General features: G+C 48.7%; 4 protein-coding genes and 1 non-coding gene across 15 annotated transcripts; 4 read left to right on the top strand and 1 right to left on the bottom strand.

Annotated features, from left to right (window-relative positions):
* The first annotated feature begins 11,221 nt into the window (after nt 1-11,221).
* On the top strand, nt 11,222-11,328 carry LOC123813286. Its single transcript, XR_006784715.1, has one exon. It is a non-coding gene; the product is annotated as a U6 spliceosomal RNA (small nuclear RNA).
* Nucleotides 11,329-13,727: 2,399 nt separating this feature from the next.
* Nucleotides 13,728-31,810, top strand: CLTB (clathrin light chain B). The gene is made up of 5 exons (XM_045827045.1): nt 13,728-14,093; nt 18,993-19,039; nt 26,130-26,247; nt 26,449-26,560; nt 31,364-31,810. Exons 1-5 carry the CDS (start codon nt 13,922-13,924, stop codon nt 31,533-31,535), a joined length of 621 nt encoding a protein of 206 aa, XP_045683001.1. The 5' UTR covers nt 13,728-13,921; the 3' UTR covers nt 31,536-31,810.
* A 2,111-nt stretch (nt 31,811-33,921) lies between these two features.
* Nucleotides 33,922-34,914, bottom strand: HIGD2A (HIG1 hypoxia inducible domain family member 2A). Its single transcript, XM_045829370.1, has 2 exons — nt 34,701-34,914; nt 33,922-34,339 (listed from the first exon to the last, which is right to left on the bottom strand). The coding sequence occupies exons 1-2, from the start codon at nt 34,852-34,854 to the stop codon at nt 34,173-34,175; spliced, it is 321 nt and encodes a 106-aa protein (XP_045685326.1). The 5' UTR covers nt 34,855-34,914; the 3' UTR covers nt 33,922-34,172.
* Nucleotides 34,915-51,065: 16,151 nt separating this feature from the next.
* On the top strand, nt 51,066-171,305 carry LOC123811525 (transformation/transcription domain associated protein). 11 transcript variants are annotated; one of them, XM_045827807.1, is made up of 73 exons: nt 51,361-51,802; nt 53,736-53,896; nt 54,299-54,348; nt 62,599-62,709; nt 63,981-64,085; nt 65,032-65,115; nt 66,643-66,699; nt 70,360-70,485; nt 71,221-71,298; nt 71,479-71,567; nt 72,602-72,698; nt 73,445-73,583; nt 76,683-76,761; nt 78,319-78,553; nt 79,892-80,258; nt 80,347-80,444; nt 81,083-81,277; nt 81,912-82,103; nt 84,475-84,640; nt 86,194-86,450; nt 88,241-88,441; nt 93,800-93,951; nt 96,190-96,389; nt 97,573-97,790; nt 97,881-98,078; nt 98,670-98,930; nt 99,409-99,570; nt 101,676-101,772; nt 103,029-103,150; nt 103,497-103,667; nt 108,145-108,213; nt 110,553-110,606; nt 110,733-110,753; nt 112,249-112,368; nt 112,569-112,688; nt 113,297-113,461; nt 113,556-113,737; nt 113,937-114,135; nt 114,642-114,770; nt 117,445-117,711; nt 119,009-119,215; nt 119,979-120,137; nt 120,234-120,368; nt 121,584-121,694; nt 122,895-123,041; nt 124,932-125,145; nt 125,658-125,783; nt 127,099-127,245; nt 127,953-128,152; nt 129,011-129,132; nt 129,447-129,660; nt 130,521-130,700; nt 134,525-134,671; nt 135,796-135,915; nt 136,351-136,638; nt 136,793-136,930; nt 137,585-137,697; nt 138,129-138,264; nt 141,559-141,750; nt 146,756-146,951; nt 147,515-147,780; nt 148,366-148,466; nt 152,532-152,733; nt 154,050-154,214; nt 155,653-155,743; nt 157,008-157,207; nt 157,990-158,251; nt 159,656-159,881; nt 160,721-160,938; nt 162,201-162,385; nt 166,377-166,580; nt 166,672-166,866; nt 170,251-171,305. In XM_045827807.1, exons 2-73 carry the CDS (start codon nt 53,797-53,799, stop codon nt 170,533-170,535), a joined length of 11,625 nt encoding a protein of 3,874 aa, XP_045683763.1. In that variant the 5' UTR covers nt 51,361-51,802; nt 53,736-53,796; the 3' UTR covers nt 170,536-171,305. The 11 variants fall into 11 exon arrangements, with proteins under 11 accessions (XP_045683693.1, XP_045683763.1, XP_045683756.1 ...); XM_045827800.1 differs by lacking the exons at nt 110,553-110,606; nt 110,733-110,753 and adding an exon at nt 169,963-170,120 and having other exon boundaries at nt 170,251-170,418; XM_045827737.1 differs by lacking the exons at nt 51,361-51,802; nt 110,553-110,606; nt 110,733-110,753 and adding an exon at nt 51,066-51,347 and having other exon boundaries at nt 169,963-171,305.
* A 1,606-nt stretch (nt 171,306-172,911) lies between these two features.
* On the top strand, nt 172,912-231,690 carry LOC123813048 (importin subunit alpha-8-like). The gene is made up of 11 exons (XM_045830081.1): nt 172,912-172,966; nt 208,832-208,919; nt 210,795-210,923; nt 218,755-218,837; nt 219,267-219,535; nt 220,883-220,965; nt 223,158-223,421; nt 224,759-224,992; nt 226,418-226,600; nt 229,728-229,886; nt 231,664-231,690. Exons 1-11 carry the CDS (start codon nt 172,956-172,958, stop codon nt 231,688-231,690), a joined length of 1,530 nt encoding a protein of 509 aa, XP_045686037.1. The 5' UTR covers nt 172,912-172,955.
* The last annotated feature ends 23,350 nt before the right edge of the window (nt 231,691-255,040 follow it).

The raw sequence follows: 255,040 nt of genomic DNA on the forward strand, positions 1-255,040 counted from the left end.
CGTAACACCTGGAGCGCATAATACTAGGGCGTAGCAGAGCTGTTTTCACTGAATAGAGTCTCCCCTTCACTGTGCCCGATTAACAACTCAAATTGGTGTTGAACTCGCACTGACAATGACCTTCAGTTGCTAGCTAGTTCTAAGTCTTCAAAATCTGCTGTGTATTTTACACTTACGGCACATCTCTATTTGGACTAGCCACACACAAGCACTCAGTTGACACGTATGGATAGTGTACATAGTGGATGTGCATTTCCAGGACATTCTGAAGATTCTGTTTTTACTACTCACACAAGTGTCACAGGTGGGCACAGCAACCAGGTTCTTGGTGATTGCGAACAAAGAATTGAACTGAACATATGGAGAATTTATAGCAGAGAGAGAGCAAACTTATTAAGTGATAGTACACTCCACAGAACATGGGAATGGGCCGACTCCGAGCAGAGACTGACCTCAGGGGCTGGAGGGATTCTGTTCTTATAAGAATAAGGCAGATCTTTCCTGGCTAGTTTTGCCGGGCTTTTCTGGCATATGTACAAGTGGTTGTTATTACTTTAAAGCTACTGCACATGTGGTCTCTTATGAATTTCCTTAACTGACCACCAGGGAAGGGGATTTCACAATGTTAACTTATTATGATGCTATTATAACGAAACAGGGGTCAAGTAGCATCTTCTGCACAGATGCATTCATGATTCAGCATGATTCAGCGCTTTTCCAAAAAGCAAGACCAGTCTTGGAACGGGGTCTGTGTTCTGTATGGATGTCCTTATCTTAGCCCTGGGGCACCTCCTGAGTTTCCTCCTTCCTATCTCCTGCCTCTCACAAAGGTGTGTTTACTTATTTTTTTAGAGAGAGAGAAAGATAGAAACATGACAAGAGCAACATCCATCAGTTGCCTCCAGTAGGCGCCCCACCCCAACCAGGGACCCAGCCACAACCTAGGCATGTGCCCCTACTGGGGATAGAACCTGGAACCTTGTGGTGCACAGGACGACACTCTAACCACTGAATAACCCGGCCAGAGCCTGAAGATTGTTTAATAAATGTATTAATTATTATTTATCTACAGATTTTAGAAATTCATTAAACAAGTATCTTTTGACTGGCTCTGGACCAGACGCTACAAGGATAAGGGGACATGCCAAGGCCCCTAAGAACCGTTTACCCCATATTTTGCTGTGTGCAATGCACTCCTACATTTTGGGTCCAAACTATCAGGAAAAAAAAAATCTTTCACTTTAATTTTTAATTCAATTTTTATTTATTTATATTTAGATATTCTTTTTGTCTTATAAAGGAATTTTAGCATTTATTTTTTAACATACTATGGTGCAAGAAATTTTATGTAACAAATAAGTACAGAACACAAGAACAGATACAGGCTGTGTTAGGGAGGTCGGTGGCATGGGCTGTGAAAGAAATCACCCAGAGAAGAGATTGTAGAGAATCACGTGTTTATTCGCTCTCCAGGAAAGGAGGAGGCGTGGTGTGGAGAGATGCACCAGCGTGGAGGGGTGCGGGCTTCTCTCTTCTGTTGGATTGTCAGTGGATTGAAAGGGTGGGGGCGCTGCGGTGCCGCCCCTGGGCTGTGGGGGTGTTGGGTTCGAGACTGAGGCTGCCGTTTGTTTCGATGTTATCTTCTGCCTGTGGCTGTAGGGTGTGGTCAGTTCTGTTCTAGTTTTCCAGTTGTTTCCAGTCCTGGGGACCTGCTCAGAAGAGTGAGATGGCAGTCCTGACAACAAGGTCACAGACCTATTAGGCGGACAGTGCTGCAGCAGCAAATGGAGCTCGCTTTGTCCTTTCAAGGTACAACAAGTTTTAAAAGGAATTTAAAACATTCATATAGATATGAAATTGGTACTACCCATGTATAATGTGGGTCCTTCTTTTTCCCTTAAAATTTTGGGCAAAAGGGTGTGCATTACACGCAACGAAGCATGGTAGGAGGAAATTAGGTATTTCGAGGCTCCTCCGGCCGCTCCGTCCCCCTCCTCCCCAGCCCTAGGTGGGCCACCTAACTCAGGAGCCTCACTTTCTGTCCCCCAAAGCCTCTCCTTCCCTGCTCCACTGTCCTCTCCCAGAACAGAATTTGCCCCACATCTTTCCCTACCCCTAAAAAATAAGAAGAAGAAATTAAATTACTGTTATCACTCTCTGGAAGAGTGTGTGTGTGCAAAGAGGTTTTGGGTCCCAGTTCCATTCCTGTAACACGCTGGGATGTGTGACTGAGAGATACTTCAGAGGGTCCAGTGAGTATCCGTTTCTCTAACCCCAGCACTAAGGCTTCGAGGGACACTTCACCGTTCTCTTTCTCATAAAGGACAGATCCTGTCCTGCTGAGTCACGGAGACCCTAGAGCAAGCCCTCGATTTCCAAGTGCCTTGAACACCAGCTACTTCTGATCAGTTGGGGCCACGGCATGATTTTTTTCTTTTTCAAAGAAAGAATTACGTTGTCACCATCCCCACACCATTGTCCACGTCCATGAGCCCTTGACGCGGCATCTGTATTGCTGGGTAGAGCAGAGTGTTGACATGTCAGCAACAGTTTCTGTTTGTTTGGTATCCTGCCCCACTGAATTATCCGCTATAGATTCACCCAAAAAGTAAGAGGAGCAAGAAAGCGACTATTTGCACTCAACAGTGTATTACAGACTCTCTAGGGCTTGGAGGTGGTGTTTTGCCTTCAGTGAATCACACAGCACACCTCGCTCTCTTCAGGAAGACCTGAGCACAGACTCTGAGGCTGTCCTGAGCTGCCTGTGTACCTCGGCTGAAAGGACAAAGCCAGCACCATTGCTGTCGTGGTGCCATTTGCCCAAAAGGCCTGTGACCTTGGGAATCATGACTGCCATTTTTCCCTTCTGGGTTTAGGTCACCAGGACTGAAAATTACTGGCAAACAAGAGCAGAACAAGACTAACTGCCTCCTGACCCCCGCCCCCCACACACAGCCGCAGGCAAAAGATGACTTCGGAGCAAACTGCAGCTGAAGCAAAACCACCCTAAACCTCCTGTGTTACAGCGCCCCCCACAGCCCCGGGGGCCACACCACTGCACCCCCACCTTTTTTAATCCCATTACAATCCCATAAAAGCTCAAAGCCCCCACCCCTCAGGTCAGGTGCGTATCTCACACAGCCCTTTCCCTCTCTTGGGAAAGTAAAATAAAAACTTTGCTTTCAGCCATTTCTTTGTGAGTGCTTTCACATCCTGCGTAAGGGTTTATCTGAGCTAAACTGACTTGGAATACCTGGGAACAAAATCTCAGAGGCTTCAGGGAAGGACAATGGGCAGGGTTTTTGCATTTGAAATCAAGGAAGGGACATAGGAAGATTACCTGGAGATGAAAGAAAGCAAGGTAAGGGATAGGATTACGGGATAGTTAACAAGGCTATGTGCCCTCTGGAGGGTTAATACCCCCTCTGAGGGATGTTTCTTCTGTGTTTCCAAGCTGTGTTAACCTAGATGCACTAGAACAAGGGACAGGGCCGGCTTCAGGCAGAGAGAAACCTACTACTACAAAGTCGTGGGCCTAGGACGAGACTACCCTCCACGACTGGCCCGATCAGGGGTTTATGATCAGATCACCTTGGAGGTTATTTTCCAGAGAACCAGGGTTTTTTTTTGGTCCATACTGTATCATAGCAAGGATTAAATCTTTTTAAAAAGATTTTATTTATTTATTTTTGGAGAGAGGGGAAGGGAGGGAGGGAGGAAGGGAGAGAAACATCAGTGTGCGGTTGCCTGTCACACACCCTCTCCTGCGGACCTGGCCCACAACCCAGAGCTGTGCCCTGACCGGGAATCTAAGAGGTGATCTTTCAGTTCACAGGCTGGCACTCAATCTGCTGAGCCACGCCAGCCAGGGCTAAATTATTTTTTAACAGATTTTATTTATTTATATTTAGAGAGAGGGGAAGGGAGGGAAACATCAATGTGTGAGAGAAATATTGGTCGGTTGCCTCTCCCATGTGCCCCCACAGGAAACAGGCCCGCAACCCAGGCCTGTGCCTTGACTGGGAATCAAACTGGCTACCTTTTGCTTTGTGGGATGATGCTCAACTAACTGAGCCATGCCGTTCAGAGCGAAGATTAAATAATTTTTTAAAAAGTAAATCAGCCCTGGTGGGTGTGGCTCAGTGGATTGAGCACGAGCCTGTGAAGCAAAGCATCACTGGTTCGATTCCCAACCAGGGCACAAGCCTGGGTTGCAGGCCAGGTCCCCTCTGGGGGGCACGTAAGAGGCAACCACACATTGATGTTTCTCTCTCTCTCTTTCTCTTTCCCTTACTGTATCTCGAAAAAAATAAATTAATAAAATAAATTTTAAAAAAAGTAAATCAGATCCCACCACTTGCCGGGTCAAAACCCTCTGTTGGCTTCAGAATAGAAACCCAGCCCCTCACCGTGGCCTACCAGGCCCCATGTGATGTGGCCCCTGCTGCTTCTCTGCCCTTGTGACTGGGAACGCTTCACTCTCAAGCTTCCTCATCATTCTCACATGCACCTGGGGCCTCTGCCTTTGCAGCACTTCTGCCTGCTGCACTCTCCTTGAGTCCCCAGCGGCTAGCTCCCTCTGATATCCAGATCTCAGCATGCCTGTGCTGCATCCTCAGAGGCGACCTAACTATGCCGTGTTTTCTCCAAAGCACTCACCACTAGATGATGTTATCTTGTTTGTTTAGCGTTGATCTCCCAGCTCGGCATTCCAAGAGGCCAAGTGGGCTGGAGCAAGCACTGAGTCCCCAGTGCCGTGCCCTGGGCACAGACAGAACTGGGTCTACAAATGTCGGCCCAGCTAGATCCTTAGAGCAAAGGTCTCACGAATGTGGATGGGCTTTTGGGAATGAAGCCAGGGGAACCAAATTGGGAAATATAGCTAATGTCTGTGGGATAGAGAGGGAAGGTGTTTCACTAGAGCATCTCAAATCAGAACATCAAAGGACCACCTGGGTTTTGGATGATGGGGGAAAAACGTTGCTAACAGTTGTCCTTTAAAGCAGAGATATTTTATGGCTGTTTTAAAGCCCCAGGTTAATTAAAAGAAAAAAATTACACAAAGTTCAAACAACACCTTAGTTGGCAGGAAAGGAGACCTATTTACAGATGGTTTAAATAACCCAGATGCATTTAAATTTTCCCCACAATCTCAGACTGGTTTGGGGGAGGAAATTTTAAGCGTTGAACAGTATAATGACCAGCTCTTCTGCACTGAATTGCCTTTGTGGTTTGTTGGAAATCAGTTGTTTATATGGGTGTGTCTTTTTCTGTTCATTGATCATGATGCCAATCCCGCAGTCTTGGTTACTGTAACTGTGTAGCACATCTGGAAATCAGATAATGTTAGTCTTCCAGCTTTGCTCTCTTTCTCTCCCTCTGTCTTTTCTTTATTTCACTGGCTAGAACTGCCAATACAATGTTGGACAGAAGTTGTGAAAGCAGACATACTTGTCTTCTTTCTGTATTAAAAGAAAAACATTCAGTCTTTCATCATTAAGTTTAATGTTAGCTGAAGGGTTTTCAGAGCTGTCCTTTATCAGGTTGAGGATGTTCCTTTCAGTTTGTAGTTTGCTGAGTTTTTTTTTTTTTTTTTTTTAAATCAGGAATAGATGTTGAATTTAGTCAAAGGCTTTTTCTGCATTGAGATGATCATATGGTTCTTTCCTTTTGGTTTGTTAATATAGTGAATTACACTGACTCTAAAAATTGTGGTGCCCTGACTGGTGTGGTTCAGTGGACTGAGCACCAGACTGAGAACCAAAGGGTCACCAGTTCAATTCCCAGTCAGGGCACATGTGCCTGGGTTTCGGGCCAGGTCCCCACTGGGGGCCACAGGAGAAGCAACCACACATTGATGTTTCTCTTCCTGTCTTTCTCCCTCCCTTCCCCTCTTTCTAAAAATAAATAAATAAAATCTTTTTTTAAAACCCAAGAGTTTGTTATGATAACTAAAAGAAAACAACCCACAAACAAATATCTCATTATTCACTTTTGGAAATTGCCAACACACCATTTTTTCTGAAAGCTGGTAAATTAAGAGACACACTTAAGCATTAATGTTATCCATCTTCTGTGAACTCTACCTCTAGGTAACCAAACTGAAAACCAGTGAAAGTTCTTTAAGAATTTCCAGCTAATGAAGAAATATTGAGAGAAAGAGAATCAGCACAACTTTTCAACTCCAAATAAGGTGGTTACTTTAGATAAAGATAAAAAGGCTGCTGAGAGCACAGGCAAGAAGCTGACCTGCAACTTCATTACCAGGGGACGAGATACCACCTGAAGCTGCTGATCAGTCTTCATGTCACTAAGAGGCAACTAGACATGATGTGATATCTGACATAATGCAATGGAAATTTCTCGATACCGTGTAAGAAACATTCTTGCAAAAATATTCATCCAGAATCTGATCAAGCCTCTAGATCAGGGTTTCTCAACTTGGGCATTACTGACATTTTGAGCTGGATAATTTTCTTTTTATGAGGGCCTGTCCTATGCACTGTAAGATGTTAAGCAGCATCCCTGGCCACTACCCACTGTTAGTAGCCCTCCTGCCAATTGTGACAACACAAAAAGTTCTCTAAATATTACCAAACGAGCCAGGGCCTCACCTCCAGTTTAAAACCATTACTCTAACCAGTGTAACCCCAATAAATTCAATAAAAGGAAAAAACCCACTACTCTAGAACAGACTCCCAATTTATAGGAAATAATAAAGATTCTAGCCCTGGCCAGGCAGCACAGTTGGTTAGAGCATCGTCCTGGTAGGCCAAGGTTTCAGGTTCAATTTCCAGTCAGGTCACACACAAGAAGCAACCAATCAATACATGAATAAGTGGAACAACATGCCCTGGCTGGTGTGGCTCAGTGGATTGAGTGCAGTCCTGTGAACCAAAGGGTCATCAGTTCAATTCCCAGTCAGGGCACATGCCTGGGTTGTGGGCTGGGTCCCTGGTGGGGGGAGTGCAAAAGGCAACCACACAGTGATGTTTCTTTCCCTCTCTTTCTCCTTCCCTTCCCCTCTCTCTAAAAATAAATAAATAAAATCTTTAAAAAATAAGTGAACAACAAATCAATACTTCTCTCTCCCCTCTCTCTCACATCAATAAATTTTAAAAAATAATAAAAATCCCAATAGGCAGCCTTGACTAATGTGGCTCAGTGGATTGAATACAGGCTGTGAACCAAAGGGTCACTCGTTTGATTCCCAGTCAGGGCACATGCCTGAGTTGTGGGCCAGGTCCCCAGTAAGGGGCAAGTGAGAAGCAACCACACATTAATTTTTCTCTCCCTCTCTTTCTCCTTCCCTTCCCCTCTCTCTAAAAATAAAAAAATAAAATCTTTACTAAAAAACAAAGAAACAAACCAGCAGAACTGTGATCCCTGAAAGAAGAGAAACAAATAAACCTTATTATTCCCCAGGCTTTCTACCCAAAGATATGTATAAAGTGCTGAGTAAGAAAGGGCAACCGACTTCCAGCAAGATGGAGGCATAGGTGGACGCTCCGTACCTCCACGCACAACCAAGATTGGAACAACAACAATTTAGAGGCAGAATAACACCCAGAACTGAAAGAAAATTTATGTGAATGGAAGTCAAACAGCCAAGAAGTTGAAATAGACCCATGTATCCAGACCGGTAGGAGGGGCGGAGACAAGCAGCCGGGCGCAGGATGCGGCGCGGAGAATAGGGAGAACTGGGTGCGTAAGGCCACCGGGAGCGCGTAAGGCATCTGGGGCGCACAAGATCGCAGCTGGTGGACCCTGAGTACATAGGCAGCAGCTGGCGGACCCAGTGAGGCAGTGATTGTGGAGCAGGGCAGAGAGCGCATCCAAGGATCCCAGGGAAAAGACTGAGGTCCCACGGAGAACCAAGCTACTGCCAATGTTCCCTCTTGACCCCGCCCTCACAGACAATGTCACAATCTAGCGACTGAGGTGCCCAGCCCTGGTGAACACCTAAGGTTCCGCCCCTCACCGTAAGAGGAGCAACCAGACCAAAAAAAAAAAAAAGAGAGAGAGAGAGAGAGAGACAGATGGCTCAAACAGAAGAACAAATCAGTGCCCCAAAACTCATCCTTTTGAGCCACCAAGAGATAGCTAACCTGTCAGATGCACAGTTCAAAACACTGGTGATTAGGAAGCTCACAGAATTAGTTGACTGTGGTTGCAAATTAGATGAACAAATGCAGGTTACCATAAAAGAAATGAAGGAAAATGCACAGGGGACTAATAGTGATGGGAAGGAAACTGGGACCCAAAACAGTAGAGGGGACCAGAAGGAAGAAAGAAACAACCAAACAGAAAAGAATGGAGAAATAAGAATTCAAAAAAATGAAGAGAAGCTTAGGAACCTCCAGGACATCTTTAAACATTCCAATATCCAAATTCTAGGGGTACCAGAAGGGGAAGAGGTAAAGCAACAGATTGAAAACATATTTGAACAAATAATAAAGGAGAACTTCCCCATTCTGGCAAAGGAAATGGACTTCCAGGAAGTCCAGGAAGCTCAGAGAGTCCCAGAGAAGTTGGACCCAAGAAGAATCACACCAAGGCACATCATAATTACATGAGCCAAGGTAAAAATGAAGGAGAGAATCCTAGAAGCAGCAAGAGATAAGGGGACAGTTACCTACAAAGGAGTTCCCATCAGACTGTCAACTGATTTCTCAAAAGAGACCTTACAGGCAAGAAGGGGCTAGAAAGAAGTATTCAAAGTCATGAAAGACAAGGACCTATATCCCAGACTACTTTATCCAGCAAAGCTTTCATTTAGAATGGAAGGTCAGATAAAGTGCTTCTCAGATAAGGTCAAGTTAAAGGAGTTCATCGTCACCAAGCCCTTATTTTATGAAATCTTAAAGGGACTTATCTAAGAAAAGAAGATTAAAAAAAAACATGTATAGTAAAAGGACAGCAAACACAATTATTAACAACCACACCTAAAGCAAAACCAAAAGAAACTAAGCAAACAACTAGAACAGAAACAGTACCACAGAAATGGAGATCACATGGAGGGTTAGCAACAGGGGAGTGGGAGGAGGAGAGGGGGAAAAGGTGCAGAGAGTAAGTAACATAGATGGTAGGTAGGAAATAGACAGGGGGAGGGTAATAATAGTATGAGAAATGTAGAAGCTGAAGAACTTATAAGTATGACACATGGACATGAACTAAAGGGGGGGAGTGGGTGGGGGAGGGTGTGCAGGGTGGAGGGGAGTGAAGGGGGGAAATGGGACAACTGTAATAGCATAATCAATAAAATATATTTTAAAAAAAGAAAGAGAAAGGGCAACCCTAACAGAGCCCAATGATCTCAAGAGTCAATGAAAAGGAGTTTTGGAGGTTTAAATGTCTAGAAGTTAAAGGACAGAGTACTGGAGAGGAGGGAGCTAAGCAGAGCAAAAATTTCCAGAAATATTCATAGAAGTTGCCCATGAATCTTTGGCCAAATAGCAACTACATGTGATGATATGATCTGATATGTGTAAAAACCTAAAGATTTCACACACACACACACACACACACACACACACCTGTTAGAACTAATAAATGAATTCAATAAAGTAGCAGAATACAAAGTCAAGACGCAAATTTCACTTGCATTTCTCTACACTGCAATGAACAATTTAGAAAGGAAATTAAGAGAAAGCTTCTAAGTACAATAGCATCCAAAAGAATGAAATTCTTAGGAATGAACTAAGAAGATGAAAGACTTGTACATTGAAAACTACAAAACATTGCTGAAAGAAATTAAAGAAGACCTACATAAATGAAAAGCCATTTAGTGTTAATAAACTGAAAGAGTTCATATTGTTAAAATGTCAGTACTGTGCAAAACAATCTACAGCTTTAATGCAATCCCTATCAAATTCTCAGTGATGTATTTGGCAGAAAGTTGAAAAACACATCCTAAAACTCATATGAATCTTAAGGCACTCCAAATAGACAAACCGATCTTTAAAAAGAAGAACAAAACTGGAGGACTCATACCTTCTGATTTAAAAATCCACAGAAATGGCACAGTACAAGCATAAAGACAGTCATGTAGAATAAAGAGTTGCGAAAGAAACCCTTGCTTTTCTGGTTCCGTGATTTTTTGACAAGGGGTCTGAGACAGTGCAATGGGGAAAGGAAAGTCTTCAACAAATGACACGGGGAAAGCTGGATATCCACATGGAAAAGAATGAAGGTGGACCCATAGAAAAGTACACGATGTAGAAAATGAAGGTTTGCCATGTAGAAAAACTAACTCAAAATGGATCCTTGATCTAAATGTTAGACTTAAAACAGTAAAACTCTTAGAGGAAAACATAGGACAGTAAAGTAGAAGAAAAAAATTAATATTCAGAAATTGGTTGCATTTAAAAAAACATTTCATGCGAGAATATATGAGAGAGAGAGAGAGGCATCGATCTGGGATCACACCTGCAACCTAGGTATGTGCCCTGATCAGGGATCAAACCCATAGACTTTTGGTGTAAGGGATGATGCTCTAAACCAACCGAGTCACCTGTCCAGGGCAGAAATTAGATGCATTTTTGTAAGATTTTATTTACTTTTGGAGAAAGGGGAAGGGAGGGAGAAAAAGAGGCAGAGGAATGTCGAGTGTGGGAGAGACATCATTTGGTTGCCTCTCTCTTACATTCACCCCAACCAAGGACCTGGACTGCAACCCAGGCATGTGCCCTGATTGGGGATTAAACCAGCGACCTTTCTCTTTGAGGCACAGTGCCCAACCAACTGAGACACACCCAGTCAGGGCTTCATTGCTTTATTTATTTATTTATTTATTTATTCATTCATTTATTTTTAGAGGGAGAGGAAGGGAAGGAGAAAGAGAGGGGGTGAAACATCAGTGTGTGGTTGCCCCTCATACACCTCTACCAGGGACTGGCCTGCAACCCAGGCATGTGCCCTGACTGGGAATTGAACCAGCAGTGCTTTGGTTCACAGGCCTGTGCTCAATCCACTAAGCTACACTTGGCTCTTTGTTGCAGTTTTATATACTATTAATGAACTATCAGAAAGAAAAGTTTAAAAAAGAATCCTATTTATGATTGCATCAAAAATAATAAAATACCTAGGAATAAATTTAACCAAGGAAGTAAGAGATCTGTATTCAGAAAACTACAAGACATTGAAGAAGATACAAACAAATGGAAAGCTATATTGTGCTCATGGATAGGAAGAATTAACATAATTAAATTGGCCTATTACCGTGCTTGCTTTGGCAGCACATATACTAAAGTTGGAACGATACAGAGAAGATTAGCATGGCCCCTGTGCAAGGATGACATGCAAATTCATGAAGCATTCCATGTTTTTGGGAGGTAAATGCAGACAACTGTAATTGAACAATAATAAAATAACTTTTAAACATTTTTTAAAAATGGACTATTACCCAAAGCAATCTATAGATTCAATGCAATCCTTCCTTATCAAAATACCAATGGCATTTTTCACTAACTAGAACATATACACCTAAAATTTGTATGGAACCACAAAAGACCCTGAATAGACAAAGCAATTTTGAGAAAGAACAAAATTGGAGGTCTCACGCTACCTGATATCAAACTACATTACAAGGCTATAGTAATCAAAACAGCATGGCACTGGCATAAAAATAGACAATGCCACAATATAGAGAGCCCAGAAATAAACCCACAGATATATGGTCAATTAATCTATGATAGAAGAGGCAAGAATATACAATGTGGCAAAGGCAGTCTCTTCAATAATTGGTGTTGGGAAAACTGAACAGATATGTGCAAAAGAATAAAACTGGATCATTTTCTTATATCCTATACAAGAATAAATCCAAAATGGTTTAAAGACTTAGATAGAAGACCCCAAACCACAAAACTCCTAGAAGAAAACATAGGCAGTAAACTCTCTGACATCATCCTCAGTAACATTGTTTTTGAAACATATAACTTTAATAATATTTTTAATATTAATGCTTAAGAGTAAGAGCCATCTACAAAATCAAGCGCGGTTGCAGAATAAACTGGACCAGTAACTTGTATGAATTAAGCATAGAGTTAAATTCTTCCGATGGCTAAATTAGGAAAGAGCGGGAAGGAAGGAGACAATTTTAGGAGGAGTGTCTACCGTGGATTTGTACGGGTATATGCCAGGTCCTGTTGCCTAGTTACTGGCTGACATCCTTGGGAATCAAATTAGAACACCCCGTGGAGGTCACAGTGGGCACATGGCATGTTCACTGGTCCTCTCTCTCCCAAAACCTGGAGTTGGTATTCATGGCTGGTTTGTTACACTAGCAAACATTCTAGGTCTCTTCAGCACCCAGCTTGTGGTTGGAGCACTAGGAACAGGTGTGAGATGATGGTGGCATGGCATGCTTGGACCAGACTGGCAGGGCCTTACATTTCTTTCTTTCTTGTTTATACTACTAATGATATTCTCATCATAAGAGTGAAACCTGACCTGGCTGGTGTGGCTCAGTAGATTGAGTGCTGGCCTAGGAACCAAGGGTCACTGGTTCAATTTCCAGTCAGGGCACATACCTGGATTGCAGTCCAGGTCCCCGGGGGCATGTGAGAAGCAACCACACATGGATGTTTCTCTCCCTCTCTTTCTCCCTCTGTTCCCCTCAATCTAAATAAATACATAAATACATAAATAAATAAATAACTGGCTTCATCAAAATAAGAAACTTAAAAAAAAAGTGAAACCTACATCAAAGTATCACTGAGCACAACCGAAATGCCCATATACCCACTACCCACCCACTATGGGAACCGCCACCCACGGTTTGGGCATTTCTCTTTCTTCCTTATTCCAGTTCCTGGCTGACATTCAAGTCTTAAATCAGGAAGAGAAATCCCAAAGCACAAATCCCGTGGCGGTTCTTCATGTCTCCCAGTACCCATGTTTTATTGCCAGAGCACCTTGAATGTGGGCTGTGACCGCCCATTGGCCGTCTGTTGGTTTGTAGATTGTAAGCGACCGCTGGCCAAGGCTGGGTTTCACTGCGTTGTGTTGTGCTGGTGCGCTCCTCTGGAGCGCTGCGCCAACACAACGCAGCGCTCCAGAGGAGGAGGCAGTTGGACACTGTTACTGAGGGCCCTCGATGGAGGAGGGCAGGCTGCCTGGATAAACTGTCTGCCTTTCTTAGGCCGGTTCGTGCTTAAGGGACATTTAAGGGCCCGGCCTCTGAGCTGTGATCCAGTCAGGTCCTACACACTCCAGCCGCCTGAACTGAAGCCCCCTCGAATGAAGAGAAATGCATAAGTAATGCACTGAAGCAAAGGGGCCTGGCCTTTCAGGGAGGATGCGATGGGGCCACGGGACCGTCACCTCTCCGAGCCTCATTTTCCTGCTGTTACAACGGAGGAAAAGCTCCTAATAATGGAATTCATAAAATCTGCTCAGTTTAGGTGGAGAAACTGCAGAATAGATCAGGGGCAAGGTTGCAAAGGAACCACCCGCTGCATGCTCCCGAGGCCCGGGCTGCCCACCCGCAGTAGCCCTGTTGCTATGACCATTTGTCCAGTCTGTTTCGCCTCTAGACCCGGCCGGAGCTGTGCGGTGTCCTGCTGTCCTGGAAACGAGCGCGGGTGGCAGGGAGCAGAGGTGGCCTTGTCTCTGGGCCCCTGCGGCTGCGCAGCCCTCCTGCGGCCGCCGGGAGGCGGCCTCCGGCCATCCTGCGGGCCCCCTCCCTCGGCGGGTGACATCACCGCATTCCTGTCCCGGCTCCTCCCGCCCGCACCCCGGTGACAGGCGAGCCGGGCCGGTAGTAGGGAGGAAGTGAGGGCCCGCTGCACCGAGCCCGTTCCTGCCGAGGTCGGCTCCCTGGGCTCTCGGGTGACAGTGCCGCGGCCGCCGGGCGCAGCGCCGGGCACGCGCCGCGCAGAGCCGAGCGCCAGACGGACGCCCCAGCAGAGACGCGGGGAAAATGGCTGATGACTTTGGCTTCTTCTCGTCGTCGGAGAGCGGGGCCCCCGAGACAGCCGAGGAGGACCCGGCGGCTGCTTTCCTGGCCCAGCAGGAGAGTGAGATCGCGGGCATAGAGAATGACGAGGGCTTCGGGGCACCTGCCCTCGGGCAGCCAGGACCGGCGAGCGGGGGTGAGTCAGCAGGGTGGCCTGGGCACTGGGGGGCCCGGGGCTCGCACGGGGTACAGAGCCGGCGCACACTGGGCCTCCAAGCCTGTGGCAAAGTGCAAAGGGCCTGCTCTCTACCAGCCAGGAGCAGGCCTCGGGCTCGTGTGTGTGTGTGTGTGTGTGTGTGTGTGTGTTCGTTCGTGTTCACGTTCCTGAGGAGGACCCGGGCAATGGGGAGGAACCTTGGAGATCCCCACTGGAGTACCCACCTGAGCCTGTGGATCTGGTACTCCTAGGACAAGAATTCGTGGTGACATTTCATCCCCAGGCCAGCTCCACCACTGTCTGGCTCTGGAATCTAGCTCAGCCCAGCCCTGGAGGGGTCACCTGAGCTTCCCCCCAGCCTGTCTGCCTTGGGCTCCCAGCTGAGCCGGGAAGGTGTGGGCACTACAGCAGATCTCTCTGCCCCTAAGACGTAGCCTCCTCCTACAGCGGGGAGAGCAGGGGGGCACTGGGTGCTCCAAGAACTCACCAACTTTCCCTTGGGACCACCTGCCGCCCTGCAGTCACGGGGCTAGGCACTTTACATACATTTAATCATTTTATACACAGTGCTAAACCCGTTTCAGAGATGGCAAAATCGAAGCTCAAAAAGTACAGTGCTAAAACAGCTAGCAAGTGGCAGAGCAACACTCGAACCCTGTTTCTGTCAGGCTCTGAGACCTCTCCAGCTGACCACGCCATCTTCCACACACCCAGCTCTGACTCGGACACACCAGGGCACCGCGGGCTTTGGGTCGCGTGGGGCCCGGCCCTCTGGCCTCTCCTAGAGGTGGTCCGGGCTGCTGTGGTGGGCTTCAGACGCAGGGCTCAGGGGCCTGAGCCTTGTGACAATGTTCCTGTTGTGGTTCTGGCTTGAAAGGAACAAAAGAACAATTTCTTAAAATGTTTAGTAAACAAGTAGGTGTCACCTTCATGGGTGCATCCAAAACAGCTGTTGCTTCCTATTAGTGCTGTCGTTTTGGTGGGGGGTTATGGACCTGTTGGAATAAGTGGTAGCTTCCATTTTTTAAAAAAAAATTTACAAGTAAGGCATCATATAGTCATGTTTGTATTCATTCAACATTTACTGAGCGTCTGCCAGGTGCCAGGCCCGCTGGGGACACGGACGTGACTAAGACAGTTCCTGTGGCTTGAGGAGCTTGCAGCTTCTGTGTAGCCCCTCGCTGTGAGAGATGAAACAGGCCTTTTGTACCATGTGAGAAGCTGGAGGCCCAGAGGGCTTGACTGTCTTGCCCAAAGTCACACAGCGGTGAGCGACAGATCTGGGACTTGATCCAGCCCCAGGCCTCGCAAGTCTGGGCTCCATGCTCTTTCTAACGCTTCGGCAGTCACCCTGGGAGGCGATGGGTTGTCAGGTGAGGAGGGGAGTGGGGCTTCTGTTCCCACCAGCTTTGGACGTCTTCCGAAGCAGCAGCTCCTCCCGAACCCTCACACCTCTCAGGGAATTCCTGGGAAGTGCTTGTCAGCATTCACACACCAGTATTCATCTGTCCACACCTCCTGCTTGAGACCATCAGCCTCCCCAGTCTGGCTTGGCTTCAGGGATCCCCTGCTGAAAAGAGCCCAAGTGAGAACCCTCTGAGGGAGTAGAATTAGGTGCAGGGTAGTCAGAGGCCCCTGGGAGCTGAGCAGGTCCTGGCCTCTCCCAGGATGGCCTGGGTAGGCGGCGCCCTCTCTGGCAGGGGTGGGGCATGGATTGACCTTGTGCCTGAAGTGTCAGGGAGAGAAGCAGGGACAGGGCCCTCTGAGGGTCTCCCGGACTCACGCCCACCAAAATGGCAAAAGCTCAGCTGCCTCCTGAATGAGGGATCCGGGAGGTATCGTGGGTTGGCGGCTCAGTGGGCGGCCAGGCAGGATGGACTTCATCTGCCCTCCACAGCCCAGGTGGTGCTGAGCAGGTAATATCTCCTGACGAGCGCCGAGTGCCAGGAGCCAAGACAGATGGGGAACTGTGCTTTGGCCTGCTGGGGGCTGTGCAGATGCTGGCTCCTGCCACCGCTGCCAGTCAGCACCTCTGAGATGACGCCCCTGTGCTGAGTGGAGGGAGAGGTGTCATGTGCAGGCCTGCGCCTGAGCCACACTGTGTCTCCTCTGGGGCTGGGGCTGGGGCCAGCCTGGGCAATGGACACTTTGTTTCCACTCATCCTCCTGGGTGGGGCCCAGAAGGTTTACTTTTTCACACCCAGATTGCTGAGCGTGACCACGCCCAGCTCTGCCCCTGGCTTGCCTAGTCAGTTCCTGGCAAGCCTGTTTCCCCTAGTGGGCCTCACTAAGCTCCCAGGAATGTTCTGGACCCTGTTTGCCCTCATCCCAAAGGGGGTCAGGGACCTGAGTGGAACAGCACCCACAGGCACCTGTGTCTGCTGTGTTCCTGTCCTGTGGGCCTCTGACCAGTGCGAGTGATTATAAATGTGCCACAGACGAATCAGAAAGCACTGTGGGAAGAGATGCTCATCCTTCTGTGTGTGGGTGTGTGTGAGTTCCCAGGAACTCTGTGTCCAGAGGAGCGCTGGAGACTGGTAATGGCACTGGGAGACCAATGCTGAGGTCCTCTCTGAAGGCCGGGGTGGGCCCCAGGCCCGTGGACCAGGGGCCTGAGCCTGGGACTGGCCAGAGTGGAGGAGGGCGGTGCAACTTCCGCTCCAGAGAGGCCAAATGCACAGACCAGTGTCCTGGATGGACCCTGGTAGAGGAGAGGCCCTGGGGGAAGATGCTGCCGCTCGGGCAGGAGGAGCCCTGTCTGAGTGCGTAGGGGTGACGGCCGACACGGTTGGTCAGACTCAGTCGCTGTGGGACTCTGAAAACAGAGTCAATTGTCATTTACAGCAACTGGGATTGTTCCAGGGGCTGAGCGCCCCTCCCTGCAGTCCCCACGCTGAACACGCCATGCCGTTGTTGCTGCCCGCAGCTCCATCTGGCTGGTAAAGGGATACATGTCCATCTGCAGGCATCTCGTGTGGCCTCCTGTGGCTTTTTGCTGGGAGGCCCTGCAGGTTCTGAGAGGCCCAGACAGCCTTGTAGATAACAGCGGGCCCCCAAAGAGCAACTCTCTATTTCCATTTAGCCAGCACTTACTGTTCGCGCATTCTGCACAGGAGCCTTTGGGAGCTGAGTGGGACACCAAACCTGATAAAGGAGTGCATGACCCTTGGGAGGCCAGGAGTAATTGCAAAGAGGGTGGGGGATGCTGTAAAGTATTCTAGGAAACCCCAGGGGTGAGACCTTCCATCAGAATCAAGGGAAGCAGGAACAGGAGTGGTGGGCTTGTCAGAGGAGATGGCTACAAGCGTTCTTTAGAGAGAGAAGGGGGGAGAAAGGCATGGGGTACAGGGTGGTGTGTTTGGGGAAGGAGGAAACAAGAATAGGGTTTGTGGGAGGAACTGGTGGGCAGTGAGGCAGCGGAAATGGACAGGGCCCCACTGGAAAGATCCTCAGGTGCTCTGGTCTGAGGGTTGAGCTACTCATCTGACAGACATTTACTGAGTTCCTGTTATGTGCCAGCCCCAGCAGTGGATGAAACAAAGTCCCTGCCCTCATGGAGGGTCCATCAAGGGGGGAAGACAGACAGTAAGCACACACGCATATCTAGCTGTGGTAAGTGCTATAGAGCAAATACCACCAGGGTGGTGGGGTGCCTGAGGGATGGACATGTGTGTGCACGGGGGTGGGGAAGGCCAGTAACGAGGCCCCCCAGGGCTGAAGGGAGTCAGGGCTGAAGCTACCTAGGGAGGTGGGTAGGGAGGCCTTGCAGGCAGAGGGAGCAGCTTCTGCCGCATCCCAGAGGCAGGGCGGCCAGTGCACCACCGTGGCCCATGGGAAGTGGGTTTCCTCTGGGTTTGTTTTTATTATATTTTATTTTACATCAGAGGAGTGACATAGGTAAGCGTATACTTTACGGGCACACTTTATGGGTGAGAGCCAGGGCTGCAGCAGGGCAGGGGACAAGTGGGAGCCCTGGCATCGTTCTGAAGGGGGGTTGGCACAGGGCAAAGCTGGAGTCAGGGGGGCCTGCAAGTGAGCAAAAGCCAGTCATTCACTCTTTCTTTCTTCAGTGCATTTATTCATTTGTTTATTCAGCAAATGGCTTCTGACTCTTACTACATCCCAGGTACCCTGCAGGGCTCTGGGAAGGATGGCAGTGAGGAGAAGGGATGCAGATGGGCCCCCTCCAGGTGTTTGCCACCAGCAGGGCGAGAGTGAGGCTGGGGCCCCGCAGGGCGCAAGGAGCGGCCTGAAGGAGGGTAACTTTGAGGGTCACTGTTGCCGCAGAAGCCACAGGAATTTGTGACTAATCAGATGTCAGGGAAAGGGGCCAGGAGGAGCCACAGTCAGGGCCAAATGAAGTCCTGAGAGAGGCAGGAGGAGGAAAAACAGCGCAGGTGCTTCTTGGTGGGGGCTGCAGTTCCTGCTCTTGCAGGTGCAGCTGTCGCTCCAGGTGCAGCAGGGATAGGTGGGGACTCGCAGGGCCCTCCTCCTCGGCCCTTGCAGACCCTGCCCTGAGCCTGCAGCGCCTCTGCCTGCACCCCACTCCCCGGGAGGGCACAGGCTCCCCAACAGTTGACTGACTTCAGGGAGGAGAGGAGTGCTCATGAACTGGATGGCCATGGGCAACCACATCGCCTCTCGGGGTCTCAGTCTGGCAATCTCTACAATGAGTTGGTAACAACTGCATCACAGTCACAAGGCCGTGGTGAAAATCACATGTGCTAGAGGCTGGGAGAAGGCGTGATGAACAAAGTGTTGAGCCCGAGTGCCTGTCATGTCTGGGTGAGGACATGCACAGGGGTTGGCTCAGGCGCTGCTGTGGGGCCTGCTGTGGGCTGAGCAGTGAGTGATGCTGTCTCCTTGTTCTCTCTCCAGCTGCTTCTGAGGACATGGGGACTACAATCAATGGAGATGTGTTTCAGGTAAGCAAGACTCTGCCCTCTCGGCAGCAGGGACCAACAGCCTGGGTCTCAGGACCCTCTGACCCTGCTGTCAGAGGGACTGCAGCTTCCGGCCTCCTGTTCACTCCAGTCTGATGCACTGGGCAGAACACAGAGGTTTGACCTGTTTTCTTGTCCTGCAAGACAAGGGGATGAGGGAAAAAGACCAGGAGAGGCAGGGATTGGTGGGTGTGGCCTCAGTCTGCCCTTGGTGATGTCCTGCTTCCAGAGAGAGGGATGGAGTGGCCCGCAGTGGCATGGATGGAAGCATGGGGTCCTGCCCCCGAGGGCCTCCCAGGCCGACCTGAGTGGCCATCTCTAACTGGGCAGGCCTTTGACCCAGAGGCTGCACATCTCAGAACTGGCCCTCAGGAAAGAACTGGACAAGGGCACCCGGACTGTTTGCAGGATGATGTGTATACAGTAGCTGGCAAGTGGAAACAGCACAAGTGTCCAGCACGGGGGCCTGGGCAGGCAAGCTGGAAACGCACACCGCTGCTAAAAGAGCAGTCGGAGCTTTCTGAGCTGGCACAAGAAGATGCCTGCCATACAGTAAGTGAAGACGCAGCTTGCAGAATAATATGCACCGTATGGTCCCGCCTTTTTTTTTTAGAAATATGTTTGTGCAAAATATCGGAAAGGATGTGTACCAACTGTTAACAGTGGTTAGCCCTGAGGTGAGGAATGCGGAGGGATACAGGAGGGCTTTCACTGTCATTGTGTAAAAATCCCTGTAGTGGTCCTGTATTGCACACACACCCCAAAACACTGAATGCGGGCTTTTCTGGTTGAGGACTGCCTCTGTCTCTGCCCGCCCAACCCTCCTCCCCTCATACATATGGAAATTTTAAAAGTACTTAGACTGATGAATAATTATGCCGTACACTTGGAACTCACGTAGTATTGTAGGTGAACTATACTTTCATTAAAAAACATATTTAGCCCTGGCTGGTGTGGCTCAGTGGATTGAGTGCTGGCCCGCAAACCAAAAGGTTGCAGGCTTGATCCCCAGTCAGGGCACATGCCTGGGTCCCCAGTTGTGGGTGTGTGAGAGGCAACCAATTGATGTTTCTCTCCTCTCCCTCCCTTCCCTTCTCTCTAAAAATAAATAAATAATCTTTTTTAAAAAGTATTTAGGCTTAGAGAACTTGGTCCACAAATGGTGTCCCCAGGACCCCGCAGATGCCACAGTCCTCACCCCTCACCCCCACCTTTGCCTGGGTGGGGTGGAGCCTTCAGTGGCTGAGCTGTAGTTCCTGCCAGACTGGGTATAAGACACCTGCCCGCTTGGCTGCAGCTCGGGGCTCTGCCGGGCCCCGCCCTGTCCCCCGGCCGCCAGCCCTGTTGCCCTGTTGCCCTGTGGAGGAGCTGGCCTCCTGAATCCTCGGGCAGAATAAACAATACATTCTTATGTAAGCGGGATGGGCTGGTACCTTACACAAGGAAACTGGCCAAGTCCTGTTTCTGGAAAATTACTCAACTATGTGCGAGCTAGAAGAGTCCGTCTCTGGGGCCTTAGGACTTCGAGTGTGTGTGGGCCCGAGAGCCCCAAATACTCAGTGTGCCTCCTGTTCAGTTTGGTAGACCATTGAGGCCCAGGCCGCCCCCACCCCGGGCACACTCAGAAGAAATCTGCTTGGCCCAGAGGTCTGGGTCCTAAAGTGGGCCTGGAGCTGGAGATGCCCTTAGAAACGCTGAAGAGACTGGCATTTTCCCTTTCTGTATTAGGATCTGAGCCTGCTCCCTCCATGCCCTCCAGCCTTGCTTGGTGTGCGGTGGGTCTGAGGAAGCTGGGCTTCCTCCCCAGTCTCAGAGGGAGTGCTCATTCTCATTCTCACTGGTCCCAGTGATAACCCCAGGTATGTGTCTTTGTAAATTGTTTCACATCTGTGACACCCTTGAAGCCTTACAGGCAAGAAGGGTCACAGATGAGGCCTGTCACCCAGAAATCCAGGTCCACCAGGCCTCCTGGCCCTGCCCTGGTGCCCTTTGCACTGCATCACGTCCTTATAGGTGGACCGTGCAGGCGGGTGGCCCGTGGAAGGCCGGGGATTGAACATAGAGCAGGGTCTGGCTTGTGCTGCAGGGGAGGGAGGTGGAGCCTTGCATACCCAACACTTTCGAGGGACCCAGGCAGAGCTTTCTTGCTACTTTTGTTGTTGGTGGTGGTGGCAGCCTGTGGGCCACTAGGGGGTCCAACTAGGAACCTGAGGACAGCAAGGCCTGAGGACAAGCCTGCTCACTCCTATTCTAGTTCCATCTGGCACTGCGGGCACTGGAATAGGAGTTCCCTCCTCCTGCGCAAACTTTCCTTGCCCCCACTCACTCTGCCCCTCACCCGACTTTGAGCTACTTAGAGGAATCAGCAGCTCAGCTCTGCTTGGCTTTAGCTGCTCAGTCCCAAAGACGGATATACCCCACCCTCCCGTCTCTGTGGCTCTGGAGTCACAGCATGGTGTGGCCCATGGAGATGCTCACGTGGGGCCCAGCAGTGGGGGGCCAAAGGAGAGGGGTGTCTCTGGGCCTGCCATTCCCGGCCCCTCCCCTCTCTAGCTCAGAGCGTTTCTGCAACTGCCGGTGGGCCCTCCCAGGCTTCCAGCCCTCTGGGCAGCTGACCTGCTTTCCTCACTGGGTCGTTCTGGGGTTCAAGAGCAGCCCTGCTGTCCTCCCCTGGCTCCGCCCACACTACTCACTAGCAAAGGCGGGTCCAGAGAGCTGCCAGAGAAGAGGGATGGGCAAACCACTCCTGGGGACTTCGTCTGTGAGCAGCCCTCCTGGTCACAGTGTGGCCTGGCTCGGTGCTCCTGGGCTGCCTGCTGGCCTTCTCACGTGCATACCGTGTACATGGGTGGCATTTGTTACACATGGTCCCCACTTCGCATCCTGAGTGGGATGTTGCTCCTCCCATTTGACAGGTGATGAAGCACAAGAAGGCCAGGAAAAGGTCTCTGAAAGGCCCCACATCCAGTGAGTGGCAGAAGGGACATGAAGCCCAGTCCCTCTGATTCTGTGTCCAGGCTGTTCCCACACCTTCCACTTCGCTCTGCCGGTGACCACTCGCTCCTTCCTTGAGTGAACTCACGGTCCCTGAGTGCCAAGTGCCGCGAGCTGTGCTAAGGCGGTGGGCGTAGACAGAGGCAACCCCAGGCTCCGTTTGTCCTCAGAGAGCTTGCTGTTGGGGAGAAGAGTGGGTGGAGCAGGACAGCGAGGCCTGCGGAGTCTGCGGAGCCCACTCGGGTTCTTACTGTGTGTCAGGCACTGCCCAGGAGCTTTAAGTGACCTAACTCATTTCGTCCTCCCAAACCCCTGTGATGTAGGTCTGTCATCATCCCCACTTTACAGGTGAGGAGGGGGACTCATCTGGAATTCAAGATCGCTCTGGTGACACAGCGGGGACTTGAACCAGGCTCAGGCCCCAGGTGCTGCCCTGAAGTCAGGAGGGCCCCCAGGAGGGGGTGCTGAAAGTGGGGTGGAGGCTGCCCGAGGGGGTGTGGGTGGCCCTGGCTGAGGGGACAGCATGTGACAAGGCATGGAGGGTATGACTCTGTCCAGGGCTTCCTGGAGTTGGGGCCGCTGCAGAGAGAGGGGGAGCGCTGGGGAGCCTGCGGAGGCTGGAGGCGGTAGGTCTGTGCTGCAGACCCAGCTGCCAGCCAGAGCACGCGGTGGGCTGCACCTCTGTGGGGGTTAGCGGAGGGGGGGGGGCAGGCCCAGCCTGGCCAGGGCCTGGGGCCTGGGGCACAGCCACCTCGGGGCGGTGTGTTGGCACTGTGCCCCTGCATGTGCAGCTGCTGCATGGGCTGAGAGAAGTACCAGGGGGCCCCAATGCTCCTCAATGCTGCTCCCCAACCCAGGCTGGGGCAGGCTGCAGGGAAAGAATCTGAATGGAGTCAGACAGCCTGGGCTTCATTTCTGGCTTTTCTCAGCCAGATGACCTTGGACTAGTCATTGCTCAAGCCACATCTCAGGTCTGTGGAGAAAATCCGCAGCCCAGGAAGCTTCCTATCAATCCTGACCTAGCCACTGAGCAAGCCCAGGGGGTGCGTGTGTGAGAGAGAGATGGGGAGGGAGAGGGACCGAGGGGTGCAGGCTCTGAGCCTGGGAAGATACATTTATCTGGGAGACGGAATGTAGGTGCACAAACTGTGTGACACAGAAGTGACTTTGGTCCCTTTGGGCTACTCTGTGGCTACTATGTCCACACCCAGGAATCAGTGTGAGTCCTGGCTCTGCTGGGTGACCTTGGGACTTTGGCGCTAGTTAGACTTTCCCTACCTATAAAACAAAGGCCATAAAGCCGCCCTGCACAGTGGCGCGGATCAAAGAGAACCATTCGATTGCAAGTGTCCTGCCAGTTCTAAAGCTCTGTAACCTGGGAGTGTTTATTTTAGTATAAGCTTTGAGAGATGATGGGCCCTAAGGGACAAGGAGGATGAGCCTCCTGCCCAGGGGACCCTGGCAGCCCCTCTCCCACCCCATGTCCTCCATACCTGGTGGCATCTCCGTGCTCAGAGCTTCCCAAAGGCACCCACCCCACATGGTCCTTACATTGCCCTTGGCCTGAAATGCCCTCCCCCCATCTCTTCCTGTCTTGCTCTGCCCTCAGGCTGGAATGGTCCTGCCAGTCCTGCTCCTTGGGGTCCCTGACCTGGGTCACAGCATGTACCCCCCCACCCCCTGCAATGGCCATTTTCGAGGGACAGCTCCCAGCTGACGGGCTGTGTCGTTCACCCTGTCTCCAAGCCTGAGCATGTTAATTCACACAGTAAATGTTCTTGAACTCCACTTGCAGCCAGGCCCTCCCATCCTGGATGCTGCTCACAGACAGACAGTCTGTCCCTAAGGAGGGAGGAGCCAGACAGTGAGCACTGAACAAACCTGTCCTTTCAGATTGCGACAGGTGCCAAGAAGCAGGTAGAACGCAATACCTGGGTGAACATGTTCACAAGAGAAACTGTAGTCTGCAGGTGGGACGTGTCCGGGATTGGGCAGGGGTCCCGGCAGCCTGGCCTCGGGCAGGGTTGCTCTCTGAAGTGGATGGGGTGCCACTTGTGTTCTCTAGATTCGGGGCCTGGAAGGTCCCTGGGGACATCAGGACACTCTAAACTCAAGATCAGTGCTGTGCAGGAAAGAGGAATAAGGGCTCCACCCAAAGTGCCCCACCCAAGGGTGGGCCTGACTCAAGGTGCCAGGCTACAGGCACCCCACCCTGGGCCTTCCCTTCCCTGCCCCCAGATAGCCGGAGGCTGGCATGTGCCCCCCCACCCCCCCGCGCCCTGGCTGCCTGCACCCCTCCGGCAAGCGCACATGCACGCAGCACCTGATCTGACCCGGCTGCCACGCCGCACTGGCTGTTGGTCTGAGACCACAGCACACACTGGACACAGGGCCTGCCGGATGCTGTTGTGCACAATGCCGATGTTGGCGGCAATATGGATGAGTGCTTGAAGGGGGTGCACGGGGCTGTGGAAGGGCGGAACTGGGGCTTAGAGGCTGTAAACCAGGTCCCACCCTGCCCACCCTCAGCCTCCAGTGGGAGACTTACACAGTAGAGGGTGAAGGCTGGACAGAGCACAGAGGGAAGGGGTGTGACATCTGCTTGGGGTTGGGAACTATCCCAGAGCTTGTGATTTCTGAGCTGGAAACTCCGTGGGATGGAGTAAGATTTCATCAGCTGGAGAAGGGAGGAGAGACCATCTCAGGCCGAAAGAGGCGGTGCAGGAGTGGGTGGGATATGTGCAGACAGGAATGTGCAGGGTATGCCAAGTGCCAGGGTGGGCATCGCGGGAGGTGGGACTGGCTCCTAAAAGGCTTGGCTAGACTAGAGGGGAGCCACATCCTTTCTGGGCTAAGCTCTGAACCCCAACACTTGGAGTCCCTGCCTCTGGCAGGCGTTGTAGAGAAGAGGGCAGAGCCCTGGCCTAGGGGTCAGAGGCTCTGCCAATATACCATGCCATCTCTCGTGGCCTCTGTTTCCTGCCCTATAAAATGGGAATGATAGCCCTGGTTGGTGTGGCTCAGTGGATTGAGTGCCGGCCTGTGAACCCAAGGGTTGCCGGTTCAATTCCCAGTCAGGACACATGCCTGGGTTATGTGAGAGGCAACCGATATATATATATATATATATATATATATATATATATATATATATATCTCACACAATGATGATTCTCTCCCTCTTTCTATCTCCTTCCTTTCCCCTGTCTCTAAAGATAAATAAATAAAATCTTAAAGAAATAATATAAAATGGGAATGAATAATAATAATGCTAGCTACCCATTCAGTCTTCTAAATGTGTTGCAAATAGTGTTGCACCAAATCCTCACAATAGCTCTTAGAGGTAGTTTTGTTATTATCCTCATTTCAGATGAGAGAACAGGACCAAGGTTAAGTGCCTTGCCCCTGCTTACATGCACCTCTAGTAAGCAGCAGAGGTGGACTTTGCAGCCCGACACTCTGACTGCCGAGTCCACGTCCTTCACCATGTTCCTAGCCGTGGCCATCCCACCTATCTCAGGGCTGCCTGTTCGCTGAGCACATACTTGCGGAGCACCTGCAATGTGCCACACACTGTGTTGGGCATTGAGGACACAGCAGGGAACAAGACAGACAGGTCCTTGTCACTGTGAAAGTGGCATTCTGATGGAAGAGACATACAATGGACAAGCAGACGCAAAGTGAGGTCATTTCAGACCATGTGCATGTTATTGGGTAAATAAAACTGTCGCAGAGATGGACTTTAGTGACAGGAACACAAGGAACTCACTGTATGCCAAGCAGTGTTAGAAGTTCTTGACATTTCTAAAACTCATTTCACTCTGATATCAACCCTCAGGAGTGGGTACTCTTATTTAGCCCATTTTATGATGAGGATAGTGAAGCACAGAGAGGCTGAGTGACTTGTCTGGGGTCACACAGGGAGAAGGGTTGCTGGCAGAGGGCATAGCAGGAACAAAGGAGACAGTGGGTGTGAGGTTGTTCGAGATGTGCAGGGGTTCCCCGATCCTGGGGCGACAGAGACGGGGGCGGGGGCGGGTGGATGCCCCAGGTGCACGGCTCTGTGTTTGTGTGCTAGGAGGCGAATGGCCCTGCTGACGGCTACGCTGCCATCGCCCAGGCCGACAGGCTGACGCAGGAGCCCGAGAGCATCCGCAAGTGGAGAGAGGAGCAGAGGAAACGGTTGCAAGAGCTGGGTGAGGGCAGGGCTGAGGCCGGGTTGGCTGTCTGGGGAGTGGGGAGGGGTGGGGATACCAGGGCACCTGTCTCCCTGTGAGTGTGGGAACTGTGTCAGGGTGGGCTCTGGGAGCTGGGTGTGTGTGTGAAGGAGCACCAGGGTGGCTATGCCCTTCGTGTCTACTGGAAAGATGCCACTCATTCTCCTGTCGGGGTTGCAGATGCTGCCTCCAAGGTGACAGAACAAGAGTGGCGGGAGAAGGCCAAAAAGGACCTGGAGGAGTGGAACCAGCGCCAGAGTGAACAAGTCGAAAAGAACAAGATCAACAACCGGTGAGAGATGCTACGGGGACAGGAGAGGGGCTACGGGGACAGGAGGGTGCCACTGGACAGGGAAAGCAGCTGTGGTATTGGGGGACTCTCTTGAGATGGGTGGTTTGGTGGCAAGACCACGGAGGAAGGAGACGCTGAAATGCCCAGGAGTGCTGCCCCGGGGGCCTGTGGGGTGGAGCACTGAGCTCTGCAGAGCAGGTCATGGTTGCACTCTCACCTCATCACCGCAACAGAGAGAAGTGAGCTCTGCAGTCAGCAGAAGGGGTCCTAGGTCCCTGGGATGTGAGCCAGACTGTGCTAGGGACTGCCCACTGGGCCTGGGCCCACAGGCCTCTGTCCGTGTCACAGAGAGCGTAGGCGTGTCTGGGAGCAAGGACGCACTCTGGGGACGGGTTTGGTTGCTTGCAGCGCTTCCGCCCAGAGTGGCAGGGGAGGGCGCAGTGGGCCCAGGGCCTGGTACAAAGTCAGCTGGCACCCATTTCTGCTGTCTCTCAGCCCCCCTTTCCTCTGTGGGGCCTGCACTGTTGCACCCATGCCCCTGGGATGAGGGCAGAGGGGCCCCAGCAGCTCCAGGCTTTGGCTCTATTCACTTGGCAATCTCAGTGAAAATAAAAGAGCTTCTTGCCCCAATAGCTCCAGCATAAGTCCTTGACCTGACCCTCACTGGTGGGCATGGGTCAGGCCCAGTGACTGTCCCAGGGGCAGGGACCCCTGATGAACCCAGCTTGGGCAGTAGCACACCTTGGGGTGTGCACTGGGTCAGTCCTACCCAAACCACAGGGACTGAAGTGAGGGCAACCTGACAATCAGGGTGCCCTTCCTGGAAGAAGGGGGATGCATGCTGAGCAGGCAAAAACAGCAGATGCCACCTTTGTGGAAATGATCTCAGAGCATTTCTGAGATGCTGCTCAGCAGCCCAGCCTTTGAGGCTGTGCCCTCCAAGGTACCAGGCCTGCCAGGAAGGGGAGGCCAGCTCCGGGAAGCCACTGCACTTGTGTTCAGAAGCTGCTGCATGCCACGCTCTGGGCTGGGGACTGGGAAGACAGATGAGAAGGACCCAGCCTGTATCTTAGGAGCTCAAAGGAGAGAAACCCAGGTGGTGCTGAGCTCCACAGCGCTGGGCTCCACAGCAGGGCCTCCATGGACGGGCTGTGGAAGCAGGGATGCTGGTGGAGAGGCGCCTCAGTGTCCGGGGAACTGGGCTTTGGAGGACGGTTAGGAGTCCATCAGGAAAAAGAGGGCAGGAGTAGGGGCTGGAAACCTAGACCAGGGACAGAATGACATGAAAGAGAGGACCTTGCGTCTTGGGCAGCAGAGAGTCAGGGGGTGGTGGGGGAGACACCCGTGCTGCGCAGGCATGGGCGGCAGGGGCCGCGGAAGGTTTGTGAACAGGAGTGATGTGATCCTGGCTCTGTCTTAGCAAAGGCACGGGGCAGGGCAGTGTGGGGCTGGCGGGGGGGTGGGGGGGGGGTGTCCCTGCTCTCCTCTGGCTGTGGAGAGTTGCTGAGCCTTCCAGAACTGTGCTTCCTAACGCCTCTCGAACTGGAGATACTAACGCTGTCTTTCTTTCTCTTTAACCTTCTGCCTGTCTGTCTGTGATGCCATCCCGTCTCCCCCGACCCGCCCACCTAACCCCTTTCCCTTAAGGATCGCTGACAAAGCATTCTACCAGCAGCCAGATGCTGACGTCATCGGCTACGTGTACGTGTGTCTCCATGGCTCCCCTGGCTGGGGGAACTGGAGTGGGCGAGGTCCCTGTCTGGCTGCAGTTTCTTTCTTTTCTTTTTTAGATTTTATTTATTTATGTTTAGAGAAAGGGGAAGGGAGGGAGAGGGAGAGAAACATTGATATGCTAGGGAAACATCGATAGGTTGCCTCTCATATGCCCCCAACTGGGGACCTGGCCCACAACCCAGGATGTGCCCTTACCGGGAATTGAACCGGTGACATTTCGGGTTAGCCAGATGATGCCGAAGCCACCTAGCTGCAGCATTCAGGGCAAGACAGTTTCTTGAGTTTCCTGCTTATGGGGTGTAAGAGTGACTGGGAGGGGGACACAGGGGGCAGGGGCGGGGACGGAATGACCAGAGCAGGAGGTGAATACCCAGGTAAGTGCAGCCCCTCCACCCCTCCGGCAAATGCTTATTGAGGTCTCCTCTTCTTGGAGGCACCGTTGCTAAATCCAGGCAGAGAGAAGAAAAGAATGCACCAGCCATGCCTGGGTGGGAGGAGTGAATGGCAAAGCACCTCAACTCCTTCCGAAAGAGATGTCTCTTGAGGGTGGCAGGTGGGGTGAAGAGGGCTTCTGTTGAGCAAAGCAGACAGAGTGCTGGTTGCTGGAGATTCAGAGAGAGCTGGGAGCACCCCAACCTCTTCTGTGCCCCCAGGTGCACTGCTCCCCCTTGGAGCCCCATCCAGAGTTCGGCCACCACCCCTGCCCCACCACCACAGGGCCCTCACTGTGTTCCTGCCTTGGGCTCTCACTGGTACTGACTAGTCTAGACAGATGGCAGAGGTTCCTTCTCATGTTACCACCATTGGTTGACAGCGGCACCTAGCGGTGTGTTGGGGATTGTGAAGCTGAAGGGAAAACGCGGGGATGCGTGTGTGTGTGTGTGTGTGTGTGTGTGTGTGGTCAGCCAAGGACTGGCAGTTTCTTGCACTGGGCCCACTGTGGGCAGGGCTGTGACGTTGTCGGGCTAACCCTCCTCTTTCAGGGCCAAGGACATCCCCGAGTGAGAGCCCTTTGCGCCTACCTTTCATCCACTCTCTCGCTGCCCAGTCCTTGTGGGCACTTACTTACTTAGCCAGTGCCAGTCTGGTCGGACAGAAAGAGGGGCTGGCATGGTCCATTCCCCTGAGCTGCTTATGGCCAGGAGTGAGTGGTAATAAGAACTGTGGGGAAGGACACACGAGGCTCTGGAAGCCACCTTCTGTGTGGAAGCCAGGGCAGGCCTCAGAGATGTGGGACATTCAGCTGGACTTTAAAGTGGATGGAGAACAACTGGTAGGCAAGGGGACTAGAGGGGACGGGCCCCTAGGTGGAAGCAGCAGGGGGGACAAAGGTGATGTGATAGGTGACACCTAGTGGCCTGTGGCTGCAGGCTGTGGGGACAGGCTGGCTGCAAAACCGCCTGTCAAGACAGGCCAAGTAGCTGACCCTGAAGGCAGCAGGGAGCCACAAGGTTTCAAGCAAGAAAGTGGGGATGGCAGAGGAGCATTGGGGCTACAGGGGGTGGTCAGTGCTCCTGTTGTGCCCCAGGAAATGGCCCAAGAAGCACGCAAGAGAGTCTTGAAGAGGGAGAGCACAGACCAGCATGTCCCAGACTTTCCTGTGCTTGGGAATCACCAGAGGAGCTTTTCAAAATGAGGGTTCTGATGCAGTAGGACTGAGCTGAGGCCAGGATTCTGGGTTGCCAGCAAGATCCCTGGTGGTGCAGATGTGGCAGGGCCACCCACCGCACATTGAGCTGCAAGGTTAGCAGGAGCCTCTTGACCCAGGACAGCTAGGAAAGCCTCCTTCAGCCCCTGCACGTCCCACTCTGCACAGCAGCCCCCCTCTTCCCGAGCTTGCACACACCCACCACCCCCTTAGGTTCTCAGACCACTCCAAGGTGGACACTCTGATCCTCACTCGACAGGTGGTAATGAGCAAGATCACTGTGGAGGGGCCAGGTCACCGGTAACGGGCCAGAGGTCACATGGGCCACCCACCACTGCCTGGTCATGCCTGAGATGCAGAGTGGGCTGCCACGGATGGACGGGATTTCCAGGGACCCTTGATGGGCAAACAAGACACAGCCCCAGCACTCCCCACCTAAGAATCCTTTATTGTCTTTCTCTTAGTAACAGCCACTTTTATGTTTTGCCTATGAAATTGTATTTACAATACTATCTTTCTACTGTTCCTTCATTTGTGGCTTCTATACCTGTCAGCTGGAACTTCTAATGAAGAAGTTATCAGCTGTCAGTAATTTAATTCCAACCAAAAGCAAAGGCTTAAATGAATGGAGCAGTCCCCATGCCTCGGCTCCATAGATGGGCTGTTCTGGGGTAAAAAGTGCTCCGCCAGCAGCCATGCTTGGGATGGATGGACTCTCTCTCTGCATCACCACTCCACCCATGCACACTAGCGTGGGGAAGGCTCTGAAAGTCAGGCTTTGGGGATCCTGTTTAACTGAGCTTTCTATGAGTGTTTGACCACAACCCTCTCCTGGAGAATACTTAGAGGGTGAGAGGACAATGAGCAATGCCGAACTAGGTACTTCAGTTTGTTTGCGGTCAATCAGTGTCCTGTCCCTGCCACGTTAATGGAAACATTGAAAACGGCCAAGACACCACTTCAGTTCCTGCATGGACGATTAGATGCCAGGAGCTCCGGGTCAGGAAGTTCATGATGGGGAGGCAATAACCTGAGAGTGCTTAGGCTGTGGCAGGGGTGGGGGACAAGAGGGCACTTTAACTGGGGTGGTAAGGGAAGACCTCTCTAAGGAGGAGAGGCCTGCACTCGGCCCTGAATGAGAAGCAAGCAGCCATGAGAAGTCGGTCTGGGGGAACAGCATTCCCACAAAAGGTGACAAGTGCAGAGGCCCTGAGGCAGGACCAACCTAGGATTCACCTGATGTCAAGGCTGCTCCTGGGGCCGGAGGTCAGAGGGCACAGGACTGGGGAGACCTCCACACAAAGTAGCCCAGAGTAGGTGGGGCAAAGCAGCCTCGCTCAGCAGGGGCAGAGCATCACTGATGCAGGGCAATGGCAGTCGGCTCTGAGGCTCTGAGACCTGTGTCCCATCTCCTCCCACAGGGCATCTGAGGAGGCTTTCGTGAAGGAATCCAAGGAGGACAGCCCAGGCACAGAGTGGGAGAAGGTGGCCCAGCTGTGTGACTTCAACCCCAAGAGCAGCAAGCAGTGCAAAGATGTGTCCCGCCTGCGTTCCGTGCTCATGTCCCTGAAGCAGACGCCGCTGTCCCGCTAGGGGCCTGCCACCAGCACGGCCACAGAGCTTGGGCAGGCCCAGGGCAGAGGAGGAGCAGCTGCTTCTGGCAGAGGGGGGAGAAGCCTCCAGCAGCTGCTGCACAGCCCACTCCCTCTCTCCCCATGGCCCCGGGCTGGGCAGGGAACACACTCGTCCTCTCACCCTCATTCCCTCCTGGCCCTGTGGCCCAGCCCCTCACACCACCTCTCAGTCCACAGAGTTGTGACTGTCCCTCCCGATGTATTATTTTCTTGGCTTAAAGGGTGTGTTGTTAACTCTTTTTACACTTATTTATTACCATTCTCATTTCTCTGGAAGCCACAAATGGTGTCAGGGCTCAGTTTGTGCTTAGAGCTTCCTGAGCCTCATGGCCTTGAGAGAAGATGAGGCTCTTCCCTTGGAAACCCAGGAGCTCCCAGCTGGAAGTGGGGTCCCCAGTTGCCTGGGTCTGCTGCCTCCACCCCTAGGAGGAAAGAACCCACCCCTCTCATGGAATGCTGTTGCCACCTTGACCTCTCCTGATCTTTGAAGCAGCTTGTGAGATGGGGATCCTGGTGTTCCCATCACGCAGGTGAAAGCACAAGGCTCCCAGAAGGTCAGGGGCTTGAAGTGTGGGGGGCAGAGGCCAGAGTGGCCCCGTGGAGGCTCGTCTCAGCCTGGCAGAGAGGCCAGTGAAGGGCCCAGGGCTCTCCTCCTTCAGCTGCACCCTCCTGAGGGTTTGGGAGAAAGATCCAAAGGTGCCCACACCTTCTTGCCCTGCAGCAGAGATTGCAGATGTGGCTTCTTTCAAAATACTGTGACCTGCACAGTGACTAAAAAGACTAGAGTCACTGCCAGCGGATTTAGTTCCCAGAACTGCTGTGACAATGTCTGGCACGTGTGGCATGTGGCTTAGAGCAAGAGTGCCCTTTTCTCCTGGAGGTGGGAAGTCCAGGTGTCAGCAGGGCCATGTCCCTTGGAAGGCCCCAGGGGAGGGTCGTTTCGGCTTCCTCTGTCTCCCGACTCTGAGGTCCTTGGCTGTAGGTGCATCACTACAATCCTGAGTTCGCCTTCGCATGGCCTGTCCTCTATGTGCATCTGTGTCTTTGTCCAGATTCCCCCTCTTTTATCAGGAAAACTAGTCATGTTGGGTTGGGGCCACCTTAACCTCATTTTCACTGGATTACCTCTGTAAAAACCCTATTTCCAAATAAGGTCAGATCTTAGGTACTGGGGTTAGGATTTAAGTGTATCTTTTCTGAGGGATGACACAATGTCTACAGTTTAAAAAAAGTGACCATACCCCTTAGAAGTGCCCTAGTCTTCACCAATCCATATCAATTTCTTGAATCGTTTTAAAAATTTTATAAAATATTTTATTTATTTATTTCCAGAGAGGGGAAGGGAGAAAAAGAGGGAAAGAAACATCAATGTGTGGTTGCCTCACACCCCCCCTACTGGGGACCTGGCCTGCAACCCAGGTACATGCCCTGACTGGGAATTGAACCGGTGACCCTTTGGTTTGCAGTCTGGTGCTCAATCCACTGAGCCACACCAGCCAGGGCCCATTTCTTGAATCTTGAGGCCAAAAGACTCCACAGTGCACTGCTCTGCACACATTACTTTTGCCTTAAGCTGAGAGATCACAGGGGGGGCAGGCAATGTAGCTGACCCCAGTCATGCACTCTTCAAATCTAGACTGTGTTAGGGTGATCCAGAAGTGGGTGTGTCTTCTTTACCCCCTTTTTCCCATTCTGGCCACATGCAGCCCGTGTTGGAATTAATGGAGCCGCACATGAAAGGAACTAGGTCCAAATCGGCACTTCCGAGCTGACAGCAACCCCAGACCAGGAACACCTGTTTGACAGTGCACATGAATGCAAAAGTGACAGGTGGCCTGTCTTGCAGAGTTTGCTCAGGTCCCCAGCCTCCTTTCTTCTTTTACCTCCAGGCACCAGGCACACAAACCACTGACAGGCTCCGGAACGGTGCCCTGTCCACTCCACCAGACTGATGTCTGAGCCCATTCCCCGTTCTGTTAAATGCAGCAACAAGCACAGCAGGATGGTCTAGATTCGTGGGGTCTTAGGTGCTCTCAGGAGGTGGGAGGGGTGTGAGGAGCCGAAGCACAGGGGAGGACCCAACCCTTGCCTCTGTCAGGACCAGGGCAGGCCTAGTCTTAAGGAAGGCTTGTCTACTGCAAGTTTGGAAATTATTGGAAAGATCCTCTTCCCTCTCCCAAACAGTATCATCCTAGGGAATCTCTGCTCTTTATGAGTGCCCTTGCTGCAGGAAAGTTTGGGCATCAGTAGGTCATATCATTTCTAGGGGTCTGTGCAGTGTTTAGTGCGTTTACACCTAAAACCAAAGACCAGACACCTTGTGAGTGAGACTGAGCATGAACTGATAAAATTGCAAGTGGATCCGAGTTTATTAAGTAGGGAGTGGAGAAGGTGCGGCAGAAATAGTAGTGTGCAACACCCAAACGGAAGAGAACCTGATTCCTGGCGGGGTGGTGGGGGAATCATATATTCAATTGGCCACTTCCTCCCCCATTGACACAAGGGCTTGTCAGGAAACAAGTCCGGTGGAAGGACTGGTGGTTGGTCCTGGGCCTGGGAATGAACTCCAAGGAGCTTTCAAGGCCAGGCCGCGGGTTCAGGGTCGAGATTTAAGAGCGGATGCAGCCAAACCCACCAAGATGGCTGCGATCGTGAAGCCCTGGGCGGCGATCCGGGTGCGCATCATGAGCTGGGAGCGATGGCTCTGACCCCGGTGGAAGCAGTAGAGGCCATAGGCGAGTGCGGTCACCGTGCCCAGGCAGCCTGAGGAGGGATACAAAGCAAGCGCGGAGTGGCAGGTCCATCCCCAGAGCCCCCTCCCCACTTTGGGCTTTCTTTCTCATGGGTCGAGATCTCAGTACAGGAGCAGGTGTCGTTAGGTTGCATGTGCGTGGAGCTGGAGGAAAAGGTAGGAGGAGTTGATCCCCCAGGGCTCTGGGAGTTACAGAGTCCGCCCCATCCCACTCCTGCTCCAATCAGGTTCACCTCTCACCGCCCGGCCCCTTCGCCACAAGTCTGGTCCGATCTCATTCCGGACCCACCCGGCTCCCCAGTCCTTTCCTATTTTGCTTCCCCCCCGAAAGCACTGTCCTCTCCATCTAAAGTTCCTTCAGAACCTGCTTACCTATGGGTACCATGGGATTCTCGCGAGTCTTGCGAAAGAACTTTTCCTTGAAGCTTTCCTGATTGCTGTAGACACTGGGGCTAAAGCCCTCAATGACCGGGGGCTGCGATGGTTCAAAAGGTACTTTTGGAGTCACAGGGCCAGGAGTCGCCATGTCTGGGTCAACAGGGAGCCGGAGAAAATGGGTATCGTAAACTCCGCCTCCTGCTGAAGTCATGAAAGGGGGCAGGAAAATATGCTGAGCTTTGTACGCAGGCGCAGACGCCCACGGCATTCTGGGAGTCATAGTGCTCAGCATTGTGTCGGTAGGGGATGGACTACAGTTCCCAAAATGCCCGACAACCATACGCGTCCCGAGGGTGGAGTCCGCCCCACCAGGTGCTGAAAGTGAAGATTGGAAGTACTGATTTGCTGGTGCGGTGGTCGGCGCGAAGCCCAAGGCCGGGGGGGAGGCCCAGAGGCAGAAATTCGCTTACGGTGTTAACCGGAAGCGTCTTAACCGGAAAGCGTGACTGAAGGCAGCGCCACGGATCGAGTGGTGAGGCAGCCGGGTTTCAGGAGGCAGGTGGTCTGGCCTGAACGGCCAGTGAATTGACAGTTCCACGGTCTCCCTCTTTTTGTCCGTAGATGTCACATCCGACATGCGTGGGACCACGGCAGACCTGTGTGGCAGAACCTGGCGGAGATGAAGTTGGCTGTGGATTCCAACAAGGCGTACCCCACTGTGAGAAAAAAGTACTGACTGGCCAGGGTCTCGGCTCTTGCCCTGCCCTTTGCCCCACCTCCCCCCGCGGTACTTAGTCCGGTTTCAGTACTTGATCCCGGTTCCAAGTTTCTCACACCATTCTTAGGTACGCGATTTCACACAGCCAACTCTGTCAGCCTCCACTGACTGGTTGAGGGTCCTTTTTATTTATCTATTTATTTACTTATAAATATTTTATTTATTTACTTTTAGAGAGAGTGGAAGGGAGGGAGAAAGAAAGGGAGAGAAACATCAATGTGCGGTTGCCCTGGTTGAGGGTCTTTTTTAGACTTCCCTCATACTTCCTCCTCAGCACAAATTGCACATTGGTTAAAGTCCACCTATCCACCATTTTTTTCCCCCTGAAATTAACCTGTTTGGGCCCCTTGTCATTTTAATGGTATTTTCCAGAATTTATCTTTATCTGTCCTTACCGTTCCTAATAAAAGACTCCCAAGCCCTGGCTGGCGTAGCTCAGTGGATTGAGCGCGGGCTGGGAACCAAAGTGTCCCAGGTTCAATTCCCAGCCAGGGTACATTCTTGGGTTGCAGGCCAGAACCCCCAGCAACCACACATTGATGTTTCTCTCTATCTCTCTATCTCTATCTCTATAGCTCCCTCCCTTCCCTCTCTAAAAATAAATAAATAAAATCTTTAAAAAAAAAAAGACTCCCCACAGTTTGGAATCTTAACTTATACCTCTCTCCAATCATCTAATCGTCCCTGGTCTTAACTTTTCTGGGGCTAGTTTCTCCAGAATGAGCCTTTTTCTGACAACACTTTCAAAAATAGCCTTTTCCTCCCAGTTAATTCTTCCCGGTTTTATTTGAATTTGTAAATTCAAATGCACTTGTAAATACTTGATGAATCTGTAAATTCAAAAGCACTTGTAAATACTTGATAGTATACTATATATTTATTTACCTGCTTATTGTCTGTGTCTCTTTTCCTGAACATAATCTCCTTGGGGATAAGGACTTCAGTTTTGTTCACTACTAAATCCCCAGTGGTGCTTAGGATGTAAGTAGTGCTTAATAAATAATCTTGTCCAGAAAACTCAGTTGTTTAGAGTGACAACACCATATGCTGTGGTTGCGGGTTCGATCCGTGGTCAGGGCACATACAAGAATCAACCAATGAATGCATCAACGAGTGGAACAACAAATCAGTGTTTCTCTCTCTCTCCCTCTCTCTAAAATCAATTAAGTAAATAAATGGTTAACCTACTAAGTGGGTTTGGTGATTGAACTTGTCCCATTGCCTTTAGGTGAGTTTCTTTTTATATTTCACGCTAGAGGGAAATGACAATACTGTTTCTAGAACAAATGTGAAGCTGTAGCCAAGCTCCATCAGGTTGTTCCTCCTTACAGAGAAAGTATCTGAAGTCTCTCCCTCATTGTAAATTATAAAGCACTTTCAAGGTGCATTGTTTCATTTGCAGTGAGGCAAGCAAGGGGTATTATGCCAGTTTCATAAATAGGCATGAAAGAAGTGCTTGCTTGGATCTCTTGAGAACCGTGAAGCCTCCAGGGCACTGGTTCTCTTTGTCACCTATTCCTGCTTGACCTTGTATGTGGATCCTTAGGGATCCTGTGGTTGTGTAGGGCAAGTCAGCAGCCTCTAGAATTTTCCTGCATGCAGGATCTTTTCTTTGTCTGCCAGTCTCTGTCCTCTGCAGGTGAAGGCCGTGGAGGTGGATGCAGAGGATGGGCCTCAGGAGCTCATGCGGAAACACTATGCGCTAAATGGCAGGTGCTGGCCACACTTCTGTAGGTCTCCATTCTGTACAGTCAGAGCTGGAATGGGTCCTCATATGTCTTCCCTTTATAGGTAGAGACCCAAAGTTCAGAGGGAAGAGGTGAGCTAGTTCGGGGCTCACAGTCCAGGGACTGTGTCCCCAGGTGGGGCATTTTAACTGTACTGACTAAACTCAAGAGTGTGAAGGGAGGTCAGAAATGTCCAGGTCCCCTAAATGGTAATGAAAAAAAAAATACAATAAGTATTAAGTAAATTAAAAAAAACACACAAATAAACTTTCTGGTGTCCAGCCCCCACCCCCGCAAAATGTCCAGGACCCTAAGAGGATAGAAAAATAAACCATTAAATCTTAGGCATGCATTTCAGCTTCTGAAGAATTTGAGAATAAACAGGTTTTTGGAGATTCCACCGTTTCATTTAATCTTCCCAGTGACAAATCAATTTCATGCCTATTAAGGCTATAGAGACTGAACATTGAAATGGAAGGGAGTAAATTTGACATGAAAGCAGTAGTACTGTGGAACTCTTCGTACATCCTTCCTCTCATCTGTCTGAGATTTTTAGTTGCCCTCCTGAACATAAAAGGGTTTGGATGGCCACACATCCAATGTAGAATCCCTCGACTTTCTGTCTTTAGTGTATCTCAGGGATTCTCATAAGAATCACATATACAGCCCTGGCTGGTATAGCTCAGTGGATTGAGCATGGGCTGCAAACCAAAGGGTTGCCAGTTTGATTCCTAGTCAGGGCACATGCCTGGGTTGTAGGCCAGGTCCCCAGTAGGGGGCATGCGAGAGGCAACCGCACATTGATATTTCTCTCCCTCTCTTTCTCCTTCCCTTCCCCTCTCTCTAAAATAAATAAAATCTTTAAAATATGTATATATATAAATTTTTTATTTTAAAGAGAGGAATGGGGAAGGAGAGAAACATCAATTTGTTGTTCCTCTTGATAGAATTTTTTAAAGAGAGGGGGGAGGGAAGGAGAAAGAGGGAGAGGGACATTGATCATTTACCTCTCACACACCTCCAACTGGGGACCTGGCCTGCACCCCAGATCTGTACTTTAACTGGGAATCAAACCTGCAGCCTTTCGGTTCCCAGGTTGGTGTGCAATTCACTGAGCCATACCAGTTAGGGTGGGGCTTGTGAGGTTCTCATTGGCACCTCTTTGCAGAGGAACTGGAGGCTGTGATTAACCGACTTCATTCCCTCTCATTCTTGTAGTTGGATCCACATCATCAGCACAGGCTGGTTTAGTTTTGTTACTGAACGGAAAGTGTGGCCCTGCTGCCAGATGCCACCCTCTACCAGGGGTGTCCAACCAGCGCTCACGGTGTGCAGCCCAGGATGGCCATGAATGCCGCCCAAAACAAAATTGTAAATTTACTTAAAACTTTCTTTTGCTCATCAGTTTTTGTGTTTGTGTATTTAATGTGTGGCCTGAGACAACTCTTCTTCCAAAGTGGCCCAGAGATGCCAAAAGGTTGGACACCCCTGCTAGGCAAAATTTCAGAGGCAAAGGTTTGGTGATAAAGAAAAGAAGTATTTATTCAGAACCTTCATGGTTTTACCTTTGGTGTTAATAACACCTTTCCACATGCATTAGTCACTGAAGCCTATCAATTTGTTATAGAACAACAAGGGGGGCCTGGGACAATATACTATTACCCAAAAGGAATCCCCCAGGTTCGTTATGTCTGCCGCCAGAGGAGGCACCTCTCTATGCTAGAGATTTGTGAAAAAGAAAGGAAATGTTTATTTAATGCTATACAAACTTAAAGTAGTGACCTAATGTCTTCATCAAAATCCCAAAGTCCCTTAAAACACCCACAAACACACAGTCCTTCCTTCCCCCTTTGCCCAGTCTGGGGTACTGTATCTCAGGAAAAGAAATAGAAGTCCGTGGCTCAGGTAGCCCCCAGTTCTCAGTAATCCGTCTCGGCTGGTAGGCCTCCCTCGGTTCCTGGCACCATCAGCTGTGTTGCTGGGACCTCTGCTAAAACCCGGTGGTGGTTCCCCCTTCTAAAGCTGTGGGGGTCCCCACTCTGGCCAAGCCGTGTGGCTCTCCCAGGGCCGAGGGAGTCCCCACTCAGCCAAAACAGCGTGGTTCTCCCTCCAAGGGCTGCTGTGTCTGGGTTTAAATCTCCGCACCAATTTTCCTCTGCAGCCCCATTTCCGACTCCTCTCACCATCGGCTATACTTGCTAACCCTCTCATATCCTTCCAACTTTACTGGGCTGCCATTGTGAGTCTGGGCAGGTGTGGCCCCATGTCATGGAGCCAATCTCCAATCTCCAAGCTCCCACGCAGGCACTGTAACTTGGGGGACCTGCCCTCCAGTTATGTCTTGGTGGGGAAGTTACTTCCATTCCCCTGACTCAGAGCATGGCCACAGCTATTTAACATATCTATGCGACCAGTTAAAGGTTATAGATATGTTAAATGACAGTGCCAGAGGTTAGCTGCAAGGCTGTTTCTATGAGAAACAGCTCTCAATGGCCCTGCTCCATTTGTCCCACCTCCCAATCCACACCTGTGGGGGCGGGGTGGTGGTGGTGGTGAGGAGATCCTAGTATTTCCTGAACACTTTGAGTTCTGGACCCCGTTCCAAATCCCTATTTGGGGTCCCCCTCTTGGCTGCACCCTGTTACAAATTGAGACTGCTTGAACACCTGACTTCTAGCAGTCCCCTGTTGATTTTAAGATTTTTTTTAAACAAATAATTTAAAAGATTAGAACACTTTTCTTTATTCTTTTTGCTCTGGGATAATTTATTTATTTATTTTTAAAGATTTTATTTATTTTATTTTTACAGAGAGGGAAAGGGAGGGGAAAGACAGGGAGAGAGCCATCAAATGGTGTTGCATCTCACACGCCCGGAACTGGGGAGCAACCCAAACATGTGCCCACACTGGGAATCAAACCAGTGACCTTTTGGTTTGCAAGTAGGCACTCAATCCACTGAGCCACGCCAGCCAGGACTAGTTTTAAGATTTTATTTATTTTTATTTTTAGATAGGAAGGGAGGGAGAGAAACATCAATGTGTGAGAGATACATTGATTGGTTGCCTTTCACACGCCCCCAACTGGGGACCTGGTCCACAACCCGGTTATGTGCACTGACCGGGAATCAAACCAGCAACTTTGGGCTTCACAGGCTGGCACTCAATCCACTGAGACTCTCCAGCCAGGGCCCCCCATTAGATTTAAATATCTCATTTCTATAGGGTTAGTTTACAAACTAAAACAACATGAGATACAAAAGCTATGCAGTTTTGGAGAATGGTAGAATCTGCCTCAGGGCCTGGCCTCTCTAGAACACCCAAAGAAGAGTAACCCCGCCACCCTCTGCCAGGCCACCCTGATCCTAGATTATGCCCCGAGTTTCTTTCTATTCAAAATACCATCCGCTGGGAAGCACAGGCAACTGCAGCACGATCATCCAGCCATCCTTGGGAAAGAAGACAGAGCCAGCAAGCCCGCCAGCCATGGAGCCCTAGAGCCTTTCTTTTATTTCAAACCTTTTTGCTCATAATTGCTTGTACTGTAGAGGCATTCAACTCAGCCAGTCCGGTCCTAGACTGTTTACTATTGCCTGGGCAAACTCCGCCTACAGCCCCTCCCTCTTCCTCCCCAGTGTTCTGATCAGATCTCTCTGTATCAGTTTGATTCCAACGGAAAGCAAAGATGGAACAGTCCCAAGGCTGTGACCTCACAGAGATGACAGTCATCCTGGGCTGACAACACTTCTGCCATCAGACATGCTGGGGATATGGCTGATTCTATCTCCATTACTGTTCCACTGGTGAGTATTAGCATATGGAAGACTTTGAAAGTTTGGCCTTGAAGATCTTTATTATTTTTATTTTTCCAAGTTAATCATTTTTATTTTCCGATCACATTTGACATATATCACAACTTACTAAGTGATTATCCCAATAAATGTGGCACCTGTCTGACAGCATCTATTGTCATCAGATCCGATTCACTTTTCCCCTGTGCTGCACTTTACATCCCCAGGACAGTTCTGTAACAACCACTTGGCACTTCTTAACCCCTTCACCCTTTTCTCTCACCCACCAAATCCCCTCCCATCTGGCAACCGTCAGAATATTCTCTATGAGTCTGTTTCTGTTCTGACTGGTTTTTGCTATTTTAAGATTCATTTGTTGATATATATTAATTGCCATTTTATTGTCCTTATTTTTGATTCTTCTTAAAGAAGACCCCTTAACATTTATATAATACTGGTTTGGTGGTGATGAACTTTAGCTTTTTCTTGTCTGGGAAGCTCTTTATCTGTCCTTTTGTTGACGAGAGAGACCTGGTTCTTCTTGCTGACGCATGTAAAGAATTACGTATCAGCAAATCTAGTGGTATGTAACCAGTTTATTAGTGGCCTGTTCCTATGGAAGAGAACAGGACTGGGTAGAGTAGGGGGTGAAAGGCAACATTCAGGGCAAAGCAGGGTGAGAAATTCAAGAGTGGCTGAAGACCAGGATGGCACGCCCCAGGGCAGCTTGAGGCCAGGTGGCCAGAGGCCCTGTGGCCCGAGAGCCAAGAGCCCCCTGAGCCCCCGAGAGAGGGTGAGTCTTTTGTTCTCAGGACTTATATAGTTGGTGGGATAGGAGGGAAAAAAGTTACATATTGATTAACGGGTAAATGTGGTGCCAGCTTTCCAGGGGGAAATGTGACTACCCAAACTTAGGTATGTGTGTGGGACTGTTAGCCCAAATCCTTGTCTTGCTCCAGACCTTATTTGTTCATCTTGTAAAATAAATACATGACAGGAGGCAGTTAATTAAAATTGGGGCACTTTCCACAGTTATTTATGGGCTATTTCTGTAAGCATCAGGGACTACCTAGTAAAACAGTGACCAGAGGTAGGCAATTCACCAAAGCTGGTTTATGGGCTCTTTCTTTGGGCACCAAGGGCCCTCTCCCACATTCAGGCCTTGGGATGAAAGCACAGTTTCAAGGCTTTCTTTCCCAGATAGTGGAAATGTTACATAGAATTTCAAAGACTTTCCTTCTTTCTTGCTAATACAGTGTTTCTTGTGATGTTGGAACACCCAGCAATATTATCGGACCAGGTTCAGGACTGCTGAGTTAGCTTGTGAGACTTGTCTCCTTCCTCCTTCCTGCCTCGGTTTACTCTTCATTCTACCTAATTGGTAAAAGGCATTTCCTGGCAACCAGGGCACTAAATGCTGGCCAGTGACAGTATTGCAGTCTCAATTCTTCCAATGCTGTCTCCTGCCTCACTTTGATTCTAAGTAATAGCTTTTCTGGGTACAGTAATCTTGATTGTAGGGCCCTGCTTTTCATCATTTTGAATATGTCTTGCCAATTTCCTCAAGCCTGCAGTTTTTGTTGAGAATCCGGCCGACATTCTTATGGGAACTCCCTTGTAGGTAACTAACTGCCTTTCTTTTATTGCTTTTAAGATTGTTTGTCTTTAACTATTTGCATTTTAGTTATGTGTCTTGGAGTGGGCCTCTTTGGGTTCATCTTATTTGTAACTGTCTGTGCTTCCTGGACTTGTGTGTCTCTTTCCTTCACCAGGTTAGGGACGTCTTCTGCCATTATTCTTTCATATAGGTTTCCAGTGTCTTGCTCTCCCTCTTGTCCCTGAGGCATGGCCATGATGTGAATGTTGGAGTGCTCAAAGTTGTCCCAGAGGGTTCCTGCACTGTCTCCATTTTTTTTTTTTCATTTTTGCTGTTCTGATTGGGTATTTTTTGTTTCCTTATATTCCAAATTGCTGTTTTGACTGTCAGCTTCATCTACTTTATTGCTGATTCCCTATAAATTATTTTTTATTTCAGTTAGTGCATTCTTCATTTCTCACTTGGCCTTTTTTATGCTGCTGAGGCACTCACAGAATTCGCTGAGCAGCACCCTTATGAACAGTTTTGAACTCTGCCTCTAGTAGATCGCTCATCTCCTTTGTGTTTAGTTCTTTCTCTGGAGTTTTGTTCTGTTGTTTTTTTGTTTTTGTTTTTTTTCTTTTTCATTTGGGAGCCATTTCTCTGTTTCCTCAGTTGGGCGGGCTCTGTGTGTTTTTCCTGTGTGTTAGGTAGAGCTGCTGTGGAGTGGGTATTCTGTGGGGTCCAGTGGACAGCTGCCTTGATCACCAAGGCAGGGTGCTTGGGTGTGCCAAACCCCTCCAAACCAACGTGGGCTGTGTATATCCAGTTCTTGTAGTTGAGCCTTGATTGCTGTTGGCATGTCAGTGGGAGCAATTTACCCCAAGGTTGATCAGCTGCAAGGACTGGCTGCCACCACCAACCTCTGACCACGTTGGAGGATCAGCTGTGTGGGGGCCACCCCACAGAGCAGGAGATGCTCAATCTGGAATGATGATGATGAGAAACAACAGGCCGTGAGCAGTCCGTCTGGTGGAATAGCATTCCCACAAGAGGCAACAAGTGCAGAGGCCCTGAGGCAGGACCAATCTAGGCTTTGCCTGATGCCAAGGCTGCTCCTGGAATCTGAGATCAGAGGGTACAGGGCTGGGGAGGAGACCTCCAGACAAGGTGTTACAAAGCACAACAGGGGGTCCAAGGTGAGCCAAGGACGATATACTATTACCCAAAAGGAACCTCCCAGGTTCGTTATGTCCTGCCGCCAGAGGCAAGATGTCTATGCCAGAGATTCGTGAAAAGGATATGTTTATTTAATGCTATACAGGCTTAAAGTAGTGACCTAATGTCTTCATCAAAGTCCCAAAGTCCCTTGAAACACCCACAAACACACGCAGTCCTTCCTTCCCCCTTTGCCCAGTCTGGGGTACCATATCTCAGGAAAAGAATAGAAGTCTGAGGCTCAGGCAGACCCTGGTTCTTCCCAGTAATCCTTGGCAGCTAGGAGGCCTCCCTTGGTTCCTAGCACCATCAGCTGTGTTGCTGGGACCTCTGCTAAAGCTGGGTGGCGTTTCCCCCTACTAAAGCTGAGGGAGTCCCCACTCTGGCAAAGCCATGTGGTTCTCCCTTACGTGTCTGTGGTCCTATCTCTGCAATGGCTGCAAGGAGGGGGGTCACCACTCTGCCAAAGCCGAGTGGCGGTTCTCTGCTAAAGCCGCATGGTGATTCTCACAGGGCTGCGGGAGTCCCCACTCTGCTAAAGACCGAGTGGTCCTCTCTCTCCAATGGCTGTCGAGTCTGGGTTTAAATCTCCGCACCAATCTTCCTCTGCAGCCCGACTTCCGACTCCTCCTACAATCAGTTACACCTGCCAGCACTCATATCCTTCCAGCTTTACTGGGCTGCCATTGTGAGTCTGGGCAGGTGAGGCCCCATGTCATGAAGCCAATCTTCTCCAAGCACCCACGCAGGCACTGTAACTTGGGGGACGTGCCCTCCAGTTATGTCTTGGTGGGGAAGTTACTTCCATTCCCCTAGCTCAGAGCATGGCCACAGCTATTTAACATATCTATGACCAGTTAAAGGTTATAGATATGTTAAATGACCATGCCAGAGGTTAGCTGCAAGGCTGTTGCTACAGGAAACAGCTCTCAATGGCCCCGCTCCATTTGTCCCTTCCCCAACCTACACCTGGGGGCGGGTGAGGAGATCCTAATATTTCCTGGACACCTTGAGTTCTGGACCCCATTCCAAATCCCTATTTGGGGCCCAACCTCTTGGCTGCCTCCTGTTAACAAAAGTAGCCCAGAGTAGGTGGGGCAAAGCAGCCTCGCTCAGCAGGGGCAGAGCATCACTGATGCAGGGCAATGGCAGTCGGCTCTGAGGCTTTGAGACCTGTGTCCCATCTCCTCCCACAGGGCATCTGAGGAGGCTTTCGTGAAGGAATCCAAGGACAGCCCAGGCACAGAGTGGGAGAAGGTGGCCCAGCTGTGTGACTTCAACCCCAAGAGCAGCAAGCAGTGCAAAGATGTGTCCCGCCTGCGTTCCGTGCTCATGTCCCTGAAGCAGACGCCGCTGTCCCGATAGGGGGCCTGCCACCAGCACGGCCACAGAGCTTGGGCAGGCCCAGGGCAGAGGAGGAGCAGCTGCTTCTGGCAGAGGGGGGAGAAGCCTCCAGCAGCTGCTGCACAGCCCACTCCCTCTCTCCCCATGGCCCCGGGCTGGGCAGGGAACACACTCGTCCTCTCACCCTCATTCCCTCCTGGCCCTGTGGCCCAGCCCCTCACACCACCTCTCAGTCCACAGAGTTGTGACTGTCCCTCCCGATGTATTATTTTCTTGGCTTAAAGGGTGTGTTGTTAACTCTTTTTACACTTATTTATTACCATTCTCATTTCTCTGGAAGCCACAAATGGTGTCAGGGCTCAGTTTGTGCTTAGAGCTTCCTGAGCCTCATGGCCTTGAGAGAAGATGAGGCTCTTCCCTTGGAAACCCAGGAGCTCCCAGCTGGAAGTGGGGTCCCCAGTTGCCTGGGTCTGCTGCCTCCACCCCTAGGAGGAAAGAACCCACCCCTCTCATGGAATGCTGTTGCCACCTTGACCTCTCCTGATCTTTGAAGCAGCTTGTGAGATGGGGATCCTGGTGTTCCCATTGTTACAGGTGGGCACAGGTGACCAGGTTTTTAGTGATTGGGACAAAGAATTGAACCGAACACCCAGAATTTATAGCAGAGAACATGGGAGCAGGCCAACTTCAAGCAGAGGTTGACTTATGGGCTGGAGGGACTTTATTCTTATAGGGCGGATCCTTCCTGGCTAGTTTTGGTGGGCTTTACTGCTCATGTAGTCTCCCATGATCCTCCCTGGTTGACCACCAGGGAAGAGGGTCCCACAATGCTACCGAATTGATCCCCATTTCTTCTGGGGTCCCTCTGTACTAGGTTTGCCTTTCTCTAGGCCAGAGAATTATAGTTCTCCATGTTAGGGATTGGTGAAAAGGAAAGGAGTTATTTATTCAAGTTACACAGCCTTAAGAGTAATAGTTTAATGTCTTTGTTAAAATCCCAAAGTCCCTTAAAACACCCACAAACACACAGTCTTTTTTCCCCCTTTGCCCAGTTTGGGGTACCGTATCTCAGGGAAAGAAATAGAAGTCCATGGCTTAGGCAGGTCCAAGTTCTTGCCAGTATTCTGTGCTTGGCTGGTAGGCCTCCCTCGGTTCCCAGGACCATCAGCTGTGTTGTTGGGATCCCCAGCTAATGCTGCGTGATGATTCTTTGCTAAAGCCGCTTGGTGATTTTTCTCATGGCCTGGTCGGGGGGTGTCCCCCTGTGCCAAAAGTGTGTGGTCCTCCCCACATGGCTGCAGTAGCGTGCTTCTCTTTAATGGGTGCTGAGTTTGGGTTTAAATATCCTTCCAGCTTTACTGGGCTTCATTATGAGTCTGCGCAGGGGTGGCCCCGTGTCATGGAGCCAACCATGAGAGATCCAAGCTTTCACGCAGGTGCTGTAACTAGGGGGGTGGCCTCCTAGGCGCTGTAACTAGGGGAAGTTCCTTCCATCCCCTTGGCTCAGAGCGTGGCCACAGCTATTTAACGTATCTATGCAACCAGTTAAAGGTTATAGATATGTTAAATGACCATGCCAGAGGTTAGCTGCAAAAGTTAGTTGCTATGCAAAACAGCTCTGAATGGCCCTGCTCCAAGTGTCCCTTTCCCCAAATCACACCTGTAGTGGAGGGTGAGGACATTCTATGTATCTTTATAATATTTCCTGGACACCTTGAGTTCTGAACCCCATTACAAATCCTTCTTTTGGGGGCCCTCTGGGTGCACCCTCCTGCACCATCACTCAGGTGAAAGCACAAGGCTCCCAGAGGTCAGGGGCTTGAAGTGGGGGGGGGGCAGAGGCTAGAGTGGGGGTGCCCCATGGAGGCTCGTCTCAGCCTTGCAGAGAGGCCAGTGAAGAAGGCCTCTGCCAGCTCCCTTCTGTGGGATTGGCCGGGGCGCTGTGCCTGTGGAGGGCCCAGGGATCTCCTCCTTCAGCTGCACCCTCCTGTGGGTTTGGGAGAAAGATCCAAAGGTGACCACACCTCCTTGCCCTGCAGCAGAGATTGCAGATGTGGCTTCTTTCAAAATACTGTGACCTGCACAGTGACTAAAAAGACTAGAGTCACTGCCAGCGGATTTAGTTCCCAGAACTGCTGTGACAATGTCCAGCACGTGTGGCATGTGGCTTAGAGCAACAGAGTGCCCTTCTCTCCTGGAGGTGGGAAGTCCAGGTGTCAGCAGGGCCACGTCCCTTGAAAGGCCTCAGGGGAAGGTCGTTTCGGCTTCCTCTGTCTCCCGGCCACCTCTGAGGTCCTTGGCCTGTAGATGCATCACTACAATCCTGAGTTCGCCTTCGCATGGCCTGTCCTCTATATGCGTCTGTCTGTCTTTGTCCCGATTTCCCCTTTTTTATCAGGAAAACTAGTCATGTTGGACTGGGGCCCGCCTTAACCTCATTTTCATTGGATTACCTCTGTCAAGACCCTATTTCCAAATAAGGTCAAATCTGAGTGTTATGATTGAATTCAACATAGCTTTTTTAGGGGACGCAGTAATGGTAACAGTTAAAAAATAGTGACTACCCAGGAATATAAAGTACAGCATAGGGAATATAGTCAATGATATTGTATTAAGTGTGATGGTGTCAGATGGGTACTAACTGGGGTATTACTTTGTAAGGTATATAAATGTCTAATTGATAGGGGTTTAAGACTTGGGAAAATTTAGCTTAAGGTAAATAGTCATAAATCTAGCAAGTAATGTGTATGTTAAGTTTTTGTTTCAGTAACTACAGATAAGGCCCATCCTGGCGCCTGGGATTCAGCAGTTGACCTCCTGGGTCACTGGCTGGAGATTACCTCAGTCTGAAGATGTCTGTACCAGGAAGAAGCAAGGGACTAACTACCCTTCCCCCCTGGAGGCAACTGTTGAATTTCAAAGGCTTTAGCTGACACCTTGTTTGCCCTCCCCCAATCCCCTTATAAAAGATCTGACTGGGAAAGAAAGAGGGAGATGGTTTGTTAGGGTATGAACCCGCCATCTTCTTGGATCGCCGGCCATCTGAATAAAGTGCCTATAAAAGATTCAATCACTGTCATTGCTTATTGGATTTGGTAGTGACAGGCAGCCCGAACGCCAGTCTTTTCCGGTTACATAATCACTATGTTATACACCTGAAACATGAAATTGTATGTCAACTAACTAAAAAATAATTGTTTAAAAATAACTTTAATTATTTTTAGGATTTTATTTATTTTTAGAGACAGGGGACAGAAGGGAGGAAGAGGGAGAGAAACATCAATGTGCAAGAGAAACAGATTTGTTGCTTCTTGCAGGCCCCCAACCAGGGACCTACCTGGTCCTCAACCCAGGTAAGTCCCAGACTGGTAATCTAATCAGTGACCTTGTGGTTTGGAGCCTGGCACTTTTGCCTTGCTGGGTAGTTCAGTTGGTTAGAGCTTTGTCCTGATACGTTAAGGTTGTTGCTTCAAAATCTGGTCAATGTACATACAGGAAGTAACCAGTGAGTGCATAAGTGAATAGAATAACAACATGATGTTCTTCTTGCTCCCTTCCTCTCTGAATCCATTGAAAACATTTAAAAAATTGAAACCCTGGCTGGTGTAGCTCAGTGGATTGAGCAAGGGCTGTAAACCAAAGGGTCGCTGGTTCAATTCCCAGTCAGGACATATGCCTGGGTTGTTGACCAGGTCTCCAGTAGGAGCCATGTGAGGTAACCACACATTGATGTTTCTCTCCCTCTCTTTCTCACTCCCTTCCCCTGTCTTTAAAAGTAAAATTAAAACTAAGTAAAACCTTAAAAAACATTTTAAAAATTGTAACCATCCTCTTTAGTTGTGCCATAGTCCTTATCAATCTATATCCTTGAGTCTTGAGGCAAGGGATACCACAGTGTACTGCTCTGTACACATTACCTTTGCCTTAAGCTGAGAGACCACAGAGGGGGCAAGCAATGTAGCTGACCCCAGTCATGCACTCTTCAAATCTAGACTGTGTTAGGGTGATCCAGAAGTGGGTGTGTCTTCTTTACCCCCTTTTCCCCATTCTAGCCGCTTGCAGCGTGTTGGAATTAACGGAGCCGCACATGAAAGGAACTAGGTCCAAATCGGCACTTCCGAGCTGACAGCAACCCCAGACCAGGAACACCTGTTTGACAGTGCACATGAATGCAAAAGTGACAGGTGGCCTGTCTTGCAGAGTTTGCTCAGGTCCCCAGCCTCCTTTCTTCCTTTAACTCCAAGACACCAGGCACACAAACCACTGACAGGCTCCGGAACGGTGCCCTGTCCACTCCACCAGACTGATGTCTGAGCCCATTCCCCGTTCTGTTAAATGCAGCAACAAGCACAGCAGGATGGTCTAGATTCGTGGGGTCTTAGGTGCTCTCAGGAGGTGGGAGGGGTGTGAGGAGCCGAAGCACAGGGGAGGACCCAACCCTTGCCTCTGTCAGGACCAGGGCAGGCCTAGTCTTAAGGAAGGCTTGTCTACTGCAAGTTTGAAAATTATTGGGAAAATCCTCTTCCCTCTCCCAAACAGTATCATCCTAGGAAATCTCTGCTCTTTATTAGTGCCCTTGCTGCAGGAAAGTTTGGGCATCAGTAGGTCATATCATTTCTAGGGGTCTGTGCAGTGTTTAGTGCGTTTACACCTAAAACCAAAGACCAGACACCTTGTGAGACTGAGCATGAACTGATAAAATTGCAAGTGGATCCGAGTTTATTAAGTAGGGAGTGGAGAAGGTGCGGCAGAAATAGTAGTGTGCAACACCCAAACGGAAGAGAACCTAAGATTCCTGGAAAAAAAATCAGGTACTCAATTGGCCACTTCCTCCCCCATTGACACAGGGACTTGTCAGGGCTGGTGGTTGGTCCTGGGCTTTCAAGGCTAGGCCTGGGACGCAGCCAAACCCACCAAAATGGCTGCGACTGTGAAGCCCTGGGAGGTGATCTGGGAGCGCATCGTCAGCTGGGGTCGCCGCCTCTGTCCCTGGTGGAAGCAACACAAGTCGTAGGTGAGGGCAGCCGCCGGTCCCAGTCAGCCTGTGGAAGGGACGAGGCAGGTGGCGCGAACGACCGCTGAGATCCTTTGGAGCTTTGGACCTTCCTTCCTCGGGTTCCGTATCTCAGAACAGTCGGGAGCATTCTAGGGGGTCTGCCTAGGTGGGAGGGGCTAGTCAATGCCGGATGTCTGGTATTAGGAATCTCTACAGCATCTCAGGTCAATTTTCCTGCTCCAATCAGGTTCAGCCCTCACGCCAGTCTCCGCCTCTGACATTTTCTGGTCCATTTCTTTTTCCGGCCCCCCTTGGCGTCACAGGTCCTCTCCTATTTCATTCCTCTCGCCATCAACGTTTTTGTGGCTTAAAGTTCCTACAACACTCGCTTGCCTATTGATAGTATTGGGTTTTCGCGTGTCTTGTGTTGGATCATTTCCTGAAAAGTTCCCGTTCTAGAGCACTCTTTCAGGGTCTTTGGTGGAGCCCAAGCCTTCACATCTAGGCACCAGGGCGTTCTGCCACACTGGCCCCCGTCTCATTGCCTGGGCCTAGGCCGAGGCATCTGTCGGAGGAGACAGCCTTGGGGTGATTCAGCTGCAAAACAAATGACCCAGTCGTCCGTCTCCAGGCAGAACACCAGGGTTTTCCTTTGCTTACAGGCTATCTGCCTGTCTCCTGCCTTCCACTCCCCAAAGACCTTCCTTTCCTCCAACCCCTCTCGGGATAAGAGGGAGCCTGAGCAAGCAAGTGTGTGTGTGGGGGTGGGGAGGAGAAAACCCCGCCTTGCCTGCAATATTCAGGGCAGGGGTGGCCTTTTCCCGAACTAGACCCCTGCTATCGAGTGCCCACTCGGGGAGCAGACGCCGATCGTCACTCCCGCACCTTCGCGGAGTCTGGCTCCGGCAAGTAGACTTAGGGCAGAAGCCCAAGGAAACAGATGTGGTAGGTAACTCCCTGCGTCTCCATCCCTGCGGGGTACTCCGCCCACGCGGACGAGGCTTAAAGGGCCGGGAGGGCTAGCAGGTGCCGCACAGCCCCTCCCGCTTCCAGCGCAGGCCGCACCCATTTGGGGGCGGTGCGCCCGGGCCTATTCCTCCCGCGGCGGCCCTGCTTTAAGTGGGGGCGGGATTGCATGCGGCGGTTCTGCGGAGGTCCTGTGCTTTGTCGGTGGTTGCGGGTCGGGGCTGCAGGGGGCCGGCCGCCGAATTCCCGGTAAATGCGGGAGAGGAGCGAACGGCCCCGGGAAGCGCGTGCGGCGGCTCCCACGAGTGTGATGCGGCCCAGGCTTGGGGAGATCTCTGGGTCGCGACGGCTCCGTGGGGTGGCAGAGGGAAGCCAACCTGTGCCGCGTACCCTCAGTCTCTCGCGGGGCCCAGCCCTAGCCGCAACCTACGCTGTTGTCCTTTCCACCAAGGGAGGCCGGGGTGGGGGCGGAGGGAAATGAGCGGCGCGGATATTGGACCTCGGCGCTTTCCGTAGCACGGCCTGGGAGGCGGGCGCTCGGGGTCTGGGGACGGTGACAAAAGGAGGGAAGCGGAGGGCCGTTACAGCCCGGGAAGGTAGAGCGTGGGGTTTGGGCGCCGTTGCTGGGAGGGCCTCTGCTCAGCCGGCCCCTCCTGGCCTCCGCGCAGATACCTGGCCCGCCTGGCTCAGCGTGCGGAGCGAAGGTAGGAGCGAGGACAGCGCCCCCTCTGGCCCGGTGGCTCCGTCTCACGGTCCGGTGGCGGCGGGCGGTGGGGCCATTTGCCCGAGTGCGCTGCGGCGCGAGCTTGGGCCTCTCCACCTGGGTCCGGACGTAGGACTTCCATGGAAGCCAGGCCTGGACCCTGGGCCTCCCGGTTCTTCGACTTACTCCCCAACAGATAGGCGGGATGAGACGATTTAGCACCTTAGGCACCCCCACCCTTTCCGGGACGGAAACCGGAGCCAGGCCCCTGGGGTCCCCGGGAAAGGGAAGAGTTGATGAGTCGGTTGGTAACGTTGGTCCAAGCGGTTAAGAAGTTTGGGGTCGACCAGAAATTTCTTAGGGAGAGGCCATGCATGACCCAGAGTCTTGGGTGTCCCGAATGGGGATGGGGGTATGGGACCTTCTGCGTTTGGAGGAGGGAGTGTGACCTGAAACAGGAAGCTGTAGTCTGGTCATCATCCTGCAGAATGAACAGAATCCCTTCCTTTGGCCTCTTTCGGGCGTTTTCCTTCCTTGAGCCAGAGGAGTGGGACTTGTGGTGGGCTGTGTGTGCTAGGGTGGTACAGCTCTGGGTGTCCATTTTGCATCGGAGCGGCGCTTTTGGGGTTCTGGGAGAGTGGCCAGAAGGGGCTTTGTGGTGTTAAGGGTGTTCCCATCGCTGGGGGCAGAAGTGTGAGCTGCAAGGCAGTGTATCCGGTAGGGCAAAGCTTCTGAAAAGGTCTGCAGAAGAGTTATTGGTGTGTCTGTTGAAGAAAGAAAATCAAGTCAGGAAACTGCCTGTTAAGGCAGCCTAGAGTAAGGTAGATACAAGGAGGGTGGGTAAGCAATTGCCCCAGCTTCTGCAGACCCTTGTGAGGTCTTTTAAAATAGAACCTAAGTTTTCCTCTATTTTCCAGTCTGAAGTGGTGTTTCTCAGAGTGTGGTCAACAGCCTGTTTGTGACTCACGGAGATGCTATTTTAGATAATTTATTCATTTAGTCAATGTGCATTTTTTGAATGCCTACTGTATTCCATCTGCAAACTATTTGCAGCTTCCTGGGCTGCTCACTGAACCACTGTCTCTGGATTATGCTTGGGAATCCATCTCCGGCACCTGGTGATTTAATGCATATTGAAGTTGGAGAACAAGTGGCCTAGGGCAGAATTGGCCAGACCCCAGCCAGCCGACCCAATGCAGCTTGATACCTGTTTTTCAGCCTGTGAACTAAGAATGGTTTCTACGTGTTTTAAATGGTTGGGAAAAAGTCAAAAGTAATGTTTCGTGACACATGAGAATTATATGAAGTTGAAATTTCAGTGTCTAGAAGTAAAGTTGTATTGGATCATAACTACTGTTCATTTATGTGGTGTCTGGCTGAATAGTTGTAACAGACTTCATGGTCACAAAGCCTAAAATATTTACTATCCATCTTTGTTTTTATAGAGAGAATATAAAGAACATTGTTGGCCCCTGGCCTAGTGAAAGAAGGAAATGTGGAAGGAAAGAAAAATATCTGTCTAGAAAAATCATGTTTAGAAATTAATAGGTAAAGTGGATTTAGGTAAATTTTAATTAAAAAAACAGGGAATAGTGTATTCTGGATTAATGGAAAAATATTTAGATAAATGCAGACATTTACGTAGGGTTTTTGTAGAGATTGTGAGCTTGTGTCCTTACTAAATTGGCTAATTTAGCCCTGGCTGGTGAGGCTCAGTGGACTGAGTGCTGGCCTGAGAACCAAAGGGTTGTTGGTTCGATTCCCAGTCAGGGCACATGCCTGGGTTGTGGGCTAGGTCCCCAGTAGGGGGCATGTGAGAGGAAACTGCACATTGATGTTCATCTCCCTTTCTTTCTCCCTTCCCCTCTCTAAAAATAAATAAAGAAAATCTAAAAAAAAAATAAATTGGCTAATTTATATATTTCTTTTCATAGGCTGGGTGAACTCATGGACCTGATACTTTTCTCTTGAGAAGTAAACTAGATCAAAAGGAAAATGGCATTTGTTGCAACACAAGGGGCCACCGTGGTTGACCAAACCACTCTGATGAAAAAATACCTTCAGTTTGTAGCAGCTCTCACTGATGTAAATACCCGTGAGTTGATCCTTTTTTGTTATTAAGAAATGCATTAATGTGACTCATGCATCTCAGTTCAAAGACTGTACACATGGAGACAAATAGGAATATTAACTTTATCCTGATTTCTTCTTTCCCTGCCTTGTGGAGAAGCAAAGTGATGAGCATTACTGGCTGGAGCCCCAGAGGCACGTGTGTGCATGTGTATGCATGTGTGTTTCTCTGGGTCTGTGCATGCACACGTATGTCTGGGAGTGTGAATGTGTGTGGCTGGCTGTAGGGACCTAGTTATGTGCCTTCTGTGGGGCCATGACAGTCAAACTGATAAGATCTGATTGCTTCTCATATTCAGTCCAGTAATTTTAGGAACATCCTTAATGTAATTGCAATTATCTGATGATTTGTTTTGTCATTTTACAGCTGATGAAACCAAGTTAAAAATGATGCAAGAAGTTAGTGAAAATTTTGAGGTATGATCTTTATTATATTTTATGCTTTTCATTTTGAAGTAAATACTCTCATAAGCTTTCCTGTTGCTTCTCTGTCAATCTTTTCACTAGTTACTCCAAAAGTATTATTTCTGTTAATGGAATTTATTGTATTTTAAAATTGAAACTTGATAGTTTTTACACATTGTTGTCCATCTTTTTCATACTGTTGATAGTTGCTTTGGTTTGGGTTGTTTAACATTTTTTAAATTAAAAAAACAATTTACTTTTAAAGAAAGGGGAAGGGTGGGAGAAAGACATGGAGAGAAACATCGATGTGAGAGATACATCGATTGGTTGCTGATTGGTTGTGATCCACAACCCAAGCATGTGCCCTGACTGGGAATCTAACTGGAGACCTTTTGGTTCTCAGGCTGGCACTCAACTCACTGAGCCACACCAACCAGGGCCACTTTTTAATTTTTAAATGTAACTTTTTAGGTATATACTGTGTTTTGCCATGTATAATGTGCACCCATATTTTTGGCCCAACTTTTCAGGAAAAAAATCTTTCATTTTAATTTTTTAATTCAGTTATTTATTTCTTTATATTTAGAAACAAAATCATTATCATATTCCAGAGTAGTATTTTGCACATGGGTATTTCTTTTTAAGATTTTATTTTCTTTTTAGACCGGGAAAGGGAGGTGGAAAGAGAGGGAGAGAACCCTGGCTGGTGTGGCTCAGTGGATTGAGTGCTGGCCTGTGAACCAAGGGCTTGCTGGTTCGATTCCCAGTCAGGGATATGCCTGGGTTTTGCATTTTAAAATTTCTGTTGTAGTTTCAGTTACAGAATTTCCATTTGGTTCTTGATAGATTTCACTTCTCTGCAAATTTCTTGTATATATTTATTAAGACCATATTTTCCTTTTTTATTCTTTGAACGTATTTGTAATGACTGCTGGAAAGCTCGTTACGCACAGCATTTGGATTGTGAAGTTGGTTTCTGTTGACCAAGGGTCACTTTGTCGTGCTTGTTTGCATGTCTAGTGGTTTTGATTGTGTAGTGGACATTGTGTGTGAACTGTAGGGACTGCATTCTGTTACTTCCCTTTGAAGAGTGTTGACTTTTTTTTTTTTTCAGATTTTATTTATTTTCTAGAGAGGGAAGGGAGGGAGAAAGAGGGAGAGAGAGAAACATCAATGTGCGGTTGCTGGGGGTCATGGCCTGCAACCCAGGCATGTACCCCGACTGGGAATGGAACCTGCGACACTTTGGTTCGCAGCCCGCGCTCAATCCATTGAGTTATGCCAGCCAGGGCTGAGTGTTGACATTTTTATTGTAGTTGGCGTTCCAGTTGCCGGCTAATCTTGGTTTTATGCCATGGTAGGGAGGATCTGTGGGAAGCCCAAGGTGTTAGGTGAGAGGGTAAATTCAGATAGGATGTGTCGGAAGGAGTCTAGAATGGTTCTTACTCTAGGAAATTGTCCTTCTTCAGCCGTGGGGTGTTAAGGTCTTTGCACTGTGGCTAGGTTGGACCCAGCACCCTCAATTTTGTCAGAACTCTGGTGTCTCCAGCCATCTCTTAGCCTCAGAGCTGTCACTCTCTGTTAAGCCTCAGGTAGTCTCACGCTACCTTACCTGTACATGTAGCTCAGCCCTCAGTCAAGGTCTCAAGGACAGACACATGGCAGACCATACTCACCCTCATCCTGCAGCTCCTTTTTCTCTGGGGCTCTGCCTGCACCTTTGCTCTCTGGTGTGTGCTCTGCAGGAGAGAATGTGGTGTGTGCAGCACAATCTCTTTGGGCCCCAGCCTGCTGAGCCCAGGTTCGGAAATCGGACCTAGGCAGAGAGGCATGGTGATCGTGGGCTCTGATTGTGAGTTCCCCTTCTCTCGGAGGTCGTGGTCTTCCACGGCTTCTTGTCCAGCACCCGAAAACTGTTCTCTCATGTTTTGTCAACTTTATAGTTAATATGGTGCCATTTAGTTTCCTAGGCAGATTAGTCAGTCACATGTCTTATTTTTGATGTGGGAATTACTAAACCTTTCACAATATGATTAAGAACACTAGATAAAATATTTCCTAGCCTCTGGCATGGTCATTTGAATTAGTAAACATTAAATAAATGCTAGTGGGATTCAACCAGATATCTTAGTATCTGTAGTAATGGACAGTATTTTCGTTTAAAAAAAAGATTTTATTTATTTGGTTTCAGAGAGAGGAGAAGGGAGGGAGAAAGAGAGGGTAAGAAACAACAGTGTGCAAGAAATACACCGATTGGTTACTTCTCACATGCCCCCAACTGGGGACATGTGAAAAGTAACCCAGGCAACCCAGGCAAGTGCCTGCCTGGGAATCGAACCTGTGACCTTCTGATTCACAGGTGGGCGCTCAATCAACTGAACCACACCAGCCATTTAAAAAAAAAAAGTTGTTTTCAAAGACTTACTGACTTAAATTGAGCTGGAAAAAAAATCCTGAGATATTTAGAGATTAAGCTAAAGAGCTTCTCTTTTGCCGGAGCCGTTAATGCAAATTGTTAAACACACAAAAAAACAAAAAAGAGGTGGGGTATAGAAAAAGATAGTCCTGCATTCTGAGTTTTTTAAAATAAATTATTCTTTTGAGAGAGAGAGAAACTTCGATTTTTGAGTCTCGCTTATTCATGCATTATTGGTTGATTCTTGTATGTGCCCTGACTGAGGGTAGAACCTGCAAACTCGGCCTGTCAGGACAACGTGTTAACTAACAGATTTCTGGCCGGGCTGCATTCCGTGTTTTATCTACAGGAAGAACCTGTAGGGGAGAGCTGGCGCCCTGATGGGGCTAAGGGCTGTGTGAGGGGCTGAAGCCCCGGAGCAGCCTGAACCTGCTGGAGCAAGCACACTTGGGCCGGCCTCTGAGTGCGGGCCTGGGGCTCTCTGGGTCGAGTGTCTGATCTCTTTTTCTCCTGTTTAGTGTTCTGCAGTTAGCAGGTCAGTTCCTGGCTTTGGTCTCAGATGTATTGATTACTTTAGCAGAATTAAAAGTTACTGAAGCAGGATACTTGGGCTTTTCCAAAAAGTGACTTTTGAAACCGGTACGGCATAGATATTCACCTTAAATTCAGATGATGAAGTCCTTGAAAGAATTAAATGCTGGAATGACAATCACTAAGTGATTTTAAATTGCCATTGCTGCCATCCCAGAAAAAAATACTTAAATGAAGTGAGTGAAATTGAAAAACAGTACTGATGATTTCAAGAGTCTTAGAAATTCACTTCACTGACCACTCAGTGATGAGATTTTAGGGTAAGTAAATATCATATGGGCCATCTTCTAGGACAGAAAATAAGGAAACTGTTGAGTTAGAAGTCACTGAAAAATTCACGTGGATCAAAAAGCTCAGGGCTCAGTTAAAATACTGGCAGGATAATTGGACAGTTTGTTTATTGCATCTTTTTATGGGAGAAACTTGGCACTCAGATGTTTTGAAGTCTGTGGAATTATTGGTTGGTAGGGGCTGCTGTGCAGGTGAGCTTGGTTCCTGGATAATCCTGATAATATTTCACTGTGAGGCTCGTTCCTCTCCTGTAAATCCTTGAATATGAGTGTTTTGTAAAGTTTTAACCTTTGGGGATAAAAGGTGATGAGCAGTTTTTTAAAATAACTTTATTTTTCTGTTACAGTTGACATACAGTGTTATATTAGTTTCAGGCGTACAACATAGTGTTTAGGCATTTATATACTTACCAAGTGATCATCCCAGTAAGTCTAGTACCTGTTGTCTGTCACAGTTATCACAGTATTATTGACTGTATCCCTTATGCTGTACTCTATGCCCCTGTGACTGCTTTTATAACTGGCAGTTTGCACATCTTAATCCTGTCTCCTTTTTCACCTGTCCTCCCAACCCACTCCCATCTGGCAACCATTGACATGTTCTCTGTATCTATGAGTTTGTTTTGTTTGTGGGTTTAATTTATTTTCTAGATTCCATGTATAAGTGAAGTCATACAGTATTTGTCTTTCTGTTTCTGCCTATTTCATGTAGCACAATGCCCTCTAGGTCCATCCATGTTGTTGCTGATGGTAAGACTTCTTTATTTCTTCTTTTTTATGGCCAAGTAATATTCCATTGCAGATGTGTACCACAACTTCTTTATTTGTTTATCAGATTGCTTCCATATTTTGGCTGTTGTAAATAATGCTACAATGAACTTTTTGATCTAGTGTTTTGGGTTTTATTGGGTAAATACCCAGAAGTAGAGTTGCTGAGTCCTTATTTGTCTCTTGTTATAGTCCTTGTTTCAAAGTCTATTTTGTCTGATAGTAAGTATTGCTACCCTGCGTTCACTTGTTTACATTTCCATGAAATATATTTTTCTCTTTTAAAATTATTTTTTATTGTTTATGCTACTACAGTTGTCCCAGTGTTTCCCCATTTGCTCCCTTCACGGAGTCCCCACACCGTTGTCATGTCCGTGGGTCATGCTTGTAAATTCTGTGGCTACTCCATTTCCTGTGCTGTACTTTACGTCCCTATGGCTACTCTGTAATTGCCTGTTTGTACTTCTTTCATCCCCTCACCCCACTTGCATCTGGCAGCCATGAAAACGGTCTCCATACCTATGATTCTGGCTGTTCTTCTTGTTTGCTTAGTTTGTTTTTCAGATTCATTTGTTGATAGGTATGTAGGTACTGCTAGTTTATTGTTCATAGTTTTGATCTTTTTTTTTTTTTAAATAAGTCCCTTAACATTGCATATAATAATGATTTGGTGATGATGAACTCCTTGAGTTTTTTCTTGTCTGGGAAGCTCTTTATCTGCCCTTCGATTCTAAATGATAGCTTTGCTGGGTAGAGCGATCTTGGCTGTAGGTCCTTGCCTTTTCATGACTTTGAATGTTTCTTGCCTGTCCCTTCTAGCCTGCAAAGTTTTTTTTGAGAAATCAGGTGATGGTCTTATGGGGATGCCCCTGTAGATAATTAACTGCTTTTCTCTTGCTGCTTTTAAGATTCTCCTTTTACCTTTTAACCTTTGGGATTTTAATTATGATGTCTATTAGAGTGGGCCTCTTTGCATCCATCTTGTTTGGGACCCTCCGTGCTTCCTGGACTTGCATGTCTGTGTCCTTTACAAAATTAGGGAAGTTTTCTTTCATTATTTTTTCAAACAGATTTCCAGTTTCTTGCTCTTTTCCTTCTCCTTCTGGCTCCCTTGTGATGCCAGTGTTGGAATGCCTGAAGTTGTCCTGGAGCTCCTGACGCTGTCCCTGTTTTTTCTGGACTTTTTAAAAGAAAGATTTTATTTATTTTTAGAGAGAGGGGAAGAGAGGGAGGGAAACATCAATGTGTGGTTGCCTCTCATGTGCCCCCTACTGGGGACCTGGCCCACAACTCAGGCATGTGCCCTGACTGGGAATCAAACCCACGACCCTCTGGTTTGTAGGCTGGCACTCAATCCACTGTGCCACACCGACCAGGGCATGGATCCTATTTTTCTTGTTGTTGTTCTGATTGGTTGTTTTTTGCTTCTTTATGTTACAAATCATTGATTTGATTCTCATTCTTTAACCTCTCTACTGTTGTTGCCCTGTAAGTTGTTCTTTATTTCAATAAGTGTATCCTTCATTTCTGACTGGGTCTTTTTTATGCTGCTGAAGTCCTCACTGAGTTCCTTGAGCATCTTTATAACCAGTGTTTTGAACTCTGCATCTGAATAGATTGCTTGTCTCCATTTCGTTTAGTTCTTTTTGATCTGTTCTTTTATTTGGGCTATGTTTCTTGGTCTCCTCATTTTGGCAGCCTCCCTGTGTGTGTTTCTGTGTATTAGGTAGAGTTGCTTTGACTCCATGTCTTGGTAGCATGGCCTGATGTAGTAGGTGTCCTCTAGGGAGAGTGGCACAACCTCCCGTATCGCCCAAGCTCAGTACTGGAGATGTGCCCTCCATGTGGGCTGAGCACTGCCTCCTCTTGCAGTTGAGCTTTAGTTGCTATTGGCAGGTCAATGGGAGGGATTTACCCAGGCCAGTCAGCTGCAAGGACTGGCTGTGACCACTGACCACCAACCTCTGCCCTCCACGGAGGGGGTTAGGGTGGTGGTGCTTCGATGTGGTCTGTGGTTGTCCACTGGGTGCACAGGATCTGGGGTTTCCCGGGTGGTGCAGGCCAAGGTCAGCCCCCACCTGGGTTCTGCCCGGATTCACCTGGCATGAGCTGTAAAGGAGTGTGAGATGGCTGGTGCTTGTGCTGGTCGTGGAGATTCCCAGGTAAAGCCAAGCTGTGAATCTAGGCTGGCTGCTGCTAGTGTGGGGCCTGTTTCATAGGTTTTAGGAAGTTGTGAAGCTTGAGCCAAGACTAGCTATTCATATGGAAAAGTAATGTTAACAGTTTGGGTGGGCCCCTAAGTTGGGTGGGATGGAATCTCTGGGGATCTTCAGGGTGGGGTAAAGTGTTAGCCAGGCGGATGGAGTCTCAGAGATGGTTCTTGTGTGCTGGCTATTGGCTCTGTGGGTGGAGGGCTCAGAAATGGACAGTGGCCTCTGCCAACCTTGATTCCTGACACTTCAGTTCCTCCCTGTATGCCACTGGTGTCTTTCAAGCCATTACCCTGGTGCTGGATCTCAGAGAGAGTAAATCTGAGTAAGTCCATGTGTGAGTTCTTTGAGAGGAACTGCTTCTGTGGTGTCTCCTCCTGGTCTGTTTGTTCTTTTATGGACTGCTCTTCTCAGACTGCCTTAGTGTCATTGACAGCTTTGAGTCCAGACCAGCGTCTGTGCTCCAGACGCCAGATTTCACTGCCCAGATGCTGCGCCTCTCTGGCTTCTCTGACTCAGTTTTGTTAGTGCCTTTTACATTCACGCTTTCTCGTAATTTCATGCCTTTGCATCTGCTTTCCTTAGGACCTTCTTTTTACAGTTTTTCACATGGTTAAGTCCTACTGGCCTTCCATGTTTTCATATAACCATCACCTCTTCAGGAAGATGGTCTCTGCCATTGGTTCTGTCCACAAATTACGTTCCATTGTTAGATGTTCCTTTGTCATATTGTTAGTTTTTCTTTTGATACCTGTCTTCTCCAGCACACTGCTGCCTCCTGCATCCTTGAGGGCATGAACTGCATACTGTCTTCATTTTATTTCTACTGAGTACCTGATAGGAGCTTAGCATCTGTTTGTTAAATAAGCAGGTGAGACTTTAAAAGGAGGAAAGGACTTGGGTGTCACACTGAATTTGAATCCACTTCTAGAACTTATCGATTCTGACATTCAGCAAGTTTTCAACCCTTTCTTTATCTGTGAAATGGGCAGAATATTCACCTGAGGGCTGTGGGGAGGCCCGATGGGACAGAGCAGAAAGCATGCAGCGCAGTATCCGTTGAGCACACAGGTGTGCTGTGGACACTAACAGAATGCTTGTTGAGCGTTCACTGCACACGCTATTGTAAGCTTTATTTATATCAATTTGTGTAACGTTTACACGATCACGTGAGGCAGGAGATATACTTTTCATTTTTAATCCTCACCTGAGGGTATGTTCATTGATTTTAAAGGGAGAGGAAGGAGGTGGGGGAGAGAGAGAGTGAGGGAGAGAAACGTCGATGGGTGGCTTCCTGCCTGTGCCACGACCAGCGATGGGACCTGCTACCTTTTGGTGTTCGGGACGATGTTCATCCAACAGGGCCTCCAACCAGGGCAGATGGGATGGACCCTTTCCTTAACAGGTGGGGTTGCTGTGGTGCAGAGGTTTATAATCCTAAGTGGGGTCCAGAAGCTGCAGAAGTAGCCATTTTACTCAAAAGTATAGTGTCATTTCATATTTTCCTTTTACAATTAGTGCTAGGATAGAGAATGGATTAGATTAGATTATAATCTAATTCATCTAGACCTAATTAATAAATTACATTTTTAGATTGGAAAAAGGTGTCAGTTTGTTTCAGGTCTTTGTTTCCCTCGTAAAGAAACTCAGCTCTGGAAGCTAAATGACATCTCAGAGGTCTTACATTTGGGGTGGTGGAGCCAGTCTGGAACTGGCCCCAAGTTCACCGTTTTTCACGGCGCTCGAATTCCTGGTTTCAGCAGTGAATTTTAGCATTCAGTTCTCTTGGATTGGATTTCAGAGGCAACGGTCATCTTGATTTATTTAAAACTATGTTATCACCATAGCATCTAAAAGTATTAGAAGTTACTCTTGACTCTGGTAAAATGTTTTATATTCTTTTTAGGTTATTGTAATACTGTGTAAATTTGAAATGAAAATATGTACACAGACTTAATGGGGATTTCTTTTATTTTTGCATAATTAGAATGTAACGTCATCGCCTCAATATTCTACATTCCTGGAACATATCATCCCTCGATTTCTTACATTTCTGCAAGATGGAGAAGTTCAGTTTCTTCAGGAGAAACCAGCCCAGGTAATGTGTTTAAGAATATCAATGAGAAAAAATTAGCGTGTGGTAGGATTAAAACAACTAAAAAAATCCCGTGGTTCCACTTAAAAATGGAAGAGGTTTTGTCACATACGAGTGACTGTGCCCAAGGCCTTTGCCTGCTCACTTGAATGTCTCGGTTTTATTTTGTCACGTCCGTCTCTTTCACAGTTTTAGTTTTTCACGTTTGCTGACTCGGTGGTGTGTGGTGCACTTTTTATTACAAGTGACCAGGAAAGTGTACAAAGGGAGGAGCAGTGGTCTCGTGATTCTCCCCATACCTGTTGTCCCAGCTCTGCTCTTACTCATTTTAATTCTTGTATTTCATGGCCAGTTTGTTTTACTTCTAGCCCCACCCGCTCTTTTTACCCTCTCCTCTTTGTGATTTTTTAAAGCAGTCCCATCACATCATTTTTTTCTTTTTAAAGATTTTATTTGTTTTTAGAGAGAGAGTAAGGGAGAGAGAAAGAGGGGGAAAGAAACGTCAGTGTGTGGTTACCTCTTGTGTGCCCCCTGTAGGGGACCTGGTCTGCAACCCAGGCATGTGTCCTGACTGGGAATTGAACCAGGGACCCTTTGATTCACAGACTGGTGCCTCAATCCACTGAGCCACAGCAGCCAGGGCCATTGGTTGATTCTTTCATGTGCCCCAACTGGGATCAAACTCGCAACCTTGGTGTATCCGGTTGATGCTTTAACCAACTGAGCTCCTTGGCTAGGGCTAAATAAAGCGTTTTTATGTTGTACCATTTCAAGGTGTGTGTGTGTGTGTATTTGATCTATGTTTTACTTGTGAGCTCCATAGACAGAATCATGAAAGCTCAGTGTAGCTCATGATGAAATTAGTCCTTGGGTCTAGGGTAATTAGAGAAAACATTGGAGGTGCTAAACTGAGATTGCAGACAGAGATCTCAGTGAGGTTCGCTTGCTGTTTTGCTCTTTCCTCGTAAATCCACTCCACACTCATACCCTAATTAATGCCCTGTCCGCCTGAGGTAAGGTGTGAAAGAGGAAAAATTCGATGTGCTTGATTGGTTTGATACACTGTTGGGGAAGTATTGGACACGGTGATTTGCAGTACATGCTCTGGGTTACAGTGAGAGTGTACAGGAGCCTTCCTAAGCGGGACCCCCACGTGGTTGGGGTCGCCAGTGCCGGGCCCAGACAGCGGCGTGACACTTGAAGAGAGCAGGAGGGTTACTTTGGAACTTCTGCAAGGGTTTCATATTTACGTTTCTAATTTTTTTTCCCACCAGCAACTGCGGAAACTAGTTCTTGAAATAATTCATAGAATACCAACCAATGAACATCTTCGTCCTCATACGAAAAATGTTTTGTCTGTGATGTTTCGCTTTTTAGAGGTAACCTTTGGAGAGTTCTTGTTATTTTGACCTATTCAAAACTTTCAATGATTTTCTTAATGTAAAATCCAGTGTTATATAGCTCTTTCCTTTTCATTGAAGTTCTGATTCACAATGTCTGTTTTCCCTGTTTTGCCCACCAAATTACTCAAAGGTTATTACTTTTAATTTGCACGTTCTTTTTTTTTCGAGTCACTGAAGAATTGACTCTGCGTGGTGGAAATCTCCGAAAGACTTGCATGGTGGCAGACGCACTCCGTGCAGGGTTCTTTGGCTTTGTGCATTCTGATTTTGTGTGTGTCAGGCAACAGTAGAGGCTCACAAGAATCTTAGATTCTTGGGGCTAATCCGCCTGACACCTGTAAAGTTAACTTCTAAAATTACTTTCTTGCTGTTCTTAGTATTGATGTGTTTAGCATTCTCTTGTGTCTCTGGGCCCCTTGGGAAGGTGAACCTGGGACGGGGGGAGAGTTGGATGTAGATCCTGGCTCTCACGTGTCAGCTGTGTCCTCTTAGCCACGGTGCTGGTCTTTGAGCCTCAGCCTCCTGGTAGGTGCAGTGTGGGTGGAACCCCCCACTTAGAGAGTGTGGGTGTTTAGCTCAGTTCAGCACATGGGGGTGCTCAGTAATTGCTCATTCTTTTGGCAATACCTCTAGACCTTAGTTCGTGCTGTGACTTGCCACAAATGCCAGTTACCTTGTCTGTCCGAGTGTTACTGCCGAGAACTCACAGTGGGCTGCCCTTCAGGTGGTTCACCAGGAAGACCGCAGGAGCTTCCTGTTTGGGCAGTTGTGTTCTGTGGTTCAAGGAATCTTCAACAAATCAAATCTGAGTTGGCTGATGGAGTGTGTGTATACAGAAAAATACTTAGAAAATAGTCTTTAGTCCTGAGGTTAAAATAAGTCTTCAGAATTGTAACTCTTTAAATGCTTTTTCTTTTTTAAGACGGAAAATGAAGAAAACGTTCTTATTTGTCTGAGAATAATTATTGAGCTGCATAAACAGTTCAGGCCAGCTATCACACAAGAAGTAAGTTTTTCTTGCGAGCGTTTATAAAGTGTGCCGGCGACAGTTTTTATTCTCTTGGAGTGTTGACAGAGCGCGTGCTGCTTGCAAGTGCAGAAAACACAGCCTCTTTGGGGGAGGTCCCGTGTGGGGTTAGCAGTTACCTGTTATGTTTTGAGTGTGTACACGAGTATCTAACTGGATTGTCGGCGGCTGATATGTGTTACCCACCGCATTGGCTGGGCTGTCTGCATGCTCCCGGCTCTCAGAAACGTCTGAGGGGCCGGGAGGCACCAGTCACTTCATGTTTACAAGGGCCAAGGTGTGGGTTCTGAAGGCAGAGCTGGGTGTGAACATCAGCTCTGCAGCTCAGTAGCTGTGTGACACTGGGTAAACTTTCAGGAGCCTTTTGGAGCTCCTTTTGGAGCCTTTTCTGCAAAGTGAGGACACTCACAGTATTTTCTCAAAGATTGCTTGAAGAATTTAAATATAAAAGTTACAATTCTTAGCACAGTGCTTAGCATCTATGGAGTAAATATTAAATACTCTGTGCTAGCAATAATTAATAGTGTCTTCTGTGATGAAGACATGCTTAGTACATGCCCATTATAGATTATTTGGAAATTGGAAGCATAGCAATGAAATACAACTCTTTCCATCTTAAAGACAATATGGATTTCCTTTTCTTTTCCCCACCCTATGTGTATCTAGTGTTTTCTACACAGTGACTGTCACACTGCGTGACCTCTGATGTCCTGACTGTTTCCCTTCACATATATAAGCATTTTTCAATAAAAATTCTTTATAAAGTTAATTTTTAATGGATGTATAGTATTCTTAGATACCAGTGCTCTTGGTTTTAGATATTTAAAGTTATTTCAGAAAACTATTTTTTGACTATTATTGAATATCTGTTTCTAGTTCAAATTACTTCATAGACTGGGTTTGTCAACTTAGGATTACTAGGTTGAAAGTGTTAACGTTTAAACAAAATTTTTTAAAAGATTTTATTTATTTATTTTTAGGGAGGGAAGAGAGGGAGAAAGAGAGAGAGAGAGACATCAATGTGCGGTTGCTGGGGGCCGTGGCCTGCAACCCAGGCATGTGCTCTGACTGGGAATCGAACCTGTGATGCTTTGGTTTGCAGCCTGCACTCAATCCACTGAGCTACGCCAGCCAGGGCACAAAATTTTTTTTTAAGATTTATTTATTTATAGACAGAAGGGAAGGGACGGAGAAAGAAAGGGAAACACCAATGTGTGGCTGCATCTCATGCGCCCCCCGCTGGGAATCTGGCCCACAACCCAGGCATGTGCCCTGACTGGGAATCGAAGCAGCCACCTTTCAGTTCACGGGCCGGTGCTCAGTCCACTGAGCCACACCAGCTGGGGCATCTTTTTTTGTTCACATTCATTGCCAGTTTGTATTTTGGGTCTGACATGTTTCTGTTTAAGAGTTCTTGTATGCTAAGATGACTAACATTTTTCTTATTTATTGTAAGCATTTTCTGTTTATAAATAACTTCCTTATACTGTCTTTCTTTTCCTTTAGATTCATCATTTTTTGGATTTTGTGAAGCAGATTTACAAGGAGCTTCCAAAAGTAGTGGTATGGTTTTAATATCAGTTGAATTCATTACCTACATTTAATTTGGACCACCTGGGTTGAAGTAGTAATGGGGTGCCAAATGTAGAACAACAGGTCATGTTTATTGATGATCAGAATCTAGGTTCATAAATCAGTCATTTAAAAAAATTCTTTTGGTTTTACTGGTTAGAATAAATACTTTATTTAATGTATTCTTATTGTAGAAATTTTGCCAGAAAACCCAGAAGGTACATCCAGAACGTTATCACTTGCAAGTAACCATTGACAGTTTTGGATTGTCTTGTGTTTTACTCAGTGCTTTCTTTTTTTTTTAAAATATATTTTATTGATTATGCTATTACAGTTGTCCCATTTCCCCCCTTCTCTCCCCTCCACCCTGTACCCCCTCTTCCACCCACGTTCCCCCCCTTTAGTTCATGTCCATGTGTCATACTTGTGAGTTCTTTAGCTTCTACATTTCCCGTACTATTCTTGCCCTCCCCCTATCTATTTTCAACCTACATTCTATGCTACTTATTCTCTATACCTTTTCCCCCCCTCTCTTCCTCCCACCCCCCCTGCTGCTAGCCCTCCATGTGCCCTCCATTTCTGTGGTTCTGTTCCTGTTCTAGTTGTTTACTTAGTTTCTTTTGGTTTTGCTTTAGGTGTGGTTGTTAATATTTGTGAGTTTGCTGTCCTTTTACTATACATGTCTTTTCTTTATCTTCTTTTCTTAGATAAGTCCCTTGAGCATTTCATAAATAAGGGCTTGGGGATGATGAAGTCCTTTAACTTGACCTTATCTGAAAAGCACTTTATCTTCCCTTCCATTCTAAATGAGAGCTTTGCTGGATAGAGCAGTCTGGGATGTAGGTCCTTGTCTTTCATGACTTGGAATATTTCTTTCCAGCCCCTTCTTGCCTGTGAGGTCTCTTTGGAGAAATCAGTTGACAGTCTGATGGGAACTCCTTTGTAGGTGACTGTCCTATCTCTTGTTGCTTCTAGGATTCTCTCCTTCGTTTTTACCTTGGCTAATGTAATTATGATGTGCCTTGGTGTGTTTCTTCTTGGGTCCAACTTCTTTGGGGCTCTCTGAGCTTCTTGGATTTCTTGGAAGACTGTTCCCTTTGCCAGATTGGAGAAGTTCTCTTTTATTTGTTCAAATTCGTGCTCAATTTGTTGCTTTTCCCCTTCCGATTCTGGTACCCCTATAATTCGGATATTGGAACGTTTAAAGGTGTCCTGGATGTTCTTAAGCTTTTCCTCGATTTTTTGAATTCTTATTTCATCATGCTTTCCTGCTTGGTTGATTCTATCTTCCTTCTGGTCCACTGTATTGTTTTGAGACTCAGATTCCTTCCTTTCACTATTGGCTCTCCTCCGCGTATCTTCCTGCATCTCTTTTATGGTAACCTCCATCCTTTCATCTAAATTGCGCCCAAAATCAACCAATTCTGTGAGCTTTCTGATCACCAGTGTTTTGAACTGTGCATCTGATAGATTGGCTATTTCTTGGTCGCTCAAAAGGATGAGTCCTGGGGGACTGATCTGTTCTGCTGGAAACATGTCTATGTCTTTCCCTGTCTCCCTTTTTTTTTTTTCGGTCTGGTTGCTCTTGTTACGGTGGGGGGCGGAGCCTTAGGTGTTCACCAGAGCTGGGCACCCCAGTTGCTAGATTGTGGCGTTATATGTGGGGGCGGGGGCTGGGGCAGGAGCGGGGACGGGCGGGAACAATGGCGGTAGTCCCGTTCTCCTGGGCTCAGACACCTCTTCGGGATCCTGGGCCGCGAGCTCCGCCCTGGTCCACAATTGCTGCCTCACTGGGTCCCCCAGCCGCAGCTTGCGCACTCAGGGATCACGGCTGCGTTCTTGCGCCCCGAATGGCTGTCGCGCCGATTTTGCGCCAAATTTTCCCTGACCTCCGCGTGCCCCCGACCCGCGCCAGCCCCGTGCCCGCCCGGCTCGTCGTCCCCTACCAGTCTGGATGTACGGGTCTACTTCAACTTCTTGGCTGTCCGACTTCCATTCAGATAAATCCTCTGCCAGTTCTGAGTGATATTATGTCTGTAAATTATTGTTGTTCTAATCTTGGTTGTGCGAGGAGGTACGGTGCGTCCACCTATTCCTCCATCTTGCTGGAAGTCTGAGCGAAGTAAATCTTTTAAAGTAAAAGGCCATCTGTCCCCTATTAGGAAACAAAGTCTTTGAATGCTGCTGGTTGGCTGGTAACAGCTGGGCTTGTGGGTTTGGGGGACCTAGGTGAAGCTGAATGCATTGAGTCCTCACTTTAGGACTATGGTATCCAGGCAAGTGTACACGAGTGTCAGCAGGCTAGGTTGCCAGATCTGGGCTTATCATCTTCTTTAATCCGGATTCAGCTCTGTCACGGTGGACAGAAGACCACACTGCCCAGGGCTATGGGGAAGATGCAGCTCCATTCTCACCAGAGCACTGAAACACTACCCCTTACGGAGGCGGAGAGCATTCCCAGGCTGCTCCCCACCCATATTCCTGGGATAAGGATGGCCGCGGGCGATGGGCTCCTGCCAGGCTTGGCCCGCCCTGCCCAGCGGCCTCACCTCTCCTCCAGTCGGACCCACAGGTCACGGAACTGCCGGAGCTGCTGCCTCTGCTGGGGCCACCTCCGTTTCTACTACTCAGTGCTTTCTAAAGATGGTTGTGCTTACGGCCATGAAGCCTTTCGGGGAGGTGGTGTATACTCCTGTATTTTTCTGTATCATTACAGCTCTTTCCTGTCTTGACCAAGAGGTATTTATTTCCAAGCAATGCTGAGAGTGTGCAAGTGTGTGGGATTGAAGAGGGGAGTCTTCTCCCTCTTACCCTTTCTAATAGGAGGAGTCGCTGTTAACAGTTTGGAACATCTGAGACTCTCTGTCTGGCAGCCATACCTTTTAGTGGCCCCATAATTCTCTGTTGTGTACGTGCACCTCAACTGTGCGTCTCCCTGTGCTGGGTGTCCCGCTTTTAAGTTCTTTATGACAGACAGTGTTTCGGTAAAAATCATCTCGCCTCAGTCTGTTGTGTGTTAAAGATTTTTTTAATATTAAAAAATTATTTTAAGTGAACATATGCTAAAGTTGACTTTTTTGGTATTTTGAGGATTATAATCTGCTAATTACATATAAAATTTAAAATTAATTACATTCTGAGTTATGTCACCTGCAGTTTCATTCAAAGGTTTTCATAAGAAGCTGTTTTGTTTGCCGTGAAGTCCAAATTCCCTTGAGAACTAAGGGTGTTAAAAATACCTTCTGTTCTTTGCTTCTGGTCCCGTCTGTGATCCCTACTTGGGAGACACTTTGGAGAGGTGATTTGGTAGGGACACAGTCCGAGTTTCTATTGCCGGAGGGACGGGATCTGTTCTTCTTGCCGCGCTGAGGTAGTAATGTAGGCTGGTGTGCGTTGCCTCTTTTCTCAGCCAGGAAGGAGCAGAAGGTACTCAGGACAAGTATTTGTTTTCTGTTGGGAGGTGGAGAAATGTTGTCTCTGCAATGTTGTCTTTATGGTGTTGGAGAAAGAGGAGCCTAAATACTGTGTGATTGAGCCAGAGAAATACACAGGGTATTGGGTTCCTTCCACCACATATCATTGACATCTGTCTCATTAAGGAATGTTGTGTTGGACCCGAGGAAAAAAGGCCTTCTCCTGTTTTTTCTGTAGAACCGCTATTTTGAGAACCCTCAGGTGATCCCTGAGAACACAGTCCCACCCCCGGAAATGGTTGGGATGATCACAACGATTGCTGTGAAAGTCAGTCCTGAGCGGGAGGACAGCGAGACAAGGACAGTGAGTTTCTTCAGTCGTTTTGCTTTGCTTTTATCCACATCTTTGTACTTGGCAGAGGAAAATATGAGATAGTGACTTTTTAAAAACATTTTTAAAAAGATTATTTATTTATTTATTTATTTATTTATTTTAGGGAGGGGAAGGGAGGGAGAAAGAGAGGGAGAGAAACATCAATGTGTGGTTGCTTCTCTTGTGCCTCCTGCTGGGGACCTGGCTTGCAGCCCATGCATGTGCCCTGACTGGGAATCGAACCAGCGACCCTCTGGTTGGCAGGCTGATACTCAATCCACTGAGTCACACCAGCCAGGCTTGTTTTATGAGTTCTTATATATTAACACTATTAAATTTTTTCTTATGTTTATTGTAACCATTTTCTGTTTCTAAGAATCTTTGACTAAAACTTGGTAAATGTGCCCTTTTTGATATTGTTCTTTTAAGTAAAATAATAGACACTAATTTAAAACTTTTCTCACATGATGTGAATTTCTAAGTTTTGAAAAATTGCCCCAGAGTTATTTACTATGGGGGACTACACTGGAAAATATAAAAACCTCTGTATTAAATCTGTGTACCTGGCTTTAAGGACAGTGTGGCCCTTTCCCCATGGGTAGGCACGAAGGTGTGCCGGCAGTTCCCCCTCCTTTTGTTGCAGTGGTCGAGGCTCAGCGGTGGGCTCTGGAAGGGCCTGAGCAGCACATCGGGCTGACCGCACCCCTGCCTATTGCTCTCTTACAGCACTCCATTATTCCAAGAGGATCCCTCTCTCTGAAAGTGTTGGCGGAACTGCCCATTATCGTTGTGCTAATGTACCAGGTACGTTTCCTGGGCTTTGGCGGCTGCTTTTACAGCAGAGCTCACATATGACGGTGCATCGGTGTGCCGGGTCCACACGGGCCCGCTGATGTGACGGCCCCTGTAGTGTCTATGCTGCCCCACGTAATTTTGCTGTGGCAGAACCTGTAAAAGCATGGAAATCTGGTTGTTTGCTTGTAGCTGTACAAACTGAACATCCACAATGTCGTCGCTGAGTTTGTGCCCTTGATCATGAACACCATCGCGATCCAGGTGTCTGCGCAAGCCAGGTAAGGCCCCTTTGGACAGCGACGCAGCCGCCTGTCATGGTGCTGCATTCCAGGTCAGAACACACACACTTGTCATTTGTAAGCCAGAAAAATTTTAAGTGGTAAGATTTTGGTAAAACTGTATGTATTTTTTACTTTTCGAGCGTTTCAATGATGACAGTGATAGTTTCCTAATTTGAAAAGATGAGCTAATGCCTTGGTTTGTGGCATCTTGTACATTTGGGACTACCGTTAGGCATTACTGTACTCACTTCCCTCTGTGGGATCTCCAGGCCTTTCTCACCTTCAAGCCATTCTTTGTTCTTGCTGTTCCTTTCCATGTGAGTGCTAGAGTGTTCTGTTTTTTTTTTTTTTAAGGAATTTATTTATTTATTTTTAGAGAAAAGGGGAAGGGAAGGGGGGGAGAGGGGGAAACATCAGTGTGTGGTTGCCTTTTGTGAGCTCCCTACTGGCCCGTAACTCAGGCATGTGCCCTGACTGGGAATCGAACCAGTGACCCTTTGGTTAGCAGGCCAGCACTCAATCCAGTGAGCCACTCCAGCCAGGCCAGAATGTTCTTTACCCTCTTTATTTCCTTCAGTTTCCCCCACCATTGCTGTCAGTCATGGACTAGGTGAACCATAGTCATTCTCCCGGTGAAGCTTTTTCTTAGAGTTGACAGCATTCCTCCCAAGACCTTTGTTACTTGCTTTCTTGACTTGTAGCCTATGTGTCTCTGAGTCATTTGAGGGTAGGATCTGAGGGCGAATCAGCATGAACAGTCCCAGTGGCCCTAGCATGGGCTCCTTCATTGGGCAAATACGTGCCCTGATGCTGTCTGCTGGGCAAGGGGCTCTGTGGGCCGCGTCCTTGGGCCGCTGTGGGGTGGCTGCAGAGCTGTTCACTGTGTGCCTCTGAGCCTTTGTGTTGCTGGGAACTGCGTAAGAGCGTGGGGTGCTCGTCGTTGCTGCTGTGCCATTCTAGTCTGTGCAGAAATTGAACCTCTGGGCTCAGTAGTCCTAGGCTAATGTAAATTTTATTCATTTCTCATTCAGGCAACATAAGCTCTACAACAAGGAGTTGTATGCTGACTTTATTGCTGCTCAGATTAAAACATTGTCATTTTTAGCTTATATCATCAGAATTTACCAGGTGAGTTCTTCAACCTTGTTTTAAGTCAGGTGTACTGAGATAAAATTTTCATGCAGTAAAGTTCCCCTTTTGTAGGCGAATCATAGGTCAGTTGACAAATGCATAGAGTTGGTAACCAGCAACATATCAAAATATAGAATGTTTCTTCACCCTGCACAATTTTCCTTTGTGCATTTGTAGTCCACTTCCTCCTCCCGTCCCCAGACCCTGTCAGGCCCTGAAGTTGGTTCTAGAAGTTTGAGTTGGGTCCCACCGACTCAGATTTCCAGTGAGCTCAAGACTCCGTGGTCAGTCACCTTTCCACAACACCTCACAGGAGGTTGTGATTGGAGCTCACTGAGCTGACCGAACGTGTCTTCGGAGTCATTGGGACCTCGCCTTGATGGGGGGGCTGAGTGAGGAGTATCTGTTTCATCTTAGCTTTCGGTATTCCTCCTCCCCTGATGCTCAAGTCGTCAGCACTCGTCGTCGTTGAGAGCTGAGAAAACTCGGAGAAGTACGGGGGAGACACCTGTTCTCCCGCCGCCATGCTGAAGGGCCTGCATCTGTGCAGCTCACATCCTTGTGTGGCCGTGTGCACGCTCACAGTTAACACTCCCTGTGTGCGATGTTCATTTACCAGGCCTCTTGCTTCCAGGGGGTCCTTTGAGCCAAACTTAGTTTTATTGAATTTTCAAAAGAGTTTATCGATTTTGGATTTTCTTAATACACACCAATCAGCGTAACTCGTTTTCCTATTTTCGAAGGAGCTGGTGACGAAGTACTCTCAGCAAATGGTAAAAGGGATGTTACAGTTACTTTCAAACTGTCCGGCAGAGACTGCACACCTCAGGAAGGAGCTTCTGATTGCTGCAAAGCACATCCTCACGACCGAGCTGAGAAACCGTATGTCTCTTGTCTGGGGTCCTGGTGTGCACGCTGCCCGCGTCCCTGGGGCCGGGACTGGTAGACAGCCATTGTTCCCACACTGAGGGTTCCCTGCGGGAGCTTAGCACAAGTTGTGTCTGGGTGGCAGAAGGCAGCCTGGGCGTCCTTTCTCTGCCTGATGTTACCTTGTCTTGGGGAGTCTTGCTTTGGTGGTCAGATATTTCAGGCTTGCCTTGTCCTTTCTTTATGGCTGGCATGAGTATGTCCTTCCACCTCCTTTCTCCACCTGTCTGCCTCCGCCTCTCTCCGCCTCCGAGCCTGCCACCAGGGTCCTCCCTTTGTCCTCTCAATGGTCTCATGATTACCGTGATGGTTTCCTCCGAGTAGCTTACTTATGTTCTGACTTGCCCTTGGTACTTTTCTGCCTTCTGATCGCGTAACGTTTGAAATTCTAAATAGCCATTTGCTCTCTGACTTTAAATGTAAGAAGGAAACGGTGCTTGTGTTCTCTGTGCCGTGTAGTGATAGGTTGGTTCTGTTTTGATGCACAAGATTGATACTTGCTTTTTAGGCTGATCTGATAATTACACTTTTTCTATCAATTTTTGAATTTAAATTTAAATACTTTTTATATTTGATATGTCCAAATCATTAGGTTGAAGTTCCATTCTAATCATTGTGATATGATTCATTTCCTCCAGTAATTTTTCAATATTGTTTTATTTGCTTGTAAATCAGAGCATACGTAAAACTGAGATTGAGCTTCCTTACACAGTTTTTAAACATGAAAAGACATGTACAGTTTGAGAGTTTACACTTGAGTTAGTACCACAGCTCAGATAGTTTTGTGCTATTAAAATACAACAATTATGGTGTGACTCTTGTATGTGGATATTGCTGAAGGAAGATAGATTTAAAACATTTTTTGAGCCCTGGCTGGCATAGCTCAGTGGATTGAGCGTGGGCTGCGAACCAAAGTGTTGCAGGTTCGATTCCCATTCAGGGCACATGCCTGGGTTGCAGGCCACGGCCCCCAGCAACCGCACATTGATGTTTCTCTGTCTCTCTCTCTCTCTCTTTCTCCGTCCCTTCCCTCTCTAAATAAATAAATAAAATCTTTTAAAAAAAACACTAAATTAGTAATTAAAGATCTAAATAGATATTAAAAAAACATTTTTTGAAACGTAGCACATACAGGAAAGTGCACAGAAGTGTATGATTTCACCAAAAGTCACGCAACACACACGTGTACAAGCCTCACCCAGGCCAAGCACTGGAGCGCTCGCTGCCTGAGCTGCAGCCCTGCTCACCCTCGGCACTGGCGGCCGTCACCCCCTTTGGGGGGCTTCCTTGCTGTCTGCCTTTGCTGTGTGTTTGCCTCCGAGCGGTGTCCAAGTAGCATCGTTTTGAGTGGAACGTTTCAGATCTCCCGAAGGTACTGGGCTGCGCCCGGGGTATTGTCCTCACACCGGCATTTGTGTTCCTGCCTTGCTCGCAGGACGGGTCTGGGGTGCGCCTGGGGAGCTTTGCAGCAGGAGGGCTCTGCCTTTTGGAGAACTGATGGATCGCAGACTCCTCCTGCTCCCCGGCGCGCACAGCCAGGCCCTCTTTCAGGCTGTGCGATGCTGCTCTCCAGGGGCCGATCGCTCAGACTGTTTATTGTTTTGTACTTTTAGACTTGTTGAATTCAGCTTTTAGGATGGTTTATTTTGAAGCCCATAGGAACTCCTGGAGTTAAATCCAGCATCACCTCTCAAGTTTTTATTGTAAGAAATATTGAAAGATCATGTTAAATATTAACCATGTTACAGAACACGAAAATGTGTGCACGCATTTCACACTTACACATCCACTGACATTTTTCATGTAGCCTTACCTTCTTGGCATCTCGGATGGTTTCAAATGGTAGCCCAGTTGCCCAAGTTCTGAAGAGCAGTAGTTTGCGAAACCCTGATGGTTTACCGGAGTACTCACCCATCTCCTCCTACACTCTGGTGTTCCCTCATGGAGGGGAGCTGGAAACAGTGCTGCACAGCTGTGTTTCTTATCCTTCTCCCTGAATGCATCCCCTGGCCAGCCCGCCAGCACTCCGTGTTTACGCGCTCTGCCGCCGTCCTCCTGTGCCTCCTTCCTTCTGGCCACCGCACAGAGGGCAGTGCGGGGATGCGGCCTCTGACCTTCTTGCCGTGGGCGTGTCCCCCTGTGCTGCCACGCTGTGTCTGTCACCCAGAGGTGGTGCTGCATCTCCAGTGCACACAGTTCTTTTCTGTCTTCGACCCTCCCAAGCTGTTTGCTGGGAAGAGGGTACTTCATTTGGCTCGTTGAAGCTGGCTGTGATGGCAGGCTTGTTCCAGAATCTAGAAGGCCTTTGATGTGTGCGGCCCGAGTTTCCCCAGAGGCACATGGAATAGAGGCCTAGAAAGTGCAGGCTGCCACCTGTCTGCACATCCTCAGAAATACAGAAGTGTCCCTGAGTGGAGACCAGATCTTTCTGGTCCTGTTAGGTCCTCAGGCCCGCGGGGAGGGTGGGGGGCGATGGTTCCATCTACAGGGCCAGGGAACAGAGGAGCCCCCCAGCTTCTGGTCAGTTTCCTCCAGGGACTTGGGACCCCTCCCCTGAGGCCTGTGCCTTTTCGAAGACCAAAATTTCCAGACCTGTGTAATTTACATGCGGAAACATTCTTAGTTCTCCCTAAGGACTGACTGTCAAATATGTAAGGAGGACGGCTTCAGGGTGGTAGCTAAGGGGGGTTTAGGAGATGCTGCCCCCGTGTCCAGACAGGTTTGGGTGGATGGCAGCAGCTTTCTCAGGGCAATGGAATGCACCCCCAGTGAGGGACTGGGTGGGGGTGCGTTCTCTGCGGTGGGACCCGAAGCTTGCCTTTCCTCAGCTTATTCTCTGATGCTGACTGTGGCTCTGCCTCCTTCAACAGCAGAGGGCTTCCGTGGCCGGTGAAGCCGATGTCTTTGACTAAGACACAGTGTGCCTGCTTCTCTCCTCCTCTCCCCTTTCACATCTGGATTGCCATTTGATGGGGTCGGCTGCTCTGAAAGTGCTGTTGTGCGATGTGTAACTTGTTCAGTTGGTGACATGTGCAATGGATATTTGTGTTCTAGAGTTCATTCCTTGCATGGACAAGCTGTTTGATGAATCTATACTGATCGGTTCAGGATATACTGCTCGGGAGACTCTCAGGTACGCAATTAAACTCATGACATCTGGCTAATTAAGTGTGAGGGGCAGCGACTCCTGGCACTTGGTATCGGGAGCCTTTCAAACACTGGCTGTTGGGCCCTCATTCCCATTGGATTTAGAACTGCAGGACTTTCTTGAAATGCCTGAGTTTGCTTTTTGTGCCTTAGCTTAAAGGGAAAAATCAGAGTGGTCCTTTTGTTTTTAACTGTAGGTAAAACTATCTGTCATTAGCTTTGTTTTTTGCTTTCTGTGTAAGTGAATCTCTTCATTATAAAAGAATATTTGATAACCTACCAAGAAGAGAGAAGGAGAAAAACTTCTGGTCCTACACAAGGAGCTCAAATAACACGGTTAATTCTTTGGTGTATTCTAGTTTTTATTTCTTAGGTATTTATAGGAGAAATGTATTTGTGGTCATGTTTTTGTTTCTCAAGGAAAAAATTTACATTTGATCATCTTTACAACATAAAATGAATCAACATCAGTAATTCTTTTAACTTAAATAAGGGAGGCATGGTGGATCTTCTGAATAATAGGCAGAACCCTTTGAATGTGGTGCAGACGGTTTACTGTTTTCTGTATAAAAGATGTAAAATAGTAAGTAAGACCCTACTTACAACCTGTGGTTGCACCTGCCTGGATTTGGACATTGGATCACCTCACTCCTACTGGAAACCCTCCAGTGGCTTCGTGTCCCCCCCCCACCTGCGGCCCTGCCCTGGCCTGCAGATCCTCCAGCCAGCTCCCCCTCAGGGCACTCCTGCCTCCTCCACCTGGGAATTTCCCTGGCTTTTTGCCCCACAGCTGCTTTTTGTCCTGAGGTCTCCGTGTGGATGCCGCCCGAAAGGGACTTGCCAGGCTCCCTGTTTCAGAGCGGTCTCCCACCTGTCTGTCCCAGCGCCCTTTTCACAGCTCCCAAGCACTGACCAGTGTGCACACTTTGTTCTCTGCTAGTGCGTTTCCCTTTCCATTATTAAGCTTCCTGAGGGCGGGGCCTCTGTTTACTTGGGTCACTATGGCCTCCCTGCTGTCTGGCCCAATGTCTGGCCAGTGGCCGATTGTTCAGGGGGTGAAAGCTCTTAATAACCCAGATGTTACGCTGCAAAGTGGCTCCAATATGGGTGGGCAAAAGTAGTTTCACAGTTGTTCTTAGGGAAAATAATGCAGTAATTAATAAATAATAATACAAGAATAAGCTGTTTTGCCTACTCACAGGAGTAAACCTACCTTTTCCTCACTCTGTATACAAGGTATTAACTAACATACTGTTTGTCTTTAAGCAACAAGACCCATTCAGGGCATGATTGGGCTCCTAATTATCTCTGCTCATGTTAATGAGCCCATGTGCCTGTGTTACTGTGACATGCACGAACTTGGAAAGTAAAGAATTTAAACTCTGATGTTAGAGCTTCAGTTGGTAGCTGGGGAAACCAGAGCCCTGCGAAGTGTGCCTCAGACTTGCTGTCACAGTGCCGGTGCCCTGGGCAGGTGGTGGTGGAAGGGGTGGCCTGTGGGTGTGGGCCTGCGACACACACCAGCCTAGCTCTCTGCCCGCAGGCCCCTTGCCTACAGCACGCTGGCCGACCTGGTACACCATGTGCGGCAGCACCTGCCGCTCAGCGACCTCTCCCTCGCTGTCCAACTCTTTGCTAAGAACATCGATGATGAGTCCCTGCCCAGCAGTATCCAGACCATGTCCTGCAAGCTCCTGCTGAACCTGGTGGACTGCATCCGCTCCAAGAGTGAACAGGAGAGCGGCAACGGGAGAGATGTCCTGATGCGGATGCTGGAGGTACCATCTTGGGAGAGGCCCTGTACCCTTCTACCCCACACGCTGAAAAACTTGCACTGTTCCTTTACTGGAGAGTTTGTGGGGCCGCCAGGTGGCCAAGCATGGTCCCAGGCGTCAGCCCATTTTGGTTCAGCTCCCTGAGCCTCCCATGAACTAGCTGTTTGTGGGCGGGGTCTGAACGTCCCTAACCAGGGATGCACACGGTGTCTGCCTCATGGGCTGCTGTGGGAGAGCAGACACCACAGAAGGCCTCTGAGTGTGGGGCCTGGCGTGGTCCTGGCACACCCGCAGCCAGGTGTGGAATTAGCTGTGCACTCCGCTGAGCGGTGACCGGCTGGCGATGTGGGAGGGTATAACGTGTGGCTCCTGTAGCCAGGGGGCTGTCGTGTGGGCCATCGGGCAGTCCTAGGTCACAGCCAGGCTCTGCCTGGCCGTCCCCCAGCTCTCCCAAGCACATTCTTCATGGGGGCAGTGGAAGTGGTGAAGCATCTGTAGCCACAACAGGGGAAAGACAGCATACTATTTTTTTTTAAATAAAATAATTTTTCTTTTTTTTAAGACTTTATTTATTTATTTTTAGAGAGAGGGGAAGGAGAAAGAGAGGGAGAGAAATATCAGTGTGTGGTTGCTGGTTGCCTCTAGTGTGCCCCATACTGGGGATCTGGTCTGCAACCCAGGCATGTGCCTTGACTAGGGATCGAACCGGTGACCCTTTGGTTCACAAGCCTATGCTCAATCCACGGAGCCATACCAGCCAGGGCTTTTTTTTTCTTCTAATTTTAAAAGAATCGACTAATCTATATTTTACTTTTTATTTTATTGATTTTTTTTTTAGAGGAGGGGGAAAGAGAAACATCAATTTGTTCTGCTTATGTATTCATTGGTTGACTCATTTAAAAAATTTATTTTTATTTATTTTTAGAGAGGAGAAGGGAGGGAGAAAGAGAGGTAGAGAAGCATTGATGTGCGGGAGACACATCTGTTGGCTGTCTTTTGCACGCCTCCAGCCGGGGACCTGGCCCGCAGCCTAGGCATGTGCCCTGCCCAGGAAATGGAACCAACAACCTTTTGGTTTGCAGGATGATGCCCAACTCGCTGAACCACACCAGGCCAGGCCAGGCCAATGGTTGATTCTTGTATGTGTCCTGATCAGGTGTTGAACCTGCAACCTTGGAGTGTTGGGTCAATGCTCTAACCTACCAGGCCAGGACACTCTCTCTTTTTTAATACGCAGCAGGTGGTTTCAGAGAGCTATTCTCACCCTGCCTTCTGAGAGGGTGGTTGACATGTTGAAGAGGAATGATTTCCGTCTTCCCCTCCACTTTCTCATCCTGGCAGGTTTTTGTTCTCAAGTTCCACACCATTGCTCGGTACCAGCTCTCCGCCATTTTTAAGAAGTGCAAGCCTCAGTCAGAACTCGGAGCCGTGGAAGCAGCTCTGCCTGGGGTGCCCGCTGCCCCTGCAGCTCCGGGCCCTGCCCCCTCCCCGGCACCAGTTCCTACCCCGGCCCCACCCCCACCCCCTCCCCCTACCCCTGCCACCCCTGTGACCCCAGCCCCTGTGCCTCCCTTTGAGAAGCAAGGAGAAAAGGACAAGGAGGACAAGCAGACGTTTCAAGTCACAGATTGCCGAAGTTTGGTGAAAACCTTGGTCTGTGGAGTCAAGACCATCACGTGGGGCATCACTTCCTGTAAAGCGCCTGGTGGTAATTCCCCTCTTGAATTTTTTAGACAAACATTGTTTTTCAGAGTGGGTTTTATTTGCATTGACTTACTATGCTGTCTCTTTTCCAGAAGCTCAGTTCATTCCCAACAAGCAGTTACAGCCCAAAGAAACTCAGATTTACATAAAACTTGTCAAATATGCCATGCAGGCTTTGGATATTTATCAGGTAGGGAAGCACCCTCACACCAGTCTGTCGAATGTGGAAATTACTCCTTAGCATTAGAGACGCTGCGGACTGAACCGAGTGGGTTGTGAGGCCCTGTTACTTGTGAATGGTCACTGCAGGGGTGCCCAGCCTTTCAGCGTCTCTGCGCCACACTGCAAGGACGGTTGTCTTGGGCCCCCCATCAAACACGCTGTGACACGTAACCACAAAAAACATCTTGCGGTGTTTTCGGTAAATTTATGACTTTGTGTTGGGCCGCAGGGCGGACACCCCAGCAGTGTCCGTGTCCGCAGGTTTGCTTCAGCCTGTGGCACAGCAGTGTGTGTAGGGTGAGACACTTATTTAGAGTGTCCACATGTGTATTTTGGGGTGGCGGTGTAAATGGAGTGGAATAAAAACAAGATTTAAGTTTACCAAATTTGTAGTTTGTTCCTTTTGGACCACTTAACCAAAAATATTTTGAAACATTTTCTAAAATTAAGCTAAGAATAGAGAAATTGAAAGATTTTAGGGGGTGGCATTTATTACTTAATTCAAGTGCTTACTTTGAAAAATGTAGCTGTCTGATTAGGTGATGGAATGTGTTCAGAGACATGCGGTTTTAACAACCACGCTGGGTGTGTTTTTTCCTGCGGCAGGTCCAGATAGCAGGAAATGGACAGACATACATCCGAGTAGCAAACTGCCAGACTGTTAGGATGAAGGAAGAGAAGGAGGTGTTGGAACACTTCGCTGGCGTGTTCACAATGATGAATCCCTTAACTTTTAAAGAAATCTTTCAAACTACAGTCCCCTATATGGTGGAAAGAATCTCAAAGAATTATGCTCTTCAGGTATAAAACTCCTTTTTTATATTCACGTGTTTCGTTTATATGTTGAATTCTTGGTATTGTTTATTTTGAGGATTTCCTATAAATACTAAGCAAATTTAGAGAAATATTAAAATATTTCCTCAAACTCTCAAGATACTTTGCACAAAAGTTCCTTTCTTTTTCTTTTTCCTCGTCCTCCTTTTTCTTCAAGATCTTCTTTATTTTTAGAGAGGGAGGGGAATAGGGAGAAAGGGAGAGAAACATCAATGGGTTGCCTCTTGAACACCCCCAAATGGGGACCTGCAATCCAGGCAGGTGCTGTGATGGGGAATCACACTGGTGACATTTCAGTTTATAGGAGGGCACCCAACCCAGTGAGCCACAGTCAGGGCTGGACAGGCTCCTTGGTTCGTAGAAATCCAGTGTGTGGTAGGTCTAGGTTCTTGGTATTTCATGGTCAGAATAGAATGCCAGATTAGTACTTGGACTGTTCAAGTCAAGGCTCAGTAAATCTCTTTCATTATTTTTTCCCTTAGTGAATAATTTCTTGGACTGTGTGACAGGTTTGGTTTTGCATTTTTGGAAAATTTATTTCTCTTAAAGATGCTTTGAGGAAGGAATTCTTTTTTGTCACATTCGTTTCTTGTTTTGACAGATCGTTGCCAATTCCTTCTTGGCAAACCCTACTACCTCTGCTCTGTTTGCTACAATTCTGGTGGAGTATCTGCTTGACCGCCTGCCAGAAATGGGCTCCAACGTGGAGCTCTCCAACCTGTACCTCAAGCTGTTTAAGTTGGTCTTTGGCTCGGTCTCCCTCTTTGCAGCTGAAAATGAACAAATGCTGAAGGTAAAGCTCATGTAGATCCAAGTAGGGCTTCGTTTTAGGGTTTATTGTTGCTTAATTCTTGTTTACACTTTTGAACAAGAACTAGAATGGCTCTTTTTATATTTGTAAAGTGCTCTTTGAGTTCATAAAATATTTGTAACAAGTAAGGAAGGGCCAAGTGTGAAAAACATTTCGTATGTTTCTGAACAAAGCTTGATTTATCTGGTGATTTAAGATGAAAACTTCAGAACACTTAGGACAGGTAGGTGGGTGGTTATTAATATTGCTGCCAGTAATTTTCCTTTTCAAATTTTAATTTTTATTGATTTTTAGAGAAAGGGGAGGGGGAGAGAGAAACACTGATTTGTTGTTCCATTTATTTATGCACTCACCGGTCGCTTCTTGTATGTTGCCCTGACTGGGGATTGAACCTGTAACCATGGTGTATCAGGATGACACTCTAGCAGGCTGAGCTACACAGCCAGGGCCTACTTTTCTTTCTTAAATTCAATGTCTTTTTCTGGATTATGAAAGTGAAATTAGAAGCACATCATCCTTGCTTTAAAAATTAAGTGATGCAAAAAAAAATAGAAGGAAAAAATGTCTTCCCTTTCCTCTTATCTGATGAGATACATTAGCCATTTCCCTTTAATTTTGTTTCCTCTGTGTGTTCATATTCTCTGTGGCAATACATCAACATTCCATTCGAGGACTGTTCATTTTTTCCCCTTTAAGTCAAGAATTTGTATCATTTTTGTTCCTTAATTACAATCATCTTGGAGAAGTGTGATTCCAACATTTTTACAAATGACTAATCCTGTGTGATTTGATTCCATCAGTTGTTTGATTCTAGAAAATGGGTAGAAGCCCACTCATGGTTCTGTCACACCCTCAAAAGTGTCCGATGGCAGAACACAAGCCTTGTAAACATTCCCTTGTGAACTCATGGCGAAACTTGAGCTCCCGTAGGAAGTTGGATGTTGCCACCAGTTGAATCTGAAGAGAGACATTTTGCAGAGAAAGTCTGAAGCTGTAAATAAGACCCGTGTTTGTTAGCAACCTTAACATTACTTTTGTGTTAATATGAAAGAAAAATACTTTTTTTTTTAAATAAGAAGTATGTAATTGTCATATATCCCCATGACTTGATATATTCACATAATTCAGTTTGCGCCCACACTAGACACAGCTGTACAGAACCACAGCAGCAAAAACAAACCTAACAGGGTTGGTAGCTCAGCTGGTTGGAGCACTGTCCCGATACACCAAGGTTACAGGTTCGATCCCCGGTCAGGAACTGTATAAAAAGCAACCAATGGATGCATAAATGAGTGGAACAACAAACTGATGTTTCCCTCTCTTTCTCCGCTCCCCACCTTCCCCCTCTCTCTCAAAGCGGTAAATAAAAATTGAGCATCTTCCCAGTAGGTTATTTTTTTAAGAATATACTGAAGAACAAATTCATAGAACTTTCGGTCTAGAGGACATGTATGCAGTTGGTTTATTTTGTAAAGGAAATGCATCATGCCGTATATAGGAACAAGTTCAGAATTGTACCAGTGACCATGCCAACAGTTCACAGTTCTTGGTTCACTTTGAGTGAACCTGCAAGAAAGTGTCATGTTAAATTTAACTTATCGCATGTCAAAACCAGGATTTGAAGTACAAGAGTAAAAGCTCAGTGTGGGTTACAATGTTGATTAATATTATTATAAGCTAATATAATGCTTTTTAAAAGAAATACCTATTTTTCAACCAACTCTTCCAAAAATCTTACCTTAAATGTCTTTTGAGGCTGTTCCAAACTTTACATATTTTTTAAAAAGATTTTATTTATTTATTTTTAGAGAGAGAGGGGTGAGGGGAGAAAGCGAGAGAAACATGGATGATCTACAAGAGGTCTTGTGTATCCATTGGTTGCCTCTAGCATGCAGCCCAGGCATGTTCCCTGACTGGGAGTCAAACCAGTGACCTTTCGATCCGTAGGCCAGCACTCAATTCAGTGAGCCATAGCAGCAAGGGCCAAACTTGACATTTTTGATTGTTAGGGAAGTTTAGTTTCTTTAGGTGGTTTGTGGCATTTAGACTTGCATAGGACACGGGGTTCTTGCCTCTTGTTTGGTTATTTAGTGACCATATTCACAAGAGGTGCAGAGCCTACAGATGGGAACCTATTAAATGCTTCTTCCATAGCCAGACTGGTAGGAAGCAACATACATGTTGCGAGAACTGAATTTGAGTCGAATGTAGGTCGGACAGTGCTTGTCTGGTTTTCCTTTTGGAGTACATTTATCAGATCGCCTTCCGTCTCCGAGTGATTTCGGTGAACGTTCGATGTCGCTCCCAGGGGTGCGGGCCCTCCTCGTTAACCTGTCCCCCTCACCCGCCGCAGCCCCACCTGCACAAGATCGTGAACAGCTCCATGGAGCTCGCGCAGACTGCCAAAGAGCCCTACAACTACTTCCTGCTGCTGCGGGCCCTCTTCCGCTCCATTGGTGGGGGCAGCCACGACCTCCTGTACCAGGAGTTCCTGCCCCTCCTCCCGAACCTCCTGCAAGGTGAGAGCAGCCCCTCGGGTTCATGCTGGGTCTGACTACTTTGGTTGCTGGGGTTCCTCTTCTGCACCCATCGGAGGTCATGGTGTGGGTGTCTGTGTGCATGTTCTCCCCCGGGGGAGGGGGGGCGGGGAGAGCATGCTCACGCCCAGTCCCAGTGTTCCACTCTTTCAAGTCAGTAGGACTTAGAAAGGACCCCCCTGTTCACGCCCAGGCTGCTCCTCTCTCTTCAGAGTTGCATGAGAGCTGGAAGGTTGTCGTGTCTCCAGTTAGGACTTGGTTGTGTTTTTCAGCATTTGGTGAGCAAATCTAGGAAGAAACTTGTTTCTAGTGGTTTTGTGAGACCAGGAATCCCTAGATTTGAAAAAGAATCAGAACAAGAAGGGAAAAGACAAGTTACAAAGCTGATTTATAAATTTATATCTTTATTTAGTTGCCACTTGACATAACCATAGTCCTATAATTCCTGTATAATTAGGAGTGCTTTCAAGGTACAGAGCTAAAGGGCATCTTGAGTCCATTCGGTGTTCATGGGTGTGAACTGATTGGAAACGCTGTCCCAGGGATTTGTGTTGTTAAGTGTGTGAGCCCCTGGCCCCATGGCCAGGGGAAGTTATTTACAGCGTAGTATGCCCAGGAAACAGCTCGGAAGTGTTTGTGTATGTTGCCTGTGACATGCTCATAGGCCCACCAGACAAGGCGCTGAACCACAGTCAGGCGCCACTGTTGATCTTTGGCCCCATCTCTAGGCAGCCCTCAGCCTGAGCCCTCTGCACGCCCTCGGCTGCCCCAGGCTCACCTCTCCCACCCACGTGAGTTCAGGCGGAGCCCTTTCTGGGCACTTAGCTCCTCTTCCCGTCCTGCTCCTACCACGTGATGCCTTCTGTCCGCTGCTCTGCTCTGAGCTTGAGTTAACCTGCAGTACCTGTGAGGCGCCTCGTGTCGGGTCTGCTGTCATACACGCTCCTCTTCCTGCTCGTCTCTGAGGGCGCTGAGAGCCTTTCTTCACCTGCCTTGTGCCGGTTAGGAAGGAGCTTGGCACGTCCTTGGCTACCCTCATGCAGAGTGGGGAGGTCGGCTTTATAAGGAGGAGGTGTTCCTCTCTATAAAAATCAGAAGGGGAGCCTTAGAAAAATAGTTACATTTTAGAGCGTAGATATCAGTCGATCTACTGGAGGCTTGAAAAAGGATGTAAGATTGTAAATCGCAAACTTGAGATGAACATCTCATATCAGAAGCTTGTGTCTTTAGATTGGGCTTATTAATAGTATAACATTTTTGAAAGGTCGACGTGTGATGTTTGTTTTATTGCAAGAGCACAATAGTATAGTTACAACTTAGTTTGTAATTAGGTGCAACCTGCTGTTGCTATGACTAGCGTAGACAAAGGGATCATGAGGCAGTTATGGAACAGGTTGAGCTAATGAATATAGCGGCTTCCATGGAGGGCGTGAAGTGTGTCCCCAGTGTGCAGGGCAGAGCAGTCGTGCTGTGCAGTGACTCTGGCTGGTGCCTGCACAGTGACCCCCTCTGTGCATGCCCCTCCCACCCCGCAGGGCTGAACATGCTGCAGAGCGGCCTGCACAAGCAGCACATGAAGGACCTCTTCGTGGAGCTTTGCCTCACTGTGCCCGTGCGGCTGAGCTCCCTCCTGCCCTACCTGCCCATGCTCATGGACCCCCTGGTGTCTGCTCTCAATGGCTCGCAGACGTTGGTCAGCCAAGGCCTGAGGACGCTGGAGTTGTGTGTGGACAACCTGCAGCCCGATTTCCTGTACGACCACATTCAGCCGGTACGCGCAGAGCTCATGCAGGTAAGTCTTGTTCTCCTCGGCGCCAGCAGAGGGCGCCAGGTGCTCACATGTGTGGTCTTCGCTGAAGACGTAGGCAGGCAGGCAGTGTCTGGCCATGACGACCCTGTTGAGCTCTCCACGCTCATTGGTGGACTGTCTGCGGGATGATGTGGCGAAGCTGTGAGGGACTTTGTGCGTCTTCTGGCTTGTGAGAAGGCGTAAAGAAAACTGTAAGTACCGAGTGGATGCCGGCTGTGCAGTGCTGCCCCTCCTGGAGGCTGTCACAGCTGCCGCCTTCTCACCGAGTTGATGGCGTGCAAAGGCAGGTGTTGTGGCCATTGGGGAGATAGGTCCCTTCTTTGTTCACAGAAGGTCTTGAGTTACCCAGTAAAGAGATGCAGATTCCCAAGGGAAGGCGTAGCTGTCTGCACACATTTTACGTTTTTTGTTCATGAGAGCTCAAACGTCATGTACCAGATTTTCCCTTCCTGTTTTGTTGCTGTTACTGATTTATAATGTGGTTGATAGTTGTTAGAGGTTTGTCTGTTACTTACCCATGTGCCATGTTAGCACATAGTGTGTGGCCCTAGGCTGGGGCCAGAATTCTGCTGGCTGTATGTAGTGGAGGCTCAGCAGTCCCTAGAGGATAGGGGTCTTGGAGCAGAGTGGATTGGAGGTGGCACCTTGGAAGCCCTGAGCCAAGAAGGGGTGAGCACCCTGTGGGAGGAAGAGGCAGGGAGGGCTTCCCTGGCTTCTTGCCAGCCTGTCAGGCAGGCAGCCCTAGGGAGAGACGGGGCTCAGGCTGCTTTGGGGGGGCACACGACCAGCCCGTCCACTAGACAGTGGCATGAGTTGTCTCACTGCAGCTGGTCAACCAGTTCAGTCCACTTGGGCACCGGGACGCCAGCCCCCTGGGGAGTTCAGCAGATATGTGAGGAGTGGGTGGGCCAGGGGGAGGGGTGGAGGTGAGGGGACTGGGGCAACACCTCTCAACAGTCCTTGAGGAGAAGTCTCTTCGGACCTATAGGAATGGAAGAGAAATTTTTGCTTTAGAGGAAAGTACCAAGGTTTTATGTTGATTATTGCTAGATATTAATATTAGGCATTGTACCAGAAGGTGATTTAAGAAAATATGCTTTAATAGTGAGCTTGGTAATTTTTAAGATACGCTTAGTTAGCTGGGAAAGTGGGAAAATTGACAGTTTTTTTGAACAGCTGAGTGTGTGTATCCCCTTTACTAATCATCAGTACCAGGTGCACGGTATTTGCCCCCCACAGTGCTGGTCTGGTCGCGGCGTGATCCTCGTTTTCCCCCTGTGCCGTCCTTGCTGATGTGAGGTTTGAAATGCATGATTTCTGTGTCGTGTTTTGAAGTTACAGAACCTAATAATAGAAGTAAAAACCTGAGAACTCACCATCTACTCCCAGGATGAGAATTTACCAGTAAATTACATTTTCCTCTATGCTCTTCCCAGTCGCATTTTGTAAAGATGCCTAAACTCTCTGTTGCTTAGTTTTCTTGCTTTTAAGCTCTGCAACATTTACTGTATGCCACCATTTGTATTTCAGGAGCATGGAGGAATGTCTGTATTTATATTTACATTTCTGTAAACACAAAAAACTTTTCTGGGAGTATACACAAGACCAGTCACATGGTTTTCCCCAAGAAGAGGCACTTGGGTGTTGGGGGGGCCAGGCGTGGAAGGAAGAGCACCTGCTGCACAGTCTGTTATAACTTCTGAATTTTGACTTGTGGACCGTGGGAGTGCATGACCTTGAAAGGGTTTTAATGGGGGCGTGTTGGTTTCCAGGCCCTGTGGCGCACTTTGCGCAACCCTGCTGACAGCATCTCTCACGTGGCCTACCGGGTGCTCGGCAAATTTGGTGGCAGCAACAGGAAGATGCTGAAGGAATCCCAGAAGCTGCACTACATTGTGACTGAAGTTCAAGGCCCCAGTATTACTGTGGAGTTTTCCGATTGTAAAGCATCTCTTCAACTCCCAATGGAGAAGGTAAATGTGGAAGTCTCTGGGAACTTCTAAAAGATACTATAAGTTTCATTTTAACAAAGTTAATTTCTATTTGAAAATACGTGAACAAAGCATGTACTTCTTTGGGGATGGAATTTCTAATTCAAAGAAGAACAAGATTTATTTGGGGAGCAGCTTGGTTGGCAAGGGGCTTTCATACCACAGGAGGCCGGTGGGGGGTGTTGTCCCTGAGGCTTTGGACCCTTGAGCAGCTCCATCTTCCCGAGGGACCAGAAGGTGAGGCCCTGCCCGCCCAGTGCTGGACTGTGTTTTGACACACAGTGGACTTTACCTTGAATGGCACTTAGAACCCAAGTTCTTGCCATTCTTGCTTCTCACCCCCGTGTCTCCAGCGGACCTTGCACTCTCCTGACCTCTGAGCAACCCCTGCTGCCTTTCCTGGCTGCCCAGTCCACTGTGAGCGGCTGTCTGCACGCCCTTTGGAACACTTTCCATCACATAAGAAATGAGCAAACTGTGCCCCCAGTATCTTGCAGTGTCCCATCCAACTACTTTTGCTTTATCCTCATTGAAAAAACTGTTCTGCCCTGGCTGGGTGGTGCAGTGGTTTGGAGCGTTGTTTAGCACACCAAAAGGTGGGTTTGATCCCTGGTCAGGGCACATGCCTAGGTTGTGGCCAGGGCATATATAGGAGGCATTTTTTTTTTAGGAGGCAACTTATTGATGTTTCTCTCTCATGTTGATGTGTCTGTATGTCTGTATCCCTTGCTCTCTAATATCAGTAAACATATCCTTGAGTGAGAATTAAAAAAAGAAAACTGTTCCCCCTTCATCTGTTGACCCCTCTCGGGGTTTACATGTGTATTGTTGTATTGTTCTGCGTACTTGTAGTCTGCATTGTTGCATTTGAATTTTCCTCATTGTATAACCAGCTTCTTTCTCACTGTGCCTTTTATATAGCCTTGGTTGTCACGTGTTTTCATAACATCCTTCTGTTCCTTGTATCCTGGGTATTTTAAAGAGAATTAGTGTAGGCTTTTACGTGTATCCGAGAGCCGAGTCTGTTCATTGAGCCCCTGTCGGCGGAGACTCCTGTGCCACATGCAGATCTGGCCTCACACCAGTGTTCCGTGACCTGGAGCGACTCAGCTTCTCCTTTGCTCAGGCCAGCTCTGTTCTGTCCTGTTCCATCTTGTAGGGCTTGGCCTGTTAACCTGTCTGGGTAAGAATTCACCCACATAGTGAGTTCTGTGGGGGTTTTTTAGTGTATTGGGATAGCATTGGCTAATCATGTTATAGAAGTTGCAGATGTACAACTTTACAATACACCATGTGTACACTCTGTTGTGTGCTCGCCACGCCAAGTCTGGTCTCCTTCCGTTGCCGTGTGTTTGACTCCTTAACCTTTTTCGTTCTTTCTCCACCTCCTTCCCCTCTGCTGGACCCCCCTTCTGTTTCTGTATCTGTGAGGTTTCTTATTTGTTTTCTTTTATATCCCACATGAGTGAAATTATACAGTTCTAAGCCTTTTATCTTGACTTATTTCACTTAACATAACACTCTCAAGATCCTTTCATGTTGTAAATGGCAGTGTTGCAGCTTATTTATGGCTGAGTAATATTCCATCGCATACGTGTACCACATCTTCATCCATCCATCCATCAAAGGGCACTTAGGTTGTTTCCAGGTCTTAGGCGTTGTAAATAATGTTGCAACACAGGGGTGCATATATCTTTACAAATAAATATTTTCATTTTTTTTTGTGTAGACACCCAGAAGAGGAATTGATGGGTCACATGGTAGCTCTATTCTTAATTTTTTGAGGAATCTCCATACTGTTTTCAACAGTGTGTGTACCAGTTTACACTCCTGCCAGCTGTGTGTGAGGATTCCTTTTTTCCCACATCCTCTCCAACACTTGTTTCTTGCCTTACTGATAAAAGCCATTCTAGCAGGTGTGAAGTGGCATCTCATTGTGGTTTTGCTTTGTATTTTCCTTATAGATTAGTGATATTAAGCACCTTTTCATGTACCTGTTGGCCATCTGTATGTCTTCCATGGAAAAGTGTCTTGAGGTCCTCTGCCCATTTCCTTCCTTTTTCCCTCCCTCCCTCCCTCCCTTCCTTTCTCCCTCCTCACTTGAGGATACATTTATTGAATTCAGAGGGGGGGAGAGGGGAGAGAGAGAGAGAGAGAGAGAGAGAGAGAGAGAGGGAAAGAGAAAGAGAAACATTGATCGGTTGCCTCCCGTATGCTCCCTGACTGGGGATTGAGCCCACAACCCGGGTACGTGCCCTGACTCAGGATCATACCTTGAGCCTTGTGGTGTATGGGACAGTGTGCCAACCCACCAAGCCACCTGGCCAGGGCTGCTTACTTTTTAATCACGTTGGGGTTTCTGTCACTGAGTTGTGTGAGTTCTGTGCGTGTTGTGGAATTACTGCCTGTGGGGGTGCTGTCTGCAGAGTGCTTCTCCGTTCAGCTGGCTGCCTGTTCGTCCTGGTGGTGGTTTCTTCGGCTGTGCAGTCCCATTCATTTTCCCTTCCGTCTCACTTTCCTTTGGGATCAGGTTCACAAAAGTCCTCTCAGACCACGGCCATACGTTTAGTGTCTGTGTTCTCTTTGTATTTTATTGTTTCAAGCCTTACAGTCAAGTCTTAGTCCATTTTGAGGTAATTTTTGTGTGGGGTGTCAGGTGGTGGTGTGCTCTCACTCTTTTGCATGTGGCTTTCTGGTTTTCCGCAGCATTTGTGCATAAGACTTTCTTTCTCCATTGCATGTTTCTGGCTCCCTTGCTGCAAGTTAGTTGCTCATACTGTGGTTAATCCCTAGGCTGTCGGTTCTGCTCCTTTGGTCTGTGATTTTTTCTGCCAGCTCTAGACTGTTTTGATGACTTTTTGAGTAGCTTTGTGGTATGACTTGAAGTCAGGGAGTGTTTTATCTACTGCTTTGTTCTTTCTTTCTAAGGATCACTTAGGGGCTATTTGGGGTCTTTTGTGGTTGCATATGATTTTGATTTTTTTGTTTTAAATATTTCTGTGAAAAATGCCATTGGGATTTTGATAGGGATTGCATTAAATCTGTATGTTCTTTTAGGTATTAAGGCCATTTTAACAGTGTTAATATCTCTAATCCATCAACACAGAACATCGTTTCTCTACATGGAACATTATTTCTTTATGTCATCTTTAATTTCTGTCAACAGCGTCTGTACTTTTCGGTGTACGGGTCCTTCTATTAAGTTTATTCTTAGGTATTTCATTCTTTTGTTTTGCTAGGATTGTTTTCATTTTTCTTTCTGCTATTTAATTAGTGCATAGGAGTGCAGCAGATTCTTGTATATTGATTTTATACCATTCAACTTTACTGTATTTGTTTACCTTTTCTAATACTTTTTTCTGTGGTGTCATTAGGGTTTCTGCATATAGAATTGTGCCATCGGCAAGGAGTGACAGTTTAACTTCTTCATCCCCGGTTTGGATGCCTTTGTTTCTTTTCCTTGCCTCGCCACCCTGGCCAGGACTCGCAGCACTCTGCTGCCGTGTAGTGTTGGTGCTGGGCATCCTGTCTTGTTGCCGAGCCCTCAGTTCTTCCCCTTTGGGCAGGAGGATAGCTGAAGGTTGGTCCCATATATGCTTTATGAGGTGCTTCTGTGCCCATCTTTACTGAGTGTTTCTGTCATAAGTGGGTGTTGTCTCCTGTCAGATGCTTTTCCTGTGTTTATTGATGAGGTCATGTGACATTTCTATCTTTTATTTTGTCAGCGTGGTGTATCATACTTATTCAAAGATGTTGGATCATATGATCCCTGCATCCCTGGGATGAACACCACTTGATTTCGTGATTTTTTAAACCAGACCTGGCTAAGTGTTTGGGAGGGAGGATGCCCATCATGGGGAATTGTCAGGAGCTGTTTTCTGCCACCTCTCAGTCCAGTTGCCTCCACTTCCTTGCTGAGCACGCACCATTGTCCCCTCCCCCTCCCAGCTCCACCCCATGGAGCAGCATTGCCTTCTCCAGACCTGGGGGTGAGGTGTGAACTCAGCTTCCCATCCAAACCTTTATCATCATACTTGCCGAGGAGATGCCGCTTCCCTTCTGAGCAGACTGATGGCTAGAATGCTCTCTGTGTTCAGGGCGGCAGTCGCTGCTATGAGCTCCCTGTGTCGGCAGCATGTTCTCACGGTTGCGGTGATGGCTTTAAGTTAGGGCCTCTGTTTGCTTTAGCTCTGTCAGTGGCAAGGTTGATGACAAGTAGCGAAAACTAAGGCAGCTGACTCTGATTTGATGTCTGCATAGATAAGCAGAGCAAGAAAATCTCTTTAGAAGTAGTTTTTCCCCAAAGCTGCTACAGCGTGGGGGCCCGAGTTTGACAGAGAGGCGTCCACAGTCCTGCACACGCACGGAGGCGCATGGTGCCTGCTCCCCGGTGGTGCTGTGTCTGGCCTGCAGGCCTTCACTCCTTTCGGTGGGTCCTCGGCTCCCAGTTTGCACTGGTTCTTCAAATTAAAATTGGGGAAATTACCCTCACATGATTTATTATTACCTGTCAATGACCGGATCAGAGGATGCAGGAGAAGCGATGGTTCTGCTGTGCACAGAAGAACATGGGCTCGCAGCTGGGCCATGCGGTGAGCAGCTGTGTCACCTCCATGTGGCTGAGCGTGCTTTGTTGCCTGGCGGGGCCTCGGGTGCAGAGCTGTCTGTTGGCTCCCTCCGGCTGCTCACATGGAGCCCGGACAGACCTTTGACACAGATGAGGTCTCTGCTGTGCATGTGCACAGGCACCATCATGGTGATGCCCTAGTGGTCACAGGCTTCAGACTGTTTGTGTGTGAGACTGTGCGTCCCCTGCCTCCCTGGTCAGAGAGATGGAAAGGGTGAAAGTGCGAGTGAGTGTTGCTGTGCAGGTTTTCTGGGGAAAACAAATGACTGAAAACATTTTTCTCTTCTAAAGAGCAATTTAGTGAAAGCTTAGGAAAATTGTCTTTTAGTTCCGAAGTCAGACACAGGGAAGTCTGCAGAAAGTTCATCATTCTCCTGAGCACTGTGACCCGCGTGGAGACGACCCAGAGTCCAGTGTAATCCAGCAAGTCTGCCCCCAGGGTGTGAGCTCCCTGCATTTCCGGGACCTCCCATTGGCTATTTAAGCGCAGAATTAGCGATCTCCGTTTGACGTGTTAGTGTGAACCGTGCAGTTCCTTGCTTGCTGATGCGTCCACACGGGGAGCGCCTGCTAGCCTGTGCAGGCCCACCGTGATCGCTTCAGCAGGGCGTGCACACGAAGACTCTTCTGGGCACTGCCCGGGTGGTGGGTGCCAGCCTCTCAAAGCTGTTCGGTTCCGCACACACTAATCTCCATGTTCCTTGTCACCGCAGGCCATTGAGACTGCACTGGATTGCCTGAAGAGTGCCAACACGGAGCCCTACTACCGCAGGCAGGCATGGGAGGTGATCAAGTGCTTCCTGGTGGCCATGATGAGCCTCGAGGACAACAAACATGCGCTCTACCAGCTCCTCGCACACCCCAAGTATGTCGGCGGTCTGCTCCTCTGCATTGGCACGCCGTGTTTCGGGAGTGAGGGGTGGGGGTGGGGGTACGGCCCAGGTTCCTTAGCGCCACAGGCGCGCTCCTCCAGACTGGGAGAAGGACGTTCCGCCGGCCGATGCTTGTGTCGGCTGCTGGAGAAAGATGGGAAGGAGCTTGGGTGCTTGTGTGCTGGTGTTCACCTCCACGGTGGTTGCCTTTGTGACTGCCTCCTTGTTAGGTTGAGAGTTTCAGGAACCTAGGGCCATGCACTTCTCCCCCGTCCGCTTGCCCCTGTGGCCGCAGCGCCTGTCACGTGGTGCGCACTCAGTGGTCCTTTGCTTTTCCAGTCCTTGGGGACACTTTGTTCCCCAGTGATTTGTCGCATGACATTTGTGTTTTGCTCCCACTGTTCAGGTTGTGGTTAGTGGTTGCCCTGGGGGTGGGGTGGAGCTGACTTTTTGGGGTCGCACGTTTCAGGGTTGGATTGTGGTGATGGTTGTGCAGCTACGGAAATGTAAATCTTGTTGAGCCGTCTAATTAAGATAAATGAGTTCTATGTCATGTCAATTATTCTTCAAAAATCTATTAAAGATCGTTATGGAAAAGAACAAATGTCAAATTGAGCTAAACACTTGCTTTAAAAATGAGGAAAAAATAAAGTAAACAGAAGAAAAGGAGAAGAAATGAACAAAAGGAAAACATACAACAGAATGTAATTAAATTAAAATTGGGGAAATAAAGCCAAAAGTTGATTCTTTAAAGTCGTAATAAAGTGGAAAAACTTCTGGCAAAGGGGAAGGAAGAGAGTTGGGTGCCAGTCCCTCCTTCCTCAGTGCGAGGCGGAGGAGGCACAGGGAACCAGTGCCGGAGGCAAGAAGGTGGTGGCAGCCCAGTGTCTTTGACGTTGATGAAGTCATGAGGAACCACTTTGTTCAGTAAGGTTTCAAATTTCAGTTAAATAGGTGAATTCATAGAACAATAGGGTAATTATTTGGCCTTATAAACTTTTTTATGACATTGACATTTCTGGAAGATGTAGGCCAGTCACTTTGCAGCATGTCCCTAGTGCGGGTTTGCCCGTGTTTCCATGATTAGGTTCCGGCTGCTTGGCTGCCAGGACTGGGAACTGCCCTCATGGACCCCGAGGTGTTCTCCGCACAGACCCGCGAGGGGCTGCGATGCTGGCCACTCCGCTGGTGGGAGTGTTGCTGCCCTGTCCCCACTGCCAGGTTGAGATTTTACTGTTTGTAGTTGGTAAATAATTGGCGGGGAGATGGCCTGAGATGACGTGAGTGTCCTGCTTGTCATCAGGGTGCTATTTGCCAATTACAGCGTTTATTGATGATGCTTTCCTGATTCAAGTATTGGCATGATGATTACAAAAAGGTTTTCTTTCTAACAACTTTATTGAGGTGTGTTTTATATATCTAAGATTCATCTACTTCATGTGTTACAATTTAATGATTTTTAGTAGAGTGTTGCAAATATAAATCAGAATGAAAACATTTTCATCCCTCCGGGAAGATTCCTCAGTGCCCATTTACAGTGAACCCCCTCCCCAGCCCCAAGCAACCAGAGATCTACTCCCCGTCTCTGTAAGTCCACCCCTTCTGGACACTCTCTGTTTGAGCTGCTGTGTGTGCTGAGGAAGGGCCTTGTGGCCTCAGGCAGAACCAGAGTTAGTGGGAGAAACGTGAGGCGGATTTCTTGTCCTAGGAAGAAAGTTCTGTTAGTTGGAGCTGTTCAAATTTCAAAGAAACTAATGATTTTTAAAATACTGTTGACCGTTTCTTATCCCTGTGTTTGATGTCTGCTCGCCTGCCGCTGCCTGCTCGGGTTCTAGCTCGTCTCCTAGCTCGTCTCCTGTCATTGGCTGGGCAGTGAGCGCTTCTCGTCAGAGGGCGCCGCAGCTGGACTCAGTGCCCGAGGTGTGATTGTTACTGTGTGACAGATGTGTAGCTGCCTTTAGGTAATGGCTTTCTTTGTCCCTATGGGATCATGTTACTTCTTCGAATATCTCACACGAGGCGGGACACGCGTGGTGTCTTTTGAACCGCTGGCTTTGAGTGTTCGTGATGAGATTACCGTGTTCAGGTCCCAGTGCTGCTGGAGTCACAGCAGAGGGACTGTTCACTCAGGCCTTCCTGAGCAAGAGGAAGGGGGGCAGGTCAAAGATAAGTGCTCACGGTGGAAGCTCAGGACTTCGGTGTGTGACGATGGACTTAACTTTGTCTTCCAGCTTCACGGAGAAGACCATACCTAACGTCATCATATCACATCGCTACAAAGCACAAGACACTCCGGCTCGCAAGACGTTTGAGCAGGCTCTGACCGGGGCCTTCATGTCTGCGGTCATTAAAGACCTCCGGCCCAGTGCCCTGCCCTTCGTGGCCAGCTTGATCCGCCACTACACCATGGTGGCCGTCGCCCAGCAGTGTGGTGAGTGGGGCCGAGGCAGTGGTTGTGTGGCTTCTTCAGGGCGCCTCAAAAACTGGGTCAGGACTTGGTGGTGTTTCAGAGAAGCTGAGTTTGGCTGATTGAATTCTGGCCTCTGCTTTCTGATTTTCTGCTTCATTACGCTGAAAAAGATGGTTGGTGTTTTGGTGATGGGTGCTGTGTTGTGAAGACTGGGGTGCATAACAGTTTGCAGTCACACTCATTGTGGGCTGCCCCACCCCTGGGCCGTTTTCCACAGTGCCTCTGCTCCCCACCAGCTCCTCCGAGGCTCCCTTGCCATCCGTCTCTGCTCCTGGGTGGCCTCCGGGCCCTGCCCCATCAGGAGTGGCCGCTGGCTCTGCTGCAGGCGTCCTCGGGCTCTGGTGGGGAAGGGCTGCTTTTGTCTCTTTGGTTGTGTTTCTGACCCATTGCAGATGGTGCTTCTGTGAGAAACAGCAGGACTGTCAGGGCTCTGCCCAGTGCTTTGTAGGTTTTTGAGCACACTCAGTGTTTGTAGCTCCTTCCGACCAGTGCTGGTCAGAGGACACGCTTGGGCAGCACCACTCTGGCCTGTGTCCTCAGAGCCCTCGCCCTTGGGAATGCTGTGTGGCTCTCTTGGGGCACTGTAGGACATGGGGCGCTCTGCCTTCCCACTGGCCTTGGCCTCAGCAGTCAGCACTGTGTGGCTTTGCACTGTGGTGGTTTCTCAGTTTCCTCTATTAACGTGAACGTCCCAGCACACCAGTAAGCCTCCCGGTAACCCCCTTTTGGGTGGTACTGGGCCACACCAGCCAGGGCTTTTTATTGTTATTTTATGGCAGGAATGTCCAGAGGGTAGCTCATAGTCATTCCTGTGCTCTGCCCCTTGGCCTATTTAATGATTTTTTAAAAAAAGAAGGTACTCGATGGTGGGTCTCATTTTAAATTAATACATTTTGATTTATGATTGAGAGAACCTGAAAATAATACATTCAGATTATGGAATATAATGGAAAACATTCAGAAAAATTGCCTTAGTGCAAATCAGACTGCTTAGTTTACAAATAAAACTGCAGTGCAACAGAAGTTGGTCTGTTGAGTTCCTGACCCCAAAGGAAGGAAAGATGAGGTACTTTGGCAGCTTGAGGGACAAGAATATTGTCTGCATGTGCACGCTTGCTTCTCACGTGCCTGTGCACTCTCTCAGGTCCGTTCCTGCTGCCTTGCTACCAGGCGGGTGGCCAGCCCAGCACAGCCATGTTCCACAGTGAGGAGAACGGGTCCAGGGGCATGGACCCCCTGGTCCTCATCGACGCCATAGCGATCTGCATGGCATATGAAGAGAAGGAGCTGTGCAAGATCGGGGAGGTGGCCCTTGCTGTGATTTTCGATGTTGCGAGTATCATCCTGGGCTCCAAGGAGAGGGTAAGGATGGACTGAGGTGGGTTTTCTGGTGCTCGGCCTGACGGGGACCTGCAGTAACACGGGGGCTCGTGTGCTTGTGCTTCTCCGCAGGCGTGCCAGCTGCCTCTGTTTTCTTACATCGTGGAGCGCCTTTGTGCGTGCTGCTATGAGCAGGCCTGGTATGCAAAGCTGGGGGGTGTGGTGTCCATTAAGTTTCTCATGGAGCGACTGCCTCTCACCTGGGTCCTGCAGAACCAGCAGACATTCCTCAAAGCGCTTCTTTTTGTCATGATGGACTTAACTGGAGAGGTAGGTGACAGCCGGCACCCTGACCCACCGGGCTGTCCACGAAGCTGATTAGCCTGGAGAGGAATAGTTAGCATGAGCCAGTTCCACACATTTGCTCTCCTAAAAGCTTAAGTTCTGTAACAGTATCTTTAATAAAAGGGCGCGTTGGGACCCCTCTAGCTTCTCTGGTTGTCACGAGGAGCAGTCAGAAGCCAGACCACTTCTGTGGGGGGAGCAGCGCTCTCAGTCTTGCCCCAGAACTCAGGTGTGTACATGCTCCAAACATGTCTGCAGAAGCTGCTCTCTTTGGGTGGGAACCTGGCTCAGCTGTAGTGAAACAGAGTATGGTGGGCGTTGCTGCTGGTCTGTTCCGTGAAGATGAAGATCTTGCCTGCGTCCATATTCTCTTCCAAATGACAGACAGGAATTATGTATAAGAAGGTGATTTAGCTGCTGAAGTACCTGGTGCAGGTTATGACATCGTCTTAATGAGTTAGCTGACATGAGGGGTGCCCCCCACCCCCCGCCCCTTGGGAGTGTTCGTGGCGGGCGGATGTGCAGGAGCCATGGGGGCCCTGGGCCTGTTCTGTCTAAGGAGCCCCTGGCCTGCAGGTCTCCAATGGGGCGGTTGCCATGGCCAAGACCACCCTGGAGCAGCTTCTGATGAGGTGTGCAACACCGTTGAAAGACGAGGAGAGAGCGGAGGAGATCGTGGCCGCTCAGGAGAAGTCTTTTCACCATGTGACGCACGACTTGGTTCGAGAAGTCACCTCTCCCAACTCTACTGTGAGAAAACAAGCTATGCATTCCCTGCAAGTGTTGGCCCAGGTCACTGGGAAGAGTGTGACAGTGATCATGGAACCCCACAAAGAGGTGAGATTTATGTCACTGGAGCAGGGCAACTCGAACAAAACTTGTGAGACTTTCTTCCCTTCAGACCTGAGGTGTAGAAGATGCATAATTTATAACTCTGTGTCCACAGAGCGCTGTGTACACGTGGTGGTTTTGACCTCAGATATGCAGAAGTCAGTGTTTATGTGAGTGGTGGCTGTGTCGGTGACTGTTGGAGTCAGGAGAACAGAAGGCTGGTTCCCGGGGCCAGTGTAGTGGAGTTGGGTGGTGGTGGTTTTAGGAGAGGTGACTCTGGAGCCTTAGGAATGAAATGTGTCAGACACTCACGGCCCAGGTTTAGCACGTGAAGCATCCTTTGTCACCTAACTAAAAGACATTTGTCATAGCCTGTCATCTCTTGGGGTTCTCAGATTGGTCATTGTTTTAGAGTACTGGGATAAGAGGCATTTGCTTTTCAAGGGGCAGGCGGTCAGTGGTGCTTCCGCCTTGCCTGTCCTAGGTCCTCCAGGATATGGTCCCACCCAAGAAGCATTTGCTCAGACACCAGCCCGCCAACGCGCAGATTGGCCTGATGGAGGGGAACACGTTCTGCACCACGCTGCAGCCCAGGCTCTTCACGATGGACCTTAACGTGGTGGAGCATAAGGTGTTCTACACAGAGGTAGGGGGGTGGTGGTGCGCATGGCGTGGGTGGCGATGGCGTGTGTCTGGTCGCCTGTCTGTGTGTGCGGAGACTGGTCGGGCAGCATTTGGAGAGGGCTGGGGAGGTGCCACAATGAACAGCTGTAGCCCAGCCTGATGCACCACACTCGCACGTCACGTCTGGGATCGGGGAGAAGTGGGCACAGTGATTGCAGATAGGTGTCCTGCATCCTTTGAACTTTGCATGCCCTCTTCCAGGCACCTTGCTCTTTGGGGCCTGCAGGTCGTAATCTGGAGCTACAGCCACCGTCCATGTTAGTCTCTGTCCCATCAGCTGCTGCCCAGAGTAAGACGGCCCAGAGCAAGTGCCAGCTCACTGCATGTAGAGATCGTGTGGATGTGCCGTGCATGGTGAGCACTCCCACTTCACACGGATGCCCTCTGCAGCTCTGATGTCGAGAAGGTGCAGACACCGAGCCTGGGAGTTTGTTATTCCCTGAGGCCATGGCAGGGGCGCCTTGGGCCGTGGGTGGGCGCCACGATGGCGGCTTTAGAGCCTGCGTCCTGATCGCTGCCCGTCTCTGCCGGCCTCTCACGTTCAGTGGACTGGACTTGCCCTTTACTCAAGATGATGGGCCGAGGCAGATGGCATCTTACAAGTGTTTGTCACTGTTAACTTTCCGGTGTGTGGTGATACCAGACAGTGACAAGTAGAGATTAAACTTCATATACTGTCAAATTACAAGCATTCTGAGACTACATACGGGACTGCTCAGGTGGTCAGTCCCAACCTGCGCTGTGAGACAATCACGCTCCTGGAGGCATTGCGCTGCGGAAGCAAAGGCATCCTGAGTCACACTTGGTCTGAATTTCCAGTTATGACAGTTTACCTCCTGGTTTTTCGGGTCCTGTGTGTCTGTTTGGGCATAGGGTCATTTGATCGTGTGGTCTGGTTCTGACTTTTTGTGCCTTGTGTCTCTTGCGTAAGAGTCATCACTTCTGGGACTTGACTGAGGGTCCAGCAGAACCATCGGCAGTGGGAGGACAGCTTCTCTGGTGGTTCTGGAGGCAGATGCATCGTCACCTGCATGGAAATTTCCTCACTAAGCTCCAGACCAGAACCTGGTGGTGTTGAATGACAAATCTTGGAGAGGGAAACTAGTTTTCTAAGTGCATCAGTGTGCTAGCTGCAGCAAAACATGAGAGGATCTTTTGAAAAATAGATACTCTTGAGTCGTCTCTCTGGTGATTCGGGTTCAGTAGATAAATGGGGTCAGGCTGGGAATTGAACTTTTGAAAGCTTCCCAGGGGACTCTGGTGTATGGCTGTCCTGGGAACCCTGGCTTTATAGTGTGGCCACCCAGATACAGGTGTGGGTGTTCACATCTGTGCATGCATGCACACACTGGCCCATCTGAGGGGAGGACAGGGGAGGGTGGTTCCTGGCACAGGGGGACAGGGTGGCCCTTTTCAATACTTAAAAAAAAAAGCGTGGCCACTCAGATTTGAATTATAGCACATACACATGCTGAGCACTGGCCCAGTTCTGAACAAGGAGGAGAAGGTACTTGCCATCCTGGAATTTGCAGTGAGATAAAGTGACTCTCTGTGTGAAGAAAAAACATCGTGGTCTCAGTGGGTGAGAAAGTGTAGGGATTCATTTCACTGAGGCTAAGTTTGCTTAGAATTAGGAAGCTTAGTCACATTTTCATATGGAAATTTTTTAGGGTTTGAGCTCTGACTGGTGTAACTCAGTGGATTGAGCACAGGCTGCAAACCAAAGGGTCACCAGTTCTATTCCTAGTCAGGGCCAGGACCTGGGATGTGGGCCAGGTCCCTAGTATGAGGCACCCGAAAGGCAACTACACATTGATGTTCTTCTCTCATTCTCCTTCTCTTCCTCTCTCTCTAAAAATGAATAAATAAAATCTTTTAAAAAGCCCCAGAAAACTGACTTCATAGTAAATAAGTAAGTAAATAAATAAATTATTTAGGGTCTGAGTTCCGTCTGTCAGTTGTTGCATGTGTTGTGGGGTGTGTGGAAGATCACCATGTTCTCTTATTTGCGAGGTTCTTTTGTCTTTGCAGCAGAGTGGGCTAAACCGGGGTCTTCATCTTTTGCAGCTCTTGAACCTGTGCGAGGCCGAAGACTCAGCTCTGACGAAGCTGCCCTGCTACAAGAGCCTCCCGTCCCTTGTGCCGCTGCGCATCGCAGCCCTGAGTACGTGCGTGTAAACCCGAGAAGGGCTGCTGGGGGCAACAGCGAAAGGGGACAGGGGCTGCTTTTTGTCGTCTAGGGTTTTTTTGGTTTTTCACGTTGTTTCTAAGGTTGGGTCAGAAATTATGTTTGTATGTTTATCAAACTAGATAATGAGATGCCAGGGTTTTTCATAGATTGTTAGGGTTTAAATTATTTGCTTTGTGATAAACTGGATTTTACTCTGTAATAACTCCTTACCGTTCTCTCACACATCTCATGTTCTGGCCGTGCCGTTCACATTGCCATTTCCGCCTGACTCGGAGCGTAGGCATGAGGTGCCGCAGTCTGCAGACACGGTGACTCAATGCCGTCTGGGAACCCTTCTGTCTCGAGGCTTTCGTGCGTGTCAGTCTCCAGCGTTTGGCACTGGAATTGTGCTAAGTTTAGGAAAATACACTAAATCAGTTCTCCCCCTTATACTTACAGTCATTTCCCTCTTTCTTTTGGTAAATTCCAGTACAGATTTTCTCAGTTGACTGTCTCTTGCTTTCTGGATATTCTTCCTCTCAGTGAACTACCTGTAGACCCCTTGAATTAGTTAGTGGCAGAGGAGCTGAGAGACAGAGGTATAACACCCGATCCTGAGGATGGGACTCGGGTGCTGAAGACACAGCGAGCAAGAATGGGGGTGCAAGGCAGGCGTGTTTGCCAGCTTCTCACTCTGATGAGTTTTCTTACCTTTGGGATGCCCTCATACATTCCCATGAGCAAATGTTGGCATCCCTCTTGGTGGAATGTTATCTCTTAATGAACATAGGTTTGAGGGATGTCCCTTTTCCTAAGAGTATTTGTATTCTCAAAGTCTTGATCTCTCAAGTTGGGAGGAGGCTGCCTGACTAGACATGAATGCTGCGGGGAAGCCAGGCTGTGCCCCTCGCACGGGTCCATCCTGAGGCTGCCTTTGCATCAGCCACGCTCGCCCTGTGTGCAGGTGTCTTGGGCCCAGCCGTGTCGGTGGGAACCCCCTCTGCTCCTTCGTCAGCCTTTCTCCCTCTTGCCCAAGCAGTGGGAGCTTTACCATGGCCTTTCAGGCGGGCTGTTGACTTCACCTTCAGATAATGTGAGCAGATCGTGCGTTCTTTCATCTTTCTCGAGGTCAGACACTAGGAGAGAGGTTTAGTGATGCATATTTTTTTGTCGGTAAGAGTCTTTAGACAGGGAACTTGTTCCTGAGTTTTTCATGTTAATAATGAAATTGTATATTTCTCTCCCTAAAGATGCGCTTGCTGCCTGCAATTACCTTCCTCAGTCCAGGGAGAAGATTATTGCCGCACTCTTCAAAGCACTCAACTCCACGAATAGTGAGCTCCAGGAGGCTGGGGAAGCCTGTATGAGAAAGGTGAGGGGTGTGCGTGTGCGTGTGCGTGTGTGTGTGTGCACGCGCGTGTGTGTGCGTGTGAACTCTGCCTCAGGAGCTCTGTGTGCCTGGCAATGTCTGGGGTTATTAATGCACAGTGATTGTAATAATGTCTCTACCCGATCCACAGTCATACTGCACCTTTTAAAATATTAAGCAGTGATGACTGGTCTTCCTCATGACATAGAAACTTCTGGAATGTGTATGTTTAACACTCCACTTTCCCAGGAAAGACAAAAACTTGCTGCTAGAGGTGCATACAAGTTCTGTTCTATTATAAAGTATATTCTGTTATTTGTTTTCATTTGTAACCTTTCTTTTAAAATAGTTTTTAGAAGGGGCTACCATAGAAGTCGATCAAATCCACACACACATGCGACCGTTGCTGATGATGCTGGGGGACTATCGAAGCTTGACGCTGAACGTTGTGAACCGTCTGACTTCAGTCACCAGACTCTTCCCGAACTCCTTCAATGATAAGTTTTGTGATCAGATGATGGTAAGCCAAACACATGTGAACACACTCCGATAAATGAAAAAGTTTGTATCTTTAAAAATACGTAACATATGAGGTCTGTCCAGTAGGCATCCAACCATATAATATGAAAAAGAGAGACATTTATTGAAGAAGATAAAAGAACCATTGTACACAGGACGGTGACACCTCAGTCCCCTTCAAAGTAGGCACCTTTGGACCTCATGCAGTTCTCCAATCGCCATCAGTTGCCCTATTGCCGTATTTTCCTGAATCTCATCGGTGGTCTGAAATCTCTTCTTTCTCAAAGGTGATTTTAGTTTTGGGAAAAGCCAGAAGTTGAAGGGCACCAAATCTGGGCTGTAGGGGGGCTGAGTCACCTGAGTGATTTGATGTTTTGTCAAAAAACTCTGCACAAGACGTGATGCATGATGAGACTCCCAGTCACTAGTTGCCCATAGCTGTGGCCTTCTGAATCATCTGAAGAGTTTCCAAGGAGGAATGTTCAAGTTTATTGCCAAATTTGATGCAGATTCTTTGCTCTACGCGCTCAGTCATTATGAATGTGATGGCCACACAGTATACCTGCTCACTCAACAGCGTCTGCCGGGAGCCCCCACTGACTGGTACAGTGAAGTCGTCATTGTTCACACATGTGCATTCCAGTCCACTCTCCGTGGCTGCCAGGTTACATCGCTGTTGAGCAGACCATTCTCGCAGTGTTAACGATAGTGGGATTTTCCTGGACAGATCTTATATTTATGTGGTTTAAACTTCAAAGGGTGAAGAAGGGTGTGCTGTGAAAAGTCTCTCCCAACCCCTTTCCAGATTCGTCCAGTGTTAACAGCATCCTGCATGTTTTTCTGGAGGTGTTTTACATTTGCAGCGGGATGTGTATCCTTTTGCTGCCCACAAAAGGAAGCATAACATACACACAGTTCTTACCTTTCCTCTTTACCACCCACCATTTCGTATCGGAACACAAAGTGCTTCTTCACTCTCTTCTGATGACGTGATATTTGGTTGTGTGGACATGCCCTTGTTTATTTCTCCATTCTCCTACTGACGGTCACCTGGGTTCCCAGCCTTTTGCCACTGTAGACAGTGGGACAGCGAAAAACTTGTAAGAACTTTTAGAAGTCCTTTGAGTTTTAAGAATTACCAAGGAAATAATGATGCAAATAAAATCTGGGAAAAAGAAGAGAAAAAAATTTGGGGGGGCAATTTTTTAAAAAAGATTTTATTTAGAGAAGGGGGAAGGGAGGGAGAGAGAGAGAAACATCAGTGTGTGGTTGCTCTTAGCGTGCCCCCTACTGGGGACCTGGCCCACAACCCAGGTGTGTGTCCTGACTGGGAATCGGACCAATGACCCTTTGGTTCACAGTCCTGTGCTCAATCCACTGGGCCACTCAAGCCAGGGCCTGTTTGGCAATTTTTTGTAAAGATTTTGTTTATTTTATTTTTTAAAGAGAGATGGAGAGAAAGATTGATGTGAGAGAGACACATCAGTTGGTTGCCTCTCTTACACACCCTGATTGGGGAATGAACCTGCAACCCAGGCATGTGCCCGGACCGGGACTTGAACCTGGTGATCTTTTGCTTTGTGGGATGATGTCTAGCCAGCTGACCCACACTGGTCTGGGCTGTTTGGCAGTGTTTAAATTAGATGTGTAAATGGATGAAGGAGATTCACCTATTAACTCTCTTACGTATTTGACTTTGCTTCTGCTAAACACTTATAAATGATTTAACTTACGACTTCATGGAATGTTACCGCAAATATGCATGTATTTTTCATAAGTAGCCTTTAGCCACTTAAATATTTTAAGACACTAGAGCTCGGGCTGCGAACCAAAGTGTCGCAGGTTCGATTCCCAGTCAGGGTACATGCATGGGTTGCAGGCCATGACCCCCAGCAACTGCACATTGATGTTTCTCTCTCTCTCTCTATCTCCCTCCCTTCTCTCTCTATAAATAAAAAAAATCTTTAAATATTTTAAGACACTAGAGGTGGATGGGTTTTTTTTGTTTTTTTGTTTTGTTTTTTTTGTTGCTTTGATATACCTTTCCCTCAGTTGCAAACAGGAGTGAGCAGATAGATTGCTACATCTAGATATAGATACACTAGTTTCTTTATATCAGTAGACACCTAAACACTGAACAGTGACCCAAGCACCTGAGAGTTGACAGTATTATGATTGGCCCTAAAAGTTGTGATGCCCTAATCGAAGAGTAGAATTCAGAAGCAATGTTTTATGCAAGTGAGTTTTCCAAATTGGAAGACTCCTTCCCTTGGAGATTCCATACACATGTAATACAGGTGCATACCTGCCATTTACACCCACACACTGACAAGTGTGGTTCAGGTAAGTGACCATGAGCACTTCTTCCTGGGGCACAAGCACCATTGCTGTCCTGCATAACCTTATACCTCAGTGGTGCTTTCACACGGCAGGTGTGTGCGTGTCTTCTCCGTGTCCTACCGCTTCTGTATTTGTCTCCTGTTCAAAACTCGTCTCTTCCTTCTGGCAGCTGCCATTTCTCACAGTCTTTGCATGCTGGCCTGAGGCAACTTTGTTGGGTTTTTTTTTGCACTTTTTGTGTTTTTTACTCCAGTCCAATCCCTTCAGATCTGCTGTGAGCCAGTTCCTTCAGTGAGCTTTGTTGGCCGGTCTCTTTAGAGCAGTGTGCTGAGGGCTCCCTTATAGCCTGTGGCTTCTGAGACCAGGAGACTTTTCCCTAAAATAAAGTTACATGAGTTTGGGGGACTTCTTCCCTTCTCTGGCAGGATAGGTGCTTTCCGAGCGGTTGAAAAGCCTCTGAAAGCAGCGAGCGCTGATGTACATGGTTGAAGAAGGGTCAGTGTTGCTGTTTGGCCATCTCCATCTGGCACCTTCTTGCCTGGGTCTCCCTGGGCCCGTGTGGGTGTGTGTCTTGTGTTTGAGGCTCGGGTCTCTCCGCCGGGCCGGGCTGCTGGGCTCTGCCAGGTGTGGGGTCAAGGACACACTTGCCCTTACTTCGTCATGGCCTTGTCAGCCATGCTTAGTTGCTGAGCCTTTGTTTTCCCTCATGATATATATACCTTTGAGGTTAACAGCTCAAGCCTTCAGCATAATTTTGAGAGGTAAAATACCTTAAAATGGAGAGTGGGTGTTTGTGGAAACAGCCCAGGGATTTTCCTGTCTTAAAGTTTGAATTGTGAAGTCTGTTATGTGGCGAGTTGTTCTGGATCTCTCTCTGTTGAACTGGACGTGGGTTCTGCATACCAGTGGCGTTCTTCTGTTCCTGTGGGGACTCTTCACAGCTGAAGGGCGTCGTCGGCCTCTGTGTGTGTCTTTAATGTGGTTACTTTCCCGTCTTTGTTATAAATAGCTATTCTAGTAAGGTAGGTTTTAGGAATATATATTCTGGTGATTTCCTTGAAGGAATTTTACTGGTTGAACATAGTTAGCTTAGTGCACTTAATTTCTTGAAGAAATGTGTGTTGTTTTAGTGTTTCTTGATGTGTTTCTTGGAACATTGGCCCTGCAAGATGAAGGCTTTCCATGGAAAACCTACATTGGCCAAGTCTGGGAAACACAGCTCCCTGTATTCCTCCTGAAGTTCACACAGAAGGCTCACAGAAGAGTGTTCGGATGTATTTAAACCGTTTGTCCCCAAGCCCGTTCAGCCTTGAAGTCCTTTCTGAGCCACTCAACTGCTGTCCTGCAGGTGTCCGCGCTTTGGGGAATGTCTTGGGTCAGCGTGGGGTAGTGAAGGAGGACACTTCTTGGTATCTGGATGCTCCTGTGGTTTCAGCTGTGGGCGCTGAGCGCTTGTCTTCCTGGTTTCGCTAGTCACTGTGGGTGCGGTGGGTGGGACCCTGACCGCCACGTGCCCACGTCAGGCAGCGGTGGCTTCAGGCTCAGGGGTGCTCTCTTGTCGCTCTGGCAGAGGATGCATAGTCTGCACAGGGCGATGGCCCATGTTCTGCATGGAAGGGCCTGGCTGCCCGCCTGCCCTCACCTGCAGGGCCTCTGACTAGGTGGGGTCTTGAGCGTTCTCAGCAGCCCCTACGCTGCCCCTCTTGGCCCCTCAGAGCCCACTCCCCTCTTCCCTCTTCTTTTCGCCTGCCTGCGGCTGGCCCAGGTGCCCTGCCCCCGCAAAGCAGGCTCCTGTCACTGTCGCAGGCGTGTTCCTGTGCATGTTGGCGCCCTCTCCCCACTGGCGCCCCGACTCCGGGAACACTGGGGACACTGGCGGAGGAGGACCTTAGCACGCACCCAGGTCTGGGAATGGCGCGGTTTCAGGAGGTTTTCACCCTCTCTGGTTCCAGAACGCTAACCAGTTGCTCTCGGTTGGTTGGCTGGCCGGGCTGGTTCACGCACGGAGACACCGCCGTCCGCACATCACGTTGGACGGGAATGGACAGTGACTGTGTTTTCTCCGAAAAGCAGCGTGTCGGACTTGGAATGCTCCCGTGGCGGGAAAGCTTGTCTAAGGGTGTCTTTTCTCCCCACAGCAACACCTGCGGAAGTGGATGGAGGTGGTGGTCCTCACCCACAAAGGGGGCCAGAGGAGCGACGGAAACGTGAGTGGCGCAGTGGCTGCTGGGAGGGCCGCGGAGCCTGCCGTGGCGCACGGCGTTGTGCCGGCCGGGGTCTGGTTGGCTGGGGTCAGAGCCCGTTGAGTCGCTGCACAGGTTTTATTGGCATCACGCTTTAAAATTTTCTCTTGATTGTTATCGATCTTTTTTATGTTTCTTTAAAATCTCCCTTTGCTCACTTTAACATGATGTTTTTCTTGATGAGAATTTGGGGAAGCTCGAAATGTTCGTGTTTTCATTTTACTAGTTTTGCTTTGAAGTGTATGGAGTGTGCTTTCTGGACGTTCTGGCAGCTGCTGTTCGCTCGGCGGTGACTTCTCAGCGGCTGTTATCCATCGCTCTCCGTCCCCATCACCTCATAACAAACAGCGGTTTTAGGAGAATGTAACAGAGAATTACGTAAAAATAAAAGAATTTATGTTTTCTAGGTCTGTGTCCCCCAGCCCAATTGTTTGCTAGAAGTCGAAGGGCCAGTATTTGAAAACACGTATTGGTGGTTTTGAGGGAAAACCACTTTAAGTCTTTGTACTTGATAATGGTTATTGAAGATGAGCAGCTCTTGCTGCTTTGACTCTAATCTTATTTATACATGTTACTGTTAATCAAAAATATTTCTGAAGTTGATGCCTGTCCTGTCAGTGAGGTGGCGTTTCCTGGGTCCCCGTGTCGCTGGGTGCCATTGTGTCCTGGGGAGGGACCCCTGTAGCTCCACAGAGGCGTAGTCCCCATGACTTTTGTACTGCTGTGCCTGTCTTGTCAGATGCCGTGTTTCATCCTGACTTGGTTTTTTGTTTTGGCTTTGTTACACTTTGTTTCAACCGTTCCATGTCACGTGTTTTATTTATGTAAGTCTTGTTTCTTGCTGCTTCTAAAGAGGGAACAATGAGCAAAGCTAAACCAGGGTTTTTAACTTTTGGGATTGGCATACCATCCGTGACCTCTCTGAAGGGTCGATATTTATGTAAACAGGAAGAAAGCCAGGGAATCTCGTGGGCAGAGCAGAGTGCATTTTAAAAAGCCTGAGCTCTTGGGAGTAGGTGCAAGTGCCTCTGTGCTTTTCCTTCCCATCTTTTGCCCCTTAGGTATTGTTGCTCTAAATTTCACACTTGTTTTTACAGTAAGCGGTTAATTATCTGAAACAAACAGCAGTTTCAGAATAAACAGTTAAAAACCTGTGGTAGATGAATGCCTTCCCTGAGATCACGTTGTTTTTCCAGGGGTTGTGGGTGGGGGCAGTGGCACAGGGGACACGTGGTGGGCACGGGGAGCCCTTGAGCTCCTGCCAATGGAAACGTGCTGGTGGTCTCATGGGTGTAGTCCTCGAGCTGCTCTGGGACACCCGGCCGGCTGCGTGAGGGAGGCCGTGGGCCTGAGCCCAGGACAGGGTGTGTGGTGTCTCCGGGCTGCGTGGCCATGGCTCCACCTGCCTCCTTCCAGGGCCAAGCCTTGCCTTCCTGCTCCTGGGCCCTGGTCACCTTCCATGCATGCCATCCAGGGTTGGGAGTGGGGCTTGGAAAGCAGTTTTTTCCTCGTTGGTCAAGCCCCTGAATAATATTGGTTTGTTGGGAAGCCACTGAAGACATGTTAAATAGTTGCCTGAAAATCAACAAAAGCCTCTTTGTAATGTCAGGCACCCCTGCTGATTGGAGGCTTGTACATCATTATGTTCAGGAAGGCTTGCCCATGTAGCACTGGACTTACAGGGCAGAACTCACCACCACCTGTGATGCCGTGTCTGTGCACACACACCCAGAACACCCCCCCCCCAACCCATGACACACTCCCAATGTGCACACACGCACACACACACACACACACACACACACACACACACACAGCTTGACTGGACGTGGGCTCTTCTGAGCGTTGGGGCCTCAGATGCGTCTCATGGGTGGGGCTTAAGCCCCCTGGTGATTTGACTTTGGCTGGCATAGAAGTTTTTAAAAGTGTCTTAGCACGTCACAAAAAAGCTTGAAGTATTCATTCTAAACAAAACAGTTATTTAAATGTATCTGCCTACAACAAGGTTCTGCAGTCTCTCCCCTCCACAAGAATTCTGGAATTTCTGTGTTTGAGAATGTGGCGTGTGGCAGGAATGCCTTCCACTCCACGCCATCAGCGGGGCTGTGCTTGACGCCTGAGGGGGGAGGTGCTGCTGCTGCTTCTTTTTGCTGTTGAGCATTTATTAATGATTGTGTGCTTTCTGATAATTGTGTCTCTACTGTCTTGTTTACTCCAATAACCCTTGCTGTGTACGAGTATACGGGAACTTTTTATGTAAATAACATGAATAGAAAAAAGATGATTTTCCTCCCCACCCTCAGGAGAGCATTTCAGAATGCGGGAGATGCTCCTTGTCTCCATTCTGTCAGTTCGAGGTGAGAACAACCTATTAAAAGTCAGTTTGTGACTTGCAATGTGAAGAACAGTTTATATTTTCTTTTCTTTCCTTTTTTTACCTTTCTGTTGCCTTTTTTCATGCTGTGATTTTTGTTTTGGTTCAGCCTGCCATGGAAGGGGTGGAGGTGAGAATTCCAGTGGAGGTGCAGGAGGGTCGTGGCCGTGCCCGGTTTGGCTGTGACTTGTGGTTCTGTGGTGGACAGAGTGCGTTGTGCCTCGAGTGCAGTGAGCCGTACTGTCTGTCTGTGGCAGAGTCGTGTCAGTGCCGTTGCTGTGAACTGTCCGGGTGCCACGCATGTTCTCACCCAGGGTGTCTGACCCAAGATTCTAAGTTCTGTGGTTTTCTACATGTCAGATTTGCAGTATCTCAACATTTAAGATTCCCCTGGATTTTGCTGTCATAGTTTGTATGAACTCGTACATCTAACCACTCTGGAGAGGACACTCCACAGAGACCATATTATTCCTGCTAGAAAATGGGGACAGTTAGAGAGTTACGCCGACAGGCTGCCTTGAACTTTAGACATTCATAGCTACTCTGCACCGAGCCCCCGATGTGGTCACCACACTGGGACTTTGATAGTCCAACTCCAAGGCTTCCCTCTTCTGTAAAATGGGGACGATAATACGTCATTTCTGTCCTCGGGTGGTTTTGTGACAGTGCTTTGGAAACGGAGACCTGCGACCTGAATGCACCGTTACTAGAACGGCGCTCTTATTCCGAGCTAGAGCTCCCTCCCTCTGTCCAGAGACCCGAAAATGCTGTAGACGAGGACTCCAGAGATGGCATGGAGGTGACAGCCAGCTGACTTTTCTCATTTCTTACCCATCTCATTGTTCTGCCTTTTGGTTTAAAGGGGATTTTGGAGACGTACCTCACATGCTGTGGTCCCTCACGACTGTGGTTTATCATCCCCATTTTACTGAGCCGAGGGCAAAGGACGTCCTGCCGCCGCACACCACCTGGGCACGTGTGCGTCAGAACGTCTTCCCGGCCTGTGGTCATGGGGGATTCCCTTTGATGGCAGACGCAGCCCTGGGGGCTGAAACTGAGAACTACACCCAGCAATTGGCCACTGAGCTGTTAGCACATTTGAAAAGTGCAAAATTCTTGGTGTTTTTCATTTTCCAATATGATTCAGTGAAGCAGTTGTCAGCTTTATTTTTAGGCCTGGCTCACAAATAATCAGTATCATGGTCAGTCATTTATTGACATCGATATTTCCAGGGCAAATACTTAAGTATTTTTTGAGGACTTAGTGTTAAGTTTTGAGGGCAAAATAAGTCTTTGCCTTCAGAGCTTGGCATATTGGGAAGACCCCATGATGCCACGAAAACCGAGGGAATCCTGCCACTCTCACGATCACACCCTCCCCTGTGGGGCCAGCCCAGGCCGCTCCCCCTCTCCTTGAGAGGGTCTGCAGGCCGAGGGGAGTTAGCCTCCTCAGGCCACAGCTGTGCTGTGGTGTTGGTGAGTTGTGCGTCTTACATGTTACCTCTTTGCTTCTGGCAGCCAGCCTTGCGAATGCAGCTAGACTGTAGTAGGGCCTGTAGTGATGTGGGCATCTCTAGCTGGTGAAGTTAATTGGCCTGTTTTGTAATTTTTTTTTTCTTCAATAGGAAATGAAAATTTGTTCGGCAATCATAAACCTCTTTCATCTGATCCCAGCCGCCCCTCAGACACTGGTCAAACCTTTGTTGGAGGTCGTGATGAAAACCGAGCGGGCCATGTTGATCGAGGTAGTGGTCGGACTTGGGTTTAGTGCTGAGCCTTCCCCATTTGTTGCTTGTAATGCTTTCCCTTGGGTGTATTTTAGGTGGGGTAGTCTAACAGTGTAATGGTCCCAGATACTGATGGTTGCTTGTGGTGTTAGCACACGAACAGTCACGAGGGAGAGAAGTGCACGCGCCTCCATGCATTTGTGCCATGTGTTTCCTAGGCCGGCAGCCCCTTCCGGGAGCCGCTGATCAGGTTCCTAACGCGGCACCCCTCGCAGACGGTGGAGCTGTTCATGATGGAGGCCACGCTGAACGACCCGCAGTGGAGCCGGATGTTCATGGTAGGGGCGCACGGGTGGGGCGTCCCTACCGGCCGAGTCAGTGGCGGGGCTGCAACCCGAGGTTCTGGTCTCAGCGCTTGGTGGCTGGCTTCCTTCTTCCCTAATGTGCAGACCCCATCCCCAGTCACGCCCCCTTTTTGTTACAAAGTCTTGTAGTGTAAGGTCATGAGCACGTAATTCTGTAACAGCAATATCACACTCATGCATACCATACGATGTTTTAGGTGAAATGTCCAAGTTGAAGCTGTAAGTTATCACGCCCATGTTAGTACCTGACCGACCACCCTGAGGCAGGCCTCACTGCTGCCAGACCCTGCGTTTGCAGATCAGAAACTGCCCTGTTGTGCTTGTAAGGAGTTCGTGTCCGAGGATCGCTCCCCGAAGGTTTTGGTGGTGGTAACAAATGAGTGAGGTGCTAGTATTGTCAGAATCATAATTGTAATGTGTGATTACTGGCTAAAAAGCATTTTTCAAAAAGAGTGTTCACTGTTTTTCTTATTTTTTTCCCAGTTTGCCTAGAGAGATTTAAAAGAACCTTAGGAGTTAATGTCATCTAAACTTTTTGTGATTTTTTTTTATTGGCTTAAAATGGCTTGCTTTGTTTTTAGAGTTTTTTAAAGCACAAGGATGCCAGACCTCTGCGAGACGTGCTGGCAGCTAACCCCAACAGGTTCATCGCTCTGCTGGTGCCCGGCGGCACGCAGACCGCTGTGCGCCCCGGCTCGCCCAGCACCAGCACCATGCGCCTGGACCTGCAGTTTCAGGCCGTTAAGGTAGCATCCCTTCGTGAAACACCTGAACTCTGAAGAGCTTAGTTGAGACACAGAGAGAACCCTGCCGGGACCCTAATTGTATCTTCTTTGACAGATCATCAGTATTATAGTGAAAAACAATGACTCCTGGCTGGCCAATCAGCATTCTCTAGTGAGCCAGCTGAAACGCGTATGGATCAGTGAGAACTTCCAGGAAAGACACCGGAAGGAGAACATGGCTGCCACAAACTGGAAGGAGCCCAAGCTGCTGGCCTACTGTCTGCTGAACTACTGCAAGTGGGTGCACTGCTCGGGTTCACATCCCATGACCCGTTCCTCCAGTGTGTGGTCTTTTCTCATTCCGTTGGGCACATGCAGTCCCCTGTGGTGCGGAGAACGGGTTATGGCGCAGCTGTTTAGAATTAGACAAGGCAGAGGCAATACGTAGTTAGGAAAATCGCCACAACATACCCTGTTTTCTTCTCCCCCGCTGCAGGAGGAATTATGCAGACATAGAATTGCTGTTCCAGCTGCTCCGAGCCTTTACTGGTCGTTTTCTCTGCAACATGACATTCTTAAAAGAATACATGGAGGAAGAGATTCCCAAGAATTACAGCATCGCTCAAAAACGTGCCCTGTTTTTTTTCTTTGTGGATTTCAACGATCCCAGCTTTGGAGATGAGCTGAAAGCCAAGGTCAGCCCCACTGTCACACAGCAGAAGCTGAGGGAGTTTGAGCCAGTTTTCCAGGGAGCCAAGGCTGCTACTTGTGTTCTGCTCCGCCTGTGCTGGCGCTTGAGCAGCAGTGCAGGGGCCTGGGGGCAGTGGCATCGTCGGGAAACCCAGGGCAGTCTGGCAGCAAGCCAGTGTCAGATAGTAGCTTATTAGTTTCCTCGTTTTCACTTTTTCTAAGTGGAGTTTATTGGGTTGACATTGGTTAATAAAATTATATGGGTTTGAGGTACAGTTTTCTTGTTCTTAGAAAATCACTCATTTTGAAGTAAGAAGAGTAAGCCAGACTGGTGTTTAGCCTGCCTGTGCAGTGGGCCCTTCGAGTGCGAGTCGGGGTTGTCAGTCGCACCCGTGACTGGGTTTTGCTTCAGGGGCTGCAGTGTGACCGCGCCGCGGGCCTGCCCACCATGTCAGTGAGACACAGAGCATGGCTCTGTCCTCCTCCTTCATGACCGTCCGTCTTTTTGTAGGTTCTGCAGCATATCTTGAATCCTGCCTTCTTATACAGCTTTGAGAAGGGGGAAGGAGAGCAGCTCCTAGGACCTCCCAACCCAGAAGGCGACAACCCAGAAAGCATCACCAGCGTGTTTATAAGCAAGGTGGCCGACTAACCATGCAGGAGCTTGAAAAGTCACTGGGTTGTGTGTGTGTGAGTGTGTGTGTGTGAGTGAGAGAGTTAGATGGGTCCCCTGAAGTGGGCTCAGTTCTCCAAGGCTTTTATTTCCCATGATTGCATGAGTTTGTAGCCGAGCATTGTACAGCAGTCTCCCTTATTCGTTAGAGGGACCCATTCTGAGGCTCTGAGGGGGCACCTGAAACCGCGGGTGGTATTGAACCCTGTATGTGCTGCTTTTTCTTGCACCCACAGGCCTGTGGTCAAGTTTGACTTTCCAGTTAGGCACAGTCAGTGGTCAACAACAGTGGAATGGTTACAGCCGTATGCTGTTGTAAAACTTGCGTGAACGTGGTCTGTCTCTCAAAGTAGCTTACTGTGCTGTGCGTACCCTTCCTCTCTGGACGTTGTGAGATGGTCCAGTGCCAGCCCTCCTGCCAGGCCTGTGGGTCACCACGTGCCCTCAGCAAGCCACCCGGCGCTGCTCACCTCAGGGCCTTCCTGCTGACATCTCCATGGAGGCTCAGTGTTGACTCGCAGCACACACTTCTGTCTGTGTCTTCCACCCACAGATTTAATACCTTTTCCATCTCAAGTACGTGCTTACCACGCTCGGTGGTCCTAATTTTTGCAACAGCAAAACCACCATGAATTTCTTTCTCCTTATTCACAATTTCACAGATAGAAGCCTCGTTCTTTAGGAAAGATCTTAGCAACCTCTCCAGCCTCTCAGCATGCTTTTTTTCTCTCCGTATTAAGTTGAGAATTTTACCTTTCCACTTAAAGGAAGCATGTCATGGTCTCTCTGTGGCACATCCGAATTGCCAGCATCACTACTCTTCAGGTCTGAGGGTGTTGTTCAGTAAACCAGGGCTGCTTGACCATGACGTTGCGGCATCCCAGCCGCCAGTCAGATGCGGAGACAGCTCTGACGTGAAATGGGCAGGGGGCCGGTGCTGTGTGCACAGAGGGATGATTCAAGTCCGGGGTGGGATGGGCGGGATGGCGAGAGAGTTCATCCTGCGTCTCAGGAAGGCACACAGTTTAAATTTAGGAATTATTTCTGGAATTTTCCATTTAATACTTACAGATCATGGTGGACTGTAGGTAACAAATTGGGGAAAGCAAAACCATGGGAGAAGGCGGATCCTACTGTGGTTGTTAATAGTGAATTTTTAAAGGCAGCCTTGCTTTGGAGTGAATTAACTTTTCTACATTAATAGATTCCAGTGAGAAATGATTATCATAACAATTCAGACAGCAGAGTATTTTTGTGTAAACCCCTGTTGCCGGTCAGTAGAGTTTTGATGTTTTGTTCCATTTTTAGCTTTGCAAAGGAATCGACTACCAGCCAGTGAGAGTACTGGGCTGGATCCAGGGGTTGCCGTGACCCTTTGTAATGAAACGGCTTTGTGGCAGGACAGTGTCTGAACTTGGCTTAGGCTTTAAGGTCTTTGCATTTTCACAATAGTGTTTCCAGTTTGCACTAAAGGGTTTTTTTCCATTCAGTGTTTCCTTGGGAAATGCCTGCTTTGTGTTTTCCCCAAAGCCTGGCTGTCCCATGCAGGTCCGACCACTGGATGTCCCGGCAGGTGCTGTCAGATGGACTGCCCTGCGCACGGGTGGCTCGTTGGGGCGCTGTGAGCGGCGGGTGGCACAGGCCTGCAGCACACCGTGTGCGTGGTGCCGCTTGCTGGACGCCGCCATCTTCTCGCCCGTCCGTTGCCTTTTCATTCCGGGGCCCATGCAGAGTGGGCTGTCGTTCCCACTGGCAGGTTGCTGGTCCTCACGTAGTCGTGCTTTCTGCAGTTCCGACCCCACTCCCGCCCCCCAAGGGAGTGAGAGCTGAGCCCAAGGAAGCGTGTTTGGTCCCTGTTACTGACTCAGCCCGAGTGAGGAGCTGGGGTTTTGAGTGTCAGGTGAGGATAAAAGGCTCTGGGCCAGCTGGAGCCCTGGATGGAGCCGCAGCCAGTCCTGGGGAAGACAGACCTCAGGGCTATAGGGACCCTGACAGAGACACCGTTGTGATGGAAGGTATCAGCCTTTCAGGTGCTCTGGCAGGCAGAAAGTAGTGTACGAAGTAGCTGAATTGGATGGTGTAGTTTAATACTTGATTCAATAGAGATGTACAGAATGGCGATCAAAGAGTGTACATTTTCTTTCCTTATATCCACGAAACACATATAAAAATCTCTCAGATACTTGACTACATAGAAAACCAGAGCAGTTTTGTTAACAACTGAGGTAATATTTTTTCAGGTAACATTTTCTGATCCTAACACTGAAAAATAAGGACTGGATAATTAATAGTTGAACAGGGAAGAAAGTCTCAACTACTTGGAGATTAAGAAACTCAGTCCTAACTTACCTTGTAGCAAAGAGGAAGTCCTCCTTTTCCACATCAAGCCCCTTTGACCCCCCTGCATTCTGACTATGAGCCTGCTCTTTTTCTCCACAGTGTTGGAATAAATTCAGTGAATTGCTACTACAAATATTAAAAGAAAATTGATAAGACATTACTGGGACCCTTGTAAAACTTACATAATTCTATAGATGGGGTGTGTGTGTATGTGTTTTTAAGGTTTACACTTGTATGACTCTTGGTAGGTCGCACATTTCAAAACCAGAGGTGAGTTCCTTTCTGCTGGCCTTTCCCGCAGGCCCTGGACCCAGAGAAGCAGGCGGACATGCTGGACTCCCTGAGGATCTATCTCCTGCAGTACGCCACGCTGCTGGTGGAGCACGCCCCCCACCACATCCACGACAACAACAAGAACCGCAACAGCAAGCTGCGCCGCCTGATGACCTTCGCCTGGCCCTGCCTGCTCTCCAAGGCCTGCGTCGACCCGGCCTGCAAATACAGCGGACACTTGCTTCTGGCGCACATCATTGCCAAGTTTGCGATACATAAGAAGATTGTCCTTCAGGTGCTTTGCAAGGCTCCCTCCTGTCTGCCTGACAGTCACAGGCATTTCCACACGTGTGCGTGTTGCTCCTGCACCATCGCACCCCTCCTCTTCTGCTGTCCTACCTGATGCCAGTCAGTAGTGCCGGTCTCTGCCACCTCATGAGCACTCATTCCCGCTTTCTCCCAGCCACTGCTTTGTCACGTCGCCCTGCAGCCTTGCCTTTGAAACAACATAATGTCTCTATTGTCCACCTCACGCTCCTCTACCCATTGCATTCTGGCTCCCAGTTCTTGTTTCCATTGCAAATGTTTTGGTCAAGGGCCCTGGCCACCCCTTTGCTGTGGACAGTGGGTACTTGTGAGCCCTCATCTTGGCAGCCCCTGCCATGCTGACGGTTCTGAGCACATCTTCCCCGAGTCCTCTGTGGCTTAGTTTTGATGTCAGGCAGCCCAGGGGTTTGAGTCATTTCTTCCACTCGGGAGTTCCATGGCCGCGAGTGGGCTGGTTACTGTCTCTGTGTGAGAATTCAGTGTAGGAACAGATTTGAGTGCTCAGCCTGTCTTTCCCATTAAGCATTTGGTAAGTAGCTGCTCTCATCCTGTCTATGAGGTCACTTTGTTTCCCCCTCACCGCCCCCTTGTGACTGTCTGTGGTGGTAAAGCCCAGGCCCTGAAAAGCCAGTGGCCTCTCAGAGGTCACCTGCCACGGACACTTGAGCTCTTACAAACACAGTCTCTGTCATTGGCCCTGCTCGCCCCAGTCACCCTGGCCACAGCCCTGAGGGCCGTCTGCGAGGCCCTCGCGTCCCTGCCGAGTCAGGGCCTGGGCAGCCCTGTTGATGTCCAGCCCCTTCCTGTCCCTCCACCCTCAGTACCACTGGGCAGTTGTGGTGTCCCCTGAACTTAGGTACCTGAGCACCTTACCACTCATGTGAACTGTTGTGAGGTCGCTTCTGATTGTGGCCCCTTCCACTCCATTTTTCCTACTGTGGCCAGAGTGGAAGGGTTTGTACACCTTGGCTGACTTCTCACAAGTAAAGCCAGACATTGGCCTCAGCAGGGAGCTGGTCTCGTTCCTCTTGCTGCATGACCCCCCGCCCCGCCAGGCCTGGGCGAGAGGGGAGCGCTGGAGTGCATGTGTTCATTGGTTGGGATTGATGACGGTGGGAGCAGCTGTGTCGTTTCCCAGTAAGTGAGCCTGGAGGGGTTTTGTGAAAACTGTTTTGTGTCAGTCTGCCTGGGTTCTAAGAGACTGTCTTTGTCTTGTTTTAAAGCCTTCACTCTCACCTTAGGGAAGCCTTTCTCTCCTGCCTTAGGTTTTCCACAGTCTTCTCAAGGCCCACGCGATGGAGGCCCGAGCCATCGTCAGACAGGCAATGGCCATTCTGACTCCAGCTGTGCCGGCCCGGATGGAGGACGGGCACCAGATGCTGACCCACTGGACACGCAAGATCATCGTGGAGGAGGGGCACACGGTCCCTCAGCTGGTGCACATTCTGCACTTGATAGTGCAGCATTTTAAGGTTCGTAAGGAAGTGCTATAGATTGGCGTGTGAGGCATTTTCAGGCTTTCAGTTTCTACAGTAATAAGGGTTATTCATCTTTCAGTAGAGGGGTTTCAGGTCCACTGGCTGTGTGTGTGTGTGTGTGTGTGTGTGTGTGCGCGCGCGCGCGCGTGCTTGAGTGGCTCCATCAACATGGATGTCGCTGTAGTGCAGAGAACGTGGCCGTGTCTTCTTTCCATTTGGACTGCGTGTTTCTTGTAAATGCTCAGTGAGCAGTGGACACAGATGGAGTGTTGCTTTGGGTGGGGTCATCATTAACTGTAGGTTCTGGTGACTTGGCTCAAAAAGTTATTCTTGTTGCTGGCATCTCCTCTCTCTAGCCATTGCCCACCTCGTTGCATTTATGTAAATTCAACAAATATAAATATTGTAAATATGTAAGTATTTCGTGTGGATTTTGGGTCGGGGAGAAAGGAATTCATGGTATTGAGTTGAAAGCTGTTACAGCCAACTTTGTTAGCATTGAGAATGTGCTTCTCGGCATGGCTGAACCGCGGTGACAGCGAGTCTGAAGTTGGATAGATGTGACCAGACCGTCTACCTAAAGAGAACTGAGTGATCAGCGTTTTTAAGAGATGGCGCTAAAACATGGAGACACACACTGGTGTATTGGAACTCTGCCAGGGACAGAGGAAGTGTTTTGGGTGCGAGGCAGGTTGTGCGTGTGCCTGTGTGCTGGGGCCATGGTGTCCCCGGTGTGACCGAAGCATCGTGCCCACAGGTGTACTACCCGGTGCGGCACCACCTGGTACAGCACATGGTCAGTGCCATGCAGAGGTTGGGCTTCACCCCCAGCGTCACCATCGAGCAGAGAAGGCTGGCCGTGGACCTGTCCGAAGTCGTCATTAAGTGGGAGCTGCAGAGGATCAAGGACCAACAGGTAGGGGTGGCAGCCCTCTCCCGTCGGCCCTGCCTGTTTCGCTGCGCCGCGCCGCGCTGGGGGAACCAGCAAAGTCAGATGTGTGTTCTTTTTAAGCCGGATTCCGACATGGACCCGAACTCCAGTGGGGAAGGAGTCAATTCCGTCTCGTCCTCCATTAAAAGAGGCCTGTCGGTGGACTCTGCACAGGAAGTGAAACGCTTCAGGACGGCCGCGGGAGCAATCAGTGCGGTAAGCCTGCGTGCGCGCCCTCCCAGGGGCTCTGCGCCTCCTGTGGGGTGTGTCCCTTCGCTCTGCAAACTTGGAACACGGCCGTGGGCCCAGGCCAGTGCCGGAGGTGCAGCCAGGAAAGGCTGCGCTCAGCAGAGATGCCTGGTGGCCCACGCTCTCCCGAGGTGTCCCTGCCCCACCAGACACGTTTTCCTTTGTGCCCCTTACTGCCGTTGTAGCGTGGTGATGTGATTGATTACTTACAAAAAGGCATCAGGAGAAACGCTTCAGGGCAGGAAAATTGATTAAGACCATGTGCACCCAGAGTGTGCTCAGTTTTATAAAAGATAGTGTGTCCCACTTCGTTTGGGAGGCATGGTGCCACAAGAGCCCTGGGGTGCTCACTGTCCCTCCCACCCCGTTCCTCCTGCGTTCACCCTCGCTCAAGTTAGAGACCTGAAATCATCTGCACTCTGTCCGTTGCCTTCTTTGCACACGTCAAGAGCAAGTCCTGGCAGCCCAACCACAAATCCCCACCCTCTTCTGTCGGTTCTGCCACCACCGTCGTGGTGCAAGGCGGCTCTCCATCGCCTCTCCCTGGGGTCCCTGACGCTGCCTGCCAGTTCCCTCGCTCCTCCTCCCACTGCGTCACATTGTCACAAGCCCGAGGACCAAAACACTCTCTCTCCCCAGCTTCAGCCTGGGCAAGCTGGGTGAAGTGTACATGGGGCCTCTGTGCTGTCTTTGCACCTTGTGAATATTCTAGTCATTTCAAATAAAAATCTTAAAAAATGAAGACAGGCTGTCTTTTCCCTCAGCCAGCCTTCCTCTTGACTCTGGCCTCCAGAGCCTGCGTCGCCCAGCTCTCTGATGGAGTCCCTTCCCTGTGCCTGCTCACGCTGCCCCAGCCGCCCGTCCTTTGTCCCACTCTGGAAGCACACCGGTTTGGTGCTGTTTTAGGGCATGTGTGCTGGGCCAGCCCCTCACTGGCTCGGGTCTCCCCCACAGTTGGGTCTTCACAGTCCGAGCGCCGCCTCGATGGCAGCCTTTCACTCTGGACCACGCCCCCTTCCTGTCCCGAGCACACAACCCATCACTTTTCTCTGTGGCTGCTTTGTTCATTAGTTGTCTTGCGGCTGGCTGCCTTGGGTGTCCCCTGTGCCCAGAACAGCATCTGTGCCCTGTTGAGGGCTGCGCGGGTCAGCTCGTCGCTGAGGGGCCATCTTGCCGTTGCAGGTGTTCGGGAGGAGCCAGTCCCTGCCCGGCGCGGACTCCCTACTGGCCAAGCCCATCGACAAGCAGCACACCGACACCGTGGTGAACTTCCTCATCCGCGTGGCTTGCCAGGTGCGCGTTCTGAGTGTCCTGTGTCCTGGGCTCTTCAAGACGAGGACTGCTTGGTCACCTCTCGAATGTCATCTGCGACAGTTTAGCCAGAAAGGGATAGACAGTAGACAAACCGAGGCCTGACAGCTAGTCCTGTCACTTCATCCCGAGTTTGTTTGCTCACATGACAGGCTGATAATTCTGAAGTCGGCCTTGCCTTACATTTTGTATGGTTTCTAAGAAATAGGTTTTTTTTTAGTGGCGATGAGTGTCCTGTAATTGACGGAATCACGGTGCTGGTGAAACGCGGCCCGGCCGTTCAGCGGTCCTGGGCAGATGACTGAACTGCCGAGGGACGTGGTTCACGAAGGGGGTGGGACGGCCCCCATGGCACCGAGCAGCTCGTGTGCTTTCACAGCTTGAGTTTGCGTGACCCTTCTCGTCAGTGTACGTTTTCACGGAGTTACTGGGGACCTGCCTCTAAAACTTCACTTTTATATTTCATAAAAACATTGTAAGTGGAATTTCTCTAAGTAGTTTTTTTTTTTTTGATTTGGGAATCTTAAGTTTTTATAATTACTAAAAAAAAAATAGTGTGTCATGTGGTACTGTCGAGGCTTCCAAGTACTGAAAATAACCTACTAAACCAGCAATTTTCCACCTTTCTCCTCTCATGGCACACACTAATGACTCAAATTCTTCGGCACACCAAAAATGTATTTTTTGCCGATCTGACAAAACAAGTAATTATAATTTTGATCCATTCATGCTGGATGGCTACTGTTGTGCTGGCTGTTGTCATTATTTTATTTGACAACCGAAGGGAAAGTAGGTCAGTACCCTGCCTCCATAGTCAGGGACTGCATGTGTTACAAAACCCTTGCAGCGCGAGGGCTGAAACATCTACCCAGCCAGGACCTGGCTGCCTGCTGCTGTGGGTAGTCGAGGTCCAGAGGGAAGGAGCCCAGGTCCTGCCCTCGGGGAGCCTCTTGGTGTTAACCTGTCAGTCACACACATGATTGCGAATCACCACCCACCCGCTGCAAGGGAGAGGGAGGGCTCTGTGAGGGAGGCTCCTGGAGCCCCAAGGACTGAGTTGAGGCAGCCAGTCTCCTGGCTGTGAGAGTGGCTGTGAGGGAGCTGGGGTGTGGGGTGTGGGCAGGGAGCGGTGTCCTGGCAGGACTGTGAACATGTGGTGACACTGAGTGACTGGACTTCCAGGTCAACGACAACACCAGCACGGCCGGGTCTCCTGGAGAAGTGCTGTCCCGCCGGTGTGTGGCCCTCCTAAAGACCGCCCTGCGCCCGGACATGTGGTCCAAGTCTGAGCTCAAGCTGCAGTGGTTTGACAAGCTGCTGATGAGTGTGGTAGGTGTGCGGGTTGCTGCTGTGGCCCGGCCCGTGGCTGAGCTGCCCGAGTCCGGGTGTTCCGCCTCTGTGGCTGGTTGTGGTCTCTTCCACTTTCTCTTCTGGCCACTGCTGACCTTAAAACCCAATAGCCAGACAGTTTACCAGCAAAATGGGACTAGCAGAGGAATTCTAAGCTACAGCAAAAAACCACAGGGCCAGTCAGCAAGCAAAGGAGGGGAACGTTGCTTCCTAGAGAAAAAGCAGGAAGGTGGGCGGGGTTGTTTTGAACTGAAGGGCTTTGGAGGGATGGAGGAAATGGGGAGTTCAGAGCGGTGACAGTTTCGTGTTGGCTGCTGTGCTGGGGTAACAAGGTTTGTGCAGTTTTTCCCCTGTTGAGGTCTGTGATTGACGGTTCTTCCCAGTGGGGTCTGTAATCAACCAAGTGGCGGTGCCCAAAGGCTCCCCGTTCTTGCCTCTTCAAACGAGGCTTCATTTATTTAATTTTCATACTGTTAATGGGTTGGAGGAAACTTCACTTCCTGTGAGTGGTTGTGAAACTTCAGCTCTCACAGCACCAGGTGTGGTTAGTTTTGAAGACGTGGTCTCATTTCTTAAGTTGACATTGACTGGCATGAAATAATAAACATTTTTAGTTGACTTATGCAACAGCCTTTAAAATAAACTCAAATTTTTAGAGTAGGTAGATGTAGAATTTGTTATGGAACACTGCATGGTCAGGTGACAGAGAAATAACCGCCTAATGCTGATTACTTGTGTCGCGTTTGTAAAAACCTGGGTTCTGTGACTGACTGGGGTTGCGGGCCTGCTGCGAGCGCCTGTCGCTGTGCATGTAGAGGCTCCCCTCCTGCGCAGGTGTTCTGGCGGGTGGCAGCGGCGCCTGGCCTGCGAGCATGGTGGGACCACAGGCTTCAGCTCGTGCTTTGGCTGCAGCTCAAGAAGCAGCTTGTAGGCTGTCTGCAGTGTCCTTCCTTCTCCTTCCTTCAGAAGGTCAGGTTTCTTTCCCATCAGGTGCGTGCGGTCACAGTTCAGTCAGGCTTAGCTGTGAGTGGCAGCCTCTGGCTGCGAGGAGGCTGATGCTCTCCTGACACCACACGCCATGTCCACAGCGCCGTGCCACCTTTCCCGCAGGCAGTGAGCGCCTGGCCCACACCCAGTGCACACCACACATGTGCGAGCCACAGGGATGGCTTCATGCAGGGTCACTTCACTGCAAACCATGGGCTCTGTGTTTTGTGTCACAATTTTATTTTTTTTAAAATTCTGACATTACCTATTATATTGACTTCATGATACAGAGTTTTATAGATACTTCCTTTTGGAAGAATATTTGTATTTCAAATAAAAACGTGGAAGGAGCCTGGCTGGTGTAGCACAGTGGATTGAGCGTGAGCTGTGAATCAGTGGGTTGCTGCTTCGATTCTCAGCGCACATGCCTGGGTTGTGGGCCAGGTCCCCAGTTGGGGGGTGCATGGGGGTGCAACCACACATTGATGTTTCTCTCCCTCTTTCTCCTTCCCTTCCTCTTCTCTAAAAATAAAAAATAAAAAGGCGGAAGGAGACAAGCGAACGGGATTGCAGTAATTGCCTTTTTAGACCAGAGTAGTGATTTTCAGAATTTTAACATTAAGTGTCGAATATTTTTCATGGGCTTTTTAGAAAGGTTTGACTACATATTTAAAGCAGATTTTATTAAAAGAGACATGAAATCATACTGTATTAATAAGATATGGTGGCCACATGTTTTTAATGTGTATTGTGTTTATCTTCAGTGATTTTTCCCTCCATTTCTAACTCCTGAGGAGCATGTCGTTCTCCCTTTTGGCTGACGACTGTCCCTGCACCGGAGCATCTGTCTCATCCCTGTGCGGCCCATGTTCTGTGTTCCAGGAGCAGCCCAACCAGGTGAACTATGGGAACATTTGCACAGGGTTGGAGGTGCTGAGTTTCCTGCTCACCGTGCTCCAGTCTCCAGCCATCCTCAGCAGCTTTAAGCCGCTGCAGCGCGGGATTGCTGCCTGCATGACGTGCGGGAACACCAAAGTCCTACGAGCTGTGCACAGCCTCCTCTCACGCCTGATGAGCATTTTCCCTACAGAGCCAAGTACGGGGCCTTTGCCGTCGGTGCCTTTCCTTCCGCATAGGTGGGCGGGCACAGAGCTGTGACTGGAGAGTGCTCCTCCTCTAGGGACCACGTGGAGCGTTCTGTTCCCTCGCTTGTCTTGTTACTGGCAGCCTTTGAAAATACTGGCGTAAGACCTAACGGCAGTAGTCACGGCAGTCTGTCTGTCTGTCACCTGCTTTGGAAATGCAGTTGCTCCCTGCTGAGCGTTGCTGTTTCCTTCAGGCATCGGGGGCATCAGGTAAAAATATTTGTTAAGTGTCAAACAGTTGATAGGATAAACGCTGTGAGTGTATTTAGGGTGAGTTCAGGTGTGACAAAAGTTCGCCACGTACCTTAGTGAAGTCACCAGTCGGGGAGGAGTGCTCAGCCCAGCTGGCACAGGCCCTGGAGCAACTGAAGCTCAGCCCTGTAGTGTAGCAGAGGCACTGTCCTGGGGCCTGAGCAGGCCCGAGAGTGCGGACCGCAGAGCCCAGCTCTCACTTCTGTTTCAGGCACCTCCAGCGTGGCCTCCAAGTATGAGGAGCTGGAGTGCCTCTACGCGGCCGTCGGGAAGGTCATCTACGAAGGGCTCACCAACTACGAGAAGGCCACGAGCGCGAATCCCTCCCAGCTATTTGGTGAGTGTGTCACTTTCTCCTTTTTATAAAGAGAGTTCACATGGCAGGTCCAGCCATGCATCCTGGCTTCCACTGCAGTGTAGCGTGAGCATCTCGTTAAATATGTCTGCAGAGGACTCTCAGTGGGAAGAGCCTACCACCTTTGGCCCTGCCCCCTCCCTCACGGGGGAGGCAGTGGGCCAGGGCGAGTGGGTCGGTCAAGTTGGCCACTCTGCTAGACCCAGGGCGCCATTACTGATGGCTGCTCAATAGAGGCGAGCACGGCAGCCGGGAACGGCCAGAACACACTCCCTGTATTTGTCGTCGTTGCTCTGCAGTGTCGTGGGTTCCCTGTTGCAGACTCAGATTGGTCATGTGTTTACCGCCAGACTGAGAGCCAGCCTTTCAACAAAGCAAGCTCGAAATTGTCCAACTCTGCAGTGATTGTACCTATAAGTGGCAAGTCAATAAATAGCCCTTTATTTTCCTATGATGTGAGCTGTGAATACAAAATTAAAATTTAATCTGTAGGTCAAGGTCAAGATGTTTATAAAAATGCCAGTTATGAAAGAAAGATGCAATTGTTTTCATATACTCAGGGTTCATGTTCTGATATTCGTTGTGTAGTTTTTCAGTTTGGTGCAAATTTAGGTTTTGTGTTTTTTTTAAGATTGTGCTTATTTATTTATTTTTAAATTTTAATCATTGTTCAAGTATAGTTTTCTCCCTTTTACTCCCTGTGCTTATTTATTTTTAGAGAGAGGGGAAGGAAGGGTGAAAAAGAGGGAGAGAAACATCAATGTGTGGTTGCCTCCCCCAGACCCCCTACTGGGGACCTGGCCTGCAACCCAGGCATGTGCCCTGACTGGGAGTCAAACTGGCAGCCCTTTGGTTCATAGCCAGTGCTCAATCTACTGAGCCACACCAGCCAGGGCACAAACTTAGTTTTAAAACATTGGTCATGCCCAGACAGTCTAGATAAAAAATATCCTTCCTCCACCCCAAACATGACTTGGGACAAAAGTTTTACTTTGGGTGGTTTGCCATACGTAACACAGAGATGAAATGCAGAACTGAAGTCAGCAGTGTGTCCTGAAATGCAGGAGTCAGTTTTGATGCCTGAACGTGTTGCTCATGTGCACATGCAATGCTTTGGAATGTGGTTTCTGCCGCACAGAAGCTTAAACTGTTGACAATTGGGATTAGTGCATACGTTTGTTGGAAAGAGCATATTTGTATTTACAACACTATGAAATGTTTTAATTAGCCCACTTTTTGTCAGTTACTCCATTTTTGAGACCTTTCTAAAAGACAGCTGGCACCTCCTGCCCCTTAGGGACCCTTATGATCCTGAAGTCGGCCTGCAGCAACAACCCGAGCTACATCGACAGGCTGATCTCGGTCTTCATGCGCTCCCTGCAGAAGATGGTGCGGGAGCACCTCAACCCCCAGGCGGCCTCCGGCAGCACAGAGGCAACCTCAGGTGACAGACTTGCCCTGGTCCCCAAGTTTCCCCCCAGACTTTGTGTGATGCCTGGACAGCGTGTGCTTGTGGCTGTACTCTGGCGGGAACACTAATGTCTGTTCTTCATGTGCAGTTCACTGTCAGCTGCTGTAACAAAGGGTCTACGTGGCCCGTTTCAAACCAGAATGAGACTCCTTTTTAGAAAGAATTGCTCTTAACATTTGTGGCTGGGAGAATGAAGACAGTTAAGAACAATTGGACATTTATGTGGAGCACACACCCCTTGATGAGAGCTAACTAACAATTTCGCTGTAACATGGAGGTTGCCCAGTCGCTGGTCACGTCTGACGAAGATTCAGGTTGCAAGTCGCAGACCTGAGGAGTGGGCTCCAGGAGTCTGGGAGATGCCTCGTGTGGGGGGCGGAGCAGGTTGTGGGCGGTCCACCACTCAGTGCACCCTGGAACAGAATGCCGCGGATGTGACTTCAGGACATGGCTGTCCCCCAGAGTCCCGCACCGGTGCCTGCAGACCCATCGTCTCCTCTCCTGGGGAGCCTCTTCCAGGGCCACCTTTGCAAGGTCATGGAATAGCAAGAAGTGATGTGACTGGAGAAAACGTTTTAGGGAAAATGGGCAAAGTCAACATGCCACATAGTACAAAGTGGTTGTCTGTTGATGTATGTTTGTAGAAATTGTTGAGCTGTGTTCTCTCTTGGCCGGAGCAGGAACTAGTGAGCTGGTGATGCTGAGTCTGGAGCTGGTGAAAACACGCCTGGCGGTGATGAGCATGGAGATGAGGAAGAACTTCATCCAGGCCATCCTGACCTCCCTCATTGAAAAGTCACCCGATGCCAAGATCCTCCGGGCCGTGGTTAAGATTGTGGAAGAATGGGTCAAAAATAACTCCCCAATGGCAGCCAATCAGGTGAGTGGGGAAGAGGGGCTGCACGTTGGCCAGGCAGCCTTCCTTTTGCGGGTAGAAGAAAATTCTGACCTCACTTTCTCAGCTTTTCTCCTGGAAGTTTCCAGTCCAGCAAAATACTTTTTTCCTCCTGTATTTGCATTCACAGTATCTTTTTGTTTAGGTAGATTTTTCTCACTTAATGGATTTGAAATAGGAAGTTGAGAAAATTGGCCACTCACCTTAATGTGGTTTTACTTCTTAAAATGTTAATTTTTTTTTTAGTCTTTTATGGTGGTGAAGATAAGGCAAGGAAAACAGGAGGGACTATGATTCAATATAATAAGATGCTTACAAGCTCCTAATTTGTTTTATAATTTAGTTACTTTCTCTCCGAAATGAGTTGTAGCTCCCAGGACAGTTATGCTGGGGTCTGTCTTGATTTTAAGTGTCCAGAGATAACCAGGGCTGTTTTTGATTTTCTTTCTTTTCCTTTTTCTTTCATTCATAAACAACCATTTAATTTTACTTGACTGAATTGTAGGAGTTTAAAAAGTAGCAGAATAAGCCCTGGCTGGCATAGCTCAGTGGATTGAGCGCGGGCTGTGAACCAAAGTGTCGCAGGTTCGATTCCCAGTCAGGCCACATACCTGGGTTGCAGGCCATGGCCCCCAGCAACCGGACATTGGTGCCTCTCTCTCTCTCTCTCTCTCTCTCTCTCTCTCTCCCTCCCTCTCTCCCCCCCTCTAAAAATAAATAAATAAAATCTTTAAAAAAAAAAAGAAAAAAGATATGTTTAAAAAAAAAGTAGCAGAATAGAAGTACTTTGGGAAATACCTTCTCCCAGACAGAATTGACCTTTTGTTTTAAAAACTCATACAGACACCTACACTCCGGGAGAAGTCCATTTTGCTTGTGAAAATGATGACCTACATAGAAAAGCGTTTTCCAGATGACCTTGAATTAAATGCACAGTTCTTAGACCTCGTTAACTACGTCTACAGGTAATTACAGCAATTCTCATGTAGTTCAACCGTCAGTCCATAATGTGTTCTCTGACTAACCAATGTTACGTGACATGAATTTTTTGGTCATACCTGAATTTCACTCATTCATTTACATTCTGGGTCATGTGACGTGTTTCGGTGTCATTGCTGGACGCTGTGTGCATGTGCTGCGTCAGCCTGTGATGCTCTGTAATGCGCTCTCAGTTTCCCCAGGCTGTTTCAGGAGCGGCACCCACATGTCCTGTGCTTGTTTGATGATGGGTGCCTCTGGGTGCAGCTCTTTCATCTCAGTGTGCCTCCTTCGGTTGCAGGGACGAGACCCTGTGTGGCAGTGAGCTGACGGCAAAGCTTGAGCCCGCCTTTCTCTCTGGGCTGCGGTGTGCCCAGCCGCTCATCAGGGCAAAGTTCTTCGAGGTGTTTGACAACTCCATGAAACGCCGGGTCTATGAGCGCCTGCTCTATGTGACCTGCTCCCAGAACTGGGAGGCCATGGGCAGCCATTTCTGGATTAAGCAGTGCATCGAGGTAGGCCGCGCGCAGCTCTCCCTCTCTGGCCGGGGGACACTGAAGCTGAAGTGGGCACCCCCTTCTCTCTCTGTCTGCCTACTATTCCTTGGCTGCTGTCATGAATATGTGTCTCTTCACGTGTCGAGGTTGGTCTTGTCCTTCCGACACTCCAGTGTCATGAGGGTGGGGACACCATCTCAGTGAAGTGGACACATGAGTCTCCAGGGCCTCACACCCAGTGGGTGCTCAGTAAATGTTTGCTAAGAACATGCGGGGGCGGCTCAACTGGGGGCAGCGTGAGCCAAGGCGGGTGGGGAGCAGGTCAGGGGGCGGGGGAGGAACAGTCTCAGAACTGTTATGGGCAGGCGAGGGTGTCGCTTTACAGAGGTCTCGAGAGCCACGCTGGGAGGAGCTGGCACTGTCCCCTGAGGGCTGTGGGAGCCACTGGAGGGTGCAGGGAGGGGGGCCTGGGTCAGTGGTGTGGAGGGAGAGTGTGTCGGGAGGAGTTGAGGCCGTGCGTCCAGGCTGGAAGGGACGGCTGCTTACGTACTCGGGGGTGTGTGAGTGATAAGAGAGAGGAGGAGGCCGGCAGGTGAAGCAGAGGAAGCTGTCTTATCTGAGAGACAAGGAGAGCAATCCCGGCTGGTAGAGAGACGCTGAGCTGAGCCGGGATGCTGAGCTAGACCGTAAGGCCCCCGAGTGAGGGGCGTGTGCAGAGGTCCCGACTCTCCGTCCAGGCCAGGTGAAGTGAGGAGCAGAGTCGTGGGCTCAGGAGCCGTCAGAACGGGCTCGCCTGTGGAGGTGACCAGGTGACTGGCTCCACACACCTACGTGCAAGGCGTGTGTGCGAGGCTTGTGTTCATGTTCCCACCCTCCAGCTCCTCTTGGCCGTGTGTGAGAAGAGCACTCCCATTGGCACCAGCTGCCATGGAGCCATGCTCCCGTCCATCACCAATGTCATCAACCTGGCCGACAGCCATGACCGCGCGGCCTTCGCCATGGTCACGCATGTGAAGCAGGAGCCACGGGAGCGAGAGAACAGCGAGTCCAAAGAGGAGGTAGCGTCTGCGCAGCGCCCCTCTCTCCGACCTCACCCGACCTCATGTCCGCCTCAGACCTTTGTCTCAGGGCATGAGCAGCGCATTGACATTGGCGTGCACCTGAGAGCCCGGAGTGAGGCGCCTGTGCTCAGCCAGGTGTTCTCAGTGAGCCGGCGCTGGTACTCTGGGCCAGCTCTGTGCGTGGCCGGAATTCTTTTTCTTGTGTCGGGGACTTTTAATAACTGCTCTGTGGAAGACTCAACATGTGCAGTGTGGCATTGCTAACTAGCCACCGTGCTGCTCATTACGTCCCTGTGACACACTAGAAGTTTGTGTTTCTGCACCTTTCACCCTCTCCTTTCACCCCCACTCCACCCCCACTCCACCCCGCCCCCGGGAGCCACCAGTCTGCTCTCTGACTGTTCCACTTAGCATTGCACCCTCAAGGGCCATTCTTTTCTTCTTCTCCCCGCTCCCCTCTCCCCTCGTTTTACTTATCTTTAGAGAGAGGAAGAGGGAGGGAGAGAGGGAGAGAAACATCAGTGTGTGGTTGTGTCTCACGTGCCCCAACTGGGCACCTGGCCTGCAACCCAGGCATGTGCACCTGAACGGGGAATTGAACCAGCGACCTTTTCAGTTTGTGGGACGACCCCCAACCCACCAAGCCACACCAATCAGGGCCCTGCCATTCAATTTTGACACAGAGCACTATACTGTGAGCAAGTGGTGCTTAGAACAGGGTATTTCACTGCTCGGTGATTGTTCTCTGAGTGAAAAGTAGCCCCTGTTGTAGTAGAAGGCACTGCTTCGGGGAGGGACGCCCGCCCTCGAGGAGCTGGTTCTGCCAGCAGCCTCCGCTGCGAACCTCCCACTCCTCTGCCTAGTCTTGGCAGGCTCGGCCAGGGAGCCAAGGGCTGGCCAGCACGGTGGCCACCTTGGTCGCGCTGGCACTCAGCGCTGCACAGTGGAGGGGCCGACCCCACTCACAGCACAGACCTTTCAACTGTGTTGCCCTGAGGTGGTTGCCTCTGGGACCCTGTCTCTCTGGGTGGTGGGTTTTAGGTGACAGGCACCCAGTAATGAAGGAGGAGGCACCTTTTCTATCTTAAAAGGGATTGTTTATTCCGTCTCCTGTATGTGAGATACGGACTGATTTTATTAACAAGTGAGAATTAAAAATTTTGTTTTACTATGTTGCTACACGCTAGGGCATTCTGGTGATAGGACCTCCTTTTCTGCCTGTATCCTTGTCTGCAAAGTAAATCGCCAACTTTGAAGTGGTTCCTCTGAGTGGTCCAGGTCCCGTGCCAGATGGCTGGCACCTGGACCTAGAGCACAGGTGGCAAACACAAGGCCCGAGTGCCGAATCTGGCCCTCCACCTGGTCTTATCCAGCAGCAGCACCAAGCTCCTTGCCCCTAGTGAAGGAGTAGTTACGTTTACACAGTCCTAAAATTACAGTCCACCCTTTGAAGACAACTTCAAGGCTGACGGGGCCCCAGCGAAAATGAGTGTGACATCCCTCCAGGTTCTAGAGGCTCATTTGGTGATTGAATTTTTTTTTAATATATTTTATTGATTATGCTATTACAGTTGTCCCATTTCCCCCTTCTCTCCCCTCCACCCTGTACCCCCTCCCACCCACATTTCCCCCCTTTAGTTCATGTCCATGTGTCATTCTTATGAGTTCTTTAGCTTCTACATTTCCCGTACTATTCTTGCCCTCCCCCTATCTATTTTCAACCTACATTCCATGCTACTTATTCTCTATACCTTTTCCCCCCTCTCCTCCTCCCACCCCCCCCCCTGCTGCTAGCCCTCCATGTGCCCTCCATTTCTGTGGTTCTGTTCCTGTTCTAGTTGTTTACTTAATTTCTTTTGGTTTTGCTTTAGGTGTGGTTGTTAATATTTGTGAGTTTGCTGTCCTTTTACTATACATGTCTTTTCTTTATCTTCTTTTCTTAGATAAGTCCCTTGAGCATTTCATAAAATAAGGGCTTGGTGATGATGAAGTCCTTTAACTTGACCTTATCTGAAAAGCACTTTATCTTCCCTTCCATTCTAAATGAGAGCTTTGCTGGATAGAGCAGTCTGGGATGTAGGTCCTTGTCTTTCATGACTTGGAATATTTCTTTCCAGCCCCTTCTTGCCTGTGAGGTCTCTTTGGAGAAATCAGCTGACAGTCTGATGGGAACTCCTTTGTAGGTGACTGTCCCCTTATCTCTTGCTGCTTCTAGGATTCTCTCCTTCGTTTTTACCTTGGCTAATGTAATTATGATGTGCCTTGGTGTGTTTCTTCTTGGGTCCAACTTCTTTGGGGCTCTCTGAGCTTCTTGGATTTCTTGGAAGACTGTTCCCTTTGCCAGATTGGGGAAGTTCTCTTTTATTTGTTCAAATTCGTGCTCAATTTGTTGCTTTTCCCCTTCCGATTCTGGTACCCCTATAATTCGGATATTGGAACGTTTAAAGGTGTCCTGGATGTTCTTAAGCTTTTCCTCGATTTTTTGAATTCTTATTTCATCATGCTTTCCTGCTTGGTTGATTCTATCTTCCTTCTGGTCCACTGTATTGTTTTGAGACTCAGATTCCTTCCTTTCACTATTGGCTCTCCTCCGCGTATCTTCCTGCATCTCTTTTATGGTAACCTGCATCCTTTCATCTAAATTGCGCCCAAAATCAACCAATTCTGTGAGCTTTCTGATCACCGGTGTTTTGAACTGTGCATCTGATAGATTGGCTATTTCTTGGTCGCTCAAAAGGATGAGTCCTGGGGGACTGATCTGCTCTGTTGGAAACATGTCTGTCCCTGTCTCTCTCTTTTTTCTCCAGTCTGGTCGCTCTTGTTACGGTGGGGGGCGGAGCCTTAGGTGTTCACCGGGGCTGGGCACCCCAGTCACTAGATTGTGACGTTATATGTGGGGGCGGGGGCTGGGGCGGGAGCGGGGACGGGAGGGAACAATGGCGGCAGTTCTGTTCTCCTGGGCCCAGACCCTTCTTTGGGGTCCTGGGCTGTGAGCTCTGCCCTGGTCCACGATCGCTGCCCCACTGGGTCCGCCTGCCACAGCTTGCGTACTCAGGGATCACCCCTGTGTTCTTGCACCCCGGATGGCTGTTGCGCCGATTTCACACCAAACTTTCCTCGACCTCTGTGCGCCGCCGACCCGCGCCAGCCCCGCGCCTGCCCGGCTCGTCTTCTCCTACCAGTCTGGATGTACGGGTCTACTTCAACTTCTTGGCTGTCCGACTTCCATTCAGATAAATCCTCTATCAGTTCTGGGTGTTATTCTATCTGTAAATTATTGTTGTGAATTATTGTTCTAATCTTGGTTGTGCGAGGAGGTACGGTGTGTCCACCTATTCCTCCATCTTGCCGGAAGTCTCTGGTGATTGAATTTTGACTGTGACTTCCCAGAGGCCTCAGACAGTTTGGGGCAGGCTGGGTGAACCGTTGTGCTCTTGGAGGACGGCCCCGACACTGCCCTTACTCCTCGGAAGCTGGGCAGCGAGGCGGCGCCACTCATTCTGAGGGAAGAGGGGCTGTGTGTGATCCCTGACAACCCTCGTTACTGTCGTTGTTAGCACTTCATTGTGCTTTATATACCCCGGGTGTGAGAGCAACACAAGGACATCAGAACAAAGAGGAGGAGGAGGAGATAGGTCTGGTCACGTGGCTCTGTTGTTTGTTTTATGATTTACAAACATTTTAACATTTACAAACTTCTGAAAGTCAACTTAAATTTTACTTGGTGAAAGTGTAGTAAGAAGTTCATAAGAGTTCCGTTTGTTGGGTTTTAAGCGTTTGACCTCAGAGTTCTGCTCATCCGTGTGTGTGTTGTTTGTCAGGACGTGGAGATCGACATTGAACTGGCCCCCGGCGACCAGACCAGCACGCCCAAGACCAAGGAGCTCTCCGAGAAGGACATTGGCAACCAGCTGCACATGCTGACCAACCGGCATGACAAGTTCCTTGACACCCTGCGGGAGGTGAAGGTCCGTGTGCAGCCCCAGGCCCTGTCCCCCTGCACGTTTCCGTCCCGAGGCAGGACTCCCTCCGCAGCAGTCGAGGGTTTTGTGTTCCCAGTTACACCTGCTTTCCTATCTCAGTGGAAACCGTTGTAAGTTCCGTCCGACTCGGAAGTGGATGTTTTGTGTAGACTCAGGGAGGAGTTACGTTGTCTCATGGGAGAAAATGAGAAAAGGCAGTTGGTTCCCCATTACTGTGCCATGGCAGGAGTGGTAAAATTGTTCATTGAGTAACTATGAGGAGACATCTCTGGATTACTTTTCAAGTGCCGTAGAAAAGGAGGGAATGGGAGCTACGTGTTGAGTCAGGTTCCCTTTGGGGAGTGGGGGGGCATCCCTTCTGAGATGTGTGCAGGTCTCTGGCTTCCACACCCTCTTGGGTCAGTGACAGGCACGCCCTTGTTCAGGGAACGACTCAGTTGCTCGTGGCTCCGCACACCGAGTTACTTTTGAGGAGCATTACAGAGGAACCGGTGATTCTGTCTGTCAGGTGCTAGGCGGGCCCCATGGGCTTCAAGCAGGCTAGGAGCCAGGCTGTTGATAAGAAATACTGTCAGCTAATTCAGATTTCCAAAACCTACAAAGCTGTGGACAAAATCAGACGCATGTGTGGATTGGACAGCTCTTCGGGCCCTCGGGTTCCAAGGCCGGCTGCTTTCGTAGGGCGTGTCCTTCCACGCCGGCCAGTGTTCCTGTCTCGTCTGCACGGTTCTTGATTTGCTCTTCAGGATTGTGCCTGCTGACCGATCGCTTACCTGCTATACATGTGCCTTTCCCCTTTCGTATTGTCGGTAGCCTTTGCTCTGTGGCACCTGTGCATCTCTTATGTGTATTTTCAGCATTGGCCTGTGTGGAAATTGCCCTTGGAGTTAAAAACACAGGTGTGTCACTGCTGAGTCTTTTACCCATGCCTGTGCTTGGCTGCGAAGCCCAGTATGGGTTGGTTTCTGGTGCCCAGGATCTGTTTTCACTCGGACGTGACGCTTGCTCAGGTTGTTGGGAGTCTGAAAGTGGAGCACGTCTGGCAGGTCTGGGGTAGGATGTCTGTGCCAGCCCAGGCCTGGCGACACTCACCCTGTTTCTCTCTCTAGACAGGGGCGCTGCTCAGTGCCTTTGTCCAGCTGTGTCACATCTCCACCACCCTGGCAGAGAGGACCTGGGTCCAGCTTTTCCCCAGACTCTGGAAAATTCTGTCTGATAGACAGCAGCATGTGAGTATATTTTTAAAATTCTGCTCTGGAAAATGTTGTTTCAGCTTTTTTAAAAGGTTTTATTTATTTTAGAAGGAGGGGAAGGGAGGGAGAATGGCAGGGAGAGAAGCATCTGTGTGTGAGAGGCACATTGATCGGCTGCCTTTCACGTGCACCCAACCAGGGACCTGGCCTCAGTCCAGGCACATGCCCTAGGATCGAACCGGTGACCTTTTGGTTCGTAGGCCAGTGCTGAATCCACTGAGCCATACCAGCCAGGGCTGTTTTAGCTTTTGGTAAGTGTTTATGGCGAAATAATTTTGATTAAGTTTCTAAGGATGAGAAAATTACTGTTATCTGAGTGAATTATCAAAAATATTGGAAGATGCTGAATGAGAGAGTAAAGACATGTTGATTTGGAATGAAGACCTGAATGAACACGGTCTTTGGTTTCAGGCTCTCGCTGGGGAGATCAGCCCGTTCCTGTGCAGCGGCAGCCACCAGGTGCAGCGGGACTGCCAGCCCAGTGCGCTGAACTGCTTTGTGGAGGCCATGTCGCAGTGCGTCCCGCCCATCCCCATCCGGCCCTGCGTTCTGAAGTACCTGGGGAAGACCCACAACCTTTGGCTCCGCTCCACATTGATGCTGGAGCACCAGGCCTTTGAGAAAGGTCTGAGCCTGCAGATTAAGCCGAAGCAAACCACGGAATTTTATGAGCAGGAAAGCATAACGCCGCCCCAGCAGGTGAGCTCCGGCCGTGTGTTACCTGTGCCGTCCTTGCAGGCGACACCTTGTCTCCACAGACCAGACATCCCCCCCTGGTGGGCGGTTCTAACTCCTGGCACAGTGAGGTGGTTTTACTGGGGGAAGTCCTCAGAAGCTACGCCCTGTGTTTCAGGAGATACTGGACTCGCTCGCAGAGCTGTATTCTTTGCTGCAAGAGGAAGACATGTGGGCTGGCTTGTGGCAGAAGCGTTGCAAGTACTCTGAGACGGCGACAGCTATTGCGTACGAGCAGCACGGGTTCTTCGAGCAGGTAGCTCTTTGGGCAGGTAGCGCTGTCAGGTGGGGTGGACAAACTTCACGGCTGGGTGACGGTCACGATGTTAGGGTACCGTCACGTCCTTGGGGGTTCATGTTTACATGAGTTTCCTGTTTCACTTGAAGGGTTTGTCCTGTATGTGAAAAGTCCTTTGAAGATTAGTTTCAGAGAAACACACACAACATGGACATTTTTAATGCTCAGTCTTAAACCCTTCACTGCTAGAAGCGAACGTGGATGGTTTTTACCTGCGCTCGTTGGTCCTGTTGGAAGTGGAAGGTGGATGACATTTTGTGTTGATAATATCGTCTCTGTGCTTGTCCTTTCGGTGTGGCACGGTCCTGCTCTTCGCTCTGATTAGGACACCGAGCCACAGAAACACAGGCACACACTGTGGCCTCTGCTCTGGTCGCTGAACCTGGGGCCAGGCAGCCTCCCACTCCTGCATTCTGCGTGGGGAGTGGCGCCCCTTGGTTCTCCTCCTTCCCTCTGTGCTGTGGGGACAGGGCACTCCAGGGGCAGGTGACTGCAGAGAAGGGTGTGAGGCGCTCCTGGGTTTAGGACCCAACTCGCCCTAGATTGTTGAGCAACATCTGTGGACACTTTACTAGTCAAACAGCAGTTTGAAAGCATTATTCACCCTTGTAGGCACAAGAGTCCTACGAAAAAGCCATGGATAAAGCCAAAAAAGAACACGAGAGGAGTAATGCATCCCCTGCGATTTTCCCCGAGTACCAGCTTTGGGAGGACCACTGGATTCGGTGAGCTGGACTGGGCTGGGTCAGGAGCCAGTTAAGGGAACCCATGGCAGATTTCTGGAATGTTCTTGTGACGAGTGTTCCTAACAGGGAACTTTGCTGCTGTCTTTATGGCCCCACAAAGAAAAGAACAAACAAAAACTTGTGAACAGTGTTAAGGTCTCGAGTAATTACAAGTGCCTGCTGGAGGAATCAGTTCCTGCGTCCCCCCTGCTCCGGCGCTGGCAGAGCTCCGCTGCACAGTGGGCGGTTCGAGGTGTTCCAGGGAGTGGCTCCTCCTGGAGGGCAGCTGGGACTTACAGGCTGGCACCCCACAGAAACCCGTCCTTCTCTGGGGGAAGAACGTCAGTCTTCCTGTGTGGGGTGGAAGTAAGCACCTGTCCCCATGCTTTCTGACTTCGTGGGAACTGACCCACTGGCTCTCTGGCCTCCAGGTGCTCCAAGGAGCTGAACCAGTGGGAGGCCCTGACGGAGTACGGCCAGTCCAAGGGGCACATCAACCCCTACCTCGTGCTGGAGTGTGCTTGGCGGGTGTCGAACTGGACTGCCATGAAGGAGGCGCTGGTGCAGGTGAGACCTCCCTCCCTTCCTTGCTGAGCCGTCCAATCTCAGGCCACGTTCCCACAGCTGTGTGCATGCCTTTTGCTAAAGTCATGAGTCTCTGAAGGTTGCTCTTTGCTGAGAACAGCCTGGGCATGTGGGCAGGTGAAGATAGCTTTTGGGAAGCAGGAATGATTTTTGGTGATCTGCAACACCTTTCCTGAATTTGACTTGAACTGTAAATTAAGTGTGTGTTTACATTCAGTCACACTAAGTGTCAGGTGTGGAGACCTTGGACTCTGAGTACACAAATGAATAGCAGAACCTGGAGAAGAAATGTGGAGGAACAGAGTCAGTTCTACTGGTGGCTTTGGTCGGTGGAAGCACGGCCAGATGCGAGTGCAGCGGGGGTGACGGGTGTAACCCGTCAACCCACAGGGGCTGGCAGAGGGGCTGCTGCCAGTGCCAGTGCCCGTGCGGTGCAGCAACCGGTATGGCACTCAGCACGTTTTGTGTCAGGGGAGCGCTGGTGGCATTGTGTGAGTGAAGTTGTCACTAACTTGGTTGAGCTCCACATTTTAAAAATTCACCACCATCCAGAGGGGTTCTGTACACAATGGGAGAGCGCGCACACCAGTCCAGTTCCCTTCTGCCCGCGGGGAGCTTCTGTCGGAGCGCCAGCAGTGCTGGACAGTGTGGCGCAGTGTTGGACAGATCTGCCGCCTGACCCCACAGTGTGGGGCTGTCACCGCCCAGTCTTGACTTTGGAGGCAGCCACCCATGTCGCGCCTTGTTTCCTTCCAGCTGTCCCGTGCTCCCTCGGCCTGGCCCTGCTGCTGCTGCCGCCGTCCAGTGTCAGCCTCTCTGGGTGGTGGTCACATGAGCGGGGTCCTCGGGAAGGAAATGCGGTCATCGCGTCCTCCACCCCTGCCCCCAACGTGGGTTTGCTAATCTTCCCGCTGGTGGTTTCCTTTCCTTGGTGTGGAGGCTGCAAAAGCACATGGAGATCGCAGGCCCCTTTCTTTGAAGAGATGAACCTCAAGTGTAAAGCTCTGCTGTGGTTCCAGCGCTTAGCTCGTTACTGATGTTCTTTGAGCAAATACAGAAGAGCGAAGAACTGATGCAGGGAGCTTGAGTTACTCAGAAATGATCCGTTGCTTGTGAAGATGTATATGTGTATCTCTCTGACAGAGTGCATTTACAGTTGGTTGTTCTTTTTCTTAGTTTGATAAAAAAATTTGCTGAATAATGTTTATAGCTCACTTTACCTTTTTAAATCTCCTTTCCAAGATTTCACACTGGGTATGTGCTGTACCATACTGTCAATAGGTCTGGCAAATGAATTTCTTTTTTCACAAAGTCTTGATTATTTTCCGAAAGTTGCAGGGCACTTACTGATTAGAAAAGAGCTCAGTATGTACAAACATTCTGAGTGGTCTTTAGTAAATTAATTTCAGATGGCCTTTATAGGAGTAAATGGTGTACTTATTTGCCAGTATTTAAAAGAAGAAACTCAAATTACTTTTTTTTAAACACTTTTAAAAAGATTTTATTTATTTATTTTTAGAGAGGGAAGGGAGGGAGATAGAGAAACATCAATGTGCAGGTGCTGGGGGTTATGGCCTGCAACCCAGGCATGTGCCCTGGCTGGAAATGGAACCTGTGACACTTTGGTTCGCAGCCCGCGCTCAATCCACTGAGCTGTGCCAGCCAGGGCTCAAATTACTTTTTTATTCCTGTGTATTATGGTCATCGTGCTGCCTGCAGTTGCCCACCTCTCGGTGTGATTTAAAAATGGGGCACTTTTTTGGGAGGGGGGGGAATTAAAGAGGTGCCTTTGCTCTGAGTTCTAGGGTAGGAGTTGTAATTGACAAACGTCTGTGTTAAATGAGGTTTACGTCCAGAAAATGGGAGACCGGCATGGTTTAGAGGGTCCTGTGGAAGCAGGTGTGCTCGTAAGTTTGCCCTCCTGAATTCCATCATCGCCGCACTGGTGAGGTCTACGAGGGGCCGAGAACATGCATGTTCTTTGCAAGAGTATGATGTCCAAATAAGCCAAGGTGTCAGGTGCCTGATGGCATTGTCGTTACCGTCACTACCTCTGTCATGTGGGCAGCTGGCACTGAGGCACCAAAATGTGTATGATTTTTATTGTTACTTCCCAAAGATGCTTCAGAGTGAGTGTTTGTTGATCTTGTTATATAGCAAGTCCTGTGCAGTTTCTTCAACAGAGAGATCCTTTTATCTCCATATACACAGTGAGATTATTTTTTAAGAGATTTAAATTTTTAATCACTTCAGTGCTCTGTGAGAACGTGCTGACCTGCGTGCAATGAGTTCTGATGCTTTCTCTGGCAGGCGGTGAGCAAGCTCGCAACTGGCAGGGATACGAGGGGGCCTTTCCCCATCTGCAGATGTGTGTGCAGGGTCAGGGGTTAAGTTTATGGGAGGGGTGAGAGTGACGAGTCTATGCTGAGTCTGCTTCATAATGGGACTGGTAATGTAGATGTAAAGAATATAGGGGAAATTGCATGACGGGTAATTAAGTGTGGCTTTTAAATCACAGTACAATTTATTAATGTTCACTCATATTCTTATAAGCCTGAATCACTGCCCTCTGCTTCCTTGTATGATGTGGAACAAGTTAGATTAATTTCCCAGAATAACAATTGAATTGGAAACAATCCATGATTTTATTGATATTTATCAGTCAAGATGAACATATATTGAGTGCTTTAAAACTTTGCTTGTATATAGAATACTTTAAAACTTTGCTTGCTGGCTCTGACCAGTGTGTCTCGGTTGCTTGGGCAAAATCCCAAAAGCTGGTCAATTAGTTCCCAGTAGGGGCACATGCCTGGGCTTTGGGCCAAGTCTCCAGCTGGGGGCATGAGACAGGCAGCCTATGGATGTGTCTCTCACACGTCTGTGTTTCTCTCCCTCTTTCTCCCTCCCTTCCCCTCTCTATAAAAATAAATAAATAAAACCTTAAAAAACAAAACTTTACTGGTTGGATTTGTAGCCTAGCGATGGCTGTTAGCCAGGCCTGTCACAGCAGCTTGCCCTTTTGTGGAACTGCTGATACCTTGAAGCAAGGGGCCTGTGGCATGGCTTCGCAGCTGGAGCGATCGGCCACTGGCCGGTAATCAGAAAAGGAGGGTATCCGAAAAAACACTGTAAATGTATTATTGCTCTAAAGAAAATAAATGTCTGTTGATGCTTAATTTCTGCTTATCGCTTTGCACAATTGACTGCAAAGAAATTGACTTTTCGACTCTGTGCTGAGAGGAGGTACCCACCGCTTCCTGTGTCTTTTCCTTCCAGGTGGAAGTCAGCTGTCCCAAGGAGATGGCCTGGAAGGTCAACATGTACCGAGGATACCTGGCCATCTGCCACCCCGAGGAGCAGCAGCTCAGCTTCATCGAGCGCCTAGTGGAGATGGCCAGCGGCCTGGCCATCCGTGAGTGGCGGAGGCTGCCCCACGTGGTGTCCCACGTGCACACTCCGCTTCTCCAGGTGGGTACGGTGTGCTGGGGGCGGCCTCTGGGCCCATTGAGGGTCTACAAGTTCAGCAGCACGGCAGGGAGGAAGCTCCTCCCACTGGTCTTGTCCTTTCCCACGCAGCTCGTCCTGCGGGAAGGGGCCCAAGAGAGCTCGCAGAGGGCTGAAACACTGCTTCTCATTTTTGGAGTTTCCGAGGAATTAAGTGACAGATGGCATCCTTAGGAGTGGTTTTGACAATGCGCATTTTCGCTTTAGGGATTTTCTTTAGCAATACTCTGCCACCCCCAGTGTGACGCCTTTGTTCAGTTCAGAAAGGTCCTTGTCCCCTGAAACTCTCACAGTTAAACAGGTTGTGCCTTGGCCCTTCCTCTGTGTGTCGTCTTCACTGTTCCTGGCCATTTGTTCCAGCCACACGAGCCACCCTACAAGTGCTCGACCCCACCCCCACCCCACCACATGCCGCTCCTCTCCGCAGAACACACTTCTCCCTGGTTTGGTGTGTGCGTGTGCACACGCACTGGGGTTGAGCAGCTCCCGTGTGCCAGAGTCAGGCTGTGAGCTGATGCATCTGGAGTGCAGAATGGTCACACTTTCTTTTCTTTGGAAAGAGTAGTTTTGAGATTAGATTGGTATGTTGATTTTTATCATAGTATCGTTGCTTATTAATGTACTTAGAATTTTCTGTCTTCTGCAAAATGAAATAGTTTATTGAAAACAAGGATTTGTTTGTTTTGATACTTTTTATATCTATTATGTTTTATTATTTTTCAAGGTATATTAATTATGAATGATTGTTGTGAAGAACACAATTCTGAGTAACTAAGGAGAAATTATTGGGAGTTACATATTTAAAGCATAGCGTTTAAAATGCAGTATTTCAGATAGTCTGGATTCAAGTACTTTGGAGGTGAAATTAGAGGTAGTTTTGTTTCTCATCCACTGCTTCACTCGTGGTTGATGCTCGATAAATATTTGTTGATAGCTTAGTTACATGCCTAACTACAAAAGATGATTTCTACCACCAATAGAACTGTCAGCTAACATAGCTGAGAAATCTTAGAGAAAAAAAAGACTGTCCATGCGAATGATTTTAGGGAACCATTTAACATTTCAGTTTGATTGTTTCGATAGCTATTTTTATGTAGAGGGTCACATTCATACATGATTTGAGACAGGAAGGGTGAAGAGAATGAATCAGAGGAGTGCTTATTTTGAATAAATCAAACCAAGTAAGTACCTTTTGCCCAAACTATTATGTTTTAAAACACATATTTGGAACTGTGGCTTGTGACTCTACCCCTTCCTCCTCCTCTACCCCTTCCTCCTCCAACTACCACCAAAAAAAAAAAATCAGTGAAGGGAAAGGTCTTGGTGCTTTTGCCCAGTGACATCCCCATCTTGCCGATTTTAGATCTCAGGCTTTGACAGAGACGTCAGATGGCCAGCCTGTTGCTCTGGCGTCCTGAAAACACCAGTCCGGGTCCCCGGGTCAGCCGCTGAGGCGGAAGCAGCACAGAGTCCGAGGGTTGTTTTGGAGAGAGCGACTTGAATACCATGGTGTTCGGGCAGATCATGTGCCACAGCAGAACAAGGGCTTCTGAAGGTCTTCGTAAAAGCAGCGACTACACTGGGGAAAATTGTCAAAAGCAGCTTTCAGGATTCTGGAAATTGAATACAGACTTGCAACAATCGAAGGAGCATTAAACAAAAACAGACGTGTTTTAGAAAGAACAGCGAGCTTTGTAGTGTTTAGTTGTCCTACCCCCGTTCTTCTTCTCCCCATCTCTGCAGCGGCGGTGAATGAACCTGCAACCTCCACCCGCAGGAGCTGTGAGGCCAGTGGCCAGTCCGCCACCAGTGGAGGGTAGAACAGACTTAGAGGCTCAAACAAAAACAGACAAACCAAAACCCCAGCCTCGGAGATCTGGCACCATTTGACCAGCATCACAGCTCCCTAGAAAAGCCCTGTTCACAGGTTGCTTTCTGTTTGACCTGACTTAGAGCCCACTCAGTGAGGAAAGTCATGCGTGGGGCCTTTGTCAAAAACAGCCGGTGGCAGTTTAACATCACAGCTGCCTGGTGCGGCAGTCCCCGCTGGGGCACGGAAGAGACTGGGTTGAGTGAAGGGAAGGTTAGGGAATAGATGTCCACAGAGATGTTGGGAAACTCTGTGTGTCCTAGAAACCTGGAAGGGTCATGGATCCATGCACACGCTCAGGAGACTTGAGAAGATCCTGAGCTTTCACCACTGGCTGACCTTGTGGCACTAGACTAGCAGGAAGTAAAGGCAGAGGCCGAGTTGAAAAACTGCTTGGTCACATGCGGAAAGCGTGTGCAGCGGGCACCCATGGCCTCTCCGAGGCGGCTGGTGGTCTTGTTGTTTTGGGTCTTGAAGGAAACCTCTGGCTGATTGTTAGCTGACCACCAAGCTAACCGAGCAGCAACTTCAGTGGTTACATTCTACAAATAACATGTACGTTATAGAATTAGTTCCAGAAAGTCACTAAGTAAATAGCAACAATTGAAAAAAAAAAAAAAGAAGGAAAACACCTTTACAAACCCCTAGACTGGAGGAATTTGATTTGCAGAGTTGCCACATTGTAATACCTAAAATGTCTGGCTTTCAGCAATGGGAGGCATGAAAAGGAAGAAGCGAATGCGGCTCCCGTGAGGGAAAAGCCGTCAGCAGAGGCCGCCCCTGAGGGGAGGCCTGTCGGTGGGCTCAGTGTCCAGAAACTCTAAATCAGCATTGGCGGGTGAGGTGTTCATGGAGCTAAGGCAATGTCTGTAAGGATCACCGGGGAGGGTGGGGGAGACACCCTCACCAGCTAGAGGGTGTCACTGAAGAGATGGTTTTAAACAGTAGTCTGTGAGTGTGACTGAAGGTGGAAGCTCACTGGAGACTCCCCACAGTGGACCCAGCGGCCTGAGAAGAAGTTGGCGCACTTGAAGGCAGGTGTTTCTCATCTGAAGAACAGAAAGAAGAGCTACTGAAGAAACATAGGCAGGGCCTCGGAGATACTGGATGCTGGCATTCACACCAGCGTGCTCACAGTGGGGGTCCCAGAGGGAGTGAGGGCATGGAGGGATATTTGAAGAAGTAATGGGTGAAAATGGCCCAGATTTGGTAAAATTAAGAAACCAATTCATTCATAATAGGAGCAAAAGGAATAAAACACTTAGGAGTAAATTTAACTTTGTATTTCAAAGAACACCATTGAGAAAGTAGGACAGCCTACAGAAGGAGAGAACATATTTGCAAACCTAGTAAAGGACTTTTATCCAGATGGGTAAAGAACTCTTGTAGGTAAACAAGGAAAGACAACTCAGTTTTAAAGTGGACAAAAGATTTGAATAAACATTTCTCTAAAGAATATATATGAATGATCTATATGCTCATGGACAGATGCTCAACATCTCTAGTCATGAGGGGAATGAACCAAAACCGCACTGAGATGCCACTTCACACCCACTAGCCCTTGCCCGTTGGAATGTGAAGTAGTTCTCTCTCTTTGGGAACGGTCTGGTGGCTTCTCAAGATAGTAAATATGGAATTACCATGTGATTTCGCAGTTTTACCCCTCGGTGTAAGTCTAAGAGAAATTGAAACATGGCTACAAAAACTTACATGTAAATGTTCAGAGCAGTAATATTCATAATAGCCCAAATGACCATTGGCTGATACATGAAGAAATAAAATGTAGTGCACCTGGGAAATGGGGTGTCACTCAACAATACAAAGGAATTAAATACTGATAACACGTTGTGTCTGGAGTAAACCTTAAAAATAGGCCGAGTGAGGATGCCAGACACAGAAGGGCACAGTGTTTGATTCCATGCATGTGAAATGCACAGAATAGGCCCGTCCAGAAAGACGGAAAGCACACAAGTGGTTGTCACCGTCTGGAGGAGGAAGAGTGGGGGGTGGCCCCCAATGAGTACAAGACTTTTTTTGGAAGTGATGTAAAGGTCCTGTAATTAGATAGTGGTGATTGATGGTTATGTGACTTGGAGAATATCATAAGAACTATTGAACTGAACACTTTAGGAGGTTTGATGTTTTAATTATATCTCAGTAAAGCTGTTCAAAAGGAAATATCCCATTCTATTTTCAGTAAGCTTTGGGTAGGAGGGAGCATTAAAGGCTTTAGAAATGTACATGTAATGAACTAAACTTGAAATATAGGTAATTCAAGTAGGCAATTAAAATTAAGACCATACAGCAAGACACTGGGTACTAACCTAGGTGCTGTGTTTGGGAGGTTAAAAAAAATTTTTTCAGACATAGAGTCTGCCTGAAAGGAGCACCCAACTGGAGGGAGATGGCAATCTCTAAGAAGCAGACTGTGATGAAACAGTGATTAGAGGGAGACTGTGGCTCAGTGCCATGCAGGGAGAAGTCCCCATGGGAGAGGGTGGGACCTAGTGGGCAGGGTTTGGGTGGGCTTGGACACGTGGCCGGGGCCTTCCCCGTGAGAATGCGTGCCAGCAGGCTGGAGCAGCAACACGCCTGGGGTCTGAAAGGTAGTGAACTAGACAGACTTGTCAGGGATGGGATTGAAAGTGTCTGTGCCAGCCCAGAGAGACCCTCAGAACCACATTTTAGAATTGTTGGTGTGGCTGTGGGGTTTTAATGTTGGTGGAGGAAAGCCTGAGGGCAGGGCTAGGCTGCTGTCTTCTCAGACGGTGGACAGCCAGCTGTGGCTGGGAAAGAGAGTTGTTTGGGGGCTGCCCGTTAGCAAGTTCTGACGTCCACCCCATTCTTCACTCCCTCTCCTGTCTCAGTGGCCACAGCTGAGGTTTTAAACTGGGGGGCGGGCAGCGGGATTGGGAGAGTGGTGCTGGAAGTGAAGAGTGAGTGAGACGTGGATGCTCAGGTAGTCTGTGAGTCAGACTCTTCCTTTCAGGATCGAATTGTGAGGTCCTCGCAGCACATCAGGTTCCTGACAGGTCTGGCTTGCTTGCATGCGTGGTTCTCAATCGAAGGCACACTGCAGAACCTCTTGTGTCCTCTCAGGCCGCCCAGCAAATCATTGAGCTCCAGGAAGCCGCGCAGATAAACGCGGGCTTGCAGCCAACCAACCTGGGGCGGAGCAACAGCCTGCACGACATGAAGACGGTGGTGAAGACCTGGAGGAACAGGCTGCCCATCGTGTCTGACGACCTGTCCCACTGGAGCAGCGTCTTCATGTGGCGGCAGCACCATTACCAGGGTACGCCCCCTGCGCTGGCAGGCGCCTGTCGTGTCGTTCTCCAGACGCCTTCCTGTTCTGGCTTTGTGTCTCCGTTTTGTTTTGGCTTTTCTTTTACCATATGGGAGATGGTGGTGGTGTGGCGAGGCAAAGATGAAGGTGGTGAAAGATGGAAGGATTTCTTCTTGCCTATTATATTTTCCTAGCTCGAGCAGAAACATGGCTAGACACTGCTGGGTGCCCCAGGGGCCCAGGCCAGTGTGGCTGGAGCTCTGGGTTGTGGCTCTGTGTTTCGAAGCGCGCCTCCCACCCCCTCCCCCAAGAAGTGTGGCCTCCTCCATTTTTCTGGCCCCCTCTGCTCACACCCTTCATGGTTTAGTTAGCCAGGATGCTAACACTCAACTCGGTGTTCGTGCTTTTTATAGCTTCCTTTTGATATAAAATACAAGGAAAAATAAGGAGAGTTTATTACCGAGCTTTCCATTTTCATAAGCTGTGTGTGTGTTCACTTTTTATTTAAGCCTTATTGCAGAGTACTTTGAAAACTTTGGCCTAGGCCAATAAGCCATTTCTCTGCCATCTAGCTATTGTGACGGCCTATGAAAACAGTTCTCAGCACGACCCAAGCTCTAACAACGCTATGCTCGGGGTGCACGCCTCCGCCTCGGCGATCATCCAGTACGGGAAAATTGCCCGGAAGCAAGGGCTGGTCAACGTGGCCCTGGACATCCTGAGTCGCATTCACACCATCCCCACCGTTCCCATTGTGGACTGCTTCCAGAAGATCCGGCAGCAGGTCAAATGCTACCTGCAGCTGGCGGGAGTCATGGGGAAGAACGAGTGCATGCAAGTAGGTGCCTGGGTCTGCAGAGGGGAGACGCGCTGTGTATGCAGGAGCTCCTGGCTCAGATGATGGGGGTGGGGCGGGGGCCGGGGCGGGGTGGTGTAGCACCTCCTGCAGGCGCCGCCTCAGGCGTGGCCTTAGTGGTGGCACAGTCCTTCCTAAATAAGAACGGAAAGGCGCCCCACCCTAGTGTTTGAAATACATCATTTTATCGTCTCTGTTCCACCATATACTTGGTTAATGCGTTAAAGGAAAAAAATTAGAAACTGCAAAAGTGTGAAGGTGTTGCAAGGTAGATTTTTGGCTGTGTTCAGAGAAATGTTAATAAAAGCAGTGATTAGAAACTGATTAGACATATAAAGCTTGGAGAAAATAACACCCTTTAGGTGTCTAGGACTGAATTTGGCATTTAGTGATTCAGCCAAATACTTTTAGTCAGCAAATACTCAGGGTAGGCAAATCTGTTGTCAATCTAAAGTACATTTGTCAGTGACCTTTAGGACTTAATTTCCTCGATAAATATTTTAATGAAGTTGTTATAATAATGTCTAGAAATTTCAAGAGTTTTTTCTACACATTTTTTTAAAACAGGGTCTTGAAGTTATAGAATCTACAAACTTGAAATACTTCACGAAAGAGATGACAGCGGAGTTTTACGCGCTGAAGGGAATGTTCTTGGCTCAGATCAACAAGTACGTGTGTTGTTGGGGGCGGGGGCCAGGGAGCAGCCTGTCAGGGCTCCTCGGTGGTTACTTACTACTGCAGCCAACGTGAAGGTCAGCTGGAAGCTGGTGTGGTTCAGTCAGTGAGCGTTGTCAGGTGGGGTATTTCCATGTTGCACCTCCGCAGGGAGAGGGAACTTACAGCCGGTGGATAAGCTGGTAGGTTGGGTGGTACTTGAAAAGCTGTTTGGAAAGGAACGGCTTGAGCACAGAACGGCTGGCGACATGGATTCATTGCCCGTTCTCTCAGCGTGCTCAGCGTAGGAGCAGAGTGGGTCCCTTTCGTGGAGTGGAGTCACACTTTGGGGCAGGGGCCGGTCGAGTGGCCTGCAGGCCAGACGCCACTGGGGTCTGGGTTCCGTAGCGGGCGCGTCAGAGCACGCCCACACCACCACATGTCTATGACTGTACTTGGCACAGCCAGGGTTGAGTCGTGACAGGAGTCGTGTGCCTGAGAAGCCTAAGCCGCGTTCTCACTGGCCTGTTACAGAAAAGGGCATCCATACCCCGTCTGAGAGAAAAGGGCTGGCAGGCGAGATGCTGTAAGACACCAGTGAGACGCGTGGTACCACCCTTTGCCGTCTGCAGGGCTTTGAAGCCCACTTTCCACATTTTTGATTACAGGGCTGGCCTTCAAGCTTGTTTTTAAGTAAGGAAGTGATTTTGTCAAGATAAAAGGGATTTACTCTCTTAAAATTTTTTTAAATTTATGTGACATAAAACACACCATTCGAAAGTGTGCTGTTCAGTAGGTTTTTGTATGTGCACAGTGTCAGATAGCCATCACCACTCGGTAATTCAAGAACATTTCCGTCATCCCCAGAAGCAGCCACACCCTGGCAGCATCACTTCCCGTTCTCCTTCCCTTTGTCCTTGGACGGCCGCCAGTCTGCTCGCTGTCTCTGGTTTGTCTATGCTCCACGTTTCCTGCAAATAGAACCGGACACGTGACCTTTGAGTCTGGCTTCTCAGCGTAACGTTTTTAGGGTCATCCGTGCTGTAGCATGTATCAAGGCTTTGTTCCTTCTCATGCCCAGTGCTGCTCCGCAGTATAGTCACGTTTTCCTTCTCACCCAGCAGTCCCCGGCCACCGGGTTGCTTCCACTCTCCGCTGCGATGAGCGAGGCTGCTGTGAGCGCTCGGCCCACGTGAGCCTGTGTGGGAGCGTGGCCTTGGCCTTCTTGGCTCCGTATCAGTGCGTGGAGTGGAATCCTGGGTCCCCTGAGGGTTCTTTGTCATTTTGAGAGACTGCTGGCTTTCTGCGGTAGGTGCTCCCTCTTGATCCCCGTGGGGCTGCTGGCAGGCCCCAGTGTCCCCACACTCCTGCCGGCGCTTGCTGTCTCCCTTGTCCCCGTGAGTGTGAGGTGGCAGCTCACTGTGGTTTTGCTTTGCATTTTTCCAGTGGCTAAGGAAGTTTAGCATCTTTTAGATCACTCATTTTTTCTAAGGAAATACCTGTTCAGTTACTTTGCCCACTTTTAAATTGGGCTATTGGACTTGTTGAATTCCAATTCTTACATGTGTGGGTGTGTTTCTTTCAGCTACATCACTTGAAAATATTTTCTCACACTCTGCAGGTGATCTTTCTGCTTTTTTATTAGTGTCCTTAATGCACAGAGTTTATCACTTTGAGGAGTCCCATTTATTTATTTGTTCTTTCATTGCTCGTGTGTTTGGTTTTCATGTCTAAGGCATCACGGCCTCACCCAAAGTCGTGTGCATTTACTCCTGTTGTTTCTCCACTGTTCCTTCCTGTGGCTGGCGGGCGAGCATCATGCTGTCCCAGCACCACGCACTGGGGAGACTGTTCAACACCCACTGAACGGCCTCCACTCCGAGTTGGCGACGCGGCTGGACTCTGGACACTCCGCTCTGCGCGCCCGTGTGTCCTCACGCTGCTGTGCAAGCTTGCGGTGCAAGTTTGTCCTTTTTCATGACTGTTTGGGCTTTTTGGGTCCTTTGCATTTCCACGTGGATTTTAGCTTTCTTATTTCTGTAGAAAAAGGCCGTTGGAATTGTGACAGAGATTGCACTGAATCTGTTGATTGACTGGGGATGTGTTGCCATGGTAACAGCGCCACGCCTTTAATCTGCAGGATTCGTGGGTTTAGGTCATCTTCAGTTTCCTGTAACAGCACTTTATGGTTTTCATTGTACAGGTTTTGCATTTCTTATGTTAATTCTACTCTTAAATATTTTATTCCTTTTGTTGTTATACGTTGTTTTTTAAATTTTATTTTCAGACTCTCCATCACATCATCTCTGAGGTATAGAAATACAACTGGGTTTTAAATACTGATTTTTCAACTTTGCTGTATTTGTTTGCTATAGTAGTTCTTTTGTGAATTCTTCAGGGTTTTCTGTGTATTAGATTGTGGAATCTGCAAGTAGAGATAGTTTGTATGTTCCTTTCAATCTGCATGCCTGATTGCTCTGGCTAAGAATTCTAGCACGAAGTTGAAGTGGAAGTGGCGACAACAGGCAGGCGTGCTTGTCTTGGACCCGATCTGCGAGGAAAACCTCAGGCATTGGTTGTTGCGTGTGTGTTAGCTGTGGGTTCTCATGTGACCTTTATCGTGTTGAGGTAGTTTCCTCTGTTCCTAGTTCGCTGAGTGTTTTTACCATGGAAATGTGTTAGATTTTGTCAGATGTTTTTTCTTCATCAGCCGAGATGTGTTTTTCTTTCATTCTGCTGATGTGATGCCGTGTGTCACATTGATTCTCCTGGGTTGAGCCACTCCTTGCAGTGCTGGGCTGAGTCCCACTGAGTCACCGTATGCAGCCCTTTGCATACGCCACTGCCTTTGGTTTGCTAAGACTCTGTCGAGGAGGTTCGCGTCTGTACTCATAAAGGATGTGGGTGCACAGTTCTCTTTGACGTCTTTTACGTTCTCAGTGCGTTAATAACACGGTGCGACCGCCATGGAAAGCAGTCTGGCAGCTCCTCAGAAAACTGACTGTAGGGTTATCATATGACCCAGCAGCTCCACTCTTTGGTGTGTACTCCCAGAATTGAAATGGGTGTTCACTTAGGCACTCGCTGACAGTGGTCAGAAAGAATGTCGAAGCAGCTGAAATGAGTGGGTGAACAAGGCATGGCAGATATAGGTAGTGGAATGGTACTCAGTCACAGAAAGGGTTAAAGCACTCATACGTGCCACACGTGGGGGAAGCTGACTCTGTGCCAAGTGAAATGCCAGACACACACAAACTCGTGTGACATGTGATCCGCTCACCGAGAGACAGGCAGGTTGGCGGACACCCGGAGACAGCTGGCAGACTGGTGGCCATCAGGGATCGTGGGTGGTGGGGAAGGACTGCTTTGTGGCCAGGAAGTTCGTTTGTTTTTTTTTCCATACAATGGCTCTAGTAGTGCTTAGAATCTGGCCAAGTAGTGCTTCAGAATCTGAAGTCTTTTAACTTCATTTGAAACAATTTTGTTAGATTCTATTGTGACCGCTCTCGTAACAGCATGCATCTTAAAAAGCTTATCAAAATTGGTGAGTTTTGGGGTAGCCAATTTAATATTGAAGATGGAAGAAAACGTGACATTTTCGGCCTTTTATGCTTTATTTCAAGAAAGGCAAAAACACAACTGAAACACAAAAAAGGCTTGTGCAGTGTGTGGAGAAGGTGCTGTGACTGATTGAATAAGTCAAAGCAGTTTGCGAAGTTTCACGCTGGAGATTTCTCACTGGACAGTGCTCTACAGTAGAGTAGGCCAGTCGATAGCGATCAATTTGGGACATTAACTGAGATCAGTCACCATTATACCAAGGAGGAGATAGCTGATATACTCAAAATATCCAAATCAATAAAGTTATTGGTGAAAATTAAAAATGTATCTTTTATCTTACAGAACAATTTAAATGGACTTCTGGCCACCCCATTAGGTGGGGGTGGTAAGTAGCGGCACGACTTACATAAACATAGCAAAGGCCACTGAGTTGTGGCTTGCTTTAAAACGGTTGATTCTGTGTATGTGAGGTTCGCCCCAGAGGAGAACCCAGTTAAGGCTTCAGTTTGCATCCCCAGGTCTGAAGAAGCGAACAAGGCCTTCTCTGCGGCCGTGCAGATGCACGACGTGCTGGTGAAAGCATGGGCCATGTGGGGCGACTACCTGGAGAACATCTTCGTCAAGGAGCGGCAGCTGCATCTTGGAGTGTCTGCCATCACCTGCTACCTGCACGCGTGCCGGCATCAAAACGAGAGCAAATCGAGGAAGTACTTAGCCAAGGTGAGGCCGAGAGAGTTAGCTTTGACCACAGATTACCCAGTGGCCTTCAGGTGTGGACGACAGCTTAGCTGTCCCACACCTGTGCCGGGCGAGAGGCTTGTTTCGTGCCTTCAGTCTTCATTCTCATCACTCTTCGAAGTTTAGCGTTAACGCTGAGGAAACTGAGGCCTGGACATACTCAGGGTGCCAGGACATTGAAGCAGCAAAACTGAGCCTGGAGTCTGGGTCTTAGGTCTCAAGTCCAATGTTCTCTGTGGGATGAACATATCAAAAGGCCACTGAGTTGTGGCTCGCTTTAAAATGGTTGATTCTGTGTATGTGAGGTTCGCCCGAGAGGAGAACCCATTTAAGGCTTCGGTTTGCGTCCCCAGGTCTGAGGGCACCGTGGACAGGGGTTCCTTCGGAGTGGTGAGGGTCTGCAAGGAGGACGCACATGCTAGACACCCGATAGATTCTGATCTCTCGCCCGCATGGCCATTGCGCGTGGCCCTAGAACCTGTCAGCTCCAGCCGCAGGTCGTGGTGCACCCCAGGATCGTGGCACACACCGCAGGATGGGGTCGTGGTCGCTGGCATTCTTGACCTGTGTTGCTGTGGCAGCGCTGGGCTCAGGACTGGCAGTTGGACGAGTGCCGGCTGCTCGGTTTGGTCTTCCTCCAGTGTTGCTCTGGCCTGTGCCTGCCACGGAACAAATACCACCCAGAATGAGTTCTTGCAGAAAACTTAAGAATAAAGTGTTCTTTACTGTTTTGTCCAATTCAAGATTTGGACGTTTTTAGAACTCCTTGATATGATCCCAAAGTTCGGAATGTACACCATCAGCACATAGTGGTTACAGCCGACAGTGAAACAAACCAGCTGGCATAACATGGAGAAACTACCTAAGTATCTGACTCCAGATCTGCTGTTTTAGACGTCATTGTTTCCACCATCCTGGGCTACCAGGCTGCCGGCCTGTGGTCGACCTGATACTTGGGTGGCTCCCCAAGGTCTGCAGCCAGAGGCGTCGTGTCCTGGAGGGGCACGAGGTGACTGGGGGGAGGGGGCGGGCAGCCTGAGCCGGCTACCTGTTGCCTACTTAGGGCTGCTGGTCACACTGATTAGATCAGCTGGCAATTGGCAGTTCAGCTAAATCTAGAAAAAAAACTTTATTCAGGTGTTTGGTTTTATTTATGTGTTCAGTTGAGCTGTATTGTTGGCCCTTTCGTAGATGTGTTTCTGGTAAAACTACCCTACGTGGCATTTCAGTGCAGGGAGGAGGTCACTGGAAGGCCTCAGGATTTTCATTTAACTCCAGAATCGTCCCTCTTCTCTCAGGTGCTGTGGCTCTTGAGTTTCGATGACGACAAGAACACTCTGGCGGACGCAGTGGACAAGTACTGCATCGGCGTGCCGCCCATCCAGTGGCTGGCCTGGATCCCCCAGCTGCTCACTTGCCTGGTCGGCTCCGAGGGGAAGCTGCTCCTGAACCTCATTAGCCAGGTCGGTGTGACAAGGTGTCTGCGTTCACAGAAAGTCACGTCTTCCTTTCACCGTCTTCTTTCCAGAAAGAAAAGGCACATGTTCAAAGTGTGGAGGATAGGTCAGAGAGACGGGAACATGTACACATTTAGAGACCACTTCATATAAGGCACGGTGACATGTGATCGAAGAATGTATCAGGGCTGAGGTGAAAATCTACTGTAGTGTTACAGTATTAAAATGGAGCTTTCTTGCTTGAATGTGTTGCCACATGAGATGCAAGTAAAATGAACAGGCTGTTAAAACATAAACGCGCTAGAGTGTACCTGGGGCAGGAGTCACAGCGAAAGGTGGGTCTGCTCTCCGTTCTGGGTGGGCTTCAGAGCTTCCCTCCAGAACGAGGCTCACCCGCGACAGTGGAGGTGGCTGCACTTGGCAGAGGTGACGGTTGTGAGCACTGGGGTTGGGGACAGGTGTCGGCAGACAGTTTTCAGGACCATTCTTGGAGAGTGGTTCCAGAATGTTCCTCTCCTGAGAAAGGAGTGGGGTCAGAGGAAGGACCCAAACAGTAGCTGAGAGACACTTCAGTCTGGGACACATGCAGTGCCTTTGTGCTTCCTTTTATGGAATTATAATCACGTACCCTTCTATGAATGAGGCGCGTCGGCACTAGGCGCTTAGGAACCTGCCGCTCTTCTCTCTGTGGGCTTACTTGACCTTTTACACTCAGTGCATCATCTGCGTTGTACCCAGAGATGGTTTTATCTTTTTCCCTAAGAGGAGATAGCTGTGTTTCTGCATACTGGCCTTTTGCTTGGGGTTTATCTGTTGGGATGTAGATTCAGTGTATTTATTTGTGTTGTCACTCACTGAAAATCTGAATGCACATTAGCCATCCACCCTGTGGCCTGTGCCAGAGCGTGGTAACACCCCCTTGGCTTTTTGGAAGGAGCCCTGCACCCCAGTTTGGTGAAGCTGGGTTTTCTCACTGTAACCTGCAAACAGTTCTCTCCTTGCTGTGGTTATGCAGTGTCAAGTTATTCACCAGTGGGCCATCCCACAGTTCCCAGTGAGCTGTGCCAGATGCAAGACTGGAATTGTCTTGTGTCTTCCTGTTTGCCTGCGTGAGGTCCTGGGCCGTGGGCACTTCGCCCCCCTGGGATTTGCTCAGCCACGTGACAGGGTGGTTTCTGTGTTGCTGATGTCCCCAGGTAGAACCGCTGAGACGAAGGTGCTGTGTAGGTCTTGCTTGGATCTTTAAAAGCTGCACCGGATGTTTTACTGGCCATTTAACCTGTTAAACCGGGCGTTAGATTGGGGCGCAGCACTAGCTAGCTTCCTTGGCCCGAGTGTGGATGGCGGCCCATTCCTGGTTCATGTCAGTTGCTTTGGTATGAACTGACTTGGTGCAGAAGCACAGTGGGGGGCAGGCTTTTCATTGCTCTGTGTCTCTGAGCAGGTTGGACGAGTGTACCCCCAGGCGGTCTACTTCCCCATCCGGACCCTGTACCTGACCCTGAAGATAGAGCAGCGGGAGCGCTACAAGAGCGGTACGTCTTGGCCAGGCTGGGCGGGCTTGTTCCTCGGGCCACCTGTCCATCTGCTGTGGACACACGCCGGCCCACAGCTGGCTGACTTCCTGGGGGGGGCTGGTCTTTCTTCAGCCCTGAGTCTTCAGCCCTGAGAGGGTGGCTGGGGACCAGAAGACAGAGCCTGATCTCTTGAGTAAACTTCACGGTTCTCCTTTGCCACTGTGTGATTGGATGTCCGTTTATCGAAGTGATTTGTTCCCTAAATAGAAATCACTTAGGGAGTTGTTAACTATAGATAATTACAAATGACTTGCCTTATTAGTTGTAAGTACATTTTGGTAAGCGGTATAAGTGTTTATTACTGTATTTACGTTATTTAGGTTATAAGGATTAGCTTCAGCTGTCAGAAGGATCAGCATAGAAATTTGTCTTACCAGATGTCAAATTTACTCAAAATATAATATTTTAAGTCTATGTTAAGTACTAGTATGTAAAGAAATAACTCCCTTAACGGGTTCAGCTGCCCGCTAAGCGCAGCACTTTGTGAACACGTAAAAGACCATGTCGGACGGTCCAGTGCACAGAACGTCAGTGCCGCACGCCCAGGCTGTCTGCGCAGGTGCTCGTGCGGCCAGCGGAGCCCTGCCTGCCCTGCGCTGGGCGGGTTAGGAGCCGGCACAGCACTTGTCGCCTCTGGCCCCCTAGGCTCCCCGGGGGGATTCATGTTTTGGTCATTTGAAAGTTAAAACTTCATTGAGTGAGCTGAAGCTAGAAAAATGGGGTTCAGGGGGTTTAATATCATTTTTCCTGTAGCAAGTGACCATATTTTTCAAAAACATCATTTTACACCTGATTTGGCTTTGCTAGCTGAAAATGTAGACTTGCTTGTTAAATACTTTTAGGTTCTCTGAGCTACACTATAAGGAATGTGTTGCCAAGCACTTTTTCTAGACGTTTAAAAAACGTTCCTGGGCAGGGTCAAGTTGAAAAAGAGAGCGCAGTGAGCACTCGTGTAGCCTTTCCCGGTTCCCTGTCAGCACAGACGCATCCCACTGAACCCAGGGCAGCGGGCTGCAGACACTCAGAACCCCTGTGCCTGAGTCCCCCTGCCCCACCTCCTGAGAACCAGGCCTTCTCCCAGGCAGGCCTGGGAAACGGTCTTGTGGTGTGTTAGCGCACCGGCAGGAACCAGCGTTCCTTTGGCCGGTGGGTCCTCTAGAGCACCAAGCTCTAGCCTCGGTCGGTTTTGTGCTGACATTGGCGTTGTGTGTGTTGCTCTCAGATTCTGGACAGCAGCAGCCAAGTTCAGTGGGTAACCAGTCCCATTCTGCATCAGATCCAGGGCCCATAAGAGCAACAGCCCCCATGTGGCGCTGCAGCCGAATCATGCACATGCAGCGGGAACTGCACCCCACCCTTCTGTCTTCCCTGGAAGGCATCGTCGACCAGATGGTCTGGTTCCGAGAGAACTGGCACGAAGAGGTATTGGGGCGTAATCTTGAGAGTGTCGTTCCGTACGCTTTTGTGGCCGTGTGGTCTTCATGCAGCTGCCTGGTCCTTTCATAAGTTTGTGGTTGAGCTGAGCGATGGGACGCAGCTAAAGTGAAGAGTGAATGTCCGCACACCAGTGCAGCCTTCAGAATTTGAAGTGGGAGGTTTCCAAAGAGGATGAAATTGAGAAGACCATTCCTGCCCTTAAAGTGCTTGCTTTGCTCGCTTGCATGAGCTCAGTCACTTCCACTGCACAGGCTGACCAGGCGGCAACGGTGGGTGTGGGCAGGAGCGGGGGTGACGGCTGACCTCGGTGGCCCCCAGGGCAGGAGTTAGTTCTTCAGTGGTCTTCTCAGCCGCAGGGCCACGCCCATACTGGTTTGTATCTGAGTTGACGATGAAAGAGTCAGCCTTTGTTGCCCCGATACTTACTCCTCAGTGGGCCCGAGGCCCCCGTGTTGTCACACAGCTCTTGTGTGTACTCACGCAGACCTGCGGCCGTGGCCCAAAGCCTCTCTGTGAGGCTTTCCCGGGGTCAGCCAGCAGGGGGGTTGCACGTGGCTGAGGAAGTGGGGTTGTGTCCTAACGTTCAGGGCACGCGCTCCACAGTGCCAGGAAACAGCTCACGGTGTGCAACACGCACAGAGCCTGCCCCCCTGGTGCTGATGCCGCCCTGGGTGGTGGCGGGGCTGTGCTGGCCAGAGGCTTTGGGGCAGGTGCACTGCTGGAATCGTGTGCTTGTATGTGAATTGTGTTTGGTCCCTTCCTGCCAGGTGCTCAGGCAGCTCCAGCAGGGCCTGGCGAAGTGCTACTCGGTTGCGTTTGAGAAAAGTGGAGCAGTGTCCGATGCCAAAATCACCCCCCACACGCTGAACTTCGTCAAGAAGCTGGTGAGCACGTTCGGGGTCGGCCTGGAGAACGTGTCCAACGTCTCCACCATGTTCTCCAGCGCGGCCTCCGAGTCGCTGGCCCGGCGGGCGCAGGCCACTGCACAGGACCCTGTCTTCCAGAAGCTGAAGGGCCAGTTCACCACCGGTGAGTCTGCCTCCGTGCCTCCCACAGCAGGGAGGGGGCCTCGCCAGTTTCCTCGGGCTTTCTCATGTGGCGACTGTAGAGAAATGGATACTGAGTGGTGCACAAAGCCACTCCGAAAAGGACATCTACTGTGTGACGTGTGTTTATGGGATATTTGTGAAACAGCATGCTAACCAGAGATGGAGAGTGGGTCAGTGGTGGCCAGGCGGCCAGGGTGGAGGATGAGGTGGGAGTGGCTCCAAGGGGCTCCGCAGGGAGCCTGGGGATGGACAGGAGGGCGCCTTGGTGGGGGGTGCTGGTCACACCGAGAATAGGCTCGCGCTGGGACAGCTACACCTTCCTTGGCGCCTCCCGTGTCGGTGTGATCGGGCCTTTACTGGTTCCTGGTTCCACCTTCACCTTGGTGACCCCTCCGTTCTTTGCTCTGCCTTTAGCTGCTATCCAGCCTGCAGCAGCCCGGGGCAAGGGGGAAGTGGGAGGAGGCATCTTTGCAGAGTTGGCCGGAGGCTCTGCCCCCAGCAAAGCTGTGAGAAGGGGACAGGAACCTACCCTGGCCCGGCCCACTCGAGCTGACTCGGGGTGGGGAGAGTGCAGGGCAGCCCTCGGAAGGCGTGGGAGGGGGCCTGGCCCCGCTGCCCTCGGCTGGTGTCAGCAGCTGCCTGTGCTGTGTCATGGGGCTGGCCGTCTCGCTCGGCCTCAGGATAATCGGTCCTTGTCAGCACGAGGACAGTGCCCCTCATGGCTCCCACAAATCCCTGTCTCAGACAGAAGTGGTTGGGCTTTTCCTGACCTTTGGGCTCCAGCAAGTTAGGGGGATGAGAATCTGGTCCACCATTGGTGTTCTTCTGGGTGGGCATTGAAGGTTTTTTAAAGGACTTTTGATAAACTCCGAGAACTGCATTGACTGGAGTGCTTTAAATGCTTGGTGAAAGTACACGTTTGCCATTTTTGTCATTTTGATCACTTGCCCTAATTTCTTCTGATGAAGCTGATTTATAATTTCGTTTTCTGGACAGTTTCTCCTTCCACTTTGCCGGATTGTTGTGCGGGTTCTCACACAGGGCCTCAGTTCCCAGGGTAGCGCCTGCTCTCAGAGGTGCCCTCTGCGCGTGGCCGAGGGGCTCCCTGGGTCTCCGCACCATTCCTGAAGAGAGCAGGCTGTGGCGGGAATGAGGGTCTGGGTTGGCGGCCGTCTCTGGCCCTGGGAGAGCCGCCACACCAGGACTTAGCTCTGTCCTTCAGGCCCAGCTGACACGTTGAAGAGCAGGAGGGATTCTGGGGTGTGGTGCCGGACTGGGTAGACAAAGGCCTGTTCCAGCTGGGAGGTGCTTGTGCAGTGATTTTGGGGGTGAACTAGAAATAACCCCGATAACTAAAAACGTTTATTTATATTTTATTTTGAAGATTTTGACTTCAGTGTTCCAGGATCCATGAAGCTTCATAATCTTATTTCTAAATTGAAAAAGTGGATCAAAATTCTGGAGGCCAAAACCAAGCAACTTCCAAAGTTCTTCCTCATAGAAGAGAAGTGTCGGTTTCTGAGCAATTTCTCGGCACAGACAGCAGAGGTGGAAATCCCGGGGGAGTTTCTGATGCCGAAGCCAACACACTATTATATCAAGATTGCTCGGTGAGTGAGCCCGGCCAGGCCCCGCTGCCAACCCGCTTCCTGCAGACAGGCAGTGCCTACGGGCAGCTCTGCGCATGTCAGAGAGCTCAGGGCTGCCCTAGGAGTTGAGTGGCGGGGCCCTGAAGGGTCTGGTCTGACTGGTGGGTTAAATGTCTTGTTTGAGTCAAGTTTGTATTTGTTTCCAAAGGACCTTTTCTGATGGCCCACAGAAACTTGACAAAATCAAGTTTCCTGGTCTTTGTTTATATGCACAGCACAGTATTCGGGCAGATTCAGATGGTTGTAGGTGTAGTGGAGTGTGTCGCATCTCATTGGGAGTGTGAAGAGGGCCGGGAAGAGGCTGCCTTGTCCAGCAGTCAGGTGTCTGGGTTTCTTTCTCTCAGGTGCAGAGCTGTGCTTTCCCACAGTCCCGGGTTTCATTTCCCTTCCCGCAGACCTGACCTGGCTCCTGGCCGGGTTCCTCCCTGACCTTTGTCAGTGGTCAGGGAGGTGACGGTGAGGGCGGGGCCCGTCCATCCCCATGCTGGCTCCTCGGGGTGCCTGTGGGGGCCAGGAGGGACTGTTTTGGGCCCTCCCAGCCTTGCTGCCGCTGTGCTCAGTGCTGGGCTGGTGCCTCATGAGGCTCCTGGAGTTAGGCCCCAGGGCGAATCTTTTGAAAACTCCATTTCATCTTCTGCCTTTTGTTTTCCCTTTGCTGTGGTTTTTCCCTCCTATTGTGATGTAATTGCATGATCTGTAAACCGAGTTAGGGCAGGGGGGGTGTGAATGACTGCTAGTCAGGGGAGGCTCCCGTTCAGAGAAGAGGAGCGGGCTGGAGACAGGCTGTGCTTGTGCTGCAGGTTTATGCCCCGGGTGGAGATTGTGCAGAAGCACAACACCGCCGCCAGGAGGCTGTACATCCGTGGGCACAACGGCAAGATCTACCCATACCTGGTCATGAACGACGCCTGCCTGACGGAGTCGCGCAGGGAGGAGCGCGTGCTGCAGTTGCTGCGCCTGCTCAACCCCTGTCTGGAGAAGAGGAAGGAGACGACGAAGCGGCACTTGTTTTTCACAGGTGGGAGGCTGCACTGGTGGGCACCTAGTAGCGCACATTAGCTGTGAGGGCTTCACGTGCCCTGTCCATCAGCCCCGAGCAGGCACTGAGCTGCACCAGGTAGGGAAGGCCTTGCAAGGAGGACCGGCCCCTGCCTGACCTGTAGGCTTCTCACTGCAAGGTTGGTGCTTTGATGGGTCTCTGGAAAAGGAGGTGCTGTGCCTGGGCCCGCTGCCCCCCAGAGCCCTCCCCTACCCTGGGCTCTGGTGGAACCCAGACTGAATGGAGGCTTTGTCCCGGGTCCATAACCAGGGCACCTCATTGTGCGGGGAGGCCTTGGACTCCTGGACCCCACACGGCTGCACGTGGGCACTGCCCGAGCTCGCCTTCAGGGAGCGAAATACAAGCCTCGGGCAAGTCGGGGTCCTGGAAAGGCCACAGGGGTCACAGGTGGGTGGTAGTCAGCAGCACCCAGGTGAGGGCTTCCCGTAGCTGAGTTGTCCCTGGCTATTCGTGAGGGACCTGTGTCTGTCCATAACAGGAATAGATGAGACCTGTCATCCCACCCAGAGAAGAAAACCGTTGGTAAAGAATTTCAGTGTTAAATATTTGTGTTTAGGAGCCCATCACAGTGCATTCTCTAGTCGTATGTGTGGCTTTCTTAAATTCAGTCTCGCCAGAACAAGATGTCAACAGAAAGCTGTGTGCATTTTGACGTGTGTGATACGATCTCTAGTGTTGGTCCCAGCCATGGATAGTAGATGGTTCTTTCCTTCTTCCAAAGCTACACACTCGTACAGACCACCCAGTGGCAGTCCACGTGTGCGTGCGTGCCCTGGAGCCCTTGTGAATTCCTTCACTGTTGGAAGCCTGGCAGCACGCCAGCAGCTATGGTTTGCCTGGCCCTCGACCGAATGCACTGTGTGCAGGGCACCAGAGCTTCTGCGTGCACCTGCTGACAATCCGGGCAGGTGGTCCTGGCTGCTGCTGCCCTGCACAGCGGCACCTGCACGGTGGGCAGTCTCTGTGTCCTTTTTTAAGATTCCTGCTAAAGAATTTCCGTCTAGCTGTGTCTAAGCACGGTGACGGCAGCTTGGGCTCCATCCCCGGCGCTTGGAGCTCCACTCCAGCTGTGCTCCCTCAGTGTGCAGAGTGTGACCAGAGTTCTTCTGGTTTTGGCCCATCCTGCTGCCTCTGCTCCCAGGACACGCCTGAGGCTGAGGCGAGTGCCGACCCTGGCTCTTCTCTCAGCCGCCCTGTTTCTCTTGCTCCTCTCTCCTCAGTCCCGCGAGTCGTGGCAGTGTCCCCACAGATGCGCCTCGTGGAAGACAACCCCTCATCTCTCTCCCTTGTGGAGATCTACAAGCAGCGCTGTGCCAAGAAGGGCATCGAGCATGACAATCCCATCTCCCGGTACTACGACAGACTGGCCACCGTGCAGGCACGAGGGACGCAGGCCAGCCACCAGGTGCGAAATCAGGACAGGCAGGGTCCCAGCTGCGGCCCGAGGCCTCAGCCGCCTCTGCAGTGGTGCTTCCGTGACGGGTGCTCAGGAAGCGTGTGTGTGTGTGTGTTGGGGGAGAGGGGAGAAGTTCCACCTTGGATTGTGAGATGGTAGAAATGACGTGATCATGGACTTGGTGAAGGGACATTTGCTGCAGATCAGTTGTTCTAACAGGAAAAAGAGGTAAGTTTTAACCTTGGAGAGGTTCCCAGTTCTTTACCTGCCCTTACAAAAAACAATCCAGAAACTAGAACTTTAAACATTACTTCCTGGCAAACTTTCTGGCAGCCACACCTGGTCTACTTGATGTAAAGCTGTTTGTCTGCTCGGTGCTCTGGGCACTGGGCGTGTGGCCTGTGCTGCTGCGTTTTGTAAACCGCAGAGGGTGACCACTGAAGCTGGGGCCTGGCTGTCCGGGTCCCACAGACTCTGCCCGCACCCATTGCAGGGACAGAGCTCCCTCCTCACCTGCGGGTCCTGGCCTGTGGTGGACAGCAGGGCAGGTTTGGGCTCGAGATGAGAAGGGCTTGTGTGGGACCATGGGCATCACCGTGGGGCAGCTGCCTCGGCTTGGTCCCCGGAGGCCGCAGGGGCCCTTGTTGTGCTGCCTGGGAGGGCCTCTCGGGTCCTGGGAGTGACAGGGCTGGAAGTGGCGGCCTTACCTCCATCCCCCTGGGGGCTCGGTCTGTCTGGGTTCCGAAGGACTGGACTCTATGGCAGTGCTTCGTGCAGGCCGAGCCCAGGTGGTTCAGGCCACGGGTCCGGGGCAGCCTCCACCTTGGTGCTGGCAGGGCCAGTGAGGTCCCTCTGTCTGGCTGGCTTCTGGGGACAGCTCATCCACCTCCCTTGCGAATCCATGTCAAGTCCTCATTGGGGCCCAGGTCACTCTGGACCACGGGGAGTTTTGAGGTGTTTGTGGGAGATGGATGGATGGTGTGTGCTTGAGGCTATACTCACCTTTGACAGTGTGGGGCCCTCGGCCTCTGTTTGCACATATGTGCCCTGTCAGAGCTCTTGTCCTTCTGCGAACAGCACATCTGACGGACGCTGTCTGGACGAGTGCAGTGTTGGGTCGTGCTGGGCCCGCGAGAGGCAGCCCCAGCTTCACGCCCTCCTCTTCCTTTGTGTGCCCCAGTTTGCTGCGTTATTAACTCTCCTCCTTTGTTCTTTATGTTTTTACAACTTTTATTGCGATATAATTCCTGTGCCATGGAATTCCTTCACTTTTAAAATGTACAGTTCTGCATGTACAGAATGCCCACAGCTGTGTGGTCATCACCGCTGTCTGCACCACATTTTGTCAGCCCCATAGAAACCTCACACCCACCTGTGGTCACCCTGTTCCTCTCTGTCCCCTGCCCCTGGCAGCCATAGTCTTTTTATCCCTGCACGTGCCTGTTTTGGACACACCATGTGAATGGAATCAGGCAGTAGTTGGTGTTGGTGGCTGGCTTCTTAGCTTACCCAGGGCTCGTTCATTTGGTAGCATGAGTCAGCAGTTTGTGCCTTCCTGTTGCTGAGTAGCGTTCCTCTGCATGCACATTGCACATTTAAACTGCCCGTCCATCAGTCGATGGACTTTTGGGTCGTCTGTGCTTTTCCGGTAGGACAGCGGATGCTGCTGGGCACGTCTGTGTGCGTGCTTCTGTGTGGACATGCTTTTTCACTTCACTTGGACGCGTAGGTCGGAGTAGACCTGCTGGGTGGATGGTGGCTCTGCCATGTGTAACGTTTTGATGAACAACTGCCTGTTTCCCGAAGTGGCCCCTGCGGATGCGGGTGCTGAGTTCCCACATTCTTGTCCGTGCTTACTGTCATCTGCCTTTCTCACTTTGGCTCTCCCAGTGGGTGTGAAGAGCTGGCTCCTTCTGTTCGTGAGCAGTAATGCTGCGCGTCTTTTCATTTACTAGCTGGCTATTTGCATATTTTCTTTGGAGGAAAGTCTATTCAAGGCCTTTGCTCATTTTTAAGGTGGGTGATTTGTCTTTTTATTGTTGATTTTAAGAATGCTTTGTATGTTCTGGGTATAAGTAATTGATACAAGTAACTTTTGTCTTTTCTGAGTATTGGCTATCTTTTCCTGATTGCGTGTAATAATTTTGTTGACAACTGAACATTTTAAATGATGTAACTATTTAAAACAATTATTAAATAATATAATTATTAACTAACACAATTATTTAAAAGCATCTAGAAGGCAGACCCTCCTCCCCCTGGGTTTGTTGTCATTGCTGGTTTGTCAGGTGCAGCCATCGAGGCCGCCGCTCTGGTACAAGCTGTTTGATGAAGGTGGTCTCAGGTGCCTTGAACCAGTGAATCTCCTACTTTTCTGAGGGCCCACGCATGCGCACGTCTGTGCGTGTGTCTCACGGCACACCTTCAGCACGGTCCGGGGGTGTGCCGCTGCCTGGCCTTCACTTCCCGCTTGTGCAGGTCTCAGGGTCCACCAGGAGTGAGCGCACAGGGGCTGCCCAGGGTGTCCCTGAGCGTGGGCGTGGCCGTCTAGGCTCCCAGGACCTTTTCACAGCCCTCTGTCCTTTTGCCCCCCAGCTCTTCCTCTGGTCTGGCTGCCTCTGGGCACCGCAACTGGCGTCGGGGCCTCTGCACCCTCTGTGCAAAACAGTCATTACAAATTGTTTTCAGCAGTTGCCTCAAACAGGCTGTTCCTCACTGAGTGAGCCCTGCGCGCACTTGGAGACTAGCCTGATGGGGGACTTTTTTTCAGGAAACTGCCTGACAGGTCCGGTTGGGATCGTCCCCTGGGACTGAGGCTTTCTCTGGGATCACAGACCCATTCTGCTAACTGCTTTGCCTGCTAGTTCCTGCAGCTGCACCGCATCCAAGGCTGTTCTGGAGCTGTGGACAAGGGTGGGATACATGACTTAAAGTGCCATAAAGCTTGCCCTGACCAGGTGGCTGGTGGGTTGGAGCACTGTCCTGTAACCAGAAGGTTGTGGGTTTGATCCCTGGTCAGAGCGCGTACAGGGGACAGTCGATCGCTGTTTCCCTTTCTCTCAAATCAATAAAACATATCCTTGGTGAGAACTTAAAAATAATAAAAATAAAATGCTGCAGACCTCATTGCTCTCACCAAGATCCACCTTTATTTTATTGACTAAGAGATGCTTGGAGTATTGTAAGCTTTGGTTTGATGTCTAGAGTTCAGGAAAAGATTGCGTGATTTTTGCCAGTGTTCTGATTGCTTTTACAAAGGAGCAGATTTTGAAAGTCCACACTCTGCTCTCCCAGAGTCGCTCCTTTGCATTTCACAGATAAGGACATGAGCAGGACGGGGATGTGGGCCAGCAGGCTGCATGGCGCCTGGTGGCCTGGGGCTCGCACTCTGGTGGCTGCACAGAGAACGCAGCAGGGCTCAGCCCAGAGCGGACCTGTGCCGGTCTGTCCAGCGGGACCCGAGTTACTTGGTGAACCTCTCACTGGGGCCGACGCTCAGCTGGTGATGTTTCAGACCGTCTTGTGAGTGTTCCGGCACAGGGTCCAGTTTGGAGTGCAGTGTGGCATTTGCTCTGATGGCAGGCTGCCTCCTTCTGTGCATGGAACTTTGTAAGAGTCTTTGTTACGAGGTGGTGGTGTTGGTTTCTGACCATTCTTTTGTTCATTTTGTTAACTGGCCTGGCGTGTTCTGTGGTTAGTAAGGTGCAGGTGTGCAGGTGTTTGTGTGAACATTTGGTGAGACTGATGTCACATTTAGTCGTGAACAAAGGCTTCTGTGGAGGCAGCTCTGTCGTCACCTGGAGCAGGAGATGCGGACCCTGGAGGGAAACCGAGCACTCTGTGTGTCCTGAGCCTGGTCCAAGGACACTGCGTGCGTGTTTGTCAGCACAAGGAGCTTTGCTGGTGCTGTGTGAGACATTAGTTTGAGAGTTTCTGTTTGAAGGAAAAAAATGGAGCGTTAGGTGGAGCATTAGAATCTTGGCATGATACACCATTTCAGGTCCTGCGAGACATCCTCAAGGAGGTGCAGAGCAATATGGTGCCCCGCAGCATGCTGAAGGAGTGGGCCCTGCACACCTTCCCCAACGCCACCGACTACTGGACCTTCCGGAAGATGTTCACCATCCAGCTCGCACTGATCGGCTTTGCGGAGTTCGTCTTGCATTTAAATAGACTCAACCCTGAGATGCTGCAGATCGCTCAGGTAATGTTGGTGTGAGCAGGCCGACCCTCTCTGTGAGGAGATGCCTGCGTTCTCTGTGTAAGTCGCTGACACATCCCCTCCCGACTTTTAGGACACCGGCAAACTGAACGTTGCCTACTTCCGGTTTGATATAAATGATGCGACTGGAGACTTGGATGCCAACCGTCCCGTCCCTTTTCGCCTCACCCCCAACATTTCCGAGTTTCTGACCACCATCGGCGTCTCGGGCCCCTTGACTGCCTCCATGATTGCGGTTGCCCGGTGCTTCGCTCAGCCAAACTTCAAGGTAGGCTGTGGGGTTGTCGGCCAAAAGCCGGGCTAGGGTGGCCTCATGGGAAGTGCGCTCGAAGAGGGTGGGCTGCTGTGCAGCTAAGGTGTCTTGTCTTGGGAAGCAGGGTGTCAGGCGTGTTCGAGGTGCTCAGGAGCCTACTTACAAGGGGAACCAGCAGCCTTCACTGGGCTTCTCCCCAAGTGTCAGCATGGTGTGTCCGCGGGGTGCGCTGCACTGCATAGCGCCTTCTCTCTGTCACTCCATAAACTCCGCTGCTCCAAATGGCAGGAGGGGCTTGCAGGGTGGTGCCGTCTCGCTCGAGCTGTGGTGACAGGCACATGGACGAGGCTGCGAGCTGGCAGCACGCCCTCGGCCACACTCGTGTGGCCGGCACCACACTGGCTGCTGAGGTTGGTCCTCATCGAGTCTCACGACTCAGCAGTTGTGCGGATGGGGAAACTGAGGCCAAGGAAGGTGAGTGGCAGGTAGAGGTCATCCAGCCAGGGCTGGACACACAGGATTCAGAGCCACTTCATTCTGATTCTGAAGTTTTCTCTTCACAGTTGAGGACAGGACACAATGTGGTTTTTTGTTTAACTTATGAGACCAGCTGTATCTTTTTTCCTTTTTCTTTTTTTTCTCAGATAGGGAGTCTGTGCCTAGAGAAGTCTTCAGACACTTGTTTTCCCAAAACATTCACTTGGAATAGTTTTGAATCACTCAGTAAACTGCTAACGGGGAACAGGACTTCACAGGTCACACAGGTCGTGCTCTGTGCGCGTGTGCATGTGTGTCTCATGGGACGCTGCTTGGGGTGTCGGGTGGACTCGTGTGGACGTGCGTAGAAGTGAATAGCCAGTCACTGCTTCTCGAGGGCAGGGCTTGTGCTCTACTGCGGTGGACTCTGTTCCCTGCTGTCCGTTTGTGCTGGCGACCTGAAATGCATTTTTGGTTAGAGAGAAACGTTATACTTCTGGAAATAATTGTAGGGCAATCCTTAGAATGTTAGAATGGCATTTAATTTGAAAAGTCTGAAGAGAATGAAGAAAGCGCTCCTTACTTGAAGTTAGTCTCCCATTACAGTTGACATTCAGTGTTTGTTAGTGTCGGGGTGCAGCATAGCGGTCATTTACGTAATGTGGGAAGCGATGGCCCTCGTGGGCCTAGTGCCCCTCTGGCACTGGATGCGGTTATTTGTGGTTTCCACCCCTGCGCCTGTTCTGCGACCAACAATTTGTGCTCCTCAGTCCCTTCACCTTTCTCACCCAGTGCCCCGGCCCCTGTTCCGTCCGGCTATCGTTCAGTTCACTCTGTTTCCGCTCCGTTTGTTCATTTCGTTCTTTAGATTCTGTGTTAAGAGAAACCCTATGGTATTTGTTTTTCTGTCACTTATTTTGCTTAGCATACTGCTTTCTAGGTCCATCTATGCTGTTGCAAATGGCAAGATTTCCTTCTTTTTTGCAATGGTCTGTTGCACATGTGACCTACAGCTTTTTATCTGCTTGTCTGTCCATGGGCACTTGGGCTGCTTCCACATCTTGGTTGTTACAAATAATGCTGCAGTGAACACAGGGGTGCATACATCTTTTTGAATTAGTGCTTTGGATTTCTTTGGGTAAATACCCAGAAGTGGAATTGCTGGATCCTGTGGTAGATCTGTTTTGATCTTTTGAGGAACCTCCACACTGTTTTCCATGGTGGCTCTACCAGTCTGCATTCCCACCAGCAGTGCAGGAGGGTTCCCCCTTTCTCCACGTCCTCGCCAGCGCCTGTCGTTTGCTGGCTTACTGGCTCTCCTCAGTTTAAAGGCCTGTTACAGCTTGGGGTGACGCCATGCATTACTCATTGCGTACACTGTGCTGGTGCAGATGGGAAGGAGTTGGGCCTTCTCCACGCTCTGGGCCAGATTTCTCCACAGCCTGACTGTGGTGAATGCCTTCACATTCGGCTAAAATGTAGACCATTCTGTGTGGGAATCTCCTCTCAAAAAACACACTGTCAGCACCTGGTAACAGAAGTGAAACCCTTCACGTGTCATGTGAAGTCACTTTGGAACAGTCCTGGCGCCTGAGATGAAGGCGCTCAGCGATCTTTGAGGCCACGGTGGGTTGTTGCTGGGTGGCCTAGTCCCTGAAGATGCGCGAGATCTGTAGTCAGTCTGCCTCCTGAGCGACTCTGCCGTGTCTACCAGTGCCCTCCTCCCTCCCTGGTTCCCTGCCCTGCCCCTGCAGCCTGGCTCTCTGGGGCACTTGCTTCCTGTCCTGCAGAAGCAGCCCCCAACCCCCACCTCCTGCTCCCTCCCGTGAGGACAAGGTGCCTGGCTTCCTGACCCTGGCAGCAGCAGCAGCAGCCTCTGGCCCCGCCCTCTCTGCTCCCTGTGCCTTCAGCTCAGGGTCCCTGGGTGGTTGGTCATCCTGCTGCCTCTGACCTCACTTGCCCGCTAAAAGCCCAGCTCTCGACTCTTCGTGGCTCGTAGGAGACAGGCGAGTGCAGGGGCCCCCACCACAGTGTCTGGCCCTGTGAAAATGGAATGCCAGACGGTGTGGCGCGTGCGTGCGTGCCTGTGTCTTCAGTCTGTGCCCTGGGACTTGCCCCCTTTGTGGCCTCCAGCTCTGTGTCCCCGCCTTCAGCGGTGCCCTCATTAGCCTCTTCACGAGGAACAGCAGCCGGTGGGGGGCCACCCCTCGGGCCCTGCTCCCCAGCATCAGGAGGGGGTCTTGGTGGTGTCCCGCTCTGGACTTACATTCGCTCGTCTTTAGCCTTCACGTGTTTTGAGGAGAGAGGCTCTGTGAGTCTTCCCTTCCATGGAAGGGGAAGCCTCGGCACTGAGGGCAGAGCAGGTCGGAAGGGGTGGGGCGAGGGCTCTCCTGGGCCACCAGCGCCCCCAAGTGGGCTCGCACGGCTCAGGCCTCTGTGTGCGTCCCTTGTCCCAAGACACTTGCCTTGTAGCATGCACCTGCATTGCACCTTGGGTCCTTCCTATTTGTCCTGTGACCTCCTCACAGACCCCTGAGACCCCTCCAGTCCCCCCCCTCACCTGCTCTCCCCCGCCGTACCCACTGCCACCTCCTGCAGTTCAGGTTGTGTCTCCTCTTCTCTGTCCACTCTTAGCTGCAGGCCCTCGCAGGCGCAAAGGGATATGGGCCGAGCAGAGGGGCAGACAGGCTGGCCCGGGGAGCAGCATGCGGCGGCAGATCCATGTGTCCCTCCGTGGAAGACCAGACAAGAAGCTGGGGCTCGATGCTGAGGCGTGGCGGCCGCTGCTCCCTGTGGAGGAGGCTTTGCCCGAGCGGTTTCCCCCGCACACATGGGGAGGGGGGCCTGGGCTGGTTCTCCCTGGGCAGCCGCCCCTGGCCCTTCCTGCTTGAACACGGACTCTTCCGTTCTCCCCTCGCACAGGTGGACGGCATCCTGAAAACTGTGCTTCGGGATGAGATCATCGCTTGGCACAAGAAAACACAGGAAGACACCTCCTCGCCGCTCTCGGCCGCTGGGCAGCCGGAGAACATGGATGGCCAGCAGCTGGTCTCCCTGGTGCAGAAGGCCGTCACGGCCATCATGACCCGCCTGCACAACCTCGCCCAGTTCGAAGGCGGCGAAAGCAAAGTGAACACCCTGGTGGCCGCCGCCAACAGCCTGGACAACCTGTGCCGCATGGACCCGGCCTGGCACCCCTGGCTGTGACACGGCTGCTCCTCCTCCCTACCCGCTCCCGGAATGTGAAGGGCACCTCCTGGGCTTCCCGCTCCGGGCTCCCAGCTGGCTCCTCCCCTGGGTCACGTGATCCGGAAGTCCTGGTGCCGGCACTTTGCTGGCCCTGTGCTTGGGAAGGAGGGTGGTTCAGCCGGGAGTGCTGAACTGTGGGGAGGCGGCTCCAAACGCCAGCACAGATACCACTCTAGGTTTTTAAAATAACCTCTCAGGAAGGCAGGCCCCGCCTCGGCTCCTGTGTGGGTCCCCGTCCCTCCCTCTGGGTGAGCAAGCAGCCGGCCTGCGGGGACGGTTCCTGGCGTCATTTGTAAGGCGCAGCAGCGACCCCTCGCAGGACCTCCATGACGACTGCGCGGAAACCCGCCTGGTCAGAGAGGGGAACTGGGGAGCAAACCTCGCTGGTCCGGCTGGAGCACACACCCCCGTGCTGCACGGATCAGCGCTGGGCGGCCCCTCGGCCTCTGACAGGCCTCCGGGCAGCGCTGTCCCTGTGCCGTTGGGTGGCCCCGCCGGAGAGCCAGTGTGGGCTCGAGCTTCTTACCGGCCGGCTCTCTGAATGTCTTCTAGACGTTTACTATCATTATACCCCCAAATCACCTCTTTCTTCCTAATTTAAAAAGAACAGCAACAGAAGTTTGTCTGTTAACTCCAGTCTGTGTTCACATTTTTATACATATGAGTATTGAGAATGTTCTATCTAAATTTGTACAGTGTGATTTTTTTAGAATAAATATTTTATAAAAGGATGCATTGCCTGTTCTATGTTAAAACGCCTGCTCCTCTGAGGTGTTTCCTCTGCTCGCAGGGACTGGACGGCCCCTGGCCCGTGTGGGCCACTCCATGGTGACACCTTCGTCCTGCCTGGAGCTCGGGTCTGAGCCAGGTGGTTTGTGACCGTGACTCGCAGGCTGGTCGGCCTTTGGTGGCGTGAAAGCGGGCCCAGGAATCTGGTTCCTCTCGGCTTTGTTTCCACATGTCAGGGACGTTGCCCTGTAACCTGTGTGTGTGGATAACCTGCGTGTGCATGTAGCCTGCGTGTGCAGATGGGAGGTGGCTGGGCAGGCAGCAGCTCCATGTGGCTGGAGGCCTCCAGCGCCCCCTGCAGGGCTGTGTCCCTGGTTGGAGCATCCATACCTCAGCTCCACCAGCTCTTGTCCTTCCTCTGGTGTCCTAGCACCTGAGGGAGGGAATGGACAACACAGAGCCACTGCCCTGGGGGATGTGGGAGGGACAGTCCCCTTGGGCAGTCTGTAATGTCCCAGGATGAGAGATCATGAAGCAAGACAGAGAGGGCTGGTGGTGTATACTTGATTTCTAAGAACAGTTTTGAGTTTGAACGGACTGTCCCCACTGGGAAGGGCTGCCTCAGGACAGTCTTCATACAACATGGGCTGGTCGGCAAGGCCCCTTTGGGGTCAGGGCTCTGGCCGTCTCGGGCCCTGGACTCCCCCAGGCTGTGTTGTGCCCACTCTGGTCCCTGGCATGCCAGCAAGTGTGGGGTGAGCCCGTAGCTGCTCTTGCTTAGTCCCACCACAGCCCAAGAGGCAGGACCCCGGGTGGTCTTGAAGCGCCAGACGGTGGTCATGCTGGGTCATGACCAGGCTGCCAGCCTATCTGCGGCAGGGACCCCTTCACATCTTTCAACCGATCTCCTGTCCTCAGAGGTGGGTGGGTCCCTTTACAGAGAAGGGATTTCCAGCTCAGGGTGAGCAGCTCACCCTCCGTCCCAGAACCAGTTGTGGAGAATCGGGTGGAACGTTGTCCTCGCCACACCTTTAGACGTGGACGGAAGTCAAGGGACCAGGTTTTGTCCATCTGACCTGACTCTGATGACTGTACGTTATTTTACAATCCCTGGGAGGGCTGTCCGTGAGAAAGTATCTTGGGTTCAGATGACAAAAGCCGTGTATGTAAAATGACAGGTGGTGGCAGACCGGCAGCTAGGAAGTGGCGTCTGTAGACTGCATGCCTGAGGGGTGCAGGTGCCTCTCCCTGTTCTCACTGTGTGTGCAGCCTCCTTGCAAGCCTGGCATTGGGAGTCCTTTGGCCCCCTGAGCCGTGACGTGCCTTTGCGCCCTGGGAGGGAGGCATGAGTGGCGTTTGGGCAAAGGAGGCCCAGAGTCCAGGTCCTGGTGAGGAGGCTCGCCCACACCCTGTCCAGGCACCAGCTCTGGTTTCTTGGAAAACCAGCCTTGGCATAGCGGGGGCAGGAGAGGCATCCCCCTTGGAGGTCCGCTGTCTCCTGAGCTCCGTCTCTAAGTGGCCTCATCACGGACCAGGCTGGCGCCTCTAAGGCTGTGAGCCGCGGCTTTCTCATGAGCAGCGCTGCTGTGAGCTGGGCCCTCGGAACGAGGGCGTCAGGAAAAGGGTTCGGGGGCTCCTGACCTTGAAACATGATTTCCAGGTGAGTGCTATTGTTAGACATTATTGTATTTGTTTGTTTTTATTGCTCAAGGAATGCATTTTTTAAAAAACATATTTTATTGATTATGCTGTTACAATTGTCTCATTTCCCCCCTTCATTCCCCTCCACCCTGCACACCCTCTCTCCCCCACGCCCCCTTTAGTTCATGTCCATGGGTCATAAGTTCTTTAGCTTCTACATTTCCCATACTATTCTTTCCCTCCCCCTGTCTAAGTACCATCTATGCTACTTATTCTCTGTACCTTTTCCCTCTCTCCTCCTCCCACTCCCCTGTTGCTAACCCTCCTTGTGATCTTCATTTCTGTGGTTCTGTTCCTGTTCTACTTGTTTGCTTAGTTTTTGTTTTTGTTTTAGGTGTGGTTGTTAATTGTGAGTTTGCTGTCATTTTACTGTACACGTTTTTTATCTTCTTTTTCTTAGGTAAGTCCCTTTACCATTTCATAAAATAAGGGCTTGGTGATGATGAACTCCTTTAACTTGACCTTATCTGGGAAGCACTTTATCTGCCCTTCCATTCTAAATGAAAGCTTTGCTGGATAGAGCAATCTAGGATGTAGGTCCTTGCCTTTCATGAATTGGAATACTTCTTTCCAGCTCCTTCTTGCCTGTAAGGTCTCTTTTGAGAAATCAGCTGACAGTCTGATGGGAACTCCTTTGTAGGCGACTGTCTCCTTTGCTCTTGCTGCTTCTAGGATTCTCCTTCATTTTTACCTTGGCTAATGTAATTATGATGTGTCTTGGTGTGTCCCTCCTTGGGTCCAACTTCTCTGGGACTCTCTGAGCTTCCTGGAGTTCCTGGAAGTCTATTTCCTTTGCCAGATTGGGGAAGTTCTCCTTTATTATTTGTTCAAATAACTTTTCCACTTGTTGCTCTTCCTCTCCCCATTCTGGTACCCCTATAATTTGGATGTTGGAACGTTTAGAGATGTCCTAGAGGTTCCTAAGCCTCTCCTTATTTTTTGGAATTCTTGTTTCTCCATTCTTTTCCGTTTGATTCTTTCTTCCTTCCTTCTGGTCCATTGCATTGATTTGAGTCCCAGTTTTCTTTCCATCACTATTGGTTCCCTGTGCATTTTCCTTCATTTCATTTAGCGTGGCCTTAATTTTTTCATCTAGTTTGCAACCAAATTCTACCTATTCTGTGAACATCCTGATCACTAGTGCTTTGAACTGTACATTTGATAGGTTGACTATCTCATTATTAATTAGTTGTATTTGCTCTGGGGCTTTGATCTGTTCTTCTGTTTGGGCCTTTTTGGGTTGTGCCTGTTTACCAGGGTGGGGCAACCCAGTGACTGGGTTGTGACACTGTATGTGGGGGTGGGGTCTGAAAGGGAACAATGGTGCTTGCTCCGCTCTCTGATTTCAGTCCCTTCCACCGCTTCCCCCAAGCAAACTGGGCCCTTCTGGTGCTGATTCCCAGGTGGGTGGGTTTGTGTACATCCTGGGACCCTGTGAGTCTCTCCAAGAAACTTTCCTGTGAGTCTGGGAGTCTCTCCCAGCACCTCAGCCCCCACAGGTGTTTTCAATCGTTGTTTTGAGGCTTTATTTCCCCATGCTGGAACCCTGGGTTGCACGGTCTGTCTGGATCCTCAGCCTCGCCTGGTTTATCTGCGCACGAATGTGGGAGTGCCCGGTCAGCCAGCCGCCTTGCATGCAGTGCCTCGTTTCACAATTACCACCTCACTGAGGCTGCCCGTTGCCACCCTGCACCCGGGGTCTACCAGCCACTGCTTTTTGTGCCTCGACCCCTCTCCGCCTGGCTGCCCAACTCCACCCCTCCTACCGGTCTGGATGAATGGGTCTATTTTAACTCCTTGGTTGTCAGACTTCCATGCAATTCAATTTTCTGTCAGTTCTGGTTATATGTTGTTTGTAAATTGTTGTTGTCCTTACTTGGTTGTATGAGAAGGCACAGTGTGTCTACTTATGCCTCCATCTTGGCTGAAAGCCTGAGGAATGCATATTGATTTCAGAGAGGCAGAGGGGAAGAGAGAGAGAGAGACAGAGACATCACTTGGTTGCCTCCAGCACCCGGAACAGGGACAGAGCTGGCAACCCAGGCACGTGCCCTGACTGGGAATCGAACCCGTAAACTTTTGGTTTATGAGATGACCCTCCAACCAACTGAGACACACCAGCAGTTACCGTGGAACTTCGTGCAAATGCCTGCATGTTCTGCTCTTGGAAGAGTTAGTTCATTAGGTAGGAAACAAGCTTTGGGTCTCACCCCCACTGGCAACCGAGGTACCAGGCACTCTGTGGTCTCGTAAAGCCATAAAACGTCCCTGTCTCTATGGTGGTATAGTTAGGTTCCAAAAATATATAGCAGAACAGTCATGAAAAGAGATGTTTTCCCTTTCTTTTCTGAGAGTATATATACGCATATATACATGTAAATGTGTGTACGTATATATGTGTGCTTTTTCTCATACAGATATAAATAGGTATCGGAATATGTCTATGGACACATAGGGCAGAGAGAAAGGTTTACAGTTGTTTGTATGGAAAGTAATGCAATTTTTAATAAATAATAACACAATAATAAATACTGTGTTTCACGTACTCGCAACTGTAAACCTATTGTATCCCCGCCCTGCGTGTGAGGGGAAGGGTGTGGAGGAGTGGGGGTCCTGCCTCCGGTTCTATTGTTAAGCTGGGAGAGGTATCAGGCTGAAGAATTCCAAGCATAATGCTTCCTAAAAAGAGACAATGTAAAAGAAAAACAGTTTAATATATGTAAAGTGTTATATAACAGATACTTAATAAAGTGAAAAATAACATTTAAAAGGATGGAAAAGAATACAGCTTTTATTATAATTAAACCACAAAAAATGACGATGTTATTTCTTATACCAAGCAAAATATTTCAAAAGCCACAAGTGCCCTGATTATACAATGCCTTCTGAGAAGGTGCAAGACATTCTAAGTATACACATAAGCAGTATTGATTTCCAGAATGTTTAATGAAAAAGAGTTGTCGGACCCAGGCCTTGAATTTTTCAAACTGGAAGAAGCCCATCTTGGGGGGAATCTCCAGATAGGCGGGGTGCTGATGTGCCATCACACCTTACAGAGCGCCAGACCGCCCTGCCCCCCTCCCCCCCCAGGAAGTCCTCACCAAGGAGTCCGTCTCCTCAGGACACCTCCAGGAGTCTGCCTCTGTTTTTGGATTCTCGCCTTTATCAGTGGGTTTGTCAAAAGCTGCGTCCGAGGTCTGGGGTGTTTTGGCAGAGTGAGAATCTGCACAGACTCACAGGGAGGCTGCAGAATCCTCGTGGCAACTCTCGGAGACAAACATGGGGAGCAGGAAACACTCGGGGACCACAACTGTCGGAATTCTCCGCAGGGACAGCCCGGCTCATTCTGGAGCACCAGGGACCCTGCACCTCCTCTTGGGCTCCTCAGTGGGCTCTCCACACTTTTGTCCTCTGAATGCAGAACCTTTGCTCAGGCTGAAGTGCCTGCCTTGGGAGCTTCCGACCAGGGTGCTGGGGGATAGGAGACAAGACCAGTTCCACAGCCAACTATAGACAAAACAAAAACAAAAACAAGAACCCTAGAAATAATCCTCAGAAAATGACGCTTCAATGTTAAATTGCCTTCTAATCCCAACCCCACGTTTCAGTTTGGTCTTCTGAAGAAATGACTTCTCGTTTCTCAACCGGATAAAACACGTTGATGGTGTAGTCCCTGAACTGAACCCTGGGAGAGGAAAAGGAGGGCTGGAGACCAAACCGCTGCAGCAGGGGAGCATGATTTTTCAGCAATCGTTAGAAAGCTGAAACAACCCTCAGACACGTGACCCCCTCGGCCAGCACGACCAGGAATCGAGGTCTAGCCAACGCGGGTATTTAAGAAGCGCCTGGAGCGGAGGACGTTTGCAGCCCGCGACACACAGGCCATTGCAATCAGTTCCCAGTTCCCAGTTCCCAGGAAGAGGCAAAGCACGTAGTTGCTTCACCTGGGGTGGGGGAGGCTTAAGCTCCAGAAACTGAAAACTGGGGAAGAGGAGGGGACAGTGCCCGACTCCCGAAGTTCATGTTTCCCACGCAGTGGGCGCAGCCCCGGGGAGCAAGCCCTGAAGCCCACACTCCCGCAGTCTCTGCCTGCAATTGGCAGCTCCTGACACGGCCACCACTGCACGGCTCTGCCGTCACGCGACCAGCTGTTCGGCCCATGACCCCGCCTCTCCAGCACACAGCTGGTGACCCTCGGACAAGCACCTCCTCCCGCAGACCTGAGGCTGTGGATAGCGGCGCGCTCCTTCCCAGCCGGTGAGGCACGCCGGGCGCAGCTCCCGGGCAAGGCGGGCACCTGAAGGGCGTGGAGGGGACGAGGACAGAGGAGCGTGGTGGCGGGGCGCAGGGCCCTTCCGCAGGACCCCCTGGATCTGCGGCGGCACGAGGCGACCTCGCCTCGCTTGCTCTACACGAAGCCATCCGACAGGTCCCTGCGGCACCAGGAACTTGCGGCACCTGTGGAGCCGGTTGGGATGGGGAGCCTGAGGATGAACCGCTCATAGCCTGCGCCCCGTGGCAGGAATGAGGGCCATGCGGAGACCGAGAAGCAGGAGAGCACGCGGACCGTGACAATGGCGCTCCTGAGCTCCGGTTGGGGACCATCACCGCCCCCCCCCCAACCCCGCCACACCTCCGCCGCTCCCATCAGCAGTCTCCAAGGCCGCCAAAGCTTCCACTCCGTTTGGCGCGCCTCCAGGCGCAGCCCGCAGGCTCCGAGGGCTGTTCTTGGGGGTCCTGGCGGTGCACCCAAGAGAGTGAGCCTGTGCCCGCCCCCTGCCACCTGCTATGGGCTGCGCGGCTGCTGTCCCCGCTCGCGGCAATCCGCCCCGGAGAACCAGGTCTCGCAGATAGGGACCGCCACTGCCGCCGGGTTCCCTGTGACACCAGGATTTGCACCCCCCTTCGCCCAGCTCACCGCACCCTCGAAGGAGCAGTGTAGTCGCGGAGTTCAGAGCTGTGCTTGGGGACGCAGGGCCGCCCGCTGAGAAGCGTCACCTGTGGGCCTGTGTGGGGAGGAGCGTGGCCCTTGAAGACTGCGGCAGTGACCTTAAAACCAGTGGGGCAGGCTGGTGGATGTGCTAAGAAGGGCAACCGAGCTAAACATGCTTCCTTAGGGCCCTCCGAGGCTCAGAGTTCCGTGCCTTTTCAGAACAGTGGAACACGGTATCACTAGCAATGGATGTGAGATCTTGACCTCCCTTTATCTGGACCCAGCTTCCGAGAGAACTTCGTATAAACAGGGTTAAGAGTAAAAATCAGAACTTTACAGTCCTCGCCTTCTGAACACTGTAAAGCACAATAGTTAACTGGAATTAGATCAGCAGACACATGAACAAAGCCCCCTGTTTTAGAATTTAGAGGTTTCCTCTACTTACAAAATACTAACTTTTAAGGCAGGGTTTCTCATTATATTGCTGTCATTCGGAATGGCTACTGCTTCTTCTTTTGCAGCATCCCTGCCCTCTATCCACTAGGTGCCAGTAGCGCCCCACTCCTCCCTAGTCCTGACCCTCCGAAGCCTTTCCAGACATTGCCAAATATCCCCAGGCGGCAAATTTGCCCCCAGCTGGGAACCACTGCTTTCAAGTGATGCAAAGAGCATCTTTTGGCCTTTATTACTCTCTTGCTCTCAAGCTACTGAAAATAGTTTGTTTTCTAATTTATCATCAAATGTGGAGAGATTCCATTTAAAAGCTCCTGGCTGAATGCATCAGACCCAAAATTATATTTTTGCGGCTATTACTCCATTCATTGCAAGGCCTTCCACATGCAGACGTGCAAATCTGTGCTAATGAGAAAAAGGTTCCTCTAAGCCGACCTGTTACACAAGGCACTGGTCTGGGCAGACTAATCAGAAAAGTGTACCTTCCCACCTGTCTGGTTCTTCCCACCAGAGCCCTGGCACCCACAGCAGTGCTGCCACCCAAGACCAAACTACCTCTATTCCTTCTGAACACTATCCTCAAAAACTGTGCCCATTTTTTTTAGATTTTATTTATTTATTTTTAGAGAGGGAAGGGAGGGAGAATGAGAGAGAGAGAGAAACATCAATGTGCGGTTGCTGGGGGCCGTGGCCTGCAACCCAGGCATGTGCCCTGACTGGTAATCAAATCTGCGACGCTTTGGTTCACAGCCCGTGCTCAATCCACTGAGCTATGCCAGCCAGGGCCCCATTTTTATTTTGTACTCCAAAAGTTCCTTGACCACATGGCATACACAGTAGTACTTCTTTAAAAATGTAATTTCAGAGTGGGTCACTTTCTGTTCAAAGTCTTCAGTGCATAGAAACAGACCTCAAGAAAATCCAAAGGTTGGAATTAAAGAGAAAAGAACTTTATAGCACTTATTATCAGTGCATTTAAGAATGTAAAAAAGGACAGCACCCATTTATGATAAAAACACTCAGCAAAGTGGGAATAGAGGGAGCATTCCTCAACACAATAAAGGCCATATATGAGAGACCTACAGCCAACATTATACTCAATGGGCAAAAACTTAGAGCTTTCTCACTAAGATCAGGAACAAGACAAGGATGTCCGCTGTCACCACTCCTATTCAACATAGTATTGGAAGTCCTAGTCACAGCAATCAGACAAGAAAAGCAAACAAAAGGCATCCAAATTGGAAAGGAGGAAGCAAAACTGTCATTGTTTGCAGACAACATGATAGTGTATTATAGACTCCACCAAAAAACTACTCGATCTAATAAGTGAATTTGGCAAAACAACAGGATACAAAGTCAATATTCAGAAATCAAAGGCATTTTTGTACACCAACAAGGAAATATCAGAAACAGAAATCAGGGAAAAAGAACCCATTTGCTATAGCAACAGGAAAAATAAAGTACCTAGGAATAAACCTAACCAAGGATGGAAAAGACCTGTACTCAGAAAAGTACACAACACTGAAGAAAGAAATTAAGGAAGACACAAACAAATGGCAGCATGTACCATGCTCATGGATTAGAAGCATTAACATCATCAAAATGCTCATGCTACCCAAAGCTATTTATAGATTCAATGCCATCCCTATTAAAGTACCAATGGCATATTTCACAGATACAGAACAAACATTTCAGAAATTTATATGGAACAATAAATGACCCCAAATAGCTGCAGCAATCTTGAGAAAGAAGAACAAAGTAGGAAGGATCACAATACCTGATATCAAACAAGTCCACTGTAATCAAAACAGCCTGCTACTGGCATAAGAACAGACACATAGACCAATGGAACAGAACAGAGAGCCCAGAAATAAACCCAACTCTCTGTGGTCAATTAATATTTGACAAAGGGGGATGAAGCAAAAATGGAGTAAAAATAAACTATTTAATAAATGGTGTTGGGAGATCTGGACAGCTACATGCAAAAAAAAAAAATGAAACTCGATCACCAACTTACACCATACACAAAAATAAATTCAAGGTGGATAAAAGACTTAAATATAAGTTGTGACACTATTAAAGTCCTAGAGGAGAACATCAGTAGGAAAATCTCAGACATTTCTTGAGCAGCATCTTCACTGATATGTCCCATAAAGCAAGGAACATAAAGGAAAGAATAAACAAATGGGACCCCATCAAATTAAAAAGCTTCTGCTTGGCTAAAGAAAACAGCATTAAAATGAAAAGAGAACCAACTATATGGGAAAACATATTTGCCAATGATACCTCAGACAAGGGTTTGATCTCCAAAATATATAAAGAACTCACACGATTTTACTCCAGGAAGACAAAAAGCCTGATTAAAAAATGGGTAAAAGACTTGAACAGACGCTTCTCCAAGGAGGACATACAGAGGGCCCAGAGACATATGAAAAGATGCTCAGAATCATTAGCTATTAGAGAGATGCAAATTAAAACCACAATGAGTTACCACTTCACACTGGACAGAATGGCCATCATAAACAAATCAACAGACAAGTGTTGGAGAGGCTGTGGAGAAAAGGGAACCCTAGTGCACTGTTGGTGGGAATGCGGACTGGTGCAGCCACTGTGGAAAACAGTATGGAATTTCCTCAGAAAACTAAAAATGCAACTGCCTTTTGACCCAGCAATTCCACTGCTGGGATTATATCCTAAGAATCTTGAAACACCAATCCAAAAGAACCTATGCACCCCAATGTTTATAGTAGTAGAATTTACAATAGCCAAGTGCTGGAAACACCCTAAGTGCCCATCAGTAAATGAATGGATCAAAAAACTATTGTACATTTACACAATGGAATACTATGCAGCAGAGAGACAGAAGGAGCTCCTACCCTTCGGGACAACATGGATGGAACTGGAGAGCTTTATGCTAAGTGAAATAAGCCAAGCGGTGAAAGAGAACTACCATAAGATCTCACCTTTAACTGGAACATAATGAACAAAAGAAAAAAAGCAAACAAAGACATTGAAATTAAGAACAATCTGACAGTAACCAGGGGTAGGAGGGAGGCGATAATTGGGGGAAGGGTTTTCAAGAACTACTATAAAGGACATATGGACAAAACCAAGGGGGAGGGTGGAAGCAAGGGAGGGAGGTGGGTTTGGCTGCGGCGGGAGGGAGTGGTGGGGGGAAAATGCAGACAAATGTAATTGAACAACAATAAAATAATTAAAAAAAAAAGAATGTAAAAAAGGGTCATAAGAATGAACAGATGGATAATATCAGAAGAGAAATGAGAATGACAAAAATAAATATGTTTCGAAGTCGAAAAGCACCATATGCGGAACAAAAAATCCACTGGGTAGTGTAAACATCAGGTTACAGACTGCAGAAGAAATGATTAGTGAAATTGTAAGCACGTTAATAGAAAGCATCTAATATGAAGAACACAAAGATTTGGGAGGATGTCATCTCCATTTTATTTGTTAACTTAATTGCTATTTTACTTTTAAATTTCATTTTCAATTATAGTTGGCACATACTAGTTTCAGGTGTAAAACAAAGTGATCAGACATTTAGATACTTAGGAAGTGGTCACCCCAATAAATCCAGTACCCATCCAACACCACACACAGTCATTACAAAACTGCCGAGTACCCTCCCTCTGCCACAATTACGGCCCCAAGACTGTTCTGTGACTGCCCATTTGTACTCAACCTTTTCCCCCCGTCTACACCCAGTGCACCACGGCTTCCCATCTGGTGACCGTCCCTTTGTTCTCTGCACCTGTGAGGGTGTGTCTGTTTTGTTTGTTCATTGTTTTTAGATTCCACCTACAAGCGAAACCCTATGGTGTTTGTCTTTCTTGGCCTGACTTTTTTCACTTAGCACAATACCTTCCAGGTCCACCATGTTGGCACAAATGGTAAGATTTCGTTGTTTTTATGGCTGAGAAATATATTCCATTGTACATATGTGCCACTCCTTCTTCATCCATTTGTCTGTTGATGAACGCTTAGGCCACTACCAAGTCCTGGCTGTTGTAAATAGTGCTGCAGTGAACACATGGGTGCATATACCTTTTCAAAGTATTGTTTGTGATTTCTTTGGATAAATACCTAGAAGCAGAATTGCTGTGTCCTATGGTAGTTCTACTTTTAATTTTTTGAGGGAACTTTGTGTTCTCCACAGTGGCTGCACCAGTTTGCAGTCTCGCCAATGGTGCATGAGGGTTTCATTTCCCCCATATCCTTGCTCACACTTGTTTGTTGATTTACCAGTAATAGCCATTCTGCTAGGCGTGAGGTGATACGTCATTGTAGTAGTTTGGATTTGCATTTGTCTGATAGTTAGTGATGTTGAGAACCTTTTTGTATGTCTCTTGGCCATCTGTATGTCCTCTGTGGAGAAATATCCATTCAGGTGCTCTGTCCATTTTTTAATCAGGTTGTTCATGTTTTTGAAATTGAGCTGTATGAGTTCCTTATATATTTTGGATTTTAACTCCTTGTTAGATGTATCATTTGCAAGTTTCTTCTCCCATTAGGTAGGTTGCCTTTTTGTTTTGTTGATGGTTTCCTTGTGGTGAAAAAGCTTTTTGGTTTGATGAGGTCTCATTTATTTACCTTTTGCTCATGTAGTCTTTGCCTAAGGAGACAACATCTCCAAGAAAATACCGCTAAGACCAGTGTCAAAGGGTTTATTGCCTATGTTTTTTTTTTTTTCCAGGAGTTTTATACCTTCAGGTCTTACAGTTAAATCTTTAATCCATTTTAAGTTTATTTTGTATATGGTGTAAGAAAGTGGTCTAGTTTCATTTCTTGCATGTATAACAGAAAGAGATTTTTCAAATATTAAGATAGCTTTAGTGGAAGAGTAAGATTTAGTGAAAGGGAGAGAGGAAGGGAGTGAGAGAAACACTGATGTGAGAGAGAAACAGTGATTGATTGCCTACTGTGCATGCCCAGACCAGGGATCGAACCTGTGCCCTGACTGGGAATTAAACCAGCGACCTTTCAATTACAGGATGATACTGCAACCTACTGAGCCACACCAGCCAGGGCAAAAGAGACAAGTTTATGGTGCAGTGGGAGAGAGGACGGCTGAAAGAGTACAGTCCTTGGAAAGATGGAATCCAGAGCACAGAGGCAGGGCTGAGCTTCCCGTCGCATCAGGGACCCTTGTTCTATTGAGAGTGAAAGGCAGAGAATTTGGGTGAGTATACAGGCAGATTCGTAAATTTGGGATAAGAAAACGAGGGAAGTGTCTACTTATATTTTCTTTATTGTATACCATTTTGTATACTATTCTTAAATGCTTGTTATCCTTAATGCCTGGTATAATTTAGAATTACATCATTGTATTAAGGCAGTGATAATTTTGGTCTGTATGGTATTCCTAAGAACATTCCCTCAGAGCCATGTCTCTATTTTAATATATTCCCCTTGCCATGACTATCTTTTGAAGATAGAAAAGTGTTTCTAAATTTATCATATCTCGTACTTCACGATGTCTGTCTCTCAGCAGGGAGTTTCTGTCTGATGCCCAATCCTGTTTAGTTTTCAATCAAGGGGCTCCCGGGTGGTCAGGAAAATGCAGAATTATCAACTCTTTCTTTTTTTTTTAAATAGATTTGATTGATTATGCTATTACAGTTGTCCCATTTTCCCCCTTCACTCCTCTACACCCTGTACACCCTCTCCCCCCACATTCCTCCCCTTTAGTTCATGTCCATGTGTCATAAGTTCTTTAGCTTCTACATTTCCCATACTATTCTTGCCCTCCCCCTGTCTATTTTCTACCTACCATCTATGCTACTTATTCTCTGTACCTTTCCCCTTCTCTCCTCCTCCCACTCCCCTGTTGCTAACCCTCCTTGTGATCTCCATTTCTGTGATTCTGTTCCTGTTCTACTTGTTTGCTTAGTTTTTGTTTTAGGTGTGGTTGTTAATAATTGTGAGTTTGCTGTCACTTTACTATACATGTTTTTTCTTTATCTTCTTTTCTTAGTTGAGTCCCCTTAACATTTCATAAAATAAGGGCTTGGTGATGATGAACTCCTTTAACTTGACCTTATCTGGGAAGCACTTTATCTGCCCTTCCATTCTAAATGAAAGCTTTGCTGGATAGAGCAATCTGGGATGTAGGTCCTTGCCTTTCATGAATTGGAATATTTCTTTCCAGCTCCTTCTTGCCTGCAAGGTTTCTGTTGAGAAATCAGCTGATAGTCTGATGGGAACTCCTTTGTAGGTGACTGTCTCCTTATCTCTTGCTGCTTCTAGGATTCTCTCCTTCATTTTTACCTTGGCTAATGTAATTATGATGTGTCTTGTTGTATTCCTTCTCGGGTCCAACTTCTTTGGGACTCTCAGCTTCCTGGAGTTCCTGGAAGTCCATTTCCTTTGCCAGAATGGGGAAGTTCTCCTTTATTATTTGTTCAAATAACTTTCCCACTTGTTGCTCTTGCTCTTCTCCTTCTGGTACCCCTATAATTTGGATGTTGGAACATTTAAAGATGTCCTGGAGGTTCCTACGCTTCTCCTCATTTTTTTGAATTCTTATTTCTCCATACTTTTCTGTTTGGTTGTTTCTTTCTTCCTTCTGGTTCACTCTATTGTTTTGAGTCCCAGTTTCCTTCCCATCACTATTGGTTCCCTGTGCATTTTCCTTAATTTCTCTTATTGTAGCCTGCATTTGTTCATCTAATTTGCAACCAAAATCAAACTATTCTGTGAGCTTCCTGATCACCAGTGTTTTGAACTGTGCATCTGATAGGTTGGCTATCTCTTGGTCACTTAAAAGGATGGATTCTGGGGCTTTGATTTGTTCTTCTGTTTGAGCCATCTCTCTCTCTTTTTTTTTGGTCTGGTTGCGCCTGTTACAGTAAGGGGCAGAGTCTTAGGTGTTCACCAGGGTGGGGCACCCCAGTCGCTGGGTTGTGACATTGTATGTGGGGGCAGGGTCAAGAGGGAACAATGGCGCTTGCTCCATTCTTCATGGGACCTCAGTCCCTTCTGCTGCTTCCCCCTGAGCAAACTGGGCCCCTCTGGTGCCAATTCCCGTGTGGGTGGGCTTGTGCACGCCGTGGGACCCTCCAAGGACCTCTCCTGTGAGGCTGGGTGTCTCTCCGTGCACCTCAACTCCCACAGGTGTTCTCAATCAGTGCTCCAAGGCTCTATTTCCCAGCGCTGGGATCCTGGGTTGCGTGCACTGCCTTGCTTCACAGTTACTGCCTCACTGGGTCTGCCAGTTGCCACCCCTTAGCCAGGGTTTGCCAGCTGCTGCTTGCACACTCAGGGTCCACCCGCTGTGGTCTTGCGTGCCCCAGATGCCTTATGCGCTTCCAGATGCCTTATGCACACCCAGTCCCAACTCTCTCTGCTCTCCTCACTGGGACCAGTGCCTGGCTGTCCAACTCCACTCCTCCTACCGGTCTGGATGAACAGGTGTTTTTCAACTTCTTGGTTGTCTGACTTCCATTCAGATCAATTTTCTATCAGTTCTGCATGTTATTCTATTTCTAAATTATTGTTGTCCCTATCTTGGTTGTGCGAGGAGGCACAGTGCGTCCACCTATGCCTCCATCTTGGCCGGAAGTCCTATCAACTCTTTCTTAAACGTGGAACTCCCACTGTCTTTAAAATGTGTCTTGCCATTCAGTATTCATCTTTTTCATAAATTTATTTATGAAGCATAAACACCACACGAAGGCACAGGCTTTGCTCACCTCTTTCATCGAAGTATTCCTGGGAGCACAGTGCCCATCAAATAACTCCAACTCAGTAAATACTCAAAAACACAAACAAACAGCTACCTTTGATTTCCCTTTCTCCTCCACATTGTTTTTATACTCTGGCTGAGTAATTCGAAGTCATTTCCCACCCTTCCCCCAGCCCACGGGGACTGGGGAAACGGTGCCCTGTGGACACGAAAACCCTTGGACATTAAAGTCCCTTATGTAAAAGGGCACAGGGTTTGCACACAGCCAACGTGTACCCTCCTGTGTACTTTCAGTCACCTCTGGAGCACTCACAACACCACATATGAGGGAAATGCCATGTAAATAGTTGTTACACTGTGTTGTTTAGGGGAAATGGCAGGAAAAAGCCTGTACGTGTCCAGCATAGAAGCACAGATGCAGCCATACATAGTACATGTCAGCAACAATGTAACTTTTTTCCCGATATTTTTGGTCCACAGTTGACTGACTTTGTGAACGTGGAACCTGTGGATACAGGGGACTGACAGCAGGTCTGTCTCAGTATGCTCCGAGGTCCCTGAACCCGAATCATTGACAATCCACATTTATTTGTACATATTGTGTGAGCCACAAAGACTTCACTTGCAAGAAACAGAATGCCTGATGAGTTATTTCCATTTGCACATGACCAGAAGTCCAGAAAAGGGTGCTGGCTGCAGGAGGGGCAGTGGCTCAACAATGGCATAGTTCAAGGTCAGTGCCTAATTCTCTGGGCCTTGCTCCCATGATCCTGGGGTCAGCGCTGTGGCTCCAGGCACTGCACGGCTGTACTCAGGGTCTAGGGGCCAGGGCAGTGCAAGGGAGAGACAGTGCTCTGTTTCCCTTGCCATGGTTGAAGAAAGAAATATCTTTCCTAGAACCAACCCCCTAGCAAACTTCTCCTAGCATGTCATTGGCCGGGACGGGGCCACATGCCCACCTCTCAACTTACAAGGAGGAGTTTCGGTACTAAGGAAGGAGGAGGGTATGGCTTCTTGTGGACAGAGGGCTATAAACTAGCCTTTCCTCTTTTAGCCACATTTGGCCTTCCCTCTTGGCTTTGCTTAGTGAGGGCAGCAGACACAACTGCTCCAGCTTTCACTCCATTACTCGACTTACGATCTTGGAACATGTCTCAACACATAATCATCTGACTGAAGCAGACAGGGATCGAACCTGGAATGTGGGTATGTGCCCTGACCAGGAATCGAACTCACAATCTTCTGGTGCACAGGACGATGCCCTAGGCCACTCAGCTATCCATCCAGGGCTCTTCTTAAATGTTTAAGACAGACCCTTCTAGAACAGCTTGCTAGACTCCTGAATCCCCAACATCCCAGGCTAAAGCTTCTTCTGCAGCCCTTACATCCCAGTAAAAATGGGCGTCCTGTGGCCTCAGGCTTGTCACTTGCCTGGCAGGCAGCCCCTAGAGTGTTATTAGAAGTGGTGTTGAACTGAGGTTTATTAAATATCCCCAGATTCATCTCTTACTGAGTTTATGTTGGACTAGGAATATATGAGGTTCAATTTTCCATACATTTTTGCCTATTATTTTGCAGGCTGTCTCTCTCTTTGCCAGTCTCATGGTGTGTCTAGTGATATTTCTCTGTGGTTTTACCTTTCACTGATTAAATATGAGGTTAACACTGTCCATATTTTAATTAGACATTTAGGTTTTATCATAACTTAATTTTAACTATTTGCCATTTGTATTTATGTTTTACTTATTGATTTGGAGTGTTCTCTAATTTTTTTTTTCAAAACTAAACTTATTTTAAAATACAAGCATCCCAAAGTCATTGCCTGATATATTATTTAACAAATAAACTTAAAAATCAAGGAAGTGAGGTAAGCTTCATGGCAGAGTGAGAAGTCTCCTTTGTTTCCTCCTTCAAATGTACAAGTCAGACAACTATAACTCAACAGAGGATCCCCTGCCCACCACACAAACACGACTGAAAGATCCACCCGTGGAACATTTGAAGGTGGGCAGATTGGAGGGGTAAGGGAAGCCAGGCGGAGGGAAGGACAGAGACAGTTGCCACAGATGCAGCTCCGCTGCCTGAGAATCCTGCCGGCTCGGGAGCAGCGGAGAAACCAGGCTACAGGACTCACTCTGCAGCCCGAAGCACGAGACGGGCAGGAACAGTGGTCCCCCCAGAGGAGGTACCTACCTCTCTCCCTCCCCATCGTGGCAGCTCCCAGTAGACAGGGCTGGGAAGCACTGCTGACAGCCTGGGGCCTTTACTAGAATAGGGGTGAGCCCCAGGATGGGAAAGCTGCTCCACAGCCCCCCTACCCATGACAGAGCCAGGTAGAGAAAACTGAATGCCTTAAGCACTACACAGTACAGTGGGGCTGTGAAATTGTCATGTTGTCCCATCCACCCCTTGCCATCTGCTCCACACCCTGGCAGGGCCTGGTGGAGACACCTGCAAGAGCACAGTGGGGCCAGTGACCCCGAGAGAAAAGGAGGCAGAGCTGGGAGCTGGGACCACAGTTCCTCACCGCAGTGCAGCGCCAGTAACTGTAAGCGAGGTGAGGGGGTCTCAAAGAGGGCGATCTCCGTCCTGTGGATGTGGATACACAGTACTTCCCTAAACCAAAGCCCCACTGCTCCCCTGGGGCCTGAGGCACAAAAAAGTAAGAGAAAATGAAAACTTGTGTTATACCACCATCTGCTGGAAAACAAGAGAAGTACCCTGTCTACCAATCTGAACTATGGATAGCAAAACAGCATCTCAGCAAGAAATGAACTCCCTACTTCAGATACGCAGGCAGACAGACCATCCGTCAAATACCATGAACAGCTGAGGTGACACAGGAGCACAGAAGGAAAGTGAGAAGTCTGCAGAAACAAATCTCAAAGTCACAGAAGACGGTGACAGCATGACAGAGCTGCAGCCTGCAGTCATGAAGCAGCTCTGGGAGATACAAGAGGACTCGGGAAGGCAGTCCAATGGGCTCAGGGAGAAAATTAGTGAACGAAAGGAGTACTCTACCAAAGAGATTGACACCTTATAAACGAATCAAACAGAAACTCTGGAGCTGAAGACCTTGATGAATGAGACAAGGCGCTCCTTAGAGAGTGCTGGAATCGGGGCAGACCAGATGGAAGACGGGCTGAGCAAGCTCGTGCCAGACACCTAGAAATGATGCAAGAGGGGGAAGAGAGGGGACTGAAAGTTTAGAGAAAGTGAAGGAACTCGATGAGAACAATCCGATTGCATTAGAAAGAGCAACCTGAGGATGATGGGTGTGCCAGGAGGAGAAGAGAGGAAGGGGACAGAGACCCTATTCAAACAATCGGTGAGAACTTTCCAAACCTATGGAAAGAACTGGACTCTCCAATTCAAGAAACTAACAGAATACCTCATTACCTCAGTGCAAAAAGATCTCCAAGACGCATTATATTAAAATTGTTAAAAGTTAGTGGCAAAGAATTCTTGGGGAAGCCAGGGAGGAAAGACCATAACATACAAAGGAAACCCCATTACATTATCATCAGAAACCTGACAAGTCAGGATAGAGTGGGATGAAATATTCAAAATATTCAAAGAGAGAAAGCACCACACACAAAAAGTAACTCTAACTGGATTGCAGACTTGAATATAAGACCTGAAACAATAAAATAAAAGAAGAAAACACAGACACCAAACTTTTGGACCTTGATCTCAAAAGGCTTTTTGTGAAGTTGCCTCCAAAGGCAAGGGAAATAAAAGAAAAAAAATAAATGAATGGAACTACATCAGACTAAAAAGCTCCTGCACAGCAAAAGAAATCATCGATAAAACAAGTTGCCACCAACTCAATGGGAGGAGATATTTAAAAACAACGCCTCAGGCAAGGAACTGAAATATATATCCGACAATATCCCACAATATAGCAGACAATATCCAAAATATATAAAGAAGTCATACAATTAATAACAACAAAAACAATTTGATAAAAAAGAAATGGACAGCCCTGGCTGGTGTAGCTCAGTGGATGGAGTGCCAGCCTGTAAATCTAAAGGTCAATGGTTCAATTCCCAGTCAAGGCACACAGCTGGGTTGCAGGCCAGGTTGCCAGTAGGGGTGCACAAGAAGAGGCAACCACACATTGATGTTTCTCTTCTTCTCTTTCTTCTTCCCTTCCCCTCTCTCTAAAAATAAGTAAATAAAATCTTTAAAAAAAGAAAAAGAAATGGACAGAGGATCTGACTGGACAGTTTCCCAAGGAAGACATACAAGTGAACAACAGATATATGAAGAGATGCTCGATATCCTTAGTTATAAGGAAAATGCAAATAAAAACCACCGTGAGATACCACCTCACACCTGTGAGAATGGCTTTCATCAACAAGACAAGACATAGCGTGTTGGCGAGGATGGGGAGAAAAAGGAACCCTCGCACACTGCTGGTCGGAGTGTAAATTTGTGCAGCTTCTGTGGAGAACAGTATGGAGGTTCCTCAAAAATGAAGAACAGATACTATATGACCCAGCAATTCCCCTTCTGGGTATCTACCCCTTGAAATGTGAAAACACTCATTCATGAATATGTATGTACCCCTAGGCTTATTGCAGCATTATTCACAATAGCCAAGACATGGAAACAATGTAAGTGTCCTTCAGTGGATGACTGGATAAAGAAGTGGTACATATATACAGTGGAATACTACCCAGCCATAAAAAAGATGAAATATTGTTGTTTCTGGCACCATGGATGGGTCTCAAGAGCATTATGAAGCAAGTCAGATGGAAAAGGATAAGAGCCATATGATTTTAGTCCTATTTGGGATGTAAAACAAAAAGCAACAAATGCACAAACAAAACCAACCAACCCACAGATAAACAGCAGAATGCCAGATTCTTAGGTTTACGGGTTGGGGGAGAATGAAGAGGGGAAAGGGGGTCAGAAACCGGAGGACAGGAGGACACCAGACTGCAGGTGGGGAGCACACAATGGAGTAGACAGACGTCGTATCACAAAGTTGTGCACCTGAAACTCTCAGCGTTGTTAGCCAATATTACCCCCAAGGACTGTAATAAAACTGTGAATGTGTACAGTTAAAACAGCGAGTGTACGTGATGCGGTGAGCCCTGTTCTTCTTTACTGACACATCAGACCACAGGGTCGAGCAGTCCGACAACCACCGCAGATGCAGAGCCACGGGGAGAACTGACCGTCCTCCCACTCTTGACAACAGCAGTCATGTGACAGGCAGCTCTGGCTGACGCCCACGTTGGCACAGTCCCAGGTGCTGCTCGCAGGGCTGTGATCTGTGGCCTGTGTTAGAAGCGGGAGGAAATGGCGCGGTTCCGTGGAAGGCAGGGTAATCCGTGATGGGACCGGCCGGCTTCCCACTGATGATTCCCAGCCCCGGGAACCACCGGCACGCATCCCTCCTGAGTCCCGGCAGTGAGGAGCGCTGCGTCCCCGGCCTGGGTTTCTGTTGCAGGCTCCCAGCAGGGTCCATGCAGCGTCCAGCAGACCTGGGAGGCCCTCAGCTCTGCCACAAGTCTTGGTGGGCAGCTCAGTGGACTGACTCCTTGTGCCACCCCCACGCTCTTTCTGGATGGCACAATTGCGCAACATAAATACTTTCTTTTTCTGGCCAGTTGTTGTTCCTGACACTCACTTGCATTACCTTTTTGCTGTCTCATTTTCCTTGTTCTGTTTAACGTAAGCAGAATCACCAGGGAGATGAGACCAAAATCCACATGAAAAGAAAATTCAGGTATCAGCCGAGTCAGACTGCAATGTGTGAGACTTGTCACAACCAAACAACGGCTCTGTCTGGGTGCTGGGTCCCTTTTTCATTGTTCTGATGCGGGAGAAAGGCCAGAAATGCTCCTGTGTTTACTCTGTGATGGCTGCCTGTGCTTTTCTCAATGGTGGTTTTGCTGTGAACCGCAAGCTAAGGTGTCGTAAGTGCTGTCCTGGCCTGGTGGCCTGGGGCACAGACCCTAAGGACCCCAGAGGACCGTGCAGGCCTCGGATCCCAGGTTGCACCCCTCTTGGTGGCCACTAGCCTCCTGCTCAGTTGTGACCCCAACTCCCTGCCCCCCTAAATCCAAATCACTCCTATCCCCACTGACAACAGCTCTTTCCAGGCTTTTTTGATTATCAAAATAATTTCAAACCACAAAACAGAACCCCCCCCCCCCCCTCAGCTCAGTGAGTGCAAAAGCAGAAAGGGTCCTCAGGGACATGATGCATTGCAGAGAGTGGGAAAGGCAGGCTGGGACTGAAGTCACTGTGACTCCAGCGCTCCCTTCATCCCCTGGTGGAAGCGGCTGGTTTAGGTCCAAGTTCGAATCCCAGCTTCTCCTGCCTCCCTGTGGAATGGAGCAGGAGTGCTGGCAGATGTCTCCTTGTCTGTAGGCCCAGGTCCCTTGGAAGAGTGAATGAGACACCTACTCTTTGGCCTGGGACAGGCAGGTGCTCAGCAAACAAGCCCTTCTCCTGCTCACCTCTCATCATCTGCTCTGCTGCCCTGGGAGGGCTCCTCCACAGCACCCACACCCCATCCTGTTTCCCATCTCGGACAGTGTCCCACCTGTGACCGTACCGAAAGAGACTGGGTGTCCAGCAGAGGCTGGCTGGTCCCTTTTACACCTGCCCAGCAGGTCTGAGCCAGCAAAAGCTGCAGCAATGGAAGAACCCCTCAGGGCTCCAGGGGCTCAGCTGGCCTCACCCTCCAGGCCTGATTGGACACTCCAGTCTGTCTGGGGGTGAAGGGGTTGGTCAGCAAATGTCTAATATTAGAATATTGGCCTTCCTCCATGGCCCTCACTCCCGGGATGCAGAAGTCAAACAGCTGGCTAATGGGTTTTCCCATTAAAGCTGTGACTGCTCTTATGTAGGAGGCTCCCTGTTGAGGACGCCCCGGGCTGACTCATGCAAAGCCTTTGGCTTGGATGAGCCTGCATAGCTGTTTGGTTGATGACTTGGTCCCTTTGACACACTCAAATCCAAAGGCCGGTGTGAGCTTGACCTTCACACATCTGATCATGGCCATGGGCCCCTGCCAGCCTGCAATGACAAGCAGAGGCCATGTAGCATCATGGTGCAGAGCTCACTTGAGCTGTAGATCCTACCTCTAGTTCCTCCATGGCTTGCCGTGCATTTCAAGACATTGAGCAAGTCCCGGCCCTCTCTGGGCTTGCCCTCCCCATCTGTAAAATGGGGTGGATAGCCTCTAACAGTCCTTTCTGCCCTTCTCAAGCTCGGCGATGGCCTCTGGGTCAGGAGAGAACAATTTCCCGGGGAGCTCTCTTCCTGGCGTCCACCATCACCCCTGTCCTCACCCCTCAGGCCCTCAATTCACATTTTTGAGAAAAATATGAACATAACATAAAATTAACTATTCTGAGTGAGTCACTGAAGGGTATTTCGTACATTCATGAGGTTGTGCAACTACTGTCTCTGTCTAGTTTCAAAACACCGTCATCGGCCCAAAAGGAAAGCTCTTGCCCATTACCCGGCTTCTGCTCTGGCCCAGGCAACCACCCGCCTACTTTCTGTCTCTGTGGTTTGACCTCTTCTAGGCATTTCACAGGAATGGACAATATGCGACTTTTTGTGACTGACTTCTTTCATTTAGCGTGATGTTTTCAAGGTTCATCCATGTTGTGGGCAATGCAGCACTTCATTCCTTTCGATGGCTGCGTAACATTCCATCGGGTGTATATATGGCACAGCTCCTTTGTCCACTCATTTGTTGATGGCATTTGGGTTGTTCCTGCCTTTCAGCTACTGTGACTTGTGCTGCCAAGAACACAGGTGTGTATGTATTTGTTCAAGCACCGTTTTTGATTCTTTTGAATATGTACCTAGGAAGGGAATGGCTGGATCCTTGCTAAGTCTATGTTTAGTTTTTTAAAGGAACCACCAAAGTGTTTCCCTCAGCAGCCAAATCCTTTTCCCTTTTCCCCAACAGCCCACAAGGGTTCCAATCTCTCCATTTCCTCACCAACACTCGTTTTCATTTTTTAAAAAAATATTTTATTTATTTATTTTTAGAGAGGGAAGGGAGGGGGGGAGAGAGAGAGAGAGAGAGAGAGAGAGAGAGAGAGAGAGAGACATCGATGTGCGGTTGCTGGGGGTTATGGCTTGCAACCCAGGAATGTACCCTGGCTGGGAATCGAACCTGGGACACTTTGGTTCCCAGCCCGCTCTCAATCCACTGAGCTATGCCAGCCAGGGTCGTTTTCATTTTTTTTATGAAGGTCGTCCTACTGAGTATGAAGTGGTAGCTCATCGTGGTTTGGTACTGGTAGAAAAAAGTGAAAATGCATGGCTCCCATGTCCATTCGCTCATTTCGACCCTGCCAACACCTGGGGCAGGTGGGTGCAGCTGAGGAGTAATGGCCTGCTTTTATTGTTTTTAATTTTATTGAATTTATTGGGGTGACACTGCTTAAATAAATGGTAGGTCTCAGGTGTACAATTCTATAATATGTTGTCTGTGTATTGTAGTGTGCGTTCACCACCCAAAGTCAAGTCTCCTTCCACCACCACTTATGCCCCCTCCAACCTCTCCCACCTCTCCCCCTGGTAGTCACCATACTGTTGCCTGTGTCTATGAGAGCTTCTTGTTTGTTTAACCCTTCACCTTATTCTCCCAGCCCCCCCAACACCCTCACCTCTAGCAACTATCAGCCTGTTTTCTGTCTCTGTGAGTCCATTTCTATCTTGCTCGTTTGCTTAGTTTCTTCATTAGATTCTACAGGTAAGTGAAATCATATGATACTTGTCTTTCTCTGGCTTATTTCACTTAACATAATATTCTCCAGGTCCATCCACGTTGTCCCAGAGGGTAAGATTTCCTTCTTTTTTCTAGCTGAACAGTGTTCCACTATGTAAATGCAACACAGCTCTTTTTGTCTACTCATCTACTGATGGGCACTTGGGCTGCTTCCAGATACCAGCCATTACACATAACGCTGCAATGAACGTAGGGGTGCATATATTCTTTTGAATCAGGGTTTCAGGATTCTTCAGATATATTCCCAGAAGTGGAATTGCTGGGTCATAAGGCAATTCCATTTTTAATTTTTTGAGGAAAACTCCATACTGTTTTCCAAAGTGGCTGTACCAGTCGGCATTCCCACCAACAGTACACGAGGTTTCCCTTCTCTCCACATCCTTGCCAACACTTGTGGTGTGTTGATTTATCGATGATAGCCATTCTCATAGGTGTGCAGTGATAGCTTATTGTGGTTTTAATGTGCATTTCTTTGATAACTAGTGACGTTGAGCATCTTTTCATATATCTGTTGGCCATCTGTATGTCCTCTTTGGAAAAGAGTCTATTCAGGTCCTTTGCCCATTTCTTAATTGGACTGTTGGGGAGGGTGTTAAGCTTTATAAGTTCTTTATGAAATTTAGATATTAATCCTTTAATGCATGTATCATGGGCAAATATGTTCTCGCATTCAGTGAGTTGTCTTTTAATTTTGTTGATTATTTACTTTGCTGTGCAAAACCTTTTTAGTTTGATGTAGTCCCATTTGTTTATGTTTTCTTTTGTATCCCTTACCTGATGAGACATAGAAAAAAATATTGCTATGAAAAGTGCTTGAAATTTTCCTGCCTATGTTTTCTTCTAGGATTTTTATGCTTTTGAATCTTATGTTTAAGCCTTTAATCCATTTTCAGTTTATTCTTGTGTGTGGTGTAAGAATAGACTGATTACACCTAATGAAATTGAAGCAGTAATAAAAAACCTCCCAGTGAACAAAAACCCTGGACTGGGTGGCTTCGTAGGTGAATTTTACCAAACATTCTGAGAAGAACTAACACCTCTCCTTCTCAAACTATTCCAAAAAATTCAAGACAAGAGAAGACACCCAAGCTCCTTTTACAAGGGTAGCATTATCCCAATTCCAAAACCAGATAAGGATACTACAAAGAAAGAAAATTATAGGACAATAACCCTGATGAACATAGCTGCTAAAATCCTCAGCAAAATATTAGCAAACCAGATCCAGCAACACATTAAAAAGATTATACACCATGACCAAGTGGGATTTATTCCGGCGATGCAAGGTTGGTGTAATATTCACAAATCAATAAATGTGATATGCCTCATAAACAGAATCGAGGATAAAATCACATGATTATTTTGGTAAATGCAGAAAAAGCATTTGATAAAATTCAGTACCTATTTATGATAAAAACTCTCAGCAAAGTGAGAAGAGAGGGAACATACTCCAACACAATAAAAGCCATACATAACTAACCCACTGCCAGCTTCATACTCACTGGGCAAAAAATATGAGCATTTCCACTAAGACCAAGACCAAGACAGGGATGTTGGCTTTCACCTCTCTCGTTCGACACAGTACTGGAAGTCCTGGCCACCGCAATCAGACAAGAAGAAGAAATAAAGGGCATCCCAATCGGAAAGGAAGAAGGAAAACAGTCATTATTTGCACATGGTATGATATTGTACATAGAAAACCCTATGGACTCCAGCAAAAATGACCAGAACTGATCAATGAACTCAGTACAGTTACAGGACACAAGATAAAAATCCAGAAATCAGTTGCATTTTTATAAGGCAATAACAAACTATCAGAAAAGGAAACTAGAAAATCTCATTTACAATTGCATGAAAAATCAAGTAAAATAAACTCCCAAGGAGTTTTATAAATTTAACCAAGAATGTAAAAGACCTGTACTCAAAAAATTACAAGACACTGAAGGAAGAAAGTGAAGAAGATATAAGTAAGTGGAAGCTCATACTAGTTCATGGATAGAAAGATGAATATCATTAGAATACCTATATTTCCCAGAAATGTATAGATTCAAGGCAATTTCTATCAAGATACTTCTGTCATATTTCACAGAACTAGAACAAATACCACAAAGGACCCTGAATAGCCACAGCAACCTTAAGAAAGAAGAACAAAGTTGAAGGAATCATGCTACTTGATATCAAACTGTACTACAAGGCCATAGTAACCAAAACAACATGGAACTGGCATAAAAACAAACACGTAGAGCCATGGAACAGAATAGAGAGCCCAGAAATAAACCCATGCTTTTATGGTCAATTTTATTCAACGAAGAAGGCAAGAACATATAATACAATGAAGATAGTCTAGGCAATAAACGGTGTTGGGAAAATTGGACAGATATGTGCAAAAAAAAAAAAATGACCTGCTTTTACCAGGTTGAAAAACAGAGGCTCAGAGGAGTGAAGCGATTTGCCCAGAGATACACCCAAACCAGTGTCCGAGACATGGCTTTGTTTTTCTTTCCAGCACTTATCACCACTGAACTCTAATCTACCAGAGGATTTCTGGGCTCTTTCCCCCACAGAAAGTAAGCAGGGTGAGGGCAGGGGTTTGTCTTGGTCTCTCTGCTGGGAGGCCGGAGATTGTGTTGGTCAAGAACTCAGACTGTGAATCTAGATTCTCTGGGTTTGCCCCTCACTAGCTCTGTGACCTCTCCATGCTTCAGTTTTCTTGCCTGTCAAACGGGGAAAATCGTGGTCCTTAGCAAGGAGACTTGCTTTGAGAATTAAATGACTTCATGTATGTAAACAGCCCGGCATCTACAGATGATCGATCAGTGCTTGTTGAATGAACAAAAGCCAGGTCCATGTGGCGGGAACAAAGACTGTGAGCACAGCACTCTGTTCGGGTGGGAGTTGAGGTGGGAGCTGTTCTTGACATCCACACACAGCAACGCCGGGCCCTGCCCCCACCAGCCAGCGTAGGGAACAGGCCTGCTAGGCCTGCTAGCCCGTACGTGTCAATCACTCCCCGCCCTGGCCCCTCTTCCTTCCTTTCTGAGTTCCTTGAGCTCTGGGCCAAGTTCTTTGCTAGATCCTAGCAAAGACATGCAGTTGGCTGAACAATATCTCTGCCTTCAAAGAGTCTGTAGCATCACCTCCTGGCCTCTGGTAGAGGAACACCGTGCTGAGCACTGTGATGGGGAGGACAGAGGAGCTACAGGGGACCAAGGTGGAGGAAGGTACTACGAGCAATCCTGTGCCCTCCTCTCCTTCTGCCAGCCTGAAGTCCCCTACACCCTGTGCCCTCGGAGGGCCCCAGTGCCAGGATCAGGGCCAGAAGCAGAACCTCAGCTGGAACCGAGTTCTCAGCCAAGGTACATCGCAGGACCTCAAGTCCCTGTCCAAACCCAGGGCCAGGAAGCCAAAGCTGTGGCCAGGCCCTGGGCCGGGACCAGCTATCCCTGGGACAGGTGCCCTTTCTACAAAGCAAAGTCCCAGCGGTGGTCAGTCCACAGGGCGGGCCTCCCCCAGCCTGCAAGAACGCTGCTACTGGCCATTCCAGAGTCACGTGCCCCCACTTTACAGGGCACCCATAGGGGCAGGGCCTGTGCTGGGTCCTACCACTTATGAGGCTGGTCAGGATGGTGGGTGGATGTGGGTGGGATGTGGTCTTCCCTCCTTGTTTAAAATGAAAAATACGACCTTGTCCAATTGGATACTGAGTGTTAGGTTTCTAGAACATTCTTAGAACACAGAAATCTCCCAAGTGGAAAGAGTTCCATTTTGAGTCTCAGTTCTGACCTTGGACAAGTCACTTAACCACATGAGCCTCCATTTCTTCACCATAAAATGGGAATCAATAATGACAACAACTAACCTCACAGAATTGGTGGGATGATCAAGTGGGAATAGGACTTGGAAATGCTTTCTAAATTGTTTAATCATCATGAAAGAATGATGGTGAGCATCTTTCCACATGCTTATTAGCCACTCAAGTATCCCCTTTGGGGAAGTGTCTGTTCCTTGTTTGCCCGTTTTTTTTTTTTTTTAATCATCAAATAGTTTGTTTTCTTATTGAATTTTGAGAGCTCTTTATATATTTAGGGACAAGGCTATTGTGGGATGTGGGATATGTGCTTTGTCAGTACTTTTTCCTGGTCTGTGGTTTCTCTTTAAGGTGCTTTGAAGTGGTAATATGTTGCCTACAGGTTAAGGGTCTCTCTGGATGACTCAGAACAGAAACCCCAAGAAGTCCCCTTCCATCTGCAGTGTGTTTATCCTAGCCGGCTTCCCTGGGAAACACTGGGCTTCTCTCAGTGAGGTCAAGGGTTGGAGCCCTGAGTTCCCATGGCTGGGCTTGGGGCAGGGTGGGGGAAGCGAGAGAACAGAATCGGAGCATATTCCTCATGCTTCCCTGTTCCTCGGCCGGTTTCTGCAGGTGCCTGCTGGGTCTTGTCCTCGGCAGCCTGAGCCCCGGTGCCCCCTGGGAGCACATCATTGCCCCCTCTCACTGTCGAGCTCCACACTCCATAAGGTCTGGAAGGATAGGTTGTTGTTAGGCTGTGGGGACAGGGACAGGCTGAACCCAGCCCTCTGGGATATGCAGGCTCTGGAACCCTCTGCCCTGGAGAAGAGCAGCCGAGACCAGCCTGAGGCTTCTGGCCCTCACCAGGCACTGCCCGCCCCAGGCTCCTCCTCAACTCTCTGGGGGACTTCTCTAGAAGCCCCAAAGCCCATCCTCCTCCTCCCCCCCTTCTCAGTTCCTCCCTCCCCTCTCTCCCTCCTTCCTTCAGGCTGCTCTGAGCTGGTTTCCAGCAGAAGGGGACATTCTGCAGGAAACCACTATTGGAGTGGTCAAATTGTGAGAGGAAAAGTAGGAAACAACCTAAATGTCCACTCATAGATGTTTAGTTAATAAAGTGAATCTAAAGTTAAATAAAGGTACAATGTTTTTTTTTTTTTTTCCACTGACAATGTAAATTCATGTTTGTGGGCACAGAGCAAGGACCACAGCACATTGGGTCTTTTTTCAAAAAGGTTACAGAGCCCTGGCAGGTGTGGCTGAGTTGGTGGGAGTGCGGTCCTGGGCACCGAAAGGGCATGGGTTTGACCCCGAACTGGTATATTCGGGAGGCAGCCGATGGATGTTTCCCTCTTGCATTGGTGTCTCTCTCTCTCTCCCCCCCACTTCATCTCTCTCTAAAAGCTCCGAAAAAAGTCCTCGGATAAGGTTAAAAAATAAAAATATAAATAAATCAATAAAGGTTTCAGAACAGCTTGAGCCTGTGTTGTGAACAGATGCACGGAGAGCTCACCAGGAAGGGTGCTTGGTCAGCTGAGCACATCCATTCAAGCACATCCATTCGTCTGGGCGGTGGGATTCCGGGTGATTTGTTGTTCAGCTTGCTTTAAACTTACCAGTGTTGCCTGAAGTTTTTTCAATGAGAAGAGCTGTTCTAAGGATGTGAACTTACATTTTAGGAAGGAAAAGCAAATATACATCAGAGGCTTTCTTCCCAGCTCACTCCCCGCCCCAGGGCGGTGGAAGGTCCCTCCTGGCATATTCCAGAAACTGCATTTCCAGCTGTGGTTTGGCACCTTGCGGGAAGGAGGACCAGCTCCCTCCCTCCCAGGACAGGTGTGAGATGCACCCTGGCAAATCGAGCAAAGTTCCCAGTGTGCTTCTTGGAGACCAAACACAGACATGGAGTCTCAGCCCAGAATGGTCCCCTTGTCCCTGAGACCCCTGGAGTTCTGCAGGGACAGCCTGAGTGGCCACTGCTGGCAACTTCCTCACAGGCTCTGGAAAGGAACACAAGCACCAGGACAGGCTCCTCTGAGCAGAAGGCTCTGGAACTGCGGCAGAGAGCAGCTGGGACCTGGACAAGGAGTCCTCCGCGCTCAGCCCAGCTTGAAAAAGTCTCTGATTCCAAGCCAACTGGAGATTTTCTAGTGAATTATGCATTCGATGGCATCCCAGAAATATGGTGGCCAAGGCTGCTGAAGACAGATCTCTCCATCTGCATTGCTTTCTTTTTCCTTCTGCATTTGAGATTATAGCTCAATCTCATTTTATTTGACACTAAAGTGTCCCTTTCACGTTCTCAAAAATTTCAGCTTTTCATCTCCCCCTCCACCCAACCCCGGCATCATCCCCTTCATCGAGAAGTATTTATCATTTTTCTAAAGAGAGAGTCTCTTCACCTTCTGTGAATCTTACAAGGTCAAGTAAAGCCCAGTGTCTGAAAAGCTCAGGAGGATTCAAGCTCCAGCTCCTCTGGGCAGTCTCTAATTCATCCATCCATCCATCCGTCATTCATCATCCACCCACCCACCAGATCGTCCATTCATCTGTCCATTCATTCTTGCATCTGTCCATTCAGCATATGTTAGGGCACTCCCTCTGGGGTGAGGGACTGGGCTGCGGCAAACCTTGGCCTTAGTCTCCTCCTAATCTCCTGCCCTCTGTGAAGACAGCGTGTCCCCATGGAGCCATCGCAGGGACTGGCAGCATCAGGCTGGACACACAGGGCTGTCCTTGAAGACCCACCTTACTCTTTAAGCTGGGGTTATCAAGGACAACTGTGGGGTTGTCCTTGATAACCCCACCTATCTCACCAGGCTGCTGCGCAAGTGAGGTGACCATTGTGGACGCAAAGGCCCTGTGTGACTGGCAGAGCCCAGGCACTCTCGCAATGCAGTTGTGAGTTCTGAGTTCCTTGGCTGCAGGGAGCCTGCCTGGTTTGCCCCGCACTTTGAGGAGGCCAGCGCAGCAGGTGCCCAGTAGCTGCCCCCGGGGGGAGCCTTGTCCACAGCCCAGGTCCTGAGGCACCTGGTGTGAGGAAACGGCCACACACGACCCTGGACTCTGGGAGCGATTTCCGCTTCTGCTACTCAGAGGCTCCAAATAGAAGAAAAACAGACTATCATTTTAGGAAATAATGACGATATGCAAGATTTCAGGTTCTGATTTTACTGGAGACCCTCTGCAGCCTATGGTTTCCTTTGCTGTCTTTCCGTCTGTGCTTTCCTTTCCCTGATATCCCCCTCCCTCCGTGTCCCCTGGTTCTGGGCTGGAGAGCAGCTACCAAGAGTCTAAAATCAGCTCCGTGAGGGTCAGCATCTGGGAAGGTAAAGTCCCTCCAGACCCTGGGGACTTTCTGACACATGTGAGCACAGACACACACAGAGAGGCAAACACAGAGAGACAGGTATGCATACGTAGATGCACGTGTGCTCAAGTGCATGCGCACCCTCCCCCCCCCCCCACACAAGCTCCCAGCACAGAGGTGGAGCGCGATTCCCAGCGGCCTTCAGCAGGGACCAATGGATCCCCAAAGACCAATCTCCAGCACAAAACCTTCTCTGGACCCCCTGAGGTATTGTGCCAGCAACTCTCCAATTTCGGGGTTCCTTTTTAAAAACCTCTTTTATATATAGAATGTATAGGCATATATAAATTAGTAGTGATGTCCCAAGTTGGGGGGACAGTGAACGCAGTCAGCTGGGGTATGGACAATAAGGGGATGTTGCTCTCCACAGCAACAGCGATGGTGAATGCTCCTCCCTGCCAGGGGACTGCCCCCACGCCACGGGGAGGGTCTGGGGAGTGCTGCGGGGGAGACTGTAAAAAGCAGGGAGGGCAGGGCAATCCTTCACAATAGCCCTGGATCCTGTCATCCAGAACCCCCTCTTTGGACACTACCACTCACTGGACACTTCGGTTTAAAGCCATGGCATCAGTTTCCGTTGTATTTTGTCACTTACCACCACCTCCACTGGTCACTGAGTCCTGCCCAACTCCAAACTGACTGGCCTTTGCTGCATCCCCACCTCAAGGTCCTTCAGGCATGTCCTCCTTCAGAGGGTCCACCCCTGAACTCCACGGTTCACCCTCTCAGAGCCCCCGCTTCTCTGCACCCCTCACCTCCCGGAACCAGAGCGGCCTGGGGTCAGACCCTCCTCTCTCCACGCGGACCCCCAGCTGCCTTCTCGTGGCTCCTCCTCTCACCTCCCCAAGGCTCGCCCAAACATTCCAAACTGACGAGCTCAGGGTGACTGCTGATTTTGTGAGATGTGGTCAGGGTCCCTTGGTTTTAGTTTTTAGAGTCTTGTTTGTTAGAGATTTGCCCTCAATATGGGAGAGATGATCTGATGTCTGAGATTGCCTTTAAAACACTGCAGCAAAAACTAATAAATAGAAGATAAAGAAGTCAGGGGGAGAAGAAAGAAGGTGGTGATGGGTGGAACCAAGTCACAGGCACTTGAAGCTTCTTTTGCACTGTTCTCTCTGCTTTTATGGATTTGGAACTTTCCATAAGGTAAAAGTAAACAGGACCCAAAGGCAGCACCACCCTGCTGAGGCCTCGGCGCCCTCTGCTGCTCCAGGACAAAGTGCAAAGCCTCTGGGAGTGGGGGACCAGGTGGGTGCAGCTCACCAACATCTCAGAGTTCCTGGCTTGTGCTAATAAGAGGCAAACAGACTTGCAGTCAGTTGATCATTGGCTTAAACCCCCTACAGACAGGGCCACACCTTGCCACCTGGATCAGGGTGGGCAGCTCCTGTCCCAGCCCTGACCCCGTCACTCCTCCTACAGTTCTGGATGGCCTCTGTTTCCTGGGAACGGTGGCCATTGCCTTGCCTCAGAGCCTTTTCCTAGGCTGTTCCCTCTGCCTGCATTGTCTTTCTCACAGTTTTTCCCCTGCCAACTCCTGCTTTTCCTGAGGACTTGGCTTCAGCAATGCCTCCTCCAGGAAGCCCTCCCTGACCTCCCCAGCCCTATATTGTCCCAGTAGCTGCTCTGCTTCTGCTGTGCTGGGAGAGCCCATCTCTGTTCCTGATGGGAGGGCAAGGACCATGTCACCTTGCTCACGATTGTGTGCCTGGGCCTGGCACACAGTGGAGACTCTAAATATTCACCCGATAAATACAGGATAGTTTGTTCCTATTTCCACTTCACCACAAAGCAAACCCACCACCCTGTCTTCTTGCCACGGGAACAAACGTTTGTTAACCGCTCGACATCAGCTTTAAGCCCACGGCTGGGACTTTAGGAAGTGGGTTCTCAATCTGGCCATCCCCGAAGCTGAGCAGCCAGAATGCAACCCTTCCTGGAGGCAGACGCCCCTGCCCCTCACCTTTAATAGTTCACTTGAGGGTGTCAAAAGGCTGCAGCTGCAGAGCCTGCAGGCCCCAGCTCTGAGGCTCCTGTCTGCACCTCACAGCAGTGAGCATCACCTGGAGACCTCCCCTGCCCCCCCACCCAGCCCCCACCAAGACCAGCTCATCTCTGGGCTAAGGCCCTGGCACACAGCATGTTCAGAGCTACTCACTTCATTCCAATGTGCATCCAGAGTAAGAACCATTAGCTTAAGTCAGAAACCAACCTCGTGGGGCCGGGACAAATGCTCCCAGAACCTGCCTCCTGCTGAGGGCAGACAGCAGCTATACCTCTCTGCCAGGTGAGTAGCCGGCGTCTGTGTGTGTGAGGGTCCCGAGGTCCCTGGGGTGGCTGTGTGCTCCCCAAGCCCTCTTTCTAGGGCTTGACTAGACACCTTGCTCTTGTTTGGGTAATGCACATGAAGCTGTTTGGGGACCCCAGCGAGGTGTTGCGGTCCTGTTCCTCCCAGAGCCTGTGGCTCCCAGGTGGCCACGGTGGGGTGACTCCTTGTTGGACTCGGCCTCGGTTTACAGAAGCTGTTTTTGGGGTCCTCTGCTTGCTTCCAGGATGGGTGAGAACGATGTGGCAGATGGCGGGTGCCCGTTTGCTGTGCAGAGCCCAGCGGGGAGCTCTCAGGGTGCGTAGAGTCTCGTGTGACCGCACGGCAGCCTGTGTGGCCTTTGTTCGTGTTACCCCCCACCCCGACTGTCCCTCTGGACATTCGCACCTGGGGGAGCTTTCCACCCAGTCTGACCCTCCCACAAAGCCTCCCCAAGCCTGGGAGGTGGGGTCACTGGGAAGAGGGCCTGGTTGCCTGCCTCCTCCTTTGCTGTGACAGCGGCCTCCCCTCCTGGTCAGCGTGAGCCCCGGAGGGAGGCCCGGCCGTGTGCCTCCCTGCATCAAACTCGTTGTCTGCACTTGTCTTACCCATGTTGGCGAAGCCCTGTGGGGAGTCAGAGTATGCTGAGATGGGGCCGGCTTCCTGGGGCCCCGCAACCCCTGACGGCACCCCACCCCCCAGCCCCGAGGTGTCTGCGTGCAGACCTGTGGCCTCGGAGCCATGGTCAGCTCAGGCCTTCCTGGGAAATAAGCCTCATTCCCACATGCAGCTTTAGCTTCAAACAAATCCTATTTTGTTTGAGAATGTCTGTTAGTGACATAGATCTCAACGTACTGACATTAAAGATGTCCACTGTACAGGTGAGGAGGAGAAACATGTCCCCAAATCGTGTAGGTAGTCCCCTCCGTGCATGTGCAGAGCGCTGGGGCATGCAGATGGTGGTGCAGGATTCAAAGGTTAACTTGGAGGACAAGTGGGGTCATTGGGAGTTCATGCTCAGCACATTTCTAAAGGCTATATTAATTGAAAATAGAAAAATACTGCGTTAGAGAAGCCAACTCTTGGATGTTGAAATAGATCTTAATTTAATGCAGTTCTGAGTTCATGAAAGATGCTCGCAGTCAAAGCTTGGCTACCTCGAGAAAAGTGTAGAAAAAAAAACCCCAAAATGTCCTGTAATGTCCCAACCAGAAAAAGTGACGGGACCATGAGCAAGACTTGGCCACCCTTGGCTTGGATTTGCCTCCTGACACCCAGGGCAGGGCTCTGTGTGGGGAGCAGCAGAGCCAGCCTGAGGTCGGGGTGGGGTGGGGTGCAGACACAGCCCTGCAGTTTGGTGGCCTTTGCAATAACCAGCTTGGCTTTCTTGGGAGCTTAAATCCAGAGGCTGCTGGTAAAGGATGACGGGGTTGCTAGCTGTCCCCGCTGCTGCCAATAGCAGTGTGAGGGAAGGAAACCGCTTTGAGCTGTGAGTAGAGAGGCCTGTGAGAGCCAGAAGGGTTCTTTTTGCAGCTGGCTTTGCAGACTGTCTCCAGATGAAGTGGTTTGGCCAAATCTGTGTTTTTTTAAACTGCTCCCTCAAAATGCCTCGGAGAGGGGAGCACCCTCTTTCTGCTCGTGCTGCCTCATGCTCAGCATCTGATTTGAAGGAGAGCAGCCGCCTTCTGAACGCGACTCCACTGCCGAGGCTCCTTGTGGCCATACCCGCTGGACTGTGGCAGAAGGATGCATGGTTCCGATGGCAAAGGTCCTAGAGGAAGGCATTTCTCTCCTTGTACCAAACTCCTTTCTGTTGCATGTTCGGTCTCAGGAACTGAGCTGGCAGGTCACTGACAGCAGACGAGACAGTAACGAGGGGACCCCCACGGCTCCTGTTGCCTAAAACATGTGCTTTCCTGTTTTCCAGCGTCTCACCCCATGTTGAGTGTCATGGTGGTGACTTGGTGTTTTCCTGACCAGACTTCTTTTTCAGAGTGTTTGCTGCAAAGCTTAGTGACCCAAGCCTCACATAGGGGTCAGGTGCATGGAGGCTGGAGGCCGGGCTCTGGCGTGTAGCAGCTGTGGGGGCTCTGGGTTTCTGTGGGAAATGACGTCTGAGATGGTTTTCCCACCTGCACAATGCGACCGTCTCTACCTTATTGCTAATGTTGTTTAATTTACTCCTCGGCGCCTAGCACTCCGGCACGTAACCAACGTGTTCCGGCCATTGCTCTCTGAAATAGTCCCCTAATACTAGGCTACTCCAGACTGATAAAATGCCACGTGTCTTCTCTCTTAGAGATGTAGGATATGGCTTCTCATCAAACCCAAATCTCAGACTGCCCCTGATAACCCTCTTGAAACTGGTGATTACAGCAACTGGAAAACTCTTTTGAGATAGTGTTTTCAAGGAGGTCAGAATTCATAACAATGATTTACCTTTTGGTCCTAAAGAGCAACTCTTTTCTTCTTTCTGGGGCAGCACTGAGATTACCTAAAAGTGTAGAGGAAAGGAGAGGACATGGTGAGTTACTCTCTGGCCTGAGCTTACAGGGCTGAGATGGTCCTGCAACACAGGCCCCCTCTTCCTGAAGTGCTGGCTTCTGACGTGTTGCTGCAGGCAAAGCTGCCTCCAGCTCCAACTGTGAATTGAAATCATCTAAAGCCTGAGATAGTTTTAAGCCAATTGGTGTGAGGTACTTCTCTTGATAAATATACAGTTGCTGAGGGCCCCTGTATTCTGCAAGGCAGGTGGGGATGGGGCAGGGGGCCAACACGGCCTCATCAGGTCAGCAGAGAGGTTGAGGGCTTCCTTGCTGTTCCTTTGAAAGGTTCTCACCCTCCACTTCCCCAGACCCAGCTGTGGGAGTGGGGCGGGCTTGTGGGAGGGATGGGTCAGCTCCAGGAAGTCATTTGCATGTTTCATTTGAGACTTTGCAGACCAGCTGTAGGCTGTTCTTGCTCAAGCTCCTAAGGGGACTTTAAAACTGACCTTGTCACCCCAACACCCCAACAAAGCACATGCTGTGGCTGGTGGTGCTTTGGTCTTAGGACTTGCCCCTGGCCTAGCAGCCAGCTGTTCCTAGGAGGGCCTGTGACACTATGTTCTGTTGTTCTGTCTCCAGCTCCTTTTGTCCTCCTAGTCTCTTGCTGGTCCTTGGTTCTGTCGGGCGCTAATGTGAATGTCACCAAGACTCAGTTCTTGGCCTGTTCTCATACAGAGTTCATCCCTTTTCTTAAGACATCAGTCCTGGCTCTCTACTCACTTATGGAATTCTCCAAGTTGTCTACACTCTCCCTTCCAAACTGGTACGTCTAAGTTCGTCTCGCCCCCCAAGCTTACTCTCAACTGTTGTCCACTCAAGAACAGAGTCAGCAGACTCTGGTCCTCTCCATCCAACTTTCTGTCTGCTGCAGTATAGCTTTGCCCGTTCCGCATACTTGGAAACACTGCACACCTTTAAGAAAGCTCCTCCCTGTGTCCTTGTAGAAAGTTCAAACTTGGTCTGATTTTAATAACGTCCTCACATTGAGGGACAATTCCCTTTGTGACCTTCTCGCCCACCACTGTCATCCAACAAATACTTGAGAACATGCTTGCTATCCGCCGTGCATTGCCACGGGCCTGAGGATCGTGCCTGAGACACACACAGTCCTGTTGTGGTTGGGAGCAGGGGAGGAACAGGCACAAGAAACAAAGAAACACTGGGCTATGGTAAAAAGCGGTGGAGAAAATGAAACGGATGGAGTGGGAAGAACTCAGATTCTTGGGTGGGAGAAAGCTGTTGGAGAGGGAGTGGGCTGGGGCCAGCTCACACAGGGCGTCATGGAGAGTTTGAGTTTGCTGCTAAGATCAATGGACAGGCAGGAGAGGGTTCTTAAGTGGGAGAAATCACATGATCAGATTCTTGTCTTTAAAAGATCATGTGGCTTCTGTGTAGAGAACAGACTCAAATAAGGCAGTGGCAGAAGCAGGGAGAACAGCTGGGAGGAGACTGCCACAGCGTGGCTGAAAGATGGCGGTGGGCTGGTTCAGGCAGAGACAGTCACTAAAGAATTAAAAGGCATGGGTCACGCTTGAGACTGTCCTGACCCAAAGGACCAGGTGGATGGGGGGTGGGGGAGAGGGCCCCCTCCTCCCGCAGGCCGGTTGGACTCCTCACCACCCTGCACCTCCGCTCTGTAGAGAGCTCCTTGGACGCAGCCACGTGGAAGGGGTCCATGCTTTCTTTTCGGCCCTCCCTAGCCATGGGAGGCCCTGTTCAAGCCCAACCGGCTCTAAAAGGTTTCCTTCCATCTGCAGCCGGGGACTGGTCCCCTCGGAGCCCCCACAGTGCTGCTCACCTGCCGAGCCGGCGTGGTGATACTCCAGGAAGCCAACCCCCTAAGCCTGCTCTCCGTTCCACTGGGAGCCCCTTAAGGGCTTTGAGCCTGGGTGGGTTTAACACAGTAACCCACACACCGGGCACTGAAAATCTCTTCATAACTGTCCTACCTACAGGTGGTTTACTTCGTCCATCAGTATGTCAACTTTGGAAGTTCCCGAAGAGAGGCTGAGAAAATTTAAATACCGGGGCAAAGACGCGTCTGTGAGTATGAGGCAACTGCCCTGTCCCATCAAAGATGAGTGCAGTGAAAAGCACATGGTCGAAGCACCTCAAAAATAGAGTGGCCCTGGCTTGGTGGCTCAGGTGCCTGGAGCATCTTCCCATATACCAGAAGGTTGCAGGTTCGATTCCCAGTCAGGACCCATACCCAGGTTGCAGGTCCAGCTGGGGCGTGTGTGGGAGGCAATCAAATGATGTTTCCCACATCAATCTTTCTCTCTCTCTCCCCTCCTCTCTCTCAAATCAATAAATGAAAAGAAAAAAAAGAGAGTATCCTCAGGCGAATGTTTAAAAAATCTAATGGAGAGTTAGGAAAAAAGGTGGGTGACAAAGCAAATACAGCAAAATGTCCACTGTGGAGAGGTGTGTGGTGTTCACTGAATAATCTGTTCAACTTCTCCGTCTATTTGACATTTGCATCGGAAAACGTTGAGAGTGAGGGGACAAAAGCTCAGGGACTCGAGGAGTCAGGCAGCTGTGGACTGAAGTCAAGGTCTCCATGTGACCTCGGAACTGGCCACTTCGGAGCTCCAGTGTCTCTGCTTGAAGAACAGGCTGACGCCTCCTTCACGGGGACAGGAGAGTAGACTGCACGCCTGGCACGGAGACGCTTAACTGCAGCCCCTGATGTCAGGGAGGCTCACCAAGGAGCTAGCGGCCGACCGGACGCCTTGTAGAGGTAGGACTTGGAACTGAAGAGTCCAGACTCCTCTTTTGCCTGCTGGGCTGAGCCCAAGAGCCTGGGTCAGGGAGCCTGAGCTGTGTGTGGATTCGAACCCTCACCCCCCCTCTCTGGGTTCAGTTTGGGGCTGGAGCTCTGAGTCCTACATCCGTGTACTTTGACTGTGATGTCATATACCTTGGGATTCTGAAAGGCAGCTGAGGAGGGGAGAAGCCCCCTGGGCAGGGCACCGTCCAGAGCCACCTCACTCTCACACCCCGTCCAATAGGCATGGCTGTCTGGCTTCCACGCAGATTAAAGGAAACCAAACAAAGGAATTGAACCCTCTAGGTGGGGAGCAGCGGGAAGGGCCAGGGGATGAGAAAGGAGAATGGAGGGGGCGGGGCCACTCAGTGACGGGCCAACAGTGCAGCTGGCTCGGTGGGCCCCGGGAGTGCTCCTGCCTTGCCAGGTATCACCAAAGTGACCCTATTTCCCAGCAAGAACTACTGGGTCGTTGAAGGAGCCAGAAGTATCTAATACACATAAGCTTTCTTAAATTAATCATGAACTGAAGTCTTCAGCCTAAAACTTCTCTGTCCACACAGGTGAGGTCATTTCTTCAGGATTCTCCATCCTCTAAAGCCTGAGTGTTGCTCGGTATGAGAAAAGGCTTGTTTTTATTTTAAATTTTAATCTCCCTCAGTCTGGTGTCCAAGTAAAATCTCTTGAGACTGGACTAAGATCTGAATGACCCGGAGAGGGACGCAATCCCAGTGGACATGGTTGGGGACCCCTGGGCCCGGGAGGTCCGTCGGCAGCCGCGCCCGGATCCCTGAAGTTGGAAGGCCCAGCCCTGCTCTTCGGAAACTGATGGGCACCAGTGAAGATGCGCTCAGGGCCACAGGACACTCTGCTCACATGTCTCTGCAGCTGAGGGTCCTGGCCTGTCGGGGATGTGCCTGATCCTCCTTGACTTTGGGAGGAGGGCTGGCTATTCTTGTAGATGTGGGGCAGTAGCAGAAGGCAGAGGAGGGAGAGGGAGCTGGGGTTATTTGCGGCTGTGCGATCTTAATTCTTCCAGCCTGTGGAACCTGGAAAGCGAAGCCAGGGGCTGCTAGCGTGCTTGAAAGGCTGATGTGCCCACAGCCCGACTTCCCAGCCCTTATGTTCCAGCTATTTCTTTCCCTCACCAGGTGCAGCGACGGCAGCAGAGAGCAGTCAGCCTGCAGCTCCGGGAGGCCAAGAAAGATGAGCAGGTCTTTGAGAGGAGAAACATCACTAGTCTCTCCACTGACCCAGCTTCTCGAGAAGAGACCATCCGGGTACGTTGGGGTTGTGTGTTTCTGCAGCAGTCGTGTATCAAATATGGGCTTAGGAACTCTCCCTGGCTTGAAATGTTTGATCCAGAACCTGCAAGCTCTGATGGGGGCCTTGAAAGAAAGGGGTGGAGAGATCATAGTCAGAGCCACACTGGTGTTGTCAGAAAGCCATGGGCCATCACCTCTGCAGTCATGAGTCTGGGATGTTGCTTCTCCTATGGGGAAAAGTGCGGCTTCTGATCGAGAAGACCCTACTTGCCTCAGCCAGAAGCAGGGGATGAGGATCATGAAGGGTCTCTCTCAGCAGAGGCGCCTCGCTGCTCATCGTGGAAGGTCTTGCCTCGGCCTTGAGTGCAGCCTGCCCCAGCCTTCCTCTGTCCACCCCAACCTCACTGATACAAACCCTGGGTTGACTTCCAGGCTCCTGCTGGTTTTTGTGATCCTTTCCGGAATGGCCTGACTTGGAGGTTCCCCTTCTTCCACCTCCAGTGGCATTATATCTGCTGGCCGTTGCGTCTATGTGCCTTTTGCGATCTCAGAGGGCAGAGATGGCTCCAGTCTGGGCTGGTGGACTTGATCATGGGTGTTCGGGCATCAAATAGAGTGGCTGCGACCATTCCCTGAACTGTCTCGGGACTCAGAACCATATCTCTACGTACCTTCCTGTACCCAGAATAGTCCCCCAAATCCCCCCATCCAAGAAAGACGAAACAATGGAAGAGTTATTTTCCTTTTTGTCCTGTATTACCATGACTTAAAAAATACTGAAATATAATTCATGTACTTTGGAATTCACCTTCTTAATGTCTGTAATCACTGTTTTTTGGTATATTCACCAGGTGGCACCGCCATCCCCACTAGCTCATTTCAGAACACACTCACCACCTCCAATGGAGACGCCATACGCAGTAAGCAGTCGCTCCTTGGTCCTCCTTCCCTCCCCCCAAGCTTCTGCTGAGCATGCGTCCACTTTCTGCCTCTGCATTGACCTATTTGAGTATTTCATATATATGGAACCATACAATACACACCCTTTGGTGACTGGCTTCTTTCACTCAGCAGCATGTTTTCAAGGTTCAGCCACGTGGTAGCCAGTGTCAGCCCTTCATTTCTTTCAGGGCTGAATATGTCCTTGTGTGGAGAGACCACTTTTGGTTTGTCCACTTATCAGCTGGTAGACATTTGCATGGTTTCCAGATCTTCGTGGTTATGAACGGCACTGCTTCAAACATTTGCGTACTAGTTGTTAGGAGACCGCGTTTTCAAGTCTCCTGGGTACATGCCTACAGGAGGCATTGCTGGGTCATATGGTAACTCTGTTCTACCCTTTGAGGAACTGCCTGTGGTGAGCTGAATAATTGCCCCTATCTTCCAAAGATCTCCATCTCCTAATCTCCAGAACCTATGGATGTTACCTTGTATGATGAAAAGGACTTTGTGCATATGGTTACAGTAAGGATCTCAAGATTGGGGAGATTATCCTGAGTTATCTGATGGGCCCAATGTAATTGCATCAATCCTCCTCATCAGAAGGATGAAGAACAAGCCAGAGCAGAAGGAGACAGATGACAAAAGCAGACATTGGTGTGCTGTGCTTTGAAAATGGAGGAGACGGTCACAAGCCAAGGAACACAGGCAGCCCTACTAGAAGCTTCCTCTGCAGGAAACGTGGCTTTAATCCAGGGAAATGGACTATGGATTTCTGACCTCCAGAACTGTGACAAGTGTTTTAAGCCAGCAGATTTTTGGCATTTTTTACAGTAGCAACAGGAAACATGCTGTCAAACTGTTTTTCCCAAGTGCCTGCGCCATTGAACATTTGGGTGTTCTAACCAGCTTTTGTTACTGCCCATTCGTGGGTTGCAGCCGCCCACTGCGTGCACCGGGCTGTGCTGGTGTGGTTCTGACACATGTTTCTGATGACCAAGGAGCATGTTTTCATGTGCTTATTGGGTGTTTATTTCTTTGGAGCTTTGTCTATTGTAAACCCTTTGCCCATTTAAAAAATCATGTAATTTGTCCTTTTAGTCTTGAGTTGTAAGAGTTCTTTATATATTCTGATATCAGGCTCTTAGCAGGTATATGATTTACAAATATGTGCTCCCATGCTGCTGGTCATCTTTTCACTTTTCTGATAGAATCCTTGAAGCCTAAAAGTTTTTTGATTTTGAAACAGTCCAATTTATGTACTTTTTTCTTTTCTTTCTTTTTTTTTTTTTTTGGTTGCATGTGCTTCGGGTATCAAATCTGAGAATCCATTGCCTCATCCAAGGTCCTGAGACTTATGCTTTGTTTTTTTCCTAAGAGTTTTATGTTTTGCCTCTTCTCTTTAGGTAATTGGCCCATTTTCAATTTCTGTAAATGTGAGTACAGAAATGTGGCTCTAATTTCATTTTCTGCATGCGGATATCCAGTCATCCCCGCACCATTTGCTGAAGAGACCATTCCCTCCCCATTGAATTGTCTCAAGACCTTGTCACACGTCAGCTGACCATAAATTTGATGGTTTATTTGTGGACTCTGAATTCTCTTCCGTTGATTCCCATGTTCACCCTCATGCCTGCACAACACAAATGTAGTTACTAGAGGTTTTTTTAAAAGATTTTATTTATTTATTTTTAGAGAGGGAAGGGAGGAAGAAAGAGAGAGAGAAACATCAATGTGTGGTTGCTGGGGGCCGCGGCCTGCAACCCAGGCATGTGCCCTGACTGGGAATCGAACCTGCCACACTTTGGTTCGCAGCCCGCGCTCAATCCACTGAGCTACGCCAGCCAGGTAGAGTTTTATGGTAGATTTTGAAACGAGGAAATATGAGTCTTTCCTTTTTCTTTTTTAAGGTTATTTTGGCTATTCTAGATGCCTTGCATTTCCATATGAATTTTAGAACCAGCTTTCCAATTCCTTGAATTAACCCAGCTTTCAGTGGAGATTGCGTTGAATCTAGAGATCAGTTTGTGGAGTTTGCCATCTTAACAATGTTAAGGCTTCCCATTCATACACATGGGATATTTTAAAATTTTCTTAGGTCCTCTTTACATTTATTTACAATTTTCAGCATATGTGTTATACTTTTGTTAAAGTTATTCCCAAATACTTTTATTGGCACTACAGTAAATAAAATTGTCTTCTTTTAATTTTGAGTTATTCATTGCTAATGTATAGAAATAAAATGAATTTTTGTATGTTAATCCTGTAACCTAGCTAAACCTTGTTCATTAGGGCCAAATTTTTGTGTGCATAGGATTTCTACATCCAAGGTCATGACATCTGGAAATAGAAATGGTTTTACTTCTTCCTTTCCTTTTATTTCTTTTTCCTGTCTAATTAGCCTGACTACAACTTCCAGTACTGTGCTGAGTGAAAGTAATAAACATGGACATCCTTGTTCCGTCCCTGATTCTCGGGGTGAGGGGGAAGCTTCCGGTCTTTCACCGTTGAGTGTGATGCTAGCCCTGGGGTTTTCATGGCTCTTTTTATCAGTTTAAGGAAGTTCCCTTTTATTTTTAGTTTGTTGATTTTTGTTTTAATCACAGGAGGGTGCTGGATTGTCAGATGCCTTTTTTGCATTTGTTGAGACAATAATGTGATATTTTTCCTCTATATTCTATTAATATGGTGTACTATATTGATTTTCCTGTGTTGGATGACCCTTGCATTCCTGAGTTCAATCCCACTTGGCCATGATGTATGATCCTGTTCATATGTTGGTGCATTCTATTTCCTAGAATTGGTTGAGGATGTTTGCATATATATTTATGGGAGACATTGGTCTCTAGTTTTTCTTGTAATGTCTTTGTCTGGTTTGGTATCAAGGTAAAGCTGGACTCATAGAATGAGCTGGGAAGTTCCCTCATCTTTTATTTTTTGGAAGAGTTTATAAAGGATTGCTTTAACTCCCCTTCAAATATTTTGGAAAATTCAGCAGTGAAGACAATCTGGGCCTAGGCTTCTTTTTGTGGAAGTTTCTTTTTTTTTTTAATTAATAATTCATTTGTTACAGGTCTATTAAGATTTTCTATTTCTTCTTGAGTCACTTTGTGTATTCCTAGGGATTTGTCCCTTATCAGATAATCTAATCTGTAGGCATACTTTGTTTATCTAATCTCTAATCTTTTTTATTTCTCTGGGTTTAGTAGTAATGACCCTACTTTCATTCCTGGTTTTAATAACTTGAGCCTTCTCTTTTTCTCCTGGTCAGTCTAGCTAAAGATTTGGCATTTTGTTGATCATTTGAGCCAACTTTTGGTTTCATTGATTCCCTCTCCCATTCTGTTATTCTCCGTTTCATTTCCTTCCACTCTAGTGTCCATGTTTTCTCTCTGCTGCTGGTTTTGGGTTTAGTTTGCTCTTATTTGTCTAGTTTTTCAAGGTGTAAAGTTAGATTATGGATTTGAGATTTTTCTCCCTTTTTGATATATAGATTTATGGCTATTTCCCCCTGAGATGCACTTTAGCTATATCTTACTGGTTTTATGTTGTTTGTTTCATTCATCTCAAAGTATTTTCTACCCTCCCTTGTGGCTTCTTCTCTGAGCATGTCCTTTAACTTCTACAAATCTGTGAATTTCCCAATTTTCCTCCTATTAGTGGTTTCTAATTTTATCTCATTGTGGTTGGAGAACATACTTTGCGTGGTTTCAGTCCTTATAAATTTGCTGACCTGTTTCATGTCACATGATCTGTCACGGAGAACATTCCACATGCCCTTGAAGAGAATGTGTATTTTGCTGCTCTTTAGTGTAGATGTCTGTTAGGTCTGGCTGGTCTGTAGTGCTGTTCAAGTCTCCCACTAACTTGTTGATATTCTATCTAGCTGTTCCATCTACTATTGAGTTTGAGGTTTGATGTTTCCATCTACTCTTGGCTTCTCTGTTTCTCTCTTTAATTCCATTTGTTTGTGTTGCATGTGATTTAGGGGTTGTTGACAGGTTTGCATATGTTTATAACATTTTCTGATGGCCGAGCAGACTATTATAAAATGTCACTGCCTTTAGTAACAACTTTTGCCTTAAAGTTTGTTCAGTCTAACATTAGTTTATCCACTCCAGCTATCTTTGGTTACTATTTGCACGACATATTGTCTTCAATCCTTTTATTGTCAATCCATTTGTGCCTTTGAATCTAAAATGTGTCTCTTGTAGACAGCTTATAGTTGGATCACAATTTTTAAATCCATTCTGGCAATCCTTGCTTTTCGTTGGGAATGTCTAATGTATTTACGTGTGCACTTACTGATAAAAATAGGACTTCTGTCTGCCATTTTGCTAGTATGTCCTCTTTGTGCCCCTGCTCCTTTATCACTGTCATGTTTCGTGCTGAATAGTTTAATATCTTAATTTCCTTGTTTCTTTTGCTATATTTTTAATTAAAAAAATTTTCTGTGCTCTCATTGCCATGTAAGTTACCTCTTTATACATGTGTGCTCATCAACATAGATTTATAACTATTGCTTTGAGTTGTCTTTTAAATTATGTAAAAAAGAGTTATAACCAAACTTCTTCATATTTTTGTCTTTAGTATTTACCAGTATGCATCTCCACTGGTGTTCTTGATTTCTTAAAGTGATTTTAATTATTGTCTACTTTTTAGTACCTGAGGAACTTTTTTTGTCCAGTCGACTTGCTAACAACAGATTCTCTCTGTTTTCCTTTACCTGGGTATGTCTTAATTTCCTCTTTATTATAGCTGGCTGGATATAGAATTTTTGCTTAGTAGTCTTTTGGCATTTAAAACAGGCCATCCTGCTGCTTCCTGGTCCCCATGCTTCCTGGTGGTAAATCAGCTCTTAATCTGACCGAGGCATCACGCATGACGACTCGCTTCTCTTTTGAGGTTTTCAAGTTTCTGTCTTTAGTCTGGGCTTTTAGCAGTTCAATTACGATGTGTCTACATGTGGATCTCCTGGTGTTTTTCTCTTGGGGTTCATCGAGCTACTCAAATGTGTAGATTATTTTTTAATCAAATTTGGGAGGTTTTTGGAAATCATTTCTTCCAATATACTTTCTGCCCCTTTCTCTCCTCTCCATTGTGTTATGCATCATGTATTAGAATGCTTGACGGTGTCCCACAGACCTATAAGGATCTGTTAATGTTCATGTTTATTCTTTTTCATTTATTTTCCTCAGCCTGGATAACCGCAGCTGACCTACCCTCAAGCTTACTGATTGTTTATTCAACTCTGCCCATGAGCCCCTTTGGTGAATTTTTCACTTCAGTAACTGTACTCTCCAATTTCAGAATTTCTAGTTGGTTCCTATTTGTAGTCTATATCTTTTTATCAATGTTCTCTATTTAGCGAGGCATCATTGCCACACTTTCCTTAGTTCTTTGGACATGGTTCTCTTTGCTGTTTTGAACACAGTTAAAGTCTTGGTCCAGTAAGTTCAATGTCTGGGCTCCTCAAGGACAGTTTTCACTTATTTTTTTTACGTGTACATGCCATGTTTTGCAGGTCTTGCAATTTCTTTGACAATTGGTCACTTTCAATAATAAAATGTGGCAACTTTGGATATCAGATGTCCTTTTGCCCACAATTTTCTTTGTTGTTTCTGGTGGTTGTTTCTTTGTTCAGTGATTTCTCAACTAATTCTGTAGAATCTTTATTCTCTGTTCCGTGTGGCCACTGAGTTCTCTGCTCAGGCAGCTCAGTGGTCAGCTCACGATTGGACAGATTTCCCGAAGTACTGGGACCCGAAAGTCCACCCAGTCTTTGCCCAGGGGTCTGTGTGCACCTTGGGGCGTGCCTTCCACACTCAGCAGGCGGCCAATAGGAAGTGAAGGGTTGGGCCAGGGCTCACTCACCACAGCCTGCAGTGGCCGGAGGTGAGGGCTCCGGGCCCCTCAGTTTTCTGTGAGCACCTGCCTTCCAGGTGTCCAGGCCTGTGTCCGAGCTTGCAAAGCCTCTGTCCACATCTTGTTCCCCAGCTTTTCCTGTGATGTTTTTACCTTAGTCTATTGTTTGCCCCCAACTCTTATCCAGCACCCCTCCTTCCAAAAGCTAGTTAAACAAATTCCTCTAATTGTCTTTAAACCAGGGGTGTCAAACTCATTTTCACCAGGGGCCACATCAGCCTCACGGTTGCCTTCAAAGAGCCAAATGTGATTTTAGGACTGTATAAATGTCAGTACTCCTTAGCAGGTAAGCGTAGAAAGAAGGTGCTGAGCTGGATAAAACAAGGTAGAGGGCGGGATCCGGCCCACAGGCCTTGTGTTTGCCACCTATGCTTTAAACAAAAGCCCCCAGGGAAAAGACCTTTGCACTCTGCGATAGCTGAGTCAAATGAAATAAAGAAAACCTTGCAAATGGGGTCTCCCAGGGAACTACCAGCCCAGTTGAATACTAGTGTCTGGGAATAAGAATCTGCAGGAAGCGCTCACTCCAGTGGCTGCTGAGAGAGGTTGGTTTTCAAAGCTAGCCTGGAGCTAGCGGATGGGTGGGAATAAGGCAAAACATCATGCCACGGCACTCGCTGTTCTCACTGAGATCTAGACATTTTTCTTAAATAAACTCTCTTAAGCTTAAGTAAAACAAATTGCTGCAAGCCCTGGGTCAGTTTCTAGAGCTCTATAAAAGCTGATTCCGACGATCGTCAGTTTTCTTGCTGCTTTTGTGAAGGAGAGGATTTTTGGAAGTCCTCACTCTGTCATTTTCACTGACGTCCGCTTGCATGGTCTTCCTGCGCGTTATGAGAAGGTTCTGGGGATCCAAGTGGTGACAGGAATTACTCTCCCCCAGAGCATGAGGGGTACCCCAGAGATCAGTGAGACCTTGAGACCAGCGAGTTGTCTTCTGTCCCCGAATGAGACTCTGACCCGAATGCACGTGTCCTTGCAGGTCAGCCTCACCTTGCCGGAGATGATCAGTGGCATGAATGCCTCAGATCCAGAATCCTGTTTCCAGGCCGCCCAGGCTGCCAGGTATCGCCACACGGGCTGCTGCTGTTTACAGGCTCACAGTCAGAAATGAGCTCCAATAGCCTCTTTGGTTTCTTGGCAGTGGCAGAATGCTCACCCAACATAAGGACGGGCGAGTCGCTCAGAAAGTGAGACTGAATATTTCCTCTACACTGTCCTTGAGAGCCACTTAGGATACACAAGGGTTGTCAGAGATGCATTGCTTAATTTAAATCGGCCTCTCCAGGAATCTCTGATAGCTAATACCAGGAGGGGAAGTATTGCTGCATCACTGCGAAGTGCTGCAGGCTAAATGCTCAGCTGCTAAGTAGCTCTGACCCAGCTGTTTGTCTCAGGTGATAGTGAAGAACGCCAGGGACATCCATCCAGGAGGTTCTTAGTTAGTACTGGCTTCACATGCCATTTCTTTGTTTTTCCTCCTTCGCTGCACAGGAGAATACTGTCCGAGCAAAGGAACCCTCCTGTGAAGCTGATGGTCAAAGTGGGGCTCATTCCTAGGCTGGTGGCATTCCTGAGGTCCTCACGTGCCCCCTGTTTGCAGTTTGAGGCGGCCTGGGCTCTGACCAGCATCTCGGCAGAGTCTTCAGAGCAGACTCACGCCGTCGTGGAAGGGGGCGCCGTCCAGGCCTTGGTTGAGCTCCTGTCTTCCCCCCATATGAATGTGTGTAAACACGCTGTGTTGGCCCTTGGTAACATAGCAGGTGAGACCCTCCCCTCAGGGGCTAAGAAAATAGCGGGCCGGCCATGGGGCATGCTATGGGAGTCCTTTGGGTGGTATTGTGGCCTTGATACTTTAAGTATAAATGCCTAGAAATGCTGGGGAAAGCAACAATAGGCATTTCCAAAAATCAGAGTCAAGATCAGAGGTCCTATCTACATGGAAGCTGAAACCAGAGATAACACAGTGTGTCCTGAAGCTATACGCTACCTGGGGACATCTGCCAATACCAGGTCCTGTCCCCTCGGGTCTTAGTGGCTTCAGGAACAAAGGACAAGCTTTGGGCTCATACAGTGTGGGGGCTTCTGACAGACCCTTATAAAAAATTCTACCTCCAGAGAAAGTTGCTAAGGGAACATACACAAAACTGATGCCTTAGCCTAGGGGAAGAGTCTCCCCTGAAAACACAATCCTAAAATTGGCCGCTGGAGCTGGGACTTGAGCCTGTGTCCTCAGTGTGGTCCAGGACGGCGGCGCAGCTGGGGACTGCGTGCCGCAGGGCTGGAAGCTGCCTATTCGTGGCTGAGTATAAATACGGAGCTCTCTGGGGGAAGCAAGCTCTGTTGGGCCCCTCAGCATCGTGACAAAGATCAGCCAAACAGTAGCAATTTCAAGTTCAGAGAATCAACAACCTTCCCCACCCAGTCAGCAGAAACAAATAGTAGGATGAGACCTCCAAGGACTTCAGATACTGGGCTTAGCAGACACAGAATGTCAACTATATCTGCTTTTGAAATGCTTGCAGAAGTAAAGCACCTAGTATAGAGACTTTGTCTCTCATTTTGATTGGTTCAGTAAGGACCAGGCAAAACAGGGTGGTATGATATAACTTACACCTTGCCCAAGGGTTGACGAATTGTACATTGAGACTTCTAGGGTCTAGAGATATGGTGTTCTAGCCAAAGTCGCAGACAGCTGAGGACTAATACCTGCCCACCGCCCAGCCTCTGTTCTGAGTTGTATCTGGAAGCTTCTGCCCTGGGCTGAGGTCTCCTGGGAAGACGGTTTGCTCTGTCTTCCTGAGAGCCGTGCTGTAAGCGCTGTTAGCACCGAGAGAGCCCTGCCCAGGCCCAGCTGGCTGGCCCCTGTGTGCGCCCGCAGGCTCTGCCGAGGGCAGCCACTGCTGTGTGGTGCCGGCTCTCACACCAGGCCCGTCCACCCACCAACATGCTGGAGACTCAGGGTCTAGCTCAGGACTATGCTCTCTAGGTGCCCAGCCCAGGAATGCGTTGTGGCCTCTCATGCTTTATACAGACTGTTAAACATTAGTCACCTATCCCAGGATCCTCTCTGTCCCCTCTTTCGATGTCCTGCTCTTGTCTATTTGTAGGTGATGGCCCAGAATTCAGAGACGTTGTCATCTCGAGCAATGCCATCCCACGCCTGCTGGCCCTGATCTCATCAACCACGCCAGTGAGTGTCTGTGTTTATTTATTTATTGTTTATTGTATTTTGTCCACCGCCATTTAACCCCCTCACACCCCATTCCCATTACAATGACCACACTGTTGTCTGTGGGTCCATGAGTCCTTTTCTCTTTTTACTTGACCCCTCCACCCCCTCACCAGTAGCTGTACCAGGGAGCGTCTTTGAATTAGAAAACCTAGCTGGTAACAAGTTCCCAAAGTTGGAAAATTGAGGACGTATTTCCAAATCGATGCTAAGTCACGTGGTCGCTGCCTGGCCCCTTAGGGCTGCCATTATGAACGAGGCCTAGGACTGAACGTCTTTTTGGGTAGAAATTCTTCTGCACTTGTCCTCAGCAAGCAGTGGTGCTGATTCCTTTCGAGAGCGTTGGAAAAGGTCCATTATGATTTTCTTCAGTTTACAATCCTGCAACATCGGACGGCTGGGCTCTACTGTTCGAGGGTGCAGACAGAAGTAGTGGCTCCCCCGTCCCAGTCCCAGGTCACAAGGTTTCTGTTTGAAGATGAGTCATAGTTGATCGATGTGGCAACAATAGAGGACCCCCTGGATTAGAAATTAAATTTGCTTTCTGGCTTTGCGTCAAATAAAAAGGAAGAGAAGATAGCCTCCAAGAGCCAAGGGAATATGCACCCAGCCTTCGAGGTGAGAGAAAACCCGATATGGCTGAACCAGAAAAGGGCTGCCATGGCCAAGGGAGTTTGCGAGGAGAAAGCAGTGGAATGCAGCAAGTAGGACAAGGCACTTGGCCATCATCCTGGTGGCAAAGGGAAGCCTTTGGAGGACCTCCAGGCAGGAAGTAAAGTGGTCTGATCTCTCAGAGGGCCCTTTCTGGCTGCTTGGTGGAGGATTGCAGCAGAAGGAGACGGGGAAGCCGATGGGCCTGGGAGGCTGCTGTGCCAGACATGGAAGTGGCAGCAAGAAGCGGGATGGATGCCCAGGTTCTGGTTAGGTCACTTTAGATGACTGTCCTCCTAGGGAAATGGGGGAGAGGGAGGGGAGGAAGCGTCAGATATGTCCTTAGTTGGACATATTGACTCGAGGTGAGTGAGAGGACATGGCAGCAGCGTCAGGTGGGTGGATATGCAAGTCTAGGTGCCTGTGCACATGCACGTCATCCAGCTGGGCAAGATCAATGAAGCAGGGGTCAGCAGCTTGCTTTTGTAAATAAAGTTTTATTGGAACACAGTCACACCCATTCCCTTACATGCATAATTGTCTGTGTGTTACAAGGGCAGCGCTGGCTAGGTGTAACAGAGACCCTGTGGGCCCACAGAGCTGAAAGCATTTACTGTCTATCCCTTTACAGAGAACTTGGCCCATCCCTGACCCAGAGTGTGGGGAGAGTCCAAGGCCAGGTTCTAGGGGCTCTGACACTCAGGAGTCGGGCAGAGCCTGCCGGGGAGACCGAGAAGAAACAGCCCATTCAGCAATGAAAAACCAGGTTCGGTGTCACAGATGCCAAAGTGGGAACGATTGGTGACTGAATACAACTGCCAGGGACAGTAAAGAAAGCAGCTGTGGGGTTTAGTGACTTGGAAGGAGCCGATTTCATCACTAGCTACAAAGAGGCAGGGTCGGAAAGCAGACTAGGAGGGCAGAGCGCAGACGGGAAGCTGCCAGGCAGAGAGTGAGTACAGCTGCCTCCTCGAGGGCAGACTCTGGAAAGCAGAAGTGGGGCGATGGCTGGAGAGGTGAAGGGTGAGGGGTGAAGGTCACAGAGTGTGTTTCCATACTGGCGGGAGTGATGCAGGCGGGGGAGGTGATCCCGAGGACAGAATCTTTCAAGATGAAAAGTGATGGACTTCAGAGTCAAGGTTGGAAGACTGATCCTTGAACGGAGGAGATCAGAAGTGTGGTTCTGATGTGTTGGTTGTAGACCAGTGGGAGAACAAGGAAGTCCTGCTTCCTCTCTGTTTTGCCAGTGAGAAAAGAATTGAGGTCATCAGTGGAGTCGAGCAGGTAAGGGCATTTTGGAGAATATCAGGAAACCTCCATCTGGTGTCGGAATAGGAAAAATATAGCTCATTCTGTGTCCCTATCAGAGATACATCACTACCTAGGACAAATTCCTGTTTGGAGCTCAAATTCTTTGTTCACCCTGCTCAGTAATGTCAATCAAAGATGGCAGGACATACTGCCATTTGCACCTGACACTAGAAAGCAGTCTCTTGTGACAGGTCACATTTTTGCAGCACATCACGAGGACCCTGTCCTACCTGTGCCAAAAGGAAGGCCTACAACCCTGCCAAACGGCAGTGAAGCCAACATTGTCCATCCTCTCCTGCCTCCTGTGGCACCGAGACAGCGAGGTGCTCTGCTACACCTGCAGGGCCCTCTCCTACCTCACCGAGGTCTGTGACGGGCACATCGGCCAAGTGGTTGACATACTGGTGCTGCCCAGGCTGGTGGAGCTCATGGCTAGCTCCGAGTTTGACATCTTGGTAAATGTCCCAGGTCTTACCTCTGTCTGCGTGAGACTTCCGATTAGAGTCTTGAGTTGAATTGACTTTAGCAAGTTACATTCTGCCCCCACTCTCTGGCTCCCTCACGCAGCTCTCGTCCTTTACCTGGAACAAAGTGCACCGTCTGCATTGCCCTGGTCTCTACTGCTCTTCAGCCAAACACTTGAATTGTGTTCATCTAAAATCCTTGTGGGTATTAAATAACATGCTTTCTCTTCATCCGATCGTTAGAAATTATAGAAAGCACCAAATCAAAGTTGCCTGTAATCCCAGATGTTAACAAGTTGGCTGATACAGGGTGTGCATGTGTGTATTAATGTAAAGCTGACGTAACACTTGAGTTCCATGCTCAAGTATAAAAGAAAATGCCCTCTTATCCTTTCCCTCGTTTGTTCTCCAAGACTACTTCAGATGCAGGTGAGAAGTAAGTCAAACCAAAACCCAATACTTTGCTATGTTATGAAACATGTCACTTATATAATATACTTCTTGAAAATGTCATTTAAAATGTGGGTGCCCCTTTCGATGTCTGTGGCTAATCCTGTGTGTTATGCAGTCTCAGGGAGGGTCCTGTGCTCCGAGATTAGCGCAGTATTCCTCAGATGTCCAGGTCGGTTCAAGGATAGTGCTGGGAGCAGGGAGGGAATGAAGAGAATATCAATAAGAAGTCGCTTATCCTGGGGATGAGCAAGGCTGTGATAGGCCCACAGCATACTTCCACCTCTCACTTGGGGAGCAGACACTCAGCATAATAGGCTAGGAAAATTCTAGAACTCTTATCTCTCACTAAAGTGCAGAGAAACCAAAATAAATCCAAAATCAGCCCTCCAAGGATGGCTGTCTGGAGCCCAGCTGTAGACCCAGCCTGGAAAGCATCAGAGGTACTGAGAGGGGGTGTGAATGTACCCACAGTTGCCATCGGGAGCTCATCAGCTCCGATAACGTAAACGACAGAAACCAGCTCCGGTGCTAAATATGACTGAACAGACTTTATAAACACCGCAGTCACTTTGACCATATTCCTGATGTACAGATAGAAGAGGGAGAGCATCCTTTCCTGACAAAGGTGTCCCTTCACCTCTATTCCCCTAGAGCCACTGCTGCTGGGAAGCTGCCCAGTGGCTCCAAACTTCGTAAGCAGCCATCACTGTGCCGAATGAATAAGGGTCAGTATGTCATCAACATCCACAGGCTTCCGGAGAGCCATCGGCACAGCAGGACCAATGTTGGGGAGGGCACAGGTCTTGGTGTGCTTGCCACCTTCCACAGTGCCAAACTTGTGACACTTGGTTCCACTTTGAGCCTTGGTTTTCCAGCTCCCCTCTCTCTACACTGTGGGCAACATCGTCAAGGGAACGGATGGCCAGACCCAGACAGCCATTGATGTGGGCATGCTGGGAGCACTGCCCCAGCTCCTGCTGCACCCCAAGTCCTCAGTCCAGAAGGTAGCAGCCTGGGCCCTGGGCAATGTAGCCACCGGGCCACCCAAACACCTCCAGCAGCTCATTGCTTGCAACATCTTGCCTCCCCTGGTGACTCTCCTGAGAAATGTAAGTGGCACATTCAGTTTCCTCGACAGAAGGCTACTTTCTCACAGGCTCAGTGCTGGGCTCTTGCAGGAATGCAGACATGGGCTCAGAAGCAAGTTAACTGAGGCCACAACAAAACTATGAAATATTAGTTCCAAAAAAAAAAAAAGAAGTGGCCTCCCATTTTGGACCATCCATGGGAAATCTAAAAACTAAACAAGCATTACTCAATAAAAAGTCAGCCCCATAGCCCAGATATCCAGAAAAATCTTAAGCTGGTAAATAATCTGAAAAGAATGTGCCATCTACTCTCTACTTGTGGAAAGAGGAGGGAGGTTTTGTTTTGTTTTAGGAGGGAAAACATGTCAGGTTGTGCTGATCTTATGCACTGAAGAGGGTGGGCTCTTCAGTATTAAAAGTCACATCGATGAAAGTGGCACTATGCATGAAAGTCTAAATGCAAGAGTGGATATGCAGTAAAGCTTCCTCTTCCCTCCTGATTCCCACTTCCCCTCCCCGGAACAACCACTGTCACCAGCATTTATCACTGTCACCTGTAATGTTTGAGCTCTGGTTTTCTGCTGAGCGGTTTCTGCTCTGAGGTTGGGTGGTGGGGTCCCAGGTTGTCATGAGGGATGAAAGCGAGGCCAGGTGTGCAGCCCGAATCAGAGCACCCTCCAGTCTGTCGCACACTCCCGTCCTGAGTTCCCTGGTGCGTCTGCACGTATTCTAATCAGTAACATCCAGTTGTGAATCAAGAAGGAATCTTATTTCAAACTGTGCCTTCTGAACAATACCTTGCTTGGAATCATAAGTTGTTTGGGTTTTGACTTTTGTTTTGAACTGAGGTCGGTTTTCCCTGGCCACAAAATGGGAATAACTCCTTCTGCCCAGGGATAGAAGAATGCATGGTAAATCAGTCCCATGTCTCTGGGCCTGGTGCTTTCATAAATGCAAGGAATGGGTTGAGCGGTATTTCAGTGGCCTTCTTCTGTAACCACAGGTCTGTCTCAGTCCCCAAGGTGACGTCTGTGAGCTCAGCTTTGTAGCTATGGAGCTTCTTGTCCAAAGTTTCACTAGGGCAGAAAGACCAGAAATGTACACTCAGGCCATCAGAGTCTCATATTCTGAGTGTAGCTCCCAATCTGTATCAGTTACCTGGACTGGTTCAGGTTGGTTCTGTTTTTCCCTACTCTGAGTTAATGAAATAAGTTTGAATGTAGAACCTCCCTCTAAAGCTCCATAGGAGTCTTCCAGCCTCCTTCTTGGCTTCTCAAAGATGCTGTCCTCTGCTCAAGAACTAGAGGCAGGTCCACAGGTGTTGTGTGTCAATTGCACAGAGAGTCCTGGCCGTCCCCAGCCAACCTGGAACCTGACCCAAGTTAGTGTCACTATATTTAAGTCCCTCAGGATCTGTAAAGAACGTAAGCAGCTCTCTTCCTCCAGGGACACTTTCAAGTCCAGAAGGATGCTGTCTGTGCGGTGGCTAACTTCATCAGTGGGGGCACCCTGGACCAAATGATCCAGCTCATCCACTCTGGAGTCCTCGAGCTGCTGGTGAACCTGCTCATTATCCCAGACATGAACGTTGTCATCAATGTCCTTGACATCATCTTTTTACTCCTCCAGGTGAGCTGTTCTGGACAGGATGGCTTCTAAAATGGCAGTCTCTGAACTTGAGACATTTTGTTTCACTCTTAAAACTCAAGTAGGATTCTGTTCCCTCCCCACTCCCTCATGTCTGCCCTCAGTGCACACACCCTGTGGCTGGCAGTAATGAGAGGGCTTTCAAAGAGGGACGTTATCTTCCTTTCCTCAAATGAGGGTCTTTGTGCCCAGCACTGTCTTAGGCGCTTAGGATATGGCAGGGCAAAGTCCATGCTCTTGCAGAGCTCATGTCATAGCGGGGAGGGGAGTGGACAGGTCAGCCAGGGCGTTGTGGGTGAATGTGTCTGACAAGAAGTAGTCACCGATGGCTTGGGGCAGGAAGGGAAGGTGGTCTCTCATGTGCAGTAGTCAGGAGAAACTTCTCTGAGGAGCAGCATGTGAGAAAAGGCCTCAGAGAGGTAAGTGAGCCTTGTGGGTGTCTGGGGAAGAATATTCTAGGAAAAGCAAGCAGTGGGTGTGGCCAGGGCAGAGTGAAGGGATGGAAGGTGGCGGGAGATCAAGCTCCAGGCCCCCAGGGGCAGATCACATAAGTCTGTGAGGACTTGGACTTATCTGAGTGAGATGGAGAACCCAGGTGAAGGTCTGAAGGAGGGAAACACGGTCAGTGAGCCTCCCAGTTGGCTGTTTCTGATGGCTAAAGCCTAGGGTACAGTGGGAGGAGCAGCGAGAAGTTAGTAGGGATGTATGTTAAGAGGTCAGACTAGAGTTCCTTTTTTTTCTGGTAAAGATTTTATTTACTTATCTTTAGAGAGAGGGGAAGGAAGGGAGAAAGAGAAGGATAGAAATACTGATGTGTGGAAGAAACATCGATCGGTTGCTTCTGGCCCGCAACCCCGGCATGTGCTCTGACTGGGAATCGACCCAGCGACCCTTTGGTTCGCAGGCCAGTGCTCAGTCCACTGAACCACACCAGCCAGGGCTAGAGTTCCTTTTCTCTTCAACTATATGGCTGGGAATATAGACTGCAAAACCTTGAATTAGAACTCTAGACAGGTCTTATTTCTGATAGAAAGGTAAGTTAAGGCAATATTTTTATATGACTGTTCGTCTCAGTTCTATATTGCTGCATAACAAATTACCCCTTAGGGACTTAAAACAAACATTCATCATCTCATAGAGTGTGCAGGGTTGGGAATCTAGGAATAGCCTAGCGGGATGCTTCTGGCTCAGGGTTCCTCACGAGGCTCACGATGTCAGTTGGGGGTTTCAGTCTCATCGGACCGCTGGATGGAGGCTGGAGGATCGGCTTCCAGGACAGCTCACTCGTGTGCCTGCCAGGCTTTTCTCACCGCCTGGACCTCTCCAGATGGCAGCTTGAGTGTCCTCACGTCACGGCAGCTGGCTGCCTCGGGGGCACGGAATCTGAGAAAGCAAGGTGGAAGGCCCCATGTCTTTCATGGCCTATAAAGGAGGTCACTTCAACAGCATCCTACTGGTTACACAGATCGGCCCTAGGTAACCCTCGCACCAACACAGGGGCACGAACACCGGGGCCGGGGTCACCCGGGGCCATCTCAGTTCAGGTCCTTGTCAATACAGCTCAGCTGTTTGAAAAGTTTCAAAGTGACACCAGGGAGCTCCGTTAGAAAACTCACTGTAAGCACCCTTTTCATGTCACTGTCTCGGGAAGAACTGACCTGAGTTGAGAACAGGTTGGACACACAGTCCAGCTAGATGCGGAGACTTTGAGTGCATCACACAGAGAGCAGAGGCTTGGTGGCCAGCCGCCTAAGTTGGACGTAACCAGCCTATAAAAGCAAACATGAGCTTTTATGGGAATTTAACTTCACCTGCTTCGCTTCGATTAAACACTTGGGCTTCTTTCTTGGGAGAGTCTGGGCAAATCACATCCGGCAGGTCAGCAAAGTCCCTGTCTCAGACAGAGAGGTACTTGGGAGGGAAGGTTAGAAGTTCAGCATGAGACAGAAAACACTTCAAATGGGCAGCAGAGTTGAGCTGAGGTTCTTTGAAGCAGCTTTGGGGCCATTTGCTATTAGGGGCCAAAATCCTTGGCCAGGGCTCCTGCGGCCCCCCACCCCACCCCTGCCCAGCTTTCTTGCTGAGGCTGACCCTCGCAGGCTGATTCTGGCTTTGCTCACTCAAATCCAGTAGCTCACAGGGCCGGAGGTGACTGAGGCTCAGACATACAGTGCAAACTGTCATTGGGAAAATCGTGTGGCCCAAAGGTCTGTAATTTCACCCACTGGAGGGTCTCTGCCACTGCTCACAAAATGGCAAGCAGAGCCCCCCGGGTATGTCAGCAAGGTTTTTCCATCTTCCTCCACTTCCCCAGATACGCTGTTCAGCTGAAATAGTCCCTCTCCTCACAATGCACAGCCCTGGTTCCTTCAAAGCTTGGTCCTCGCTGCTGCTTGTCCTGGGAAGGTCACTTGTCTGACGGACCCCCCGCCCCCCAGTGTTGCTCATTAAGAACTGGGGTCACTTTTCCAGCCTCCCATGCACGTCTTCTGTAACTTATACCTCTGGTCGTTTAGTGCATCTGACCTTCTGTACCTAACAATTATCTACTTGTTTCCCCTGATTGTGTGAGTGACACAGCACACATCTCTAAGTCCCATCTCATTTGCGTGTGCCCCATCCATGGTGCATAGACCCATGTGAGTGAGTGAGTAGCTCCGATGACAAATCTGGTGACCCGCATTGGATGAAATCTTCTCAAGTCATTTGTCTCGGGCAACTTCGTCATTGGCCACAGTGTGGCTTTTGTTCCTGAGGGTCTCCAGCCTCGCCTTTCGAGGCCTCCCGGCGTGCAGGGCCAGGACATCTGCACTGACGTGGCACTGTGTGAATGTTCTGTGAACTGTTACTTAAAACAACGTCTACCAGTAGAGGTGGGATAGCTACCAAATAGCGGCAGCGATGTATTGATGGATGGCCGCATACTCAGCAGAAGAAATACTGTATTTTCGCAATGAAGAGAAACCCAAGTGTATATGACATAAATGTCCAAAGTGGGAGGAAGACCATGTAGGTTTCCATCCATGTGGGGACCAAGAGTTCTGGCCCTGGAGCGAAGACCCTGGGGCTTTGGCCCAGCTCTACTCTCTCCCTCCTCCCCACCCCCCAGGCAACGATGGAATCCCTCCCCGAGCTCCCCGAGATGGAATCCCTGTGTGTCCCGATTGAGGAACGTGGCGGGCTTGACAGAATCAAGGCTCTTCAGTATCATGAGAACCGTCAGATTGCCCTGACCGCTCAGAGCATTATTGAGAACCACTTTTCTGAGGTAGGCTGCCGCAGTATACAGGAGTGTCCACGCCCCTGGCAGGCCACCTATGAAGGCAGGTGGTCACCTGGCAGGTGGCTTTGCTGTGGGGCGGATGAGCCGAAGTTGGGGTTTGGAGCGGTGCTCCTTCAGGGAGGATTTGGCATGGCGAACTGGCCGCCTTTGCGTAGCAGCTTTTGGGCTCCTGGAAACTGCTTGACTCCCACAGCAGCTGGTCCCACCACCTCTGGCTTCCCAGTTTACTTTCTTTCCTGCTTGACTTTTCTGGGGGCAGGGCAGGAATATGGGAAGGGATAAGATGCTCAACTGGATTTTTATTGAAAAATGCAGACAACTAAGGCAGACCCAGCTTTTGAAAACCATTTTCACTACTCACTGCGTTTTGCCTGTTTCTCAGCTGTGGTGTTTGGGGCTGGATTTGCAAAAGGCTTCTAAGTTTTCTGCAGGAAGCCAGGAATAATGGTCAGATAACGTCAGACCTTTTGTAAAACTTTATTGTGGTAAAATACGCATAACATACCATTTAGTATTTTAACCATTGTTTAAGGGGATATTTTAGTGGCGTTACGTACACTTACATCGCTGTGCATCCCTCCCCACTGTCCACGGGGGAACTTTCCCATCCTCCCAAACCACAGCTCCGGGTCTGTTGAATGCTGACTCCTCCCCCACCCCTCCCCCACGCCCTGGTGACCGCCATTTCCCTTCCTGTCTCTGTACTTGTGACTACGCTAAGCATGTCACTGAAGTGGAACCGTACAGTACGTGTCCTCTTGTGATGGGCTTATTTCACTCGGCATAACGCCTTCAGGGTTCACCATGTTGTAGTGCATGTCAGCACGTCTTCCCTTTGTGAGGCTAGAGAACATTCTAGTGTGCAGAGGCACCGCGTTCTGTGCCATGGATCCATCAGCGGACACGTGGGTGGTTTTGCTCTTTGCTGTTGTGAAGACTTGCTGTGAGCGTGGGGGTAAAAGTGTCTGTTCAAGTTCCTGCTTTCAGTGCCTTTGGGTGTGAACCTGGACCTTTGGGGGAATCGCTGGGTCATTTGGTCATTCTATTTTGTTTTTATCCTCATCTGACAACATTTTTTTCTTGTTGTTGCTTTTTAAAAAAGAGACAGGAATGGGGGCAGGTGGGGGCAGAGAGACAGAGAGAGAGAAAAAAACATCTATGTGAGAAACATCGATTGGTTCCTTCTCGTAAATTACCAATGGGGGATAGAACCCACGACCCACTGGTCTAGGGACGAAGCTCCAAATGACTGAGCCACACCGGCCAGGGTGGTAATTCTATTTTTAATTTTTGATGAACCACCTACTGGTACCCATAGTGGATGCACCATTTTACATTCCCACCAGCAGTGCACAAGCATTCCCATTTCTCAACATCTTCACCAACACTTGTTATTTTCTTTTTATTTTTATTGTAGCCATCCTAATGCGTGTGCAGTGGTATCTAATTGTGGTCTTGATTTGCGTTTTTGTTAGGTAAGGAGGGTCAGCTTGAAGTTCTTAAGTGGCCAGGGAAACGTGTGCCCGGGGGGCGGACAGACTGAGTGATACTCTGTGAGGTGTCAAAATTGATTCATCGGCAAATCCAGAGCCGTACAATCAATCTGACCAGGGTGGTGAACGTTGCTGACCAGAGGCAGCTCATCTTGGTTTGGGACCACGAGGGTGCTCTCAAAGCAGAGAAGACCCAGAGCAGTGATTAGCAACTTTTGAATTTCAATCTCTTATGAAAACCTTGTGATGAGGAGACTTGTCCCCTGCAGAGGGTTCAGATCCAGGGACTCAGCTAAGGGCTCCAGGTTGGAGACTTGTGACCTAGAAGTAACAGCTGCACCCGTTGCCTCCTTCCTTGCAGTAAAGCTAGTACCCTCTGTGTCAAAACCGCATTTAAAAATAAGCGACACAAAAGGACAACTGCTGTGTGATTCCACTTGCGTGAGAGACCTGGAGGAGTCCAGCTCCTAGACACAGAAAGGAGAGTGCTGGTGTCCAGGGGCTGAATGGGTGGGGAGGACGGGGTTTGCTTAGTGAGTAGAGTCTGCGGTTCGGAAAGACGCGGTGGTGGCTGCACAGCAAGGTGGATGTACTCAGTGCCCCTGAAGTCTCCACTTAACAGTGACCAAGGTGTTAGATTTTAGGATAGGTATGCTCTCCCGCCCCCCCCCCCCCACTCTTCTCTCCCTCTCCCTCTCCCCCCTCTCCCTCTCTCTCTCTCTCTCTCTCTCTCTCTCTCTCTCTCACACACACACACACACACACACACACACACACACACACACCCTGCATTTAAGATCCATCTCAAGAAATATTTCAATGCCATCCTCCTTCAAATTCTCCTCTCAGGGAGCCTCCAGGCAATTTAGAGCAAATTCTAACCCACAGAAGACATTAGGGAGCCTGTTGTGCGGGAACAATGTGTCGAGAGCCTGGAGGTGTGATACTGTCTCTTCTCCCCTGAAGGAGTCATTCCCCATCCCCGGACCAAACCAGGGATTCATAAAGCACTTCACATAAAAATGCCAAAGCTCCACAACTCCTAAACAAAGGACGAACCCTGAAGGGTGACTGTTTTAAGAAGCAGCACTTCTATATCCTGGTGTACCCTTTTAACACTGAATGTTAATAAAATTGTCGACACTTTCGCTTCTGTCAAAAATGTGGTTCAACAACTTGTGTCTGAAAGCCATGTGGAATTCCTCTCCTGAGGATATGTGGTTTAATGGTTACCTTTAAGGATCTTAAAGTAAGATCTTCAAAACAGAGCAGAATGGTGGTCTGTTAGCTATCTAGACAGACTTGGACTTGTCGATTTGGTGTCACCAGTATTGCTTAAACATGTAGCTCCCTTTCCCTTTTCATATTTATGCAACGCCTATTGTTACCAGACCCAAACAGGGTCCACGTAGTCAGGAGTTTTGGCCAAAGATGACTCTAAGATTTTATGAGAAGGAGGTTTACTGCACGCCAGCAAGCAAGGAACACGCTGGGAGTTGCTCGCAGAGCCGAGCGTGCCCGGAACAGAGCGCTGGGTTTGTCTTTACTCGGGGAGATCATGCACAAACATAAATGTGTGCTTCGTCATCGCATGCATGGGTGGGGACGTTCCTGTGCCTGTGCAGTCAGTAAACATGCCTCTACACGCATTGCATGTTCAAAACTGGCGGAGGCTCCCCACCCCAGGGAGGAGATGTCAGCATTAATGAAGGCATAATGAGAGAAGAAGTCCATGACCAGGTCGGTAGAGGGCCCTTCAGTTCCCTTCAGCCGGTCCCTCTGCACCACCCATGGAAGACAGTTCCCGCTCTCACCAACTTCTGGTCAGTGGTGACAGCGGTCCTGCAGCTCAGTGGACACTGGGCCTGCCAGTCAGTGTTCTCATCTCCCTGTGGGGTGGCTCTCTGCCTGCTGCTGAGGGCTGCCTTCACTGGTGGGGTGGGATCCTCAGAGTGTTCTGTTCTTCCTCGTGGAAATGCAAGGGACCAGGGAGATTCCTTTCAGCTCCCTCTTTAGTTCATCAGCTCAGGACATTCTAGCTTGGCATGTCTTTGGCCAAGCAAACAAACAAACAAAACAAAACAAAAAAACTCATCCTGCCAGGACTTTGCATCTTAGACCCTGGGAACAAACACAGAGGAAGCAGAAATGGTCGGTGCGAGCTCACTTACGCAGTGCAGGGCCTTTGGCTCCGTGGCGTGGGTGCTCTTGGGGCCGCCTGCTGCCTGCTGCCCGGAGGCCCACCGTGGGTCCTGGACTCTCTCCCACGGTCTTCCACAAGGTTCTCTTCCTGTCTAGTCAGAGTGGGTTTCTGTTGCTTGCAGCTAAAGAATCGTAGTGGACATGCATGAAGGGTGAGAAGCTAAACCATAACTGGTTATTTTGTAAATCCAAAAAATCTATTCAATCCCATTCTGTCACAACAGACATTGTATAAAATTTGAATCTTTAAACTAAAAATATAATGCAAATATGTAATATAAATTATATATAAAATATGTCACCACATAGTGTGTAAATACTATTTTATATACTATTTGTAAACATTTTTTAAAATTAAAAATGAAACTAGGAATGGACAAAAAAACTGATCCTACCACTCCAGCACAACTATTTTATGTTTGTATTTTCCCTTGCAGTCTGAGACAACATACACATTTTTATTTATCTGATTCTTTGCAACATTTTAAAACTGTACTTTCTGCCCTGGCTAGTGTGGCTCAGTGGATTGAGTGCAGGCCTGTGAACCAAAGGGTTGCCACCTGTTCGATTCCCAGTCAGGGCACATGCCTGGGTTGCAGGCCAGGTCCCCAGTAGGGGGCGTGTGAGAAGCAAGCACACATTGTTTCTTTCCCTCTCTTTCTCCCTTCCTTCCCCTTTCTCTAAAAATAAATAAATCTTTCAAAACAAAAAAACAAACCAAATTTCTCCCCTACCAGTAGACTGAAGTTGAGGGAAAGCACATGGTACGGTGGTTTACAAAAATACTTCTTTGAGAAAAAAAATTTTTAATTAAAAAATTTGAACTCCATTGAGATAAATCACTGTTGCCCAAATGGTTCTCCCTCGTTGGGTCAAAATGCTGTTATCCTCTTTTCTCTCCTCTCAGTCAACTATTTTTCTTACTAAGCTTGCATAACAAAAGAGTATTTGTAGTTTAAAGATACTGTTATCAACTTACCTAGCAAGCTTTTAAAGAAAGGAGCTATTTGCCTAATGACCGTGGTTTGTGCAAAGAAACGGTGTTCGGCACCGGGCTGAGCGCCCGCACTTGAACCTAGTGAGTTGGCTGGACTGGCAGAGAACACAGTGAAGGAAGGAGTGACTGGCTGTGTCAGCTTTGCGATGTGAGGGCTGAAGTGGAGCAACTCTGACGCTCTTGCATTTATTCTGCATTTGTCATGCGCTGTAGAGGAAAAGCTGTGTGACTCCTCCGCACATCGATGCCTCATCAGTCTGTTCTTTTCACTCCTGTTGGTTTCCTATTTCTCATCTGTAACATAGGGGACTAGGCTTGAAGAATTAATAGTTGTGTAATGTTTTGTCTTCTGTGAGACTCAGAACCACCCTGAAAAGTAGGTGAGGCAAGAATGGCCATCAATTTCCAAGTGGAGAAGCTGGTGCTAGCGAGCTTATCCATCTTGTCCTGAATCTTTTAGAAAGTGGTTGAGCAGGAACTCAGGTACAAATCCCGATGTATCAGTTATCTGCTACATAGCAAATTTTCTGAAAACTGAACAGCTTTAGAAGAACTTACCATGTTGGCCTGGCTGGGTGGCTCAAGTGGTTGGAGCATTGTTCTGTACACCAAAAGGCTGCAGGTTTGATCCCTGGTCAGAGGTAATACAGGAGGCAACCAGTCAATGTTTCTCTCTCTCCCATCCCCATTCCTGTCTCTCTAAAATCAAAAAACATTTCTTCAGATGAGGATTAAAAGGAAAATTCATAGTTTCTGTGAGCCAGAGTCTGGAGCCAGCTGAGCTGGTCGCTCTGGTTCAGAGTCTCTCAAACTTTGCTGGCACTTCAGACTCATCTGGAGGCTTAACTGGAGGAGGATATGCTTGTGGAGACGCTCGTGTCATAGGTGCAGGTTTCACTGTCTCCGTGGCTGTTGGCTGGAGACCAGTTTCCCACCACGTGGACACCTCTGAAGACTGCCTGGGCCTCCTGACCACAGGACAGCCCACTGCCCCCAGAGCAAGTGGCCTGAGTGTGTGTGCATGGAAGAAAGAACACGCCCACGACAGAAGCTTCAGTGTTCTATGAGCCAGTCTCAGAGGAGGTGCACCATCACTCCTGCCGGGCGCCATTGCTTTACACAAGCTAAGATTGGTAGAATGACAGACGGTGTGAAGACGAGGAGACGGGGATCACTGGGAGCCACCTTGGGGGCTGACTACCACGTTTTGCCACACTACCATGTGTTCATGTTTTTAAAAGATTTTGTTTCTAGAGAGGGGAAAGCAGGAAGAAAGAGAAATATTGCCATAAGAGAGAAACATCGAGCAGTTGCCTCTGGTACCTGCTCTGATTAGGGACCGAACCTGCAACCCAGACACATGCACCATCTGGGAATCAACCTGCTGACCTTTCACTTTGCAGAATGACACCCAGTCGACTGACTGAGCCACACTGGTCAGGGCCACGTATTCACATTTTAAAACATATCATTTAGATCAGGAGTGTCAAAGTCATTTTCACTGGGGGTCACATCAACCTCAAGGTTGTCTTCAAAGGGCTAAGTGTAACTTTAGGACTGTATAAACGTAACTACTTCTTAACAGTTAAGCGGGAGCTCGGTGCTGCCACTGGGTAGAAGCAAGGTGCTGGGCCGGATAAAACAAGGTGGAGGGTCGGATTCGGCCCGCGGGCCTTCTGTTTGCCGCCTGTGATTTAGATGATCTGATAGCCTAGGGTCAGTGAATCTCAGCAAAGAGATAAAGAACCAAATGGAAAGTTTAGAACTGAAAGGTACAGTAACTGAAATTAAAACGTTACTGGAAGGGCTCAGCAGCAGAACAGAGTAGACAGAGGGAAGCATCAGTGAACTTGAAGGGAGAACAGTGTAAAGAAGCAATTAAACACAGATCCTACAACCAATGGACAGAACATGCAGAAGACAGAACAATGCTACTCAACACTTCCGAGATGCAATCAGCAAGACCCACCCTGTGAGAACCCCCCGCCCCCGCCCCCCGCCCGGGACTCATAGCAGTCTCTTCATCTAATCCATTCTGATTTAGAAAGCACACATGGGGGAACTAGGAATTGAGATGGAAAAGACACAGCGACCTGCTGGAATGTGTACTTTATTTGTATTCTGATGGCAACACGCAAACCTAAAAATAAAACATGCAGCATTTATGAGGTCATTGGAAATTCGAACATTGGAGGTTCGACGATATTAGAGAATTATTCATTTCTGTTAGGTTTTATACTCAATGTTATGGTAATTAATTATGTCCCTATCTTTATGAGCTGTGTGCGCAGTGAACATGGACGAAATGATGTTTGGCATTTGTCTCAGACAATGTGGGGTAAGGGAAGAGGGAGAGACCCACACACGTGGACCAGAGCAGGCACTGTGATGACAGCTGGAGGGCTGTTAACCCTGTTCTGTTTCCCCTACCCCATGGATGTCTGAAGTCTCCAGAACTTAAAGTTAAGACATAAGCCATTGCTCTGACTCATGAGGCCCAGTTGGTTGGGCACTGCCCCTTGAAGCGAAAAGCCACCAGTTCAATTCCCAGTCAGGGCACAGGCCTGGGTTGCAGGTTCAGTCCCTCGTTGGGGCATGTATGAGAGGCAACTGATCCATGTTTTTTACATCAATGTTTCTCTCCCTTTCTTTCTCCCTCCCTTCCCCCCTCTCTAAAAATAAATAAAGTCTTTTCTTAAAAGAAGCCATTTTGTCTTCTTACTCCATGAAACTGATCATCTGCTCCTTTACCCTTGCAGTAAGCTGGAAGTTTGTTTTGTAATTCGGTAGCAAAAGTCTCTGTACTGGGATATGCTGGGCAGGGTGAAAGCAGATTTATCATGCTGAATGCAGGGGATTAAGTGAATCACATAAGCAATGTTGAGCTCCTCATCTCTTGCCCCACTGGGGCACGGGGTGCTGCCAGCCAGGTTCAGTCCTCCGGGCAGAGGACTGGAATATCCTCATCTGGGAAAGGTGAGCATCTCAAGAGGAATGTCCTGAAGATGCTGACGTGGTGGGTTCCACGAGGAAACAACCCAGCCAGACAGCCCCAGGCTCACAGAGTTTCTGACCAGCTCCTAGTACCTCAGTCTCAAATGTGCAAACCAACCACTGCCAGACATCCAAGGAAGGCCTCTGACATGATGGAGATGAGAAAAAGTGGTCTGGTGGGGATTTGGAAGAAACACCCAGCAAGGAAATGGAAAAGAAAAAACAATCCTACATACTCGAGAGGTAAGACATAGCTTCAATGAAGCAAAAGTGGAATGCTGTTTTTTTCAAGTGCAAGAACAAGAAGGACTTGCAAGTTTAAAATGTGATAGTGGAAATGAACAACCCCATGGTAGGGCTGGAAGATGAACTTGGTAAGATCTCCCACGAAGTAGAGCAAAATGACCAAGAAAAACAAAATAGAAAAAATGAGATTATACAAGATGGGGCAAATGTAGGCTTACACTGTGAATATGGGAAACACAGAGTTCATTCTCATACTATTATTTTCTAATTATTGTATCATTTTTCATACAAACCATGGCAAACCTACTTTTACCCCATTCTGTATAAATCCTGGAGTCCAAGAGGTCCAAAATCTGAATAGAGGCATTCCAGAAGTAAAGAATGAAAAAAATAATGGAGGAAAGAAAATGATCAAAGTTGTAATTTGAGAGCATTTCCCAAAGCAGAAGAAAACATTTCCAAATTTAAAAGATCCAATGAGTGGCCCAGAAAAATGGGTAGAAATGAACCAATCCAAAGCACATCACTGCCAAATTTCAAAACTCTGGTGAAAGAAAAGAGCCTACAATTTTTCAGAGAGTACAAACAATTCACATACAAAGGTTCAAGAATCAGAATGACTTTCTTTGCACTCAGCTGCCAATCAAGAAACCTTTTTATCACATACATAGGGCCTCCGGTTGACTAATCTATTTCTGGAGGAATCCTAATGGGAATACATAGATCTCTGTGTGCAGGAAACCTGAACCAATTGTCAGGAAAATTAACCCAGGTTCCCCTTCTTAAATATGCAGGATCAGGCACAAGAAGAAAACCAGACTGATAAAAGAGAAAGGCAAAGATAAATATGACAACAAAGATAAATATGACAACTATCCTCAGAAGAAACACATAATTCAGAAAAGCTAGGGGGAATTAGCTCTCTAATTTATATCCTCAACAAACTGGAGAACATAGATGCTGAAGCCATAATACAAGAATATGCTATGAAACAGGAACAATCTCAGAAATTCAATAATTGTCAGAAAAAAATAAGAAAAAGGGTTTAAAGATAAAGGTAAAGAAATCTTTCAGAACACAGACCGGAATGTTTAAAAACGATAAAGTTGGGAGGAAAATAAGAGACAGGATTAAGTCAGGTGGTCCACCATCGGAGAACCTGGAGTTCACAAACAAAGGAGGAAACACAGGGAAAGACATTATCAAAGAAATCTTAAAATTTATCAGAATTGAAAGAATCATCTCTAAGTTGAAGGACTCACTGAATGTCAATCAGAATACATGAGCAAGGGATTAATGTCTACCTCCAATGCTGTGAAATTTCAGAACACCTAGAAGAAACAGAAGATCCTAAAAGTTTCCAGACACCTACAAAAGAATGACATCAGACTTTCTTTGGGGATATTGAATGCTAGAAGATAATGGATGGATGCCTCTAAAATCCTAAGGGAAAATTATTTAGAACTGATGACAGCTGTGTCGTTAGGTCTGTCCAGAGAAAGTCCAGCCTTGTTCACAAAACAAGGACGGTCTGCACAGCATCTATGTCATTGCAGTCAAGGAGAGTGGACTGGAATGCACACGTGTGAACAATGATGACTTCACTGTACTAGGCAGTGAGGGCAGTAGACACCATTGAGTTAGCATGCGTACTGTGTGGCCTTCACATTCAGAATGACTGAGTGAGGAGATCAACAAATCTGCATCAAATTTTGCATTAAACTTGACTATTCCTCCATGAAAACTATTTGGATGAGGCACAAGGCTGCAGCTATGGGCAACAGCTTTATCACAACAACATGCCCGCTCATGAATCACAGCTCATGCAGAGTTTTTTGGTGAAACATCAAATCACCCAGGTGACTCAGCCCCCCTACAGCCCAGATTTGGTGCCCTGAAACTTCTGGCTTTTCTCAAAACTAAAATCACCTTTGAAAGGGAAGAGATTTCAGGCTGCCGAGATTCAGCAAAACACAACAGGGCAGCTGATGGCGATTGGGAAACCTGTGTGAGGTCCCAATGTTCCTTGTCTGAAGGGGACAGGGGCATCATTGTCCTATGTACGATGTTTCTTGTATCTTGTATCTTCTTCAAAAAATGTCTCTCTTTTTCATGTTACATGATTCGATGCCTTCTGGACAGAACTTGTATAAGGTATAATAATCATATTTATTATACTCAGTGATATAAACTCAGAAAGATTACCTTTCAAAGGCTTTCTAAGTAAGCTACCTGATAATGTATTCCATCAAAAAAGGATGAAAACAATCTACCCCCCTGCCGAAAAAAGAGAAAGATGTAACATATAAGAAATGGTGGAACTAACCCATAGGTCTGGTGAAAATTGGCCCCAAGATAAGAGCTGTGCAATCAGGCTGGAAAGCTGTTTGTTCCATATTAGAACAGAAAGGCAGGGAGCCCCAGGTAGAATGTCCTCAACAAGAGGAATGAAACGGATCCAAGTCATGGCATAACTGAGAATCTGGGTGATGTTCATGATACGATGAAGAAAACACGTCTGTTTCTTCCATCAAGAAGAAGAAAGTAAGGCACTTCGCTGCAACAGGGGGAAAACTGTGTAAGAAACTCATTGCCAGACACGAAGCAAACCAAAGTATGGTAGATTGTGATTTAAAAAAAATTCTTTTCAATTACAGTTTACATTCAATATTATTTTGTGTTAGTTCCAGGTGTGCAGCACAGTAGTCTGGCAATCATATACTTTACAAAGTTGGTCCCCTGACACTTTCAGTCCCCACCTGGCTCCATTCATAGTTATTACAATATTATTGACTATATTTCCCTTGCTGTGCTTGGTATGATTTTGATCTTGATTCTAAAACAATCAACTCACAGAACCAACAGACAGAATGGGGAAGCCAACTCTGCATGCAGAAGAGAACGAGAATGTCATCGTCCTTGATATTGTCAGAGTTCAGCTGACAGAGATGAGGGTGGGAGAGGAGAGGAGAGGTAGAAGTAGGGGATCAATATCTGCATCCAACTAGGAGGGATTGCAAGTTACAGGCTGACAGAAGAGTAAGCACAGGTTCAGAAAGATATTTAAAAGTACAATAGCCCTGGCCAATGTGGCTTAGTTGGTTGGAGCATTGTCCTGTAGACAGAAAGGTTGTGGGTTTGATTCCTGGCCAGGGTACATAGCCAAGTTGTGGGTTTGATCTCTGGTTGGGGCATGTACGAGAGAGCAACCAATTGATGTTTCTCTCTCTCCCTCCCTCTCTTCCTCTCTCTTTAAAAGCAATGAAAAAAATTTTCCTTTGGTAAGGATAAAAAATTTTTTAAGTACAAGAGCCACAAATAACTACAAAAATGGAGGCAGGGGGAGGGAAGTGTTAGCTACCCAACTCCTCGTCTTTCAAGATGAAGCAAGAAATACCAGTGTATGTACACTATTATCTGCAATAATATAATATATCTGGTGGCATCTGCATAGAAAAAAGTTCTGGGAACCTCTTCACCCACCTGCCAACCCCTGGCTGGGAGATTGAATAGAGAGGATTCAAGTTTTGTCAGTAGCAGTTTTTTAGTAATAATAAAAAACTTCAAAGTCCTCAAAGACATTAGAATTGTATAATCTCACAGTGCACTGCATGCCCGTGGATGTGAGTCCTAAATTCCTGAAGCATAACCACATACGATGAAAGTCTGACGAACGACTTGGGAGCCGCCCGTCGTGAAAGGGCGTGTTGGTGTGTGGGTCTCCCCCACAGAGTCAGCACCTTCTCATTCGGTTCGGGTGAATCTTAAATGGGAAAATACTCCATATCCCTGATTTGCTTGTTGTTGAGAAATGTGATTGTTTAGAAAACTTTTAAGTGTTTTTGGTTGGTGGGGTACCATAACATTTAAGAGTTGTTAAAAATTATGGGAACTTTAATAAACTATATTTTTTAAAAAGAAAATTATGGGAACTTTTATTCTTATTTATAAAGTTCTAGTCACCACTTGTGCGTTCAGCTGAGTGAGTACACGAAGGAAACAAAAGTCTCTCTGGGAGGCTGTAAGAACAATCACTCATATGACACTTTTACAAACTGTTTTCACACACACACATCATCTTCCATGCTGGTAATGCCCGTGATGACAGTTTGATGTTGATATCCCATCCATTTTATAGAAGAAGAAACTGAAGCTCAGAGATTTAAGGGGCTTGCCCGTGATCACGCAGCCAGGAAAACGGAGAATTGCAGCACCTTCTGCTGCTGCCACCTCGGCTCCAGGTTATGTCCCGGAAGCAGTGATGGCTGGTGAACCCACTGCTCTGGAGTTTATCCTGGCTCCTGGATTTTCAGTTCCCTGTGCATCTGAGGGGAAGAAACAAATGTTGTTATAGTTGATGCCATGTCTCTAGTTTTGAGGAAAGGTGGGGAAAATAACATTCCGGTGATCAAGAAATCAGAATCCAAAGGAAGCTTGAAAGCAGTTTTTATGGGACTTCCCCAGAAGGGTTTCCAAGGAGTACACCTACCCTAATTACCCTGGTATACAGGACTTGGGCTTTCTCTCTGCCCCCGGGCATAAATCCAGCTTTCTGCGTAGAGTTTCTCTTCTCCTGTCAAAACCCCAGGAATGTTCTAATGAGAGTGACCTAAGGTCAAGGTGGCAACTATCTTTGGAACTCCCTGAGAAGAAGAGAAATAGCTATTTGGCAAAACAACTCAGTGCTACCCAAACACCATATTCCAGGCGACTGGCAGGCGCATCGCTTTCCTGAGTCATTCACGGCTGGCACCAGTCTCCCGACACCCCTTCTTCCCTCCCACTCCTATAGGGCTCGCTCTGCAGAGGAGCACCTCCGGGGAGTGGAAACTCCTTCAGGGAAGGCCATGTCATCCTGGGCTCCACGAAACACCTCTAATGAGATGCTCTCTTTTGCCAAGGAAGCCTTCTCCAGCCCATCATTATCAAAATGTTCCATTCAGTTGCAGTGTGGTTTATTTAGGATAACAATGAACCTTCGAGTCTAAATTTTCATTGATGAGTTGAGACTCCAACCATAATTCATAAATTCAACTGCAGCAAGCACAGTCTTTCTTCCCGCAGCCAGCACTTCCCGCAGGGAAGATAAAACCCCTCCCACTTGACCCCAGGACTGTCTCTGGGCAGAGGTGCGGTAGCCCTGTCCGGTGCTCACTCAAGACATCACTGACTTTGCTCTTGAGCAAATGGCAATGACTGCATTTATTGTACTTCTAAGTGACAACCTAAAATGAAAACTCACAGCAGGAATACATGTGGCCTGTCGAGAGAGACCTGCTCGACCCTTTTAAAAAGCAAAGGTTGGGGCCTGCCTTAGGAGACATAAAGTGACCAACCACCTTGAAACTGGTGATGCTCCCGAACTATTCACTGATGATTTTTCAAATTCTTTACGAATTTGCTGCTTAAAACATGGGACAAAAAAAAAATGCTCAGCCAGCAGTCACCTTCCACAGCGAGTGTCCGGGTGAAGTAGCTGAGCCCTTCCCACGGACACCAACAGCCTATCGGCGCCCATGACAAAGGGAAGCTTTCAGCCTGACTCTTCTGCCTCATTTTAATGATTTGCTTGTATGTGGATCCCCACTACTAGATGTGAGGGACCACAAAATGCAGGGACCATGCCTAACTGACCTTTGGAAATTCTCTGCCAGCCCTGACTGGTACGGCTCAGGCGGTTGGGCATTGTCCCGCAAAGCAAAATGTTGCCAGTTTGGTTTGATTCCCAGTTAGGGCGCATGCCTAAGTTGCCCATGGGTCCCCGGTTGGGGTACATTCAAGGGACAAGCAATCAATATTTCTCTCTTTTTCCCTACCTTCCCCTCTCTCAAAAAATGAATAAATAAAATCTTAAAAAAAAATTCTTTGCCAGGCAACTGGATTCAAAAATGGGCAAAGGACTTAAAGAGACCTTTCTCCAAAGACCTTATCATACATATACAAGTGGCCAAGAAGCACATGAAAAGATGCTAAAGGTCATTAGTCACTAAGGAAATGTAAATAAAAACCACAGTGAGGTAGCACTTCACACCCACTAAGGTGGTTACTATCAAAAAAAGAAAAAAGAAAAAAAATGAGAAGAAAACCAGCTACAGCAGGCATCTGGAGAAACCGGAACTCTTGTGCACTGTGGGTGGGAATGTAGAATGGTGCAGCTACTGTGTAAGAGAGTATGGAGGTTTCTCTACAGTTAAAAACAGAACTACCTTATGATCCCACAATCCCACTTCTGGGTGCTTGTCCAAAGAAACTGAAAGCAGGGTCTTCAAGGGATATTTGAACACATAGGGTCATAGCAGCATTATTCATAGGAGCTAAAAGGTGGAAGTGCCCGAAGTTTATCGATAGATAAATGGATAAGCGAAGGGTGGCCTATCTATACAATTTAGCCTGAAAAAGGAAGGAGATTCTGACACATTTTATAACATAGATACACCCTGAGGACATTATGTTAGGTGACATAGACCAGTCACAAAAAGGTAACTAGTGTATGATTCCACCTGTATAAGATAGCTCAAGTAGTCGGATTCCCAGAGACAGCAGAATGGTGGCTGCAGGGGCTGGGGGAGGGAGGCATGGGGGTGAGTGCTCGGTGGGTGCAGCGCTGCAATTCTGCAAGATGAGCAGAGTTTGGAGATGGGTGATGTTGTAGCACAACTTCATGGATGTGCTTAATACCGCTGCCTTTGCATGTAAAGGTGGTTAGGATGGTCAGTTTCAGATCATCTATATTTTGTTACAATAAAACAATTGGAAAAGAGCCAAACTACATAAAGAATGCCTGTAGATTAGTAAGAAAGACAGAAAATCCCATAGATAAAAGTGGATTAAAAAAAAAGCCACACACAACAAACTACTAAAAACACCCAAAACCTTGTACATACACATCACAAACGGGATTCCGAGTGAACAAAGAAATACACTAGTGGTAATCGGAAAATGCAATTTAACGTAATGTTTACATTAGCCCCAACCTGGAACAATCCAAATGTCATGAATGGATAAACTGATACATCATCATCCAATAGAATACCATATGAACAATATAAATACATGGACTATAGCCACAATCCCCAAATACAGATAAATCTCAAAAATGTGATGTTGAATTTTTTTCAAAATGCAAAATAGTAGACATTGCACAGTGCCCTTTATAGGATGTTCAAATGAAGACAAAACCGTTTGCTTAGGGATTCATACCTAAAAGGTAACACCATGAATAAAAGCAAAGACATGGTTACAGTGAGTCCAGTCACGGGAGGCTCAGTGCAGGGCTCTTCTGCGATGACAATGTTTTACTTCCACACTGCGTGGCAAAGGCATAGGAGTTTCATTTTTCTGTAAATGTGCCACATTTCACAACAAAAAATTTTAATAGCACATAAAATTCCTTGCACATTAGCACATTAATAAAGGCTCAATGTTCTACAGTACATTAAAAAGGAAAAGCAAACTTGTATTATACATTAGTACATGCAAATGACAGAGCAGTGTTTTCTAAAATACTATGCCTGGGGAGAAGAAACTGAAGTCTTTTTTTCCCTCTTCTTTACTCTCCTCAGCCCTGTGCCCCACCTCCCACCAGCATTCCCTCCCCTTAGTTCATGTCCATGGGTCGTACATATCAGTTCTTTGCCTTCTCCATTTCCTATAATATTCTTAACCTCCCCCTGTCTATTTTGTACCTACCAATTATGCTACTTATTCCCTGTGACTTTTCCCCCATTCTCTCCTCTCCCTCCCCCCACTAACAACCCTCCATGTGATCTCCATTTCTGTGATTCTGTTCCTGTTCTAGTTGTTTGCTTAGTTTGCTTTTGTTTTTGTTTCTTTTGGCTTCAGTTGTTGATAGTTGTGAGTTTGTTGTCAGTTTACTGTTCATAGTTTTGATCTTTTTCTCTTCCTTAGAAAAGTCCCTTTAACATTTCATATAATGAGGACTTGGTGATGATGAACTCCTTTAACTTGACCTTATCTGGGAAGCACTTTATCTGCTCTTCCATTCTAAATGAAAGCTTTGCTGGACAGAGTAATCTTGGATGTAGGTCCTTGCCTTTCATGACTTGGAAAACTTCTTTCCAGCCCCCTTCTTGCCTGCAAGATTTCTTTGGAGAAATCAGCTGACAGTCTTATGGGAACTCCTTTGTAGGCAACTGTCTCCTTTTCTCTGGCTGCTTTTAAGATTCTCTCCTCGTATTTAATCTTGGGTAATGTAATTGTGCTGTGCCTTGGTGTGTGTCTTCTTGGGTCCAACTTCTTTGGGATTCTCTGAGCTTCCTTGACTTCTTGGAAGTGTATTTCCTTTACCAGATTGGGGAAGTTCTCCTTCAGTATTTTTTTCAAATAAGTTTTCAATATCTTGCTCTTCCTCTTCTCCTTCTGGCACCCCTATGATTCGGATGTTGGAACGTTTAAAGTTCCCACAGAGGTTCCTAAGCCTCTCCTCATTTTTTTGAATTCTTGTTTCTTCGTTCTCTTCCTTCTGCTCCAAACCGTTGATCTGAGTCCTGGTTTCCTTCCCTTCACTGTTGGTTCCCTGTATATTTCTCTTTATTTCACTTTGCATAGCCTTCACTTCTTCCTCTATTCTGTGACTGTACTCACCCATTTCTGTAAGCATCCTGATTACCAGTGTTTTGAACTCTGCTTCTGATAGGTTGGCTAGCTCTTTGTTGTTTAGTCCTTTTTCTGGAGCTTTGATCTGTTCCTTCATTTAGGGCATATTTCTTTGTCTTGGTGCAGCTGTTACATTGTAAGGAGTGGTATTTGACAGGATGTCAATTTGACGGGATGGGGCAACCCATGTTACTGGGTTGTAGTGCTGTATGTGGGGGGAGGGGGTCTGAGAGGGAACAATGCCTCTTGCTGGGCTCTCAGCCAGCTTTTAGCCACTTCCCTTGCTATCCACAAGCAAACTGGGCCCTTCTGGTGCTGATTCCTGAGTGGGTGGGTTTGTGTATGTTCTAGGACTTTATGGGTCTCTCCAAGAAACTTTCCTGCAAGGCTGGGAATTTCTCCCGCTGCCACAACCCCCACAGGTTTTTTCAGTCAGAGGTTTTGAGGCTTTATTTCCCCACACTGGAACCCTGTTTTGCACAGTCTGTCTCGCTCCCCAGTTATTCCTTTTGGTTTATCCGCATGTGAATGTGGGACCACCTGCTACCTTGCTGCGCGTCCTCTCCATCCTGGCTGCCCATCTCTACCCTCCTACCAGTCTGGATGAATGTTTCTTTTTTAACTGCTTGGTTGTCGGACTTCCTTACAGTTCCATTTTTTTGTCAGTTCTGGTTGGTTTTTGTTTTTAAATTTTTATTGTCCTTTTATTGATTGTGAGAGGAGGCACCGTGTATCTACCTAAGCCTTCATCTTGGCCAAAAGTCACATTTCCTTGCGAGATTTTATGATGGAGAAGGGGCAATGATCAACACATTTGCACAGCTAAGAAGCAGACTCTGTTATCAGAAACTGTATGGCCAGGAGGTCACTCCTGCTCTCCTAGGAATCAATGCCATCTGTCCTGTCACCTTGGAGTCACTCTCTCAAGATTGCGAGCTCTGCCCTGGTTGGTGTAGCTCAGTGGAGTGAGTGCCAACCTGTGAACCAAAAGGTCGCCAGTTTGATTCCCAGTCAGGACACATGCCTGGGTTGGGGGTCAGGTCCCCAGTTGGGGGGTATGCGAAATGCAACCAATTAATGTTTCTCCCATACACCAATGTTTCTCTCCCTCTTTCTCTTCCCCTCTCTCTTCCCTTCTCTCTAAAAATAAATACAATCTTCTAAAAGAATTTTTTTAAAAGAATGTGAGCTCTGGAAGGAGTCCTCAGCTGGCTGAGTTTAGTCCAGGCCCTGTGCCCTGATGGCCTAGGGACAGCAAGAAGGAAAGATGAAACCCGTTTTACTTTTGCTGTGAGAACCAGGGCCCTGCCTCCTGCCCAAACTACACACAGTAGGGCTATCTCCCTGGTAGGAGGAGAACTGAACAGCCCCCTAATGATTTGTGCCTGTCTCAGGGATGTGATGGGAGACGGCAACAGATGAGCATTTCCTATAACCTGATTAAACTGATACCAATAATTTAGAGTTCAGTTTTTAGTTCTCCAAGGACACGCTGACTTGAATGTGAAGATGGAGGCAGCCTAATGAGAGGAAAGATGGAAGGAAGTCTGTGATTTAATAAAAAACTGAAACACTCACGAATCACACATTCTTGCACTAGTGATCACTAAAGATCTGTAGTGCGTGCCCATCTGTGGCAAATATTAGCCATACTTTCTGTAGGCAAGGAGCTGACCCAGTTCCCCAGTCCTACAGATGCACTACATCAGTAACTAAATCATTGCTCTATGCAATCTGCCCAGTGTTTAAATCAGATTCCTCTTTCTGCCGAGATCTGGGGAGGCTCTAATCTTACCCTGGTTGTGCAAAAGTAGAAACAAGTGCAGATGAAAGTGACAAAGATTCCCTGAGTTCTGAAGGGGGTGGGAGCCATATCTCATTACTTAAAGGCATGACTGTAAACAAATTAAGTTAATTTGGGGTTCTGGTTTGTGGGAGAAAGGGCTGCTATATAATTATTAGCTTCTATTCCAACTAACTGAATGTGATAAAGATTTTCAAGGATCGCTGTCTAAGGTCCAGGCTCATCTGGTTTTTGGTGCCTGTCACAGCACTGTGGTGTGCCAAAGGTGAACACTGTGTCCACCCATCTGTCTCTCCAGCCTGCATCCGTCTTCTGTCTGCCCAGGATCTCTAGGATGCATGGGACTTAGGCCACAAAACAGCTTTAAGACTTCAATTTTTCAACATCCAGCCAACAAGGAGGCTTAGATAGATACACTTTGCCTCCTGGCACAACCAATAGAAGGACAATAACAAATTTAAAAACAAAAACTAACCAGAACTGCCGGAAAATTGAACTTTATGGAAGTTCCACAACCAAGGAGTTAAAAAAGAAACATTCATCCAGACTGGTAGGAGGGTAGAGATGGGCAGCCAGGGCAGAGAGGACTTGTGGCAAGGTGGCGGATGGAGGATGGCGTGGGCAAGGCCACATCCGGTGGAGCAAGCAGTCCCACATTCTCATGCAGCTAAACTGGGAGGAACAACAAGGGAGTGAGACAGACTGTGCAAAACAGGGTTCCAGTGTGGGGAAATAAAGCCTCAAAACCTCTGACTGAAAAAACCTGTGGGGGTTGTGGCAGCGGGAGAAATTCCCAGCCTTGCAGGAAAGTTTCTTGGAGAGACCCATAAAGTCCTAGAACATACACAAACCCACCCACTCAGGAATCAGCACCAGAAGGGCCCAGTTTGCTTGTGGATAGCAAGGGAAGTGGCTAAAAGCTGGCTGAGAGCCCAGCAAGAGGCATTGTTCCCTCTCAGACCCCTCCCCCACATACAGCACTACAACCCAGTAACATGGGTTGCCCCATCCCGTCAAATTGACATCCTGTCAAATACCACTCCTTACAATGTAACAGCTGCACCAAGACAAAGAAATATGCCCTAAATGAAGGAACAGATCAAAGCTCCAGAAAAAGGACTAAACAACAAAGAGCTAGCCAACCTATCAGAAGCAGAGTTCAAAACACTGGTAATCAGGATGCTTACAGAAATGGGTGAGTACAGTCACAGAATAGAGGAAGAAGTGAAGGCTATGCAAAGTGAAATAAAGAGAAATATACAGGGAACCAACAGTGAAGGGAAGGAAACCAGGACTCAGATCAACGGTTTGGAGCAGAAGGAAGAGAACGAAGAAACAAGAATTCAAAAAAATGAGGAGAGGCTTAGGAACCTCTGTGGGAACTTTAAACGTTCCAACATCCGAATCATAGGGGTGCCAGAAGGAGAAGAGGAAGAGCAAGATATTGAAAACTTATTTGAAAAAATACTGAAGGAGAACTTCCCCAATCTGGTAAAGGAAATACACTTCCAAGAAGTCAAGGAAGCTCAGAGAATCCCAAAGAAGTTGGACCCAAGAAGACACACACCAAGGCACAGCACAATTACATTACCCAAGATTAAATACGAGGAGAGAATCTTAAAAGCAGCCAGAGAAAAGGAGACAGTTGCCTACAAAGGAGTTCCCATAAGACTGTCAGCTGATTTCTCCAAAGAAATCTTGCAGGCAAGAAGGGGCTGGAAAGAAGTTTTCCAAGTCATGAAAGGCAAGGACCTACATCCAAGATTACTCTGTCCAGCAAAGCTTTCATTTAGAATGGAAGAGCAGATAAAGTGCTTCCCAGATAAGGTCAAGTTAAAGGAGTTCATCATCACCAAGTCCTCATTATATGAAATGTTAAAGGGACTTTTCTAAGGAAGAGAAAAAGATCAAAACTATGAACAGTAAACTGACAACAAACTCACAACTATCAACAACTGAAGCCAAAAGAAACAAAAAACAAAAGCAAACTAAGCAAACAACTAGAACAGGAACAGAATCACAGAAATGGAGATCACATGGAGGGTTGTTAGTGGGGGGAGGGAGAGGAGAGAATGGGGGAAAAGTCACAGGGAATAAGTAGCATAATTGGTAGGTACAAAATAGACAGGGGGAGGTTAAGAATATTATAGGAAATGGAGAAGGCAAAGAACTGATATGTACGACCCATGGACATGAACTAAGGGGAGGGAATGCTGGTGGGAGGTGGGGTACAGGGATCAGTGGAATAAAAGGTAGAACAAAATGGGACAACTGTAATAGTATAATCAATACAATATACTTTAAAAAAAGAAAAACTAGCAATGATTCTATGACCCCCTGAAATTCTTCTAGCATATCCCATTTGTGCTTCAGTTGTCTAGATTTGTTTTTAACATTCTGGACAAAATATCTTTGCTTTGGGTTTTGCACATCACTGTTCTTTTCCTTTAGCTAGGACAATAGTCAGGTAACTGTATGCTTTCCACTGTGGTTCTGGAACACAGTCCTGCATTGCCTGGAAAGCGTGTTCAGCACAGGCGCAGGGGTACCTCCTGAGTTGCGGGTGCACTAAGGCTGGATGGTAACTGAGAATCTGCATTTCTAAGCAGGTGACAAAGCTGCTCGGTGATCACACTTTTAAGAGCCATTGGCCTGGCATATAGTAGAGCTTCCTCCAATGCTGTCCCAAAACCACCAAAAATATTTAGCCAATAAACAATAATTGGGGTCTTACTTGGAGTTTCCTTTGATTTGTTGAATTCCCTGATTATTGTTACTTATATATTATAGATGAGACATATGGATTTGGAGAATTTTAATGTCATTTTTCTGAACCAATAAAAATAGTGAAAAATCCTGGAGCAGTAGACCAGAAGCTTGAATATCTCCTTTGTTTATTTATTTTTCATTTATTGATTTTAGCAAAGAGGATGGAAGAAAGAGAGAGACATCAATTTGTTGTTCCACTTATTTATGCATTCATTGGTTGATGTTTATGCCCTGACCAGGGATCAACTTGCAAACCTTGGTGTATTGGGATGACACTCTAACCAACTGGGCTACCCAGACAGGGCTTTCCTTTGTTTATTTACAATAACATGGTCATGCATGTCTTAATTTTTAAAATTTGGCTTATGATATTAATTGTTTCTTAATTACTTTATTAGAATAATAAATATAATTGTTTAAAACACTGCCCATCTAAGTGGAAACTGTTCTCTAAACAAAATTACATTTTTAATAAATACTAGTTCAATAATTTTCTCATTTTCACTGATGACCTTAGCTGTTTCTGAACTGTGGGATTCAACTAGGATCTTTAAAGGAAGACTTTTTAAAAGGAAAGAAGGAAGGAAGGAAGGGAGGGAGGCTATTTTTCCAGAGTTGTCCCTAATTACCTGGCTGCATATATTTGAGGAAATAATCTATACCTCAAATAATTCCACAGCCATAAAATACAGGAACTACCCATCTACCAGGATGGTGAAGAGGAGTAACAGACAACACCCAACACTGGCAAGGATGATAAGTAACATTGCTGTGGGAGAGTAGAACGCTATAGCCACTTTGGAAAGGAGTTTGGCAGTTTCTTATAAAACTAAACATGTAATTTCCAACATGACTCAGCAATTGTACCCTTGGGCATTTATCCCAGAGAAAGGGAAAAGTTATATTCACACAAAAACCTACACATGAACATTCGTAGTAATTTATTTTTAATAGCCCCAAAACTGGAGACGGCCCATGTATCCTTCAAAGGGTCAATGGTTGAATAAGCTGTGGTACATCCGCACTATGGAATACTGGTCAGTAATAAAAAGGAACTAATGATTGGTACAGGTAACAACTTATATGACTCTCCAGGGAATTATGCCACTTCCCCGAAGATTACATTCTATATGATTCCATATATATGCAACATTTTTGAACTGACAACATTTTAGAAATGGAGAACAGATTAGTGGTTGCCAGGTCTTGGGGGCGGGGCAAAAGATACGGTTATAAAGATGAGGGATTCAAGTGGCGTTAGGACTGTTCAGTATTTTGTGTGTGGTGGTAGACACCTGAACCTACGCAGGTGTTAAAACTTAAACACACACACATCAGTACCACCAAAAGTGGGAAAGTCTGAATTTCATTGGATTGTGTCAGTGGCAGTATCCTGGCTGTGATATTATACTATGGTGTTACAGATTGTTACCCCTGGGGGCAACTGGGCAAAGTGTACAGGGGTCGCTCAGTATTATTTCTTACAACTGCATGTGAACCTACAAGTACCTCAATACAATTTTCAATTAATAGAACTCAAACCCAAGTAATAAGCCCTGCCAATGATAATACTATAGTAAGACTTGCATATTGGTGATATTAAGTTTAGACGGTAATGTAGAGGGAGATCCTAAAGGCTCTGGGCACAAAAGAATAAATAAACATGCTAGTGAATCACAATTTTGTACATCCAATTGTCTAAAAACCTGGTTGTGCAGGTGAAAAGGCAAAGAAGCTAGATCCTAGACCTAGAAAAACACCTTAAAAGCATAGATCCTAGAGCTGATCACAGAGGTACCAGCTCAGGTACAGCAATGTGCTCCCAGAGGCATTAGTTACACCCATCCACTCCCACCAGGGACCATCTGCACAACATCCCGGATTTCCCTAGAGCCGTAGCACTAGCGGGTTTCAGAGCAAACACTGGCACACACATTTTATGTGCACTAACAAGAACTACCATTTACAGAGTGCCTGACATCATGGACAGCTGCTAAGTCTACATCTGGGGCTTAATTTATACCCATGATTTCAGTTAAATGAAGAATTTAAATTAAATCCATGATTTATTTTTAACTCTGGGTGAGAGGCATCATCATCTCCATTTTACAAATGAACAAAGTGAGGCAGGGAGAATTTAGTTAACTTGCTCTAGTGCCCTGGTCATGTACGCGGTGTAGCCAGGGTAGAGTGTGCGTCCAAGGGGGTCAGAGCTGCTCTGTTTCCAGCATGCCCACTGCCGACGAAGGGGGCTACTTTGGTGCTGCCTCCTAAACAGACAGGTGTGGGACATACCCAATGTGATTTTCTTGATCATTTCCTTTAGATTAGGAATTCTTAATCTAGGAGCTATGAGACCTTACAAGAGCCAACGTATGGTTTTAGGAGATCATGTACTGAAATCAGATACAAAATTTGGTATGTAGTTGCGCATACAAGTTTTTCTTAGGAAAGCGTGCATTGTTTCCGTCAGATGCTCCAAAACAGGTTTGGGAGTCAACAAACAGGTAAAGAACTCTACAGTCAGATCCAAAGAGAGATCTTTTTTCACTGGCTCAGGGAAGTGATACATCTGGGGAAAATAAAATCGACTGGCAAATCCTACAGAGAAAGCAGGGTCAAAACTGCCCTTTGTAAAGTCATTGCAAAGATGCTTGCAGAGACTCACTGAATTTCATCTCTGTCTCAGCAGAATTGCTTGATATTTCCCAACTATTCGTTCCACATATCTTTAAAAGGTAGTATTTCTGAAAAATCTGATATATGATGAAAGGATATCAGGGTACACCTTAAGTTCAGTGTAAGGGCTGGCCCACAGCTTAGCACACCATTGCACTGGTTGATTCTCATTGAGTATCTTTTATCACCTTCATCAATGTTTAACGGAATTAAGGGTTAAGGAGGGAAGATGCAGCGCTACATGACTACAATTCCACCAAAACACGTTCATTTTCTTGCTTTTGTAGTGTTTACAGTGCACTTCCCCACTCTTGGCCCAACAAACTTGAACTCTGCCTTTAAGTCTTAGACCAGGTCTTCTGTGATTCTTCTGAGATTTCCCCGTCTCTCTGCTCCCAGGCAGAACTGTCCTGTAATCCATGTTCTAGCCCTCTGTACACATCTCCATCAATGTGTCATTGTCAGTTGTTCATGTCTGTTTCAACGAATCAACTGAGCCTCTGAAATGCTACAGCTGTGACTTATTTGTGTTCCTTGCCGCTAGTCACATAGGAGGTGGCCCATGTTTGTTGATGAATAAAACATAAGCTCCCAAATAGGAAGGTCCTACTGGTCCAGGCTGTGTTGAAAGATACCGTTAGATGTACGTAAGACACCTAGTTAAATGACAACAGCAATTACTTAATGAGTAAACTGAAAGGCCTTTCAGTAACTTCCACAAATGACTTCCTGACTCAGGTGTTCAGGAAACAGTCAAGCAAAGGAAGGTCCAGATGTCTAGGCAGGTAAGAAAAAAGGATAATGAACAAAAGATTTTTAGGTCAGGAAAACAGCAGGGTATCAGAAGAGGGGCCAGAGAGAAAGAGTCTGGTTTAGAGAGAAGAGACTTCTTGACTATGGGAACAAAGAAGAGGGGGAAATACTACCCGGACTGAAAGGAGATGAAGGTTTCTTAGGGGGGCATCAGAAACTCCAAGAGGACTTTTTCAGACCCTGGGATTCACACTTAGACAATCAGAGCTGGATTCTGGATGTACTGCTCTGTTGCTTATACATAACTTGTAGTTTTTAGTATTTCATTAGAATCATTGAAAGTTTGAGTTGCAAGGGGCCAGAGAAATGACACAGGCTGGTCCTTTGTTTGATGGATTGAAGCTCAGAGAAGCCTTGAATCCAGCGTAGGAAAGACTGCTTCCACAGGGCGGGGCTGAGGCAGGCAGGCATGCCAAGGTGCTCTGGGCAGAGGGCTCCATTTCTTCTGGACTGTGACCTTAGAGAAGGCCCACCGCTGCAGGGGGTGGCAGCAATGGCTCAGAATCTGGTTTCCTTCGGATGCAAG

This window comes from Phyllostomus hastatus, unplaced genomic scaffold (genome assembly GCF_019186645.2).
Source record: "Phyllostomus hastatus isolate PE091 unplaced genomic scaffold, TTU_PhHast_1.1 phas_contig_150, whole genome shotgun sequence".
Lineage (NCBI taxonomy): Eukaryota > Metazoa > Chordata > Mammalia > Chiroptera > Phyllostomidae > Phyllostomus > Phyllostomus hastatus.

Excerpts from the sequence above, each read along its gene's own strand:
- CLTB (XM_045827045.1), top strand. The coding sequence starts at position 13,922 with ATGGCTGATGACTTTGGCTTCTTCTCGTCGTCGGAGAGCGGGGCCCCC. Across the intron at positions 26,248-26,448 it reads GAAACGGTTGCAAGAGCTGG|ATGCTGCCTCCAAGGTGACA; the intron begins GTGAGGGCAGGG and ends TCGGGGTTGCAG. Across the intron at positions 26,561-31,363 it reads AAGAACAAGATCAACAACCG|GGCATCTGAGGAGGCTTTCG; the intron begins GTGAGAGATGCT and ends CTCCTCCCACAG.
- HIGD2A (XM_045829370.1), bottom strand. The coding sequence starts at position 34,854 with ATGGCGACTCCTGGCCCTGTGACTCCAAAAGTACCTTTTGAACCATCG. Across the intron at positions 34,340-34,700 it reads GAATCCCATGGTACCCATAG|GCTGCCTGGGCACGGTGACC; the intron begins GTAAGCAGGTTC and ends ATCCCTCCTCAG.
- LOC123811525 (XM_045827737.1), top strand. The coding sequence starts at position 53,797 with ATGGCATTTGTTGCAACACAAGGGGCCACCGTGGTTGACCAAACCACT. Across the intron at positions 64,086-65,031 it reads TGATGTTTCGCTTTTTAGAG|ACGGAAAATGAAGAAAACGT; the intron begins GTAACCTTTGGA and ends TTCTTTTTTAAG. Across the intron at positions 80,445-81,082 it reads AGGCTTTGGATATTTATCAG|GTCCAGATAGCAGGAAATGG; the intron begins GTAGGGAAGCAC and ends TTCCTGCGGCAG.
- LOC123813048 (XM_045830081.1), top strand. Across the intron at positions 219,536-220,882 it reads GGCCCTTGGTAACATAGCAG|GTGATGGCCCAGAATTCAGA; the intron begins GTGAGACCCTCC and ends GTCTATTTGTAG. Across the intron at positions 229,887-231,663 it reads TTGAGAACCACTTTTCTGAG|AGGGTTCAGATCCAGGGACT; the intron begins GTAGGCTGCCGC and ends TGTCCCCTGCAG.